This window comes from Camelus ferus, chromosome 4 (assembly GCF_009834535.1).
Source record: "Camelus ferus isolate YT-003-E chromosome 4, BCGSAC_Cfer_1.0, whole genome shotgun sequence".
Taxonomy (NCBI): domain Eukaryota; kingdom Metazoa; phylum Chordata; class Mammalia; order Artiodactyla; family Camelidae; genus Camelus; species Camelus ferus.
In genome coordinates, this window is record NC_045699.1 from 11,033,946 (window position 1) to 11,293,892 (window position 259,947).

A 259,947-nucleotide genomic window follows, 5' to 3' on the forward strand; every position below is an offset into this window, starting at 1 on the left:
TCAGTTGTTCTCAAGAGGAATGTGATAGTTTGAATAGTGACCCCCTAGTATATCCACTGATCCTGTGAATGTTTCCTTGTAAAGCAAAAAGGGCTTTGCGGATGTGATTAAGGATCGTGACGTGGGGTGATTATCTTGGATTATCCTGGTCGGCTCTAAATGTAGTCACGAGACTCATTAAAGAGGGAGGCTGAGGGAGATGAGACAGAATTAGAAGGCGGTGTGGCCGCTGAATCAAGATGCTACACTGCTGGCTTTGAAGATAGAGGAAGGGGCCATGAGTCAAGGCACGCAAAGAATGCAGTTTTAGAAGCTGGAAAGGAAAGAAAATGGATTCTTCTCTAAGAGCAATGCCCCTCTAACACCTAGATTTTGGCCCAGTGAAAATGACTCTGGATTCCTAACTGCATAACTGTAGGAGAAAAAATGTGTGCTGTTTTAAGCCACTAAGCAGCCATGGGAAGCTAGTACAAGGAGGGTCCTGCTCATTGCCCCTAACCCACGGCCGGCGCTCCCACTGGTCTTCAGAGAATCCTGCTTGCTCATCAGCCTGCTGCTTTCAAAGTAAGACCAGTTTGTGCGGTGCGCACCCCCTCGGACCTGTGAAGAACTTCCACTGTGTTTCAAGGACAACCAAAAGAGTCAGGGTTTCTATGGGCCAATGGAAGTAAATCAACAACCAAAATGAAATCGTAAATATGCACTGAGAAAGCTGAGTAGAGGAAGTCCGAAGGCTAGCCCCAGTTCCCTGCTGTTATTAAAATTAACTTTGACGATTAACCGTGTTCCTTTTCATGTCAGGACTCATATCCCAAAACCAGCACTGAGATCTTTATTGTTGTCGTGGGCTGTGTGCCTTCCTTTCATTTTCAGCCCAAACTGTGCAGAGTTCCTAGGAAGTGTACTTGTAAGAGTACGTCTTTCTTCCCTTTAGGACTGCTTCATCCTTCTTATTCAGTGTTCAAAGCTGGACGTTTTCAAGACTTAATGTTTTTGAAATCATCAGGGCAATTTGCATGTGTATTGACACCAAACAATTGTTAATTTTGTTAGGTACGACAGGTATTTTTCTTACACTGACAAACAATAATTTTAATATTTTATCAGCTAAAATTCTCAAGGAAATGTATACTCAGACCTGATTCAAATAGACATGTTTCACCTCCCCCTAAATCCCGGCACCAGGGTAAGAAATTTGCTGTATTGTCTCTGGTGAAAAAGGAGCCTGAGGGTGCACTGGCTTTGCGTGGAACTTTCTTCAAGGGCAGATTCTTTGAGGGCTTGTTTGCATCCATGCTCTCTTTGAATTTCTCCTGCACAGTTTCTGCAAGTTGACCGAGCAAGGCACCATTATCCAATTATGTAAGAAAATATCTGTAGCTTTTAGAGCTATGTATGAGTTGAAATGATGTAATGGAAAGGAAGAAAGGGGAAAGGGAAGGAAGAAGAAAGGGAAAGAGAGAGAGACAAACAGAGACAGAGAAAGTAACAAGCAAGTTAAGTATAGCAAAATCTTGATAGTTGTTAAATTCAGGTGATGAGTATATGGATGTTCATTGCATTATTGTATGTGTTTGAAAATATTTTATAAGATTTGCTGGAGAAAATTAAATGGCTAAAAAGAGTCTTTTAAAAAAACTTTCAGTGGGAGGCAGCTGCAGAAACATGATTATAAGCACAGGCTCTGGAGTTGCCTGGGTTTCCGTCTGGGCTCCTGAACTTTCTTGCTGTGTGATCTTGAGCATGTTACTCAACCTCTCTGTTCTCGGTTTCCTTATAGGTAAAATGGATATAATAGTACCCACTTCAAAGGATTGTTGAAAAAAATTTTCCTGAAGCAGTAGGAATAGTGTCTGGTGTGGGGGACTATAGGTTTATTTTTAGTTTTAGTATTGTCTATTATACTAGTACAGTGGTTCTCAGCTGGGGGCATTTGTGACCCTCAGGAGATATAATTGGAAATATCTAGAGACACTTTTGGCTGTCACAACCAGGGGTGCTACTATCTTCTGGTGGGCAGAGGCCAGGGATGCAGCTAACTGTCCTGTGTCACGTAGGACAGCTTCCCACAACAAAGAATTATCTAGACCAAAATGTCAATAGTCCCGAGGTTGAGAAACCCTGCACTAGCATTATAAGGGTGTGGTAGAAATATCAGAAAACACAGCTAAGCAAAATAAAGAATAATAATACCTTGTAATTTTACCATGTAGAAATAATCACTATCCCAAACTGGAAATTTACAAAAAGAAAATGACATCTTCATCAAAATTAAGATGCATAGTAATGAAAAAGTCCCTTTATCTCACTGCTTCCAGTGGTGACCTGTCCTCATTTCTTCAGAACTGTCACAACTTATAGAAACTTGTCCAGCCTCTTCAGACTTTTGGTAAGTGTACCGTTTGGCATTTGCTTAGGCTATAAGCATCTTTTGGAATGAAGCTGAATGAAATGCAAGGAAACTATTTGACGTCATTAATGATCTACCTCAGAAAACTTGTGGGAATCTATCCTGCCACCACAATTAGTGGGGAAAATTTAGCAGATTATATCAAAAGCCGTTTGAAAGTCCATATTCTTTGACTTGGCAATTCCACTTCTAAGAATTTATCCTAAAAAAATAAAAAGATGAGTGTGCCAAGGTGTTTGTACAATTGGTCACTGCTGTATTGTTTTTAGTTGTGAAAAGTAAGAGAGACCCTAAATTGGAAACAACAAAGGGAGATTTGCTGATAAGACTCTGGTGTGTCTGTGCAATAAAATACCATGTAGTCATTTAAAAAGACAATGTTTACGTATGCGTACTCACGTGGAAAGATCTGTAATGTGTTCAGTGAAAAATTACCCTAGGAGAGGTCTAGAAGGGCTAATGTGTTTGTGGGTATCCTGCCTAGGGTGTGGGTGGACACCAGCAAGCACTGCTGGTAGGGGCTGGGACTCACGGGGAGAAGGATCGGAGACCAAACAGTCCCTCCATCTCCAGGCATCCTGAGGAGAAGCATGCTGGATCAGGGTGCAGCTCGATGTGCTTGGGGAATGTGCTCCAGCAGAGGGACCTCACCTCAGTGGTTCTCTGTTTTAAATGGACCAAACGGAGGGGCCTTGTCATTGGGTGACGAATTATTTTTACATTCAGATGCCAAATATGCTGTGCTTAGGTGCAGCTCTTAGGGAGCTCTGTGAAGCGCCTGGAGTCTTTGGGTCCCCTGGTCCTGGGGGAAGCTGGTTTGGGCATGGCCCCTCCCGCTGCAGGGAGCACCAGTCAAAGGTCCCCACTCGGCTCATCGCTAGCAGCAAAGAGTCCTGAGGATCCACAGGTCTGCCTTCCCCTCTTATTTAAGGGCCAGGTTTTTCCTGTCTTAAAATGAAGGGTTGTCTCAGGTGATCTCTAAGGATCCTTTGAGCTAGAGTATGTTATGATTCTAATATTTTAATCACCATCAGTGACAGTTTGGTTGTTACAAATGACCTGTAAACTCCCTGGGGTTTCGTTGGCTGAGGTAGTGAGGTTCACTGGCTACAATCTTGCCTGGCCCCTGGGAAGGTTCATTTCAGTGTCAGGTAATACTTTCTCATCCTTCTCCCTCCTCTTTTTATCCCTGGGTTCTCTCTGCCTCTCAGGGGGTTCATGTGGCTTAATTAATTCAGACCAGTCAAGTACTTTTGAGACTGAGTAAAGTCAAAGTCTTGCTATGAATAATAGCCCGGTGGGAACTCAAATCACTCACAGTGTTATTAGCAGAAGATGTTAGTCTTGCTGCTTGTGTAACTTGAAGTCTGTTCCTTTCCAAAGTGCCACATCTGCTCCTGGGAGGACAAGGCAGCCCAGGAGAGCCCACCTGAATTCCCCGAGTCCTTTGCATAAAACCCCCAGGAACTTGAGGATGTGCTTGAGGCTGAGAAAGGAAACTGGGGGAAATGGCATTCCTTACAGGTGTAAAATGAAGTATTTTTGTAGGATTTCATACTCTGGTTGAGGGGATTCTTTCTTTTCTTCTTGTTTTTTAAATAGGCAGAGTTCCTGTGAGCCTTGTGGGGAATGCCCTTCTCCAGTTTCTTTCCCCAGGGGGTATTTGAGGGCAATGGTGAGATAAGCCACTCAGGCCCCTCAGGATGAGGCAGTTTAACCATCACTGGATCCAGCCACCTCAGGAGTACATCCTCCAAGAAGGACTTGAGTGAGCTTGAAGTCACAGACAGTTTGGGGAGGATCTGCCGTACTGTTGAGGAACTCTGTGGCCTTCAGCAGGTCACGAACCTCAGATCTTTCATTTTTTTCCATCTGTGAAATGGGGATAATAATATCTAATTCCCAGGGATCATGAGGATTAGATGTGACACTCAATAGTCAGTGTATGTGGGCTCTTGGAGTGCTGGCCCATAGCACGGCCTGTGTAAGCATCTGACTGACAAGTGTGAGTGCTTCCTGCAGGCTGGCGGTGGGAATAGCTGACTGCTGATTGCTTTTGATGAGCCGAGCTCTGTGCTAAGGGCTTTACATGCTTTATCTCATTCAATCCTTACAACAATCCTGTGGGGTAGCATTATTTTGTCCCCATTTTAGAGACAAGGAAACTGAGGCATGGAGAGGCTAAGTGTACAAGGCCATGCAGTGCATGAGTTGGATACCAGAGTCCAAGCTCTTAATTTATTAGGTTATCTTTGCCTTCCTATCCGCCTCTGTAAATTCCTATAGGACTTGGAGTTAATTTCCTCCAATTATAAAATCAGAGGACAAGGAACATTTGTAGATGACCTGCAGAAAAAGTCCACACTGCCAAATCCTTGGTATCTTGTAATTCAAAATAGAGAGGCTGCAAGACACCTCAATTCATCACTCTCTGCCTCTTCTGCCCCTTTCCCTCCCTGCCTGACAGTTCCCATTTGAGCACCAAAATCGAGGGCTTGGCAATACTTTTCATGTCTCAGAACTAATTCAAGTGGTTCTGATTTAATTTTTATCAGAGTCTGTTCTGAAAAGCCTGGGATACCTTGTGCTCCAGAAATTAGCTTCTGGTAGCCACGATGAAAAGAATTGGGATGATGAGGTGAAGCCAACCAAGGGAAGTGCAGGGACTACTGGAATCCCTCATTTTGTGGGAGGTGTCATTCTTATTTTTAGCCCTGTAACGTTTTAATGATTCTAAAAGCAATGGGTTTAATATAGAAAATTTGGCAAGCATAGAAAAATATAAAAAGAAAATTTACATCAATCATAGTTCAGCTACCACTGTGAGACAACCACTGTGGTGTGGAAGTTTATTTACTTCCAGCTTTTCCCAACAATTCTGATACAAATTTGGGATCTTTATAATATACATATACATTTCCCTGCTTTTCGTTTTAAAATATAATGCAAAAATTACATTGTAAATTACTTGCACGTAAACACACATAGATTTTAGTGCCTGCATAATGCTGTGTCATGTGGAATTGACATTTTAAAGAAGAGTAAAGTAAGACTTACGTTAACTCCCGGGCAGTTTAGAAATAGAACGTTGCCAGAATTTTAGACATTCCCTTTATGCTCCTACCTAATTGTATCCCCCTCTCTTGTGAAGAGATAACCCCTACTTTGGAGAAAATTATTCTCTTACTTTACATTGGTGGCCCCCATTGACCCATGGCTCCCTCTGTTCTGCCCTTGTGAAGTCCTCTCCCACGTTGACTTCTGGGTCTGTCTCCACATGACTTGTTTTGGCCAATGGGACAGTAATAAACATGGTGCAAACAGAGATTTGATAAGTGCTTAAACACTGGGATGGGTTCTTTCGGAATACTTCTCCTCAGAACTCAGACCACCATGCTGTGAGAAAGCCCAAGCTAGCCAAGGCTCCACACTTATGTGCCCCAGTCACGCTGTACAAGTCAGCCCCCAGATATCTGAGCTACTCCAGCTGACGCTCCAGACAATATGGAACAGAGATGAGCCATTCCTGATGTGCTCTGTGCAAATCCCTGGCCCACAGAATTGTGAGCAAAAATATCCTTGACATTTTAAACCACTAGGTTTTTGCATGGTTTCTATGGCAGCCATAAATAACAAACACAACCTATGTGTGTATCCCTAAGCAACATATTGTTCAGTTTTGTTGTTTTGGAACTGTATAAAATAGAAACATACTAGGTATTTTCTTTGGTGACTTGTTTCTTTCATTAAACATCCTGTTTGAGAGACACCTCCATTTGTTCTGTGTGGTTGAGGTCCTTTGGGTTTTCTTTGATGAGCAGTGTTCCACAGTTGTTTATTCATTCTATTGTTCATGAACATTAGGCTGATTTGAGTTTGAGGCTATTAGAAACAAAGTTACTAACATTGGACATTCTTGTATACATCTCCCTGGGTCCATGTGCAAGTTTCCCTAGGGTATAGTCTCCAGTTTAAAATTGCTGTGTTGAAGGATGTGTGCATAGTCAACTTTATTAGGTGTTGTCATACTGCTTCCCAGAGGGGTCTCCTTTTACATCTCCCACCAGCAGTGTATGAGTTCCCACTCTTCCTCATTCATGCCAATACTTGGAATTATCAGACTTATAAATATTTGTCAATTTTATAGGTGTATAATGATATCTCATTGTGGTTTTAATGAATTTCCCTCATGCCTAATCAGCTTCTTGTAGTTGTTGGCCATTTGAATATCCTTTTTTTCTAAGGTGCAAGCTCAGGTGTTTTGCTCATTCTTCTGTTTAGTTGTTTGTCTTTTTCTTATTAGTGATTCTTTATAGATTCTAGAGGTAAGTCATTTGCTGGTTATGTGTGTTACAAATATCTCCTGCTCTTTTCACTGTTTTTTTTTTTATGATGTCTTTTGGGGCACTTAGTTTTAATGTCTGCAAATTTGTCAGTATTTTGTTTTATGGTTAGTGCTTTTTATGTCTTGTTTAAGAAATTCTTCCTTACCCCAAGGTCATAAGAGGCTCCTATATTTTCTTTTTAAATGATTCTTTTAAATGACTTGACATTTAGGGTCTTAATACACATGGAGTTTATATCTGTATATAGTAAGAGGCAGGGATTCAATTTCACAGTTTCCCCCATGGATACCAAATTATCCCAGCATCACTTGCTGTAACGTTTATCCTTTCCCCACCACAATACTAATTTTATGACGTATCAACTGTCCATGTGTAAGTGGTCCTAGTTCTGGGCTCTCTGTTAATTCCCCTGGCGACTTTGTCTTTTTTTTTTTTTTTTTTTTTTGGTATCTTGATATATGGTGGGACAAATTCTCTCAGCTTAATCTTCTTCAAGAGTGTCTTGGTTATTCTTTGCATTTCCATATAAATTTAAGCATCAGATTGTCACATCCTAAAAAATGCATATGGGGTTTGTAATTAGATTTGCATTGGATCTATCAATCAATTTGAGGAATTTACATAGTTACAATATTCAGTCTTTCAATCCATGAACATTCTATATCTCTTCATTTATTTAGCTATTCTTACTGTATTTAATCAAGTTTTCATTGTTTTCTCTATAAAGCCTCACTCATTTTTATTACATACTTTAAAAATTCCATTGTCAATGATACTAAGTTTTTTTCTGTTTCTTTGACTATTGTGGCAAAACACAATTGATTTATGTAAGTTGATTTTGTATCCAAAATTTGCTAGCACCTTTATTAGTTAAAGTAATTTTTCTATAGAATTGTTTGAATTTCTAGGACACAATTATATTATCTATGAATAATGACAATTTGGTTTCTCTCTGCTCAAGACTTGTAATTTTGATTTATTTTCCTTGCTTTTCTGCACTGGCTAGAACTTTCAGTACAATGGTGAATAGATGTAATTGCAGGCATCCTTGTCTTCTTGTTCCTGTCTCAAAAGGAATGCATTCAACAGTTCACGTGTGGAATGATATTTGCTAGTTTTTTGTGTTTTTTTTGCATGTAACCTTTTCATATCAATAGAGTATTCTTCTTATTTTGCAAAGAGTGTTTTTATGATAAAATTATGTTGAATTTTGTTAACTTTTTTTGGGTACCTCTACTGAGATGATCATATGAGGTTTTTTTTCCCCCCAATTTAGTAATGTGATGAGTTATTTTAATTAACTTTCTAATGGTAAGTCAATTTCATATTTGTGAATTAAATCTAACCTTCTAGGTTCAGTTTGCTAAAATTTTATTTAAATAGTTTTGCATATATGTTCATGAGCGATACTAACCAGAAAATTTTTTTCTCACATTGTTCTCTCAGGTGTCAGATCCATGGTTATACGGACCTTATACCTTCTGAAAAACTTTGGGTACGATGGCATTACTGGCTTTCCCAAAAGTTCCTAGACCTTGCCAGTGAAGCCAACAGATCTGGGATTTGAGAATGAGAGGTTTTTGACTTCTGATTTAATTTCTTAGAGGTTATAGGGTATGTTCTAGCTGTCCTTGGTTAGTTTGGTAAGTTATATTTTTCAAGGAGTTGTTGACTTTATATAGAGTTTCAAATTTATTGGCATGATAAATACATTCCTATTATCTTTTCAAGGTCCACAACGTCACAATTACGTCTCTCGCTTCATTACTGATATCGCTTGTTTGTGCCTTTTCTTTTTTCGTCTTAATCATCTTATCAAAGGCTTATGAATGTTTGAATCTTTTCAAGACTGGTTTCAAAGAACCAGTGTTAGGCTGATCTTCCCTAGTGAGTGTTGTCCTATCTCATTAATTTTTGCTGTCTTTCTGTTTTCCTTTCCTCTATCTTTTTGATGTAGGTGGACATCTGGTTCCAACTACTTGGGTTCTATAGCACCTTGAGTAAAGCACTGTGAGCTTTCTCCTCAGCCCTTCCTCAGGCTGAGGCCTGATTCATGCCATTTGTTTAGAAGGACGTAGGGTTTGTGCTTTTCTGCACACAGCTGGGAGAAGAGTTTGCATCTGGAGTCTCCTTCTATATTTGCTGGCCAGCCCCCTGATACGTGTAATGGCCTTTCCCTCCATCATATATATCTTACTTTTGGCTTCTTTGCATTTCAGCAATTGATCAGAGTGTACTTCGGTCAGAGTGTTGCTAACATGTCCACTGTAGCAATGAATCTACTGGTAGATTAGACCAGAAGTCTTAAGTGGACATATTAGGTGTGACCTACAAAAGGAGAGGATGAGCAGCTCTGTCTTCCACCACCCCCTCCAGCACAGGACCTAGTCCAACTCTGAGGCTTCATTCTGATCAACTTTCCTCTACCGGGACCGTGTGAACCACCCACATCAAACGTTTTTCCTCCACCTTCTCACAGAACCACACAGAGTCTTTCTCACCCTCGTTCAGCACTTCCTGCCATGTGACCAAAATTTAGTCTTGGGAATTTAAAGCATTTTGAAATATTACTCTTGAGAATATGTGTGTGGGGCCAGCTTATGGCTGAGCCTGGGTTACTTGATGGCAGTGTCACTTTTCTCTCAGCTTAAGTACCCAGCCAGAAATCAGAGACAAGTCATTGTGCTGGAAATCTGCATCCCATTTGCAAACAGTCCCAACCTGATGTGGAGGAAAGGGGTTTAGGGCAAGAAGGCCCGTCAGTCAGTGTGACTGGACCTGCAGTGGGCAGAGTTCTGTCCAGAGAAGCCTGTCATCCCTCAGCCTCTCAGGGTGCTTCCAGAATCACTGTGTCTTGTGGGAGTGTTCTCAGCAGGACCTTCTTGTTCCAGAATCTGAGGCATCTTGGCACAGAGCCTTTCTCACATGCACTGTCCCCAGTCCCTTCAATGTTCTGTCACTCTGGAAACAAGAACAGGTAATTTAGTAGGAGACACTTTGAAGTGAGAAAAAGCAGTTGCCCTTCAGAAACTTTCAGAAGATTCAGATTCGTTCCGTGAGCTTAGAGTTAATCACTTGTGTTAACAATCCTGAGCTTTAATCAAGAGGTTTGCTTGACATATTCCCTCGCCGGCCTCAGCTTCACAAAAACACGAATAGTGCGGTTTTCTCCATTCATCCCCTGTGGCTCTCTGGGAAAGGAGATGTGCTCCGGGACCCACGGGTCCCAGGAACACCCAGCAGCATCAGCAGATGCCATCCATGCTGGCCATATGGAACTTGTTTTTCAGAACCATTGCCTCCAATTGAAACTCAGCAAATACTTCTTAGGGATCTACGCTATGCGTGATTTGTGACTGCAGGAAGTGAACAGGACGTGTTTCCTGCCCTTACTGAACCTGCAGTGTAGTGCGGAGATAGAAATGACAACAGAGAATGAACACTGAATATGGGAAGTGCTAGAAAGAGGTTAAGTACAGAATGGTGCGGGGACCTCTTCTGTGTGCTCCTCCAGGTCCCCTCTTTACTCTTCTTCGCCCCGCTCTCTGCCCCAGGAGACTGACCTAGGTGTGAGCCTTGAGCTTCCTTGTTGTCCAGCCTCTGGCTGCACCGGTCCACGGTTGGAAGCCAGAGACAACAGGGGTTGGGGAAGGAGGGTGAGTGGGGTATTCAGTCCCCCGGTTTCCTCCCTGCAGCGTGGCCTTGGGCTGGCTACCTCCCTCCAACCAGAGTCACAGCTCACAGCAGCGCTCTCCTTGTGACTCTGCGACCGCCTGGTTCTGACAGCCGCTCCTCCCTTTGCCTTCCAGGCCTCTGGTGGTTTCAGCCCTGCTCCAGCACTCCGGGTACTGTGCTGGCGCTTATAGTTTCCTTATAAACTGCTCATTTCTCAATTCGTCCTTAATCGTCCTTTATTACGTCTTCGTCAAGTGGTCTTTGTTTGAGTGTGTCAGTTTTCCTGGTGGTGTTACATCTAATCCGGTTGGGGTGGGGCTGTGTGATGACCCAGCAGGTGGGGTTCACAGAGGAGGTGATGTTGGGATTAGGGTTCGAAAGCTAAGTAGAAGTTTGTTAAAAATTAAGTTAATGTTAATTTCTCACAATCCAAAGGCAACAGTTAAGGTGATACATCCCCGGGGAACAGTCTCTCCATGCAGTACCTTTTCCTCAACACCAGTGGTTCTTCATTTTTGTAAGTATTTGTAAACAAACAAACAAAGATTACCTGAGAACAATGGTAGTTGTTCTTCTGGCATTTGTTTATTACAAAAATTTTTATAATGAAGAACATTTACCTTGAAAATGAATTGGTGTTTAATTAATCCCAGTAGCACCTCTGTAAATTTAAAAACAGTACATAGATGCATGAAATATTTTTAGTTCAGACTGCAGATGATGCTTGGCTCGTGTATGGATTTGAGAACCCCTTGAAAAAATTCTGTCTTCTTTGCTCGGCGGGGCATGACCAAGCTCAGGAACCTCGGATCTAGGCTGAGTCTTTATAGCTCTCCTCTCTGCCACCCCACTCCTTCCTGTGCACAGGTACCCAGGTTAGAGCTGGAAGGAGGAAATACAAATTACTGGATCCAATCACTCTCTTACAGATGAGGACGTGGAAGAGAAGTCGTGGTCTCAAATTTGCATTGCTAGTTAGTGGCCGAGTCAACAGTAAAACTCAGGTCCGTTGTCTCCCAGTCTAGAGCTTTTTCTACTGCTAAAAATTAAAAATTGTCATTCTCCTGTGGTAACATTCTGTGCCAAAAATTTGATCTCTCAGTGTCCTCCAGATTGAACAGATGGTAAACTTCTCCTTTCCCCCCGGCCCTCCCACTCCCTGCTCACTGTAAGACGGCAAGTCCTGGGGTGGCGGGGTGGCAGAACATCAGCGCCGAGGCCAGGGCCACGTCCCACACCCTGGGAACAGCGGGCATGACGAGGCTTAGCCCACTTCAGGTTAAGGGTGAGAATGTCATCTGCTCCCCCACCCTCAATCCCAAGGACCAGAGGGATTCAGGTCAGCCATGGGAAGAACAGACACATGTGGAGCCTAAAAGCTGGGGGAACTCCTGGGTGTGAGGCCACCTGGTCAGCCTCAAAGGCTCTAGAAGAGACCACATGTAGGCCTGAGTTAACAGCCATCCTGGGTCTGCACGGCATCTCGCAGCTCAGGTGTGCGTGCTCACCCCCACGGTCCTATCTGTGCCCTGTGAAGTGCAAATATTGGGTCCCTGAATATCAAGACAAGTGACCCGACCAGTGGCTTCTGGCCCAAACTTGGATCTGCTCTCTCCTTGTCATTCACAGGCTGCCACTCCACCAGACCCCCCGAGGCAGCTCAGGGGCTTGAAAGTGGAACTTTGCCTATCAGAGATAAGTACTCTTCCTTTTTATGTTTCATGCCCAATGCCGGAAAACAAAGACTTGATTTAGTGTTTAGCAACCTAGACCAGGAGGACTCTGGCCAGCTAGTGAGCAAGTTCAGAGGAGTCTTCACAATGAAAAGATCCGGGCTTTTCTCTGCAATCAGAGGCATCTGCATACATTTGGAAAATGTTACAGCCTTCCTAGGCAATGCCCCCATCTGGAATGTTCTAAGTGTGGAAGGAACTTGGTCCTGTGGAAGTAGTAGTGGATGCTTATATTTTGTCCGTTAAGAGTTAATTTAGACATACACAATTTGAACGAGAGCTGCTGTGTTCTTATAGTTCTCAGTCCTCTGGTCACTGCCAAGTGGCCAGAGATGGACGCCTGATCCAGGTTGAGCCAGTTAGATTACCCATCCCATTGCCATAGCTGATTTTTCTGGGGATGGGAGCTTGACCCGCTGTGGGTGCTCTTATGACTGAATTGGCCAATTTAGATAACACAAGACTAAATTAAATTAACATTTGCTAAGAGAGTATAATTTAAGCGTTCTTACCCAAAAAAGGAGGGAGGAAATACGTGAGGTGATGGATATGTTCGTTGACTTGATGGTGGGAATCCTATTCACAATGTATATGTGTATCAAATCATCATGTCCTACATTTTAAATATATTGCAGCTTTGTCAATTAAACCTCAGTAAAGCTGGAAAAAAGGGCTATACTAAATATCTTTGGTATTTAGTATGCAAGATCTCCCAGCTGAATGTACCTAAACAAACTCAAAGAACAACTGGAGTATGCTGGTTTCTCCATTTGCAGTATTTCAGCTGTTCTGTTTTAGGTTGGCCATAGGGTTTGGATCTAATCACTTTCGGTGGCTTTAAGAACAAGATTATACTGTATAGCACAGGGAAATATATATAAGATCTTGTGGTAGCTCACAGTGAAAAAAAAATGTGACAATGAATATATGTATGTTCATGTATAACTGAAAAATTGTGCTCTACACTGGAAACTGACACAACATTGTAAAATGACTATAACTCAATTAAAAAAAACTACCTTGATATATCAACTATACTTCAAATTAAAAAATACATAAACTATAAAGAAAAAGAATTACCTTTAGGACCCACAAATTACTATGGTGGAGTTTAATAGCTAATACATCTGAATCCACATTGGATGTCTATTGGAGTTTACCCAAACCCTGGGCATAGCACCATGTGGTCATGAGCCAGCTACCTCCTGACCCTAGAGTCAGCCTGCCTGTGATGTTTAGGTCTTAAAATTTGTTTAGCCGGTTTAATGTGTATCACAGAGAGGCAGAAACAAGCCTTGTTAGAAAGCAGTCTGTTAGAGGGGCTGCCTACTTAGCCGTACCCATTCTGGCTGAGCATCAACAACTGCTAAGCAGGGTTTCCTCAGGTCAGGAGCCTCCAGCCGATGGTACCTGAAGAGGTTCTTTAATTTAGGATTTGATGAAGACCTGAAAGGGTTTATTCGGAATGACTCTGACTCTTTAATTAGAACTTCATAAAGTATACACAATGGATTGTGGTGCCAATTTTCAGTAGCGTCTCCTTAGGAAACTGGTGACAGCCCAGTAACCAAGGTCTGGATTATTTTTCTTCTTTTATGTTTGGGGTCCTTTGGGGTCCTGCAAGAACTTGCCCTGTATCATTTTTATGCTGATCATGTGCTTCTTTCTTCAGTGTCCTTATTACTTAATCCTTAATCCCTTGCCTACAATTTGCTGAAAGCACCATCTTTAGATGCTCCATGAATTTGCTCCTGCCACTGTCCTCTCCACGCCAGTGTTCTTGGTAACATGCTGCAGACTTCTATTCCCACTGATGGGAATGACCAGAAGCAGCCTCAGCTTTCGGTCCCTCCAGCCGGAGGGTTCCGTGTGTTCCCTTGGGCAGCTGCGTTCTCTTCGCAGCATCCGTGCCCTTCCCTGTTCACCATGCCAGCAGAGGGGGCATTTCAAATCTCTCTAGGGGAAAAGAGTCACTTTTTGTTAGGAAATGAAGAGAAAACTGATCTTTCATTGCACATTTGCTGTGTGGTATAATTACACATCCCCCTGGAAGCGGGAGGCAAGGATTAACTTGAGGGCTTGCTGCTTAATCGCTTTACGTTCAAGACTGTGAACCAAGAGGCTGAAGTTTCCAACCTGCCCCCCACTGTTTGCCCTGATTACCTCTAGGGTCCCCTAATGAGCTTGCCTCTTTAGAGAATGGCCTCGTAACTAAAGCCTAATGTAAGCAATTCTATAGTTCTCTACTGTTTGAAACTTAATTCCACTGAAATGACATCATGAAACTGGGGCATCCTGAGGGATTCCTGACAAAAGAAAAGTAGATTTGATGAGAGCCTCCACGGTCTTTGACTCATGCCTGAATCACATCTCCAAGCTCACATCCTCTTGACTCAGCATTATGGTGGATTTCAGATCATGGGGCGAGTACTGAAAAATTGTGAACATCCTGATCCTAAGCCTTTTTCCATAAACTCTGGGACCATGGCATCCAACACTAGTTCATGCTCTTTCCTTGCCTTTTATCTTGTAAAATGCACGCGTTAGATTAGGATGACTCGGTTAGGGACACACATATTATACATGCCAATTCTTCCATAAGAAAGTCAAGTCAGTGGCTTAAGTCATCCCACACAGGGTCTTCTTCATAGAGATTTTATTCCTCCTAAGACATTCAAGTAAGAAAGAATACTTCCTTTTGCTGACTTGTGAGTGTCATTACCCCTCAGCAAAAGTGTCCACAGGTCCCTGACAAGGAGCCCTCACACATTGCAGCTGGCAGGGACCCAGATGATGGAGGCTGTACCCACACACCAAGACACTCACACTCTAGGAAGCTTCAGGGAAAGTGTCTGTAAAATGACATACTTTTGCAGCCCCTGAAGGCAAAGGGAAAACCACCAATCTAATGGCTTCTGGTTGGCTGAGTTCCTGGCTCTAGGAAGACTAGCCCATCATTTGAGATCACAGACTTTCCCAGACACAGGACATCACTGCAGTTTTCCAGGTAGACTACGATGCCAGAACTTTGTGTGACTCATTTAGGGGAAAGATAGTACTTACGAGTGGCATTTAAAAGAAGAATTGCAGCATTTGAAATACCCAGATGAAGCACAGATCCTCACCCTGCTACACACACACACACACACACACACACACACACACACACACACCCCACACCCCTCTCTGGGGACTTTGATTCTTTCTGTTCTGAAGAAGATGAAGTAGCCGGGTGTGATGGGGTAAGCACAGACTCTGCATCCAGACGCACCAGCTGTGACTCAGCTCATCCCTCAACTTGGCAAGTGGCCTGCCCTCTCTCAGCCTCTATTTCCTCATCTGTAAAAGGGGGATATTTAGACTCACCTCATAGGACTATTCCAAGATCTAAATATATAACAGTGGAGGGAACACTCCTGATCCCAGCAGGAATTCAGTAAACATAGCTGTTGTTATGACTTGTTGGAGCAGGGTGGTGGGACCGTGGAGTGGGGTTGTCTGAATCCTCTTTGTCTCCGCACGCTTTTGCCCTCTGGGGAATGGGGACCAGTGGAGGTCAGGATCTTCCCATCTCATCAGTCAGATACATGACTCTTTCTCCCACGTAGGGGAGCCACCTAAGTGTGGAGACAACCAGCAGTATTTGCTCTAAGCGGCTTCCTCTTGAGACAATCCTTACAGGAGAACAAGAGACTAGAATTCCCACCAGTACTAAGCATGGTTCATCCTGTTGGGAGCACTTCAAAGGGGGTCGAAGGGAGGCTCAAAAGGGGAGGAGTGGTAAGCACCTAGCCTAAGGGTACAGGGTCTGAGATCATCAGCTATCTCAGTCCCCGGGCAGGCTGTGTTCTTCCGTCCATGGGGGTTGGAGCTCTCTAGGGTCTCACCTGTTTCTGCCTGTGGGTGGGGCCATCCAGTCATAATCTGCCTGCCCATTACAGTGCTTGCACAGTATCAATCAGCAGTGTTATTTGCAGATTCTTTTCTCAAACAATTATGACATAGAAACGAGACTTGACCTTCAAAGAAGGAATCTCATAGTTGATGTGGGCACATTTGATATGTGTCAGAAGGTCAGGAAAGTCTGGATTTACCTGAAGACACTTGCAGTGTCCAAGGCAGGTACTGAATAGCAGGGGATGCGAGATGCCTACAGGAAGAACGATGGGACGTGTCTCCTTCACACTGGGAGCAAAACCTGTGCTTGCACCTTTAATTCTCCTTCCTCTCCTGGTTCCTTGCTACTTAAATGGCTGAGGATTGTTATGGTTATGCAAGGGGGTTAGGCTGGGAGTTGAAAATGGTCATTAAATGATGTGTTTTTTGCTTGTTTGGTTTTTGGTTTTTGGTGGGGAGAGGTAATTAGGTTTATTTATTTATCTATTTTAACAGACGTGCTGGAGACTGAGCACAGGACCTATTGCATGCTGAGCGTGTACCCTCCCCCTATTTTTATTTTTAAATGGGAGAAGGTTGAACTATAACATGATTGTATAATATGCAAGGAGGCTTAACCTGTATAAATCCTTCTAACTGTTTTTTTGAGCTGAGTTTGAATTACTTGCTCCCACAATGTTGGCAGGTTCCCACGTTACTGCCTTTAATTCTTTAAGCCATGCTGGTCTCTGCATTTCTGAGTCTCTCCTTAGTTGTACTCACCACCCTCTTGTGGAGCTTAATACATGTTAATAGAAATTATCATGACCCCACAGGTCTTTTCAGCCTCAGATGCATTGTTGTGTTGAGTCCTATCAGAAATGGGCAGTGGTTCAAATACAGAGGGATGGGGGTCACTGGTCTTCCCCTGACACCCTGCAAACAGATTTTTTTTAATGTCCAACACCATTAAATGATCTTTCCGGTCCCTTCTAGCTCTAACATCCTACAACACTTCACCCAGTGCTGTGAGGAGAAGAATCACAGATTTTATAAGATGAAAAGTAAGAGACCGAAAACAAAACTTACACCTATGTCTTAGAACTGGGATAAATATTACTTACAACAGAAAAGTCCAATCAGAAGAATAATGTTAAGAATAAAATTCCAGTTCTGAAATTCAGTACGTGCCACACAGAAAATCAGTCTCTTTTCACATTTTTCACACTTCCATCCCTTCACCACCTTTTGTTCTCTGAACCCAACTGCTGTATTCAGACAGAAATGCTCACATATTCTGCTAAATGAAGCCACAGCTGCTCTGTCAGAAACATCACATTAAAATGTGTTCTGAAACCATTTGGCCATGTTCTGAGGACAACTTTCATTTCAATGAGCTATAAAACCAGCTCTGGGCATCAGGACGACTTTGAGTGGCCCCTGCAGTTCTCTCAAAACAGCCCAGGAAGCCAGAGGGAGGGTGGTGGCAGAGGCCAGCCAGAGCCGAGCCAAGGAACAGCCAGAAGAGAGTAAGCATCTGGTTTTCAGATCCAGTTTTGTTCCTTTATTTTTTGCACACATTCCAAAGTCATTCACACATTCAAAATTCCAAAGGTACTAAAGAAGAGACAGTGAAGTCTCTCTTCCTTCCCAGTCTCTCAACCACCCAGCTTCCCCATAAGCAACGGGGCTAGACTTTTCTTGAGCAAACCTGCAGGTGTATTTCATGCACTGATGTACCAGCCCTCGCTGTGTTCTCCCACCTTCCTTTTCTCTCTACACAGAGCAGTTCCCTGTATATCCTGTGATAAGTGACGTCTCAGTATAGTTTAAATTGCATCTCTCTTACTATGAATGAGGTTGATTACATTTTCCGATGTTTTAAGAGGCATTTGTATTTCCTTTCCTGTGGAGTGATCACATCCTCCCTTTACTTTTTTTTTTTAATTGCATTTTCAATCTTTTATTTTATTGACCAGTAGGAGCTCTCTTATACTAGGAAATTGACTCTCCCTTTGTGATAGGAGTTGCCAAATTTTTTTTCCCCATTTATTTGACTTTGTTCATGTTAGGTTTTGTCATGTAGAACCTTGATTTTTTTTTTGTAGTCAAATTTATCACTTTTTTATGACTTCTGGATTCTTATTATAGTTAGGTCTTTCCCATCTAAGATTATGAAACAGTTCTTCCATAATTTCTTCCAGTGCTTTTATGATTTGAGTTGTTGCATTTAAATCTTTTGTCTGTTGGAATGTTTTCCAGCATGAGACGTTACGTGTGAATCCGACTTTCTTTTTGTCTCCATGGCTATTCAGTGTCCTAACTCTCTTTATGGCACTACCTGCCTTGTCCCTACTGATCTCAGGTGCCTGTACATAGCGGGGTCATTTCTGGACTTTGTATTCTATTCCATGCATCTGTTGTGATCACGTGTTAGTATGATGCACTTTTAATTATGATATCTTTATAATATGTTTTGACATCTGATGATGGCCACCCTACCCCTTCTTTATCTCACTGTTATTTTTGCTTTTCCATCTAAACATTAGAATCATCTGGACTAGTTTTTAAAAATTCTGTTCATATTTGTATCTCATTAAATAACTTAGAGAGAACCAACATATTTTTTAAAGTCTTAGGCCTATATTATTAGGAAGGAAAGGGCTTGATAAAGCAAGGGAAGAGAATAGATACTCCCTGGAGCTGAATATATCTGTAGGAGAAATAAAAAGAAGAGCAATCAGTACTGTGTTTCAGGACAGCCTTTCCAAAAGTGTATATCAAAGACCCTTCAAAAAAGAAACTGAAAAAATATATATGTATATGTGTAACTGAATCTCTTTCTATTCACCTGGAACTAACATTGTAAATTTTTTTAACATTTTTAATTGAGTTATAGTCATTTTACAATGTTGTGTCAAATTCAGTTATACATGAACATATATATGTATTCATTGTCACATTTTTTTCTCTGTGAGCTACCATAAGATCTTGTATTTATTTCCCTGTGCTACACAGTGTAATCTTGTTTATCTAGTCTACATTTTGAAATCCCAGTCTGTCCCTTCCCACCCCCTACCCCCTTGGCAACCACATGTCTATGAGTCTGTTTCTGTTTTGTATTTATGTTTTGTTTTGGGTTTTTTTGAGATTCCTCATATGAGCGATCTCATATGGTATTTTTCTTTCTCTTTTTGGCTAACATTGTAAATTGACTGTACTTCAATAAAAAATAAGAATAAGAAAATAATAAAATGCAAATAAGATAGTTTAAAAAAAGACCTTTTGAATGGCAATAGGAGAAACTAAAAAAAGAAATTCTGTATTTAAAATATTCGATCAGCATTGCCCACTGTATTGCCCCTTGGAGATTTGTAATGAATGATAGACAATAAAGACTATTTAAGGCCTGCAGTGGAGAAGTCCTAGAGGCTAAAGAAATCCTGCAGGAAAGATTCCTGTCCACTCTGTTTACCAGGTTACTTCCCAAGCATGTTTCAGCACAGAAGCATTTCTCCAAATAACGCCTTTTAATATTCCGCAAAGCGCTCAGAAAAACTCAGTGATGAGAACTTCAGGGACACTTGTGGATATTTGAAAGAGAATTTCTGCCTGTAAAATCTTTTCCAATTCTTTGCTTCCTAAGCAGTAGTGAGATAAAGATCTAGGATAATAATCTTCAGGAAATTAATTTTGAATCCTCAAGTATATCCCCACAGAGACAACAAACGATCGAATATTGTTTCCCCTTCTTCCACTATTGGATTCCTATGTGAATTCACTAAAATGGAACGGAATTGCATGTTTCATGCCACACTTTTGGTCTTTCATTCATCATTTGGCATTCATTAAGTACCTACTATGTGCTGGGCCCTGCCTAGTCCCCTTCCATAGTGAGAGGGGCTTCTGCACCAGGGCGAGGAGACCCCAAAGCTGGGCCTTCAGCCCCTCCTGCCTCATTGGCACCTCCTCAGGTCCACCTTGAGGTATGGATTTCTAAGAGCAATTGTTCTGAAAACCGTCTTGTTCTGTCCAGGAAAACCATAGTCCTGGGCCCCTGGCGGCACCATCTGCGTTCCTGAAAGTGTCTGTGACATAAGAGTCTGACTCCAGTCAGGATGAAGCAGCAGGCAAAAAAGAGGCAGGAATTCCTGCGAGTGGTAGGGACTCAGTTGAAACCACAGATGTTTCAGCAATATCATCTGCAAATAGAAAAGGCACAAAGGTAACTTAAGCATGGAGAAAGAGCAGGGGATCCTATTTAAATACCATTTAAAAATCATCTTTGGTGTCAGTCTTCCTCTATTATGAAATCTCTTTGAAATAAATGCAGGAAAATGAGGAGAGGCAGCATCACGCAGAGGCAAAGCATCTAACTTGACTAGCTGGTGACTCAGCACCAAGACTGCTCTGGGCCCTGCGATGCTGGAAGAACATCCTCTGCTAAAGACATCAGCCTCCACAGGGGTCAGCACTGACTAGGGTAGGGACCCACCCCTGGTTTCGGTGTGGCTCCATGTTCTTGACATAAATGTATAAATGGCCCCCTGTAGGGTACGAAAAACTCAGAGACGTGCCAGGAGTCATAACAGAAGTGCCAAAGAAAATCAGGGTTTACTTTCAACCCCTGAAGCATGTCTAGGGGTGCGTGTGAGAGGTCAGCCCTCCGTGGATAAGCGAACCAGGCTTTGCAGAGGACATGGCAGAAGGCAGCAAGCTAGCCAGCCAATCAGGTTTGGTAGGTCAGTGTCCTTTTTTGCTTCTTCCCAAATGGGTATTCAGCTCTACGCCCTGCTCCTCCCACTCCACAATCAACAATATTTTGAAGGTCCATTGATGTGGTTCTTCCTACAGAAGACACGTGGCTTTTTAATATAGAATTTATGTATGATTAAAAGCTTCCATGTCTGGTAAACTCAATCCTAGAAACAGTCCAGGCTGCCTTAGAACAAATGTCAAATGGGATCAGAGGTGAGCCTTGCCTGCATCTACAGGCATTTTCCTGGTGTCCCCTTGGCTACCAGATATTCTGCAATTTCAGAGAAATTTCCATGCTGCGGTGCTATAGCAACAAAAGATGAAAGCTGGAAAGGTCTACAGCTTCAGAGGTTCATATGCGGCAAAGGGGCCTTAGAGATCACCTACTGTAGTGGTTTTCAAGCTGTGTTTCACAGAACCTTGCAGTTCTGGGTATTTGCCATCATTCTTTCATTCTACAGCGGCGTAAAAACAGACAAACTATCTGGAATAATCCAGGGTTTATATTAGCATCAGGCATTCTTGGGTCCAGATGCTTAAATAATGTTATCAAGTCATCCCCTCCCTGCTCCTCTTACTCTTGTCTCTTATTTCATCTTCCCTCTGCGTTAGAGCTTAATTCTCAGTCAGTCTCTCTCCCACAAAGCAGCAAACATGGCCAGCAACAGGTCCGTAACAAAGAGCATTCTCCTTCCTGATATTATCAGTTAAAAAAAATGTAGAATTAAGCTTCATTGACCCTGAATGGGTCATGTGCTCATTTCCAAGCCAATCAGGGTGACTCTGCTTGTCAAGACCTGGGTCACATTCCCATCGTGTTCCCATCTCCAGAGCTGGGGGCTGGGTGAGTCAAATGGACTAGAGGGGGAAGAGAGAGCGAGAGAGAGAGCGAGAGCAAGAGAGCGCCGAGTAATCCCCTAGAAAAGAGGTAGATTCTGTTTACAGAAGAGATTCTGGGAGGTAGCAGATGGCCATCAGCTCTGTAACACTGTCTCAGGGTCAGCCAAGGCAGGGACAGGGAGGGGAGGGAAGTGGGTAGCTTTCCAGTCCTCTTACAAAAGCCTTAAAAAGAGCATCTGTGTTTTTTTCTTCGAGCTTTATTGAGATGTAACTGACATATAACATGGTATAAATTTAAGGTGATTTGATACACTTATATATTGCAAAATGATTACCACCACAGTGTTAGCTAACACCCGCATGACCTCACAGAATTACCATTTCTTTTTTGTGATGAGAACATTAAAGGTCTACTATCTTAGCAACTTTCAAGAATACAATACAGTATTATTGGCTGTAATCAGCATGCTGTACACTAGAGCTCCAGAATTTAGTTATCTTATAATTGGAGATTTATATTCTTTGATTAACATCTCCCCCAACTTCCTCACCCCCAGCCCCTGGTAACCACCATTCTAGTCTCTGTTTCTGAGTTCAGCTTTTCTAGATTCCACATGTAAATGATATCGTACAGTATTTATCTTTCTCTATCGGACTTATTTTACTTAGCATAATGTCTTCAGGGTCCATCCATGTTGCTGCAAATGGAAGGATGGCCTTCTTTTTCACGGCTGAATAATATTCCATTGTATATATTATTCAGCCATGAGAAAAAAGTATAAATATATAGCATCTTCTTCATCCATTCATCCATTGATGGGCACTTAGATTGTTTCCATGTCTTGGCTTTGTGAATCATGCTGCAATGGACATGAGGGTGCAGATATCTCTTCGAGATCCTGTTTTCATTTTCTTTGGGTATATACTCAGAGGTGGGGATTTCTGGATTGTATATTAATTCTATTTTTAATTTTTTGAGGACTCTCCATACTATGCAGTCAGACAGTACAGCTTCATGTGTATACATAATATGTCTGGACTTAACTGTGACATTTGTTCTAACAGCATATGGACCCTGATATCAGGTGTTCCCCATCCTCTGCACCCACAGCACAGTCTCCAGTTTTACTCTCTGCAGATCTGGCCCGGATGCATGTCAGTTCCTCTTTCATCAACATGAAGAATTGACTCATGCACAGGCACTGGTGAGCGAATGTAGACTTTCTTAAAGATTTTTGTAGTGGAAAATATCAGTGCTCTATCAGATCTCCTCAGATTTTCCTTTTACCATTTTGTACCCTCCACTCCCTGCCTTCAGCTTCTAACACTTAGCACCTTGTGCAACTCTTCTTCGGAGAACACTGCGGATTCTCTAATAGCCTGCCCTCAGAGCCACTTTCCCTCCACAGAAAAGCCCAGAGTGCTTGGAGGTTTATGTCCTTCCTCCATCCCTCCCTCGACCAATGACTGACAAGTGCACCAGTGTGGAAACTCAGCTCCCTGCCTCTGGTGTGGACAACCCTGAGCTGTACTTACACTCCGGAGTTCCCCGAGGGCGCAGGCTGGCGGACTTTGCCTGGCTCACATGTTAGCTTGACTTTTCCCTCTTCCCTGTCTCATTCCCCTGCTTCCTTGCTGGTCTCCCTTCCTCAGCCCCTGCATACCATCCTAGCTTCAGGGTCTGCCTCTGGGAAGCAGTTTTCTAGGGTAGACGGAAGGAGTTTACCGTGTACCTCCTACAGCAAATAATGTTAAAGTCTTCCTTCGACACTGCAACTCTCCTACTCTTAAGAAATGAATATTTCTTTCCTTCCTTTCGTGCATTCAAAGCCTGGCTTTGTTGGTTCATTCCCCTCTCCCTGAATCCTCCATCCCCAGTTTCAAATTCTCACCGCCTTATTTTACAGAACAAGTCTACCTCAGCCACCACCCAAACTTACTTACCAAACCATAAGGGTGCAACTCTTAGAATCCGGAAAACAGCAGGACCCTCTCTCCTTAGAGAGCAATTTTGGGAACATCTTTTATCATTAAGAGCATGCCTCTTGGGGCCTCACCGTTACTCCAAGTGACTTACCAACGTCTAAGTTCTATGCTCTCTCTGAGAGGAACAACTTGCCAACTGGTCATATCATTTTTGCTCATTCATTTTATGTATCTATCTGTTTTGTCTGTGTGTCTGTCTGTCTATCTATCTATCTATCTGTCTATTTATCTAAATAGAGCAGTATAAACCTTTCCTTACTAGTCTGGGACAAGTTATTTCCAAGCATTTGATTTCTCCACACTTAAAAAAAATGGCACTGGGATGATCTGAAAACTGAAAAGCCCTTTGTGGGTGGGAGAAGAGCTTTATGAGCAGGAGAGTGTGGACTGGGCAGACGGGGCTGATGTGGAGTTTCCAAAATTCCTTTGTCTCTAGACACCAAAGCTCAGATTCGCCTGGCTTCCCTCCAGGTCCAGGCCTGTTTGGTTTTTACTGCCCCAGGAGTTTGCTGCGAGCGACTTGATCTACACCTACTGCTGCATGTTTCTAAGACCTTTCAAGGGAAGCCACTGGCTGCTGGTGCAGAATCTAAAGAGTATTTTCCAACACAAAGCCTCCAACTGAGATTACGAAGTAATTTATTAGGTTTCTACTGCAGCGAGCACACACAGTTCCCGCTTAGAACAGACTAATTAAAAACTTCCCTACCATGTACAATTTCAATTGTGTTGGGGGGGAAAAAAAAAAGAACAATACCTCTGCGGTAATTTTTCATAGAAAGGAAATGATAATGATTTCTAAAAAAAATCGTGGAAGCCTTGCATTGCTTAAATAGACAAAACCAGCATCTGTGGGTTTTGGTGTGTAACTCGCAGCGTGATTATCTTGATGTCGAATGGATCTAATTTCCCACCTCTAACCCTGATGTGTTTTCCCTGAGTTCAATGGAAAAAAAAGGTAGAAGTCAATATTACCAATTGTAGGGAAGAACTGAGTTTAAAACTGTTTTTATTTTTGGGGTAGTGGTGACACATAGAACCCTGATGGCCCTCGTTGTTCCAAGTTCAGGAGTCTTTCTCCTTCAATAGCCAAATGTCCATCATCTGAGCCCCTCATACTCCGTCAGGCGAGCCTCTCCAGGGTGCCCTGGGACTCTCTCAGGAACACTTGCACATGTCAGAATTCACCCTGGCTGTTGCTCGTCACCTTGGCCTGCCATCTGACCTCGAACTGTGGCCACTTCCAGTGTCAAACTCAGACGGTTATACGCTACCTGCGTACTGTCTTACTCCAAGGAAAATATTAAAGAAAAATCTCAGCGGGCCTCAAGCTTGCCCATTCGGACTCGCCCACAGGGTGACACTGAGGCCTCCACAGGCTTGTACAGCCCGTTCCTGCTGGAGAACTGCATGTGTGCCTCAAGGGAGGCTTTACAGCGCACTTCTGAATTGATCAGAAATTTGGAAAACCTTCCCCTTCTCCATATTATATCTGCCCCTTCCACTTTGAGCTTGGGGGAGACTCACTGACTTTTCTTAAGGAACATGATTCTCCTTTGCCTGGTTGGTAAAAACAAAGACAAAAACCTCTGCCTCCTTTTAGGCTATTTTGGTGGTCTTTGTGTTGATTGTGTGACAGCGGACAGTGGCTGCTGTATTAATTCGCCAAATTCCACCCAACATGGAGCTGTGAAATTTCATAAAGCTTTGCTGAACAGTAGGGTAACGGAGGGAATGGCACAGGGAGTCAGGGGGGGCCTTAAGACTGGACACAAGTATCTTTTCTCAGGGCCTTTGGCCAAGTTCTTCCACAGGGATCCCAGCCCAGCTAATCTTACCACCAGCCCTGGGCCTTGCTGCCAGGCCAGTTTGCACCCCTACAAAATAAGCCCTCTTGCCAAGTTCCTACCTGCCCACATTGGATCCTTACTCCATCAGCAGTCAGGGAAGTACCCATGCCTTCATTACTCTCAGTCAACGCCGGTCTCTCAATAGCATAATAATCCTGGAGTGCCTCCCCATCATCAATAGAACTACAATTTATGTTTTCATGTGGAGCATTTGAGCTCCTCATTGTCTCTAGAAAGTCTCCATCACAACTGAGGATCATAGCTTCACTTTTGTATCAAGGATCATTAAAGGTTTCCAGAAACAAAGGAACGGTGTGCCCTCAGAGGTGAATCCAAACTTCTGTCTTTAAAGAACTAGAAAAATGATGGATGGTTAAAAAAACTGTCTTCCCTTTGGAGTTTAGTTGAGAGAATCTTCTCTACACTTTGTAAGTCATTTGCTTCTACAGTGTGAGACGCACAGTACCCGGAATTGAGGAGGCAGAGAGACTAAGACACAATCCCTGCTCTTACAAAGCACGGGGCTTCCTAGAGGCTCCCAGTGACAAAAGTGAGATGAGAATAAGCAGATGCAGGTGTGAGACGCAGGTGCAAAAGGGAGCAGGAGGGTCCGGAATGGCTTCCGGGAAGAGGCTGCACACCAGTGGGTTTTGAAACACAAACAAGAATTTCCCAGATGGTTGAAATGGGAAAAGATTTGAGGCAGAAGAAACAAGGGCAAAGATATGGTGGCCAGAACTATGGTGGCCATATGGAGATGATGAAAGATGGGTAGACCTAAAGCATAGATTAAATGCAGGGGGAGAAAATACAGGGATCAGATCCCTCCTGGATTTTACTCCACAGGTGCTGAGGAAAGCTTGACGTATTTTGAGCTGGGGATGGTGGGAGGTTGGGGTGGGGACGGGTGGAGGGTGACATGATCAAACTGGTGTTTCAGGAAGACCACATTGAGGGTTTTAGCTAAAGGGCAAGATGCCAGTCAGAGAAACTGTCCCGGTGAGAGGAGCCGAGACCTCAGTAGTGGCTGTAGGAATGGAAGGGATAAACAGTTGTGAGGACTCTCTGGGAGGTTCGAGCAATAGAATTTGTTGCCTAATTTAATGTAGCGGGTGAAGGAAAAGGAGTCCAGTGGGACAGCGATGTTGCTGATGGGCCGATGGTGGTGCCACCAGCTAAGACGAAGAGTACATGGAGGGAAACTGGTTTGTTGGTTGGAGAAGGGATGGGGGATGGGGTGAAGGTGTTGCCGATAGATGCAACCGGTGTTCCAGGTTCTTGTCCCGTCCCAGGAAGAATTCAGAGATAGGACTTAGAGGTTAAAAAAAGGTAAAGTGAGGATTTATTAAAGGATGGATAGTACACTCTCAGGGGAGAACGGGCAGGCTCAGGTGAGCGGCTGCCCCGAGTTTCTTTAGCAAGTTAGTTACATAGGGTGTGAAAATGAATGGGCGGAATATTCACTGGGGAGGGAAGGGTTTGGGGTTGTATTCCCTGATCATCATCCCAACTCCACCTTCCCAAAGGGAGGAGGGATTTTTGTCCTTATTTAGTCTGGATTGGAAGTGTCATGGTGTCGGTGCATGATGGGTACTTCTGATCTGCAAGGCTAATTTTATTGAAATAAGGGCATAATGAGCAAAAGGTTACATTTGGACACTAGAAATTCCTGCCTTTTCTCACCTTCCTTTGTTCTTCTCCAGGCCACTTGTCATCCCAAAAGGCATGATCCCTTATCAGCCCCAAGGTTCCTGCTTTTCTTTCTCTGCCCAAGGATCCCTGCTGCTTACATGATGTGCGGTTTTCTGCATTTGGCCTGTGCCCCTCCTTTCTGCCCAATTCCTGCCATTTGGTCTGTGTCCCCCTTTCTCTGCTCATATCTAGCTATCTGCCTGCTCTAACAAATGTGGAAGGAGGGGTCAGGGGTTGTCAGTGATGAATTCTGGTTTGGGAACATCATAAATCTGGTTTCCTCCCAGACTTCTAAAGATGGCTGGTTAGTTAGTTGGACAGACAAATCTGAGATTCAGCACTGACATATGGACAAATGATGTAGAAGCCAGGTGGTAATTATAGCATGAAAGGGCATTTTATACTTCAGGGAGGTGGAGAGTGAGATGAAAAAAGAAGAAGGGTTGACTATAGAATCCTGGGATATAGGGATCCTAACCCTAACCCTAACCCTGGGATATAGAATCCTTCCATTTTTATAATTTTTATGGAGCCTCTGCCTCTACATTTGTTTGGGACAATTGGTAAATAATAGAAAAGTAATCCAAGCAAGGTGTTTTTCAGATAAGTAAAAGCAACTTGAGATACCAAACGAGCACATGTTAGTGAGAAATAAATATTTTTTGAATGCATGAGGGTGAGTATTCATTTTGCTCAGTTTCACAGGAAGAACCATGAGAGCAGGGCAACACCTCTGCTTTATTTAATTTGCGTGGGGGTGAACAGCACAGAAAAGTGCTGGTGACTGTGGTGCTGCAGCGGAAGGGCAGGAAGAGAAGGGCAGCACAGCCTCTAACCATAGCAACAAGACTGGGGGGAGCACCGGCCAGAAAGCTACAGATCTGTTAAGAATGTCTGCTCCCATGAGCCCTTGCAACTAAGCAGCAATGACACCGCTTCATTTTGAACAGTGGGAAAAAAATAGCCTTGGTGATGTGAAGGAAGGGGTGGAGGCGGCAGGGAGGTATGCATTTCTTTATTTCTTGATAATAACAAGAATAAGTCACAGCCACCATTTGGGTCTCTTGACAAAGATCGAATCCCACCTTTCCACATTTCTCTACACCGATCCCAGCAATCTCTAATGCCCCTGGTATCCCACAGAAACATCCAGTTTTGCATTTTAACCAAAGCAGTGACCTAGAATTCATGCCAAATCCTAGATGAAATAGGACAACATTTCCACTTGATGTCATGAAAATACGCCGTGGCCAGCTGGCCTGGCTCCACTGGCTTGGAAGATCAAAGTTTGCAGAGGTCCTTGTGAGGGCATTTCCAGGCGAGAGGGGAGTTTTCCAGTCTTTCTAATACCTGATCCCTCGTCCCCCCATCTCACAGCATTTCTGATTTGAAATGGCCTCGTTGCGCTAGAGGCAAAAGTCGTTTCTATCTCAAAGTTCAGCTAACAGACAGAGATGACCCTTTACAAAGAGAGCTGTCTAGACCTGTGCTGCTTCAGACAAGGGGGTGACACAGTGGGGTCACAATCGCTTTGTGGAACTTGCCACCACTTCCCCAGGCAGTTCTAGCGTGGTGTGCGAAGTCCATTTCATTTTAAGCTTTGGACATCTGTGGGCTTCTGACCGCCCACGAGGGGGAAGCACTGCAGTAGGTGCCTCGCTTGCCGGAAGCGCTGTGAGCAGATCGCTGAGCACCCCGCGGACACTTGCGCCCCGGGAGTTTTGGGTTTAGACCCAGCCTCTGGTTGGACAAACCTTGTTGCGACTCCTTGGGCCAGCAGCTCTTTACCAAGTGATTACTTGTGAGTTACTTGTGTTGAGAGAAGTATTGCATTGCCAGTACAGTAGGAAAGTCTGTTAAAGATCCCTTTTGTTAATTAGAACAGATGTAAGATTATCCTACAATGTTTCTCACACTCGTGTTCTGATGGGTTTTTGGGTTGGGGGGGGAGGGCACCACCCTACAGTCACTCTGACAGAAACTGAGCATAGCTTACAACCCACTCTCTGTGTGGTCTCCCTTAGCAGTGTGCGGGGCACTAAAACTCCATCTAGTTTGTGTTGCTTCAGAACTTTGAGAGGCTAAGCTGCAAACCCACGTCAGCATCTCAGGATGTGCTTGGATACCTCCAGCAGTGGGCAACTTACTACCTTCCCAGATGGAAAGCTCATTCTGCTAGCAGACATCTCTCATTGGTCAAGTGTTTTCTCTGCCTCCATCAAACCAGGTTCTGCCCATTTGGGCTGTAAAAAGTAATTCCAAGTCTACTCCTGGTTGCTTGTCTTCAGCATCGTAGAAGGCCACTTTCCTGTCGCATCTTGAGTATTTTCCTGGGTGTAACTTTGCCTGTTCCTTTAGCCGCTCTTCATGTGATGAGCTGGTTTCAAACTCCCACTTCTGTTTGCTCCACCAGAGTGCAGATCAGTGTGGCAATGTCCGTCTTAGTGAGTAGGGTCCACAGTTGAACACTGCCTCTCACAGGCCCATAATTTCTTACCTCACTCAAGTGAGAGAGGATAATGTTGTCTTCCCATAGAAGCAGCTTGAGCCCTGACTATAAATGTGCTAATTCCGTGTTTCGCTCTCCGAGAAGGAGGAGGATTAAGAGGAAACTGAGACCTACCCACTCAGCCCCTCACACTCACTTCCGGGCGTACATTCCGGCCCCTCCTCCTCTGCTCCATCCTCTCCCCTGGGCAGGAAGTGCTGACCCCAGGGGATGGAATAGATGATCTCGAGGTGTCCAGTCAGGAGTTCAGCCTATCTCTGCGGCCAAGTGTTAGCGCTTACGTGTAGGAACTCCAAGAAGTACGGCACTCCTGTTAGTAAGGTTCACTTGGGCAACATGCAGCTTTTCTCACATGAGGGAGGCGCTGTGCATACCACCACCCCCCCCCCACACACACACCACCAAGTGGATATTCAAAATGCATGTGAGCAGTTTTAGTTGTCACAATGTTGGGAGGCAGGTGTCACCGGTATTAGAGCCATGGATGTGAAATGTTTTGTAATGTTTAGGACAGTCTCTCACAAGGAAGACCTGTCCCTTCCCAAATTCCACAAGTGCCTCCTGACACACACAAACGGAGCGAGCACAGGCTCTAGTCCTGCTCTTGCTCTTCCCTCATTTTTCTCCTTTGTAGAATGGGTGGGAACACAAAGCTGTTATGAGGACTAAGTCTCAAGCATTTTGTCAGATAGCCTGTTATGACACTTGACGACTTACAGTTCACCCTCCTTTCAGCGCATGTGGTTTGGGTGGGCCTGACCCCACAGCAGCTGGGGGTGGCGGCAGGATGTGACCTCCGGCTACCAGCCAGCTAATTCCTGGCTCAGTGATTGGCTCCTGGGAGGGTATGCAGTCATCACTCAGGCCCTGACTTTCATTAAAGCTTGCGGGAGAAGAGAGGCTCTGTTCTCAGGTCAAATCAGGCCTTGGAAGCTGTGAGCCTGAAGCTGTGAGCGGTTACACCGTCGGAGCCCGAGCGCGCTGCCAGCCGGTGCAGGGAAAGCCAAGGGTGGAGGAAGCTACTGGTGTACGTTATCCAAGCCCCGGGATAAAGCAAACCTGGGTTTTAAAGATACTCCCGGGCATTTTAGTTACGTGAGAAATCCATTCCCTTTGTTAAACCCGATCGAGTCACTTATGGAAACAATCCTGACTCACCCAGCACCCACCTTTATCTGCTCCGGATTATGGTCACTAGCACCTCCTCCACTTGACTCCAGGCCCTTGAAGGTAGTTATCTTTGAGCTACTCAGAACTAGCCCAATTCTAGATACTAGTGTAGTGTAAAGACACCACCCCTAAAATTTATATTTGACGCATGAGTAAAATGAAATTAGATGACACATATGAAAGAGTTCTGTTGATTCTCAAGTATCTCAGAAATGAACAGCATGCTATATATATCGAAGTTCCCATGCATGTTTCCTCCTAAAACCTTCGTCTGCTGAGATATTCTGGAGCAGTAAGCTTAGCATGCAAGCAGTGGTATTGCTCACCCAGTTTGGTTTTCACATTTGTCTCCATTTCAACTTTGTGCTGAAGCAATCTGTTCTCACTATTGTGTCCCTAATGGTCTCCCTCATTAGACGGGGTTTCTCCTGTGCAAAGACCTTTTCTGCTGCGAGTCTCCTCTCAGTGCACGTGGGCGGTGCTCAGTTGTTCACATGTGCTCCCTCCCCTTCTCAGCCCTCTTACTGCTGTGGGCTTTCGAGGTCCTGGGGTTGCCAAGATAGTGTATCGCTGTGGCCCAGTGACATCCTTTCATTCATTCAGAAGACGTTCATAGAGCACCTCGTATGTGCGGGGCATGGTCTCTGCGGATTCATGCCCCTGTGGTCCTCCCAGCCAAGTACATGGGCAATTACAATGCAATCTGGGAAGCGCTGGCATGAGGGAAATTTGGGGGGTTATGGGAGTAAACAGGAAATTCCTAGGCTGACAGGAGTCAGGGAAACATTCCTGGAAGAAACGGCATGAAAGCTGAGGCCTAAGAGTGAGTAGGAATTAGCCAGGCAATGCATGGGGAAGACAGCCTCCCAGTCAAAGGGAATGGTCAGAGGGGCAGGGAGCAGGCTCGGGGAGCCTGGCATGGTGCAGACTGGCTGCAGGGCACTTCTAGGTGTGGTGCCACTTCAAGGGCGTGGCTCGTCTTCCTGGTCAGGGTCCCCTTTCCACAGCCCAACCAGGCCATGCCCTTTTTGCCTTATTTGGTGGTTTTCCTGGCTATACCTGTTAACTTCAAATGATGTCAGGATTCCAGGTGGTGCTGTGCCCAGTTCAGCTGGGGGAAAGCCCTGGTTGGGGTCTTCCTTTCATCTTCAGAATTAACTAAAGGAATTCAAGCCCCTGCAGAGTATAGGCAGGCCTACCTAGGTTAGAATTAGGCCCCTGGTGATTGCAACTACCTAGAAGATGATTCTGGGTGTTTTTATGAAAAAGATGCCTAGGACTCAGGGGAAGCAAGGCCTAGGGGTGGGAGGGGTAGAGACCAGAAGTGGGGTGTGTGTGTGTGTGTGTGTGTGTGTATGTGTGTGTGTGTGTGTGTGTGTGTTGGGAGAGTGTTGGGAGAGGGTGGGCTTGCCACTGACACATTCATTCAATGATAGTGTCTTATCCCCACATCACACAGCTTCAGAAACCTCCTGAGACATCGGTCAAGTGGGAAGGGTCTTAGAAACCCATAGATTTACATGATTTATATTTCTCCAGAGATGGACATTGAAATTGAGCCTCACAGCAAAACACAATCACTACTCTTTGCTCTTTGATGATAAGCCATTCCCCCATCTTCCACATGGGGGCGCCATTCCTGAATTCTGCTTGGGCTTATGGCTCTGCTTTTAAATTTGGGCCAGAATACTCCTCATGACAGAGGAATGCAATTAGAGCCCTGAGGGTCTGGGGCAGGGTCAAGGCCCAAGTAGCTTGCCACAGGTATAAATTTCTTAAAGGTTTTTTTTCTTTAATTTTTGTGCAAATTTGTATTCCCTCTCCATAATAAATGCATGTTTGTTTTAATATAATCAGTGTTTTAAATTATTTACCTTTGAATTAAATTGGTACTTCAGAGAATGTGCTGTGTTTAACTAAACGGCTTCTTGTGACTCTGGGCGAGCTGCCCGTGCAGGATCCCCACTTGGAGAAACAGGCTTTTAGGTTATAGTGGATCTGGGTGTCTAAATATGTAACCTCGGGCAGATCGCTGTGCCTTACCAAGCCTCAGTATTTTCATCTAAAATATGAGAGCAGTGAAACCTACATGTCAGGGTTAATGTGAGGATTAAAGGAAATAAAATATGTGAAGTGGCTGGCCCATAGTAGGCACTCAAAAAATGTTGCCAGCTCTCCTGTTAGTGGGAAGAGTTCTGTCAGCTTTGCTTTTCCAGCATTCTGTGATTCTGACTCAGCCGACTGAGAAGGTGACCCCGTGGGACATTTGCTACTAGAGGGGTTTTGAGGAGAAACAGTGTACGTCACTGCTGGCTGACACAGCTGCTGACATTGGCAATTGAAAATAAACTGTACGGAGAGAGATGTGATATGGTCTCAGGGCTTATCATAGTCTGTTTTTCCATTTCTAGGTGCTCCTGAAAGGGGAAAGTTGGCAACTGCGTGACACTCACAGTGTCCCATCTACTGCCTGGGCCCCCTCCTGTCATGCGGCTGCAGGTGAGTCACTGGCCGAGAGAGAAAGTCAGAACCGGACAGCTCTTCCCTTCCCGGGGCTCACCTTTCAGTCTTGCTGCTGAAGAAGATTTAGGCCATGGTCCCTGCCTACACTCATGAGTCTGTCTCAGGATGTGTAACAGCAGTCTTAGGGGGTTTGCTTCCAAATTCTGAAATGACAATGGGATGAATGAATCCCGATTTAAAGGAAAATATCATATATGTTTCCAATCATTAATGCAAAATCTTTAATATTAAATAGCCAACCACTTTCTGGAAAAAGGCCTCTGGTCGTATGAGAGGTATTTGTCAGACTCACCAGGCAGGGTCCAGCGGGAGATGGAGGGCAGGTGGACACTGAGGGCAGCAGGATGAAACCCAGCATGGAGTCGGGTACGAGCGTGCAGGGGAGGGAGCCACGCTGGCCGGAGGCTTCAGGAAAGCCTGGCGATAGAGGTGACGTCTGAGCTTGGACTTGAGATCCAGAAGACCGGGTGGCGCTCAGACATGACTTTTTAAATAATGCCTCCAGAGATTCTGAGGCACAGTCAGGGTGAATCTCCTGGCAGGTATCCATACTTCTATCTTAGAGCATTTCCTCTTCTGGGTTGGGAGCCCCTTGATGCTACGGTTGCGGTCTCTCTGCTCAGCGTCATCTCTGCAGATGTCTGGAGCCTGTGCCTGAGTGCGGGGCTGCATCTGCTCCAAGGTGCCTCCCATGCTATGATGGGGACCCCAACACGTGAGAATTTGAAAGAGCTCCATGCCATGCGTTCTAAAAGTTAAAAACTCACTGAATACAAGTATCTGTAGTGTTTTACTGCCTCAATGCTGTACACCATCTTTCTTCTGAAAAAAATGCTGGGATTCTTACCGAATGTACATCTGAATCTCTTTTCAGATTTATGTTTTATCTTTGTTTATTGTTACTTCCCTGATTTTCAAAATGGACCCTTGAGTCACTTTTCAAATGCAGCACATTCGTTTGTTTACTTGTGAATACAAGGGCCTCTCTCCTGTAGGTCCCCACACAATTTCTAGAAAGAGACAAGGGAGTAGATGTTGGGTAATGGGCAGTGTAAAAAGAGAATCCAGGAAACTGGCGTGCTCAGAACTGAACTGGGGTGAAGCAGTCACCCAGCTTCAGGCCGGTGCACCCTCATTTCTTCCCACACACACTTAAAGGAAGTGAAAAGGCCACGTGTCAAACATTTCTGAGCCTGTGGGTCTTATTTCTACCATGACTGCTCTGGTTCTAAGTAAGAACCCCGATACTCTGGTTTCTCTTCAGATCGTATAAATCTATCGCCTTTTACTAAGTAAGAACACTTGATGAATGAGTGGATTCGGGAATGAATGACGCGTAATGTAACCCTGGCTCCATTCAGCCCTCTGTTGCCTGAGCCAGGAAAGTCCTGAACGCACTGGGAATGGAAGACCCTGGTGCGGGAAGCTGGTGTTGACGTCGTCGGCAGAGGGGGCTTTTCCCTCAGCTCCAGAGGGGAGGTGCTGTGTGGGGAGAAGACACTGGGCACTCTAGGGGGGACACATACCCTCTGAGACAGAGGGTGTGCTCTATGCCAGCTGACCTTGGGGAAGCAAGTGGGCGGAACACCCCAAGGAGGAGGAAGAGGCAAGCATTTTTCTTGGAAAGACCCGCTGCAGCGGTTGGCAGAGTTCTGGCAGGTTGGAGGGCTGGGTGCCTAAGCGCCTCGCTGGCAAAGCCCAGAAAGTCGCCCTCCCTCCTTGGGGCCAAGAGTGTGGCTGCAACAGCCCAGCAGGACCCCAGTTTCTCGTGCCATCAACCGTGTGTGCATACCCACGTGTGCTGTGTAGTCTAAACCCCTTTCTTTGGTGGCTGTTTTTAAGCCTGTGCTGTGATTTGGAAATAAGGAGAGCAGAAGAGCTGGGCCTCACTACGAAGGTGGGCTGGTCACATCAGTACTCACCCTCAGGGAGGCACGTGCTACCTGGGAGCATCGACGCTGGTCCAGGGCTGACCTGCAGCCAAAGATGGACGCCTCCTCGGGGAGGAGCTCTCACTCTCCAGCTCACAGAGGCTGGACAAGAGCCCTGAGCACCCACTGATTAATTCATAGCAACATCTATAACAGTGCACGATGCTCTGGTAGAGAGCAAAGCTGTGTTCTTTTTGTAAGTCCCCCTGCCCTACCCAGAGTTGTGAGACAGTCACTCTGAAATCATGGCGTCACTGGGCGGACGCCTTGACTCCCGGGACTCACAAAGTATTGACCAGGACTCACGGTGCATGTTCTGTGCAACAGAGATGGTCTGCGGCCATCACGAGAGGAATCTGCCGAGGCTGGGCCACGCAGCCCTCCCTGCGGAAGGAGGTTCCACAGAAGATGGGCAGCTGCTACCCAGCTTCTTCTCTGTGCGCAGGATTGCGCTACCTCGGGCACCATGTGGCTTCCATCAGAGGAAATGTGGGTAGCAGTTGGGTGAGTTTAGTCTGGGAAGGTGAGTCCATGTTGAAATTTGGGGGTTGCCAATGCCAGGCATGTGTCTCTCCTGCAATAACCCGGGAATAACTTCTTATTTCGGAAATAAACGGTGGACCCCTATTAGCGTCTTTACCTTGGCTTTCATGAAAACCTCCTTTTCACTTTCAGGAAGACCTCCCCAGAAGCTGCTGTCAAGGATGAAACTGTGATAGTGTCTCCTGGGTGGGGGAGCAGCAGTCCCGGCTGGTGGCTGTGGCTGGGACCCACCAAAGCAGTCTTCTGACTCCTCATGGTGCCTCTTCAAGCAGAAAACTTTGGCAGCCCGGGATGGAGGAACCAGTGCCGGTCTGCCTGGAGCCGGGGGGGGAGGGGGCAGGTGCAGGGACCAGGTGTCTCCACGGCTGATGACCACGTGTGCAGGAACGGACTCGGCGCTGCTCCTCTCCCGCTCCGGTGACTGAAGGGCCTCATTAGCTTGTGCACACGAACGGCTCCCTTTAGGGACACTGAGGTCCTTGGGGATATGGAGGCTGGAGAGAAACTGGAAAAGCTGACGGAGTTTTCCAGGTTTCATGGAGTGAAGCTTGAATTTATCCCTCCCTCCTGGTGTAATTCCAGCTGCCTTTGCTGCTTCTTTACAGTCAGTTGGGCTTTTCTCCCCTTCTGGAAGGCCTGACAACAGGACGTTCTGACTTCATCATTAAGAACATGGATCCAGACAGAAGTGTGTTAAAGGGAGAAAAGTGAACACAGGCAGGGAGCTGGGAAGGGATAACTCAACGCCCACAACAAGGCAGCCGACAGAATGTGCTAACTTAGGAAGGTGCGGTCAGCAGTTTCTGGCCCTGAAATACATCAAGCTGTCAAGGAGGCACATGGGCCTCCCGCCGGGCAGGTCTCTAGGGCCCTCTCCATCTCTGTCCCCCCTGGGCACCCCTTTTTCCTTTCCAACAGCCCCAGGAAGTTTTTAAAGGGTCACGCTTTTCAAAGCGCTATCTCCTTCCCAAGGTTCTGTTCCTTTTATTATGGGGGGTGGAGTTCATCTCCGTCTCTTCCAAGAAAAGAGCCCTGTCAGCACCCGGGCCTGAACACCACTTAAATCGGGCAATGGGATCTGGCTGCATGATTTTGCTCTGGTTTAATTATAAAGCCACATCCCTCTGTTTATTTTAGCTGGCCTCTCCCACCTTGGTTATAAAATATCTCTGAGACGAGACACACGCAGCTGCCCCAGCCACACAGGAGAAGCATCACCCCTGGCATGTGGGTACCTCACTGCCACGTGAGGAGAAATGTGTGTGTGTGTGTGTGGGGGGGGGTGGTTTGATGGTTTTGGGGGATGGGGTCGGTGAGGGATAGGGCAGCCAGCCAGCAGGGCTGTCAGAATCTGAAGAACAAATAACACTTGAATTCATGTGGGGCAGCATCGTGGTTCTGGTCATCCATCCACTCAGGGCAAGACCCCAGCGAGGGATGAAGTGTGTTTCTTAAGCAGGACTGCAAACAGGGGAAGAACTGGTCCAGATTTGGTAGTAAAGGAGAAGAAGGGCTTTTTTCTTCAGCAGATACTCACTCAGCATCTCCCTGGGATCTGGCTCTGTGAGCGTAGTTTCCACATTCACTGTCCTGTAACGCTAATCAGGGAGACCCTTTTAGATGAGGAACTCGAGGTTCTGCGGGGCTACCCTGCTCGCCCAAGGTTACACGGCTAAGGGAGAGGTGGGCTGCGACTGGAAGCTGGGACTCTGACCCAGATCCAGGGCTCCATCTACCAGGCTGTCTGCCTTCTTCCTTAGTTGGAGAGGGTCCCACATAGTCACTCCTTAATTTAATATAAATAGCGTACACTTACTTCCTCTGTTACTGTTATCATGTCTTAATATTTGTTATTTTGCTACCATTTCTAGCAGGCTGTGAACCCAGAGGACTGCTTCCTTCCTTCAGAAAGGAGTAATTCAGGGGGGAGCGTATAGCTCAGTGGTAGAGAGCGTGTTTAGCATGTATGAGGTCCTGGGTTCAATCCCCAGTACCTCCACTAAACAAACAAACAGACAAACAAACTTAATTACCCCCAAAACAAAAACAAACAAACAAACAAAAGATTTAAAAAGTGGCAATACCCCAAACTGCCTACGAATTCCCGGTGTCACCTTGTGCTGTGGGGCTTGGTCACTCGGGGTCCTCTTGAACAGGAGTCCTGGCCATTTCCACTCTCTGATACATTAGCAAGCATGAACTTTCAGTCCCTATACTCTTTGTTTTTCTGACTCAAGTTATTCTCTATTTCAAACCCCAGCTTGCTTCCTGGCAGAGGATTTAATCTTGATTACATTCAGGTAAAGGAGTTCATTTCAGGTTTTTACTTGAGTTAATCTAGGATTTTGTCCCCCCTGATCCCATCCCTAAACCCAGACTTGGCATCTAAGATCAAGGGGCCTTACACAGGTAGCCTCTGAGCATCGGGGGCAAAAGGGTCAGGCCCCTGGTTGTTGGCACTTTCCACACTGGTGTCCACTGAGATTTACACAACTTCTTGTGCTCAGGCACGGCTGTCCTGCTGCACTGGCATCTACTGAAGCACCAGGCTCCTAACTGGCCTCCAGCCACGTGATCCTCTCTGCTTCCACTGTGCCGTCCCTGAATCAGGACTGTAATACCCTTTGGGTTGGCTTCCCTTTTCCCCGGTGAGATTTCCCCACCCTCCTCTCGGCCACAGGGAAGGGTTATTGCTCCCACAATTTTCTGAAAAGTGGCTACCCCAGTGGGGGTAGTATCTTAGGTTTTCTCTGCTTCAACTTCACCTGCAACCACCTCTGCCCAGCTCCTGCCACACCGTGGTGGGGCAGGGCGTTCTGTGAGGCTCACGCCACTCAAGGCCAGTTGGGACGCAGGGCAGAGACCTCTCCTCCTCTCTGGTCTCCACTCTTGTTTGGGGATTCTACTATTTCTTCATTTAGAGCAAGTCTTGTGGGAAGTGGGAGTCTTCTCAGAGCCGAAGGACCGGCCTCAGAGACCATCACCAGCCTCTTCTCGCTTGCTGCCCTTTTAACTCTTTCTTCTAACCTCAGGCATCAAGTGTTCTGCAAGTGTCCTTCCTAGGGGATCATGGCCAACGCCAACCTCCCCCTTGGCAGTGGTGGCCAGTGAGTGAAAGGGGAAGGAGTCACAGATTAGGATTACAATCTCTGTCTCTCAGGGTTGCTAAAAGACAGAGGTTGTAATTCAAAAAATTATCCTGTCCCAATAAATAGTTTAAACACACGAGGCAGTGACAGCAAGTACTTTTCTACTGCGTACCGTGTGCTGGGCACAAGGAGCTGCTCACGTAACGACTCATTTGTTTCTCACGCATCCTGTTTATTCCTCAGGTATGATATTATTGTTCATTATTAATCTCCCTTTTACCAGTGAGGAAACTAGGGCAACAAGATGCCAGTTTATTTGAACTCTGTAAGATCAAGCAGGTAGCAGCTGTTGGAGTTGGGAGCCCAGTCCAGGCCTTCTGTGCTCCCCGGCCACCTCATACACGAGTAGTGGTTCAGTCTTCCTTTAGGCTGGGGCTGGGGCTGCTTCCACTTCCGTGGTGCCCTGGAGGTTGGGGCTGGAAGAGAACGACCGAGCTGCCTTTGAAACTCATGCTTGCTCGTCGCCCCAGTGTTCCTCCTCTTTTCACCAACAGGTTGGTCCCACGTCCTCAGTTGTGGAGTCTCTTCTCTGCTCTCACTGGGCTTATAACCACTTGTCCAATCTGGTTAAAAAAAAAAAAAAAAAAAAAAAGAATGTCCTGAAACGTGCCAGTGAAGGAGTGTGTGTGTGTGTGTGTGTGTGTGTGTGTGTGTGTGTGTGGTGGGGAGTCCCAGGCAGATGGGCCCCACTCTTGAGACCCACAGGAAGTGTCTAGTTCATGAGTTTGTGTTCTACGCAATGCACTGAACACACTGTGGTAGCTCAAGGATGCAGACTGAAGCTGGCAGTTTCGTTCTTTAAAAAAAAAAATAAACATTATGAACAAAAACACTGTCAAAATCTTTTCTCTGCACCTATCAGAATTTGCAGGAGGCAAGCACACACAATGACTGTATGTGACACTCCTCTTGTACAAGTTTCTCCTCCGCTTTCTCTCCAGGCACTCAACAAAATTCTCTTTGGCCCATAGTATTTAAAACAGGGAAGTTGGTGGTGACATTTTGCAATATGACATGACAACTGGTGAATATGGGAAGTGATGATGTAATGGAATTGAGCAAAACTGCTGAAATTCTTATTTCTCCCCCTTGGAATTCAGCCAACATTTTGTTTTCTGTGATTCTGCAGAAATAACGTGAAACAAAATTGAACTTTCTCATCAACTGGGGAAATTGCAACTTATGTTTATCTAGTTGTGTGGCATACGAAATATTTTCTCATGGCTTGAGATTAGAAGGGAATCAGAAGTTTTGGCTGTTTATTGGAATTCTTGAAAAAAAAAAACTCTCAGATTGTAGGGAAAACAAGTAGTAAGAAACAGCCATTAGGAAATCACGTAGAGGGAAGTTCCCAGAAAGTGAAAGATGTGGGAAGCTGGGTGGGTATCAGTAACAGAGAGATTGGAGCCCACACAGCAACGGTGGTAATAAGGCTGGGAAAATAATGCGCCCCAAACACTCCCCATGTTTTCAGAGAGGTGGAGTGATCTGAGCACGGAGAACCTGTGTGAGAAGCTTGTTAACGCCGGTGCTACCCGCCAGTACTGGAGCTAGTCCAGTTTTGATGTCCTGCTCAGCCCCACTGCCAGCACCTCCAAGACACTTAGAAGCTTTGTCTTAATGGCCCCAATTCTCCCCTTCTCCAGGCCCCCATCCCTGACCGAAACCTCTGACTAAGCCAGACCTATGTTTTCTTGTCTCTCCAGGAAAGGAGCTGCTGGAACCATCCTACCCTCCTCCACCCCACTTCGGACCCAGCTTCTAAACCTCGGGTCACTTGAACACCCTCAGGGTCCACTTGGAGGGGAAAGCCCCCCGGAGAGCTAGATTCTGGCCTGTCCTTCCTGGTGTACTGGTCCCACAGCCGCGGACCTGGAAATAGGAGAAGGACCAAGTACTCCAAAGGTGTTTGTCCGAGCCGCGGTGGCTTAGCAAAGGACGGTCTTCTCGTTGAGCTGAGAGCTGGGCACCCCAGAGAGTCCACGGCAAGGTCCTCGGGAACTGGAAGAGGAACAGGTTTGAGAATCTGGCTGATCCCAAGGGGGTCCTTGGTGGGAGTCTTTTGTTGATCTGATTACCAAGAAAAGTTTCAGTCATATTCAAGTTCATGCCTAGTCAGTGCCCAGATACAGACGGGAGGTCTTAAACTAGGATGCATGAAACCTCTGAACTTGCACACAAAGTTTTACGTCTGTATAAGCCTTTTCCAGAAAAGAGAATCAATATCTTCCACTAGATTCTTAAAGCATCTGCAATAACCTCTACCCCGACTGTCACCAGAGACCTAAAGAGATCATAGAATTTTCCCCAACTTGAATCTTACAGACTTTTAATGTTTTTAAATTGAGATATAGTTGGCATATAGCATTAGTAGAATTTTGAGCTGAAAGGAATCTTGGGTGGTATTTAGTTCATTTTTGCTTTTTAAAAATTTTTTCTGGTGTAAAAATTTGAGTTTGATAAACACAAAATGTTTTATAAATATTGTAGTCCTATAGGCCTTTTTCTTCCAAAAATGCCTTCCAGATGGATCCTGGAAAATGCATCATGGTGACCTAGAGTTGGGCTGTGGGTGGTGGGACGATCATCCGCCCATATGTGCCGGAAGGATGGATGAGGGGGTGGCAGGCACACTCCTGTCCTCTGGTTTATCTTCACATCTCACTCAGAGCACAAAGATGGGACTTTGTGGTTTAGAACCCAAAGCTTCTCCAGTTCAGAGGGAACTGATGAGATTCACTCTTATTAGAAGGATCTGGCATAGTCCCTCTAAATAACTTTGTGATTTTCATGGCCCAATCTTCCCCAGAACATTTATTTACACATTTATTTCTTTTACTTCTCTGCTTAAAGCAGCTCAGAGATACATAATTCAATACGATTATAGTTGGGAAAAAAATCTCATTTGTTCAACACAAATATTGAAAAGAGAAATCAGCTTGACACCTGGCACCCTTCACTGCAGCTGGGTTCACTCTTCCCAAGGCCAGTGTTTTCATCTGGTGAATGGAAGTTCTTTATGAAGAGCAGGGTAAGAAAACCACAGAATTCTAATTTCCACATGAGATTTCTCTAAAGTGAGATGGGAAGAAAGAGAATAGTCAGTTGATTCTTTTAATAGTTAGGTCAGAAAGGTGGCCTTCTTACTAAGCAGTAGAGGAGAAAGAACTTGGCAACCAGCGGCTGTAAGGGCAAGGGTTGCGGGGAGAATTACGGACGACTCCCAGGCTTCTGACTTGGCAACTGGGGCACACAGAAGGAAGAGCTTCTGAGAGAAACAAATGAGAGCCATTTTGGATATGTTGTGTTTTGATCCAGGTGGAGAATTTGGTGTGCAGCTTGAGATGAGGGTCTGAAGCTCCAAGGGGAGGCTTGGGCTGGAGACACGATTTGCAAGTCGTCAGAATACCTACAGCCTACACACCTGCAGGAAGATACAGGAGGGGGTTTCAAAAGGAAAGCAGACAATGATGTCAAATATCTCAGGGCAGTCAAGTAAGAAAGAACCAACTGCCCACTGGCTTTAACAATGAGGAGGTCATTGACAGCTTTCGGATAAGCGGTTTCTGTGGATCTGCAATGGCAGAAGCCAAATCATATTTGTTGGAAGATTGGATGGACAGCCAGAAGTGGCAAAGCTGAATGGAGATGACTCCAGAAGTCTGGATAAAAAGAAATAAAGACAATAACAGAGAGATAGCTCGAGGAGGCTGCAGGATGGTGGGAGTTTTGTTTATTGTTTTTAGGTTTGAAGACACTTGAACATGATTAAGTGATAATGAGAAGAAACCAGTAGTAGGGAAAAGCTGAAGAAACAGGAGAACAACGAATCATTCATAGGACAAATTTCTGGTTGGAAATAGGGAAGAGTAAATTCAAGAGCACTTTGGTGATTCTGGTCTTGAAGCAACCATCCTCCAAGACACCAGGGAAGGAAGGATATATTTGTGAGTGGAGGGCAGGGAAGTGAGGGAGCTCATGCCTGGTCATCTCAATTTTATCTGTTAAAGAAACTGAGGCTACTTGAGGTGGGCTGGGGAGCATGAGAAAAGTGACAAAAGTTTGAAGCTACCCTGGAGAAGAGGGGAAAAAGGAAACCGACTAACGAAACTGGCAAGGTTGGCTAGAAGCACTGGAGGTCCAGTTGAGACTGGAAATCCTAAATGTCTAGTAGCCCCATTCCACCCCACTGTGTTTCTTTCTCTTAATGCTTGGCTGCGAGCATACAGAGCTGGAAAAGACAGATCAATTTGGGTTAATTCAGGGTTGGGAATTTATAAGATGGGGGTAATAGCAGGACAAAAGGATGAGGAGGCTGGGTTTTCTAGGTAGAAAGTAGGTGAAGGGATGGATCGTGGGATCTGGGCAGAAGGGGAAAAGATAGAGCAGGAAAGGACTGAAGCAAAGCAAAAGACTGAGATAAAATACTCAAGTTGATGAAGATCTTGTGAAGTCAAAGAACAGGTAGGGTCAGAAAGGGCTGGAAAGGCGGGCTGGAAAGACAAAGTGTGATCAGAGAATGCCTGCACTAAAATATGTTTTCCAAAACACTTTACCTCTGTTTCCACATTGTTCTGTGAAATTTAAAAGTGCGTCACAAATGAAAACATGAATGTCTGGTGAGTTGTTTGTTACTTTGTGTTAGCTTTGCCCTTGGCTCTCTTCCCTATGATAATCTAGTTCTCTTTTCACTGACACAGGAAAATGTGGACCAGGTTTTAAGAGTATTATTTCTCAAACTTTGTAGAGTATAATTTTCTGTAATGATTTCTCTAACTCTTAGCGTTGACCATTTTATATGTATATGTGTATTATTACTATTTCATTTGTATTTTAAATGTATAATCTTGGGAAGGAAACCAGTGTTTTCTCTTCCAACCAGCACCTGTTATAGAGATAAGCAGGACTTCAATAATCTGCTTTCTCTGGCTTTGTCGTTCCCCTAAATTTAAGTTGGTTATAAGAAAAATGATAGGTTATATAAACCTCAAGAGGACAGATCACATCGATAGAACCCACATGACAAGGGACTAATGGTAACAAAGTGGACCCATGGGATGATGGAGGATGTCAGGGAGGCTGTGCACACCATTGTGACCTAGATTGGAGCCGAGCCTGAAAGCTAGTTAGGTAGGCACCGTTTAGATGGGCGTTGTGTGTAAGTAAGGTGTGGGTCGCCTCCACTCCATCTAAGGCTGCTTCCGTTGTGCTTTTGGAAGCGATGTTAAGAATTAAGCAGGTGTATAATTTGAGCATAGTTCAGGAGGAACACAAATATTTCATTTGTTATGCCTCATTTTGCTAACTACGTATTTAGCAAGCATACAGATTAGGTTGAAAAAGCAATTTCGGGCAATGGATTAGAATCCCATTTGCAGAGCAAGTTAACCTAAGAAATTTTGTTAGTCAGTAGAACTAAGGTGCTTCTCAAGAACTGTGTTCAATTGTTTTATAACTGGACAGAATAAAGATGGAGTTGACACATGTGTATCGGCCACCAGGATCTACCAAAAAAAATAGCAGAAGAAAGAAAATGAGCAAGGATTTATCACTGGGTCTCCACACACAGGGTGCTCAGACCAGCTGGCAAGAAGATTCTTGTCCCTTTGTCAAGTATATTCCTGCAAGAATGAAAATAGGGAGCGTCTCTGGTCCATAGTAGGTGCTTAGTTAAGAGGCACGTCTGTTCTCACCTCCGTCCCTCTGGTGGAGGTTGTGTTGCTGGTCCCCACATCTCAAGGCGTTAACATTATCTAATTCCTGTGCTCTCAGTCCATGCTCATCAAACCACCTGCTAATGGTAATTTGCCTTCCTGTGTAGACTTTTCTAAAAAAGAGCAACTCCCCAGCATGCTGACTTAAATATTCCAGTTTGCTTAGCAGTTTTATCTTTCCTTGTAATTAACGAAATAATATTCCACTTTATTTACCAGTCTCATGAGATGGCTAATTAGAGTAAGTTGCTGTCCCTGATTCTGATGAATTTGGGAAGGAAAATGTAAAATTTTCCACCTTTAAAGATGATGAGCAGGTCTGGCTTCCACAGAAACACTGCGACTCAGAGAGACCCCGTATGATCTACTGTGAACCTCTCTCTTTGACATTTTTTTCCTGTTTTAACAAATGCCATGTATACCTTCTCAAATCATTAGGTTTCAGTGCCCAGAATTCCACTAACTTGCCTGTAACTGAAGTAGCCTTGACCATGGTAAGGGGTCTTGTGTGGAGGCAGTGGGACTGAAACTTTGGTCTCAGCTGGAATGCTTGTGAAAATGCATATTGCAGGCTGCCCCCTAGAGATAAGAGTCTGCATTTTTAGCATAATTGATTCTGATACACTAGTCAACAGACCCCACTTTGAGAAACAGCTTTAGATGGGGGTGCTAGCTCTCTTATGGCCATGGGCTCTAGCAAGGGGTATTTTCTGTTCTGAGAGCCATGGGTTCCTCCTCTAACCAGAGTGAAGTCTGATGCACCCAGAGGAAAGGAAGTGGGGGGAAGTAAAGCCAGTGTGGAATAACAGCAGAGAGGAACCTGGGAAAGGAGCTGGAAGACTCTGTACTGGAACCCCAGCTGTTTGCCTGAGTCCAGTTCGGGTCATGGAGTGAGATAGTTTGTGTGCCTAACAGGTTGCACTTGTTTAAAGGGATGTTTTCCTTTCATTTGGCAAAGGCTCCTTTGGCAAAAGGCAGATAGTAATGGCAATAGCATGCAGTGTTGTAAATGTGTATGTGGCACTAAGTCTACTTTCTCTTGTCCTAGCAGTCGACAGTATTGGAATTCTCCAAATTCAGTGCCGGAAGTCTTTATTTACTGGCATTTGGCAATCTTATCCAGAGAATCATAGAGTGCTAGAGCCAGGGCTAATTCGCAGAGCACGGTGGAACCCCATTTTAAAGATGCAGAAGTTGAAGCGGAGGGAAGACGAGTGATTCACCAAGTCCCACAGCCTCGTGGAGGAGGAGCTGGGACAAGAAGACGGTCTCCTGACCTCAGTGCAGAGGCTCCTGCTGCCTGCTCCCAAACCACCACCAGGAGACAGCGCCTGCTGAATCAGCGCAGATGACTTAGAGATAGGGTGGCCTGATAGCTGTTTAGGAGCATTTTATCATCTGGGTAGCAGACGCTGTGAGATGCTTTGCATTTCGATTTCATCCACTTAACTCTACATAAATCCTCGCTGCTCTAAGCAACCCACTTTTCGGGATGATTTTTCTTTCTTTCTTTCTTTTTTTTCAAACCAATAATCCTTCTAAGTCAGCATTCCTCCTAAACTAAGAGCAATTGCCATCTAGTGGCTTGAAGATCACAATAAAATTTCCCACAAAAGCTTTGTATGTAGGCCAAAGGAACCAGGGAGTTTTTACCACCTGGAAGAGAACCTGCTGGATCTTCACGTCCAACACCCTCATGTTACAACTGAGAAAAATGAGGCTCCGGAGAAGGAAGCAACGTGCTGAAGGCCTCACAGGAGATCAGTGGAGCCAGGAGTGCCCTTGACCACACGGAGTAAGTACATGGCATGAGCACTGTCTAGTCCCACCATCTTGCAGAAGGACAGGGGCTTCGGGAAGGCAGGGAGGTGTTGGGCGGGCCTGGGACTCAGAGAGCCTGGCCCAGTGCCTGACATACGTAGTGCCCCTTGTACATGTGATGGGTGAGTGGGTCCTCCAGACTCAAGTCGCCAGCCTCCATTGCTTTTCTCCACAGTGCCATCAAGCCAAAGCAGTTCTCCCCACTGGAAAAGCTCCATCAATGCAGTCGGTGGCTGGACGGACACCTGCTCTTGTCGAATGGGCTGAACCGTGTGCTGTGGCTTCCAGTCGACGGGGTGTGCTGTCTGCCCCACCTTCAGCCACACGACTCTGCATCCTGTCTGGCTGAGCATCTCTTGCCCAGGATACTTTTGTGTTCAGAGTGAGTCTCCCAACAGGCAGAACATCTAAGCGTCTTCTGCAAGAAGTGAGGTGAGCACTCAGGGCCTCGCCCCTTCTATTTATAACATGCGTCCCAGCGAGAGTGTTGGGGCCGAGTTCAGAACGCAGCAGACCTGCAGGAAGAGGCCCACGCAGGCGGGCTCCCCGGGGGGTGGGAACGGGCCAGGGCTTGGAAGGCTGCAGATGGCGAGGGTGCCAGGGTGACAGACGGTGGGTGGCAGTTTTCTCTGTACTACGAGTAAGCTGAGGATTTTCTTTTTTTCACTGAAATTACCTAGAAGAAAATGGGGACAGGAAGAGTGGCAGGTGGAGGCAGCCCCTGTGGGGAAGATTTCTTATCCTGGGGTCCATGGATGGGTTTCCAAAGGGGATGAGTTCTGAAACCTCTGGATTCACACAGATTTTGTGTCTGTGTACATTTTGGGGGAGCACAGAAGTCTCTCTCTTTTATTTGCTTCTCAGAGGAGTCCATGACCCCCAGTACGTCAAGATCAAGGTGTAAGGATCAAATCGATCCCCAAACTGTTCCAGAATGAACCACTTTTTATCTCATTCTGGAAGATTCAACCATAGTTGTTATTCTGTCTTACCACCCTTCTCCCCAACACCTGATGTTATTTTAATTTGTTTTGTGGGGGGTTTTTTGGGGGGGGTAGTAATTAGGTTTATTTATTTATTTAATGGAAGTACCGGGGATTGAACCCAGGACCTCGTGCATGCTAGGCATGCGCTCTACCACTGAGCTATACCCTCCCACTCATTTTTAAAAGGATGTGTGCACATAGAAAACAATTGTAATGAGTTAAATCCTTCAGCTTTTTTTTAATGGGTACATATCTAAGTCCCAAACTGAGGCATCCAGAAAACACACATTTCTTTTACTTTTCTAAAATGGAGATTAATTTCTATTTTGAGTCCCTATTCCATCTTGTGTCAGAGACTTAATCTCCGTGCTTGAGATTTTCTATTTCTCTCTCTGCCCCAGGGGATTGTGTCTCAATTCTGGGGGTGCTTACCTAGGACCGAGGTGCCTAACTAGGACCAAAGTGTTGGGTGTGATAGGCAGCATCTGTCTTCTGTGTCATTTGTCCACAAAGTCATCTGCTGAGATGCACTCTTCATCCCACTGAGTCCTTGCCATGGGACCACCCATGTCACCCCTGAGCTGTCTATCTTCTGGTTCTGGCCCTGGCAGACCTCCCTGCAATCTTCACAAGGAATCCCTGGGGCCGTGCATGGCTCGGCTTACTCAGGGTAAGGCTCTGGGGTCTTGCTTCTTTCCAGGACACTTTGATCCAGGACAAAGGGTGCCTTGGACCTCTCTTTGAGGTCCAAAGTTGTGAAATCCTCCAATCTGTTTTTCAAGAAGAATTTTTGGAAATTTTTACTTTATGCAAACTTTCCTGATTTTTCAATGTTGGAAATTTATTTTGGAAAAAAAAATCACTGTACATCAAACAAACAAACAAAATCTGTGGCCCAGCTTTGCCCCAAGGGCCACCACTTTGCAGCCTCTGCCCTAAAGTCTTAGACTCATGGAAACCACAGCAGGGATGATGCCCTTTCTTCTGCTTTTGGATGTTTCGCTTCTGTCCCATGGCAATAAGCACAGGATGGTCCACCTACTGAAACAGGAGAGAAGGGTGAGAGAAAGGGGAGGAATCTGGTGGCAAACCATCAGTTCATGTTTCAAAAGTTTTATCCTTCTATACATTGATATTGAGCTTTTAAAGATAGATTCTATATTTTTTTAAAAATAAACTTCTTTTAGATCCAGGAAAAGAGGCTTTCGGTTGTACAATATATTTTCAGTACAGTAATCCTGCCCAGCAAATGCTTTCATTGGAATTATAGAGCTCTATATTGAGTCTCTTCAATGATTGTTTAATCCAGTTCCTGAAGCTGGATTAAATAAATGAGATAACTGAAGCCTAGAAGTAAGTGACTTGGCCGTGGTCACCTGGCAAGTCACTGCCAGCCGGACTCACAGCCTCTGGCTCTCAGCTATTTCTGTCTAGCGCCTCCTCCCAGACAAGCCCGGGGCCCAGGCACTGCACTCTGCTTGGGGTGGGAGGAGGGTGTGGCATGGGAGTGGGGGTGGCGCTGGCAGGCAGCGCTTAACCTCAAGGAGGGAAGACCCAAGAGGCGATGGCCCCAGGAGAAGTCAAGGCAAAGGGGACCAACAGCCAGAGGCAGTAATCATCAAAAGGGGCTCAGGAGAGACGGAGAATGCCTGGACAAGTGGTAGGTCAGACACCAGGAAGTCGGGCTACGCAGAAATTTGCAAGCAGCAGGCAGGACCAAGACCCTTCACGCAACACTGGGCTTTCTGTAAGGGTCCGAGCCTCTGGGTAGGTGTGTGGAAAGGACCATCAGTGGCATCAAGGCAACGGGGACACTTTATACTGTGGTTAGGAGGTGCCTCAAAGGTACATGTTTACCTGAGAGAGCTTTCTCAAAACATAACTTGGAGTTAGATTATCCCTTCTTAACACTGTCCAAGGGCTTCCCGTTGCCTATGGGATAAAGTTCTAAGTCGTTATATTACCAGCTTCTTTATAACCATGTCCCCCATGTACATTTCTAGTATTTTTCAACACCATTACCCAATCTTTTAATGCCCTAGCCCAGTGGTTTTCCAACAGTATCGTGACTTGAATGAAGGTGCATCAGAATTGTCTAGCGGGCTTGAAAACACAGATTTCTGGATCCCCATCCTGGAGTTTCTAATTCAGCATATCTGGGGTGGGTCCTGAAATTTTGTTATTTTTTCCGTGTTCCCAGGTGATGCTGAGCGTATGGGCACCATACTCTGAAAACTACTGTTCCAGCCACGTGCTCGATTGTTCTGTGGGCCGGCAGCAGCAGCATCTGGGGGCTAGTCGGAAGCACAGGTTCCCAGGCACACACCAGCCCTACTGATTCAGGTAACTCATAGGACATTAACATTTGAGAAGTACTGTTCTAGCCTAATACTTCCCAATCCTGGCTGTACCTTATAATCACCTGGAGAGCTTTGAAATTTTAATTTTAAAATTTCATGCAGGCTCCACTCCAGCCCTAAAGATTCTGATTTAATCAAGCTGGTGGTCGGGTCAAGGAATCTGTAGTGTTAAAAGCTCTCCAGGTGATCTTCATACGCAGCAGGATGGAGAACGATTGCCTTGGCCACATGGAACCACCACGGCACTTTAATCTTAATGCAGCCGCACCCCTGTTGTTATTCTGCACCTGCTCTCCCCTCACCCTGCAGCAAAACTTTTCCTTCTTCTTCAAAACCCATGCTACCAAACCTCCTCTGGGAAGAGGTCCCTTCAGTTTTCCCCAGCAGAGTTAACTGCTCCCGTCTTTGGGGTCTGCTTTTTGTGCACCGTGTTGTCGGCAGATCACATCGAGTTGTAATCATGTATTTGTATGGCTCTTTCTCTCACGAGGGAAAACTAAGCTGTGAATATCTTTGGGGTGGGGAACCCGGCTTATTTACTTTTTAAATCTGTGGAGCCTAGTTTTTGTACAGTTGGTTCTCTATATCTGGTTCTCTGTAGCTCTGTGGGTGACTGAATGTACAAATGAGTTGTCAAGCTTGGAGAACCAAGTAAGCATCCTTCAGACGTTCTCAGTCCCCTAATCATCTCTGCCAGAAAATTACCCCCAACCCTGCCAACTCTTTACCATCCACCTGAAGGAAACAGAAGAAAGCAAACATGCAAACAACAAACAGCCCAGAACAGATGTGTGCACAATATACAAGTCTTGGCTGTCTCAGAAGAAATGTTTGGGAACAGATTGTAAGATCCGTAAGGGCAGGAATTTCTGTTGGTTTTGTTCTTTGCTGTATCCCCAGTGCCTGGCACAGGGCCTGGCATCTAGAAAGGACTAGATGGAATGAGAGAATGTTGAATACGTGGTGATTGTAAGACAGTTTTCTTTTCTCCTCCTCCTTTCTCATTTTTTTATTGTAGTATGGTCAGTTTACAACACTGTGTCAATTTCTGGTGTACAGCATAATGTTTCAGTCATACATATACATATATATTCCTTTTCATATTCTTTTTCATTATAGGTTACTACAAGACATTGAATATAGTTGCCTGTGCTGTACAGTAGAAACTTGTTGTTTATCTATTTTATATATAGTAGTTAGTATCTGCAAATCTCGAACTCCCATTTTTTCCCTTCCTACCCTTTCTCCCCACTGGTAACCGTAAGTTTGTTTTCTGTGAGTGTTTCTGTTTTGTAAATAAGTTCATTTGTGTCCTTTTTTAAAGATTCCACATATAAGTGTTATCATATGGTATTTTCTTTCTCTTTTTGACTTATTTCACTTAGACGATCTCCAGGTCCATCCATGTTGCTGCAAATGGCATTATTTTATTCTTTTTTATGGTTGAGTAGTATTCCATTGTATAAATATACCACAACTTCTCTTCCTAGTCATCTGTCAATGGACATTTAGGTTGCTTGCATGTCTTGGCTATTATAAATAGTGCTGCTCTGAAAATCGGGGTGCATGTATCTTTTTTAATTTGAGTTCCATCTGGATATATGCCCAGAAGTGTGACTTCTGGATCATGTGGTAAGTCTATTTTTAATTTTTTGAAGACTCTCCATACTGTTTTCCATAATGGCTGCACCAAACTACATTCCCACCAACAGTGTAAGAGGGTTCCTTTTTCTCCACACCCTCTCTAGCCTTTATCATTTGTGGATTTTTGAATGACGGCCATTCTGACTGGTGTGAGGTGATTCCTCATTGTAGTTTTGATTTGTATTTCTCTGATTATTAGTGATATTGAGCATTTTTTCATGTGCCTATTGGCCATTTGTACGTCTTTACTGGAGAATTGCTTGTTTAGGTCTTCTGCCCATTTTTGGATTGGGTTGTTTGTTTTTTTGTTATTAAGTTGTATGAGCTGTTTATATGTAAGGGAAATTAAGCCCTTGTCAGTCTCATCTTTTGCAAATATTTTCTCCCATTCCATCGGTTGTCTTATTTTATTTATAGTTTCCTTTGCTATGCAAAAGCTTGTAAGTTTATTAGGTCCCATTTTTTAACTTTTGCTTTTATTTCTATTGCTTGAGTAGACTGCCCTAGGAGAACATTGCTAAGATTTATGTCAGAAAATGTTATGCCTATGTTTTCTTCTAGAGGTTTATAGTGTCTTGTCTTATGTTTAAGTCTTTAAGCCATTTTGAGTTTATTTTTGTGTGTGGTGTGAGGGAGTGTTCTAATTTGATTTACATATGGCTGTCCAGGTTTCCCAGCACCACTTGCTGAAGAGACTCTTTTCTCCATTGTATATTCTTGCCTCCTTTGTTGAAGATTAATTGGCCATAAGTCTTTGGGTTTATTTCTGTGTTCTTTCTCATTTACCATTCACTCCAGTCACTCCAGGCTCTGTTTTTTGTTTGTTTGTGGGTTTTTTGGTATAATTTAATACAATAAAATGCACAGATTTTAGTATTTAGTTCAATGTGTTTGGGCAACTGTTATGTAAATATCATTCAAAACAGGATGTAAAACATTTCTGTCTCCTAGAAAGTTCCCTTATGCTCCTTTTCCTGTCAACTGTTCCCTCTCCCCACCATAACTTGTAGTCTTCTGTCACTATAATTTAGTTTTTCCTGTTCCGGAACTTTGTATAAATGGAATCACACATATGCATTTGATGTTCATAAGGATCTCCCACACTGTTGCAGGTATCAGTAGTTTGTTCTTTGCTGCTGCTGAGAAGTATTCCATTGAATGAACATGTCACAATTCCTCCATTCTTCTGTGAATGGAGATGTGAATTGTTTCCAGTCTAGGGTGGAGGAGAGCTGCTATAAACATTCTTCTGTAATTCTCTTCATGGCCATATATATTTTTTAAATTTCTGCTGGGTAAATACCTATGAGTAGAATGGTAGGATTATAGGGTAAATGTGTATTTCCCTTTCTAACATTTCTTCAAAGTGGGCATACCACCTTATACTCCCACCAGCACTGTGTGGGAGTTTTGGTTATTCCAACTCCTCACCGGCATTTGGTGTTACAGTCTTTACTTTTGCTTTTCTTCTGTGTGAAGTGGGTTTAATTTGCCTTTTCCTGATGACTAACGATGTTGAACACTTTCCACATGCTTGTTTGGCCTTAAGTCTATCTCTATTTTTGAAGCGTCTGTTCAAATCTGTTGCCTGTTTTTCATTGGCCCGTTCATCTTTTTGTTGTTGATTTGTAGGAGTTCTTAATGTAGTTTGAGTAGGAATCCTTTGCCAAATACACCTTTGCATAAGGCTTTGGTCTTAATATCACTTGGTTCTACTCATCCAGAGGCACTAAGCATTAGAGGCATTTTCTGGTTCTTGTCAGGAAATTGTAAGATGTAACATGCTCTATTTACTATAATCACTTATTTTTATTGTTGAAATAACAACGGAATGTAGACTTTGCTTTCTGTTCTAGCTTTCCATTCACTGGCTCTGGCTCCTTAAAGAAAGCTTACTTAATCTCTCTGAACCTCGATTTTCTGATCTACAAACCTGGCAGTGATGCCCACTTTCCAGACCATTTCAGGGATTAGATATGATTATGTGTGTGAGAGGAATTGTTGCTGACTCTTGTTCTCGGCAGAGATTGGCTCTGAGTAGCGCCCACCTAAGAGACTCTGTATGTTAGGAACTATGTTTTTTTGTGGTGCCAGGAAGAGTTCTTCCAGCTGTTGAACAACTTGTATTAGTCTTTCCAAGGTGGTATTTCTTGCCTTGTTTTTTTAAAAAGATAGTAAATCCCAAACTTGAAACTTCACAGTGGAGAGAATATTATAATGCACCCCAGCCTCATGGTTCACAGCCAGTGGTATTTCATCTGTATCCACCCACACTAACACCTCCTCTACAGCTTGTTTTGAGGCAAATCCCAGACGTGATATAATTCCATCATGTATGTTTCAGTATCTATTTCTAAAAGATTAGGACTCCTTAAAAACACATATACACAGCCAAAATATCATTATCATACCTTAAAAATTAAAGATTCCTTAGTAATACTTTTTAAAATGATGTGTTTGAATGATTTTTGTCTGAATTTTGATCATCACTGAAAGAAGACAAGGTAGCTTCCTTTTATTCTTACTGGCTCTCCCCCCACCATTTACTTATTTATTTGGTTTTTAAAATTGAAGTACAGTTAATTTACAATGTTGTGTTAGTTTCTGATATACAGCATAGTGATTCAGTTATACATACACATTTTTTTCATTATAGGTTATTGTAAGCTATTGAATACAGTTCCCTGTGGTATACAGTAAGACCTTGTTGTTTGTCTATTTTGTACATAGTAGTTAGTATCTTCTAATCCCAAACTCCTAATCGCTCCCCCTCCTTTTCCCTTTGGTAACCATAGTTTCTTTTCTATGTCTGTGAGTCTGTTTGTGTTTTGTAAATAAGTTCATTTGTGTCATTTTTTTAGATTCCACATATAAGTGATATCATAAGATATGTCTTTCTCTGTCTGACTTACTTCACTTAGCATGACAATCTCCAGGTCGATCCATGTTGCTGCAAATGGCATTATTTTATTCTTTTTATGGCTGAGTAGTATTCCATTGTGTCTACATACCAAATCTTCTTTATCCAGTCATCTGTTGATGGACATTTGGGTTGTTTCCATGTCTTGGCTATTGTAAATAGTGCTGCTGTGAACATTGGGGTGCATGTGTCTTTTTGAATTATAGTTTCTCTGGAAATATGCCCAGGAGTGAGATTGCTGGATCACAGGTTAAGTCTATTTTTCAGGTTTTTTTTTTTTTTAAGGAATCTCCATACTATTTCCCATAATGGCTGCACCAAAGCATATTCCCACCAACAGTGTAGAAGGGTTCCCTTTTCTCCACAGCCTCTCCAGCATTTCTCATTTGTGGATTTTTAAATTATGGCCATTCTGACTGGTGTGAGGTAATTCCTCATTGTAGTTTTGATTTGCACATCTCTGATAATTAGTGATATTGAGCATTTTTTCATGTGTCTAGGCTGTTTTCAATGCTGTGCTTTATCCCAAGACATTATCACCAGGAGCTCCCTTTAAAGACATTCTGGGTTTGGAAATTTGCTGAGCTTGGCCACAGAATTTGCAGGCAAAATGTGAATCAACCTCCTGTAATATCCTAAGTGCTACTTAGAGATACACTAGTCTTTCAGACTGACTGAATATAATATAGTCATAAGACCTGAACTTTCATTGTTTATCCTCACCCCAACACACACATACACACACACACACAGACACACACACACACAGACACACACACACGCACACGGAAGCGCCCGAGTTACACTGATCTGTTATACACGGAGCATCACTTGGGAAACCAGGGCTCTGTGCTATGTTCTGCCCTTAAGAACTCAGGAGCACTTCTTGCCCCGTAGGCTGAATCAGCACCAGATTTGACTGTCCCTTGATAACTGCTTGTCTTGCTAAATCACCTACAGAGAACGACAGAATTTCGGAGCTGGAAGGGATCTGAGAGATCATTTGGTTTAACCTCATATGTTTGATGGATGAGGAGGCTGAAATCCAGAGATATGTCGCTTGCCCAAAGTAACACAGTGCATTAGTTGCTGAATAAGAGCATCAGCTGGTGCCCTAATTTCTGGTCACCTGCGTTTTCTGTTTACCTTATGACCAGCTCTAGAGTCTGCTTTATGCTGGATCTTAAATTACTTCACATAGGAATGGCAAGTCATTCTCTGTTCCTTATGACCAAAAAGGACTTTAAAAGAAAGTTATAGTCCTTAAAAATCAACCCCTTTAGGTTAAAAGTGAGGTTCGAGTGTGTTGAAATGCATTGGTCTCAGCTTGAAAAAACAGGCAGTGATTTTTTATTTATTTATTTATTTTTGCTATTCAACTAAAAGCATTAGCCTCCATTAAAGTTTTTCACACAACCAAATTATTTTCTAGATTTAGAACTTCACAAAGAAACAAACCAAAACAATGTCTCAACCAAGCTGATTTATTCACGGTGCCACACATACACTTCATATTTGTAGGACATTCTCTCCTCCCTGCTCCACAGTGTTCATCCTGGCTGATCTCAGTGCAGTCACATCCTATGTGTTCTTCCAAATCTAGTTCAGTTCCTCTCCTTTTAAATGTCCTCTTGACCACATGCCCTGCCTTAAGTAATTTCTTCTTTTTCTTAACTTTTGAAACATTTATTAGAAAATTTAATAATTGAACGTTCATTTTATTGTGTTTTAGGAAAACAGGTTACTAGCATATCAGACTCATGATTTCACAGTTATTTTTTAAAAGGTGATTCAATCAAAAGTTGTATCAGTTCATTATTGCTGCAGAACAAATTAATCCAACACAATGGCTTAAAAGAAGGGTGTTTTATTGAGCTCAAGATTCTATGGGTTGGTAATTTGGGCTGGATTCAGTTGGACTGAAGTCAGCTGGGTTCCTTCGTGTGTCTGTGGTCAGATGTAGGTTTGCTAAATGGTTGGGCCTCTGGAGATTGCTGGCTGTCAGCTGGAGCCCCTTCTCCTTCACGTGATCCATCATCCCCCATTAGGCTTGCCAGGATTTTCCTGTGGTGGAGCCAGGGGTACCAAGAGATACAGCAGAAGCATGCAAAGCCTCTTGAGGCCACTGAGAACTAGCACACCATCATTTCTGCTGCATTTTATTGGGTCAAGCAAGTCCCAAGGCTAGTCCCTCCCTCTCAGGGGGAGGAGATACACAGTCACATTGTAAGGGGCAAGGATGCAGCGAGGGGAGATGAGCTAGGGATACGTCGAAGTTGATTTACTACAACAGTTTATTTAAGGAAGAGTACAGATAGTAGGAAACTATGGTAAAGACTGTGAAGTTGTAACCCAAGTGACTGAGTACAGATCAATGCAATTCATCCATCTGACACTGAGTGGTTTAGTGTCCGTAACACTTCTGGTGTGACCGCCCCGTAGCACGAGCCGCGAGTGCAGCTGGAGGAAGGCATGTGCTACGTGTTGATCTTTTCTACTTAGATTTGTAGATTTCTAGCCCCATCTAAGGCCTCCCTTCAGATGTCAGGATTGGAGTGTGTCTGGGGGTCGGGGAGGGAGTGTGATGAGGTGGAGTGGAAGACCCCGAAGGGCATTTCACGTGTGCTGTTTTCCTCCATGACCCTCAGGCCGTGGACACAGTGGAGGTGGAAACTCCATCACTCCCAGTGTACCTGGACACCAGTGTCGCCATCTTGGTGTTGTACTGCTAGTTTGGGGCAGGTGTTTGACATTTTGCTCAAGTTATTCTGACTTAGCCATTGTGCTATATGCACTTTGAAGCCAGGAACATTTTACTGGGGCATAGACTACAAGAATTAAAATTTCAGTTAAAAAAAAATTGGTAATATGAGAATGGACATTTTCACCCTGTCCTTCAGCCCTGCCTCGGAGTTGAAATGAGGAGGTGGGGGTGAAGTCAAAAGCCATGTTAAGTGGTTGATAAAGAGCCAGGAGTCTAACCTGGGCTTCAGGCTGAAATGCTAAAATTAAATTAGAATACATTTTAAATATGGTTCCTATTAACTCAGAGTTCCATAAGCAACTCCTTACATAACTAGAAAAATGCAAATTGACCCACTCTTGCTAAGGGAGATGGCATAACCCAGTTGAACCTAAAAATGAAGGAAGGAAGGAAGGAAGGGAGGGAGGGAGGAATGCAGGAAGGGAGGAAGGAAGGAAGGAGAAGAGAAGAGAAAAGAAAAAAGCTCCTTACAGAGAAGATGCTGACCTGGCAAGTAATGTCACAAAGAGGCACCGCAAGTTTCCTGGCGCAATGAGAGACCACAATAATCCTAAGAACATCCAGTCCATAGTCCCCTTGTGACAGTCACTGTAGTTACCAAAATGCTGTTTAAACACAGTGTATTCCTTCCTCAGGGCTGCTGTAACAAAGTATCACAAGCTGACTGGTTTAAAACAGCAAAAATGTATTGTCTCACAGCCCTGGACACTACAAGGACTGAAACTGGGGTGTCAGCAGGGCCTCACCCCCCCTAAAACCTGGAGGGTAAGGATTCTCCTTGGCCTCTTCCAGCTTCCAGTAGCCCAAGACGTCCCCTGGTGTCTGGTTGCAGCACGGCAGTCCTCCGGCATCCTCCGTGTCTGCTCACATCGTCTTCCCTCTGTGCGTCTCTTTCTATGTCCAAATCTGCCTTTTTTATACGGATAACAGTCATGTTGGATCAGGGCCCAGTCAAATGACCTGTTTCTACTCCACAACCTCTGAAAAGACCCTATTTCCAAATAAGGTCACATCCTGAGGTAGTGGAAGTTAGGACGTCAGCATATCTTTCTGGGAGGACACAGTTCAACCAGGACACATGGCGTGGTGCTATTTATCTGGAACAAGTAATTTGTTTTATTATTTAAATTGTAAACTTGCCTTGAAAATGTATACATTTTAAGGATGCCTCTCAAGTTGCTGGTTCCAAATTGCCACAAGGGAAATCTATAGAGAGAAAAAAAAAAAAAAAAGAATGACCCCAAAATTAGGAAATATTTTGCCATCAGAAAACTGAAAAAGCAAGTTTTTAAACGTATTTTGAACAACTGCATCTTTGTTTACATTGAGTTATCCTTTATTGCTCTGAGTAGTGAAGATCAAGTGGCAAATGGCTGTCTAATCACCAGCGATGGAAAAACAGTGAACTGAGGGCAATTCCAAAGACATTCAGTTGGTTTTTTTTTAGGGGGGGTCAGTATATCTTATAAGTGACTTGTCTTTGTAACATGCATATATCTGGAGCCCCACCTGGACCTGTCAGCCTGTGGTGTCACATGAATGAAAAAATACATCCCAGGGTTAGGAAAGAAAAATATAATTGGATGCACTTTATCTTTTTTTTTTTTCTTCAGGATTTTGACAAAATGCTAAGGTGGGAGAATATCCTTAATAAATAGTAAAAGTTCTGGGAGAGCACATTCTTCTCTCTCCGTCTTCTCACGCAGACACAGGCACGCACACGCACACGCACACGCACACGCACACACACCCCTCGCCGTGGCTACCGTGGTGAATGATTGCTCTCTATTTTCTCCCCCAAACCTTTTTGATACCAACAACGTCATTGCTCCTCCCCTCTCTCCTTCCTTTTCTTCTGGTGCCCTTTATTATAGAGCATAGTGAAATCTCTCGGGTTCCTTTAGGGTTTTTCCCCCCACTGTGCCTGTTTCTCAGGTGCTGCAGAGCAAAGGGGAGCCTGGGCGCCAGGCCAGCAAGCCAAACCCATCCCCCTTAGAGGAGGATGTGGGAGAGGCTGTGAACACTCAGGCAGCAATATTTTGTCAGATGCGGCACTTCGATATTTTTTGACGGTGTTACATTTTTAATATAAAGTGAGTGGTTATTAATATAAAGCAAGTGGTTTTTATTAATAGAAGCCAGTTTCTTCCCGCAGCCATTACATAAACTTTGAGCTAATATTTTAGAATATCTTTCTGAGCACCCAATGACTAGCCCCCTGAGTGCACCCACGTATGAAGGTCTTAGGGAGAAGTGCATTTGTGATCAAAGGCAATGGGGTGTTGACGAAGAAGAACAAGCTTGGGATTCAATGTGAAAAAACGATGATGATGAGAGGAAATGTAGAAAAAAGTCAGTAAAAGCATTAAAGGCATGGCGAGTACATGGATGTTAGCCTAGTTCCCTAATGCCAGGATGTTAGAGCTAGGCTGAAGCTTCGAACCAAAAGGGAGGTGTAATTCCAAACAGCAATTTTGCATTCAGCTTGTGTCATTTGAAGTTTTAGCCTCATGAAAAAAGGATTTGAAAGAAGTCATGAATTTCCATGAGTCCATGTTAGTAGTGCTTGAGGTGCCTTCCCAAAGCCTTCCAATAAAATGCCTAAGAAAAGGCGCAAAGAAGACAACATCAGAAAACAGGAGACCGAATGGTGTGGTCTCGGGGAATGTCTACTACAGGGAATTTCTATGAACAGAAATACTGAGGAATGTGCTCCCTAGTGATGAAGTTACAAAATGGCTTTAATTGCCCCTTATTCTCTGCCCCGCTAAATCTGAGATTTACTTTACTAGGAAAACAGGTGGCTGCCCCTGTCTGCAAGGGGGCTGTTTTCTGTGATAGGCAGAGTTGTGTAAACTGTCCCACACCTGCACCATTATTGCTCCTTTTACATACTTTGGAAACTAAAACTCCAAGTGTGCAACACAGCCAGGAGTAGAGGAGAGATCTGGGTTCACATTGCAAATATTCATTGTCTCAATCCAAAGATCCTGGGTTGGGTAAGGTGGAGTATAGGTGCACACACATTTGTATCCATATTGCCTGAACATTCCCCTGCTTTATTTCTGTGTCCCTATTCTGAAAAAGAGAGGTGTGGAAAATACGTGAATTCTGCCATGATTATTGCTATCGAACTGATTCTCCGTGCATTTATAATTGCCCTACAATGTGAGTTCCTGGGCTCAGTCTTCGGACACTCTTTGAGTAAAGTTGATGTTAGCAGGTGGCAAATTTCGTAGAGAGGAACCCTAACATAATCCCAAATTGTTGGAATTACTAAAGCATATTTTATAATTCTTGGAGTTTATGAGGTCACGTTTGGTGCCTATAATCCCTGGGATGCAATTTGACGAAGAATGGAATCTAACCAAGGGCAGTGTAGAACCTTTGGAGTTGTAAATGGAAGGTTTATAATTGCAATGGGAATAATTTGCATGGAATATCCTTTTCCATCCTTTCATTCTCAATCTATATGTGTCCTTCTCCCTAAAGTGGGTCTCTTGTATGCACCATATTGAAGGTTCTTGCTTTATTATCCAGTCTGCCACTCTGTGTCTTTTGACTGGAGCATTTAGTCCATTAACATTTACAGTAACTAATGATAGATGTGTGTTTATTGCGATTTTGAATTTATCTTTGTGGCTGAATTGGTGTATCCTCTTTGTTCCTTTCTTCTTCCTTTTGTGGTTTGGTAATTTTCCTTTGTATTATCATGGATTTTATTTAATTTTTGTGACTCCTTTGTAAATTTTTGGCTTGTGGTTACCCTTTTTTGTAAATCTGTCAACCCATTACTGTAACTGTTTTTTATTAAACTGATAGTAACATAATCTCAAACCCATCCTACTGTTAAAAAAATTTAAAAAAGAAAGAAAAAAATATTCTATATTTCCCTGCCTCCCTCTCCCACTCTCAGTGATTTGTATGTCTTCTTTTATAATTTCATGTTTACTTTATTTGTAATTCATGAGTTACCACCTTTCCAGTTGTGTGTTTCTCATTTCTGTAGCATCCTGCTGCTTTTCTATTTAGAATAGCCCTTTCAATATTTCTTTTAGAATGGGTTTAGTGTTGCTAAACTCCTGCAGCTTTTTTTTGTCTGTGAAACTCTTTATTTCTCCTTCTATCCTCAAGGATAGCCTTACTGGATAAAGGATCTTAGGCTGCATCTTTTTTTCATTCAGGGCTTTGACTATATCTTGCCACTCCCTTCTGGCCTGTAGTGTTTGTGTAGAGAAATCAGCTGAGAGCCTTATGGGGGTTCCCTTGTAACTTACTCTTTGCTTTTCTCTTGCTGCCTTTAGAATCATTTCTTTATCCTTGACTCTGGCCATCTTGATTATGATATGTCTTGGTGTGGGTCTATTTGGGTTCTTCCTGTTTGGGACCCTCTGAGCTTCCTGTACTTGGATATCTGATTCCTTCTTTAAGTTTGGGAAGTTTTCAGTCATGATTTCTTCAAAAACCTTTTCAATGCCCTTTGATCTTTCTTCTCCTTCTGGGACCCCTATTATGCGAAGATTGGGACGCTTTATATTATCCCATAGGTCCCTTATGCTATTTTCATTATTTTTTATTTGCTTCTCTTGTAGTTCTTCTGAATGGGTGCTTTCTATTGCCCTGTCTTCTAGATCACTAATTCGTTCCTCTGCATTATCTAGTCGGCTTTGCACAGCTATTAGATCATTCCTCATCTCTGTCAATGAGTTTACCCATTCTACTTGGCTCTTCTTTATAGCTTCAATTTCATTTTTGACATATTTTATATCTCTAAACACTATCTCTTTTAATTCCTTCAGCAATTCGATCACTCCTTTTTTGAAATCTTGATCTAGTAGGCTATCGATGTCTATTTCGTTGATCTTTCTTTCAGGGGATTTCTCTTGTTCTTTTAATTGGGAAAGGTTTTTCTGCTTCTTCATCTTGCTCATACCTCTTTGGCACTGTGGTTTATGGAGTATCAGTTGTTTATTTTGGTCTTTAAGGATTTTATCTATCTGATGCCTATTTAGGAATAGAACTTAGGAAAAAAAGAAAAAAAAATAAGAGAGAGAGAGAAAGAATTTTAAAAGAAGGGAGAAAGAGGGTTTGAAAACAGTGTATAATGAATAATAGAAGAGTGAGTTGAAGCAGAGTATTAATCGGGTTGAGACGTCCTTTTAAAACCTTTACAAAAAGGGGGGGGGGGGAGATGAATAGATGTATTTGAAACCTGTGTCTAATCAATAGCAGGACATCAAAACCCAAGAGAAATGGAAATGAATTAAGAAGTAAAGATTAAGAGAGTAATAGAAAATAGAACAGGTAAAAACAGATTTAAAAAAAAGGGGGGGGGGGGTGTCGGTGTTCTCCTGGATTCTGTGTGCTTTTAATGTGAAGTCTTTCTGTCTTCGTCCTGTTTTGGAAGCTCAGCTTGCTGTTTTCAGAGGCCCTCCGTTGGCGCCCTCTTCTGTGCTGCTCCCAGCACCTGTCAGCAAGCCGATCGCGCCTCCTCCTAACACTGTGTCAGGTGCAGCTCTCTGCTCTGGGCGGGCGGGTGGCTGCCCCTCCGGATGCTGCAGTCAGATGTTGCAGACTGGCCAGGTAGGAGGGTGGGTCGTGCCCCCTCCCAGCACCGCGGTCAGGGGCTGTGTTCCTGCCCGAAAGGTGGGGGTCCGCTCTCGCTCTACCTGCACCGCCAGTAGCTCCGCTCTCTGTGCGGCTGCGCGCTCCGCCCTGGTCGGCGCTCCGCAGGTGGGCTCGGGGAAGACCGCGGGACAGCCCTGTCCCTGCTCCGAGCCAAAACCCAGGTCCTTGTTTGTCTTTGTGGAGCAAGTTCTCTGAGGGACCAGGATGGAAGGATCCTATCTGCTCCGGGCTGCAGGCCAGTCTCAGTCTGGCCTTTGAGGCTGCTAAGCCCTTCGGTGAGGATGCAGGTTTCGCCCCCGCCCCCGCCTGAGTGCTCAGCGCGGAGGATATGGCGGCTGTCCCTGAGCCCCGCCCCTCTTCCCCCGAAAACTTTCCGCAGGTTTTCAGAGATGGGGGTGTGCACCCTTCCCCCGAGAGCACATCAACCTTGCTGTTTTATGGAGGGCCCAGGTTGTTCTGCCCTGTGCACCCACAGTCACAGTGTGCAGCCCCTTGCGTTCCCTCGGGGCTGCCTCTGTGCAGCCGCCCCCATCCTCCGCCCGGCTTGTGCAGCCTGGCCCTGCCCGCCGCTGCCGGCCCGCGTCTCAGGCTGGGTGTCGGGGGGACGCTCTGTGCCCGTTTAACTTAGTTCTGTCATTCAAGGGCTGCTCTGTACAGATCCGAGCCTCGGAGGCTCCCCCTCTGTCCCGCTGGCCTCTCAGTTGGAGAGGGGAGACCCAGCGAGCGAGCGCCAGTCCTCCTTTGCCGCTCCCTCCCCGCGGGACCCGTCCCGCGCTGCTTTGCCTTTTGTTCTTTCTTTTTTCCTTTTCTCCTACCAGATTTTTGTCGTCTTTATCTTTTGAAGAGGGCGATGTTCTGTCGGAGTTCCGCAGGTGCTCTGGTTGGCTGAGTGGGTCTGTAGATGTGGGTCTTGGTGTATTTGTGGGAGAGGGTGACCTGCGAGCGTCCTTCTACTCCGCCATCTTCTCCGTCTCCCCTCAAAGTTGATTATTTTTGTATGGTAAAGAGGAAGAAGGAAAGGAATATCTGCCCTAAAACTGTTGTCTTATTTTTTTAAAGTAACATTTATTTTTCCTTTCAATTTGAAAATTCACACCTGCTTATTGTGGAGGACTTTTAAAATGATAATATTGTATTACTGTAAAATTTTTTTGGAGATTTATGTATGTATGTATGTATGTTGGGGAGGTAATTAGGTTTATTTATTTATTTAATGGAGGTACTGAGGATTGAACCCAGGACCTTGTACATGTTAAGCATGCGCTCTTCAACTGAGCTATACCTTCCCCCCCCTGTAAATTTTTTAAAATACAGTATAATACTGTAATATAGCTAATATTATATAGTGATTAAAATATGCCTGACACCGTTCTAAACACTTGACTTACATTAAGCACTTGATTTTCATAACTCCTCAGATGGGTTTTATTGGTCCCATTTATAGATGGAGGAACTGAGTCATAGAGAGATTAATGTGTACATATTTATGGTCTTTTTATAATTTCTTTGTTTTTAAAGATCACTTTAATTTTTTTACAATGTTAACCTGTATTTTTCTAATTATCAAAGTAAGAAATGAAATGGTATCTCTGGATTTTCTTTCATCTATGTATAAGGAATTAGCACTCGCTTCCTATTCTCATCTCCATTTCTAGTCTTTGTTAATGTAATCTGGAATTTAATGGAATTTGAAAAATATTTTACATTTTTTTCTTCTAGGATTACAATTTAACAAGCATATTCCATTTTGTAGCAAAATTTTCAATTCTTTAGATTTGTTTCCAAATGTTTCCAATGCTGTTGCCAATTTTTTTTTACACTTTTCTATTTTTCCCCTTTGACCTTGATTCACCTCTGACTTGTAAAGATTATTGTTTCTTTGCTTCCTTTTTAAGAGGGTAAGTAAGTAAAAACTTTTAGTCCCTCACAGACATGAAATTGTCTTTGATTGCCTTCACATCTATTTGATTGAATTTTAAAAATCTGGGTTGGAGCATTTTTCTCCAAAAAACTCTGAAGATGTCACTCAGTTGTCTCCTGGCACTTGTTGCAAAACAAAAGAAGTAAGCGGGGGAGGAGGGTGGGTGTGCCAGTCTGGCTTGGTTCCTTTATGTATAACATGTTTGTTTTTACTAAATACCTGTAAGGTTTTTTTCTGTACCCATGTAAAGTTCTAAAGCTTTTTCAGACTATATCTGTGCATGTATCTTTCTTCAGTGGGAGGCAGGAAATGTACTGTCTAGGGATTCAAGCTTGGAAATCAAGTAGCATAAATTGAATCTCACCTCTGCTCTTGAGTTGAGACCTTTGTCAAATGACCCTTTCTAAGCCTCAGTCTCCTAAACATGAAGTCGAATGAGGATACCACCCCACTGCTTAGGTTTTTGTTAGGATTCAGTGAAACCCTGGATGTGAAGTGCACAGCACGATACCTGACCCACAGTAAGTGATATTATTATCATTAGTCTCATCTGGAACATGGTTCACCCTTTCAATCCTTGTACTAACACAAAAGTCAAAATAGATTCGCAGGAATCGTAGATCTTACTCCTCATCAAATTTTCCTAATAGTTCCATGGATAGAGGCAATCATCAGGCAGAAACAAAGAATCTTCTCCTGGAGGAAGCTGAAGCTTGCAAAAGTTGGCCAGAATGTCCCCTTTTAACACATTGGGTTTAGGTTTTGGCTTTGGTTTTGGCTTTGGTTTTATATTAACCGATGCATTTTGAACAGTGTGTGTGGAAATCTTAGTCACAAATAGAGCCATTTCTGTTTTGAAGTACCATTTCATTTATATTCTATCTATTACACAGACAGGAAAATGCTCACAGGACATACCTTATTCTCCAGTCAGCAGTGCTACTTAAATGCAGGCATTCTGGATCTATTCACAATTAGCAACCTAAACAGACCAGGCATGTCTGGATGAAAACATAGATGGAGACTCCTCAGGAAAAATACCAACAGCATATTTACAATGAGGTCTGATTGAGATCATGTACACCCCTCAGAGAAGGAATCAATCCTTTCCTTCCTAACCTGCATATTCCAGTGTTTTTTAACTCAGAAAATTTTTCCTAAAATTTGTCTTTGATTACTGCTTCTGTCTCAAGTTTTCTTACTTCTTTTTCTGTTTGTTTTTATGTTTTTTAAATGGTGGGAGGTAATTAGGTTTCTTTCTTCCTTCCTTCCTTCCTTTCTTTCCCTTGCATTCATCTTTCTTTCTTTCTTTCTTTCTTTCTTTCTTTCTTTCTTTCTTTCTTTCTTTCTTTTTCTTTCTTTCTTTCTTTCTTTCTTTCTTCCTTCCTTCCTTCCTTCCTTCCTTCCTTCCTTTCTTCCTTCCTTCAAAGTTTTCTTACTTCTTTGGAAGGGACATCAGTAATTCTCCTGTCCAATTCTCTTTCTTTGCCTTCTATATCTATCATTTTTAAAATCACATTTTCTTTTCCCTCATATTTTTCATAGTGTGAATTTTATCTCTACATGTAGGTTTAAATACTAGTATTATTTGGGTTCACATCTTTTCTTAACTCACTCATATCCATTTTCATCTCATCCTGTTAACTGCCATCTTATACTGTTCTCCTCTTACAGTTTTTCCTATGAGGAGTCATTTTCTTATAGGCTGCTAAAAATGCCAATTGGATTTCTAGAATTTTATTTTTCTGAATCTTAGATTATGGTCAGAGGTTTCTTCTTCCACTAAGTATCCATTTCCCTCTTCCTTGTTCTACAGGATTTTTAAAATAAGCTTTATGCTTTTTTCCCTGCTAACTTACACTTGAATAAGAGCTATTTCTGCACTGATGATTACCAACAGATATGGCAAATGGATGGTCTTTGGTCTCATTCTTTGTCCCCTTGAATCTGGTTGCATTCAATTTTCAGAAGGCAGAATCCAGCACTCTCTCACTGTCCTTTGCTCCAGTCCACTGAGATGCTATAGGCTCCTACCCCTACTGCCAGACTCTCTGGTAACTAAACAGATGATATCATGAAAATCTATAACTTCCTGTATACCTGTTTCCCAGGCTTACCTTTCTCCAGCTCCACCTGCTGTCCTCTACCTGACGGCGTTACCTGATTTACTACCCTAATCCCCTCCATTCTCCACTTCATGCTTACATGGCTTGTGGGGGTTACAGTTGCTGCAAATACAGAAAATGTAGAATAAATAGGAGATAGAGAATAACATTCTTGTAAAAAAAAAAAATATATATATATATATATATATATATATATATAGAGAGAGAGAGAGAGAGAGAGAGAGAGAGAGAGAGAGTAACCTTCAGGTAACTATATATATAGTAACTATTACATATTATATATATGTGTGTATATATATGTATATATATATACATACACACACACATATATTTAATTCCTACAGTGGATGGATGTGTTCTCAGTATTCCAGTTGGTAAAGATCTTGGTTTTCCTAACCAAGAAAGACAAGTGACAAGAAGCTAAACAAAACCTCTTACGTTCTGCAAAAATGAAGGCACATGGGTTCTGAGGCAGGAAATAAAAGGCAGGGCATCTTCTGCCTTGCTGTCTTTTTGACCACTTGTTCTGGGAAAGCCAGCTGCCAGGTTGCGAGTACACTCATGCACTCCTGTGAGGAAACCCACATTGAGAGGAACCAAGGCCTCCCACCAACCCCCAGCACCAATTTGATAGCCCTGTGAGCGAACTACCGTTGAAGCGAATTCTCCAGCTCTAGTCCAGTTGAGTCTAGGCTTCTTCAGATGTTTGCAGCTCCACCTGACATCTCGATGACTTATGAGAGACCCCTAGTCAGAATCTCGCAGCCAACTCACTCTCAAATACTTGACCCATGGAAACTATGAGAAACAATAAATTTTAAATTTTAGTTAAATTTTTACTGAGGTAAAATTCATATTACATACCATTTAACATTTTCACCATTTTAAAGTATATGATTCAGTGGTTTTTAATATTTTGGTTATGTACACCCATTACCATGACCTAATTCCAGAATGCTTTGATCACCCTGAAAATAAATCCTGTACCTCCTAATTCTCCCTACCACCATCTCCTGAAAATCACTAATCTATTTTCTGTCTTTATGGATTTACCTATTCTGGACATTTCATAAAAGTGGAGTCATACAGTATGTGGCGCTTTGTGTCTGGCTTCTATCATTTAGCATAATATATTTTCAAGCTTCATCGTGCTGCAGCACGTATCAGTACTTCATTCCTTTTATGGCTGAATAATATTCCATTGTATGGATATACCACATTTCGTTTATCATCTTCAGATGAGCCGTTCTGTCATTTGAGTTGTTTCCACCTTTTGGCTATTAAGAATAATGCTGCTATGAAGATTTGTGTACAAGTTTTTACATGAAGATATGTTTTCAATTCTCTTGGGTATATACTAGAAGAAGAATTGCTGGGTCACATGGTAACTCTAACTTTTTGAGATTAAACATTAACTTATCTTTTAAACTACTAAAGTGTTGGGGTAATTTATTATGCAGGAACAGATAACAATTATCCTTCTTTTCGTGAACAACTGACATGGTCCAGGGTTTTTTCAACCCAATTTCATTTGTTTGTAGTTAGAGGCTGTCCTGTTAAGATTCTGAGATTAGACTGACATTCAGTCTTGTCATAATTTTTTCCATTTTTTTTGTCATTTCATAAGAATTTTTGTTGAGATTTGGGAAAGGCCATGAGGCTCTGTATTAGTCATCTATTGCTGCGTGTCAAATTACCACAAGTGTAGCAGCTTAAAACCATACACATTAATTATCACAGCTTCTATAATCGAGCTCTACTTAGCTGTGTCCTCTGCTCAGGGTCGCACCAGGCTGCACTCAAGGTATTGTCTGGGCTGCATTCTCATCTGGAGGCTTGTTTAGGGGAGAATCTGCCCAAGCTCACTCCAATTTGGGGCAGAATTAATTTCCTTGCAATTGTATGACTGAGGCTCCAGCTTCTTGTTGTCTATTGCCTAGAGGGTTATTCCTCCAGCTTTGTTCTTTTTCTCAGTATTGCTTTGGCAATTCTGGGTCTTTTGTGTTTACATATAAATTTTAGGATTATTTGTTCTAGTTCTGTGAAAAATGTCCTGGGTAATTTGTTAGGGATTGCATTAAATCTGTAGGTTGCTTTGGGTAGTATGGCCATTTTTACCAACATTAATTCTTCCAATCCAAGAATAGGGGATATTTTTCCATTTCTTTGTATCATCTTCAATTTTCTTTATCAATGTTTTATAGTTTGCAGTGTATGGGTCTTTCACATCCTTGATTAGGCTTATTCTTAGGGGTTTTTTTGACACAATTTTAAATGGGATTTTTTTTTTTTTACTTTCTCTTTCTGATATTTCATTGCTAGTGTAAACAAATGCAACAGATTTCTATGTATTGATCTTGTACCCGGCTACCTTGCTGAATTTGTTGATCAGTTCTAGTAATTTTCGTGTGGAGGCTTTCGGGTTTTCTATATAGCCTATCATAACATTTGCATACAGTGACAATTTTACCTCTTCCCTCCCAATTTGGATACTTTTTATTTCTTTTTCTTGTCTGATTTCTTGGCCAGGACTTGTACTACTATGTTGAGTAGAAGTGGGAGAGTGGGCATCCTTGTCTTGTTCCAGATTTTAGCAGCAAGGTTTTCAGCTTTTCACAGTTGAGTACTATCTTGGCTATGGGTTTGTTGTAGACGGCTTTTATTAAGTTGGGATATGTTCCCTCTATGCCCATTTTGGTGAGAGTTTTTATCATGAATGAATGTTGAATTTTATCAAATGCATTTTCCTGCATCTATTGAGATGATCGTGTGGCTTTTGTCTTTTCTCTCATTGATGTGGTGTATCACATTGATTTGCATACTTTTTTGGGGGAAGTAATAGAGTTTATTGAATTAGATTTTTCTATTTACAACTGAGACCACATCTACATATTATTTTGCTAGTCTGCTTGGGTACATTGTTTCTAACAAGTTTAGACTCACGATGAATGGGCTCAGTCATACAAAAACACATGCATACACTCACACTAATTGTTTTAAAACAGCAGTGCATCCTTGTGACCCTGGAATGAATCCAACTTGATCATGGTGTATGAGCCTTCTTATGTTTGTTGAATTTGGTTTGCTAATATTTTGTTGAGGATTTTTGCATGTATATTCATCAGAGATATTGGCCTATAATATTATTTTTCTGTAGTGTCTTTTTCTGGTTTTGGTATCAGGATGATGGTGGCTTCATAGAATGACTTTCGGAGTGTCCCCTCCTCTTCAGTCTCTTGGAGGAGTTTGAGAAGGATTAGTATGAGCTCTTCTTTGTATATTTGGTAGAATTCCCTGGTGAAGCCATCTGGTGCTGGACTTCTGTTTGCAGGAAGGGATTTTTTGTTTTTGTTTTTTTTTTAAATTACAGATACTATTTCATTTCTAATGATTGGTCAGTTCAAATTATCTGTTTCTTTTTGATTCAGTTTTGGCAGTCTGTGTGTTTCTAGAAACTTGTCCATTTCTGGAAGGTTGGCTTTTTTGTTGGCATATAACTGTTCATAGTAATTTCTTATTTTTTTGTATTTCTGAAGTATCGGTTATTATTTCTCCTCTTTCTTTTCTTATTTTGTTTATTTGAGTCGTCTCTTTTTTTGTTCTTAGTGAGCCTGGCTAGAGGTTTGTCAAAGGAGGAGAGTTTTGGGAAGGAGGAAACAATAAACAGTATGGCATAAAGGCCAGGCATGACAAAGACTGAAAGATACCCAATAGATTGAGCAACTGAGAGGTCACTGGTCGTCATATTAAGAGCTGTACCAGTGGAGGGCGATGCTGCCATAACTATACTGCAGTGAGGGTGCAGAGGGAATAGGAAGTTAGGAAGAAAAAGTGGAATAAAAGGGCGTTGACTCTGGCAGGAGAAACTCTGAAGGAGGGGCAGTGACACAATGTCTATGATATGCCCTTTGCCTCTACATGCAGCAGGTAGCAGGGTTCACCTCACAAGGACAGTGTATCCAGCAAGTCCCCAAGCTTGTGCAGGAGATTCAATCTTTTCCCTTTTGAGTTAGTGCATTTCTAACTCTCTCTTATAAGAAAAAATTTTTAAATCGAAACTTCTATTTCTGGCTCCTCTGTAGTTGACTAAATTACAACTTTAAATATTTAAAAATTTCCAGCATACATAACAAGCTGATACAATAAATGCAAAAAAAAAAAAAAAAAAAAAAAAGCAGCTGATCTGTAAGAGGCAGGAGAGATTAGTGAAGAGTTACAAATTCCCAGCGGGCAGCGGAATAAATGATGGATACTTTGAGCATTTGGAGGGAATCAAATGCAAGCCAGAGATGGTAGATTTAGAGATTTTAATATTGCACACTAGATTGCAAACCTGTTTGGCATGTGACCAGCTATCAATATGGGTAAAATGCAGGAGCTGATGTTTATATTTTCTCTGAGCTACTTAGAGGATTTATCCATGTGGTATTAAGCTCTCCAAGTGGGAGCAGTAGGGAAGATGCTTGAATTTGTAATTTATGATTATTCCACTTAGCACGGTATTTCTTGCCAGCAGTCACACTTTACCCAAGATCTTTCTGAATAATGTCAGTTCATCAACCAGAAGGAAGAATAATTCCTCAGTGGAAAGGGCTATGAACTGAATGCTGTGCCTTTACCTTAAATGGGACTGGAAATATCACATGGTGCAATGTCTCAGCATTTATAGAACCAAGGAGCTCCTTAAGTCTCCCCCTTGGGGGTGCTTATGGAAACTTTAATAAACTGTTACCATAAAATAATAGAAAGGGCCTGGACTGGAGTCACCAAGTCCAATATCAAGTCCGAGATCCATTACTTACTGTGTGAATTGGGTCACTCTGTGCCCTCTCAAAGCCCATTTCTTGCACTGTGAAATGGGGTAATTACATCAATCTCACAGACTGTTGTACAGATGAGATGAGATGCTGGGTTTCTGGCATGTTCAAAGGCCAATAAATTACTCCTGAATTTGGATTCCTCACACATCTTACTTTCTACTCAATAAATATTTTGAATTCTTCCTGTGAATATAACCTGAGTAATGATGTCTAAGTTCCAGCCCTCAAATGTGGAGCAGTGAGTTACCTGTTCACAGTTACTGCCCCAGCTGTATGGGGCAGTGAAGTGACGTGACTTCACTGCCTTGGAAGGCAGGACCCCTGGCTGCACCTCTAACCCACTGAGTGACCTTGAAAATGATAATAACTCTCTGAACCTTCTTCCTGATTTATAAATTATGCCACGGGGCAGGTAAGGGTGTGGAACAAGTTCGTTCTAAGTTTCGTTCTGTCTTGAATATTCACAATGTAGATGAGAAGGTTTTTTCCATCCTGGGCTATTGAGTCATACGTTTGCTCATAGTAATCCATTAAGAAGCATTGTTACTGTTAACTCTAAATGGAAGAATTTAGCAGCTGATAAAATCACTGACAATAAATGAATTTGCTAACTAAAACGAGGTGCAGTCCTGTGAAGAAGAGAATTTGTTTTATTATAATTAAAATTTGTTAAAATAAGGTTATTATCATTCAGTTCCTGAACTGTACTGTATGAATGTTTGTTGATGTAACAAATAAATAGATGCATGCAGTCTATATGAGCCATCTATGCGTTAGTGTCAAATATGAGCTTGGGCTGTTCAGACGTTAGAGGAAGTGTAGCAGGGGCTGTGTTCTGATCACTTGCTGTTCTGTGGTGCTGTCCTAAAATAATCCCTTTGCCTACAAGGATCCTGCAGGCTAATTTCAGCAGCTGGGAACCTGCACGGGCTGTCACGGGTTTTAGGGTATGCTGCCGCAGGCAGTTACCAGTAGGCGTCTGTTTCCAGATCTAGGGGAGCTTGCAAGTGATGTGACCCCAGCCCCGATATGGAGTCTAATGGAAAGTGATGAATCATAGCTGCAGTTCCCAATATTTTTGTCAGAATAAATGGGAAACTTGTTTAAAAGTTGTATATACACACGCAGAAAAGAATTACCCTGACCACATAGGGATCAATGCTGATGTTATTCAGGACCAACTGTTGACACAGACTAGCGGGGAAATTACTTACAAAGGGTCCCTACACTTCGAGGTGCTCGAGATGTCTGCCCCATCCTCCTTTATGGCCACCAAGCTCGTGGGCTTTGCAGTCAGCCAGAACCAGATTCAATTCCTACTGCTACTTGCTAGCTGTGTGACTTTGGGCAGGTTTTCCTTTCTGTAACATGAGAATAAAAATAGTACCTACCGCTCACATGGTGAATATGAAATTAAATGAGATCACGTACATTACATGCTTTGTAAAGGATTTTCACTAAGCAAGCCCTGAAGTATTATAATTATTCATGGTTATTTTGTCATTGTTATTAATAATAAAAATTGGGGCTCAGAGAACATTGCCTAAGGTCAGACAGCTAACGACTGCCTGCAGGGCCCAGCTGAGCACCCAGGTCTATATGCCTGTGATCATAACACACTTCTGCAAAGGAGGAATGAGCAGAATTACTCCGAGGGCACCGCCAGCAGAGGCAGAACTGGCCGCCTGGTGTTGTGGAGCTGCGGTGGAACAGGGGGTTCTGGGCAGCATCTTGTCGGTCAGGGGACAGAAGGCAGTGGGAATCCGTCATGTCTACAACCATCCTTCCCACAGGTTACAGAAAGACTGTAAACCTGGGCCTCAGGGGCACTCCTGAAACCAGTCAAACCTAAGCCAACCGCACTGTGAACTGCGGTTAAAATGTAACAAAATCACCACTAAACAGGGCTGCAAGACCAGCTTCTATATTTTGGGTGACTTCTCTTTTGTCTTCCTCTGTGCTGCTGCCCTGCATGAGGCAATCTCTTTTCAAATCCCAAACTGAGAGTGAGACACAAATGCCTCTGGTTTTCCTTCTCCCAAACTTTCTGGAGTTTTCTTTTGCACACTCTTAAGGTGCCACGGAGAAGCGAAGATGGGGAAGGGAAGCCAGGGCCCTAGCGTCTGACCTCTGGCCAATCTTCTCTTCTCCTTTTGGCATAAGACTTTCATTATTCCTGTCTTACAGGAACTTTCCTTGAGTTACTTCTGAGTCCACTCTACCCATGGCTTAGGGGAAAGCTGTGTATTTTCAGACATAAAAGCATTCTTACTTTAAAATAAGATTTCAGGATTTATAACAATTTTTTTCTCTCTCTGTAATATCTGGTTTTCAAGTCTTTATTGCTATGAAATAAAAAAAAAAAGACATTTGTTGACGTGCAACTGACCTCCTCCTTCCCTAGGACAGTACGACTCTTGGCTTATCTTTGGGGCAGATGGGGTGCATGGGAAAGAAAAAAAATAACGCCTGGGTTACTCAGAAACCACTGAGGAAATAATGGAAGATACTTAAAATACAATATCCCCATGACCCTGGTGAAGGTCTTTCATTCATTCATTTGTGAATATTTAGGCCAGCAGTTGAAGATGACAATAAGCTGGACTTTCCCACTTTCCACAGCTCAGACAGTAGCACTTAGAGCATCTACAAATATAATTGTCTGATTTTCAAAAAACCTTGGAGGAACCTCACCAAAAATGAGCTGGTATTTTTCTGGACTGTCTGTAATGAGAGTGAAGATACTTGCTTTTTGAGGGGCCATTGCATCAAGCCCTGTGTTCAGAGCTGCTGTATCTACACCTGTCTGCATTTGGTATTGATTATTTACTTTTGTGTAACAGATTACTCCTAAAGTTAGCAGATTAAAATGACTAACATTTAATATTTCACAATTTCCGCGGGTCAGGAATTTGGGAGCAGCTTAGCTGGGTGCCTTTGATGGAGATCTCTCATAAGGGTGCCATCGAGCTGTCAGCCAGGGCTGTAGTCATCTCAACACTTGAAGGGGGCTGAAAACCTACTTCCAAACTCACTCTCATGGCTGTTATCAGGCCTTAGAAGCTCTGCTTTCAAGTTCACTCACGTGGTCCTCTCCCCCAGGCTCCCTTACGACATGGCATATGGCTCCCCCAGGGGGAGAGCAAAAGAGAGTGCCAAGATGGAAGCCGCAGTCTTTTTATAACCCAATGTCAGAATTGACATCCTATCACTTCTGCTGTACTCTGTTAAGAGCAAGTTGATAGATCCAGTCTGCACTCTGGGGGAGGACATTACCCCCAGGGTGTGAACAGAAGGAAATAGAGATTGTTGGGCGCTGTCTTGGAGAGAATGTGGCACAACCTTCTTCATTTGCCGTGAATGCCTTTTGAGTTACAGGCCTCAGTGTAGATTTCTATGATTGCTCCCAGGTCTTTGGCATAAATGGTCACTGGCGTTTGATGAAGTGTTTATTACACGAAGCCTTCTTCTCAAATGAGTTTAGGCAAAACTGCCATGCTGGTGATGGCCTGCAGGGGTACTTCCCTCTAAGGCGTCTTCTTATAATCACTTGCTCTCTGTTTGCTTTTGATTCAGGACTCAGTTTAACCACAAAAGCACTTGAACTTATCAGGTCACAGAATTAAGAGTCAAGAACCCTGGATTCGCTTTTCAACCCTGCCTCTAGCTCTTGACATGGGACAGGTTACTTTACCTCTCAGAGGTTTCATTTCTTTGGAAAACGAAAGTTTGTACTGAATGGTCTCTAAGGGCCCTCCCAGCCCTACCCGTCTGTCCTTCTTCAGTCACAGGTGTTTTTCTTCTTCAGGAGTATCGTGTGGAGCCAGGGAAGTGGTCCTGCTGCAATCTTGCTTTGGTTGTATAATTTGTTGGGGTTGGGTAGATTGCTATCGCTTGGCAACTTTCTAGTTTCATTTTCTGGGAACTGCTAAGACACACGCCCACTGCTAGCGCTGTGTGGGAAAACGTCGAACATTTCTTGGAATATTCCAGGTACTACGCTAAGCACTTTATAAGCATTCTTGTAACAATCCTATGAGGTAGATGTCTATATTAATCCATAGCTTATAGGAGAAGAACCTGAGGCTTTGAGAATAGTTTGTCACGATCACAAGCTAATTATGACCATGGCCAAAATTCTAATGGTCAAAGCCAGGCCCTTGACCTCTAAATTATCTATTTTGTGCACCAGTTCTTTGGGTGAAGCCTGATCAGTCAAGGATCAAGGATCTTGAGCAACAAAGCTTATCAAAGTGCTGTGGCCAGTGTGATAGCTTAGCAGTGCTCAGCACCCCGTGGGGATGAGCAACATTGTTCCCAGAATAAGCTTATGATGTAAAGGTGTGACTTCAAGGAAGGTGGGTCCTATGAGCACGTACCATTTTCTGATAAGACCTCTAAAGGTGTGTTGCTGAGCAGAGATGGCCAATCAACTTTGTGATTCTTTTTTTTTTTCTTTCTGCTATGATCTTTCATTCTTCATGTTCATTTATTCGAAAACTTCTCCTCTGTGTTTGGCTAGTAAGAAAGTTACAAAATGGAAATGCCTCTCTGTTCCCCTTTGGCCCTCCTGGAGCTATAGCCATACATTTCCTATGGCCAGGTCTTTCAAAGCAGGCAGGACTCTCAGGCTTTTTTTTTTTTTTTTCTTTCTCCTTTAGGCTTTTAGTCACACAACTAGAGCTTAGAGTTGAATTTCACCTGCAGCACACTGTAGAACAGTCTGCAAGAACTCCACCGGGAGCCCCTGGCAAAGGATGTGTCTGGTCCCTGATTCTTCTTCATGCTGATGCTGCTGCACAAGCCAGTTCCTCCTATGGGCTGAGAAGGGAGGGCATCAGTCAGTTTTCAGCAGCTCTTGTTCCTAAGTGGCTGTTTTGGGAGGGAGCCCTTTGGAGTTGGAAGAAATACTATTTTCTATAGCCATTTATTTGGCTATTGCAATAAGGAAAATTTCCACTGACATGAAGCAGCCATTCCAAAGATTTTTCTAGATGAGAATGGCTGCACTAGAATGATCAAAACTGTGTGAAGTGGCAAGGTATAGTTACTAACATTTATGGATGATTTTTCAGGAGCTTTGCATATTACCTAAGTAAATTCTTTCACCAAGCTTGGGTGGTAGATATTATTATCTCCATCATGCAGATGGTGTGTAGAGAGTTTAAGATACTCATCCAGATTTGCAATTCCTATAACTGAGAGAGCTGAACTAGGACCTGGGTCCCCCTAAACCCAAAGCTAATACTTCAGGCTCCTGTGCAAACCACCTGCATCTAAGTTTGAGCTTTTTATATTGATTACATGTTGAAATAATATTTTGGATACATTGGATTAAAGTATATTATTAATATTGATTTCACCTGTTTGTGTTAATGTTTTAAGATGGCTACTAGAAACTTTAAAATGACATAAGCCACTCCCATTATGTTTCTGTTGGACAGTGCTAGACAAGGGATTAAATAACAGAGAAAATGCAGCTGGAGAAGTTGATCGGCCCTCAAGCTTGGAAGGCCCTGAAGGACATTTATGAGTCACCCTGAGTGTGCCAAATATTGTGCACAGCTTGCAGAAATACTCAATGTCTACACTCAAGGCTCACGGCTTTTATATTGCCTGGTAAGTATAACTTCTACCACGTCAATATCCACAATTATTTGAGCCAGTCATCTTTTCAGTTCTTTGTTGTGCTTTATGAATTAGTTGAATAGTTAGAGACAGCTACCAAGAATGAAGGTGAGGAAAGAAGAAGGCACAGTTCTGCAAGGGGATTAGGAGACAGTTGTGTAATTTCCATCTGAAAGTGCTGAAAACAAAGGCACCAAGCTGTGGATCCAGGGTGCGGTCTCTGGCAGGCCGTTGGCAAGAGGCATAACACCTATTTAAGTGGGTCACAGCATGACTTAATTTCCATTCACAGGGTTTGTTTCACTTTCTGGTGTCTCAGTTAGTTCCAAGGTGATGCTTGAAATAGTTGTGAAGGCATCCGTGGAGGTAGCCAGAGTTTCCAGGGTGGTCATCGTTAACTTCCTTTTGTCAGTGTTTCTTCACACTCTAAAGAGTCTTCAGCAGAATCTGGGCTATTCCTCTGGAATCCAACCAGCAAGCTGTTACCAGAATTCTCCAGCCACTCCTGGAGACCATTGCCAACGAGCTGGAAAGAATTGTGCAGGAGGAAATGCCAGCCTTGCTGAGTCAGGCAACGTCCTCAACCCTAGTTGACTCGTAGCTTTCATGGTGGCATTCATGGGACTGCAGGGACAGTCAGCCCAGTGCTGGCTCCATCAGATTTGCTCAGGCCAGGGTTGTGAAATGTTACGACTCTGTGCAGAAAAGAGCTGGCAGAGTCAGGCTATGCAGGCAGCAGGTGTGGTTTGGTTAGTAGCGCTCTGAAGTTTGGGGTTCCTTTGCTGGGATTAGATTGTGGATGAAAGAGAGAATAAAAGCTGAGAAGTAGTAAAGCTTGTGCTACCCATAAGCTCCTGCTTCCGGCTCAGTTTGGATGAGGGTGAGTGGTCCAGTTTGAAGAGTTCCCAGAGTGACTCTAATTTGGAAGTTTCATTGAAACAGGGCTTTGGAATCAAATGAATTGAAGTTGAGTCATGATTCTGGAAGTTAACAGTTGCAAGATCTTGGCCAAATCACTTTACTTCGCTGAGCTTCAATTTCCTCATCTGTAAAATGGGCCTATACTACCTCCCTTCTGGGGTTGTTGTCAGGCCTAATTGAGATGTGCGTGTAAAAACGCCTGGCATCCAGCAGAAAGAATGCAATGAATCATCCAGACTTTCCCCCCTTAGTGTATTTTAATGTTAAAGCCTTAATATGAAAAAATATCTCCCCCGTGAATCCAAATTCCAACCTTTGGTAATGATGATGCTTTTTCTCTCTCTCTCTCTATATATATATATTTAACAAATCAGCTTTGGAGATTGTTCAATTTTGATGATGGTTATGATAATGATGATGATGGTGATGAATACTTATCTTTTATTCAATACTTGCCTTCTGTTAAGTGCTTTTCATATATTATCTCATAAAATCATCATAATAACCCCACAAGGCAGGCAATTATGTCTCCATTAATGGGTGAAGAATGAGGTTGAGAAAGTTGAAGTGGCTTGCTCAAGGTTTTAAAATTAGATAGTAGAAAACCTGGAATTTAAATCCAGGTATGATTCCAACACTGTCATTCTTAACCACTGTGTTAAATTGTATCTATGCTATTAAATCACCTTAATTTTCCTCAGACAAAAAGATTTTCTGTGATCTTAAAGGGTATCAAAGTGTGCTTGAGAAAGGAACCATTCCCAATTTTAAATATCTTTAGTGATTTAGCCATACTTGGTATCTACTGAAAGAACAATTTTAACTGAAAGACAATCAGGAAATCATTTTTGATGAAAGTAAATTGTTTTCTTATTCTGTATGGAACTTTAGAGAATAAATGTAATTCTGTGGAGAAAAGAAAATAAATTATGTTTAAACCAAAGTCTGAGAGGACTAATTATATAGATGTACACAATTTAGAGATAAGGTTTATGAAAATGTTTGAGAATTTGTAGACATGAAAGCTTGTTTGTATTCATGAATCTTAAAGATTCCAAATATGACCTTTGTTTGGTATAAGAAATTTGTATAATAAGTCAAAAATTATATAATGCCACCTGCTCCCATATTGCAAGATATAAGAATATTAGATAAATATGAGAAATTTGAGATAATGAAAAAAATTCAGAAACTAAAGTAGACAAAGCTATTTCTGAGGCCAAAGAAGTAATATTTCAAATAAATGAAGGGACAAACCACTGAACATTTTTCATGGTGAAGGTGGGGAGGCCCTTCTACCCATCAATTTAACACCATGCAAGGGTGTTATTTGCTGCTGCCAAGAGGGTTTTATTAGAATTCTTTTTCTTGGGTTTTGCTCAAAAGAACAAATGCCATTCTAATGTCAATATTATCAAATGCCATTTATTGCTTAGATTTACTTTTCTAAAATTTGCCCTCTTTTTCTTAAATAAAGATGTGCCTCTCCCGAGGCTACTAAAAGCCTCAGTTTAACTAATGATGAGATTATTCAGAATAAGTAAGGCATCTTTGAGCATCTGGCTTCTCAATGTAGCTCACATGAACTGCCTCAGAGGAAAATTAGTAAATCTCATGTTGGCATAATAAATAGCACCTTTTCCATTAAGCTTGATAAAGGCTATTCTTTAAAGAAAGGGAAGGACCATTTTCACTTCTTCAGCCTCATTATTCTACTGAAATAGCCCAGTGACCTGGACATTGCTTACTTCATGGCTTTACTTGTACCTCTAAGAACTATGGTCATGCTTCCTTCTTGAAACACAGTCTTCATTTGGCTTGAGACATCACTTTCCCTTGCTTCTCTTTCTGTTCCACTGGCTGGTCAGGTTCTCTTTATCTACCGACTGCTAAGCGTTAAAAACTTCAGAACGTAGCCCTAAATGTCTTTGCCTTTTATTTACTCCCTCTGTGATAGCGTCCCCACTCGCTTATCTTTGGGAGCATCTATACACCAATGATTTCCAATTTTAAATTTCTAGTCCTCTTTTCTAAATTGTGGGCTCATGGTCAACCGTCTACTCATATCTTCACTTAAATATCTAATAGAGGTCTTCAACTTAACCTGCCCCAAATCAACTCTTGATTCTCCCCCGATATCCTCCACCCCTCCATGGACAGTCTTCTCTTTGCACAGTCTTCTACATCTCAGGAAATGCCATCTCTGTCTTTCTAGTTGCCCAGCCGAAAACTTTATCTTCTGTCTTCCTCTGACACTCCACGTCCATCAGTAAATCCTATTGGCTTTACCTTCAAAATACTGTTTATCAAAAATCCGAGCACTTTTCGCCACTTCCATTGCTGTTTTCCTGGTCTAGGCTTCCACTGTATTTCAGCCTCCTCTCCTGAAATATTTCTAAAACTTCCCAAATGGACTCTCTTCCTCCTCCCCTACTGCAGTCTGTTCTCCACATAGAGGTGAGAATGATCTATTTAAATTGAAGGTAAAATCAAGTTACTCTTTTGCTCAAAACTTTTAATGGCTCCTCATCTCATTCAGAGTAAAATCCAAAGACAACCTGACCTGCAAGGCCTTCCATGACCTTGCCCTCAGCTTCCTCTCTCACCTCACAGTTCTATCTCCTGCTCCCTCTCGGCACACACTCCGTTCCAGCGGCACCCCAAATTTCCTAGAGCAGATGCCTCTGTCACTCTTCAAGGTTCCTCGCTCAGATGTTACCATTTTGGAAAGATCTTTCTTGAGAACTGTTTCCCTCCTCCCTGGTATGTCTATGTCCTTTATTCTGCCTTATTTTTCTCTATAGCTCTTTTCACCACCTGACACAATATTTATTCACTTGTTTATTTGTTTATTTTCTGTCTCCCTGTAAGAATATTAGCTTATATTCCAGATTCCAGAAATGGCATACTAGATGGTTCCAACCAAGCCTTCCACTTGAAGATGATTTAAAAAGCTGAAACACATACACACACATACATTTTTACAAGCATCAGAGACCTAATGAGATACTAAGGAATTAGAACAAGGAAACAATTAGAGTTAAAGAGATGACCCAAAGCCTTTTTGGACAGGATGACTTACTGATAGTGGAAAGAAAACTGAAAGGCAGAGCTTCACTGAGAACTTGGAAAAAGACCCACTCTGTATCCCAGAACCCAAGGGCGGAAATTTGGCTCTGAGGCTTTTTGGCAAGTCTTTAGAAGCAGCTGAGACACAGAGCTAAGCTTTGAGGACTCAGATACATGAAGATTTAGGGACTGGCATTCATCTCCTTCAGAGACAGAGGGGCCCTAATACAATATCCCTTTTCTGACTTGAAACACTCAAAGGTTACTTCCTGGAGGCCTGGAGTCTAGATTTTATTCCAGCCTGCAAAAAACCTGCAGTCTTGGTCCTAGACTGCTAATCTACTCAGGCGTTTCGTGGGGGAAAAAAGAAGAATATTTTGTGGAGGAAAATATCATCATTCTGGGTCTTGAATTATCACCAAATGTAACTTTAATTCATCCAGAAAACTATCGAAGATTATAAAGCAAACGAAGATTCAAGACAAATGGTGAAGAATGTAGTTCTAAACCACCTATCCACTTAGCATTTGAAAAGATGCTCAACATAGTTAGTCATCAGAGAGATACAAATTAAAACCACAGCAACATACCATTGCCCATCAAATAAAAAACACAGAAGCAACTGATAACACTGGGTGCCGGTGAGGATACAGTGGGAACTCACATGTGTCACTCGTAGGAATGTAAAACGGTAGAACCAGCGGTATAGCAAACAGGTTGGCAGTTATTAACAAGTTAAATGTGCACTTACCATACGACCCAGCAACCCCACTTCTAGATATTTACCCAAGAAAAAGTAAGATAAATATCCACACAAAAACCTGTTCACAAATATTCATAGAGGCTTTATTCATACTTGTCAAAAATTAGAAATGTTTATCAACTGGTAAATGGATAAATTACAATAAACAAATAATGAAATAGTACTCAGTAACATTTGCTGAATATATTATTGAATAAGTATGATTAAATTATTAAATAACAAGTATATTATTTAACACAGAATAATACTATATAATATTTTAAAAGGAGAATCCCTTTTTAAAAAGCCACATTGCCCCTTTCAGAACTAGTCTGACATCTCAGTCGCCTCCGTGGATGGCTGACGGATCGTATGGAGGCTCTGGAGAGCAGGATGAACCTTTAACTCAGGGCAGGGCATCACATTTCTCCTTTCCATTTGGCTCTCTTAGCTCCTCATCTGACTTGGTGCTCCTTCAGTCCTTCCTGCTGTCGCCTGTGGTTGGGCTCATGGTCCCCTGTGATACAGCCAGACAGCCAAGGATGTTCTCACAGGAAGGGCATTTGCTGTGGGCTCAGCTGCCTCACTGATTCGGTCAATGTTTTACATCCCCTGGAGCACTTGTGACTTGAGGGCAGGACCTTGTCGTGTGCTTCTGTAGCGGCCCATCATGGTCAAGCTCAGAGCCTTAGACTGCTGGGTGCCCGATATATGTTCGTTTTGTATGCAGACTTGGTTTCTTTAAAGATAATAAACATAGTTCCTCATGTTCTCAAGTGCAGTGACTGCAAGTTAAAATTGCCCCGACAGGAGAAAACACTTAATTCATTGGAAGAGACATAATAACCTTGATGTCCTCAATTTAAGAATATCAGCTATGTATTTTTATCATTCAGATATTCAACAAATATTTATTGAACGTCTGCTGTGTCCTAGATTCTATGCTAAATTATCTAGGTTAAAGGGATACACATCCAAGAACAAAATCAATTGATAATGACAAGTTTCAAAGATATATATTGGTCCTGGCTTATTTTACTTCCTAGTGAATTTATTTTTTTCTCTTCATTTTTTTTTTTTTTCCTGGAAGGAAAGTAGATGCTGTGGATCAGCGACTGGCAGCTCCCTTTCCTGTCCCAGTGGGCCTAAAGGAGTCCGTTTATTTACGTGAGTAACAGGAGCTCTCCATTGTAGGGCGTCTAGTAGGGGCAGGTTGTTGGGGTGGGGAGTGAAGTATCAGATTCGGGAGAGTTAGGGGAGCCTGTGTAGTTCCAAATCACCTATCCACCCTCTTTTCTCCTCACTGTGACTGTCAGCTGTTTTAGCATCTATTTTGTCAGGAGGGAAGAAGCTCCCTTGGTTACTTTCTTGTTCTCAGTTGGAAAGAGTCTATTTGACTCTCTCATGTTTTTGCTACTTCAAGTTTTCATTTAAACAGTAACTGTATTCAGGAGATTAAAGATACATAGTTAAATTGTCTATTATTACCTGTAATTTGTCTCTATCCTCCCTCTCTGCCTCTCCTCAGATCACAAGTCCTTCTTTCTTCTTGTGTTATGATGATTTTGATTTGTTTTTGTTTAGTTTGGGGTACTGGCATTGATTTTTTATAAATTATTGATGTGAATCAACAGAAATGAACCATCTAACAATATTTGGAGTCGTATATGGACAGTCAAATCATGTTCATTTTTATTGATGCTAACTGAATCATTTAGGAGAATGCTTTCTAGTCAGTAATTTTTTTTTCACTTGAAAAAATAGTTGGCAATGTAACATGACAGGAAACAAAAATTTGTACGTCCTCATTATAAATCTTCCCCAAAATTCCTAGCCTCCACAGGCATACATGCTTTAATAAATCACAACTATGATCTTGGTGGTTGTAGAGGGCACAGTGGGAAAGAAGGGGGAACGGGGGGACGTGGGGGAAGATTTCAGATTGAGCCTCAGTGGTGTTCAGTGCTGGAATTCAGATACATCTGGTATTTCCATCCGGAGGATTGTTAACAAGGTGCACTTGGGACCTCCTGAAGAAAAAAATCCTAAGGAAAGAGCAAAGCCAGCAATGAGGTTGGACAGTAAAAAGGCTGCAGGGTTCAGAGGTGAGTGGGTCTTCTGAGGATCGCTGAATGGAAAATAGCCAATTAGTGAACAGTAGTAGTGAACAGTCATTGGAATTCAGCCTTCTAATGGCCATCCACTGCCACTCAAGCATTCCCAGGAGGATTCGGACCTCCAAACCCCACTCAAGGTGATTATGTTACCAAACCAAACTTGGATCCCTTCGCCCACGGGCATATGAAGCCAATCTATTGACACCAGGTTGTAATGAAGGAAAGTACAGCATTTATTGCAGGGCACCAGATGAGAAGCTCGAGCAGCTAACTCCTTGCTTGGTGCCCTGCAATAAATGCTACACTTTCCTTCACCGCAACCTGGTAGGTTGACTCTACTGCCCACAGGTGAAGGGAAGAGATCTCAGTTGTGTTTGATAAAAATTTTGGCACCCCAGAAGCGACAGCAGTCTCAGGTGTCTTGCTCCGGCACACTGGCCCCTGGCCGGTCGCAGCTCTTGGATCCTGTCCAGCAGCCACCTGAGCACCTCTGCCTCAGGGAGAGCCCTGAGTGTTTGCCACTGACCGGGCACTGCCAGCCCATGGTGCTTTCAGTTCTGGGATGAAGGAAACAAGAGGCAGGTGAAAAACATGGGGTGGCGGGGTGTCTGTCCTGGGAAGGCTCCACAGGGTCCTGCTCAATTGTAATTATTATTCTTTAAACAAACTACCTCTGCTCATGTGAATAGGGAAAAGGGATTCTCTTTCTAGGAAGATAAGATAATCTCTATACTGTAATGTATACAATCCGCAGAATAGCTCTTCATCTCTGAGAAGAAAGCATGGCCAGAAACACTCGTTTCCAGCAATATACAGAGCTTAGGCGCCCCCGACCTCTGAGTACACCACTGACACTGGGCGAATGGTTTGAGATGTGTGGCTTATTTGTTTTCACGGTAAAGGAGCTCATAACTTCCCTTATATTCTCAAAGGTGTCTGTAACCCCGCAGAAAATGAGGATTTAAATAGGTAAGCAAAGTGGGAGACATGCAGGGAGTACTGTGGTCTCTGGTTGGTCTCTGGCTGGTTTTATCCACACACATAGCTTCATTTGTTACCTACTAATGATTCTCTCAAATATATGCATATTCCCAAACCCTTTACTTCTCAGAAATAAAATTTGTAGATAATATAAATATTCTACACACACATTTTAAAAACTAAGCTTAGTGCCTTAACTGTAATGTAAATGCAATACCTTAAAATGACTTATAATAAAGTTGTATGCATTTCAATCACAAATGCTTCCAAATGTCTAGAGGGGAGGACACAGTGGAGTGGTCAAGGGCTAGTGCCAATCGCCATGGACGTGACAGCCACACATACAGCTCATACAGCTGAGCATTTGTGTATTGCTGGCAGCTCAGCCCACAGGAAGCATTGCCATTGGTGATAAAGTTTTCCAAAATGGAGACAACTCTTGGTAAAGTTCTAGACAAGACAAAGTTTCCTGATTTATAAGGAAGCTTCATTCCTGAAAATTCTCGTATATGAAATTTCATACTAAAACAAAACCACAACCACTTCCACCACCATCACCACAACAAATTTGGGGTTCTATACAAAAGAACAGTTAGGGTCTTGGCTCAGATCACTATAAACAGATGTGTGACCCACATGCATCCTCCTGGAAGAGGAACATTTCTTCATTGTGTGGGAGTGCCCCTCACATTTCAGGATGCCCAGGGGCCTTGGTTCTTGTCACTAAGTAAATACTGGTTGCACATCCTCTCCCATCATTTTAACAACCAAACCACCCCCCCCACACACACAAAGACTAGAACGCCCCCACGAAGGTGGTGTCACGTCCACTGAGAACTGTTGACCTAATGGACGTAGTTCAGAGTCGAGCTCTGCACACAGTCCTTTGGGATCTGGCTCCTGCCTCCCTCTCCGTTCCTACCGTGCAGCAGACACCCTCTGTTTGGCGTTTCAGACCGCAAGAAACTCCCTGACCGAGTGGGCCTTCCCTTGCAGGTGCTTGTGGCTTTCCCTCTGCCTGGGAACCCCCTCTCCTGGCTGAGCTTGCCGTCACTGCCCGTCCAAAGCCTCCGCAGTTTGCTCATACTCCCTGCGTGTCTCCCATTTTGCTTGCTTTCCTCTTTAAAACCCTCCGCCTGTTTCTCCCCCACGCCTGGGTTGTGATCTTCTTGAGAACAGGCGGCAGGTCTCCTGTATCTTTGTCGTCCCTGGGAGTTCAGTTCACGTTGGCTGTTGGCTTCGATGTGCTCAGAGGACCTGGCCTTCTCTCAGTTCCGGGCTCTGTTCTGCCTCCAGGTCTCTCTCGTGATGGTCTTTCCTCCTGGAATGTGCCCCCTGTTCCCTCCTCTCCTACCCTCCGCCCAGCCAGATCCTACTCTACTTCAGGTCTCTGGTTAAATGCCACTGATCCAAGGGTGCTTTCCCTGTACCCCGCCGAGTGGCTCACCAACCCTACTATTTGCCCTCACAGTGCTCTGCACTCCTTCTTAACGCTGCACAGATGATCCCCAGGGCCTTTGCAAGGACCAGGTTGGAGTCCTCCTTCTTTTTACTGGGTCTTACATGCCAGAGGGTCTTCCGTCATCCCTAAATGACTGATAATGACTTCTTAGACAATAAGGCTCTAGAGGGAGCTCAGTTTTTCTTGATTTGGAAAAATAAAGGAATGTGACCCTCTCGCTGGTTACATTTCTTGGTCTGAAACTAGTGTATGACAGAGGTTCTATATAGAAATCGAATCCATCAGAAGTCACGCACAGGGTCAGTTAGACTTTTTTCTATGACCCAGAAAAGAATACAGCCACCCAGGTAATCACTACTTGTGTACTATCCTGCAGAAATCTCAGTGCTAATAAGAACACAAGCATGTAGAAGAGAAACAGGCTGTGTACAATGAAATAGAGGGATAAGCACTTTATTGTTGAAACAATGATTCAAATTATATTTGGAGATGTGTAGATTTTATTTTATTAAGTGAAAAAAGACATTCTGCCGTTTGTCCGTCAGTATTTCTCCCCTAGGGGCGCTGATTTACCTGCCTTTAGGGTGAGCCATCTCCATCCCTCAGGCTTGGAGGATACTTGTTTTGTGTGCCTCATGTGTGATCCTGTGAACTGTTTCAGGAGTTTGGGCTTTCTTAGAATTTTTGTCTCTATTATTTCTTTAAAAGAAAATATTTCAAATTGGTTTGCCACTCAGTGATTAGTTCCATATGTGCCAATTGTTCTGAAACTCCAGAAGAAACTTCACATCCTAAGTAATTGAAAAAAATTCATTAATTCGAAAAACTCTTTAGCAGCCTACAGTCAGTTGCTATTAATAGTTCTTTCTTATTATATTGGGGGAAAAAAAGAACGCATCTTTAAAACAAAGCAGCATGCCTCACTAATAATATCCTGGGTTTTATCTTCCTGCATACATCATGTCCAATAGCCCAGGCAAGCTTTTTCTGAATTTTTAATCTCATTGTTTTTTTCTTATTTTCATTGCTGTTCTTAACAAAAGAAAAATTTATGTATTTATGAAGTGAGGAAGATTGACTATGCATAAAGTTAGATACAAGTTCTTGCTTATCAATCTAAAATAGAAGTTGCTTTCATTATACATACATCAGTTAGCCTTCCCAAAATATTTACACAAGGGATACATGCAAATAATCATCAGTAATGCATATGTATGCTTTAGAAGATGGCTTTCCTGAATAATCTGGAAGTGATCCAACTTACAGATTAGGAAGCTAAGACAGTTTTTCACATACCTTTAAGCTGAGTTAAATAAGAGAATTTTAAAATCAATTATTCTCATACATAGAAATAAAACATGACATACAAAGTACATTCAACCTACTTGTGAATATTTGTCAACCATCAGTGATTTAGAAGGACTAAATTCTATTTATAGATTAATTACACCATTCTAATGGATGATACTTATATTTTTAAATGGAATTTTGCAATAAAGAAAAATTGAGACAAATAAGATGATAGAAAATAACAGAAGAATCCCAGAAAGAATTCCCTCTGAATTCCTATGTGCATAGTGTATGTATGCTAATCACCTTTAAAAACTAAACTAAAAAACTACCTTGTCTAAAAAGTTATTTGCATGATTATTGCCAACAGATGAGTTTTTAAACGTGAACTGTAAGTCATTTGATTTAACACATATTATTAATTTCCTAAAGGAAATGAGGAAAAGGAGAAGCAGTTCTCAATATGTTGTTAAGCACAATAGAATAGGAAGCAAAGAAATCAGGAAAAGGTGGGAATATTATTTCTACAAGTACGAGACATGAGAAGAAGACTGATGGTAGACATGTCTACATATTGAGATATGGGGAAGTCATTTTGGCTTGCTTATACACGATTCTGCTTAAACTTTATGCTAACTGAACAGCCTGTTTTGTGACCTATTAAACATGCATTGTACATCTGCCTTAACCATTAAAGAAAAGAATTCATTTAAAAATCAAAATGGAGTAAACTGTGGTTTAGGCATGCAATATGGAGCCAGGTGGCCATTGTGGATGTGGTTTCAGGCACATTCCTGCATTATTGAGAACCTGAATTTTCTGAATTGTATCAAACTCAAGGACACCATGAGCCATTCTGAAAATAATAGCTGCTAGAGGCTGCCAGATGCAACCTTATGGTCTCAAGGTCTCCCCTTGTAACTATGCAATCATTTCAGACCCCCAAACTACCCTTGCTTAACAAGCACCTTACTTATTGCCAGCTCCAATTACAATTCTTGACAAGTAACTTATGTAATTTGTGGGGTTTGCCTTTAAAGTCTCCCCCATGTTGCAGTCCAGTGGAACACAATTTAACTGCTTCTTAAATCTGTGTCTCCTGGGCTATGGTCCTTACTTTGGCTCGAATTTCTATTACAGATTATTTATTGATTATTTCTTTCAGCAAGGCTTAAGATCCAAAGCCACCGAATGGATTCAGATTTTGAAGAGACATAGGAGTTATAACCCATATCTCCTGTAGATGTTCCTCTTTGTGCTGAGTCATCCCAATATACATTGTTACTCATACACTCTGTTATTCACACAGTTACTATGGACTGGTGACCAGGAAAGTAGATTGGCCAGCCTGTTGGTATCACCCTGAAGTGTGGGGTGAGGTACTCATGACCTCAGAGTGGTCCACTGAGACACCTTCCTCAACTTCCATTTCCAGTTCCGTGTCTTTTAGATCATGGTAAGACTGCTAGTTCCCTCATATCTTCCTGGTTCTTCATGTCCAGTGGCGCATGGAGATGATAACTGGCAAGTTGGGGACATAAGTCTTTGGATGAGGAACTTTGAGTCAATAAATGCTTCCTTTAGCTTGCTTGGTGAGGTCGATTGATGTCTTTCCTGAAGCACCAGTCATCAGAGAAGCTTGAGACCCTCCAGTTGTGACTATAGGAAACTTTGTGTCAGACTCCTCACTTCCCCCGGGGCAGCCCTGCCCCCCTCAGTGCCAGCGCTTTGTTAGGCGTCCTGTGTGGGTTTTATTTTTTATTACTGTTAATCAAGTAGTTTCAACCATAGCTTGTATGTTCACATCCACTGTTGCTTCCAGTTCATTTTTCTAATTTTGGGCTAATTTTATTGTTTTAAAAAGACATGCAAATGTTAAGAAAATGGCACAGCTCGTAGTAAATGTAAGCACATGTGATGAAAGCCTGGGGCAGAGAGGCCCAGGGGAGCTCAGATTCCGACACCAAAGCATTTACCTTCCGTTCTTGCTCAGCCCAGGCTCTCAGGCAAGGAGGTGGGATGTGGTGGCTGGGAAAGGAGGGGAACATGACAAGCCACCCTATCTCAGGAAATAGGTGAAAAATGGGTTCCCATATCCTCAGTATTCTCTGGCTCAGTCTCCCCTAGGTGTGGGAGCCAGTTAATCTGAGGATTTCTGGAAGCACTACCACTGTCCAAGAAGCTGCTGGACCAGTGATAGCTAAGCCGAAATGGGTCACTGCCACCAGGTGGCGTCAAACTGCAGCTGGGACACGGTCAGTTTGGGGTCTCAAACCTGGACCTCAGCTCCAGATGGGGGTCATTTTATTAACCTCACAGTAAAGGAAACTCACATCTTGGGCTGCTGAATTTTTTATATGCTAATTATGTCTAAAGTAGAATTTTACTGAATGTGTTTGTATGTAAATTATTTCTTACTTTTTAAAACACAAATGTGATAATCTTGTGTATATTGCTTTGCATCTTATTTTTCCCCCAAATACCTCTTGGATAGCTTTCCATAATGTATATCAATTATTTTTAACAGCTGCATTATATTCCATTACATAAACTTAGCATAATTTGACTCACCTAATAAGATTTTTTTCTGCTTTTGTGGTCATTTTTGCTGTTATTATAAATAATGTTATAATGAGAATTCTTGAATATATATCTTTGTGTAAGACGAATTCCTAGAAGTGGATTAAAGATACTCAGTAGAGAGCACAGGACTCACTAACAGAGAGATGAGATTTGAAAGCACAGGAGTTGACAAAGGGTGGCTGTGGCTCCAAGAGCACCATATATAAAGCACAGGAAAGGAAGACAAAGAAGTAAGGGACAGGGGAACTGGTACCCAAAGAGAAACCAAGTCAAACTAGAGGTGGGATGGAAAGGACATTGGTTAACAATATGACACAGATTCACAGATTCAAAATTTAGGTAAAGAGAAAAGTCTTCATGTTATGTTGTTAATTCCAGGGCTGCCTACAAGGTGCAAAATTATTCTGTTTACAAATTCTTACTGTAGATGGCATGTATACACACATAGTTATATCTCTGTGTGCCAAGAGATATTTATAAATTGAGAGGCAGATGGCTAAGATAGCAGATGCTGAACACTTGAATCCTAGTTTCTATCAAATACTGGTCCCTGCATGGTCCCAAGAGGAAATAATATATATACACAGAACACAAGCCAGGCAGATGAGGAGTTTTTATTACTCTAAGTGTGCATCCCAAGCCCCAGAGCAGAATTCCAGTAATGAACCATATGGAGAACTTCTTTTAATTACTGTATCTTTATTTTTTTAAATTTAAATTCTTCCTCTTTATTCTCTTATAAAAGTAATATACGACTGGGAGGAAGAAGGGAATGTAAGCAGAAAGGGAAAGTCTCCCCATAATTCTAGGTCTCAGAGATAAACATTGTAACCAACTTGGTTTATATCTTCCAGGCATCTCTTTTAATAGCTGCACACAATACCATTGGAGGAATGTGTATTTTATTTAACCAGTCCTATGCTGATGAGTATTTAGACTGTTATCAATGTTTCTGTCATATGTAACTCTGCAGAAAATAGCTTTATACACGGATCATTGTGCCTTTAATGGGTTATTTCCTTAGAAGGAAATGCCTAGAAGTGAACTTTCTAAATCACGAGTCTGTATATTTTATATTTGGATGTATATTGCCAAAGTACCTTTCAAAAAGGCCGCACGGACTCTGCACTTGACAACAGTATAGCAGGCACAGTTTCCCTGTGCTCTACTTGCAAGACTGAAGATTCGTGTGTATAAATTAGGTATTTTCTTATTTCTGTGAATTGTCAGTTCGTATTTGTTGGGCCATTTTTTCAGTTATCTATTGTGGTTTAACAGACTACCCCAAAGAAAACAACCACCATTTTATTAGATGTCATGATTTTGTGGGGTCAGGAATGCGGGCAGGGCCAGCCAGGTGACTCTTCTCTCCCCATGACGTTACATGGGGTCACTTGATGGTCTGGAGCTGTGCCTGGGGTGGTCTGCAGGGTCCCGGAGGGCTTCTCTGGCTGTCGGCGTCTTGGTGGGGATAGCTGGGAGGGTGTGCTCCGCTGGGGCCTGGTCCTTCTCCCTGCAGTCTCAGAGCCTCTCTGTGGACTCCCCAGCAGGGAGGTCCAACTTCTTACAGGTGGCTCAGGGCACCAAGAAACCAAAACGAAAACTTCTCAAAGCCTAAACCCGCAACTTCCATAGTGTCACACCCACTGTTCCAGACTGGTTAACGTGGCCACGGGTTGTCCCAGATTCAAGGGGAGGCCCAGCAGGCCCTACCTCTCAATGGGAGGAGTGCCAATAAGAATCTGTGGCCATCTGTCTGTCACAAATGCTAATATTAGTGTATTTCTGTTTTTTAATATAAGTCTAGTTGACTTTTTTAAAAGTATAGTTGATAGTATATTTCTTTTGTTAAAAATCTTCCCATTTCTTGGGGAAATCCTACTTGGACATGGTGAAAAGTTCCTAAATATGTTCTTTAACTTGTAGGTATTTTACCCAAGGTTTTTGCATCTATCTTGATATGTAAGATTGATTTAGAGGAGAGTATAGCTCAGTGGTAGAGCGCATGCTTACCACGCACGAGGCCCTGAGTTCAATCCCCAGGACCCCTCCAAAAGTAAACAAATAAATAAACTACTTACCTCCTTCCCCCCAAAATGTTTTTTTAAAGATTGATTTATAGTTGCTGTTTTAAGTTTTGGTACCAAGGTTGTTTATCTTTGAAGCAGTTTACAAGGGATGAGAATCTTGTGATTTTTGAACATTTTGAAAGGCTTACCCACAAAGCTATCTGGGCCAGGAGGTCTTTTTGGAAGGAATTCTCTGATCATTTATTAACTTTGTTCTTGTTGCTCAGATTGGAAAACCGAGTCAGTTATGATCATGTAATGTTTTTTTCATACTTAACCCTAAAGCTGTGCATTGTGGCTTCATATGTGAACTTGGGAAGCACTTTGTAATATTAAAGAAGGAACAAAGTGTTCGAGAAATGTGGGGAGGTAGTACTCTCTGGAAGGTTTATTGCAGGCACAAGAAGCTAATTTTAGACCTCATCTTAATTTTTTTCCATAAAATTCAAGAAGATGTAGAGTCTTTGAAACAAAACAAAAAATGAAAGGGGAAACTGATAAGAGACTGAGATGCGACCTGAGCTTGAGAGGCAGGCAGAACGAGGAGTCAAGTCAGGGCTCTTAGGAGCAGCCTTACTCCTGGCAGTCGTGGGGACCAAAGCATACTTGTTGGTGCATAAGTGAAGGATAAACCGATGAATGAATGCTGAGGAACACCAGTGTGGTTTGGTCTCAAACTGTAGAAGAGCCAGTGGCCCTCGGAGACCATGGGAATATCCTCTGACGGCTGCTTTTGCTGCATGCTGGGCTCTCTCCCCTCCACACCCCGGCAGCGGTCACATGTTTACTCTCCACACAGAAGTCCAGCGTGACTGGCCCTCAGTTCTTCCCTTTCCGTTGCTTGCTGCCACTCTCCTGGTTCACCGCTTCCCCTCCCTGAGTGTTGCACAGGCTGTGGCTTTTTTTTAACCACTTCATTTCCCCAGCAACTAATCAGGTGTGTCCTTGAATTCTAGGTTTTCTCAGGCACACAGCAAGTGAAAAACATACTTAGACTCCTGGAAGGCTAGATCTAGAAGATGTCATGGGACATCTGGTGACACCTGTCTCATTCCTTTTATAGATGGAGAAAATGGCCAGGCTGATGGTAGGAGCAAGATTGACTTAGTGCATTTTGAGAGGCCCGAGTGTGTTTATGGGAAAACAAAAGACATCATTTGAGGTAAAGTTATCAGTTTAGAAGGCAGCTGTGCTATGAGGATGGACAGACACATGAGAAGTTAAAAATCATGAAACTGTCAAATAGGAGAATAAATGTCAGTACGATGGATGTTAAACATTTGAAGTGATGCAATGTTAAATGTTCTATTTAATTTATCCAGTCCACTATACAGAATCAAAAAAAAAAAAATCCTTTCAGTGAAATTTTTCTTGACAGCTTCTCCGATGTGAGCCCTGTGCAAGCAGAGAACAAGTATGTTCATCTCTGGTGCCTCCAGTACATACACTGTCCCTGGCCCAGCCTAGCCCTGTTGATTGAACCTGTTGTGTCTGCCAGTTAAGCACCCATGTACTGCTTCCCCTGGCCTTTTAAAATTATGCAATTTAATAATTCCTCGAAATTTGCAGAGTTGTATAATCATTACCACAGTCGAATTTTTAGAACATTTCCATCATCACACACATATACACACACAAAAGCCCTCATGCCTATTTCCAGTCAACACTCCCCTGACCCTCCACCCTCACTCCCATTCCTACTCCCAACCCCAGGCAACCACTCATCTACTTCCTGTCCTTATAGATTTGTCTATTCTGGGTATTTCATGTAAATAGAATCATACAATATGTGGTGTTTTGTACCTGGCTTCTTTAATTTAACACAATGTTTTGAGATTCATCCATATTGAAACATATATCAGTACTGGATTGCTTTTTATTGCTTGAGTAGTACTCCACTGCATAGATATACCACATTGTATCTATCTATTTGCCAGTTCATGGACATTGAGCTGGTTTCCACTTTTTGGATATTCCTATCCATGTGAACATTCACATACAAATCCTATGAACATTCACATATAAATCTTTCTGCGGACATAAGTTTTCATTTCTCTTGGGTAGACAATTAGGAGTGGAATTTCTGGGTCATACAGTAACTCTATGTTTAACATTTTAGGAAAATGCCAAATATTTTACAGAGTGACTACACAATTTTACATTCCTACCAGCAGAGTGCAAGAGTTACAGTTTCTCTGCATTCTCACCAACACTTATTATCTATCTTTCTATCCATTGGCTTTGTAAATATTATAAATACTGTGTGGAACCCCATACCACCTTCCTAGATCCTTAGGTGGAAGCTGCCATCCTGAACCACATTTTAAGAAATAGATTAATTTCCTTTGTAGGAGCTGAGGACCTATGCATACCTCCCAGCTGTTGTATTCAAATCTGGAAACTCAAGCACTTTTGTAAAAATATCACACTACTTAAAGCTGATTGTGTGTATGTGGGGGAGGGGGTGTACGTGTGTGTGTGTGTGTGTGTGTGTGTGTATCAGAGACTGTTAATTATACCTCAATATCCAGTCTTCCCTTTTTACATAGAAATCACATTGTTGGGTGGACACAATCAAAAATTACTATTTCCATCCTCCTTTGCGGCTAGATGTAGCTATATGACCAAGTTCAGGTGAATGGGATATGAGCGGAAATGTTGTGTAGCTTAGACAGAATTAAGCCCACCTTTTACCCTTCTCCATATCTTTACTGGAAAGTGGAAATAATGGTAAAGGCTGGAGTAGCCCTCTTGGACCAAAGATGGACAGCGTGTGCTGAAGTGGGTAGGGCATCAAAATAAAGGATGATTGCAGGGTCACCATACCAGGCCTGGATTGCTTAGCTGGACTTTAACATGAGAGGTAAATATCTTGTTTACCCCAGGGTTATTTTGAGGCTGTCTGTTATAACAGCTAAAATGTGACGTTACTGACTTCTAGAAAGCCCCAGTAAAAATATGGCTGCAGCATGAGAATCTCCACTGATGAATATGGTCACACAAAGGCAGGGTAATGGAGTAAAAAGGGCACTGGACTCAAAATAAGGTTACTGGAGGTTTTGTATTGACCTTATCTCTGGTCAGCTCTGTGACCCCAGGAAAGTCACTGTATTTCTTGGTGTCCCTATCCATAAAACCAGGTGGTTTTAGGCAGTTAAAAATAATTTTTTAAAACTTGACAATAAAAAGCAGCTGACTTCAGAAGTAATTCACTATATTCATTTTCACTGGGAAAGCCACTTAATACAATTTTTAAATGTATAAACTTGAACTTTTGGCACCAGCCATCTCTAATAAAATAACAGAATGACAGTCATTTTCAGCGGCTGCATCATTTGCACAGGATTCAGAATTCCTCCTTAGATTAGCTTTTTAATCTTCCCAATGGGTGTCATTATACCCATTTCACAGACAAGGAACCTAAGGTTCAGTGAGGGTGAGTACCCAGCCCTGTCATGCAGTTAGTTAGTGGTGGAGGCAGGATTTAGATTCCCAGGTCCAGAGCACACTGCCACCCTGCCCGCGTCACCATACCTAACTAGTCATTGTGAAGCATATCAGGAAATCAACGGTATTTGTTGGCCCCTGGCTCGCATGGCCTCTTCGGCCATTGTGACTAGGAGGCATTCTTGTACTTTAAAATGAATCAACAGCGCTTGCAAATGTGCTCACTGGGTTAAGGTGACATGTGGAGCAGTCACGGTGACTCATCTAAGGAACGCAGGGAGACTTGAGCTAATGGGGAAGCACACCTGCCAAATGCTGAAAGGAGGATCAGCAGCTCTCAAGAACTGGAGACTTGCAGCACTGGGCAGCGTGACTGCTGGACCCCGAGGACCAAGCCTCCTGGGTCTGGCTGGCAGCTGTGATTCAAGGGGGGTCAGGCTCCAAGATGTGCTGTTTCCTGCCCGATGCACTTTGCAGAGGCACAGCAGAGAAGCTGAGCCTGATGGACTCTGAACACTAGCTGTTTGGTTTTGTTTTGTGTTTTTTCTTTTCTTTTTCTGGCAACAAAATTAAAACTGCACCTAGGGATTTATCCACCCTTTTGCTGATCTCGATGTGAACTGTGCAGTGAAATCCATGCACACAGCACTGACTGTCTCCCAGGGTGTTGCTTAAAATGTGGCTGAGCGCAAATGGAAAAACATCAAGTCTTGTTGAAGTCAGCACACAGAATTAATCTTTAAAAGTAATGAAAGAATTAGTTTCACTCTGTAAGATAAATAAATGCAAAGTGTGGTGAGTCAGAGATGTTCTGCTCAGCTGCTTTTAGAAGGAGACTTCCTGGGAAAGGCTGCTGTGTACTTGGGACACATTTTAATGCCACTCTTATACCTTATGTGATTGTGAAAATGCTTTGGGTTTCTTTTTTCACCTGAGGTTTTTAACCTGCCATTATTTACCGTCAGTGCTTTTTAACATTGGGAAAGGTAAAAACTTAAAGTGTCTTGGTCCCCCCCCCCCCTTCTTTAACTCTTAGAAGCACAAGTATATTATTTAAGTAAAAATAAAATTAGGAACCATCTCAATAACTTAAAGCCGATATGAAATAAGGCTCTCTGCTTTCCACCCATCCTTCATTTTATTTTCACCTTGACCCTGAATTTCATGCTTTGGTTTTTTCCTAAGTTTGGTTCATGAACCATCTGCTTGGAAGCACCAGCATTGCTCATGTCAAAGTTGTTCTGAAACTCTGGGGTAAGAGGAAATCAGACCAGAGGACATTGCTCTCCCAGTACCCAAGGAAATGAACAGAAACATTATTTTTCAAAAGGCCAAGAATTAATCAGCAGCAATCAAAATTGAAAAAGGATAAAACTTCATGTAATAAAGTTTGAAAAGTAGCTCTTAACCTTGCTTACCACACCTGCACCCCAGAAAGAGAACTAAGGAAAGGTGAGTCAAGAAAATTCTGATACTCGGAACTCACCTTGATTTGAAGAGAAGTGGCTAGGAGGGTGAGTAAGTGGGGAGACTGAGCCTCGAAGCCACTCTCTCTACCACCAAGATCCTGACTGAGGCCCAAGGGGTTGAAAGGGCAGGCCATTCTCCAAGGTCATTGCTGAGCTGGAGGAGCCAACCAGAGCCCGGGGATTAGGAAATTCCTGGCTCTCGCTAGGAAGCCTGGCCCTGGTAAAGGACACTTGCTGGGGTTCAGAAGAGAGAACGCAGCCCCGGGTCCCAGCAAGGGCTGCAGGCAGTTCCAGAGGAGCTCTTCTCCTTCCCAGTCTCAAGTCTCAGGCAACAGAAAAGTAAATAGAAGGTGACATCCAGCCCCCAAGTTGCTGTCCACTGGGGTGATACACAGTTTCTGGGGAAGCTACGAAGAAGGTCGAGAAGAGCTACAGTAGATCAGAGAAACCAGAGAGTGCATTGAACTGCCCACTGTGGCCTGAGCAAAATTAGAATGAATGGCATGTCAAAGGGAAAAAAAAGGCATGTCAACCTCCTAAATGTGTGTGTGTGGGAGAGAGAGAGAGAGGGAATGAACCAGGCACAAAGGAAACAGCCTGGAAGAAAACAAATCCCCCAAAACAGAAGAAAACTGCCCCAGAGTGCCTTGTGCTAAGGAAAAACTTTAAAATATGCTATCAAGAAAATAATAACACAAAGGAAAAATGCTGAAACAACACAAAGAGATGGAAGAGAAGTTGCAAGGCTAAGGAAACCGATCAGGACCAAAATAATCCTATTACAGATCTAACGAATAAGTTAGAAATCAAGGAACAGTCTAGACACAACTGAAGAGTTACTGGCATTATGTCTTAAGAGAATCACTATGAACACAGCTGAAAACTAGAAAAAAATTAAAACAAGTAGAGACAAAATAAGGTGTTCAGATCTAGGTGATACAAAACAGAGATAATTATGGTCCCTGAAATAGCATACTCCACAACAGAAGATTAAAAATTATTCAGAAATACAATGAGGGAAAATTTTTCTGAAGAATGACATCTGCTATTGAAAGGGCACGCTATTTACCCAGCGGCTATTTGATATAAAACAATAGACATTGATTAAGATATTTAACTTTAGGGGTAAAGAAAGGTTTCCTGAGGCATCCAAGCAGAAAAGTCTAGTTACCTACAAGGGGGAAAGGTCAGGCTGGCCCCTCACTTTCCCACAGAAGACAGGTGAGCAGTATCTGCAATTTCTGCAGGAAAGAATGTGAGACCTAATGATACTATACTAAGGCAGGTTGTCCTTCAAGTTGCAAGGCAAAAGGCAGGCATTTCTAAACACACAATAAAATAACTGGAGGGGGAGAAGAAGAAATAAAAAGAAAGGAAGGAAGGAAAGATAACAGAGTCCATTTTAACACACACAGACACACACAGACTTCTTTGACAATAAAATCAAGCCAATCAAGAGATGAAGTTAAATCACCTAATTTTTCTATCAACTGTTTTTTTTTCTGAGATTGTCAAGGATTCGGTTTTCAAATTTCAGAGAAAACCTCACCTGCTTCAGGGCATCAAGAAAGAGGAGGATTGAAATGTTGGGGATGGGGGAGTGGGAAATGGGTGAAAAGGAAGTACAAAAAGGATACAAAAGTATAAAAGTCAATCTATTAAGTTGACAGTTTTGCATCAGGTTAACCTTTCCTGTGCTCCATAGCCTCATTGGCAACGTGAAAATAATAATCTCTCCTTCATGGGGCTGTTGGGAAGAATGAAAGAGAAAAAAATATATAAAGACCAGACCACAGAACCTAGTACATTCTAAGTTCTCAATGACTGTAGTCTCTTTTCCACCCCACCCCTTTCTCAGAGCCCTGAACAGTGGTGTTTTTTGGTTTGGTTTGGTTTGTTCACACAGGCTCACTTTGTATTATGCCACTGTAGTTTTTCAGGTTGAGTAATTTATGGCTTAATGCTAAGTATTTGCTAGCAAACGCTTCATAAAGCAGCATGGGAAGATCATGGGCTTTGGCATTAGAGCTAGGCTTCAGTCCTGGGTTGCCTCTCTCATATACATTGTGGGAAAATCTGAAGGAGGAGAAAGTGAGGAAGCAACAGAAGCAATGTTTGAAACAATCATGACTGAGAATTTCCCCCAAATTAACGTCACATGGAAACTCACTGGTCCAGGAAACTCAGGAAACATCAAATAGGATGAATGTGGCTAGATTGTCGTACTTGCCTCCGGACTGGTTCTTTTTGCTTCCAAGCTCTTCCTTCTCTTAGCTGGCATCTGTATTGTTGGATAAATGTTGTTTTTGCAAACAAATCCTATTACTCTGATTATGAGACTTCGTGGATCCCTTACAGGAAGTCTAAACCCCTTGGTATACACAGTTACTCAGCGTCTCCATGTCAGCTTCGCCATCCGTCACTCTCTCATGTACCTTCCAGCCTCACCAAGCATCTCCTTTCTCCCAGAATACTCCATGTGGCTTTGGGCCTCTCTCCGCCTGTTCGTGCTTTGTCAAAATAGCCTTTCCTTCCTTCTCCACCAAGATAATTACAAATAATTTCAAACTTTTAAGAAGTTTGCTACTCTGATATGGCCAGGAAGTCTAATTCAGGAGTTCCTCAATTCACAGTCCTGGGCTTTGTCCCTCATCTCTACTCTTTTCCTAGGTAATGTCATCCATAGCGTGACTTCAGTTATTGACAGGCACATGATCTGCAAATGTGTGTCTCTCACACAGACTTTTCCTCTGAGTTCCAGACTCACATATCCAACCGCCTACCTGATAATTGCCTTTTTTTTTTAATATTAAAGAGCCTTTTAATCCTCGTAAAAAATTATGATGTAAGGACTATTGCTATTCTCATTTTGAAAACTAGAAGACTGAGGCTCAGAAAAGTGAAATACATTGTGTGAATTTGCATAACTTATTAACGTTTGATGGAATTGGAACACAGGACTCTGCCCTCAAACTTTCTGCTTGTATCCAACACGTCATTATTGCCTTTTAAAATTTACATCAGGGAAATGCAGGTAGCTTGCTTGAAATATAATAATAATAATAATAATAATAATAATAATAATAATAATAATAATAATAATAATAATAATAATAATATTACTGTTGAGAAATGGAACCAGTTTATTTGAATAGGAATAAATCAACATGTAGGCAATTCAAACTCAGACAATATAACAGAATCTTAGGGCTGGATGGGATTATTCAGCCCACCCATCTTTCCTTCTTGATTATGGGACATGTTTGAGGTTGTCGTTTTTTAAATAAATATTTTTATTTTTCATCTGAATGGATTAATACTGCTTTTTTTGAACAACAAGGAGAGAAAATGAATCACCTTATTTTTGTTTCGACTTCTGACTCCAGCCATGTCTGATGACCTATCTCCATGATTTTTTTTAACCTTGCAATGTGTGCATCACTAGCCCTCTCTTGTCTTTATTTTTTTATTGTTGTTGTTGTTTTTGTTTTTTTCCTAACTCATTTGGGTTGAGGTTCTCTCACTTACTTGATATTTCCTTTTGGATATCTCAAGCAATTTCATATTAAACAGATTGAGTACTAAAACTCATTATTTTCTGTGCCAAACTGGCCCTCTCCCAGTGTTCCCTTTCCCAGTGATCGACACCATCGTTGGTCCAGTTATGCCAGTCAGGAACCTAGGAGTCATCCTAGATTCAGTTCTCTCTCCCTTCCCACATCTAGCTACCATCGTGGCCTGCCCTGCCTTCCATGGAGCTCTTGGCTGTCCTTGTCTCTCCACTTCCCCTGCCACCCCTTGAGTCCTCTTCTAGCCTGGATCACTGAAGTAGCCAAGTAATTGATCTCTCTACTTCCGTTTCTTGTTCCTTTCAGTTTGTTCTCCGGAGTGCAGGTAATCTTTTGGACACGCAAATTCAATTATCTCATTCGTTGCTTAACATCTCACAGTGGCTTCCCATTGTTCTTCGAAAAGTCTAACGTGGCCCTCGACGTGCTGCGTGGTGCACCCTACTGTCAGTGCCTGCTATGCATCATGCTACCTCCCACTATGGGATCTCAGAACATGTTGTTTCTTATGCTTGGAACACTCTTTCCTCTCCTTTTCACCTAATTAACTAAAACTCTGCCGCCTAGTACAAAAACTCAAAGGGGGAAAAGGCCATTTTTTTCTCCCCACATCCAGGCAGGCACATGATCTTGGCCTGGAAAAGCAAATAAAGGAAAGCAAATAAGGGAAAGTTACAGAAGCACAGGGCTGACTAGAGATTATTCTTGGCTGGGCAGAGATGAGAGTTCATTGTCATGGGGACAAGTGTCCAGGGGTGGCAGGCATTAGGGGCAGGTGCTAGTTCCTGTGTAAGAGTCTTGATTATGCCTAACCTCTGTCGGTTCCTGACTTAGTCTGGTTCTTTGACATTTCTATCAACTCTGTGAGCCATCTGATACGCTTGCAGGAGGTTATTTTTCTGCTTAGCCAGAGTCAGTTTCATTTTTATTATTGAGAATCTTGATGAATAGGACAGTGAGATTCCTTTATTAATGGCTGATTCATTTGCAGGAGAGGAAGTTCTGTGGCTACTTTGCCCATCATTGTATTCAAAGACCTTCATACAGTGCCTGGAATATAATTAAGGACTCAATAATTTTTTTTTTCAGATGAGTAGGTAGATCCCTCTTGATATTTCAGTAGCACTGTGCACGAATCCCTTAGTATTGTAATCCTCGTTTTGCCTTTAAGGACACATGCCTTGTCTTATTCATTTTTGTGTTTTGCCAAGGGACTGACACTGCCTGACTCATAGTAGGTGCTGCAGGGGTGTATGTTAATTAAATGGGAAATGGGAACCACCAAATTAACTTGCTTTGTAAAGCTGGCTGGGAGATGCTCATCCTAGTATCGTGTGCCAAAGTCACATCTCCTTCTTGCCCATCCCACCCCATTCCAAGCACCTGTAGTCAGTCACATACAGTAGCCTTTGTACCTCAGCTATTTAGTTCACTCTACACTTTCCTTGATTAAAAGGTAGCTACCTATGCTTGTCAGATTAAAGGTTCCGATCATCTAGGGAGCTCAGCATTGGAATTCCAAAGAATGTATGTGTGTTTCTGTCACCATCCTTATGCAATGGACCGTTGTAGATTTTTTACCTCTCTCTATATTTAAAAAACAAAAATAAAAAGCTTCATTGAGGTATAGTTTATACACAATAAAATCCAGCAATTTAAAATGTACAAATTTATTAGGCACTAACAAATACACAGTCATGCAATCAGTACCACAATCATGATACAGAACACATCATCACTCCAGAAAATTCCCTGTCTCTTTGCAGTCAGTTCTCACCTCCCTCCCCCAGCCCCTGACAATCGCTGATTTGCTTTCTAACCCTGTGGTTCTCCCTTCTCTAGAATTTCATGTCAGTGGAGTTATATGCTATGTAGTCTTTGTGCCCGGCTTCCTTCCCTCGGCATAATGCTTCTGATATTCGTCAGTGCGCATTGCTTGTGTCAGTAAGTTGTTCCTTTCCATTGCTGGGTGGTGTTCCATTACCTGGTCGTAGCACCATTTGTTTATCTGTTGACCAGCTGATTCATTATACTTGTTTCCAGGGTTTGACTGTTATGAATAAAGTTGCTATATGTATTTGTGTGGATACATGTTTTAATTTCTTTTGGGTAAATCTAGGAGTGCGATTGCCAGTTCATAGGGTAAATAAATGTTTAACGTTTTAAAAAACTGCCAAACTGTTTTCCAAAGTGGCTATACCATGAGGCCTTCCCACCCCCAATATATGAGAGTTGTGACTGCTCTGCATTCTTGCAACACTTGGCATTATCATTCTGTTTAAATTGTATCATGTGTGTGGTGTGTGTGTGTGTGTGTGTGTGTGTGTGTATGTGTGTATGTTTGCATTTCCCTAATGCCTAATGATTTTGAGCATTTTATCATTTATAACTCTTCTTTGGTGAAGCATCTGTTCAGATCCTTTACCCACTTTTAAATTCAGATTTTTTGTGCTCTTATTATTGAGTTGTAGAAGTTGCCATGCCTGTTAAAAACCTGCTGGTATTTGGGTTGGGGTTGTGTTGGCTCCGTAGATCAATTTGCAGAGGATTATCATCTTAACAATATTTAATTTTCTCATCCATCAAAATGCTATATCTTTGCCTTTACATAGATTTTTACTTCCTCTCAGTAAGATTTTAGTTTACTGAGACTTTAAGGTTCACACTTTAGTTTCTCAGTGTGTAGCTCTTGCATTTATTTCACTACATATATACCTAAATGTTTAATTTTTTGATGTTATTATAAATCATGCTTTTAATTTAAATTTCTAATTATTCATTCTGGTATATAGAAAAACAAGTGATTTTTATATGGATGTTGTATCCTGCAATCTTGACAAACTAATTGATTTCTAGTAGCCTTATTGGTCTGCAAATAAAAATGGTTTTAGTTCTTCCTTTCTGATTTGTTTACCTTTTGTTTCTTTTCTTAGCCATGACACTGGTTAGGGCCTTTAGTACAGCATTGAATAGAATTGGTATGAGAGGGGATCTTTGCCTTGTTTCCAATCTTAAGGGAAAGCAGTAAGCATTTCGCCATTAAGTATGACATTAGTCATAGGGTTTTTTTCATAGATGCTTTTTATCTGGTTTAGGAAATTCCCTTCTGCTAGTTTGCTGAGTAAGTGTGTGTGTGTGTGTGTGTGTGTGTGTGTGTGTGTGTGTGTGTATGTTTAAAATCATGAATGGGTGTTAAATCTTATCAAATGCTTCTCCATCTAGTAAAGTGATGATAGATTTTCTCTTTTAGTCTGTTAATATAGTGGATTCCATTGGTCAATATTTGGAGAATAAACCAAAAATTGTATTCCTAGGATAAATCCTATGTAGTCGTGATTTTTTTCAAAATCATTTTATAATACTACAGGATGTGATTTGCTAAAATTTTGTTCAGAATTTTTGTATCTATATTATGAGTGGTGGGGATCTATAATTATGTTTTTTTAAATACCTTTGGCTTTGGTATGAGTATACTACCTCCCTCACAGAATGATTTGGGATTGTTACTGTGTCTTCTATTTTCTCAAAGAGTTGTGTAGAAATGGTGTTATTTCTTCCTTAAATGTTTGATAGAATTCACCAGTGAAGCCGTGCTCAGACAGGTGATAAGACAGGCTTGCCAACCTGAAAACAGGATGCTTTAACACCAGGCCTTGAAAAACAGTTTGTTTGTTTGTTTGTTTGTTTGTTTGTTTGTTTGTTTATTTATTTATTTATTTATTTATGTTTCCTTGCAGCTGGCACCTTGATCCCGAGGACATAGCCCAACGTTTCTTTTTCTGTTCTCTTTCCCACCAAAGTTTCTTTGCCAGGGCTAAGCTCAGCAAAAGGGAAAAAAAGCCCATAAAAGGAAAAAGCTGATTGGCCTCAGCATCACCAGAATGAAGATATGATGGGAAAACCTTCCAATAAAAACCGTGCAGCTCAATCGGGGGAGGGAGCCTACCTCAGCCGGTGCCTGGCTGGTGGCTCCCCGCTGGAGTGCTGTCCCTTGTCCTTCCTCTCTTCTCTTTGAGCAGTAAAGCAGTCTTTCACTTTGCCTCTCTGCCTCTGCTGAGAATTCCTTCTCAACCGGCAGGCAAGGACCCACACTTTTGGTGGGCTTTCCAGTTTGAGAATCTGTCTGCTAACAATATGGAGCTGAAGTATTCTTTGTAGGAGGTTTTTAAACTACAGATTCAATTTCTTTGATAGATATAGGGTTATTAATGTTATTTACTTGCTATCGTGTGAGTTCGGAGAGTGTGTGTCTTGCAATGAATTTGTCCATTTCATCCAAGTTGTTGACTTTCTTGAAATGGCCATGTTCATGACATCTGTCATCTTCATTTTAATGCATGCAGGGTCTGTAGTGATGCCATCTCTTTCGTTCCTGGTGTTAGTGAATTGTGACCTATTTCTACTTTTTTCTCCTCAGTCTGGCTAGAAATTTATAATTTACTTTTTATCTTTTCAAAGCTCCAACTGTCAGTCTCAGTGATTTTTCTCTATCATCTTTCTGTTTCCTCTTTCATTAATTTCTGCTCTTTTTTTCCCTCCCTTCTGCTTACTTTACATTTTATTTGCTCTTCTTTTTAAAAATTTCTTAAAGTGGAAACTTAGATCATTGATTTAAGGCCTTTCTTTTTCTTAAACATGTTCCTAATTTTTAATTTTTCGGAAAAAAAATCCTAATTTTCCTTGTGATTTCTTTTTTGACCCATATGGTATTTAGAAATGTGCCACTTAATATCCAACCAGCTGAGTATTTTCCAGTATCTTTTTCCTGTTATTGATGTCTCATTTACCTCCACTGCACTTAAAGAATACATTTTGTATGATTTCAATTCTCTTAAATTTGAGACTCATTTTGTCATTTTGAATGTTCCCCGATACATTTGAAAAGAACGTGCCTTCTGCTGTTATTACATGGTGTGTCCTGTAAATTTCAATTACATCAGATTGGTTGGTAGTGTTATTCAGTCTCCTGTGTTCTCACTATTTTACTTGCTATTCATACTGTTGACAACTGACAAGGGAGTGCTGAAGTCTCCAGATTATATATTATATATTTATCTATTTTTTCTTTCATTTCTATGAATATTTTCTTCATGTATTTAAGATCTGTTATTAGGTACATACACATTTGTCATAATTAAATGTCTCTTTGTCCCAGATAATATTCCTTGTTCTGAAATGTACGTTGAAAATACTGGTGTGTGCATGGGTTATCTTTTCCATGCTTTTACTTTTAACCGAGCTGAATCTTTGTATTTATACTATGTTTTAGTGTATATGGGACTCCAGTTTCACATACTGATATTGTCTCCCAGGTCACTGATGCTCTGTTTATTTCTTTCAGTATTTTTCTCTCTGTAATATTCATTAGGATAGTTTCTATTACTATGGTTCAAGTTCACTGATCTTTAATTCCACAGTATTTGAGCGGCTGTTGATGTCATTCATTGTATTTTTCATTTCAGAGATTGTATTATTTTCTAGAAGTTCTTTTTTATATCTTTCAGTCTTCTCCTGTTCTTTCTTACATTTCTTTTACATTCTTTAATATATGGAGCATTTTAATAATAGCATTTTAAAACATCCTTGTCTGCTAATTTCATCATCTCTGTCATTTTGGGCTCTGGTTATGAATCTTATTTTTTCCCCTCTGATTGTGGATCTTATGTTTTCTGCTCCTTTGCATGCCCGGTAATTTATTTTTAAATTGAATTCTGGACATTGCACTGTTCATTCTGTTGAGTGATGCATTTTGTTGTATGCCTTACCCAGTGTTGCACTTTTTCCCTGATGTGTAACTAAGTTACTTGGAATTGTTGGATTGTTTCAAGGCTTGCTTTAAAGCTTTGTTCAGATGGGTCCAGAGTAGCCCTACTACCAAGAAGGCAATACTTTTCAGATCACTACCCAATGCCTTTTGTATTTTGAGACCTTTTCACCGTTGCTGGTCGGAACATGAACGGTTCTCAGACCTGTGTAAGCTGCAAACACTGTTGGTGGATGGCTTTCTTGAACTACTTTTTTTTTTCTGGACTCAGGTGGTTTTCCCTCACACGTGCACAGATCATTACCCAACTGAAGACTTCAGAGCTCTCGCTCCACCAGTCCCCTCCCCTTGGAGGGAAATTCTAGCTGCCTTGGCCTCCTCAGAATTCAATCTCTATCTCCTCAGCTCAGTGAGACCGCTGCACTTAAGGTTATCACTTCCTGTACTACAACCTGGAAACTTCTGCGCAGAAAACTGGGGCAGTTGTAGGGTTCACCTCGCTTATTTCCCTTCCCTGAGGGATTACAGTCCTGTGTTGCCTAGTGCCCAGTGTCTGCAAACCATAACTTTATACATGTAGTCTGATTTTCAGAACCAGAAAGGTAAATCCAGTCCCTATTACTTCATCATGGCCAGAGGTGGAACTACATACACATTAGCTTGGCCAAACTGAATCGCTCAACTCTCTGGCCACACGAATGTGCGATTTTTGTGGTCTAGAATTTAATGGTTAAGGACATAAGTTTGGAAGAACCAGGATGAGAAATGTTTTCAATATAATGTCTAAGGTAACTCAGATGACCACGGTGTTGGTGGGAAGTTTTTCTAGCCTGAATGTAGTCTGATTTCTTGTCTGCAGTTGTGGATCTGTATTAGAATGGTTTAGGAATGTGGAGTAAAGTGTGAGTGTGAGGGCGCCATTTAAATATAGGAGGCATCCCGAAGGATGGCAAGAGTAGAGGAAGAAGGCTCTGGTGTTGACTTCTTTTGTTTCTGGGAACAAACCAATGTTGCTATTATCAGATTTGCTAGAGGGATTCTGAGAGCTGAAGTGGTAGGAGACGCCACCATCGATGTCCTTTGAACAGGACTGAAGGTTGGGGAAGGGGAGGAAGGAGAGAGTCAGTGCCCACTATCTATTTCCTTGACTTTATTTTTAATCAGATGAACTCCTTTCTTGCATCGAGAGCTAGTTCCTGATACAAATGATGCCAGTTTTAATGGAAAAAAGACACTAGTGTCATCTGTCCTCTCTCATCAGCAATTCTGGAGATGCCTTATAGTGGCAGCTACCAGGCTCTGATTGCTAAATGCTGGATTTGCAGCTTTTTATTATAATCATCCCATTTTAGTTTCAGAGAATATTTTAATTGGGCGATTTTGACTTATTCGGACTTGTCAGAATCCATAGGACATAGCAGAAGAACCTTAGGGATTTTGAAATGTGTGTCTCAAAATAGAGCTGGAAAAAAAGGAAGAGTAGAATCTGTGTTGGTTGTAAAATCCACTTGGAGCAGGGGAAATTTTCAGCTCAGGCTGCTTTCTGGACTCTCCCGACATCACTGCTGATTCTGCACTTCGGGGGACAGGTTGTCATTTCAGTGTTGCCAGGTTGTTCATTGTAAATGATCTGTTCAGAACAAAATACTCTCTGGGAAGAAAACGTTAGGTTAAATTCTTTTACCAAAACAGTTTCCATGTCGTACTAAAAGATGAGATTTGCCACATCAATAGTATTTTTGAAAAATCAGCTACAGTTGATAATGAAGTGCCCTAAATACTTGTAAAGGTATGAGAGTTGCAATGCATCAGAAAGCTGATCATCTCCAGCTTTGCAATATTTTGAAACAGGGCCATCTAGTGGAATCCTCTAACCATGAAACCACGAGTGCATCCTGTAAGACCTTACATTTGAGGGTTTTTTTTTAATAAAAAAGTAAATTAATTAAATTTAAAAATTTTATCTTAAAATTTTAAGAACACCGCTTACTACCTCTCAATCCAAGTTAACAGTTCCTTAGTCTGCTCAGAAATAAATATCTTTTCACTCAAATTCCTGCACTGATTAATTTGATAATATAATCTGTAGATCCACATTCAATTAAGTTTCTCAAAGTAGTAAGTTGTTTACTTTTTTCCCTTCCTGTTGAAAACAGCCCCTTCTAGCCTGCCTCCTCTCACACTGCCACCCCCTCCACCATGAAATCTCACTGAAGAATTAGGAAATGGATATGTGAGACAGTCTGAGAATTACACAAGACAGTGTATGATACAGGATTAAGATGTTTGTCACAAACTGTCACTGAAGATGACCCATCAAACACATTGATGGAACTGTGTGAGGTGTCAAAGGGTGTTTCCTTGCTGGTTGGAGAGATCAGGCTTCTAAGGAGGGGTATATAGAAATGGCTCCCTAACCAAATGGGATGGAAGATTTGTTCACCAAACTCATTTCATCCTCTTCCTGGAAACTTAGCTGAATTACATATTGCATCATCCCCTGTAGTTAAGTGGGGTCCTGTGATTGAATTCTGGCAAATGGAATGTGGATGGACGTGATACACATCCCTTCCAGTCCTGACTCTTAAATTATGCTGCACCACATGCCATGTTTCTTTTGTCTCCCTAGTAGCCTCCATCTGGTGAGTGTCATTGGCCACATAGACCATGGGAGATTTTATCAGCCTGGGTAACTTCAGTGTCTGTGTGGAGCCTTCCCCTCTCATCCCTACAACCTGGAATATGGACGAGAAATATGCTTTCATCATTTTAAGCCAGTGAGACTTGGGGACTATTTGTTAATTACCCTGATTAATACAAGAGAGAAGAAACAATAGAGGAAAGGAAAGAAGATGAGGTGAGAAAAAGGCAATAAGATCCAAATTTTCTTCAGAGACCTTGGTGAATATTCTGACTCTTTTCTCCAGGTTTTAGGGTAAGCACATGGTTGAGGAATTCTGAAAACATCTCGCAGAACAGCTGAGAGTAGAACCATAGAGCTTCCTGACGGGGTTTTAGCATATGGGGTCAGAACGGAGATAATGAAACTTGGACAGAGATGTTTCCCACGGAGGGAGACACAGTGACCTCGGTGTGAAGTGTTTACAATGCAGGAAGTGGAAACTAGGGCTTGTCAGCTTGGGCCACCAGACACTTACTAATGTTATCATACATTGTTTCAGGAGAATTAAACTGCTCAATTAGCCCTTTTCCAAGATGTCCTGCAAGATATGGTTATGTGTCTGCCTCCATTTAGTCTGCGGTGTTCCAGGTGTATTCAGACTAGGCAGGGTGGGATATTAGCAAAATCCTTCACCTGAGCCATTTGTGGAAGCAATATTGGCACAGGTTTAACATACAAGGAATCCTTTAAATGGGCAAAAGAAACTGAAATCACTGGGCCACAAAGGTCAAAGTTTTACAGAGGAGCCAGGGCTTTAGCTAAACGGTGGACCAGCAGAGAAGAAGCAGGGAAGTGGCAGAAGGCAAAGAGAGAGGGGTGAATAAGGAGATAGTCTTTAGCAGAAAGACGACTGGTCTTATAATATAGGATAGAGACAGAGGAAGATGAAATTAAGCAGCATAGACAAGGTGAAGGCAAGTTACTAGAGCTTTGAAAACCATCACTAGGATTTGGATTTGAAGCCAGATTGAACTGGCCAGTGCTCCCGGGCCAGTCAAATATTGTCTATTATTAGTAATTAATAATAGACAAGCTAGACTTACCTAATCATTTTTTCTGGCACCTGCCATCATTCACGTTTCCCCGATGGCACACCCATGGGCATTTCAAGCTGAGGGAGGGTCTGACTGAACACTCTGCTCCTAAATCTAAACACTCAGAGATAATGCAAAGTACTTGTCTGTGCTTCGTCCTTGAGTACCCTCTCTCCTCCTCTGCCTGATGACACTGCCTCATCCTTCTAGGTCCTCTTCTTTCACCTTCTGTAAAGCCTCACCCAGGTAGCTGATCGATACTTCCCTTGTGCAGACACAGTACCAGATACATGTCACTTCTATGTCTTGCGTATTGTAAGTATCTATCACTTATCTGGCTCCCATGTTAACTGTGGATTCCTTGGGGAGGAAGCAATTTCCCTCTACCTTTCTAGGTTCTTCTGGCTGATCTAAGAATTAAATTGACATGAGACTAACAGGAGAAAATCACACAAAAGTTTAAAAGCATGTATACGTGGGAGAGACCCAGGAGAACTGAGTAACTTCCAAAATGAGTGAAGCCATCACCTTAAATACCATCTTCAGCTAAAGAGAAAAGTGGATGTTGGGGACAGTGGTTTGGGACTTCAAAGGGGAGGAAGGCAATTCACATGGAGATAGACTAGCTAAAGTTTGTTAAACAAATGCTTGCTGGGCCGTGCAGAGACAATAGGACACAGAGAAGAATTTTAATAGGCTTTGCTAAGTTCTTCCCTGTCTACCATACCTAGTGCATACTATAGTTATCTATGATTATCTATAGCTCCCTTCCTGGAACAGGTCCTCTGTCAACATTCTTTCTGGCAATTAGGGAGAAGATTAAAGGTTCTTCTTGAGTCTTTTGGGCTTTAAACATAATCAGTTTAAATTAATCCTCAAAAAAGACACATTTTGGAGTGGCAAATTTTGCTGCCATACATGTACGTAAAACACCAAATAAAATGTTTACTGAATAACTGGATGCATGGATGATTTCTATAAGCACCCACAAATTACCAAGCTTTGGTGGTATGTTATGAGATCTTAGAAGGAATCTGATCAATGAAAATTATATATTATTATAAATAAACAATTGCTAGCAGAGTGCTTATTACATATTCACACATGGTAAGACATAACTTTGAAAGTAGAAGTAAGACACACACTTGAAAATGGAGGAATATTATTATGATACACGGTTTGAAGTAAACAAATTAGAAAAAACTTTACTTGGCCACAGGAATGCTTTGGATTTTGATATTGAAACCTTTTCTCCCTGCATAAGGGAAACTAAATTGAGCCCATTGTAATTAGTCTCTTGCTTCTCTGAGTAGTTCTTGTGAGTAAATTGGCCCATAAAAAGTAAGCCTTAGCTTCTGATGTAGCCTTGGGGGATTGGGCCAGTGAGGAGCTGCCCTCGGTCTGATAAAAGTAGGTGTTCCAGGCACAGCCATGGGATGGCTGTGGAAGGGGTTACATCCCACTAGTTCAGGTGATACTTTGAGACCTAAGGTGACCTTGTGACTTCTGCCTTCCACCCAAGAGGAGCCACTGATCGCGCATTTATACCAACCATATCCAAGAGCAGTAGAAAATGTCCAGGCACGTGATTTCTTTTTGTTCTTGATCTACTAAAACAAGTAAATAGGCTTCTTTCCTCCCTTTTTAAGAGGAGGGGATTCAGAGTGCTTCACTGAATCTTGAGTAGCTTGGGAAGAAATGAAGTACACCATTTCCTCTGACCCTAATTTCTCTAGACAACTCACAGTAGACAAAAAACACAGACTCACAAGGTTGCTGTGAGCATGAAACACAACACATCCGTGAAAGTGCTTTACAAACTGGGAAATTCTGTGTCGATAATAGGTACTACGATTAAGATTTACCCACAAAATACACATTGTTTTCATCGAGTAAATATTGGTATAATCAGTGTGTGAAATGTTCCTTCCCTAAAGACACGGTTAAATAGTTCAGGTGACCTTCAACGAATTGAGCAATGCTAATAAGCATTGGTATAATTCTGGCTAAAATAAATATTAAGGAAAGGGTTTTATCCAGCTTTATGCCTCCACTCTCCATTTTATTGGGCTCAGCCTAGATTTACTGCTTCTTCATTTAGATTTGCCAGATAAATAAATTGATGATAGTGGTTGTGGTGTTATCTGAATTAGGCCGAATCTATCTGTGTGTGTGTGTGTGTGTGCGTGCGCGCGTGTGTGCATGTGCATAAGTGAGGAAGGGGGGAGTAACAATAACTCTTCTGGCTTTCGAACACTGTGTCTTCATGCTTATGAAATGCATGAGTACAGAAAAGAGAACAAAGGAAGCCATTCACATATCCCATCACTCATTTCATTACAGAAACCCATGAACACACCAAACCAAGTGTGTGGAGATCAAAGATAATTTATGAGCAGCAAAAAATAAAATATTATTTCAAAAACTCAAACAGAAGACAGCTGCATTTTCATAATAATGAAGGGTTTTAATGTTAATTCCAAAATTTTAAACAATACTTCTCATTACTAATAATAAGGACCTAAAGACTTACGTCAGATCTAGTAAGTAAAAAGTGAAGACAAAGTTTATCAATTATTTTGTAAATTTGTGTTATAATATATTGGTATGATTCAGATTCCACCTCCTCTCCCTTCCTCCAAAAGCCATCTCTTTCATCTGAGAAAACCAACTAAAATTAAGAGGGAAAAAACAAAATTAGTTGCTTGTGGGAGGGAAAAAGGAAATGAAAAAGAAAGGAAGGAAGAAAAGAAAAACTGTTCTGGCAGACTTAAGAAACCCCTGCGCTTAAACACCTTGCCCTGGTGCTTTGTGAAATGTATCATTTGTGAAATGTAATTTACCAGGTTAAAATAAAAGAATGACCTCTTACCTTTAAGAATACTAGATCTTACAGAAAGTTAGTTGTCACTCTAGTCCTCAGAAAGCTGCGCAGCTGTTCATCTGACTACATGTTCACTCTGTTTTTTCCTTAGTTTATTCCCTGTTGGTCATTATTAACTTTATACTTTATATAGATTAATAATATATGGTTATATATAGTTACAGTTTATATATGCTAATAATACAGTTATACATTACAATTATATAGTTATAAGAAATAAACCTATATGATGTTTACAACAGTGTTTTTCAAATTTGAGTAATGTGAATAATCCCTTTTAACGGAAGGAAGACAAATTCTTGCATATTCTTAGAATGAAATAATTTTCATTATAACTTTACTTAAGTATGCACAAACACAAATTACATATAACCTCACTGTATATATTCTGCTTCAACTATAAAACAGAAATTGATTTATAAGTTAAGAGAGAACAAAAGTGTAACACTAATAAAATTTAAATAATGAATATATTTTAATAAAACAAAAACAATGCTGTTGGGTTGAATAAAGGAAACTTACCTTTCTGGTTTTCCACTTCATTGTATATTGCCTTGATTTTGAACATGCTGGAACACTGAGTTATTGAGCATTGTTTTTTATTTTTCCTTTCAAACAATGACAGTAATTTTAACCAACTGATTGTCTTATTGGGCTGATCTGCTTCATAGCACCCTCCAAATTGCAATAATAACATAATACTCTAACAACAAGAAGGCATAATAAAAACTTTTTCATTTTGCCTATTTATTACCTCATTTATTGAATGCACTGTTGCATACACACCATATACGTAAAGATGGGATCTGTGCTGTGCAGTGCTGTGTGCTGTGAGGTGGCTCCATGTACCACCTCCCTGCATCCAGATGACTGTGAAGCCTTTATTCAGTGTAGTGTGTATAACATCACGTGGCTTCTGCTTGGCTCCCGTGCAGCTGTAAACACACATGCAGATTTGGGTATTTGGTTACAAGGTGGTTGTTGATGTGATCTAGCATTTGTGCACCTTAAATTTTTAAAATTATCATTGAAATGAAAACATAAAATGTAGACACTCTTGTAGAGAATTTGAGGATACCTTCTGTGTTATGGGTTAGTGGTTTTCATCAGTTGCTCTTTCTAGGGTGATTTCTGATTGGCATCACTTGCCTCTGAAAGTGCAGGCATCCAACAGGAAGTAAAACTTGAGCAAATGGATATTGTTGTGGACTCCTAAATGCTTTAGACGTCAAACAACTTAGTCTTCCCTGCTAATCTCAGAAGGAAATTAAGACAGTTGGAGTCATGCCAAGCATACTGCACAGATAGAAAGTATAATGCTCAACTAAGGGTTCAACTCAAGGTGGTATCTCTGGCACACAGTTGTGATCTGCCTCTATTAGTAATGATCGTCACCATAAAGTTGCTCATTATATTAGTTTCTATATACCCTATAACACTAATTTAAAAGGAAAAAAGCTTCAGAGTACAGATTTGTAGGAGAATGTCCCCTCTTAAGCATCTTCACAGATAATTCTGATCAACATAAGCAAGCATGCTCTTCCCCTTTGCCCTTTTGGAAATAATGATGCTTTGTGTGGTAGGGTGATACAAGGTTTTTCTTTAAAGCAACAGAACGAGATGAAAGAATCTTGATGAAGGGAGTTAGAAATTAAGTATTTTTTTCAGTACTAGCCTGAAGTGGTACTTAAAACGAAGATAGCACAAAAGCTTTTAACACTTGGCTGAATGAAGGAAAGGGAACTTTGATATGGAACTCTCATCTCAATTCCTGCTGGCAGGCAGACTTGGTGGTGGCGTCCCACACCACCTCAAACCTATGGCCTCAATCTCACACCTGCCCCAACTTGTGCAGTCTTCCAGGGATCAAACCGAGCTGGCTTTTAAAAACAGCCCGAAGGGTAGACCTGTAGTAGATCCAAAGTTGGAAGTAAGTTTACTGACAGAAGACAACTTCTCACCTTATCTCCTGGCCTCTTCTTTTCCCTCCCACCATGCCTTAGCTCCTTCCAAGTTTCGTGGGCTGGTTAATGAGACCTTATATAAAACCCAATTTAATTGATTGTATTTTTCAGAAAGCTAGAGTGCCCTCTTGTGGGATTATCCAGTAGTTATCCGGGTGCTGCCTACCACTTGAATTTGTGAGCTGAACTGGACCTGCTCCCCCATTGTGCTTTATTTTTATTCAGCTCATTTTGATGGGCTTCACAGCCATCGGTAAATGGAAAGGGGTGGAAATATAGTAGGCAGTAGCTATGGCATAAGAATATATTTCTGCAAACAGTATTGATTTCATTCTTTCTTTTCTTTTCCTTTTTAAATGTGGTGGTGGTGGGAAGTGGAGGAAAATATAGTACGTTTCCAGAGCGAGGCAGAATGAAGGCGCCAAAGTGAAGAAATTATTAGAGGTCTTTAACTCCACTCACAAAGGGAACACTTATTTGGGTTATCAAATACCTCACTGAGGACCTAAACACAGTCCCGCTGGGGATAATTAAGCACTCAGGGACTTACATACATCACCAGCAATTGTTAGCATCTCATCATCACAAAGTTGAGAGGGCTAATCTAAGAAGGCTGCAGAGTTTTAGTCCAAAATGTAGCTATTATCATTATCAATATCACTCACCAGATTAGTACTTTTTTTTAAATGAAGGATTAATACATTGATGCATCATAATCACCCAAAGTCCATAGTGTTCACTCTTAGTGTTGCAAATTCATTGTGTTTGGACAAATGTATAGTAACATATCCATCACTATGATAGTATCATATAATAGTATCATGCAGCATATCATACAGTATAATAACATAGCCATCATTATAATAGTACGTTTTCACTGCCCTAAAAATCCTGTTCTCTGCCTATTCATCTCCCCACTACCAACCCTGGACCACTGATCTTTTTACTGTGTCCACAGTTTTGTTTTTTCCAGAATGTCATACAGTTGATATCATATAGTATGTAGCCTTCTCAGCTTGGTTTCTTTCACTTAGTTATATGCAACCAAGATTCCTCCATATATTTTCATGGCTTGATAGCTCATTTCTTTTTGGCCCTGAATGATATGCCACTGTCTGGATGGACCACAGTTTATTTCCCCATTTATCTACTGAAGGAGATCTTGGTTGCTTGCAAGTTTTGGCAGTTGTGGATAAAGTTGAAAGTTACCATAAACATTTGTGTGCAGTTTGTGTGTGTGTGTGTACATAAGTTTTCAACTCTTTTGGTTAAATACCAAAGAACAAAATTGTTGGGTTTTATGGTAAGAGAATGTTTCATTCTGTAAGAAACCTCCAAGCAGTCTTCCAAAGTGGCTGTGCCATTCACAGCAGTGAATTAGAGTTCATGTTCCTCCACATCCTTCCCCCTAGCTTTTGGTGTTGTCAGTATTCCGCATTTTGGCCATTCCAATTGGTGTGTAATGGTATTTTATTATTTTAATGTGGATTTCCCCATACCATATGATGTGGAGCAGCTTTGCATATGCTTACTTGCCATCTGTGTATCTTCCTTGGTGAGGTGTCTGTTAAGGTCTTTGGCCAATTTTTTAATTGGATTGTTTGTTTTCTCATTGTTATTTCTCTTAATTTTGGGGTGTTTCTTTGTCTTTTTCTCTCTCCCATCCCTTTATTTTTGTTCAAGAAACTGAGTCGCTTGTCTGAAGTTTCTACAATCTAGATTTTTCTGAATGTATCATTTGGGTGTTTTATAAGGAGTTTCCCTCTCCCCTATTTTTCCTTTTTTTAAATTTTATTTTATTGAGTTATAGTCACTTTACAATGTTGTGTCAATTTCCAGTGTAGAGCACAATTTTTCAGTTATACATGAACATACATATATTCATTGTCACATTCTTTTTCACCGTGAGCTACCACAGGATCTTGTATATATTTCCCTGTGCTATACAGTATAATCTTGTCTATCTATTCTATATATACAGGGACAGACTGGGAGTTCGAAATTTGTAGATACTATTTTTCATTTAAATGAGTGGTTAGATCTAGAAACTTGATCAGATTCAGTTTCAGTATTTTTGTTTGGCAAGGCTGCGTCACAGGCAGTGAGGCAGCCTTCCACCAGGAGGCGCAGTTCCTTTCTTTCTGAGATGTCAGCTTCTACTGATGATTAGGGCATTGATTTATTAATGTTTGTAAAATGGTGATATTCTAACTCTGCCATCCATTCTTCTTTTATTAGATTTTTATGCTTCCTTGAATAAATTCCCTCCTCATCAACTATTTTGTTGCTCTAAGATGCAATTTATATACAGAGGCCAGAAAAATGCTTGATCTTCCCTCTATTTATTAGTTTTCAAAATAATGAGTTGTTTCCCTAATACCATCAAAAAGTGACCAATGAGGCTTTTTAAAAAAAATCATTATGAACTCATGTATGTGAATGTATTTGATATTTTTCATTCCACTGAAGTCACTATACTTATTGATGCTCAAATCATTCCATTTTTGGCCAGTGGAAGTCTATTAAAGTTGGCTCCTTTTGACATGGTCCTACTAGTCTTTAAAAACTTCCCTGCTTTCTTCTAAGGCAAGATTTTCCAGGCTTCTTTTACATTCCCTAACTCGAACATGAAATCAGCTATTTCTCCTAGGCAATGCTTCTCAAAGTGTGATCTTGGAACCCCTGGGAGTCCCTGTAATCCTTTTATGGGGTTTGCAAGTCAAAATTATTTTCATAATAATACTAAGATGCTATTTGCCCTTTTTAACTCTCAATCTTTCACAACTATATATGGAGTTTCCAGAGGTTACATGGTGTGTGATATTATGTTTGAATGCAGAAGCATTTGTAAGAATTCTGCTGTCATTTATTAAGCCAGACATTAAAGAGATTTACAAAAATGTAAAACAATGGCACTCTTCTCACTGAATAGTGTTTATTAATGGATATTTTGTTATTTTTAAATCTGTTTTAATTTCTAAAGCAGTAAAGATCAACAGACATAACCCACAGAAACAAAAATTCTTTGAAGGTCCTCAACAATTTTAAGAATTTAAAGAAATTTGGGGAGCAAAATGCTTTGAGAACTGCTGCTCCAAGGAGTCCTGGTTCCTTTTAATGAAAAATGGTATTTAGAGATTATAGTCTTGGACCTAGAGATGTTCATGGTTACCGGGTTGGCCATGGTTTTTAGGCAACTTCAAAGGGCAGAGCTAGATAAAATTGTATATACTTATTCAAAGATAAAACATATCATGAGTTAATACTGATTCTTCTTTGTCCAAATTTAGGACCACAGAGTTTTTAGTCAAACTCATACAATTCATATTTCTATCTCCTTTCTCCCATAACAAAAATCTCAGCATAAGGGTTTATTTTCAGTGTCTGATTAACAATACCACCACTACCATCACTGCCAGCAATCGTGATTACTTCAGACATTTTAAGACTTCTTTCTTTTCTTTTTTTTCCTCTCTTTTCTTTTGGGCAGTACTTTTTGTCTTTGAGGCATATCTCTCTATGGATGTACAGTAATTTGATGGTTAAAGTTACTTGAAATGGTTTTTGAAGTTATGCCACCAAGCAGATCAGTTGATGCATGTATTTTTACTTCTGATTTTTAGAGGCTGCTTTTTATAAATTTAATTTGTTTTATAATGATATGAAATGTTTACATGGTTCTAGAGTCAAATCTACTAAGTAAGATACATTTAGAGAAGTTTAGTTTCTATCCCTGTCTCTTATCCTGTTCCCTTCCTCTCCCTATAAGTAACGTTTTTAAAAATCAGTACTTTTCCTTTCCATTATTTTTAAATTTTAAGCAAACATACGTATATTTTAGTATTACTACTACCCTCCCCTTTTTTAGATAAAAGCTAACATACTATAAACACATTTCTCCACTTAGCTTTTTTCACTTAAAAATGTATGTATCAGGAGGTCACTGCAGTTGTATACAGAGCCCTTCATTGCGTTATTGTACAATGATTTATTCAACCAGCCCTTTATTTAAGAATTTTGGGGTGATTTCCAGTATTTTATGGTAGCAGTGCTGCAGTGGAAAATCGTGCACACTCTTGTCGTATTTTTACCACCATATCTTTAAGATAGAGTTCTAGAAGACGGATTGCTGGGTCAAAATGTGAAGGTGTCTAATAATTCTGCTAAAATATTAAGCGACTATTTTTACTTCTGCACTACAGATGAAGGAACAGACTGAGACAGCTGCTCAAAGTCACTTTACCACTCACTGACACGGCTGGGACTTAAACTTGGATATAACGTCTCCACAGACTCCCTAGGTCACGGGAAGAGGAATTCCAAGGTGAGAGAGGCAAATGAAAAATTTTGCATTTGGACGTCACATTCATTCAATCACATATTCTCATCCTTCCAGCTCCCAGCACACCAGTTCTTCCTTAGCGGAACCTCTGGTCCGCTGACCTCTCATACTTCCCCTTATCCGTCACTTCCTCCCTCATCCCGTAACTAAGGCGCCCCGCACCGCGTCCTCTCGCCGGCGCCGCTGGTAATCCGGGCGGGTTGAGCCGTGGTTAGGGGGAGAGGGCTTTGCGCCTGCCCGGCCACTGCACGTATATTGGAGCCGCTGGGAGGCAGCGTCGGTGACGTCATAACGACGCGCCGCTCCCAGGCGTCCTCGCAAGGTCGCTTTGCAGAGCGGGTGCGCGCGTAAGTGACAAGACCCTGGTTCGGGGGCGCGCCGTGACCTGCTGCCTCGGTACCGGCGGCGACATGTCGGGGTATACGCCCGACGAGAAACTGCGGCAGCAGCAGCTGCGAGAGCTGAGAAGGCGATGGCTGAAGGACCAGGAGCTGAGCGCCCGGGAACCGGTGCTGCCCTCACGGAGGGTGTGGCCTGTGGAGCAATTCTGGAATAAGTTTTTGCAGGACAGGGCCCCCTGGAAGAACGTGGTGAGTGACGACCCTCCCCGACCCCGACCTGCACCCCGTTGCGATCCCCAGCCTGGCTGCTGGGACGCCAACTAATTGCAGCCACATTAGAGACTGAGTCGCTCTGCCCCCGAATGTCCCGGTAGTTCCCTAAGGGACAGTCGCGTTCAACCGAGATTTCGGGTTTAGCGGGAACGCTGTATCTTGTCCCAAGAGCCCTGGGCTGGGACTCAGGAGTCTGGAACACATACGGCTTTGGGATTGTCATGCCCTTTTGCTGTCTAGTGTGATGAGAAGGAGGCGAATCGTTGTCTAGGTTTTAGAGGACGACACTGCAGGCTTGGTTCTCTTTTGACTATGGAAATCTTCCCTTAGAATGATAGCCAAGGACTCAGTGTAGTTAAAATTCAGTGATTTTAGTATTTGTAGACGGTTATCTGGATTTTGAGCTTGAGATTATGAAGACCAACTAACACTACAGCCAACTACCAGAAGGCACAATGAGCCTCTAGCTGGTAGTACAACTCTATGTAACCACCATAAAAGAAAAGGGCCTGTTGATAAGCTTAATGAGTCATATCAAGAGCCCCCTTTCTAAACTGTCACTATGTACCTTTAACACACTCTTTCATTTAAAAATGCCATTCCTGGACTTTGCAGAAAATCACTCACTCAGGTGCTGTCTTTATTTTCAGGATCTCTTGACATTTTCTTGAGGTTATTTAAATCACATAATCATGGGTGGTGAATGCTGTATCTCAGAATCGCTTGAGACATTGGCTAATAATAATGGTGGTAATATAAGTAACACTTGGGTGTTTATTTTGTATCTGACACTTTGCTGAGGGTTTTACATGTGTTACTTTAATTTTTTACTCTTGTAGGATAGAAACTATTCCTAATCTTTACTTTAAATGTGTGGAAATAGAGGCCTACAAAAATTCAGTGATTTACCCGTAGTCATAGGGCTAGGAGTTGAAGGAGTTCACATTGAAATCCATTGGTGTCTGCTTTCTTGCTGTGCTGTGAAGTCTAGTGCAAACTTTTCTGAGAAGTTGGTGTTAGATACTTATTTATGGTGGTAAATTAAACTCTAATTCAGCTCTCCTCTCCCTCCCTGACATTACTTACTGATTTGGCAGCCACTGATTGAAAGTTAACATCCCACTGATCAGCCAGTGATATAAGGAAGTAAATAATCATTTGTTGAAATCTGTCTTACTTTATTTTGAGTTAATTTTTCTTCCATGATCATATCTATTATATCACTTAGAATCTAGATTGTCTTTTTCCTGAAAGGATAGGTCTGTTTCAGTCAAATTGGTTGCCATGGGAAAGTTTCATTTTTAGCTCTCTTTGCCTTTCTTTTAAAATATACTGTGTCTGAAGGCATCTCAAAGTGAGTTTGGAACACCCCTTCCCAGTGTGTAAAACATTCTTTGTCCAGCGTTAGTGTACTCAAGGTTGTTTGCCTTATACCTAGAATGCTGGAAGTGGTGTTGATTATGGGTATCTGAAGTTGATAAATTAGGGAAATGACTCTGATTAAATGGATTAAAACTATTCTTTCATTATTTATACTGTATTTTATCTTAAACAAATTTATAATAAGGAATTTTTAGAAGTCTTTAAAAAACATATATCTATAAATACTTTACTACAACTTTTGCAAAATTTTCCTTGTCTTAAGCCTCCTTTGCTCTGAACTCTGCAGATGTCACCTAGCAGGCACTAAGTTTAGTGAAAATATTTGGATGTGTGAGGTTAGCTAAAGACTATAAGGAAGTACGTAGCATTTAGAGTTGTTACAATAATCATGACATTGTTGCATCATTGATTTGTTTTTTTGCAAATGTAAAAAAAATGGGATATCTATTTATTTTGTGTATGTTTTTTTTCCCCCCAGATCTATAAGTCATACCGACACAGTGTCTTTGCTTTTACTCATGTACTTATCCCTGTCTGGATTATTCATTATTATCTCAAATATCACGTGAATGTAAGTATGCTTTAAGTATGTGTTTTCCAGAATTTATTTTTAATTTTGCACAGTTAGTTCCTATGTGGTTATGCCTGCTCTACTTAATGGAAAAAATCTGCCACTTATAACTGATATTGAATTACTTTGAATCGTTTTAGGTAAAAGGTTTAATGAAACTTAAGTGAAGTATGGTTTTTCAAAAAGTTAATCTTTATATAGTTGCTTACAACTTGAAATGCATTTCCTCATAAAAACAGTGTCTACATGATCAGAAACATAGATGACCTAATAATACTAGTGTATACTCGGGGTCCTGAGTTGAAAGGGAGAAAAGTATTTTTGCTCCTTCTTTTTGAGCATAGATCTGGTATAAGATAAAATTCAAGATAGATAAAGGTTGTCTTTGTCTTCATACCATTTCTTTTTCCTTTGCTATGTCTGTTTTTTTTTTTTTTTTTTAACTTTCTTTAGAATCCAGCATGTCCAAAAGCTTGATTTTTTTCACCGAGAGATCTTGGAGGTGGTGACTGAACTGAGCCTGTTGCCATATTTTAAAGGATAGGGATCCCCAGGCAAGGTGAGGGAGGAGTGCATTTCTGGAGTGGGAGAGCAGGAGTGGTTGCCCAGCATGGAGTGTTGCAACCCATGAAGAGTGAGGAGACCATCCTTGTACCCAGTGAGGAGTGTTAGATCCTGAGCGGGTTGCTGGGTGGAGGCTATGGGGGGAAGAGAGGTTGGTGAGCACACCTGTTTGGAGAGCAGCAGGGGCAGCAGCCTGGTGTGGGACTCTAGAACCTGAGCATGGGGAGGACGATATCTGGCAGAAGTGTGGTTTGGGGCAGTGATGGAGTTGGCAACCCAGAGTAAGGTGTGAGAACCCGAATGAGGTGAGGAGGTTATTTATGCTGGAGTGTGGTGGTGGTGGTGACAGGAGATTGGTTACATACAGGAAGATTGATTAAGTATGTACATACGTTGATGATATTGGGACCTAGAATCCTCCTGGAGAATTATGCATATGGAATAAAGGGAGAAAGCCCCGTGGTACTGGAATGGAATCGGAAGTCTTGGTGTACCTCATGATTTTTAATACGTATTAAAGATACAGAAATAAATCTAGCTGTAAATGTGGATATTCCCCAGTTCTGTCCACTGATAGGGCCTGTGAGCAGTGCTACCCTGTGGTAACTGGCACATCTAGCAGCCTAGTCTTATTTTCTAAATACAGTTCTCCACTGAAAGGATCCAGAGCTCCTTGGAGAAATGGCCAGTTCCAGGGTTGGGGCTGGGAATGTACAAGATGATCTTGTTGTGCCAGAAAGTAAAGAAGTGTTCAAAGAATGAGGGAGATAAATCAAAAGGACACGGAGTCAGCTTGGAAAGATTCCCAATGGGACAATTTGAGAATCAAAATAAATAATGATAATAATAGATGATAACCAACTGAATAAGTAAAATGCAAATCCGTGAGTCCATACTTATATAATAAACACATTACTTAATTAATGGATAGAAGAGAAAGCTTTTTTTTTTGTATAGTAGATTGTTGAATAGTAAATGGACAAGGAATGATAGAATTAGAAAAATCACCGTTTGAGAGTTATCAGCGATATTTTCTTCAGCCAGGGAACAACAAAAGATGCTAAAATTAATCCCCAAATACCTATGTTCAACTACTTGTTACAGAGTAACAAGAGTAACTAGGTAGTGGAGAAACCTGGCAGACACCACCTTAATCAAGAAACCTAAATTACATTGCCAATAATAGGACAAACTGAAGTTGTGTAGTACTTCACAGGATGCAGTAAGAAGCAAACAGCATCAATTTTGTGCCATTCCTGCCAAAAATGTGTAAGCTGAATCTCATTGTGAGGAAACTTAGGCAAACCCAAATTGAGGGACTTCTCTGCATAATTGGCTTGTTACCTTCAAAAATGTCAAGATCATGAAAGTTAAAGAAGGATGGAAGATTTGTTCCAGACTGAAGACTCAAAGAGACTTGTCATGTGACTGCAAGCCTGGTTCATAGGCACCATCTGCGTGGACAAAAGAACAAAGATGGCGTTGGCAGTCAGAACTTTTAAGAGGCTACACAATGGAGAATAAGTTATGTTAGAGGGGATTTGCTGAGCACTGCAAACAGTTATGGGGGCAATTGATAAAATTTGAATGAGCTCTTCAGACTAGATAGAAGGTAGCCACGTATAAGTGTTAATTTCCTGATCTTGATGGCTGTATTGTGATTATTTTAAGAGTACTGTCCTTATGTGTAGGAAATACACACTAAAGTGAGAAACCAGTGAGCAATTTACTAACCAAGTGATTCCGTAAAAAATTATTTTTATAATTCTTGCAACTCTCTGTAAGTTTAAAATTATTTCAAGATAAAAGCAAAACAAAAGTTAGGGACTGCCTAACAATTGTAGCTAATCCATTTGAGGTTTGCTTTCCTTTAACCTGTTGAAAGGAGGGTGAAACAAGTAACTGGGGTCCTCAGAAAATCACTCTTACATCACTTGTTCTCTGTTGATTGTGTGGGCTCTTTAAAATTCTGATTGCTGACATAATCTTTGTTCTCTTCATTAAGAAAATTATGTCCATTTGATCATCAACTATGGGATGCCTAGTATCTCTTCCTTTATTGCTGTGGAAAGAATATATAGACAAAATTCCTGACCTCAAGGAGCTTACAGTAATGTTGGAAGTTAGGTATGATTTGGGTACAAGTGTGGAGGAGAAAAACTGTTCCAGTCAGAAAGATGAGGAGTCAGCCATGAGCATAGCCATACCCGAAGACAGGGTTGCCTGTGACTCTCTCAGCTCAGCGGGGTGGGACCAATTAAGGGAGAGTCTTGAAAGCTAGGCAGAGATGGTTGAACTTTATGTGGTCAGCAATGGGAAACTTTCCATTTTTAAATAGAGTGAGTAGATAAAGTGATATATTTAGGAAAACATAAAAAATGGTATGTGGGATGAATTGAAGGGAGGGAAGTACTGACATCAGGCAAGTCAGCCGGAGGCTGTTGCAGTTTAGTAGATGGTAGTTGATGACAATCTGGTTTGGGCAGAGATGGCAGGAACAAGAAAGTAGAGTGAAGTCAGAAGACACTTTTTAAGGAAGAAATAGCTCAAGTTAAGTTGGAGATGAAACCAAACTTGAGAGTCATTTGTTACTCTAAAAAATTCTAGCCCTGAAAATTTAGGGAAGCAGAATTTGCCACCCCAGAATGTCTCTGGCGTGTGGATTATTTCAAGTTCAAAACATTCAAGGCCCAAAAGACTAAGGAAGAAACTTTGACCTTACCCCCCAACTGCCTGAAGGAATGTGGATAGAGGACCTATTCCAGAAAGGGAGCCATCACCATAGTTAACTATAGTATGAACTCTCGGTATGGTGATGGGGGTGAACCTAGCAAAGTCTGTTAAAATTCCCCTCTGTCCCACTGTCTGTGCATGGCCCAGCAAACTTTAGCTTTTCCATCTCCATGTGAATTGTCTGTTTCTCCTTTGAAGTCCCAAACACCTACCCTCAATGTCCTCTTTTGTCTTTAGCTGAAGGTGGATTTTAAGGCGAGGGTTTTGGCCATTTTGGTGAGTGACTGAGTCCTCCAGGGTCTCTCCCATGTGTATATACATGTTATTAAACTTTTGTTTAATTTTCTCCTGTTAATTTGTCTTATGTCAATTTAATCCTTAAACTAGCTGGAAGAACCTAGAAAGGTAGAGGATAATTTCTTCTTCCACGACAGAAGTTATTAGTAGGTTTTGGAAAGAGGGCTTTCTGATGATGAGGAGGAAGTAAATTTGTTTAGGAACACAGGCTGCGAAAGTCTGAGTGCACATGGCCTGTCCTATGTGTTAGAAACACGAGATTAGTGGAGGCTAGTACGAATTAAGTGTAAGTGTTGGGGGTTAGTGTTTTACTTCATAAACCAACAAAATCTTTCTGCAGCCATTAAAGGGGGCTAAAAATATATGTCTAAGGGTCTGAGTATAGTTCACATTTCTATTGTTGATGAGCTTAAACAAAGTTTTATTTTCATGCTCACCTGCAGGTCCACAGGTCACTTATCATTATTCCTCTGTTATTTTTCATTGTGTTAACATGTAATATCCTAAAGAAGAAAAAATATTATTTTCTGTCAGTGAAAGTAACTTTTTTTTAACACATGAGTGTAGTGCAGAAAGAATTGTTCCAGTTACCTGGAATATAAATTAATATTCAATTTGTTAGTTTCAAATTTAAAAACCTTGTTTGTTTATTCTTTAAATTCAATTTTAAAATTCTGTTAAACTACATAAACAGCTAGTGAAATATAACAGTCTTCTTTCTTTGTCCTTATTATCTTTGGGTCAATTCAAGTTGAACTTTCCTAAACGATTCCTGCTTACAAACATAATCAAATTCTCTTAAATGTTTTAAACTGCATTTATAATATTTTTATATTCGGTTTTTAAGTATTTATAGGGCATATTAATGACCCTAAGAAGCAAGATCTTTTTAAACTTAAAGTCACAAATCTAAATCAATTATGTATTTTAACTAGGATCCTAAAACTAATCTTGTAGAACCTCTTAATAGCCTTGTTGACTAAAAAAAAATGCACAGCCTAAAAGTTGAGAGTTATGTTTTATGTGGGTAGTCTAAGGGACTGCTCCGAAGAGACAAGGGAAGAGATAAGATATATGAATTTTTGCAACAAAGATCAGGTCAGATAGTCAGAACATCAAAAGATTACTATTAATTAAAGAAAACCAGATTTCTCAAGTTAATGAGTCTAGCACTTCTAGGTATGGAAAGATGCAAAAGTCTGGGCTTACTGAAATTATTCCTTTGATATGCAGGTTGGCTAACTAGGGCCAGTATCCTGTTCTTTCCTGTCCTGAGCCCCCTCAGGGGGCACTGTTGGGGGTGGCCGCCTGCTTGTCTCCATCCTGCATTCCCTCCGGCCCACCATCACCGTCAACGTTGGGGGGGCAGCTTGATGGCCGCAGCATTCTTTGTTTACTGATATGGCGGGCAATATTTTTCATTCATAGCCTATTATCTTAAACATTACAAATACTCTAAATATCAGAATATATGGATTGTCCCAGTGTTTTCAGAACTTATTTAAATTTGACATTAACCTGTTTAATCCCTGGGTAAATTTACTTTGTCTTATCTATATTTAACTAAGTATTTCTAGGATTGGAAAAACATTCATCTTCTAAGAGAAGCAAATTTAACAAGCTGCAGTTACTGGGTCAACAATTCAAGACATTAATATGTCTGCTTATCTGAGGCATTCGTACTTCCAGGTGATTTCTCCTGAGCAGAAATGGACATAATTAAAGGTTTTATGTCAGCAGAGGTCCCAAGGTCTCTCTTTTACCTCATTCTTTCACTTGGTTTGGGTAGGCCTGCATCCTCAGTACCGTTGCAGCCAGTTTGCTTCAGCTAATACTTTTATGCCTAATTGAATTTTACATTCTCTCTGAAGACATTTCAGTATCTTCTTTCCTCTGGCCACAAGTTGTTAAAGGCATTTTAATATCTTCACATTGTTTTCAGAGTTTCTCTTCAGCTTTTGGTTCCAGTTTGCCTGAGTCTTACATCATGCCAGTAATCTTTAAAATTTTTTGGTGTGGTATCTTGTGTAGATGTATATGCTTAATAAGCACACTTAGTTAACAGATATTTATTTAGTACCTCCTGTGTGCAAGGCACTATTCTAAACACAGGGATACAGCACTGCACAAGGCAGATTGAGTCTTCATGAAATGTTTAGTCTTAGAGACTAAGAATAGGCAGATACATAAAGAGGTACCTAATGCTATTGGAGGTGATAAGTCTGTAGAAGAAAAGTTAAGCAGGGTGAAAGACTAGAGAATGACAGGGGCTGCAGTTTTAATTAAGCTTCTTTGAGGAAGTGCTATTTGAAAAACAAACCAAATGAAGATATGGACTAAACAGGCATCTTGGAGAAGAACATTTCAGGTAGAGGAATCATTAAGCATAAGGGTGCTGAGGCACAAGCAGGCCCACCTGATTGGACTAATACAAAGGAGCCACTGCACTGTACAAAGTAGCCACTGCAGCTACACTGCAGAGAGAGAGAGAGACAGAAAGAGAAAAGAGGAGATCAGAGAGGTAGCCGAAGGTAGAAATCACATTACGGACTTTGGCTTTTTCTCTGAGAATGAGGAAACTTTGAGCAGAGGAATGACAGAGGGGTGGTACCTCTGAAAAGAATTACTCTACTCTGCCTGCATAGTGGAGAACAGACTGTAGGAGGGCATGAGCGGGAGCCAGGAGACAATAGGTGAAAAGGTGACAGAGGCTTGGACCAGGATGGTAGTACTAAAGGTGGTAAGAAACTGTTGGATTCAGGACATAATCTCAAGGTGGAACCAGCAGGATCTGCTGAGAAGTCAAGGTTTTTGGCCTTCATAACTGGGAGAGTGAAAGTGCCATTTACAGTGATAGGGAACAGTTTGGGGCTTGGGGAAATTAAGTGTTGGACCTGGTTAACTTTGCGATGCCTGTTTGATAAAATATAGATCTTGAGTAAAAAGTTGGATGTATGAGTCTGGTGTTCAGTGAAAAGTTTGGGGCTTAAGTTAAAATTTTGGGGTGTGATCTATTTTATTTTAGAAAAACTCTAAAACCATCATTAACAGCATTATTTTTATTTCAGACCAAACCATATACCATCGTTGAAAGGAAGCCCAGAGTATTCCCAGTAAGTCTTAAACATCTCTGGTTTTTGTTCTTATTTTTCTCTCTCCTTTCCCAAGTGATCATGAGACTAAAATGTTCCTTTCTTCTTGCTGAAAATTTAAGTGCCTGTAGGAAATAGTGTGAGGTAGCAAATACAGTTGAACCTGGGAGATGGTCACATTTCTTTTCAACCTGGCTGTAAAACTTGTTGTGTGACCTTTCTAGTCCTAAAGTGAATAGAAGGTACCAACAGTTTTTCATCGGTGCCCTGTTTCATGTAGGGTTAAGGACTTAGGGCACTAGCCTGAGGATAGTAAATTCCTCTGTTATTTCCAAACCATCATTTCTTAAGGCAGTTAGACAATAACTTCTCTGTGAATTTATAATCTGTTAACGTGTGTTTTAAATTTTATATCATGGGGAGAGGGTGTAGCTCAATTGGTAAAGTGCATGCTTAGCATGCATGAGGTCCTGGGTTTAATCCCCAGTACCTCCGCCAAAAATAAACAAACCTGATTACCTCCCTCTACCTCCCCCCCAGCCAAAATAAAATAATTAAATAATATGATGATAAGTAAATAAAAAATATTTTTAAAAATTTATATTATGAATACGTGGACTATTACCCTAATTTAAAATGAGTTGTCTCATCATTCAAAGATTACTCATTAGTCAGTTGGTATTTTTACTGGCTGTTTTTGAGGTGGTTGTTTAGCAGGGTAAAATATATGTTATGTTCTTGTCCCAGTTCTAGTCACAGATAATGAACTCCCATCAGTCTCTAAGTTCTGTAATGTTAGAAGAGAAAACTCAGTGTAGATTCTTGCTTCTATGAAATGACATAGTCACAGCAATCCATTATCTACTACAACAGAAGGGAATTTTAGGGAGAACTACCAAAATTGACTAACCCTTCCAGTTGGAATTCTGTTTTAGGAAATAGTAGGGGATTTCTTCTGTATTTCATCATGTATAATTTATGTATGTCAGACCCTTGGTCATCTCAATTATTTTGCTGGTTTCACCAGTTAGGTTATTTATTTATTCTTCATGTTTGTTTGTTATTTATTTATTTTGCCATTACTGTGCAAAGGAAAAGGAGGACTCTCTTTAGAAAACCACCTAGTGATTCCTTAGCACCTCTCCTGCGTCTGTATTTTTTGCCACTGTGGTTCTTTCCTGTTTCGATGCCATTGACCCCTTTGAGACCTGAGGACCTGAAGAATGCTCATCTGTCCATAACTTAGAATAGGATAGACAGTAACAAACTCACTCCCAAGTCTCAGAGGTGGAATAAAACAAAGGTTTGTTTCCTTTTGACATTACAGACTATATTACATTATTACAATATTCCATTATAGTAAGGCCGTTGGGAATATGAGGCTTCCAAAATTATAGGGAAAGAGAGGGCTGGTTGTCTCAGAGAATGATTTTAAGGTCTAAGCTTGAAAGTAGCTTACATCCCTTCACTTTAAATCCTCTTGGCCAGGACTCATTCTTACGGTCCCAGATATCTATGTTCTTTTTCATATCGTCCAGCCTCCCATGCCTGGAGTCTCTGCCACAGTCCATCCTTCTAGTCAACACATAGCTCTTTGCTTCCTTCTTTCTACACATGTAACACAAGTCCCTTTCCTAGGGAGAAATCCCAAGGTCCCATTCCGTCACTGCAGCCATCCCTAAATCTAAGATCTGCAGATGATGCATAGTAGTATCTGTCAGATTTATACTTGGGAGGTTGTATCCTTGGAGATTTGAGGATCCATGGCAAGTGAACTGTATCCTTTGCCCTCTAAACACACTCGTTATTCAGCAGTGGAATCTGTACAGCATAGCAATCACTGATTCTTGTCTGCCACTTGGTCCTAAAACCCCAGTGGTCAAACACTGAGAAGTCTCGTAACCCTTTTGTGTGGGAAGTTACTTAAACAGGTACTGATTTTGCTTCTGGAAGGAATGCCTTTGTTCATGGTTCTTCCTGGTCCCTGGCTCCATCTAGGGGGGTTCTTTCTTTTCCGTGTCAACCTAGACCACACCTAAAATAAGTCCTGGGAAGCACGTTCTCCTCAGGGTTGTGCAGCCTGTAAAATCTACCTCCTGCACACAGAAGGGTGAGTGCCAGAGGTTGTTTTAAGCTGAAACATTTAAAGGCTTTTCTTGTCTGTAGGTTTGGTTTCTTTGGTCATCTAGTTCTCACAACACTTGTCAGGCATGGAAAGAAAACTGCTTGGTGGGAGGGGTCTAATCTTTTTGCTTCTAGTCAGTCCCACGTGCCAGTATCTGTGCTTTCTACACACAGTTACCAACTGCTTCTCAGCGTAGTGGCGGCTGTGTGGAGGACCCCTGGAACAGCCTCTGGCTCAAAGGCCACCTTTACTTCAATCTCATCTTTGCCATAGTGCTGAGTCTCTCTGTATAATGGGTTTCATTGGGCTTCTGTTTCTTAGAATCTCTTCAGTGTTAACTGTTTAGAGACTCAGAAACAGTCAGTCTTATTTTCTAATATTGCAAGGTCCTGAATATTTAATTCTCATTTTTATTTCTCCTCTCAAATCAGCCACATCTTGCCTGAGCTTATGTTTCTTAAAGTACCTTCCTAAGGCAGACACTAGTAGTTAAATATATACTGTAATTTTTTCCCAGGTACTTCTAGAACCTCAAGTTCATCAGACAGTCTGCTTCTACGTTATTAGTGCCTTTTGTCTCCATCTTTTAGCCTCCAATGCCAGTGTCCTTGCAGCCAGACTGTTAAGTCAGTGCCATGTGGTTCAGTTTTTCTTACAGCAGCATGAGTTACTAATTTACTTCGTTACTAATTTCTGTGTTAGGGTAATGCTACCTGTAGTAACAAAGTTTCCCCAAAATGTATAATGGCTTAAACGTAATACAGCTTTACAGTCCTGAGCAGTACCAGGTCAGGGAATGGCAGTCAATTCATGGGCTATCAGGCTGACAGAATTTGCTGTTTTAAACAGACAGCTGAAATTAAACCTAAGTACTTTGCCTAAAATTATACAGCTTGTCAGTGGAGGGTTCCAGGTTCTCACTACTTGGTTCTGGCTTTAAAGCCCATGCCCATTCTGCCACACACACTGTACCTGGGTTTGGAAAGACACCTGAACCAGCTGCCCAGGGAAACTTTGCGTTCTATGTCTAACATCTGAGCCAAACCATCAACTGGTGATTGCCTAACACATTCAGTTGCTGGGAATACATTGCCTCCTTATAATGAAGGGAAAATGTTTCCCTGAAGCTTCTTTCTAGGGCTTCTCCTATTTCCTGGGCTAAGCGAAGTAAAGATTATCCCTCTTTCACTTTGTAAAGGCAACTTTCATGTCCTTTCTGGTCATTTTATGTGAGTGAAACTCCCCCTAGTCTTTCACTTATTCCTTAAGATTTTGAAGACTCGTTGCTCATCTTTTAGACAGCTCCTATTGTGCCTGTGCCCCTTTTAAAGTGTGAATCTCAGAGCTGACCTAGATTTTCCAGATGAGGTCTGATCAAGTAAAACTACCACCTCTGCAGACAAGATTTTTTCACGAATGCATCTTTGTTTTTCTAGGGTGATACAATTCTGGAGACTGGAGAAGTAATTCCACCAATGAAAGAACTTCCTGATCAACATCATTGAAGATTACCTTAAAATTTCAAAGGTGTATGAGCCCCAGTTTGTTGCTCCATTACCACACTTAATATATTTTCTGGAAAAGTAACTTTAATAAAGTTTACTCTCAGAGTTTACCTGTTTTCTTTTTCTTCCCAAACACTGTACAATTTGAGACTCTGAATTATTTAACAATAAGTGAAAACTGGACAAGCTAAAAAAAATATGAGCAATCATCTACTTTTTCTCGGCATTCTTCATTTGGAAAGTAGGATGTAGAGAAGTATTTAGTCACATGATAGTTTTTTTCTTGCACAGGACTTAATCTAGCCTGCTGTGAAGGTATGCACAGAATGAAATGTTGCAATATACAAATACAAGAACAGAAATTCCACACACTTTTGCTTTAAAGAAGGCCTTCCGGGGCATTTAAAAAGAAGTCTTTTAGAAAGGCTGTCAGATCTAGGTTGCTTTGTTATGTGAGAATGTAAAACACAAATTTAATTGAAAAATTAGCATATTCATAGCCCCCTTAGAGAACTGTATACAAAGTGAACTTGGAAACTCTGTATTAAGGATTTTACTTTAAATCTAGACACGAGTCAGATAAGAATGAGGTAAAGGGCTGTATTTGCATGGAGTTAAATCCAGAGGGATTACAAGTTTTCGTTCATCCCGAAGATCTTGTCTGGGTATTCCTTCTTTAGCTGTCGTCGTGCAGCTACTGTTGATGCATAGATGACGTAGCCCCAGGAGAGCAATACGACCGCGAGGAGCAACTAAGAAATGCAAAAGGAGAAGTAAAAGCAAAAACCTGTGAGTGGCACTTCCTCCCCGCCCCTCTCAGGTGGCCGCGTACGTTGCTAAGGTGGGAATTTTAGTGACAAACTCGGATAAACGGCGTTCCGGAGGCGAGTACACCAAGCCTCCCTTACGTAAGAAGCGGAAGAGCGTGTCCTCCAGGAAGAGGCGGAGTCGAGGTAAGGGAGAGAAATGCTTCATTCAGGAATGGATTTTGGAGTTTCTGGGCGCTGAAGAAATTAGAGGGCCTTCCACCGCGGACCTCGGGAGTCGACCCCGTGGAGCCTCGCCAGGCTCGGGACCTACCGCTGAGTAAATCCGGTCCAGGGTGCTGCGACTCACTGGCTTCATGGTAAGGAGGCAGCGGCGGCGGTCCGGGAGCACAGGCGGAAGCTGCAGGCCCTAGAGTAACCTCCGGGGCGGTGGCTGCCGAGCGGCGGCGGCAGCGGCGGCGGCAGCCATCTTTCATCCGGGCGCGAGCGCCCGCCCCCTCGCGTCCGGGCGCGTTTCCCTCCGGCGGGGCCGGCCTCTTCCGCCCGGAGCTGGGAGCGAGGTCACGTGATTGGGGGCCTATCCCGCCTTTCGGGGAGAAGGTGAGAGAAACGAGAATACATGTTAAAAGTGGGTATTTTGCTGCTTAGGGGGACAATCTTGACTCGTCACCGGTCTTCTTTCAGTTGCAGTGCAGTATTATTGCGGGATAAGGTACCGTCGTGTGCATTTAAGTTATTTGGAAAAACAATCCACATTTTAAATAATACACCGGCGTCTAACGCTGGAAGAATTATTGTTTTCTCCCGGGTGTGTTCCCACAGTATAGGTAGAGGTTCGTGTATTCATCTTTGACATAAACAAGAATACCACTTGGTTTTATATAGCGGACGAATAGTGCAAATTCCTGTTACTTGAGCTTTTCTCCAAAAAACAAAATTCTTTGAGAACGCAATAGCTTGTTGATGTCAGTGATACTTACAAAAAGTAGCGAGGCACGAGTTACCCGGTGTAATGTACCTGCTAGTCAGTCAACAAGTGTTTATTGAGCTTAGAACGGTAGCACAGTCAAATATTAAGCCAGAGGACGCCGTTTGGCACGCGGGCCGTTATACCAAGTTCAGCTGTAGAATGTTTGGGACGATTACTTTTGAGGCCTAGGGGCAGAATGGGGCAACGGCCGCGTTAGGCTCCAGACGTCCTGTCTCTATACGTCTCAGATATCACCGCAGCAGGGTTTCAATCCAGCTTTCAGGGAGTGGGGAAGAGGAAAAACGTTATCTGGGGGAAGCTTTCAAGACCTGTTCTCTTAGATAAAATCCCTGTTTATCCTGGACGGGAGTAGATCCCTCTCTCTCCGAAGACTGTAGGGCTCTGACCTGGGATTCCGTTCGAATCCCGGTGTTGTTTCCTCACTGTGCAACCGTAGGTAAAGTTACTTCAGCTCCGTCTAACTCAGTTCCTTTATGGACCAGAGAGAATTTCAATCACTTCTCACAGAGTTTGGTGAGGTTTGAGGGAGACCAAGCTAGGTAGCGTGTCTTCCGGGTAAGTTAGGAAGAAGAGAACATTAAGCCGGTGCCCCTGTAACCCCTAGAGATCAACAGTAACAAGGGTGATGGTAAGATAGTGGTTTGTGCCCGGGAGGGTCCCTGCGCTCCCACTCCAGGAGCGGGAGGGGAAGCGGGGGAGGGGGGGAGGTGGCCCGTGGGGGGAGGGGCGGGGCTCGGGCCAAGCGCGCTAGGCCCCGCCCTCCGAGCCGGCGTCTTCTACCGCGCATGCGCCACGCAGGCGGGGGCTGTGTTTGGACGCGCGGGGGGCCGCTGAGTGGGTTTCGCTTCTTGCCGCCGCCCCCGAGCTGCCATTGGTAATGAGAACTTTACGTCACAGGGGTCGCAGCAGCCGCCGGGGTCTCCGCTGTCTCGCGAGGAGGGTGAAGCGCCCCCTGCTCCCGCTCCTGAGGGCCGGCGGAGAAGTCGCCGGGTTCGTCTTCGCGGGTCCTGCCGTCACCGACCCAGCTTTCTGGGCCGCCGGGAGCTTGCCACGAGCGCCCCAGCCGGGCCTGCACCGGCATCCTCCGAGGTGAGTGAGATTGGGAACAATGGGGCGCGGGGGTCGGAAGGGCTGGGCGAGCCGGAGCTCCCGCCTGCAGCGAGGCCCCGGGGCGAGGGAGCTGCGGTCTGGGTCTGCGGGGCCGGCGCCACCCGGCGGGCCGGGGGTCCCGGAGAGCTGGCGCTCCTTCCGCGCACCTGTGGATCTGAGCCGGTGGGCGGAGGAGGGCTGCGTTTCCGAGGAGTGCTCTGGAGAGCGCGAGACCAGCCGTGTACTGGAAAGCGCTTGATCTCTAGGGGAGAACCAGCCTAAAATACAAAACGTTCGAGTCTGAATCGTGGCATCGCCACTGTCACAGATGTGACCTTGGACGGCTCCCCTAATCTCTCTCAGTATGTCTGTGAAATGGGAGTAACAGTATTTTTGTTCGTTTTAGTTATGTAATGCACGCGGTACTTGTCTCAGATCCTGGCAGGTGGCAGTTCTCAACCAAACGAAGTGACTATCGCTTGACTATTGGAGTTGTCTGTGCCCTGTTCCACTCTGTGGACTGGGCTCCCCAGCCTGTAATTTCTTCATCCATCAAGTCAGTGCAGCTTTCCTCGTGGGCTGCTGATTGGTAGAGTGGAAGGGGGCCGGACTGAGATGAGGCAAATAGTGATTTGATAGGAAAAGTGAATAGAATTTTGGTAGGTAACTTTCAAGATTATTTAAGATAAATTGAAAAAGAGGAACAAGTTTAGTTAATATCGGTGAGGGCTGGGGTTTTTTGTTTTTAGTCAGTGACTTTGAAAGCTATGCAGTCAGCCGAAACAGTCGTGCTTATCTGAAATGAGTGGCTTTAGAGAGAAATGGTTCCCAAGCAAATATTGCTGGATCTGGAATTAAATTTTGTAGAATCTGGTCAGTAGTCATGTAACTTCGGTTTGATCTTTTTGAATTGGTGGTTAAATTGTAGTTCACAGAGGGATACAGTGATTTCTTCAAGGTCACAAGAGAGAGGGCTCAGATTATTTTTAATACTTGGGGGAATTGTATTGCTAGCTTATCCACTTCTGAACCCTTCTTAGCCACTTCGCTTAGATATATTGAGTACAATACTGATACTAATATGAAAATCCTTTAGTTGTTCTAGACTCTCATCTTTCTGGGCATTTATAATCAGTTATGGGTGATGGAAATGACCACAATTAACTTTATTTTCACATAACATACAGTATTAAGTTTTTACTGCATAGCAAGCACTATACTAAGTGTTTACATAGAGTGTATGTAAACACAACCACTTTTTCAGGTGGGTACTGTTACTTAACCCATTTTAGAATTAAGAAAATTTAAAGTTATGAGAAATTAAATAATTTCCTCCAGATCACACCACTTATAAGTGGTTTTGATTTTCAGCCCTGGCTCTGCATTAAAATTTAACATCATTCCCTCAGATGTAATCAGCCATTGATTAAATTGTATATACAGTGATAGTTTAAGGAATGCCATAAAAGGTAGCTTTTATAGGAAGTTTGGCTTTATTAAATATTTGATTTTGCAGAGTATTCCTGCTTTGTTTATATCACTGTGCAGTTTTTTAAATGTCCAGTCTGTGATCTAGTTTAGACTCTTTATTGGCTCTTATCTGCCCCTCATTCATTTTCTCTAGATGTGGATGCTTATTGATTATATGAAATTCTCCCAAAATGTGATACAAAGGGTTCTTATCTTTGTTAAAGTCAACACATTTGAATATTTGGAGCAGGAAAGGTTTTGTTTAATCAGTTTATCCCAAAGATGGTAAACTTTGTTTAAAATTTGGGAGGCAGTTAAGGAAAAAGGTTCAGAACTGATTAATCTCTCCTGTGAGGAAATTAAAGTCCTAATTCCTAGAGTGCAAGGGGTAGAGGAAATGTATCACAGACTTCTTCTGGAACCTGAAGCACTAAGTCTACCATCAGGTCCACCTTTGCTACCTCACCCAGAACTGCAGACCTCCAAATCTTAAATCTGTCGCCTCTCCATCTCTGTTATATGCTTTAATTTGTATTTTTGAAACAACTTTCTTTGTTGAGATATAATTTATATTCCATTTATAAAGTTCACTTCTTTAAAGTGTGTAATACAATGAGTTTTAGTATATTTACAGAGTTGTGCATCTGTAATCTAATTGAATGTTTTCCTCATCCTAGGAAGTAACCTTATTATCCCTCTCCCCTCCCCAGCAACCACCAATCTACTTTCTATCTATGGATTTACCTATTCTGTACATTTCATATAAAATGGCATACATGTGGCCTTTTGTGATTGCCTTTTTCATTTAGTGGAATGACAAGGTTCGTTCCCGTTGTAGCATGCATCAGTACTTTGTTCTGTTTAATTGCCAAATATTCCACTGTATGGATATACCACGTTCATCAGTTGATGGACATTTGGGTTATTTCCACTTTTAAGCTATTATGACGAATGCTGCTGTGAGTGTTCACTTACAAGTTTATGTGTGGGCATGTTTTTGTTTCTCTTGTTTAGATAGGTGTGGAATTGCTGGATCATATGGTAGTTCTACTTCATTTGATTTAGCACATTTTAATTTTAGAATTTAGTGATGATTTTGAAAGAGTAAATCTCTTATTTAATGATTTACATTCATTGCCATTGATGTTTCTGAAGAATACTATTCTTTGTAGCTAAAGGTATTCCTGTGTAGCAATACAAAACAGAACTAATAAATTAACTTGTTCTTTTGGTCTACTATAGATGGCATCACTTGTCATTCTTTAGACTTGAGCTGTCAAAGTGCTTATAACAGGCTTCTAACACTAGGAAGTCAGACGACTAAGATTCCATTTTTAAAAAATTGTAATTAGTTGAGATTTTATTTTTAGTTTAAACTTCCAATTTACTACTAAATCGTTTCTTTAATAAATTCATTCTGGGTTGTGATTTTTATGTAAACTGGAAATGTTTAGTAAACACTAGAATTCTCTATTCTAAAGAAGCAAATTAAGATAAAATGTATCATCTTGAAATTCATCAGTCTTTTTTAAAGTCTAGTAATCCCTTTCTTATATAGAAGAGTGAACTGAAATCCAGAGTTAATATGGATTTCTCCACTTCACAGAGTTAGTTTCAGATGAAACCTGGTGTTGGGTCCAGATCTGATAACCTCTCTAGTGCCCTCTCCACTCTTCACTCCTCCCCCTAATGCATACGCACTATCTCTTATCCTAGGGGTTTTTACTTTTAGGGTTTTTTTTTTTTCTATAGAGAATTTAAAAATATTAGAAGTAGGGGGAAATGCTGAGAAATTTATGCAATATTAAGGTTTCAAAGTTTAAATATATTAGCAGAAATGCAATTAGTATTAGTATAAGTTTATTCTATTTAAGGACAGTGGTAATTTTTATATTTCCATTCTGGAAAACAGGCCTAGAAGTGTTGGACCTTTGAAGAAACTTGTTCAGCTCTGAGAAAGCTAAGATGCCCTAGATGAGCAAGTTTAATTTGAAATCTGTAATGAAATATTTATATTTCACAGTCATGAATTTTTGTTGTGAGTTTTATTTGTTAGTTTTATTTGTTTTTGTTAGAGCTTGGTATGGCCAGTGAGTCTCTTGTTTAGGAAATTACAGTTCTATTATTTGACTAGACAGCAGTTGACTAGTGATGGGACTTTCAGTGATAGAGGAGGTGGAGAAAGATGAATAATAGGCCCAGGAAAACATAAAGGAAGAAACTAATATTTAATATATATATAAACTGATTAGTGAAGAAGTCAGCTAAAGAGGAATTTTATAAGATAACAAGGCCAAAATGTAATAATGCATACTAGATTTCAGCTCTGGCAAATTCATTTTGTAAGTTACGGGCCAATATGAACATAAATGTAAAGAATAAAAAATAATCTTTTAAGATTCTAGTGATCCTTGTGGGAAAAGGTAAGGGAAAGGGACTGAAAGCATGATTTGTAGATACTTTGTGGCTGACTGGATTGAATAAAAAAGGAGAAGAAAAGCTGCTCAGGGATGCTAAAAGGAGTCTGATGAACTGCATATAATAGTGTAGTAACAGGAATGTAGTAATAATAGTAGTATAGTAATAATAATAGCAACTAACATTTGACTCAGCAGTTGCTGTAAGCCAGGCACTGCCCTTGAGTACTTTTAGATTTTATTTCATTTAATCTTAACTAAAAGATCATTTTTTTGTGTGTCAAAGAATCTTCCACTAAAAGGCATAGAATTGGTTTTAAAGTTACATACATGATACTTAGAACGAATAAAACAAGTCAGTAGTCCATACTGTTTGGGACATATGTATGAAAGATGTAAAACCATCCGTAGAAATAACCCCAACTGAGGACTGTGATATTTTTGTTTTGTTTTCTAGAGAGGGATGAAAGGGGAACATTAAAGGGGCATTTAAAAAGATCTGGAATAACCATGAGAAAATGTTAGTTGTTAAATCTGAGTAGTGGATACAAGGGTACTTGGTATATTTTCTTTTCTACTTTTTTGTATGTGTCAGATGTTTCTCAAATTATTTTTTGAAAGAATAATAGAATATTACGTAATATTTGAGAGCTTACTATGTACCAGGCACTTTTTCTAAGCTTTTTTTTTTCTTTTTTTGACATCTTCACAAATCCTGTGAGGCAGGTTCTGTTATCAGTGATCTACAGATGAAATTGAAGCATAAGGATAGTAACTAGTACCCAGTTCACAGTCACACTGCTAGTGTGGAATTGAGGATTCAAACCCTGGAAATCTGACTTCAGAGCTTGTGCTTTAAGTGCTATATTAAAGTTCTGTAGCATAGCTGCTGCACTGCCCCTTTATGTTACAGAGACAATGAGCTACTCCGCTGTTTTCACCAGTATGTTTCACAGTCATTATTTGCTTTTTTTTTCTTCCAGATTTAGTCATTCCTCCTTTATCAGGTTACTGATGTATTTTTTTCCCTTTTGCAGATAATGGCTTCAGCCGCTAAGGAATTTAAAATGGACAACTTTTCACCTAAAGCTGGCACTAGCAAATTGCAGCAGACAGTACCAGCTGATGCATCTCCTGATTCTAAGTGTCCTATATGCTTGGATAGATTTGATAATGTGTCTTACTTAGATCGCTGTTTACATAAGTTCTGTTTTCGCTGTGTACAGGAGTGGTCAAAAAACAAAGCTGAGTGTCCACTGTGTAAACAGCCCTTTGATTCTATTTTCCATTCTGTGAGGGCAGAAGACGACTTCAAGGAGTACGTCCTAAGGCCTTCGTATAATGGTTCTTTTGCTACCCCTGATGTTCGCCGGTTCCGCTATCGGACAACCATGACAAGGGAACGAAGTGCTTCTGTTTATTCACCTAGTAGTGCCATGAATAGAAGAACAACAACTCCACCAGATAGTGGAGTACTGTTTGAAGGGTTAAGCATTTCAGGAAGACCTAGAGATGGTGAAATTCCTCCTTTCATGAGACAGATTGCGGTAAGGAGGCCAGCTACTGCAGATGAAAGATCTTTGCGGAAAATTCAAGAACAGGATATTATTAACTTCAGGCGAACTCTCTATCGTGCTGGTGCTCGAGTTAGAAATATTGAAGATGGCGGACGCTACAGGGATATTTCTGCTGAATTTTTCCGTAGAAATCCGGCTTGCCTTCATAGATTGGTGCCCTGGTTAAAACGTGAACTCACAGTTCTGTTTGGAGCTCATGGATCTCTAGTGAATATTGTCCAGCACATCATCATGAGCAATGTTACTCGCTACGACTTGGAAAGTCAGGCATTTGTGTCTGATTTAAGGCCATTTTTACTTAATCGGACTGAGCATTTTATACATGAATTTATCAGTTTTGCTCGATCTCCGTTTAATATGGCAGCCTTTGATCAGCATGCTAATTATGACTGCCCTGCTCCTTCATATGAAGAAGGCAGCCATTCTGATTCTTCAGTCATAACAATATCTCCAGATGAAGCTGAGACCCAAGAACTGGATATTAACATAGCCACTGTTAGTCAGGCACCATGGGATGATGAAACTCCAGGACCATCTTATTCAAGCTCAGAGCAGGTACATGCTGCCATGTCTTCCCTTTTAAATACATCTGACAGTTCAGATGAGGAACTTGTAACAGGAAGAGCCACTCAGATGCAAGGAGTACAGACCAATGAGGACCTAAATAATGACAGTGATTCTTCTTCAGATAACTGTGTCATTGTTGGGTTTGTTAAACCACTAGCTGAGAGGACCCCAGAACTTGTTGAACTGTCCTCTGATTCTGAGGAGTTAGGATCTTATGAAAAAATGGAGACAGTGAAGACACAAGAGCAAGAGCAGTCTTACAGTTCTGGTGATAGTGATGTCAGTAGATGTTCATCCCCACACTCTGTGCTTGGAAAGGACGAACTAGTAAATAAAGGGCATTGTGATTCTGGTACAAGAATCAGATCGAAGAAAGAAGAGAAACGATCTACATCTTTGTCCTCTCCCAGAGATCTGAGCTCATCCATCAGAGGAGACAGAGTGTATTCCCCACACACCCGCAGACACAAGAGGAGGGCAAGATCCAGAAGTTCCGATTCACGTTCCCAGAGCAGGAGTGGGCATGATCAGAAGAGTCGTAGAAAACATCATGGGAAGAAAAGAATGAAGAGCAAACGATCCAGAAGCAGGGAGAGTAGCAGACCTAGAGGTAGAAGAGACAAAAAGAGGTCAAGAACTAGAGATAGCAGTTGGTCAAGAAGAAGCCAGACTCTGTCTCTAAGTAGTGAAAGCACAAGCAGGTCAAGATCTCGTAGCAGTGATCGTGGTAAAATAAGATCACGGAGCAGAAATAGAGATCGTTACTATTTAAGAAATAATTATGGAAGCAGATACAAGTGGGAGTATACTTACTATAGCAGAAACAAGGACAGGGATAGCTACGAGTCATCTTACAGGAGGAGGACTCTGTCCAGAGCTCATTATTCCAGACAATCTTCAAGTCCAGAATGTAGAATTCAGTCCTTTTCTGAAAGAACAAATGCTAGGAAAAGAAATAATCACAGTGAAAGGAAATATTACTACTATGAAAGGCATCGATCAAGGAGCCTGTCTAGTACTCGATCAAAGACTGCATCTACAGGCCTTGACCGGGTGAGGAATGAAAAACCTGGCGGAAAGCGAAAATACAAAACTCGGCATTTGGAGGGTATGAACGAAGTGGCTCAACCATCTCGTGAGTTTGCTTCTAAAGTGAAGGAAAGTCATTACCAAAAATCTTCATCAAAATTGGATGGAAACTGCAAAAATGAGAGTGATAGCTTTTCAGACAGCCGATCATCAGACAGAGAGACAAAACGCAAGAGGAGAAAGAGGAGGACCCGGAGCCTAAGTGTAGAGATAGTTTTTGAAGGGAAAGCTACCGATACAGCTAGACATCATAAAAAGAAAAAGAAGAAACATAAGAAGAAGCACAAGAAACACCATGGTGATAGTGCTTCTCGTTCCCCAGTTGTGATTACCATTGACAGTGACAGTGATAAGGATTCTGAAGTAAAGGTGGATACAGGATGTGACCTTAGGGGTCCTCAAGACCCTCTACAAAATGAATTTGTGGCTTCTTCTTTGGAACCATTTGAAACTAAAGATATAGTTACAATAGAAGATGAATTTGGTGTCCTGGGCAAGGAGTGTGATATTAACACACTTAACAACTTGAATAATGCCAACAAAACTGTAGATAATATTCTACCCCAGACAGCTTCAATTGAACAAACTCTTGATGTAAGAGAAGAGAGCGCCTTTGCCTCTGATTTGGAGAACCAGTCCAGTGATGTGTCTATTCAAACTGAGCCATCAAGACACTTGCCATCTCCACGGACATCTTTAATGTCAGTGTCTCTTGGTAGAGACCATGATATGTCTTAAAACTGCCAAAGCATCTCATTGAGAATTCTGATGATATACAAAGGAAAAAAAAAAAAAAAAAAAAAACAGTGTCATCTACTGCAGTCTATTTAAAGATGACTTGGTGAAAACTCTTAAACTCTTTCTCCCCTAAAAATATTTTAAGTAATTTTTTTGTGTGTGTTAAAAATTTGTAAAAATCATTATTTGTTCAGAAGTATGTATTCCCACCCTCAGAGATATGCACTTTTAAGTGAAGAAAATGATATTGCTAGCAGTTTATTTAAAATGTGGGATCCTTTTTAAATAAAAACTATAAATTTTAGAAGTTATTTCATAAAGCCATATGGTATTGACATATTTTTAAAGTAGTCAATGAGTATTTTTGAATTTTTTTTTTTTTTGAGAGTTATTCTGGAAATGTGTTATAAGCTAGGAGAATCCCTTTGGACAGTCTTTATTTTTCTTCTTAAAAATTTGTATGATTCAAAACCATTTCTTCAGGTTAAATTGAGGCATTTTAATCTGCACAGCTTATCTTGACATCTACCAAAAGAAAAATTTAAATATTTCCTTTATATACTTGTTTATCTGGACTGCCAATAAAGCAAATGTGTATTCAAGAAAAGAAAAAATAAAACAGTAACACTTTAAAACAATCCAGAAATTTTCCTATGCAGTATTGATTTTTCTTTAAATCGAGTTTTTTAGTGGAGCTAAAATCTTGTGAAGTAGTTCAGGATATTCTTGTGTAATAAATACTGAATTTCAGGTGAGCTGCATATAACCTCACAGTTATAATGATCACTTTAGTTCTTTAATCTGATTACAAAGTATCTTATATGCTTTCTGTCTTCAGCAGAATGCAATTATGTAGCATTTAGCTTACTAAAAACAAGAAACTCTTGCTAGGCTTACGTTACGTTAGTTGTTCTTTTACACAAAGTGGCTATGTTTGTTTATGTTTCTGTGCTGTTTCAGAGATGGTAAAAAGTGCTGTACATCTGTATAGCCTGATAGAAGATTGCCAGTGAACAGCACAACTTGAATTAGATATGAATTTAGCCATCAGTTTGCCTTGCTACCATGTTCGTTGATTGTTCAGCAGAAATTGGAATGCCTCATGCCTGGCAGGTTCTGTAGGTTTTTAGGGATTCAGTTATAGGACAAAGCAGATACGCTCCCTGTTCTCATGGGGTATGTGTGTGTGTATATATACATAAACTTTACAAACTAAATTCTCTGGAGAGGAAGTGTTTATTTTCTGTAAGAGCATACAGTGGGGACTTAATCTCAGGTGGAAGTGATGGTTGAACTGAAATCCAGAGAAAAGTAGATACTAGCTAGGAATAGATGTTGTCACCAAAGGAGATGTGCAGAGACCCAAAGGCAAGGGCAGCCTGACATATTCCAAGAAATGAAAGAAGGCAGGCTTAGCCAAAGGGCAGAGGGTGTGGGACCAAGGTTTCTAGGCCATTCTTAGAGTTTGTGTTTATCCTAATAGCAGTAGGAAACTGGTTTAAAATGACAGGAATCTAAAGTTGACATTGACAATTTTTAGTAAGCTCGGGCCTTGAGAAATTGTGGCAAGGCTGTGGTTGATCAAGGAATATACTTTGAAAATTATGAAATGACTGTGGTTTTCCTTCAGTTTTGAAACATAAGAATGCTATTTTTTTCCACATTCTGCTTTTGCATGATGTCTTAGTGAAAACCCATCTTAATGTTTTCAGTTTAACACAAGTGAAAACCTACCTTAATATGTGGCACCATCACATCATCCTCTTAGGTGTTCAGGCCAAAAATTTCCAAGTCTTTTGATTCTTTCTCCGTCAGCCCCCTCATCCAATCACCAAATGTTTGTCTAATATTTTTATTTTTGTTAAGTGTATATATAGGTATTTATTGAAGTATAGTCAGTTTACAATGTTGTGCCAGTTTCCAGTGTACAGCATAATGCTTGTCATACATGAACACATACATTCATTTTCATATTCTTTCTCACCATAAGTTACTATAAGATATTGAATATAGTTCCCTGTGCTTTACAGTATAATCTTATCTAAGATTTCTTATGTCCAGTCTGGGCAGCCATGATCTCTCACCTGTACTGCCACAGTACGTCTGCTTGCATCCACTGTTTGCCTCCATCCGTTCTTGATGTAGCATTCAAAAGATCTTTACAAACTTTTTCTTTTCATTTTATTCTACTTAAGATATTTCAGTAGCTTCCTATTATTCTTAGGATATTTATTAAAAGGAAACAAAAATCCGACATAATATGGATTACAAATCTCTGCCCAGTCAGACTTCAGTCTATCTTTAGCTTTTCTCTCACTTCATTTGTGCTCTGGCCACACTAGCTGTTTCAGGTCTGTGGAAGTACTGCTCCCTATGAATTTGGAGCCTTCATATGGAGTATTTTCCTCTTGCTGGAAATTGAATTCCATCCTGGATGAACTGGGTTTCTGTTAAGGTGTGCCCCTCCACTCCGTTACTTCCCGTCAGTGCCTTGTTCTCTTAGCAGCCCTGGGCTTCTTTAGTGCATGCATCACAGGTTGCATTTGATTACTAGATGTCTTCTCTCACCCGTCTTAAAGCTCTTTGGCAACTGTCAGTGTACAGCTATATCCCTTCTCTCTTTTCTTTCACATAAGATATGCTTATCACATGAGTGAATAGGTGCTAGAGATTACAAAATTTGCCTAATACCTGTTTCTGCTTTCACGGAACTCCACTCTAAACTTTTAGCCTAATGCTGTGCTCTTTTAGCTTGTTCATCCGAATTTGCTTTTCGTAAAACATTCTATTTTACCTCAGGTTTTCAATGTTTTTGTGACTTACTTGTGTAAAAGAAATGCAACCAGTCATTTGCCCTTGCTCATTCATTATTGCTCAGATTCACAACAGGAAAACTTGTTATTATTACTTCCTAGTCTAAGTAGTCAAGTTCGGCTTCGGCTCTTGGAGGAGGTGTAGTAACCATGCGCAGTATGTCCAAGCAGGCAAGGGTTTATGCAAGGTCAGCTGATGGCCCATCATGGTGAACAATTGCAGGCCCTCTGGAGTAAGCTGTGGACACCTGAACCAGCCAGTAGTGCATCTCTGAGCTTGAAAGACATTTCAGAACGTGCTTTGGGGTGCTGGAAGCCACATGCAAGCTGTGTAGGGTTGTTGCCAGCCCCATTGTCCCCACCAGTGGGGGCAGAGGATGATGAGCAATAGAGGGAGAGGGGTTCCTCCCCACAGACCAGATTTCATCAAGATTCAGAGCATGGGACCATTTCTGACATTTAAGCTCAGACCTATGTGCCTTCAAAATGGTAACATTACATTGTTAGGATTTGGAGATGTGGATGTCACTGAGACCAGAATTTGTATAGACATCTGGTGATTGGTGCCTCTAGGAAAAACCCTTGTGGGAAACAATCATAATCATTATGTAACCTACTCTCAAATGGTTCAGAAAAAATATGTATGTAGGTGTATGTATGTAGAAGTAATGATAAATTGTGACAAAATGTTAAAAAGTGGTGAACACAGGTAAAAAGACAGGAATTCTTTGTACTCTTTGTGATTTTTCTGTAACTTTGAAATAATTTCAAGACAAAAGTGTCTCTGCAGGCCTGCAAGGTTGCCTGTGTGTGAGAATGTGTCAGAGTGAGTTATCAGCCTTGTACACCCAGCAAAAGGGGGAAAAATCACAAAGGCAAGCATGTGCTGACAATTATAAAGCCACTTTTGTGCTAGAACCGAAGCCACTAGACAATTTATAAGGCTGGGCCTGTTGGACATGAGGACCTTGTCTGAGATACAGTTAACTATTCTTGGTTCCAAGCTCAGAGGCAAGCTTGTGAGGGCATAAAATCAAAGGAGAGTTTGCTTTTTTTTTTAAATTTAGGATGGGAGGGAGAGAAGATTTTTGGGAAGGAGCCCCTGGAATAGAAAACATTGAAAATAAAGGAGAGTGATAACTGTTGTAGCAAAATGGAGAGGGGACCCAGAGCACAGGTACGTGAGTGAGTGAGGAGAGAAGCAGAGGCAAATCTTACTCCAGAATGGCAGGAGTGAAAAAGCACAGAGACGCTGGTGGGTAGATAGTTAAGCTAAGGTGGTTCATGCTCTAAAGCTTCTCTCTTCATAAAGTGGGAAGCAATGCCATCTTCTGAGAAAGAGGAATCATGAGTAGGATCGGGTTTGAGGAGAGGAGTGGAAAAATGCTCCTTAGGGGCATGGAGAGAGGCTTAGCTAAGAATTGCTGATGAGTGTTGAGGCCTCACCCGAGATAATGGCATATCTCTCAGACCCTGAGTTTTGTGATTTTGCCCTGGTAGCATTCAACAATATGGAAGTGAAACAGAAACTAACTTCGGACATCTAGTATGGACTCAGTATTTATACAGTGAATGAATAATGGATGGATTTATTTATCATTGAAGTATTGCTGAATGTGAGCAGTAAAGGAGGCAAGGGAGTTGAGGGAGGTACTGGTACTGGTGAGTATTTCAAGGCATGAAATACAGGAATAGAGAGTGTAGTTAAATTGATGCATTCTGATATCTGGGCTGCGTAGGGAAGGAAGTGAAGCTCTGAGTTGACTTAAGAAAACAGTGAGATATCAAAGGATGTGTTTTCCAGTGAGGATCAAGGAGGTACAGTGGGGGTAGGAGTAAGAAGACTGCAGGAATATTTTAGAGAACACCTAGTTCCAGCCATGATGGGAAGGAACCAAAAGGGGTGGAGGCGACGGTGACTGGAATTGAGGATAATGATCTACTAGGTTGCTCTACATGGAAGAACACTCGGTGACGGACAGAGATTTAGGATGGAGAAGAAAGTGGTATTATACTTTGTCCTTTAAACTGCACTTGTGTTCTGCCACGGCAGCCGGCTCATGCACAGAAGATAGCCACAGCTTGGTAAATAATGGATTAATTCCTCATTCTGAGTTTTCAGTCAATACCTGAATCTCTTAGGTGCTGGAAGACAGTAAGTGGGATATGGCCATTTAAAAAGTACAGTAAGATGGTTGTTACAGTATGAAAATTAGTAAATTCTTTCCTACTTTACTTCCGAGGATATTGGGGGATGATAAAATAACCACTGGGTCTGTGCCTGAGAAAAGCAAGAGGCAAGGAAAATGGAATTTAACTTAGGCCAAGGTCTGAATCTAAATTCATCCCAGTAGGAGCTGCAACTGCGATGTTTGCCGGAGCACTGGGCGGTGTGCCTTCTGTGGGGTTGGGCTGTGACGGACAGGGAGATGTCTCGTAGGATCAGACTCTTTTTTTCTTGTGAGAGATACATGGTGACAATATTCAAGGTAGGAAGTACAGGAATAGGGATTGTTGGGGAGGAAAATGAGTTTGAGGCCGAGTTGCCTAGAGCTGTGTTAGTTATCATAGCTACTGGCCACACGTAGGTAGCAAGCGCTTGATATGTGTCTAGTAAAACCGAGGAACTTGGGACTTTTCAATTGTTTTTATGTTTAATAGCCACATGAGGCTTCCATATTGGCCTGTACAGGTAGAGAGCATTTGCATCACCTCAGAAAAGTCTCTATACAGCCTGGAATAGAGGATGCCCGTGCAGATGATGATTTCCACGGGGTAGCTGGAGATACGAGTGTGCACCTTGGAGGAGCAGTTGGAGCTAGAGAGATGATTGAAGAGTCACTGGGAATAGAGTAGTAATGAAGCTGCGGGAAGGGATGAGATCTCGCGAAGAGGGGAGGTCCAGCAAGAAGAGAAGCAGACGTAGTGAGAATTCTAGGGACTACAAACTGTAAGGAGGCTGACAAAGGAAGAGTAGCTTTCAAAAGAGACCCGAAGTGTTCCCTCTAGTTCCATATGCTTTCTTTGCCTCTAATTTTGTCTTGTATCTCCTGTGCCGAATGCAGTGTCCTGCACACGGTAGGGCAGAAGCAGTTTCTCCAAGAGGTTAATCTTTATTTTTATTGTATTTATTTTTTTATTGAGTTATAGTCGATTTCCAGTGCTGTGTCAATTTCTGATTATTTTTAAATTCTTAGGAGTACCTCACTGTTATCTCCATGTGATGATTGCATCAGGAAATGTTGCTCTGGGTGGAGCAGGTTAGGCTGCATCCAAGGATATCTAATATGATTCAGACAGGAGACAGGACTAGGAAGACAGTCTTTTGACCTTGCTCTGTCAGTCACTTTCCTTCATGCCCAGCGATGATTTTCTGGATTGTGTTTAAATCACTTCCTTGCAATACCCTGCAGTTTGCTTGCCTTTCTATCTCTCTTCATTTACCTAGTTCAGGGGTTGGCAATCTTTCCCTGTAAGGGGCCAGATAGTAAATATTTTAGGCTTTATGGGCCATATGCAGTCTCTGTTGTATAGTTTTTTGTTTTTTTTCTACAATACTTTAAAAATGTTAAGACGGTTTTTAGTTTGCAGCCTGTATAAAAACAAGCCATGCTAGATTTGTCCTGCAAGCAATCGTTTGCTAACCTAGCAAGATCTCAGTCTGGATGAACCCAACTCTTCAGTTGTCCCTACACACACCCTGCTGTGTTCCTGAAGGAAATCATTAGCTACACAGGTTGGTGTCACCATAAAAATACCATTACCAGCCTCAACTTTGTATGGTACACATCAGTAGACAAGTTTATTATTCTGCCTCATTGGTGTAGTGGATATTTCACATCTTTCCCTCCTCAAACCTCCCATTTCTCTCTTCTTTCCAAATCAGCTGGGCAGTTCTGGTCAGCGCCAAGCTCAAGCAAACACAAACCCTGCCTGAAAGGACTCAGCAGACCCTCTCCCTCACCTGACATGAATTTATCCAACACGTTTACAGAGTATTTACTATATGACAGGTATTGTGAAAAGCACTTGGTATATTGAGATAAGTGAAAAAGAGTCTCCCTCTTAAGCTTAGAGTCTGACTGGAGGAGGGAGCAGACAATAAGGATGAGAAAACATAAGTAAGTAACTGCCAAATGTGAAGTAATACAGAGAAAGAAAAAAGAATCTCAAGACAGAAAATAATGGACATTGGAAAAAGTGGTAGGCAATGCTGCTCAACCTTTGAGACATATTTTAGAGAGAGGAGTGAGTGGCAGCAGAAAGGAAGAGGGAAAAGAATGAAGGCTGCATTCCAGGTGTCTGATTTGAACACCTGTGGAAATGGTAGCACCCACCTTTCTTCTCACCTATCTGTGACACTCCCTTTCTTTCCTGGCCTTGGTCAGATTTTATGTACAAATCTGCCAGATGACTCTCTCTCTGGGAATTCAGTTCTTTCAGATTCATTCTCCACTATAATTGTTGGGGTTTAATAAATCCATTGCTGCTCAAGGCTCTGTTATTTCTTACTGGTAGCATAAAAGGAGGCATATCTTGATTTTTTTAAAAGGAATTTTTGATCTGATTTCTTCTCAGTTAAAAATCTCAACCCAACTAGTGGAGAATAGCTTGTATGAGAAAACAGTGATAAAAATGGACAAAAGATAAAGAATAAGCATTTGAAGGCACTGAAAAAAATCAAAAGGCAGAAACGGGAGGGAATTAGACAATTGAAACTGTAGTGCATGAGAACTGCTTTTATTTGGCTTTTCTTCTGAGGGTTTTCCCCAGTCCACATGGAGGTTTGAACACAAGTGGAAAGCCACACTCACTGAATTAAAAGATGAACCCTGGGGCTGCCAGAGTAGCAATAGTAAGGGGGAAATTTCAGAAAGGAAACATAAAGGAGGACCCCTAAAATTTGTATATAACCTTCACTCAAGTCCTTAGCTGACCTTGAAATGCATCCACGTAGGGGAGAATCCAAGGGGCCCAGGTAAGCAACAGTGGGAAGGCTGGAAAAGCTCAACAGATATCTCAGCTGCCACCACAGGGAAGACAGAATTTGGAGTCTGAGTCCCATCAACTTGGAAAGGCAGTAGAAACACGCAGGGCTTTTCCTTGAAACTCCTGCAAAGCCACACCTTAGCAGAAAAGGCTATACCCAGGATGAAGGGATTCATCTTGCATTAAAGGCAAAACTGAAACAGACCCACCACAATGTGTAAAACAAAGCTTCCATAATTTCAAAATGAGTAGCTGGTAGAACCACACTAGAATAAAAAGCAACACTCCCCAAAGTAATATAATAGAATCCAGGGATTTTCCAACATATCTGTAATGTCCAGTGTAAATCAAAAAATTATTAGACATGAAGGAACCCACAGTCAAGAGAAAAAACAGTTACAAAAACATACTGTGCAATAATCCACATGATGGAATCAGCAGACAAGGACTGCTGATTTAAAGACATTCTTAGAAATAGGTACATGAACTTAAAAGATGGCTATAAATGAAGGAACAGGTAGAGTTTCCCAGCTGAGAAAATGAAAGTAGGAAAAAAGAACCAGAGGCGATCTTAAAACTTTTAAAACCAATATTTGAAATGAAAAAGTCACTGGAAGCCTTAACATATTAGAGAAATCAGAAGGGAAATGACATCAGATGGAAAGAAACCAGTATATAAATGGGGATGAATAGCATCAGCATGGGAAAATAGGAAAGACTATCATTTTCTTATTTAAAAGACAACTGACTTTGTACAGTAAAGCTTATAACATTGTATTATGTGGTTTATAACACAGAAAAGTAAAAATTACAATAATATCACAAATGAAGGGCTGGGGTAGGTGGAATTATATGGTTACAAGGATCTTATCCTTTACCTGATGTGGGATAATATTTATTATAAGTAGACTGAGATAAGTTAAAGGTGCATATTGTAATCAATAGAGCAACTACTATGTATATACACATATCAAAAGCGAGAGATACAGCTAAAAGAAAACAAAAGATTATAGCTAAGAGAGATAAAAGTAAAACATATATTTCATTAACCCAAATCAAAGGAATAGAGGAGCAGAGAAACAAAATCAAATGCAACAAACAGCATAATTGCAGTTTTAAACCCATATATAATTAAATGTAAATAGATTTAATGCTCCAATTAAAAGGCTGAGGTGGTCAGACTGGATAAAAAAGGAGCACGTACCTATAAGCTGTATGCTAGAGGTACACTTTAAATATTAAGACAGGCTGAAAGCAGTAGGATGGAAAAAGATAGACCATACAAATAGTAAGCATAAAAAAGCTGTTATGGGTTTTGTGATATTACATGAAATAGTCTTTGATATAACAAGTATCAACAGAGACAAGAAAACATTTCATAGTGATAAAAGACATAGTTTATTAGGAAAACAACAATCCTAAATGTGTATGCATCTAATAGCAGAGCTACAAAGTTTATGAAGCAGAAACTAACAGAACAAAAGGGGCACTTGGACAAATCAATCATCATAGTTGGAGAATTTTTAACACCCTCTCTCAGTACTTGACATAACAAGTAGACAAAATTAGTAAGGTATAGGAAACTAGGACCAAACCAATAAGCCAACCTGACATAACTGAAATTTATAGAACATTATACCCAAGAACTGCAGAATACACATTCTTGTTAAGTGTACCTGGAACATATATCAAGACAGTCCATATGCTGGCCCATAAAACAAGTTCCAATAAATTTCAAAATGTTGAACTCTTAATGTATGCTTTCGGATCACAACAGTTTAAAATCAGAAGTCTCACATCAAGCTATGTAGGAAATTCCCAATATTTGAAAAGGAAACAGTACATTTCTAAATAACTCATAGGTTAAAGAAGCAATCAGGAATTTTAGAAACTATTTCAAATGGAATGACATTGAAAACACATTATATCCAAACTGATGGGATGTTAGATACTCTCAGCTGAGAAAAGGGAAATTTATGGCCTCAAATGCTTATATTTGGAAATAAAAATGTATAACATTACTGATCTAAACTTCTACCTTACTGAAGTAGCAAAAGAAGAGCAAATTAAATCCAAAGGAACTAGGAGAAAGTAATAACGATTGGAGCAGGAATCAGTGAAACAGAAAATAGAATAACGATGAAACTAGCAAAGCCAAAGCTTGGTTTTTGAAAAGATAAATACAATTGGTAAATTCCAGGCAAGACTGATTTTTTAAAAAGATAAAGGATAATAAGGAAGATCATGAACAACTTTATGCCAATAAATTGAATAATTTAGAGGAACTGGCAAAACTGATTTGACATCAGAATAGCCTTATATCTAGAAAATAAATTGAACTGTTATAATTTTCAAAGAAAACTCCAAGTCCAAATGGTTTTTTTTTTTTTTAACATTTTTCATTGATTAATAATCATTTTACAGTGTTGTGTCAAATTCCAGTGTAGAGCACAATTTTTCAGTTATACATGAACATATATATATTCATTGTCACATTTTTTCCTCTATGAGCTACCATAAGATCTTGTATATATTTCCCTGTGCTATACAGTATAATCTTGTTGATCTATTCTACATTTTGAAATCCCAGTCTATCCTTTCCCACCCCCCCAAATGGTTTTATTGGTGGATTCTGTTAATATTTAAAGAAGAAATGATGCCAATTATACACAAACTTTTGTTTTTATGAGGCTAGCATAACTCTGACATTACAAGAAAAGGACATTACAGACCAATATCCCTTATGAACATAGATAGAAAAATATTAGCAAATTGAATCCAGAAATATATTTTTAAAAAGGTGCTAACAAGACCAGATAGGATTTATCCTAAGAATTCTAGGTTGGTTTAATATTCAAAAATCAATCAATGAAATTCAGTATATTAACAGAATATATGACCAGCTCAATAGATACAGAAAAAAAAATTTGAAAAGTTCAACAGCTATTCATGATTAAACAAAAACAAAAACAAAAACAAAAACAAAAACAAAACCAAACTCTGAGCAAACTAGGAATACAAGAAAACATCAATCTGATAAAGGACATCGAAGAAAAACCAACAGCCAACTTTTTACAGAGTCTAAGCTTGTACTGCTAATAACATGACAGGCCAATACATCGAGAGATGAGTTGTTGGGACAAGGAATAGCAGCTTTGTTTGGAAAGCTAGCAAACCAAGAAGGTGGTGAACTAGTGTTCCAAAAAACTATCTTGCCTGAGTCAGCATTCAGGCTTCTTTTATACTGAAAGGAGAGGGGGTGTGGCTGGTTGTTGCAAACTTGTTCTCTCTGGAATTCTTTGTTCTTGCAGCTGTCCATGTAGGTCTGGTCACAATGCTCCTATAAACCTCCAACAAGGCAAATGTTATTCTCTGTCCTGTAACCTTTTATCTTTATATGAATGGGAAAGTGTTACACCTTTAAAGGTCAGAGGTCTTGAGGATGAGCTATACTGTACATTACAGGCAGTAGGCAACGTTCATTTTTGAGATGATCATAACCAAAACGTAAAAGCTAAAAACACAGAGACTCTAAAAAGAAAACAATATCTTTGTGACCTTGGAGGAGGCAAAGATTTATTTAAAAGCAGTAAACAAAATTTAAAAACTGATAAATATAGGTTTCACCAAAATAAATTTCCGATTAAAAGATAACTTTAAGAAAATGAAACGATTAGTCACAGGCTGGGAGAAGACATTTGGAATACTTATATTTGACTGTAATGCACCGTTTCACCCTGGCAAAAACCCCAAACAAGCCCAACAAGGGAACAAAATTACTGAAAGTGTATTTCCTGAATGTATATCACCTGGAGCTCTCTTACACTACAGGTGGGAATGCACAGCGGGACAGCCATTTTGGAAAACAGGTGACAGGTTCCTGCAAAGTTAGACACTGACCTCAGGACCCACACAACCTGGGGGAAGTGGTTACACCCGCATGCATTTTTCCAGAATTCATAGAACTGTACACGTAAAACCTGTGCATTTTATTGTATCTACACCTTAAACAAAAAGATAAATCAGAGCAAAACAGAAGGATAACTAAAATGAACATCGAAAAGCCGTCCCCAGGGGTCCTCTTGCGTCCCTCTGGACCAGCGAGCGCCCGCGGGCTGGCGAACCGAGCCGCTGGAGAGGAAAGGAAACCGCGCTGGAACGTGTGGGCGCGGGGGCTGGGCCGGGGGCCGGGCCGTGAGCCAGCACTCAGCTAGTTGCAGTTTCGATTTTCCCTCTGCCGTCCTGGTTCCCGGGTGACTCCGCCTCTCGGCGGCGCTGGGTGCGTTCCTAGAAAACCCCTCCCGGCTCCGCGCCGGGCTTCACTGCGAGCGGAGCGCGAGCGAGCGAGGGACCTCGCGGGGAGCCCAGCCGCCAGCATGACGACCGAGCAGCGGCGGAACCTGCACACCTTCGGGGACTATGTCAGGAAGATCCTGGACCCTACCTACATCCTGAGCTACATGGCCCCCTGGTTTAGGGACGGTGAGTGGTTCCCAGCGGCACCTGCCCTTTCGGGCAAGAAAACAACTCAGGACTTAATTCCATTTGCTTTTCCCGTTCTGTCGATCAATACAGGTAGCTTGCTAGGAACGCCGGGTTTTGGGCAAGATTTCCGCAGCACTTTAGAGATCGTCAGGGTTTGAGAAGCCCTTGGAGGTCCAGATGGGGAAACCGAGTCCCTGGAAGGTGAAATGACTTGCTTAGGGGTGCATAAATATTTTGATTCAAAGTTGGAGAAACACGTCGCTGTCCATTTCTTTTATTTCTACTAATAATGAAGTCTACTGTGTGTTTGTTTTTGTGCTGACATCAGAGATTCAGAAATAAGATAGGAGAACTTCCTTTTAAAATACTTTACAGTACAAGGATTTGAAGGTGGGAGGTGGGTGAGGGCAGAAGTATACAAATAGTTACCAAGTGCTGTCAGAACTCCACGTAAGTTGAGACTTAACGCTGCCAGATCTTATTTACACTTCAAATAACTGGAAACGAGAGGAGCAAGAATTCCTAGACTGAATGGGCAAATCTGGACCTCCTTGTGGGACATCAGTAATGGCTGGGAGGTAGCACATCTAAGGGAAGGACAAACAGCAGGTAACCCTGGGAGCAAGAACTGGGTTTAGGAACAGAATTAACGACCTTAAAGGAACAGTGTAGGGTTGTGTGCCCAGGGAAGCTAGGATAGGTGACAAGGGAGGTTGCTGTTATAGACTGAACTCTGTTTCCTCAAAGGGATATGTTGAAACTCTAACCCCAGATCTCAGAATGTGACCTTATTTGGAAATGGGATCTTTACAGAGGTAATCAGTTAAGAAGAGATCATACTAGAGTAGGTTGGGTTCCTAAGCAAATGCAATTAGTGTCCTGATAAGAAGACAGCCATGTGAAGACAGAGAGCAACAAGGAGAAGCTCACGTAAAGACGGAGGCACAGATTATAGTGATGTGGCCACAAGACAGGCAAACAGAAGAGAAGGTAATGTGAAGAAAGAGCAAAGATTGGAGTGATGCGGCCACAAGCCAAGGAATGTCAGCAGCCACCAGGAACTGGAAGGGGCATGGCTGTATTGTCCCCTAGAGCATTCAGAGAGAGTGTGGTCCTGCCAACACCTTGGTTTCAGACTCTGGCCTCCAGATCTGTGAGGGAATAAGTTTCTGTTGTTTGAAGCCACCCACTTTGTGGCAATTTGTTACTGCAGACACAGGAAGCTAATATAGATGGCTAAAATTAAAAAGACAGACAGTAAGAAGTGCTGACAAGGATATATAGAAACTGGAATCCTCATAAATTGCTGGTAGAAATATAAAATGGTGCAGTTCCTTGGGACAACAGTTTGGCAATTCTTTACAGTATTAAACATAGACTTACCATAGGACCCAGCAATCTCATGCCTAAGTGTATACTCAAGAGAAATGAATACATGTGTTCATGAAGGAATACATGTGTACAAAAACTTGTACATGAATGTTCTTGGCATTACTCTTTGTAAAAAACAAAATGTAGAAAGAGCCTAAATGTCCATTAACTGATGAATGGATAGACAGAATGTGGTATATCCATACAGGAATATAATTCAGCAATAAAAAGCATGCTACAACATGGATGAACCTTGAAAACATTATGCTAAGTGAGAGAAGCCAGCCACAAGGACCACATACTACTATATGATTCCATTCATATGAAATGTCCAAAATAGGCAAATCCACAGAGACCCAAGTAGATGAGTGGTTGTCTGGGGCAAAGAGGAAATGGGGAGTGACAGCTAATGGGTACAAGGTTTCTTTTTACAGTAATGAAAATGCATTAAAATTAGATAGTGGTGATGGATTTACAGCTCTAAAAACCATTGAATTTTACACTTTAAAAGAGTTAATTTTATTGTTATCAAGACAGAGACCCTGGCAGAGAAGGAGGGCATTTCTTCTTTTCTTCTTTCATTCATTCAACATACCTTTGTTGGGTGTATCATTAAGTGCTAGGTCCTCTTCTAAACTCTGAGAATACAGAGGTTAACCAGCCAGCCAGCTGGCTTACTTCCTTGGAATTTACATTCCATTGACAGTGGGAAAAAAATGGAAAATTACCCAATGTCAGGTTATATGAAGACAATGGTTTGGCCACCACCGCAGACATAGAGTTAGTGTACAAAGTCCATATGACTGCCAGCAGGTTGGTGGATAGTTTTCTGCTACCTGGCCTCACTGTGTTTCTCTTTAGCGCCTTTGCTTTCTCTTTTCTGCCTTATTTCCTACCATCCGTTGACCTAAAATAAAGAGACTGCCAGATGTTTCTCCAGCAAAGATGAGTTTATTTGGGATCAGCAGAGAATTGCAATCTGAGGTCTGCAGCCATGGCAAGCCACATGCAAGTCCCTGCAGGGCCAGAGAAGGAGGACGCTTTTATACAGAGGAAAAGGAGGCTGAGAATGGTTTAGTAAGCAAAGAGTCCATGGCTTTTCATTGGCTGAGTCCTTGCCAGGAAACAAGAGGAGTCTGTCTTCCTCTTGGGCTCAGCTTTGGTCACAGTGCATGAGAGCTCCCCCTTCTGGTCTCCTGACTCTATTGAATTGAGGTTTCTGTTTATTAATAATTTTTTTCACATCCTAGCAAAAACCTGGAAGAAGGACCATAAAAGTATATGTTTATTTCTAACTCTGCTTGCTAAGTCCACTGTAATTGTTACTAATGACATGAGTGGTCCTATCCTCACATTCTTTACTCTTGCAATTAATTCAAACTTTTGAACAAGAGACTGTGAAAATGTTAGAAGAAGCCTTTGTTCTTCCCTCTAACCTGGTGCTACCATGACTTCTCCTTTATTATGAGAAGACTCTTGTAAATATCTTTAAGAAACTCCTTTTCTTAAGGACTGCCCTAGAGCATGTTCCCAGACCTCCACAACAAACTAGAAGTTTCCAGAGAGGATGGGAAGAATAGGCGCGACTGGCCTGAGCAGAGAAGTTGCTGCCTTCCTGCAGTTCCTTCTGTTGCTATGATTTGTCATAATCCCCAGACCCATTTGAGAAAGTCCGACAACCCTTAGTGGTTTTACTTCTGTCGACTGAGAAAAATGCACAACCTAAAAGTTGAGAGTTATGTTTTATTCAGCAGATTTTCTGAGGACTTCAAGCCTGGGAGACAGCCTCTCAGAGAGCTCTGAGGGACTGCTCTGAAGAGGTAAGAGAGGAGCCAAGATATAGGGGTTTTTGCAACAAAGACCAGGTAGTGAGAACATCAAAAGATGACTGTTAAAGAAAACCAGACATCTCAAGTTAAGGGATTTAGCGCTTTTCTATGTATGGGAAGATGCAAGAGTCTGGGCTCCTTGAAATCATTCCTTTGATATGCAGCTCAGCTACCTAAGGCCCATATCCTGTGCTTCCCATCCTAAGGCCCCTCAGGGGCATCTCTGCCGGTGGCTGCAGTGGTTGAGGGCTTGACAGTGGCAGCCTGTTTGTCTCCATCCTGAGTTCCCTCAGGGCTCACATTCGGGTCTGAAGTGACTTGGTGGCTGCAATGTCCTTTGTTTACTGACTTGGCTGGCAACATTTTTCATTCACACTTGCAGTGCTTAGTGGTTCTGCAGTTTGACAGTCACTCTTGCTTCTGTTTGTAGATGAGGTGCAGCACATTCAGGCTGAGAAAAACAACAAGGGCCCGATGGAGGCTGCCTCACTTTTTCTGCAGTTCTTACTGGAGCTCCAGGAGGAAGGCTGGTTCCGTGCCTTTTTGGATGCCCTTAACCAAGCAGGTTAGTTCATTCTTCTTACTCACAAATCAGAGTATATTACTTAATTGTTTCAGAACGTTGTAAAAGTGAAATGTTGTTAATTTCAAAATCCACATTTAGTTCATGTCTCATAATCTGAGGCAATATAAGGACTAGTTTGAGGCAGATACTATAATTGTCTCCCTGAAATATCCAAAGGAATCTACAGAGAAATATTACAGGTAATGGGAGAGTTTAGGCAGTTTATTGGATTTAAGGTTAATAGTTATTTTTTTACAGTACTTTTTAAAATTCTGGTTGTAGTTACATTTTCCAGTACTACAAAAATTAGTTACGTTTCTACCCACTGGAAGCAAATAGAAAATGTAATCCAAAACGAAATACCATATATAATAGTAACGAAAGTTGTAATGTATTTAGGAATAAACCTATCAAAGATGTATAGAGTCTGCATGGAGAAAGTGATAAAAGGCTGTTGAAAATTATTGAAGAAGCCCCAGCTAAATGGAGATGTGTACCCATGCACGTGGAGAGGAAGACCTGACACCGTAAGCCTGTCGGCTCTCTCTACATGGACCTGTATATTCAGTACAATTCTGAATAAAAATCCAGCGTGCTTTTTCATGAGCTTGACAAGCTGATTCTAAAATGTATCTGGAAGAATTATGACCCAAGAATAGTCAATACACCCCTAAAGAAGAATTAATTAGGTTGGGGCTTCCCTTTCTAGATACTGAAATTTATTATAAAGCCATAGGCATTGAGGTGGTATAACAATGATCATGGCATCGTAAAACTGACCAAGGAAGTAGAATAGAGAGCCTTCAATTAGGCTTTTGTGTTTATGGAAACCTGATATATTGGAGATCACCGGGAAAGGAGGATCATGCAGAAAGGAAGGGCTTTTTGACAAATTGCAGTGGGCCATTTTAAACAGGATAATGTTAAAAACCAAAAAACCCTAACTTTCATAACTATGTGAATACTAAAAAATTTGTATTCCTTACCTCCTTCCATGCACATATACATACACACTCACACACATACACAATTTATTCTAAAGAATTGAAGACTTAATTCTTAATGGAAAAATTTTAACAATTTTATAAATGAATATAGAATAGTATTTTTATGACATTGGGGTATAGCAGTATTTATGAAACAAGACGTTAAAACATTAACTGTAAAAGAAGGATTGATAAATTTGATGACATTAAGATTAAGGACATCTGTTTATCAAAAAAACGCTATAAAGAAAGTGGAAAAACAAGTCACAGACTGGGGGAGGGTGTTCTCAAAATATATGATCACCAAAGAAGTAGTATCAAGAATATATTTAAAAGGATTTAAAATCAATTAGAAAAGGAAAGAAGAGATTTACAAGGCAAAAGATGGCACCAGGCACTTCAAAGAATAGGAAGCATGAAAGGTTAATAAACAAATGAAAAGATTCTCAGCCCAACTAGCAATTAGGAAGTTGTAAATTGGGAACACAATGAGATAGAATTATAGATAGATAGATAGATAGATAGACATTCTTTTTCATTATAGGTTGTTAGAAGGTGTTGAATATAGTTCTCTCTGCTATGCCATAGGACCTTGTTGTTTATCTATTTTATATATTATGTATCCAGTAATCCCAAACTCCTAATTTATCCCTCCCCCACCCTTTTATAACTGCTAGATAGCAAAACTTAAGAAGTCCAACAATGTGAAGACTTGAAGAGAATCTTTAGTGTTGGGAAATCTTAAGTAGCACCATAGGGAGTGTAAATGCTACAACTATTTTGAAAAATGATTGGCATCATCTTGTATAGTTCAGCTCGCATGCAAGCTTAACAAACAAAACTGAAAGCAACCTCAGTATCCTCCAAGAGGGGACTGGATAAGTAAATTTTGTAATATTCACGCAATGGTCTGTTATACTGCAATGGAAATTTGCGAACATAGCTATAGACAGCAACACAGGTGAAGCTTGGAAATGTAATATTAAACTTTTTAAAAAGTCAGATAGAATTGCATTTAGTAGGAAATAATGATAAACGTTTCAAACACCCTTGAAGTAAATATGTATTGTTTAGGGAACTGAACATGTGCCGTGCAACTATTCAAAAAAAATCAAGAGAGTGATAAATCAAATACAGGATAGTTGTATCTTTGCAGGAAAATGTAAGGGTGGGAAAGAGGAGGCGGGCACGCAGCCACGAAAGAATCGGTAGTCGTAGTTGAATGTGTGCTCATTTTGCTGTCGTGCTCTTTATAGCCTGATGAAAAGGGTGTGGGCCTTGCAGTCAGACAAGTCTGGTGATTCTGTTAAGAGAAACTTAGAGCCAAGCATTCTTGGAGTATTACAGTTGGAAATAATTTTTCCTTCTCAAATTTCCCATTCTCCTTACTATTCTTTTCTTGGAATAATGTAGAAGGTAAGCTCCTGAGGGACAGGAGTGAAAATTTTTATTTCTTTTTGTCCTTTTTACTGCTTTGCACTGAGAAGATACTTAACAACTTGATGGTTTGACTCATTGAAAGACAAGTCAGAGGTTGTAGGTAAAGTCCATGGGGTACCTTGGAAGGAAGACTTCATGCTGAGACCAAGTGTAAGACTTCAGATTGATCCTTAGTACTTTCTCCTAGGAGATGATTAACGTTGTTTGAGGACCTAAAATGTGGGGTGCCTAGAATGCATATTGACTTTTCTTTTTGAAAGAGTATTAATAACAGAGATTTACAGATATGTTTTGATTTCTCTCACTGTACATTCAAACATGGTTCCTATGATATTAACCTCAAAGTACTTTTCAGTTGGCCTTGTAAAAGCCCCATTTTCTTTCTACCTTTCAGGTTATTCTGGACTTTATGAAGCCATTGAAAGTTGGGATTTCCAAAAAATCGAAAAGTTGGAGGAGTATAGATCACTTTTAAGGCGTTTACGACCAGAATTTAAAACCACGATTAATCCAAAAGATATCCTTCCTGAAATATCTGAATGTTTAATTAGTCAGGAATGTGAAGAAATTATGCAGGTATTTAATTAATATTAAATTTTTTAATTTGGGGGAGATAATTTGAACATGGGGAACATCTTCTATTTTCTGTGCTGTTTTAGACCTGAGGAAGATCACTGAAATTTATGGAAGTCCTCAAATCTAAGGCATAATTACCTAGAAGAGTACTTTTAATTGTGATCTGAGTAATTTTTATGTCACAAGTTTTTTTTCAGGTTTGCCCTATTTTCAGTGAAAACTATTTTATTACTTTTGTGAATAATGTTTTATGCAAATTTAAATAAAACCAAAGAGCTTAGCAAATAAAAAGAAGGCTAGAGATTCCAGTAGTTAAGTGTTCAAACCTAGCTCAACTGCTTGCTAGTGGTGTGATCTTAGGCAAGTTATTTAATTTCTCTTACGTCTCTGTTTCGTCCTGTATAAAGTGGAAATAATAGTAGTATGTTATTAATATGGTATTTTATAGGATTAAATGAGATAATATATGTAAAGTGCTTACATATGCCTGGCAAATAATAATAAGTGCTCAATACGTCTTAGTTATTGTGATGAATAATAAAAGTCATGTAAGTTCCACCACTCTGAAAAAAACCATTTGTTAATATTTGGTTATATTCTTCCAAATATCCCTATGCTAATACACCCATATTTTGAATGGTTGTCAAATGGGTTAATCGTTTTCCTGATATTGCTGCTGATGATACATATAACATCTCAGAGGAGATGAGAACATATGGTTTGACATAGTGGTATCATGTGTAGAGGACAAGAATGAAGGAAAAGGTATCTCAAAAGACCGTGTTGGATGGGGCCAAAATGGTCATGAAGGAGACCTACTGAACCAGAGTCTTCACTGATTTTAAGTCAGGTAGTACTTGAATTGATATTTCTTCAGGGAAAACTCATAAAATGAAAACTTTCAAAATGATCAGTCAACTGCATTTGTCTTGCTTAGGTTTGTTCCAACAAGGGGCTGATGGCAGGTGCAGAGAAAATGGTGGAATGTCTTCTCAGATCAGACAAGGAGAACTGGCCCAAAACTTTGAAACTTGCTTTGGAGAAAGAAGAGAGCAAGTTCAGTGAACTGTGGATGGTGGAGAATGGTAGGCTGTTCAGAAGGGTGGGAGGGTCTGAAAACATGCCCTTCCTCATGGTTCTACTTAGGACTTCCTTCACTCCTCCCTGTTCTTCACTCACTGTCAGAGGCATTTTCCCTTCAGGTACTCATGCCTACAACTCTAGCAAGAGGCCAGCATGAAGTTGAGTTCTAGGAAGCAGGTGGTTATTTGCCTACAGCATTAGTTTGGTTGTATATAACCCCTAAAAATGGATCAGGACAAATCACTCTCATCCAGAATTAGCCCATCTGGCCCAAAGGATTTGGGGAAGTCTGAGGCTGAGGCCATTGTCTGGGTTTAGATTATCAGAGAAATAGCTTGCAAATTCAAACCCCAGGACTCACCCCATTTAAAGAGTTGAATCATGATAGACATTACCTGGTTCCCCTAACTGGAAGCCAGCTGGAACTGCACCAGAATGGGACTGAAAAAAAGAATCTGTTGTGATTCAGTATCTGAGCCATCATTTGGCTTCCTGGAGCTGCTAACATCTCAGAGCTTTATTTTAAAGGCCAGATTTGGTGAGCCATCTGGCAGTGTCTGGTCTTAGCCATTCGTTGGCTTCTTTAAGATCATAAATTGTTCCAGAAATTGTCTGTATAAATACATGTCTGATTTCTTGGGTCGAGTCAGGAATGGAAGACATGGGTGTCTGCTAAATTGTACTTCTCTTCTTTGGGGGATCTTGTCAAAATGCAGATTCTGATTCAGCAGGAGCTCATGGGTCTGCATTTCTAACAAGCCCCTAAAGAGGTTGCTGGTCCATGTTCCAACCTCTGAATGATAAAGTCCTAAATGACAGTGGAGTTCAAACTCCAAACTGAGATTTCAAACTCAAAAAATTATTTTAATTGTTATAAAATGGAAGTTTAAAAAACTTTAGTATTATGACCCCTTTGTAAGACTTTCGCCCTCAAGACCATAATCAGGTAATGTACAGATTCTAAGATGTTTTTTGATCTCATAAAGGTGCAAAAGGTGTTGAAATGAAAGATCTTGAGGATGATGAAACGAAGACTTTCGATGTACAGATTTTCTACAAGGAAGAACCAGAAAACCAGAATCTTAGTCAGAATTCTCATCCCTCTTCAGGTACTCAGCATTGTTTGTTCTTTTCCAGAATGGCGCTCTTTAGGTTTTTTGTGTGGGGATGTGTTTTGCAGTGCCAAAAGTCACAGCCTAATAAAAAGGGTTTTAAGGAAAAGTAAGACAGAAAAGAGAATTATATTAAAATTGACGCTGCTTCTATCATTAAAAATGTCATTCTCTCCCTTGCATAGCTATTGCCAGCTTCTTCTTCTTCTTCTTCTTTTTTTTTTTTTTATCTTTTTTTGGTCTTCTTTCATCACTAAAGGCATGTCTACATGGAAGATGCAAATAGAGTCTTCCCAGAAACTCTGTGTCTGTGAAATCCAGAATCAGCTTTGCTTTCTAAAGAAACACTTCTAGTCCTTGTGAGTCACTTGCTCAGTTTCCTCTGAGGCTCCCAGGGCTGTGATGTACGTTGATGAAGTGTGTGCACTGCACAAATGTGTGGGGCTGAGATGTTGAGCCAGGGTAGAGATCAAGCCTGTGCTTTTTGTCAAACAGTGCCCTGAGGGGCTGTGTCCTCCTAAAGGGGAGCCTTTCTCTAATTCACACTAAGGCACTATATAAATTAGCTGTGGTCTTGTAAGGCCCACCTTAAGTTTCTAGAAGCATATTTTCATGAGGAGACCAGAAAGTTGCATAATAAGCCATAGTAAAAAGTAATTTATAAACAACAGGATTCTACTGTATGGCACAGGGAACTATATTCAGTATCTTGTAATAACCTATAATGAAGGAGAGTATTTATATGTATAACTGAATCACTATGCTTCACCAGAAACTAACACAACATTGTAAATCAACTATACTTCAGTTGAAAAAAAAAGGTTATTTCTAAAAGGGCATCAGGGAAGAGATTAGGATTTAATAATGGGTAGTGTTAGAAGGAAGGTGTGATTTGGGATAACACCATAAGAAGAACATTTATAGATTACTTCTGCAACCAAATGATATATGTTTCTTGTCATTCCAGAATAAAATCAATGAACATAAATTGCTTTAAAATTTTCTGACATGTAAAAGTCCTTAACTCACTTAGCCTTTTAGAAATCCCCCTTTTCTTTAAAATGGGTAGGCGGAATCCATAGATGATGTCCAAGGCCTTTTCTAGCTTTTAACATTTATATACTTATCCATTACTAAGATAAAACTTCTGATTATTTTTTTGAAATTTATATGTTTATCTATTACTAAGATAAAGCTTCTGATTATTTTTTGGAAACTTCTGGTTCTATTGAGAGACTGGAGAATTACAAAGCATGGTTGCTCATCCGTGAGAGATTACTCTGGGAGCTCAGTATTTATAGCTTGATGTTTTTGAAGGCTCTTGGACGGATTTGTTGTTTTGTCCTGTGCAGCATTTCCTCTAACTGGTGTCTGTCTTGCCCCCTGGATTAGGCCACTCCTGCTTTAGTGTCTCCTTATTAGACTTCCATGATTGTTCAGAAAGAAATCTTTGTAGGTTTTCTTTTCCCCTTCTTGCTATTGGTACTTTGTCGTTGAGGGAGAATTCTGTACTTCGAATCAGTGCAGAAGCTGAAAGGTTAATTAGGGATAAGAATTCTAAACTTCCTTCAGTGAGGCCTTTCTTGTTAGAGTCAGAATTCTTGTCTAGTGGGCAATTGCCTTGATTCCTCAAAAGAGTCACTATTTGATAATTTAGTTCCTTTTATATTACAGAAGCGCCTCATATTTACAGCCCAGTGAAGCCAAGAAATTACCAACTAGAGCTCGCTTTACCTGCTCAGAAAGGAAAAAACACAATAATATGTGCTCCTACTGGTAAGCCAATTGCCATTACTTACGTAGTTTCTCTGTTTGCTTCCTTTTTTTCTCCTTTTATTAAACACTGGGACAAAATGGGGAAGCTTCAGTTTTTCACTGTTCCATTTGTCTTTTGAGAAGACCATTCCATTAACGTGGTCTTCAAGGTGTTTTAAGGACCATGAGGAGGGAAGGGAATGCGCCCGCTTTCACTTCCTGCAGGCCCTGGCTGTCAGTGCAGGGAGCCTGAGAGGGAGCTTGATTCTGAGTCACAGCGTAAATTCTGCAGTTGTTAACCCACCTGCATGCCCAGTTGACTACTCAGCACAGTGGCTTTAGAGGAGCCAGAAATAATGACCTTTCTACAGAAAGATTTTAGTATACTGTCAGTTAGTTACATGTTTTCTTTCTTTTTATGTGTTAAAAGGTTGTGGAAAAACCTTTGTTTCACTTCTTATCTGTGAACATCATCTTAAAAAATTTCCGCAAGGACAAAAGGGGAAGGTTGTCTTTTTCGCTGTTCAGCTCCCAGTGTACGAGCAGCAGAAGTCTGTGTTCTCACAACATTTTGAAAGACTTGGGTACGTAAAACAGTCGGTCCAATGTCTTTTTCTCAAGCTTCTTGCAACTGACGTGTTTTCTGCTTGTTTTGCTTTTGGAAAACTATGATTCCAAAGATTTATGGTAGATTCAGCCTTTATATAATCTAGATGTAATTCCTTCATGGATTCAAATCTTTTTCATTAGATATACCTGAAATCCAGAACTCCTTTGATTAGCTCTTGTAGAGGAGTAATGACTTGAGAGAAATTTTATACTTAAATGGCACATTTAACTTTTTAATGACTTTATAATTTATTTAATAGTTTTCTTTCTTTGCTATTTTCTTTCTTGGTGGCTTGAAAGAATTACTTTTGGCCCTCTGTATCTGCATGCGCCGCATGGACTGCAGTCTGCTGGAAATTCTACGTACCTTAACATTTATTGAGCACTTACTATGCATCAGGCTTTGTGCTAAGAACTTAACTTTTCTCCAGATCTATTTCTTTTGGACTTAGGGGGAACTTAATGAATGTTTTGATCTAGTGTTTCGTATCTTTGTGGTTCCCCATTCACATCATGGTTGGTAATAGGGTGCTTCTGTCACTTTCCAGGTACAAAGTTGCAGGCATTTCTGGAGCAACATCTGACAATGTCTCCGTGGAACAGATTGTTGAGAACAATGACATCATCATTTTAACTCCACAGATTCTTGTGAACAGTCTTAAAAATGGGACTGTTCCATCACTCTCTGTGTTTACTTTGATGATATTTGATGAATGCCACAACACCAGTAAACACCATCCTTACAACATGATCATGTTCAATTATCTAGATCAGAAACTTGGCGGATCTTCAGACTCACTGCCCCAGGTATTTCCAAAGTCAGACATGCTCTAATCCTCCTAAATCCTATTAAATTACTTTAAATTATTAAATTAAATCCTTTACTTACCCTTGTGGCCAAATTGGGATATCCTTCTGAGATTCTAAATGCATATTGTACAACTCGTTGATTCATTTTGCTTCATTCATTCATTTATTCCCTTAACAGATATGTATTAGATATCTCCATGTGTCATGTGCTGAATCAGGTATCAGGGATACAAATATAAAAAGAAATAGTCGTTGCCCTCAAGGACACACAGCCAGTGGGACACGGCTGGGATCGGAGTGGAAGTGTGTCTGGTTTTAGTCCTTTTCCTTTTCAGTGTGTTATTCTGTGCATCATGGGGGCACGAGGGTAAAGGAGAGAGAGGTCCTGCCTTGAAAGGGTTTCCTCTCTTGGCTCCTTGCTGCTTTGTGTTCAGCACAGAAGCCAAGAGACTCCTGCATTTATTCAGCGCTTTGCCGAATAGGGACCTTTCCATTTCTGATGTCACAGAGACTGTCAGAAAACTAACGTCCTTGCTCTTTATCTGAAGTCAGTTTAAAAAACCTATGTTAGCAGGACAGCGTCGCAGGAGAGGTTGTGGAAACACCATGCTATTCCCCAGACATCTAACGGTTTGGAATTCTCCTCCAGGTCGTTGGGCTGACTGCCTCGGTTGGCGTCGGGGATGCCAGAAACACAGCTGAAGCCACAGAGTATCTCTGCCAATTATGCGCGTGTCTTGACACATCAGTGGTAGCAACAGTCAAAGACAACTTGGAGGAACTGGAGGAAATGGTCTATAAGCCCCAGAAGTGTAAGTGGGATCCCGATACAAGCCCTTTGGGACTTTGTCACCCTCTGCTCTTCTTAGTTCAGGGCCATTGAGATGAACACTGAATTTTTACCCTTTCTCTGTTTAGTAGAAAATACTTAATCTCAAACTTGGGGAATAATCACATTTCCAGCTTCTCTCCCCAACGGAGCTCAGGAGTGGCCTGTAGAAAGCAAACATTTGCTCTTCCTTTGCATCAAGCTCATGTAAAGGTATGGCAACGAGAGAGAGAGAGAGATGATGAGAAAATCTGAGCGTCTAGATGGCTCAGTCCTTCCCTGAATTCCATGCCTGAGGAGGACACCGAGTGTTGATTCATTATTTGAATATATATCCGGGAATTTTGGTTGAAGTGAAATAATCTGAACTCATCAAAAGATCAGAATATGATTTTATTTATAAGATTTTTTTCTTAGTTTTTGTTTGTTTGCTTGTTTGTTTTTTGGAGGGTAGGCAATTAGGTGTGTTTGTTTATTTATTTATTTTAACGGAGGTACTGGGGACTGAACCCAGGACCTCATGTATGCCAGGCATACACTCTACCACTGAACTATCCCCTCCCTCCTAAATAAGATTGACTAAGAAATGTTTACTGAATACCAGTGCTAGACTAACCCAGCAAGGGAGAGGGGTGCAGAAGATGCATGTGACTTTATCCTCGCTCTCTGAATAGTATATGACAGAATGAGTAAAAGGCAGAACAAACACACATGAACCAGTCAGGGAGCTGCCTGTAAGGAGTTTAGAGAAGGTACCCGATGTGAACCTTTAAATATCACGTACAAATTTCTTATAATCCAGTCCCTCCCACCCTCTGAGCTTCATCTTCTCCCAACTCCCATAAACCCAAGCAAGTCCCATCCTCTGGGTTCCTCGGATGGGTCACGTGTGTTCTCTTTCTAAGCTTTTCCATCCTGTCCTTTGCACATGACTGTGCTCACTCCTCCTTACCTCTTCCCCTGTTTATCCCACGACACTGCCCCCCTCCCCTGGAAGAATTAGAGTCTTTCCCTTGCACCATGACACCTTACACCCACAGTGCAGCACTCCGCACTGGTCATTTGGCCCTGTAGCTTTCTCTCTGCTGAGAACACAGACCTCTCCGGGGCACGCAGCAGGTTCTTTTCTGTCAACACCGGAACCTGGCACCTGGTAGGTGTTTAATAAGTTTCCATGGACACAATGCAAAAATGAACGTTAGGGACATTATGAACACTCTCGGGAGTCAGGTGGGAATGGAGAAGCTCAGAGAACAGAGACAGGGTTTCAAGTGTGGCATTTGCAGAAGTAAGATAGATGTCAGCTCATCAGAGCAGAGGCTCTGTGTTGAGTAACAGGAAAGTCCAAGTGAGAAGCTGAATTAGACCCAGACCTCGAAAGAGAGAGATGTTAGAAGCAGTGCACTAAGCTCTAGGGAGTCGCTTCAGGGGTTTTGAGTATTTGTTTTATCATTCAGCCGACCTGCCTGTGAGCTTGGGGCCTCAGGTTTCAGAGGAAGTAAGAAAGGCAGAGAGAGGCTTGGAGAGGCCTGCTTTGAACTGCATGTTCTCCCTGAAAAATACTCACTTTCCTTTGATGGCTGTAGTTTTCAGGAAAGTGAAATCACCGACTGCCAACAGATTTAAAAGCGTCATATCTCAGCTGATGTTGGAGACCGAGGGTCTGGCAAAGAGTATCTTTGAAGAACTTGGTGCCATAAGTCTCGGTGAGAATAACCTCATTTTGTAACCTCTCCTTTTGGGAATAGCCGTCTCTGTTCACTTGTGTCTTTCTGCATTCTCCTTAGTTCAGACAATGTCAAGATCATAGCCGGAGGTTGACTGTTTTGATTCTAATTTATTCACGAACCTTATAAGTCCTCCTTTATTTTGCTTTTTTTTTTCCTTTTTAAATCCAAAGTAAATGTATCTGGACACACACGCCTGAAAAATACCCTATTTAAATCAATTCATTGCTTTCTTGACCTTCCAATTAGCTTTCCATCCTGACTTCTTTCTTTATATGAGTGAAACCACCATCCCCTTGAAGACTCAGAATTAAATCTAGGGGTGATCTTTGATTCTTTCTTCTTTTGAGACTCTCATGAAGTCACCAAGTTCTGTTCTTCTTTTTTTAATTAATTAATTCATTCACCAGGTATTTATTGTGCCAGGTACTATGCTAGATCATACAAATGCCAAGATTACATACAGTCTTGCCCTCAAGGAACGCACAGTCAAATAATGAGAATCAGATGCAAATAGTTTCCATGCGGCAGGGGAGAGTTGTGTGATCCTGGCGCCATGGGAGCACATGGGAACTTAGGCCTGGACTGGGCTGCAGGGAAGACTTCCTGGAGGAGGTGATGCCTGAGACAGATCTTGAAGTCAGCCAAGTTAAGACGGACAGATAATCAAGTGAGGTCGAAAAGGCATCAGACTTAGACGGAGAGAGCACTGGTGAGGTTTAGGACTTGTGAGCATTTCATAATTCTGACATGTGAGCAGCGGAAAGGAGCGAGGTGAAACAGGAGGCAGGGAACAGACAGTGAAGGGCCTGGTAGGCCAAGTGGAGTTTGGATTTTATCCTAAAAGCAGTGGGAAGCAGTGGACAATTTTAACCTGATTAGTCCTGTGAGGGGGACACCAGGGAATGAAGCAGGCCAAACGGAGGCAGTGGAGGTGGGTGGAGAAGGCAGGAGGCTTGTGAAACAGGAGGTGTTCAGATTTAAGGGCTGCCTGGGTTTGGGTGGGAGTGAGAGCGGGCAGGGAGTGGGGGCAGCGTCCCCGGCCTTCTGGCTTGGCGCCTGCGTGTATGCCAGCAGGTGGTGCTGGTTCCAGAACTAGGAGCAACTTGGGCAGGTACAGGTGAGTTTAGTTTTGGAGACGCTGAATTCTTGATAACTCCTGGAATGTCACCTTCTCTCACGCTTAATTTGCTTTTCTCTTTCCTCTTCTTTCACAGCTTGATTTTGGACTTATTCTAACAGCTGGTATGCCCACCTCCACTCTCTTTTCCATCCAACCCTCATACCTGGGCTAGTTTTCCTGAAATTACCAGGTTTCCCCCCCTTAATGGAGGCACTGGGAATTGAACCCTAGACCCTGTGCACACCAAGCCTGTGCCCTACCACTGACCTATCCCTCCCACCTCCCTGAAATGAGCAGTTTCATCACGTCAGTGTCCTGCTGGAATCCTTGTCCTTCAGGCTGAGCATGCACAGCGCTCACCTGCCCACCCGCCCGTGCTGCCCGCCCGTGCTCTGCGCGCCTGGTCTGGTTCTGCTTCTCCTGCCAGCTCTCCACTCCTTCCCTACTTGAATCTGTGATTAGCAGTTCCTCGAACGTTCATTCGCTTGTTCGTTCATTCAGTGCTGGGCACTGTGCTAGGTGGTGGGAATGCTGCGAGGACCCTGAGACACAACCCCTGCCCTCGTGGCGTTTCTGTTTTGGCTAATGGTAGTGCCAAAGGCAGATAAGTAAGAGTAATGAAGCAACAGGGGAGGGGGCAGGTGAGCAGTGGTGATATGTGTGTTTCAGGCAGAGGAGACAGGAGAGTGGAGAGAGTGGGGACTCCCATTAGTCCTGTGAAATGCAGGAAGGGGCGCAGCTAGAGATGAGAGTCAGAAGCAGGCAGAGGTCAGATCACAGAGGTAGGAGTTTGGCTGGAAGAATCTACTATAGGCTTGCCAATAGTGGGTTAGCATTGTTTCTCACCTGCAATTTTGGGGACTTCCTCCACCTGCTGAATAGAGACTGGATTGGAGGGGACAAGGCAGGAGATGAGGAGACCAGGTAGGGGCTCATGCAGTTACCCAGGAGCACGAGGATGTGGTCGGGGTTGGGGAGGTGGCAGGAGAGTGGAGAGGCGAGAATTTCCGCCTTCTCATTCCTCCCGTCTCTAATCCCCCACCTCCACCTCTTCACCAGGCCGAATCCTGTCAACTGCTTGTTTCCAGATGGCTTATTTTCACACCTTCCTAAGTCCCATAAATACTTGTTGATTCATCTGGTTTACTGACAGTCACCTCGATTGTGGTGGGGCTGGGAGAGAAGCACGTGATGCTACTTGTTTGGGTCGCCACCTTTGTTCCTCTTACTAAAAGGGAATGGGCGAGAGGGGAATCGTAACCCAGAGACACAGCCATTGGCTGTGCGTTTTACGTGCCGTGCGCTTCCCCAGGAGCCCTGGAGAGCTGATCCTAGAGTAACTCACAGACTTAGCCGCTTGACAGCAGGGCCGTGCCTTCCTCCATCCTTTTAGCCCCAGCACCCTGCAGAGCCTGGACCATGGCAGATGCTCAATTTGTGAACCAAGCAACTGAGGCTCAGCTTAGGAGCTGCTGGCAAACAGAAGCGTCCACGACGAGCACCTTTTGAGCACCTGTTCTCTGCTCAGCCCATGAGTGGTGCTGCGGAGATGAGCTGGCGTGAGCTCCCAGCAGGGCAGAGTGAAGCGTGGTCTCTTCTGCTTTTAAATATCCTCCTCTGGTGAAGCTCATGAGCTCTAGTCTTACTCGCCGCTATTTCATCTTTAAAGGCAAAGTTAGGTTTTTCATGTCCATTGTTTGGCCTCTGGGCTACTTTGGTTGGCAGCTCAGAGAGCCAGTGAAGCTTGGGTGTCAGACACCCCGGGTTTGAATTCCTGTGCTCCCCAACGTACTAGCTGTGTGACTTTGGAGAATGACTTTGCTTCTCTGAGCTTCCGTTTTCTGGTCTGTAAAATGTAGTATCTACCTCATGGGTTTATGAAAATGAAATGAAATTATGAATGTAAGACACTTTAATTCTTGGTACATAGCAGGTATTCAGTAAACAATGGTATTTATGCAAAGACACACTGCTGAAGACTGTTTCAGGAGGAATACTCTGTGGACTGAAAGTAAGGAAGAAAATTAGAAGGGGAGGCATGCTCAGAATCTTCAATGACCGGCCAGATGGCACAATGAAAAACTTCTCTCTCTCTTTTTTTTTTTTTTTCAGAAAACTTATTTCAAATTCAAAATAGGAAGTTTGGAACACAGAAATATGAACAGTGGATTATTGCTGTTCAGAAAGTGTGCATGTTGTTTCAGATGCCAGACAAAGATGAAGAGAGCAGGATTTGTCAAGCACTGTTTCTGTACACATCACATTTGCGGGTATGTGGCTTCTTTGGGAAAGCGTGCTTTAGTTGTAGCACCTACTGAGAGCTGCATGGGCTGTGTGAGCTGAGAGAGCATCGATTTTTCATCCTGTCCCCAAGAGCTCACTTAGGAACTTTCTGGGAGGTTCTTATGAAGCAAACTCCAGAAGTTATCCCACTCAGCATCTTTGTTCGCTCTTTGAAACTTAGCACTAGAGGCAACGGGACAGAAGCAGAGGCAGACATTTTGTGCCGTGCCTCAGCATTCCCATAATTGACATAATTGGAAAAAAATTGGGATAGGATGACCATTGTTATAGATACATGACCAGTGATCGCCATCTTTAAAGCTCAGTAAGTGGGTCCTGTTGCTGTGTCATGAAATGCATGTTTTCCTTCCTCCGGTGAAGCCGCATGATGGGAAATCCAGGGTCTCTGGTTGTTTTCTGGTTAACCAACGAGTTAAGCAATAACAACCACCATCATTTCAGCTTATGCCACTGGAAATATTTTAAAATGCACTCAATCAGTATGCAGTTGTGGAATTTTAACAGACTTAATTGAATATGTGGTGTAAGTGGTCAGCCCTATCATTCTGAACAGGTGCATGACAATTCAGTGATGGCTTTGGATGGGACGAAGAGATTAAGTTGAATGTCTGAGGCAGGTTGATGTGGAAGTTGATTTGCTGTCTTTTTTTTTTTTTTAATGTTTGAATCTTTGACATGCGTTTTTCATGTAATTTTCTCTTTCTCTTCCAAGGTAGAATTCTAGAATCCAAAGTGATCCTAATTAATTAATGATTCTAGCTACTTGAGGGTTTTTTTTTTTTTTTTGCAGTATTTGTTTTTAAGGTTTTATTACAGTATTGTTAGAAATCGTTTATCTTAAAGAACTAAGTTAGACTAGATTTGAGACAAGTTCATTCTTAAAATTAATTCCGTGTTAAGTACAGCGAATTGAATTTAAGTGTAGTGAATGCAGTAGACATTAGAAACATTGAAACAGTTTTCGTTTTCCACAGAAATACAATGATGCCCTCATTATCAGTGAACACGCACGCGTGAAAGATGCTCTAGATTACTTGAAAGACTTCTTCACAAATGTCCGAGCAGCAGGATTTGATGAGATCGAGCAAGATCTCACTCGGAGATTTGAAGGTGGGTGGTGTTTCTAGAGGAGGAAGCCATTGGTGCCTGAGAACACCAGTGGCCACTGTGCATGCATTACACTTAGCTTCACATGGTGATGCTCTGGGAGCTGTCTTGGGCTTAAGAAGATATTATACGTGGCAGGACTATGAAGCTTCAGGGAAATCTGGTACTTGTGAAAACAATCTGCCACTTACACTATTTCCTGTTTTGAAGAAGGAAAAGTGGTAGGATTTGCAAGGGATACATCCGACAGAAACAGTCAATTGATAATAACATTTTTTGGTATAACTTTTAGTAATTTCATAAAAAAATTTTTAAAGTATTTTAATGACATTAAAAGCTATAATTTATATATACTTCTATACAGAGAAGAAAACCAAAATGGCTCATAATCCCATTGCCCTCATATTAAGAAAAATATAGGAAGATATTAAATGAAAAGTAAGTCTTTTTTCTCCCTCTCTCAAATGCCTTTTCCCAAAGGTAATTACTGTTAATAATTTTTCTGGGGACTATACCAAAGTATTTACTTATACATATGTGTGCTGCTAAACATTGAACAACCAGCTCTCGGGGGGAAAAATGTATGCATTTATAGGTATATTGAATGTATTAAATGCATTAAATCAGTGGTTATTCCTCATAAAATTCTGGACAGAGATTGAGAAACTCTTTGAACTCTTTGATATAGATCACAGTGTGTTCTAAATTTCTTGAATTTACAAACCTTTTGCGAAATGTTCCCCATTTGCAGAAAAGCTGCAGGAACTAGAAAGTATTTCAATGGATCCCAGCAACGAGAACCCTAAACTCGAAGACCTCTGCTTCATCTTGAAAGAGGAGTACCACATAAATCCAGAGACCAGAACCATCCTCTTTGTGAAAACCAGGGCTCTTGTGGATGTAAGCTTCTTCCTCCTGTGGATAACAAATTGACCTAGTACCATTTTATTAAAAAGACAGTCCTTTCCTCACTGCTTTGCAATCAAGCATCCATATATGTGTGGGTCTGTTTCTGGGCTCTTTATTCTGTTCTGAGTTCCTTTTTTTTTTTTTTCCTTACGCTAATACCTCACTGTCTTAGTCACTCTGGTTTATAATGGTTGATACTTGTAGAGCAAGTATTTCATACTTGTTTATTCTTTTTGTCAATTTAAAAATTTTTAGCCATTCTGTGGACACCTAGTGGTACCTCACAAGGGTTTTAATTTGCATTTTACCAATGACTAATACAATTGAGCCTTTGTTCATATATTTATTATGTCATCCACATATCTTCTTTGGTGAAGTGTCTGTTCACATCTTCTGCCCTAGTTTTACATTTTACATTTCAGTCTACAATCCATTTTGAGGTATGGGTTGAGATTTTTTTTCTTTTTGTATGTGGACATCCAGTTGTTTCAGCATGTTTGTTGAAAAGACTATTCTTTCTCCATTGAATTGCCTTTGTAACTTTTTCAAAACTCAGGTGACTGTATTTATGTGGATATATTTCTGGGTCCTCTGTTCCATTCGCGTGTACATCTATCTTTTCACCCATCCTACAGTCTTGATTACTGTAGCTTCATAGTGAGTGTTGAAATCAGGTACTGTGAGTCCTCCAAGTTTCTTCTTTTTTCAAAATTGCTTTCACTATCTTTCTTTGCCTTTCCATCTTTATTTTAGAATCAGCTCATCCACATCTATGAAAAAGTCTGCTGGAATTTCATTTGGGATTGCACTGAATCTATAGATAAAATTGGGGAGAAATGACATCTTAACAATATTGAATCTTCAAATGCACGACCATAATATATCTCTTCATTTATATAGGGCTTCTGTATTAGTTACCTAATGCTGATAACAAATTACCCCAAAACTTAGTAGCTGGAAACAAAGACATCTATTATCTTACAGTATCTATGGGCCAGGAATCTGAAAACAACTTAACTGGGTGTTTCTGTCTCAGGGTGTCTCATGAGGCTGCATTCAAGGTGTTGGCCACGGCTGCAGTCAGCTCAGGGCTTGACTTACATGGCTTTTGGCCGGCCGCAGAAGATGTGCTTGGCTCACTCACGGGGGCCTCTCCACAGGCCGGCCTCACAGCCTGGTGGCTGGCTTTCCCTAGAGTGAGTGATCCAAGAGTGGTTGAGAGAAAATGCCTGATATGGAGGTCATGGTCGTCTTATAACTTCATCTATGAGTTGATATCCCCTCACACCTGCCATATTTTATTCATGAGAAGCAAGTCAGTAAGTTTAGTTCACACTTGAGGGGAGGGGATTACACAAGGATCTGAATACCAGGGAGTGGAGATCAATGAGGGCTACCTGAGAGGCCACCAGCCACATCTTTGGGTTCTTTTGTCAGTGTTTTATCATTTTCAGCGTACAGATTCTGCACTATTTTGTTAGACTTATAACCCAGTAACTGCTATAAGTGGCGCTTTCACTCGTTTGTTGCTGTATATAGAAGTACAACTGATTTCTGTGTATTGATTTTGTGTCCTGAGATCTCACTAAATCCACTTGTTAGTTCTACACTCCCAGTATTCTGAACTTTGCCTTTTCCACTTCAAAGGTATCTTAAGAGATTAAACCATATCAGATCACAAAGATCTATACCATTATAGTTAATTATTGCATAGAATTCAATTACAGGAAGCTTTTTTTACCTCACGTTTGTCAATCTGCAAAGTACGTAAGTCTTCTTGTCTGTATACTTATTTAGAGCTCTTTTTCTTCTTGCATGTATTTCAATACTGAATTAATATAGACAGTATACAAACAGGAACCAACTGATATTTTCTTTTTATTTTCAGGCTTTAAAGAAATGGATTGAAGAAAATCCTACTCTCAGCTTTCTAAAACCTGGCATATTGACTGGACGTGGCAAAACAAGTCAGAACACAGGTATTTATAGATAGCGAATTAGATTTAGTATGATGTATCTATATAGATATATATATATACACACACACATATAAAAGAACATATATAATATATTTGAATTCTTTCTTAATGCTTATATCAATCAGGGTTCAACAGAAGAAAAACTAGTAGGGATTATACATACATGTATACATACATATATATGTGTATGTGTGAGCATATATGTATATGTACACATATACGTATATGTGTGTGTGTGTATATAGTTATATATAGTATATATAGTATACACACACGCAGACATACACATACACACAGGGATTTGTTACAAGGCATCGGCATACACAATTGGACTGGCAAAGCAGGTCTGAAGTGCACAGGGCAGGTGCAGGAGCAAGTGGAACCCCACAGGCATGAGCTGTCTGGAGTCTCTGAGTTCAGGGAACACCTAAGACCTCCTTTAAAGGGCTGACTTCATTAGGTCAGGCCTACCTAGGGTGAAATCTCTTTTGATTAACAATATCAACTGATTATGAACACTAATAGTACCTGCAGACTCCCTTCACAGAAGCCCCTAGGTGAATATCTGGGGACTGTGGTTCAGCCTGGCCAAGGTGATGCATCAGAAAGCCCTCACAGTGCTCAGATGTCAAAAACCTGTAGACAGTGCCTCCTTCCATATGTCTCACAGGTGAAACCAGAGTTATTTCTTGAAATGTTGTTTGAGCATGTTACTTTCCCGAACAAGTTCTCAATCAGTAGATCAATTCGAAATAGAAATGTTCCGTTTCTGTGTTTGCATTGTTTAAACTGTAGATGCTTTTGTGCATATTATATATTTTACAACTTAAAAAAAAATGTCCAATGCTGAAATCTAGGTAGGGAGTGGTTAAAGAATGAAAGGCCACCTCTGTTGTCATCCAGGAGGATCCTAGGTGGCTGGTCCTGACCTGTGCTCCTCCCACCTCAGTGACCGGCCATGACAGGTCCTCACTGTTCCTTATTTAGTGTTGTTTATAGTAAGAAGTCCCCTTGCTGTGAGTCCTCAGTCATCATCTTTGCACTTCCCCTTATGCAAATTTTAAACTTTGTGAATCTAAAAAGTAAAGTCATGTTTTGAAAAGTTGGCCTACCAAATGAAGTCCAACACCACATTATTGTGGTTAGAATTCAAAGTTCTCTGCCGTCTGACTCCAGCATGAGTCCAATTTGATTTTTGAACTTTGTTATTCCTCTACAAATAGGAACCCAGTAAATATTTTCTTATTTGTTTGTTCATCCATCTATGCATCCATCCATCCACATCCATTGAGAACTTATAGATAAAAATGAACCTTTTAACCATTCTATCCTTATCAGACAGACCACAATTGCTGAATGAATATTTGGTAAACAAATGGATAAGTTCAGAAATGCTTAAAGTATGGTGTCTGTCTTGGGTATGTTCATTGTTATGTAGAAGATGATGGTGAAAAGAAATTGTTCTGTCCTCAACAAAACATATCTGCAAATTTTGGCTGCCAGTATACTAGGAAAAAATTGGAGCTTTTATAAATTCTGTTCACTCTGGGGTAGAGACCACTGGAATCCTTTCTCTTCTCAGCATATCAGTGGCTGAGACCTGCACCCTAGTGGGATCCTAACTGAAATTCAAGGCCCAGTTCTGCTACTCGCTAGCCTATTAGCTTATCATACCTCCAAAACCTCAAGGTCTTCACCATCAGGGCCAGGGTTCCAAGGAAGGTAGAGGGGAGAGAGGAGAGTTGTTGCCCCCGAGGGGACTGGAAGTGCAACGCAAAAGTGGAAGTGGGTCATGGAAATCTGTCATAACGGGGAATCATAACACTTGCCATATCAATAAAGAAGTTGAGATATATAAATATATATAATGGAATACTACTCAGCCATAAAAAAGAATAAAATAATGCTATTTGCAGCAACATGGATGGACCTGGAGATTGTCATTCTAAGTGAAGTAAGCCAGAAAGAGAAAGAAAAATACCATATGATATCACTTATATGTGGAGTCTAAAAAAAAAAGCCCACAAATGAACTTATTTACAAAACAGAAACAGACTCATAGACATAGAAAACAAACTTGTAGGGGGAAAAAGGGAAGAGGGATAAATTGGGAGTTTGGGTTTGCAGATACTAACTACTATATATAAAACAGATGAACAACAAGGTCCTACTGTACAGCACGGGGAACTATATTTAGTACCTTGTAATAGCCTATAATGAAAGAGAATATGAAAAGAAATATATATGTATATATAAAAAATTGAATCACTATGCTGTACATCAGAAATTAACATAACATTGTAAACTGACTATACTTCAATAAAAACAAACAAGTAAATAAATAAAACACTTGCCACATCATCCTGAAAGGGTCTTGTGATGTTCCAGTGAGTAGGTAGATGTGAAAAACATCTTGTCAGCTGAAAACTTCTATACACATGCAAAGGTGTGACAATTAACTCTTGATAGTTGTGCAGAAAAGTCAATATTTGTTTTGCAATAATATGACGGAAGTCACATAGCTTGTAAGCACCACAGCTGGGATCTGAGCCGAGGCTGTGGCAGAGTCCGAGTTGTTAGACCCTACCTCAAATGTCCTCTCTAAAACAGTGACAGGGATCGGCCCTACTGCCCAGGGTTGCTGTGAGACCATGAATACAAAGCGCTTACCCCAGTTCCTGACATCCCAGGGCCTGCGTGTCATAATTCATAGCTGTTCTTTTGAAGGGTAAAGTTCCTTCTTTGGTGAGTTATACAGTACTCTCTGCCTCTGACACAGGAATGACCCTCCTAGCGCAGAAGTGTGTATTGGATACATTCAGAACCAACGGAGATAACAAAATTCTGATCGCCACCTCGGTTGCTGACGAAGGCATCGACATTGCTCAGTGCAATCTGGTCATCCTGTATGAGTATGTGGGCAATGTCATCAAAATGATCCAAACCAGAGGTAAGAGAAGCTTTGGGGCCATTACTGGAGGACTGCCATCATCTGGTTTGTGAGCATGTCTGTCACTCCAGCCTTTCTCCTTTACTGTGACCAATGGCACAGTGGACCCCTGTATCATTGGCCCTAAAGCTGGCTTACCTGGTCAGGACGGGGTGACTGCAGTTTCATCCACTAACATATACCCTGTTTTGGTTCTTGTTCACAATGATTACTGGTTACTTGACCAACACTGGCTGACATATTTATGAAAGGATAATTCCAAGTTTGATTGAGGCTTCAGCAGTCGACGTGTGGACCTTTCGCAGCTGTGTTTATGGTGCTGGTGGCCCCCTCTACTCCAGAAGAGATACTCCAGGGAGTCCTGTCCCACTTGAACTAGATGATCTCCTGACTGGTCCCTCTTCCTTTTTCTAGTTTCCCTAACAACAGCTGCTGCATTACTTTTCTTGAAAAACAGCTCTGAGCATGTCACTTCCCTGGATAGAAACTCTAGCATTTCCCCAACTTGCTTGCTGTTGAAGGGTTTTTCACAATCCAGCGCCCATGTATCTGTCCAGCCTCATTCGCCATGATTCCCCTTTATCCATGAGCCCCTGAATCCAGCCAATCTGACTTCATTTTTCCCTCGTTGAACGAATTGTCCACGTACTGTTGCTGCTGATCATTGTTCTACCTCTTCTGCTGCCTCCCCGTCGCCTGTCCCTAATTCTCCCAGCTGGCAGTAATCTCTCTTTTGACTGCCCATAACCCTTTATATCTGTCTTTCTCAGAGCACTAGTTTTCCACCTGTGTTCTGGTGGTTGTGGACATGTTATTTCCTCATTTCCTAGAAGGCTCTTGAGGGAGGATCTGTCTATTATTCATCTTAGGGCCCTCACCGTATCATCCTGATGGTTCATGTTGGGTTGTCTTTAAGCAGTATTTCTAATAACATGCCTATTCAGTCACAGTGCGCCACGGAGACCCTGAGGAAGCCCATCAAAGGTGGGCTTCTTGTTTATCCACATGTGCACACCTGCATTTCACTCCACACCCCACCAGCTCGGCTTGTCTAGAAAATGGGATTCAGTGAACCAGTGTTGAATTTTAGGAATACCCGTATCCCTTTGTGTACATATTCTCAGATTTAGCAGAGTTTTAAGTCAAAGACACTAAACTATTTATTTTCTAACAGGCAGAGGAAGAGCAAGAGGGAGCAAGTGCTTCCTTCTGACTAGTAATGATGATGTAATTGAAAAAGAAAAAATAAACATATACAAGGAAAAAATGATGAATGACTCCATTGTAAACGTGCAGACATGGGATGAAGCAGCATTTAAAGAAAAGGTGAGTCTTTGCATCTGTGTTAATATTTCAGACTCTGACTACAAGTGACAAACAGGGAGTGTGAGCATGGCTAGCACCTGGTATCATATTGCTCTGAGTGTTGTTTTAGAACCATAAGTTTATCCTTAACATTTCATCCTGCAGTGAACATCAGATTCATTCTGCTTTAAGTCTCAATGAGTTAAAATATATTTTATTAGTGCTAATACCTGAAGTCACGTTTTTAGATCTACAAGGCAAACTGAGCTTGAGTTACTCTTAAGTTGATAGTATTTTTTGAGGACTACACCCTAACACTGCAAGACACAGTTCTTAGTTCATCTTTTCCTCAAATCGCTGTCTCTCTAACATCCGGAGTCCCCTGGGAAAAGCTCCCAGTGCACTGTGCGTGGGAGGTGTGCCCAGTGTTAGAAGACCTGTTTGTAGGTCTGGATAGCAGTGTGAACTTTGGAGGGGCACCATATTCATCCAGCCTCTTGGTAGTGACCTTAGTTTGATTGTAATTTTCTTTATAACACATGGGGAAAGACACACCCACACATATACACAGACACCCTCTATTTCTCAGACCATTTGCAGACACTGCATGTCAGAACCTCTGGGAGCACTGAACCCTGCAGGCCTGGGGGAGAGCTTTATCATTAGAATTAGTGATTCCAGTCCTAGAACTGCCGCTTACAAAATGTGTGTGTTCAGGTAGCTCCTCTTTGAAATCATCAGTCTCCATATTCACAAATTTGGGAAAATAACAGTATTTAACTCACAGGGCAGTTTGGGGCATAAAGTGAGATGTATGCACTGCTTACTATGGTGCCTGATGTAAAGTAAGTGCTCAGAAATGGGAGTTGTTATCGCACAGATGTGTGAGGCATACCTTAACTTCATGAAGATGTCTTACAGTTCACTAGACTAATTCCATAATGGTCATAATTTTTAAAAGTCATAATTTTTATGCTCAAAAAGTAACGAGAAGCAATTAATGAGCTAAAGTAAACTAACACTTATTTTAAGAAAAATTGTAATATTTAATCAGTGTTGACTGATTTTAAAAAAATTTCTTCTTAAGGTTAGAAGACCAAGATATGTAAAAATACTTCTTCCACATTTTCAGGGAGAAGAATTGCAGGGAAATTCTTTAGTTCCTCTTAGTTTTTCTGAGGATAGAGTTTTTTCACTTAGCCACTTCCCCATTTTGTAGAATATGTGGAAGTTGCCAGTAAAGGCTTTAAAACCATATTAGCTTTGCAATAATTTTTATCCCCTCCACTGCATGACAAGTTGCTTAGACTCATATGTGGCAAAAGCAATAGAGTAATAGTCTATTGAGGAAGATGGAGGCTGGAGCAGATACATAGACATTCACTGTAGCCAGCACACTAGGTCGAAGAGTCGGGTGAGAAAATGGGGGGAGGGTATAGCTCAGTGGTAGAGTGTGTGCCTAGCAAGCTTGAGGTCCTGGGTTCAACCCCCAGCACCTCCATTAAAAATAAATAAATCAAATTACCTCCCTGCCTCCAAAAGAAAAAAAAAAGTGGGATGAGGAGACAGTGGCTTAAATATCTGTTGAATTAGGCTACTTAATAGCGTTTTGAAGGGAGAAGGGGTGGGAAGGGATAAATTTGGGAGTCTGAGATTTGCAAGTGTTAGCCACTGTATATCTGTTTTTATAATAGTTTAAAAAAACCAGATTTCTTCTGTATAGCACAGGGAACTATGTTCAATATCTTGTAATAACCTTTAATGAAAAAGAATATGTCTGTATATGCATGACTGGGACATTCTGCTGTACACCAGAAATTGACACACTGTAACTGACTGTACTTCAATCAAAAAAAAAAATCGCATTTGGGATTTCCCTGACGCCCATCGATCGAGAACGGGCAGAAGTGGTAAAGAATGAGCAGGGGCCCAGAACAAGTGTGGCCAGGGGTCGCTGGTAGCTGGTAGCTGGTAGCTGCGTTGTCCCTTGTGTATGTGTGGCTGCCCTTCACCAGAGCGCTGCAGCCATCTGAGCAGGTAGACAGCCCCCACGTATCCAAGAACTTATTTCCGTGAGGGAAGCTTCAGGATTTGGTAGTACTTCATCCTGGAGGAAAAAGGCAGAATGGGTATTTTTCACTGCTGGGTCATTTGGAATCAAAATGAGGAACCCTACTCTCCTTTCTTACGAGTTGAGAATAGGATATGGGGTGAAAGAAAGTTCATTTTGACGGAAGAACTTCCGACATGATGGGTACCTGTGACTGCACACAATCAGGGTTTCCTAGCCTCGCTTTTTCCGCTTCCAGTGTGTGCAGTTAGGCTGCTTCTCATCCGCAGGTGTGGGATGGGGAAGCAATGGCTGCAGACTTCGGTTGTGACCTGGGTTGAGCCTCTTCATCCAGTTACTGAGTTTTACTTAGGGTTAAGTGTAGCAGTAAGAGTTAGTTTTAATTCGTTAGGATTTATATGTCTTGCCTTTAGCAACATTTAAAATATTTGCGATTACTAGTATTTAATTGAATTTCAGTATATAACTGAATATCATTAGATAGAAGTGAATTTTTAAAAATTGGATGCCCAAACAGCAAATTTATATTTTTACCCTTTTTCCTATCACATTCCTCCTACCCTGAGTCTACCTTATGTAGTGATCAGAACCATGTCTAAGAAAAAGAAATTAAAACTGCTCATAGAGAAATGTATGTTGTGTAACCCAGGAATTTCATTTCTAGAAATTTGTCCAAAAGAAACAATGGGATAAGTACACATCATGTAACAGTTTTACAGCAGTGAAAAATTGAATTGAAAATAAGAGGCATAAACATCCTTTATTTTTACAAAAAACAAGAAAGATAACTTCCAGTGGGATGGGGTGGGGAGTAGGGGGAGAGAAAATCATATTTTGATTGTTTTCCTAACCTATATTCCAGGCCTACATTTTAAAAATATAAATCAGATTTTATTTGAATTTAAAATGCTTTAGAGATGAGTGGATTCTCTATAGATGATCAGTAACCAGTAGGAGATAGAAGGGGGAGGGACACTTCCATTTACGGTGACAACCATGACTGCAGCTCCTATGGGTAAAACAGGGACTCTCCACCGAGCCCTGCAAATGCTTTATTTACGTCGACAGGCCTCACAGTGATCCATGTGGTAAAGCTTCTTATGGCATGCTCTAGGGGGGAAACTGAGGCATGAAAATCTTCAGTGCTAGTTAGGGGTGGAGCTGGCATAGCTCATCTGTTTAACTACTACTTCTACTGGCCTCACCAGAAATGTCTGAAGTATAAATAAGGACAACTAAAAAGAGGTTACTGAGAGGTAGGAGGTAAATTAAGACTGAAGAAAAGAAATGCCGTGTTCCTAATTGGAATGACTGACTATTTTAAAGATGTGCATTCACCCCAAATTCACTTATAGGTGTATCACATCCCATAATCAAAGTATACATATTTTTAACTTGATAAAATGGTCACATAGTTTATATAGAAGAATAAATGAATGAAAATAGCTCTGTCATTTCTAAAATAACTCATGAATGGGTATCGCCCTACCCAATGCTTAAGTTCAAATCCCTATCATTTAACATCTTCATGGTTCTTAGCAGAAGACTCGCCTCACCGACCGAGGTTAACACCAGGGAGCATTAAACCTCTGCCAGGCAGTCCTGAGCAATTATGAACTCATGATACGTCCCAACAGCCCACAGAGTAACTGCTTTTATTGTTCCCATTTTGTATATGAGGAAACTGAGGCATTTGCCCCAAATCACACAGCTAGTAAGTAAGTAGCAGGAACAGGATTCGCCCCGGGGCTGCCTGGTTTCACCTGGAACACCGCTTGAAAATGTAGGCCGATGCGATAGAGGCAGCACCACAAAGCAGTGGGACAGAGCAGATCCTGCCACAGCTGACGCCGTGGGAATCACCGTGTCTTGTCTTCCTCCATGATGTTTCAAGTTTTCTTCTTTTATCATGACCTTCTGTTTAGAGGACTTCCTTTTGCTCTTCTCTTAGGAAAGGTCTGCTGGTGAACAAATTCTTTTAGTTTCTCTTCATCTGAGAATGTCTTGGTTTCCCCTTTATTTTTGATGGATCTATTGCTGGGCATAGGAGTCTGGGTTGACAGGTTTTTCTTTCAGCATTTGAAAAATATCGTGTCACTTTCTTCTGGTCTCCATGGTCTCTGTGGTCTCTGATGAGAAATCTGGTGTCATTCAGTTGGTTTTTCCCCTATAGTAAGGTGTCTTTTTTTTTTTTTTCCTGGATGCTTTTAAGATTTTTTTTCCTATGTCTTTAGTTTTCAGAAGTTTAATTATAATGTATCTTGGTGTGGTTTCTTTGGGTTTATCCTATTTGGATTCGTCCAGCATCTTGTATCTGTATGTTTATGTTACATTGTGTTCAATTTGGCAAGTGTTCAGCCATTATTTCTTTGAGTCCTTTTTAAGCTCTGCTCTTTCCCGTCTCCTTCCAGGACCCCAGTGTCTTAAATGTTAGATCTTTTAAAATGGTCCTAAAAGTCCCTGAGTCTCTGTTTGTTTGTTTGTTTAGATCTGTGTTCTTCCTGCTGTTTAGACTGGGTCATTTCTAGTCCATCTTCTAGCTCACTGATTCTTTCCTTTGACCTCTCCATTCTGTGGCTGAGCCCATCCACTAAGCTTTTTATTTCAGTTATTACATCTTTTAGTTCTGAAATTTCCATTTGGCTCTTCTCTATATCTTCCATTTCTTTGTTGAGCCTTTATATTTGTTCATGTTTCAAGAGTGTTGGGGATTACTCACCGAAGCATTTTTATTATAGGTAGTTTAAAATCTTTGTCAGATAAATTCTGACGTCTCTGTCATCTCAGTGTTGGCGTCCATTTGGTTGTCTTTTTTTAAATTCAGTTTGAGATCTTTCTGGTTTTTGGTGTGAAGAGTGATTTTTTTAATCAAAACTCAGACATTTTCATACTATATGATGAGATTTGGTTTCTTATTTGACCTGTGTTAGGTGGCTTTTTCTGATATCATTCTGGCAGGGGAGGTGGGGACACTGTTTCTTCACTGCCAGGTGGAGGTAGAAATCTAGATTTCCCATTCAGCCACTATTGATACCAGCAAGGGTTTACTGCTGGGTGGGGATGGGAGTTCTGGCCCCAACATGGTCTCCACTGACACCACAGGTGAGGATGGCTACCATTTGGCAGGACTGAAAATCCTGGCTCCCTATTTAGCCTTCCCTGGCACCACCAGGTGGGGGTGTTGAAGTGATTTCAAACAGCCCTGCAAAGTGGGAATCTAGGTTCCCCAGCTCAGCCTCAGATTTTGGTTTTGTGAAGGATTTTTAAAGTTTTGCCAACTACGGGGTAGAAAGTGTGGTTCACATGACTGTTTTATGGATATCTTTTGTGCTTTTCCGGGCATGTTTGATGAAGAAATTGAAAGACTGACTGGAAGCCACAGTTAAACATTGACTATCAAAGAGTTAGGAGAATCAATAAAATTATCTGTGGAATGTTTATAAACAAAGCCAGGTACTGTATGTTTGTATAGAAATGAGCGATTACATACATACATATGTGTGTGTGTTTATACTAGTTATACTCAAATTACGTATTTGAGAGTTTTTTGTTTTGTTTTGTCTTGCATCTAGATTCACCAGATACAGATTCATGAAAAGTTCATCAGGGATAATCAAGGAAAAGCAATGCCTGTGCCTGATAAGAAAAATAAAAAACTGCTCTGCAGAAAATGCAAAGCCTTTGCATGTTATACAGCTGATATAAGAGTGGTGGAGGTAAGTAGCCTTTTTAACAAAGAGCACTGGGTCACTTTTTAGCACTAATTAAAGCTCCCTATCAGTGAGATATTTATAGTATATTTAGAGTAATAGAATTCTGTTATTTCTGTTGTTGTCATGGCCATGGTCCATGCATTTTTAAAAGGCTAAAAATTTTAAAAGAAATCCTTAATGTTCAACAATTTTAAAAAATGGTTTAAAAATTGCTGCGCCGCTACTTAATTAAGGATTATGTAGCCATTACAGATAAATGGTTATGCTAAATGCAACGCGGTATCCTGGATTCGATCCTAGAACAGATAAAGGATGTTATTAGAAAGAGTGGCAAAATCTGTAGTTGAGTTAATAGTAATGCGCTGATATTAATTTTTTAGTTTTGGCAAATGTGCTATCTCTGTAAGATGTTCACATTCAGGGAAGCTGAACCTGGGTGAAGGGTATACAGGAATTCTCTGGACTATCTTTGCAACTTATCTGTAAATCTAAAAATGACTCCAAAATAAGGTTTACTGAAGAAAATGATTAGGGAGCTTCTGTAGTATAATGAAAAACTTCTTACAAGCTAATAGTAAAGTAGAAAAAAATAACCAGGATACAAAATAGTAAATGTGCTATGATTATAGCAGTGTGAAATCATAGCAGCAATGCCACCGTCACCACCACCAGCAAAAACACTTACCTTTGTACAAAAAAAGGCTAGAGGAAATGTACTAGAATGTGTTAATATTTTACAATGAGACTCCATGATTTTTTTTCTCTCTCTTTATTATTTTATGTTGTCTAAACTTTCTTTTGGGGAACAGGGGTCACTTTTACAATAGAAGCAAAATCTCCTTATTTTAAAAGCATGACATCTGCAGGTCTGCTTTCCCTCTGTTTTTTTTTTCCTTAACACTTTCAGATAAAGGGTTCGAAAAATCTCCAAAGACAAAAAATTGAATGTAACTCTGTTGCTGCTGACTGGGGAGGGTGGGGTGCCTGGGCCTGTCCAGATGATGGGTTATGACTTTAGGCTTCTGTTTGGTCTTCAGAAGTCTCTCATCAGTCCGATGTTTGACCAAGAAGCGTATTAGGGGTGAGACTGGCAAGTTCCCATACCTTGCTGAGTCTTTTTCTTTAGCTGCAAAGTATCCGTTCAGCTCCAATTTGGGTGATTTTCTATTGAAATGACCCTTTTCAATTATGTTTTCCTGAGGGACTGGTATGTAGGATCTGCATTGGTTCTGTGCACTGTAACCTTTTTTCAGGTTTATTCTAACATTGACCGTGGGCGGGGCCAGTGGACACATTAGCCCTCGACCCTCTTCAGATACACACTGACCCCTTGCTGTTCTTCTCTGTATCCTTTCGATTATTCCTGTCAGGGCCACTGGTGAGCTCAGGCTTCACAGAGCTTCGACAAATATCCCTTTGTCTCTGAATTAATAAAGAGTATCTATTTTCAGGAGCCAGGCCTCCTGGAAACTTCCTAGTCTTCCTCTTCATGAGGTGGACTTAGTCCCCCATCACCTGACTTGCACCTCCACCCATGACACGGGGAGGCAGGCTGCACGAGTCCGCTCTGCCCTTGGGGTGAATCTGCGTTTCCTGCTTGCTCCGTCTGTAAAATAAGTGGAATCCCACCTTCTTGTCATCTCATATGACTCTGGAGTTTTCTCTCTTTTTTTTTTTTTATCACAATTATGTTCTAGTCCTAACTTTCTGTTTTGTATGCCATTCGATCCCTTCATTTGTAGGAATGCCATTTCACCGTGATTGGAGATGCTTTCAGGGAGCACTTTGTGAGTAAGTTACACCCCAGACCGAAGAACTTTGGGAGTTTTGAGAAGAAAGCAAAGATATTCTGTGCCAGGCCGAACTGCAGCCATGACTGGGGAATCCACGTGAGGTATAGGGCATTTGAGATTCCAGTTATAAAAATTGAAAGTTTTGTGGTAGAGGATGTTGAAACAGGAGTTCAGATGCTCTATGCAAGGTGGAGGGACTTTCATTTTGAGAAGATACCGTTTGATGCTGCAGAAATGTCCAGATGTGCTCAGGACCTCAGTCTTCAGGGAATGGGTGACCTGGAGTGAAGAAGACACTAGACCCAGCAGGTAAATCATGGCTCACCTGGACCACTGTCAAGATCTCTTGCCTAAAGGCTTGTTCCGTCCTGAGTGTCCATCACGTACGTAACTGCTGATGTTTTCAGCAGTTTGCACTCTATCATTATGTAAAGCACGGGTGAATGGATCACAACACTAAATGCTCTGTAGGACAGTAGCGCTCCCAGCACTTGGGAAAAATGAAAAAGCCTTAACGTGTTTCTCTCCTTCCCTTCCCTGCCAGCGTACACCCATGGCCACTCAGCACACACTAGAATAAATGGATGAGGGCATGGAATGTTGGAAGGTTTTCCTTGCTTCCCTTTCTTTCCTTCATCTACTGTGAGCTGGCTCTTGCCCTTAACAATCTACTGAAATTGTTCTTGTCAAGGTCACCAGTGGCTCTGGTTGCTAAATCCAGCGGGTAATTAGTCCTTCTCTGACCTCTGTGCTCCTTTTGGCCCTGTTGAGTACTCCTTTCTTGGGACTCCCTCTCAGCCTGTATCTTCTAGCTGTATCCCAGTCTTTTCTGTTGGCTCCTCCTTGCTGATCCCTTACATGTTGGTAATTCCAGAGGTTCAACGTATATACACATACATAGGCATTCATAGTCACATATATGCATGTTGTCCAGATAGTAACGTGTGGCGTCTAATCTCACAATTCTATAGTGGACGACGTTTAGTACTGTAAGCACGTAAATGATACAGCACTCCTTAAAGCTGACTTCTGTTCTTTTAGTTTATTGTACCTCTTGCCGGAGTAATTCATTTTCTTAACCTGTGCCGCTGTTCCATTTGAATGGTCATCCCCAGCCACTTTCCAGTAATAGTTGATCATGTGGCCTTAACATTTGGTCCACATCTGGACTCTGCTCTCAAGGAGGTTTCTTGGTTGGTATGATGAGGCAGTTTAATTTGGCCGTCCTTTCTATGTAAAAAATTAGAATTTGTATCCAAATGGCATTCCTGTGTCATTTAACAAGGTTTGCTGACACCGCAGAGCTTCCTTTGGGGTTTCCCAGACTTAGAGACAACTACCTGAGTTTTGCTGTCTCCATCCAGACTGGGGTGTCTTATGTCCAGTTCAGGGTCGGCGCTATAGTAATTTAAGCATCTTCCCCAAACAGATTCAGATGAGCTGTTTGTGATTCACTAGGACCATCTATGGCTTAAACAAACCTCCAAACGTCGTAAGATGTTAATATGCTCAGCATATGTGATCGCATGACTCTTTTAAAATAGCACCTATTTACATCTGAAGGCTGTTTGGTGTCCAAGAGACCACCCAGTCCACCCAGACCAATCCTAGAGCTCAGTGGGGTGACACTACAGCCACCTCATTCTCCTCTCCATCTGATGAGCGGGTGTGCACACTGAGAATCAGAGAATCTGCCAGTTACATAACTTCTCATTGACTTAGTTTTCTTTATCTGTAAAAAGGATAATACATACCTGTAACTTAGTTTTCTTTACCTGTAAAACAAGGATAATACATACCTGTAAGGGTTAGTGGAGAATTTTTAACTGACATTACATAGAAGTACTTGATATATATTGGTTACTTGATAATGGTTACTAGTGGGAGTATTCTTAAGTAAGACAATAAAAATGGATTATGTAAGCCAACTTGCTTGCTGATTTTTATTCATTTTCAATTTATATTTTATTAGTATATTAAGGTTTTAGTCAGCAATTTTAATGTTGGCTTTTTATCCTGCCACCAAGGAATTTATCAACTGCATGTCCTATAGTTCAACTCAGTTCTGCCACTGTCTGCCTGGAGATGGCGTCAGATCCCTACATGTTAAGGGCTCCGTCCTACGAGACTGCCCCACCCCTTCCCTGCTTGAGATGTCAAATTGTTATTACCTGTGCTTCTGAGCAATTGACTACAGATGGGACGTTCCAACAGCTTCCTCCTTGGGCTTTCTAGAGAGGCTCACAGAGCTCAGAGAAACATTTTACTTACTAGATCGCCTGTTTATTATGAAAGGATATAACTCAGGAGCAGCCAGATGGAAGAGATGCACAGGGTAAGTTATGGGGAAAGGGCTCAGAGTTTCTGTCTTTAAATCTCTTTGAGTTCACCAGCCTGGAAGCTCTTTGAAATCTGTCCTTTGAGTTTTATGGAGGCGTCATTATGTAAGCATGATTGATTAAGCCATTGACAATTGGCTCAACCTCCAGCTCCTTTCCCCTCCCCAGAGGTCAGGGGGTGGGACTGAAAGTGCTAACCCTCTGGTCACGTCGTTGATTCTCCTGGTAACCAGCCCCCATCCCTAGGGCGCGGTCCGAAAGTCAGCCATTAACATAACAAGAGACACCTTTATGGCTCTCATCACTCAGGAAATTTCCAGGGTTTTAGGAGCTCTGTGCCAGAAAAGAGGGACAAAGACCAAATATATATTTCTAATTATAAATCCCACTCTAACAAGTGTCTCTTTTTATACGTGATTGCCCTTTTTAGATGTTGTTATTTAAGAACTCCAATAGGATGTATAAAACATCTACTGGAAATCTATTTGAGAAAAGTTCTTTCAAGTATCTAAATAATTCAGTTTGGATGAAGGTGAAGAGTCCTCCATTCGCGACAGCCAACAGAAGAATGCAGACTAAAGCTGAAACAAGAAAAACAGAACTCCCTTGTTTGACTTTAGCTTGGAGTCAAGCCATGGCAGGCATAGAGGTAGAACAGAGTACGCATTTGGTTAATATTTATTGAATGAAAGAAATCAGTTGGTAGGATTGCGGTTTAAGAATTGCACACTCTTGGCTGATGCCCAAATGCTGGCCATTGGATTTTTAGATCAAAGGCTGCATTTCAGAACCAACTGGGAAATCTTTTTTTTCATGGGCACACGCTGAGCCCTCTTAGAACATCCTGGTAGGGTGTCTAGCGGAGTGTAGTTTTCAAAGTTCCTCAGGTGGTTCAGATATAATCTGACACAACCACTCGGATCGTGTCATCGCTGTGGTCTCCGCCAAAGCTGACATTGTGAAATTTTCGCCTGAAACGAAAAATAAGTCACCTTTAGTCACGCCCGATTGTGCCATAAGGCCAGGAAACTGATTCCCACTCTTAAAACTGACATTATTATTTGAATTAAAAAAACAAACAAACCAGCAGGTCATTGTTCCCTCAAGTGTGTCCTGTGAAACCCAAGTGCTGTGAGATGCTTGAAGAAAGCGTTCTGTGGGCAGACTGGCTTCTGTGTCGTCTGCTGCCCCCTCCCCTCAAATGAGCATTTCCAGCACACACTGCCAGGGTGAGTGTGTCCTGCCATAATAAGGCCCATTTAACCCGGTGGTTCCCAAATACACAGACCCTGGAAACTTTTCATTCATGGGATGCGGTAACATCCTGTGAAGCACAGTAGCTGATACCCAGCCCTGATGCTGGCCAGGCAATCAGAACCAAACTGGAGTATTAACCTTAGGATCATACCAGTAACTGTTTTATTATAGTATGTAAGAAAACTATGCATTTCGCTCAAGCAAGTCTGTATTTAATATGTAGACCTTAGTTTTGGGGATGCAAATTATTAAAACTGTTAAAAATATCAGCTAGAATTATATAATCTGTTCATGATAATTAGGCTGTCTGGGTGAGCAGAAATGACTCGGGAGTGAAATCCTGTTCGTGGTTATGACATTCAACAGCTTTTAAAGAAAGCAGCGAGTGGAACTTCGGTGCTGCTTTTGGGAAGCAGCCCTATGCGGCTCCTACAAAACCCTGGGGGGCACCCCACACTGTCCTATCACAGCCCCGAAAGGGAGACTCTCAGAAATAATCCTCACTTAGGTGACTAGGAAACTCCCAGTGCTTTTAGCCTAGGGAATACTGGGAGACAAATCTCTAAGGTCAAAAATTATTAACTGTCACCCTGCAACTGCAAGTGGCCATGTCCACCGGGGCAGAATGACCTGTTACAGATGGAAGGTGAGAGGGGAAATGATAGGGAGGGGACCTGAGTTAGAGTCACAAGGTCCAATGAAGCCTGTGGCCATGGCCACCCTTGTTCAAGTTCTATGAGCCTTTTTTTTTTTTTTTTTTTTTTTTGCTTAAGGGAGTTTGAGTTGTGCTTCTAACACCATAAGGAGGAAAGTCATGACTAATATATCCTTCCACCTACATGAAGGCCATCCCATTGCCAAAGACACATGTGCTGATTTGCTGCATTAAAAACGTTCCTCAGTTAACTCACTGTGCACACCAAGGAATGCTTGATTCCCCAGGAGGGATCAGGCACCAGTGCATTCAGGAAAACTGTAAGAACCAAGATGGGAATCCCATAGAGGGAAGGAGGGGCTGAGGCCAGCAAGAGTAGCACACTTATCTGGAAAGTAAGTAGACCTCCCAAGTACCTTCTTGAGAAACCAGGTAAAGAGGTTTATTTGTTCAGCCTTACTTGGGGCAAGGATGTGACACTGGCAGAGACAGTGTATTCATGAACAGGATAGAAGGTGTGTTTGGAGGTAAAGGAGGAGAGTCCAGAAGTGAAGAAATCCCACTCCAGAAGTCATAGCCACAAGGATCTGTTTCCCCATAAGCACTGAATGGGGGGAGCCAGCCTGCTCCCATGCTGAGTAATGGAGGGCTAAGGGGTGGAGGTCTGTCTTTGCCGCCCTAGAGTTTTTATGCTAGGACTGAGCTTAATCTGAGGGCCACATACTTTTTTTTTTGTAAAACAGGGTTCTGTTTGTAACTTTTATTCATGAATATAAGTCTGAGATTTGCTCTGCTCTAAATATCCCCAAACTATAGCCACACACACAGCAGAATTCAATACCAAAGTCAAAACGTTTTCCTTGAAAATAGATTTAATCTTATTCAAATTAGAAATGTTCTGTATCTCTCTCCAAAACCACTTCCAAACAAAGTTCTCCTGATACGTGAAACATTTTCTGGGGAAAACTTTTGAAGACTGTAAAAGAAATCTTCGTATTTCTTTAGTGTTGATCTAGCAAAAGGTACATAATCAAAAAATTTCCACGTCTGACCCGTCCACGAGGTGTCCGGATCATTCACTCCGAAGGAAAACGCGCGGCGGGGGGATCACAATTACCAATGCGATTTGAAGTGAGAACCAGTTTCCCTCTACTTTGTCCAGTTAACACCGGTACAGGATGCAGAGGCCAATGGCTCTCAAGCGAAAGGTTTCATTGCTCAGAGGGTAACAGAGCGGAGCCCCAAAACGGGCAGGGGACGTACTCGTGTTCAGCCGGACGTCAACAGGCTAAGGGTGAAAAATCAACATTCTGTGATCAGTAACCTTACGCAGGGTCAACTCACTCTTTCTGGCACTACTGACAACCCCACCATTCTAAGCTTCCAAGTTCTAGAAAAAGATAAAAAGATTAACAGAAATAGAGAACACAGAAACGGCTGATTTTTGTGAGCGGAGGAAGGCAACCGTGTCGCAGACCACCCTGGGACGGCAGCGCCCCCGCGCGGCCGGGCCGGGCGGGGCGGGGCGGCGTTGGCTTGGGACCCGCCGGCGGGGGGCGCTGCGCTCCTTCCGGCTGCGGCGGAAGTGCCGGTCGCCGACGAAAGCAGGGCCTACTTGGCCATCTTGCGGATCATGTAGTTGAGGATTCCCCCGTTGTGGAAATATGTGAGCTCCACGTCGGTGTCAAACCTCATGACGGCCTGGAAGGTCTTGCCAGTGTCCAGCTGCAAGGACAGAGCAGCAGAGAAGAGTGGCTGGGGTGGACGCCAGCAGGCCCGCCCGCCCTGTCGGGAGGGAGGCCATCCTGCCCCCGCCTGCCCTCAAGGTGCGTCCACGCGCCCGGCACAGGCGCACGCTGGCCCCGGCCTGGACCCACTGAGCCGTAAGTTGCATTTTAATACGTCCTAGAGGACTTATCTTTACCGTAAAGCGCTGCAGAGCATGAATGATATAAGTGAGAGACACCTGAGAATTAGAATTAGCCTCTCAGGGCGGCAGCCGCTGGTGACGTTTGGGATGCTATTTTCTAAAGCTTTCCCGAGGGCTGCTGGAGGCTTTGTGTCCGCAGTCAGCAGAGGTGTCACAGGTGTCACTAACAGGTGTCACATACATTGCGTTGTGAAGGCTGGTAGGAAAGTGCTAGGAGAACTCCTAAGTCTGATGCATTTCTATTGAAAGATTTTTTTCCTTTCCAAATCCCACTGATTTTCTTCTAACAAGATTGATGACAAACACAGGGTCCTTTATAAGCTGGGCTCGACATGGAAATGTGCCAACTTACCTTGACCTGGACTTTCATTCGTGGTTTGAGGGTTTCTGGAATGCTGATAGTGTATCGTTCCCGCCCCGTGAGTCCCAGGGCGTCTGCATTCTCCCCAGGGAGATATTCGAGGGGGATCACCCCCATCCCGACCAAGTTACTTCTGTGAATGCGCTCGTAACTCTCAGCCAGGACAGCTTTGATTCCCTGATGAGCCAAAAGAGTAGTCTGGACACAGTTTTTCTTTAGGTATACAGTCACTTTACAAAAGGCTTAAGTTAAACTCTTCTCACACCTAAATTCTGTTAAGTACCAGTTAATCATTTACATTAAATGTTACCCTCTAGTTATAAATAACACAGTAGCCGGGCTTTACTGATTGACTACAAGGTACAGGCAGCATGTAGGCACTGAAATGAATTCTCTCCTTCACCCTCCACCAACCCTGCAGGTACACGCCATTATTGTCCTCCTTTACCCCCGTGGTCAGCGATTTATCCCGTATTTGAACCCATGCAGTCTAACCACACACTTAGCCACTTTGTGGTACAACATTTCTTAGCAAACTCCCATGTATCTGGAAACTACACCACAAAGCAACATAAATAAATTCATTTTTTCCCCTTGAATTTTGCTGTTATTATAGCTGCACCAGCAGACACAGAAGATTTAATCAAGACCATTTCAGAACACACTGCAGAGAAGGTTGATACCTACTGTATGCTGCTGTTACACTTCCTGTTTCAAGGATCAAATTGCATTGAATATAATCTTGATATAAAGCTTCCTGTTAAGTACACTTTATTGGTAATCTGTAACTGGCAATATACAGCAATGATCAATCAATAAACCAGGATACTCTATTAACTAGAACACCTCATCCTCAAGTATTTGTTAACTGTAATGTAGTATTAAGATACCCCTAAGAGGTCTCTTTAATATCTAGGGTAACTTTTAAGATCCCCTGAATCAGGGTCACTTAGGAAGCTTGTTAAAAATGTAGATTCTTGGGTACCACCCCAGATCCACTGTGTCAGAATCTCTCGCAGGGACCATGGGTGGGAGAACGATAGTGAGTCTTGTGAGTTATGAGAACTGTGGCTGTAGAGCTTCTCAAACTGCTGGACATTAAAATCACCAGGGGGAGGCTTTTAAAATCCAGATGTCCAGGTTTTTCTCCTTACCAACTAAACCAGAATTTCTGGGGATGAGATCCAGCCATAGGTATTTTTTAAAACTCCAAAGTGTTTCCAAATTTTAGAACACATTTATAGAGGAAGGGCAGATTCTTTAGGACAGTAGATATTTTACATGGATTTACGTAAATATATATTGTGTATTTATTTTGGGGGGATGTGGCGATCTTGGTAAACATATTCTTTACGTCGTGAGCTCTGTGTAGAGGGCTGTGCGTCGCTGCAGATCACAGCCGTCCATCCTGCTCTGTGTGAGGACAGCCCAGGATTGCTGAGTGGCTGGGGCTGGGTGGCTGCACAGTGCAGTGCACACGGCTGTCTGGACAGACAGCGCTTCTCTAGAGATGTCTAGACCTGCGTGGTCAGGCCACTCAAGGCTGTTCTCCTGCTCTTTGTACATCCCCTGCTCCACCAGTCCCTTCTTCCTCGACACCTGGCCCAAATGCACGTGCTTGCCCCTGCCCCTTAGGCCAGAGAGGCTCCACCTGCTCGTTTTTTTAAAGGGAAACATCTGCCGTCGTGATGGTTATTAACATGAGGGGCTGGGCAGACGTGCCCAGGCCTCCCTGGTAGCTGATAAGCCAACTTGATGTCATTTATTGGTAGCCTTCTCCTCCCCCCGTAGCGAAGACTGCTGCTGCGTCCTGCCTGCCCTTTGCCTGCACAAGGTGGGGTGTCACTCCAGGACCTTGCTTCAGATGTGGAAGATTCCCCCTCTAGTAAACCACTGGTGACTGTCGCTGTACCTGGGCCCTTTCTTTGGTCTCCTGGCAGACACGTACAGTATGTGCAGCCCAGCCAGACTCGAGAAAGCCCTGGGCGCCAGGTCTCTTCTTACCCCCCAGGTCTCACCGTCCCCACCGATGGCCGTGCTCTCATGGCTACTATCAGCACCCAGCTCCCTTCTAAAATCCTTTCTTTAATTTCTTAGCTTTTCTTCAGCAGTTTCTAGAAAAGCCAGGCCTTTGACATATTATCAGCTAATCAGAGGACATCATTTTTTTCCACCTGCAAAATGTTTGACTAAAAAAAACAAAATAGGTGTGATGTCAAAGATGTTTTCAGAGCCTGGGCATCTGGAGGGCTGCCTGCCAGACAGCCATATTTTTTACAGTATTTGTGGATATCAGCTTATTTAGTGTCTCCCAAGTGCATTAATTTGCTCGAGCCATACGTTATTTTAAATGATACCAGCTAACCTCTGTTACCCTTCCCTGAGGATTTAAGCCAGGCAGCAGGCATTTTCCCTGTTTTCAGGGCAAGCAAATGCTGGAAAGGTAAAAGCTCTCTGTTTCCCGTAGCTCCCCCCTCCCCGCCCACCCTACCCTCACCTGGTAGGTGAGGGGACTCTTCAAGCAGGTCAAGCCAGGAAATGGCTTGAAGGCTCTAAAGAGCCGTGTGCATACACAGAGGGCTTCCTTTTCTCTAGAGCCTGTAAACAGATTTTCACAGGCAGTGAAAGCAGTTGTAAAAAGTGCATTCCCCAAGTTTATCCAAAGCTCAGGCCCCTTACTTTTTCCCTTCTGTGAACCTCACAGACAGTATGTAGCAGTAGCCCTGGCTTATTCCTCACATTTACCTGGGACAGTGTGAACAAATAAACTTCGGGTGTTCAACCTCTGAGAATGTTATGAAAACCATGAAACTTTTCCCCATTAAAAAAAAGGCATAACATACTACACACTTTTGGATATAATCTCATAGACTTCAGGACCCTCCTCTCAAGTGTTCTGTCGACACCCCCAAAGAGCCACGGTTCTCAGGATATAAATGTCTAAGGGAACCTGTTCAACTCTTGATTACCCTTCAGTGAGTGAAGTCAATCCAGGTCTACCAAGAGGCAGGAGATGAATGAACACTATGCTTTTCTGAGCTTGCTTTGCTCTTCCACAGCATCTTCTTAGAAAGTAAAGCAGAGGAATTTATTTCTAGTCCTTCTCCCAGCTTCCCTCCTGGTTCAGAAGGGCAGCTGCCTGCTGGGATGTCTTTTCACAATACTCACCAGTAGGAAAGGGCCCTTGGCCGCCCAGTCTCGGGAGCTGCCTGAGCCGTACTCCTTGCCGGCCAGAATGATCAGAGGAAGGCCCGCCTGCTGGTACCGCTCAGCAGCATCGAACACATCAAGCTGAGAAGAGAAGAGGAAGATTTTACAGATGCAGTGAAGGCGCAGAGTGTGGAAGGAGGCCAGTGAGTCCTGGTGGGACATATAGGGGCAGAATGCCTGCAATTGGCCAAGCCAAGTGTAAAGCCAATGCAAAAAACAACCAGTCGCTTGCCTGGTCTACAAATACCTAGTTAACTCCATCTAGTACCTCTATCAAACTGAATTTTATACTCTTAACTGAAATGCATAATTGTTGTCCTAGTTTTAGAAAAACATTCAAAGCCTAGGGCATCGGGGAAAAAGTAAATTAGATCAGTTTTTTAAAAAGAACTCTTCCATAGATTAAAGTATTTTAAAGGTTAAGAAGCAGAGAATCCCACGTAAACCTGGGTTTTGACTCAGTGATGGGTAGTCAAACACAAAGAAGGTCACATTCAGCTGGAAAGAACTCATGAATATAGAAGTTGTTAAACAAACAAGCAAAAACCAGTAACGGCCTTTTCTTTCTAACCAAATAATCTGGATCCTTTCAAAGAGCAGAAAGAAACAACCTACCTGATATTTTGATAGATATCTGTTACTGGCTTTGGGTATTAAGAATGTGGGAGTGTGTGTTTTAAAGTGCTTTCAAAACTACTGCAAAGCTGACAGTCCCACGGCAAAGCAGGTCATGGAACCGGAGATCAGAGGGACTAAGCAGGTGTAGGGTTCCGGGCTCCTGGCTTTTCCCTTACATGAGCCATTCTGAGGGGACCAAGCAGCTTATAAAGCAATAGCTCCCTGAACTCTCTCTCTTCTAAAGAAAGCATAACATTTAGTGGCTTCTTCTGTTACTGTGCCTCTGTATCCCTAAGTATTATATTTAATCTGCCAGTTTTTCATTTATCCTTTTTTGTTATTTTCTATTAATTTCCTACTTTGAGGATTTAGTTCTTTTAACCACCACTCCCATAGGGCCCCCACCCTCTCCTCTCCACAGTCTTCTGCCATCATTATGCTATATGTTATAATTACATAAATGCTATTTATGGCTGAGTCATTTAGTATACTATGATTTCCTTTTCTTGGCAATTAAAAAAAATTTCTAATGGAATTAGTAGTTATTTTTGTGTGTATGTGCTCACCTGTTTCTACGTCCCTACCCATTCATTCATCCCCAAGTGCTCTGTCTGAAATACAAGTCTTCTCTAAAGACATTCGAATTTATCAGGCAGTCGATCATTTAGAAGTCTTTTTCATGGAGATGTTACTCCTGGAGCCCTCAGTTCCTGTGTGGACTAATGGCTCTCTGAGGATGTGGTGCATTCCTGTTACAGAGGAATCTTCCTTCTCCAACATCCTGGCGATTCCCTGCATTTCTTTTTCCTGGATCCTACATCTTCCCCTTTTCTTCGTTGATTCCCTCGTTTGGTGGAACACATTGACCAAGGAGCTTTCTGAGACTGGGAATGAGGGGTATTTTTAAAGTTTCTGAATATTGAAATTTGTTATTACTTTAATTTCATTCGGCTGGTAGTATGAGGGACGTAGATTTTTAGGGTCCAAATACTTTTCCTCAGTCTTAAGTTTCTAGAGTTGCTTTGTGTGCTTCTGATCCCTAAAACAGTGCACATAAGCTGTTCTTTCCCTCTCTGGAAGTCTCTAGATCTTCTCCTTATCTTTGCTGTTGTTAATTTCACAATGATGTGACTTGGAGTGGGTCATTCTTTAATCATGTGGCTGGGTGTTCAGTGGTCCTTTCAATCTGGAGTCTCAGATTTTGAATTTCTTTGTGTTACTTTAATAATACCCTCTCAAATTTTGTCATCTCTTTTTAGCATCTTTATTCAGTCAGATGTTGGCCCTCCTCAGTTCAGTCTTTACTTTTCTTACATTTTCTCTCTAACTTCCCCTTTCTATATTCTGGAAGATTTTCTTGACGAATCAACTTTTCCTGTGAATTTTTTTTAGGGGCTTTTTTTTTTTTTTTTTTTAAAGAGTTCTTGTCCTCTGGTTACTTTACAGCAACAGAAAATCATCTTTTATCACTGAGGAGACAATTGTTTTTCTTAGTTTTCTTATACTCTCTGCATTACCTGTGGCCTGCCTTTTAATCCCCTGTTCTTTGTCTGTCTTTGAGGTTCAAAGCTTGGCTCAAATGTCTGTTCATCTCTGATTCTGCCCCTTGTTTAAGCTGAGTCACTAAACGTCTGACTGGGAGTTCTCTGTGATGGTGGGGTTGTAAATAAGGGAGGGTCACTGTGACAGCATCCTGGAGGCCCCAGGATGTATATAACTGCAAGTCCTTCCCTTTCATCTCTTGTGCATTCTACCGTTTATTTGTATCTTTTTCATTTACTACTTGGTTTGTCATCCCTGCTATTCACTGAACAAGTATGTCCTGGGGACTGACTGTGTGCTGGGTCCTGGGGATCAGAGTCTCTGTGAAGAGTCTGCTTTACAAACACAGAGCCAGTCACAAGTCAGGCACTGTGTGTGGTGGTAAAGAGCACTGACTTTAGAGTCAGACTCTGTGGGTTATTTAACCTCAGCTTTTCTGCTTGGGGCCTTAGGAGGGTATGTGGGCTCTCTAGGCCCAGTTCCCAATTTAAAACAAGGAGAATTATGGTACTTTCCTCAAAGGGTTGTTTTCAGGATTAAACCAGTCAGTAAATGCAGAGAGCTAAGAACAGCACTTGGGACGTAGTAAGTGCCACAGACATACTGGCCATTATTATTTTAAAATACTCTGGGAGGGTTATTTCCTCTGGGAGGCTTATTTCCCTCCCAGCATTCACTGGGGAGGGAAGTGACCCAGAGGACCTCCTGCAGGTGCCAGATACTCTGCTAGGTGTTTTACATGTCATTCTATTTAAGGTTAATAAGCCTCAGAGCCTTACAAGGTAGATAATGTTTCTGCTTCACAGGTAAGAAAAATGAGGCTCAGAGAGGGAAATAACTTGCTGAAGGCCCCTCAGGTAATAGGTGAAGCTGGGATTTGAACCCAGGAGTGTCTGATTCAAAGTGCAGTCTTCTTATATGCCTCCCAGCTGTGAACAGCAGTTCCAGCTGTAATATGCCAACTCCAAACAGTTCCCTTTAGAGCCCAAGCAAGCCTCCACAGGCCTCCACATTCCTTCTTTCCCAGTGGTATGGTAAATTAATTAAAGTCATAAAATAGCACTTCTTAATAAATATCCCCTACCTTAACCTGGAGTTTCCCCCTCAAGTACTCTAAACTGATGCAATTTCACTCAGAGGCTCTTTGAGCTCCACTCCCAGGAAACTAGATTAAGTTAAAGCATGAAACAGAATCTCTAATCAGGAAAAGAAGGTCTTCCAGTTTAAAGGGCCTCTCCATCAGTGATGAACTCTACATACATGCCCACCTGGCAAGACAGCACATGAAGCAAGAGGTAGGATGAGCTGTGAAGAAGAAAATGAGACCCGAAGGAAAGTCGAATATCCAGCCACCCAGAGCCTGAGAAATGCTGGCTTCTCCACGAAGCAGAAAACACAATACTCACAATTTCTCCAGAAGGCAGATGGATAGTCTGTGGTGCCTGCTTGTTCAGGAATTTGTTTAATAAGCGGATGTTGGCAAATGTCCCCCGCGCCATGATAGCGTCGTTACCTCGGCGGGAGCCATAGGAGTTGAATTCTCTTGGAGTCAGACTAAGAACAGAAGCAGGAGAGACCTAGTTAGTGAACCGAGAGAAGATTAAACTTGGCTTATACCAAGAAAAGAGAAAAACCACAAACCTAGATATTCTCTAAGTCTACTAAGTATTGTTCTCCAAGGCAGAAAAGCTGTTCCCATAGCTTCAGCTGAAGGCAGAGTGAGAGGTGAGAAGTGGGATGGTGAATCAGTATTGTCCCAGCATCAACTTCCAGTCTTAGAAATCTGGGTGGAACAATGAGGAGGAACTCTAATAAGAACATCTTACAGTGAACATAGTGACCAGTTCACTGGGCTGTTTCTTAAAATGCTAGGAAGTGTGTGTTAATGATCTATTAGTTAGATCTGTTGAAGTTTGAGAGTCTATGAATGGGCTTCATGAGTAGATGAGTGTGTCTATGAACCCCTGAAATTGTGTCCAAAATGTGGATGTGAATTTTTCTGGGAAGGTATATTTCCTTTCCTTCAATTCCCTAAGGAGTCTATGTCTCAAAAGAGTGACAATAATCACCAATCAAAAAAGGTTTGGTTATTGCTTGTTTCCCTAGTTTCTTCCTCCAGCCTCAACCTTTTGTGTTTCTCTAGTTTCTCTGTTTGCCCTTGGAACCCTTTTCTCCCTTTCATTCAGCAGCTTTTTACTGAGCACCAACTATGTGCCAGGAACTGCTCTAGGTGCCTGGGGTACATCAATGAGCAAAACAGACAAAGATCCCTGCCTTTGCAGGGCTTGCATTCTAGAAGGTGGAGACAAATTTTAAAAAGGGGATCCTACGTGAGTGTTAATAGATTGTAGTTAATACCTTAGAAAAAAGAAAAGGTAGATCAGGGCAAGGAGAACAGGAGTATGGTGGGGGTGACCTCACGGATGATGTCTTGAACTTGGCGAGGGAGTTAGCTAAGAGAGTATCTTGGGGAAGAGCATCCAAGAGGAAAAAATAGCCAGCTTGATTAAACGCTCTCAGGCAGAAGGGTACTTGGCCTTGCCTGGAACATTCAGAGAACAAGGTGGTGTCCAGAGCATGTGGCTGAGGGAAAGAGCAGGGACTCGCTGACCCCTCTTCAGTATCACCTGCTCTTCTCTACTTGCTGATGGATTCATGTCTTCACTCAAAGCAAAATCCTTTCCCTTTAAAATCTCATATGTATCTGTGTACAGGCAGTTTCCATACACTTTAAAAAGTAGTTGCCCCATGCTAAAAAAAAAAAATCATGAAACAGACCACTGTGCATCACTTCCTCTAGATAGATGTGGGCTGTCTTCTTACACTCACAACACTTACATTTCTGGGGACTATGAAATATTCTTGTTCTGAATGAACAGACTGTCTCATAGGATGCACTAGGAGAAGGCAGAGACTGAGTGATCACAGCAGAAGGGGAATTCAGGAAGAAAATGGGTTAGCCACCTGCAAGGGAGGTGAGGGGCAAGGCAGCTGTCTGCTCCCACTGAGAAAAGAAAAGTGTTGGATTTTGTTCCTCAAATTGGCTCTGGGCCCCATCACTGAAGAAGCTAATTCAGTAGGTGGGGATGGGAAACACGAATTTTTATGTCCTCAGATGATTCATGGAAAGTCAAATTTAGGACTGACTTTGATTAATATCAGTATATTACGTAACAGTAGGTAATATTGGTGTAATACCTGTTAAAATCAGTATATGACTGAAGGATTGATGAATGGATGTTTAAACTGCAAATCCTCGAAGCAGTTCTCTGTAAATATTACGTTTCTCAACCAGGAGATGTCAGTGCATTTCTGGTTCCATCCCTGCTGAGTGCTTCAAGTGCAACAGGCTCCGTGACAGGTTAAGAGCAGAGTCTTGTACTTTATTTTTTGAACCGTTTTTAATTGAAATATAGTTTCTCTATTGCCTGGGTAGACTGCCCTAGGAGAACATTGCTAAGATTTATGTCAGAGAATGTTTTGCCTATGTTTCCTTCTAGGAGGTTTATAGTGTCTTTCTTTAAGCCATTTTGAGTTTACTTTTGTGTACGGTGTGAGGGAGTGTTCTAACGTCCTTGATTTACATGTGGCTGTCCAGCTTTCCCAGCACCACTTGTTGAAGAGATTGTTTTTTTCTCCATTGTATATTCTTGCCTCCTTTGTTGAAGATTAATTGACCATAGGTCTCTGGGTTCATTTCTGGGCTCTCTATTGTTCTATTAATCCGTATGTCCAGTTTTGTGTCAAAACCATGCTCTTTTGATTACTGTAGCTCTGTAGTATTGTCTGAAGTCTGGGAGGGTTATTCCTCCAGCTTCATTCCAATGTTCACAGCAGCACTGTATACAATAGCCAAGACATGGAAGCAGCCTAGATGTCCATCAATAGACAAATGGATAAAGAAGTTGTGGTATATTTATACAATGGAATACTACTCAGCCATAAAAAAGAATAAAATAATGCCATTTGCAGCAACATGGATGGCCCTGGAAAATGTCATTCTAAGTGAAGTAAGCCAGAAAGAGAAAGAAAAATACCATATGATATCACTCATATGTGGAATCAAAAAAAAAAAATGAAGAAAAAAGAGGACATTAATGAACTCATCTACAAAACAGAGACAGACTTGCAGATAGTAAACAATCTTACGGTTACTGGGGGAAAGCAGGTGGGAAGGAATAAACCTGGGAGTTTGAGATTTGCAAATGTTAACCACTATATAAAAATAGATAAATTTCTGTTGTATAGCACAGGGAACTATATTCAATATCCTGTAATAACCTTTAATGAAAATATCAAAATGAATATATATATATGCATAACTGGGACATTATGCTGTTAAAAAAAAGAAACCCTTTTTAAAAAAAAAAGTCATTTTACAATGTGTTAATTTCAGGTGTACAGCAAAGTGATTCAGTTGTACGTGTATATATATTCTTTTTCAGACTCTTTTCCATTATAGGTTGTTACTACAAGATATTGAATAGTTCTGGAGACCTGTACTTTAACAATCATGCTGGGGGCAGGGATGACAGTTGAGTCCAATGAGCACACTTATTCAATAAGAAGGTTCTCTCCCCTCGTGGGGTTCCCTTGCTGATGGATTCTCCCATGGAAGCTTCGAAGCAGTAAACAGATGACTAGTTTTTAAGCCCCAGCATTCAGTGAAAAACCGGATTCTGATTCCAAAGAGCCCATGTGAAAAGAGAAATACGGGTCTCACTCTCTGCATTTCTGCCTTCAGGCTCTCCTCCCCTCCCTCATACTTACCCTCTGTTAGTTAAGTAGCGAGCAGCAGGGCTGTTTCTTGCAATATTTCCAGCCGGAGAGATGTGGTCAGTTGTTACTGAATCTCCCAAATTTAGCAGCACATAGGCATCCACTATAGATTTCGGGGGCTGAAGATCCAAAGTCTAATAAAGAACACAACAAGTCAGTGCTGGCCCAGGTTTCTCCAGCACGTCACCAGGGAGCCTCAATAGTAGTGGTCCGTGGACCTGAGCCAGGTGACAGCCCTACATCAATGTATAGAAAATTCTAGTTTTATCAGGAGTGCTTAGAAAAGTGAGGTGAATTTACTCAAAAATGTTCATATCTCACCCTTGAAAGGAGGTGAAGTATTGGCAGTGCCCCTCACAAGCCACAGGGAAACTGCTGCAATGACACCTTCCTTCTCCATGTGCAGGGAACTCCTCAGACGCTGAGGACAGCAGGAGTCCTGACTTCTCTCCCCCCACCCCCTCCCACCCTGGGCAGGGTGACTCCCTGATGGTCAGTTTCAGGGTTTCCCTTACTTTTATGGGTATAAGGTCTGAATATGGTGGGCGGTGGGGCTGCTCTCCCAGACAGTCCCTGAGACTCTTCTGAGTCCGTGTCCAACAGGGTGTGTCTACACAGCCACACAGAAGCCCTGGACAGAGAAAGTATAGGCCCACTCCAGCCAAATACCCTAGCTTCCCCAAACTCCCCAGGATGACCTGTGCAGGTTTCTAAAGGTTAATGAAACGGGTAGTCTAAGCAAGGGTACTGGATAATCAAGCAGATTTTATAAGGCAAGAAACTTTCTGAAGAACTCATTTTGTTAAAAAATAAGAAGTCCTACCAGGTCTTCAAAGAATGGTGGTGACTTAATGTAGGTAGATTTGGGGTTCCAACAATACAGCTTATCGGATGGGGCTGCTAAGGCATTCCAGCTTTCATTCACAGTCTTAGGAAAAAAAGAGAAAGGGAAAGGCAGATCTAATCACATTCCATTCTAAGGAAAGTTTAACATGAAAACACAAAACATATATTCAAGCTAAGAGTGCAGTAAAAACCATTCTTATTCTGGTCTGTTCCTCTGTACAGACAGCACCATGCTAAGTAATCAGAGTTTGGGGTAATTTGCTGCACAGCAGTAGGTAACTAATACATGTACTTATAAGTATAATTTGAGATAATAAGATTGTACCAAAGGGGAAATTATTTACTGTCTGAAGATTTTGGGAAGTAGACTGCCAGGTCAACAGGGACATTGGCTAGCAAATGACAGTGGCTGTGTATTAAAATCAGGTTGCATACGCCGCATATGTCTATTAGCTAAGCCTTTGAAGAAATGCATTTAACCGAATGTCCACCAAACTCCTTCATACCATTTCCCAATGAGCAGCTTGTGGGTGGGCCCAGTGCATGAGTATAATCCCATTTGACCCCTCTCTCCATACAGTCTGCTCCCTTATTTCACACCACCAGCCCCAGTCAGAAGCCCCTGGGTCAGTGTAACACAGAAACGGGGAGAGGAATAACATCCAAGAGTCTCAGAAGATGATACTGAGCCCGATACATTTTCTCCCTATTTGTAAAATGCATAGTAAGTTCTATTTATTTCCAGTTTGGTAGTTTGATGTTACCTACTGAGTGGCTTTTATTTTTATTACTTTTTAAAGCATCCGAATAATTCTGAAAGGTGCATTTAACCAGTTGACCCCTCAGGGACACACTGTAGTGACATCAGGGGTCCCGAACCACAGCTGACACAATACCCCCGTCTGCCTGAGGAAGGGGGAGCTATAGAAAGCTGGCCCGGAACCACACAAGCTGAGGCCTTTCCTCCTGAGGCCGCTGCTCAGTTGTCCGAATCTGGGAATGTCAGGGGATTGTGGGGTCTGTAAAAATGAGCAGCTTTCCCTTGGGCACCCGCCTTACCTCTATCTTCTGGTAGACCTCCTTAAACATCCCGGGGATGACGTACTGGCGCTCCACCACCTGGATCTCATCTCTGGTTGGCCAGATGTCTTTCAGAAATACTTGTTGCCCCTTTGCATTTACCCCTGGGGGAAATGTTTATTAGTGAGAAGAACTGCATTTCATACCCCATTTCCTCTGTCATGTACAGTCAGTTCTTGTTGTTCAGGGAAGCTCTACAAAGTCCACGTATGCGCTGAATTGGAGAATACGCAGTCACTGCCCCCAGGGGACACAGGGGGTTAGGCTCCGAGAGACTCCATCCACATTTTCATCAACTGAACAATACATCACCTTGCTTTATGTGTGCTTCTATTTCGAGATACCTTATTTAATATATACTGTTAACACTTTCATATTGAACTCGAAAGCCTGTCTAACACGAGGCCCATCACAGCCTTCTTGGGCTTAGGAACACTACACAGTATTTCAGCATTACTCTCAGGGGCCATTTTAAACAGTGAAATCAACAACAAAAAGCACTAAAATGTGAATAACATGGCATTAAACAGAGCACAGACAGGAAACAGAACACTTGTTTGCAGTATGAGACCTGAAACAAGAAGGCAGCAGGTCATGTTGTTCAGCTTCAGCTGAGAGCAGGCACGGCAGGCAACTCAGTTTTCACCCCCATGCACGTCTGTTCGTGACCACGGGAGCGTGATGAGCATTGATTTGGGGGTTAAATCCATTTTAAGGAGTAGTCAAATTTGCAAATATGGAATCCATATATAACGAGGATCAACAGTACCTCGAAAGCTATGGTTCCTAAAAGTAAATTACAGGGCACTGTTTTCATATTATCCAGTCCGGTTAGCATGCATTGAGGAGGGTACAGCAAAAAAACCAGTGGAAAAGGAAACAAAGCATCATTTCCCCTGAATCTGGAGAAGCTGCACTGTGTAGGATGGTGTTGCTACAGACTAAGTATGAAAACAATGCCTATCATGAGAGTAAAGCAGGAGCTGGAAAGAGAGGAACCGGAGAAGCCGCCAGAGTGGCAAGAACTCTGTTACTTGTGGTGTTTCTTTCCCTCTTGTCGCCCCTTTCCCTTTAACTGAAATAGTTATGTCCTAGCTGTGTACTGCTTCCTTCTCCTCTCATCTCTTAAGGTTCTAGGCTTCATTATTCATCAAGGAAAGCAGTAATACTGTCAAATTCATTGGGGAAAAAACTACCCACACAGATAAAATCTTACCCAGGGGCTCTTTCTCAAAGTCAATCCTGATGGTGCCGGCAATTGCATATGCTATTACTAAGGGCGGAGAGGCTAAATAGTTGGCCCGGGTGTTGGGGTGAACTCGCCCTTCAAAATTCCTGTTTCCAGACAGTACTCCAACAGCTACGAGGTCCCCCTGTGTGAGGCAAGGGAGAAAGCAGGTCACAAAGACAAGAGATCGCCTAGGTGTCTTAGACCATTTGCCAAGGTTTTCCCTTTAAGTAAAGTAGCCCTCAAGCTTCCCTTTCACCTGGTCCTCCCCCCCGGGAAGAAGAGCACACAGGGCAGCCCTGTGGGAGACACTCTGGGTCAGAAGAAGCAGAGGCATGTTCAGTGGCTTCTGCTCATGAGAAAATACCAGGTGGGTCAGAAGGCAACATCCTGGTTCTTTGGCTGCTGGGGGCCAGAGAACAGGTGGGGAAGAGTACAAGCTAAAGGGAGCCACACTGACTGACATGGACTCTACAATTAATGCACAGCAAACCAAATAGTATTTCTGAGAGCTACTGAGTTAATGGGACAAAAATCAAGCCAACACAATAGTTAAGATTCATTTGTGTGGATTCTCTTCTGACTTGGAAGCAGTTTTCAGACAACAGGAATAAATGATTCTGGCGCCTCTGCAGTCAAAGCCAGCATTTATGGAGCATGTGTGTTCCAGGCACCTCAATAAGTCCTCAATGTCCACTGTCACCTTAATGCTCACAACTCTATGAAACACATACTATTACTGTCTCCAATTTACAGTTGTGAAAACTGAGGCACAAAGAGGTTAATTAACTTTCCCAAAGGTATACAGCTAGTAAGTTTAGCTCAAATCCAAAGGCCAGACTCTTAACCACATCCCCTGTTGCCCGGACCTTCATGAAATTACCAGCATTTTGGTCACACATCTTATAAAAAAAGGACAACAGCTCTGGAGACCCACAGGCCCCTCTGTAATTACCTGCGTGATGGCTTCTACCACAGCTTCAGGCAAGGGCCCACTGTTGCCGATGCAGGTCATGCAGCCATAGCCCACCACGTCAAACCTAGGTGCAAGAAAGAAGTGCAGGGTGGAGAGAGACTCTCAGTGGGACCGTCTGCTGGTTATAGTTCCTGGAGGCCACTGATTTAAAGAGAATAGCAGCGCATGAAATAAATTTAGCACAGTGCCGTTTCTATAAAGCTCTCGTTCTTGGGAGCATTTTGATCTTTTCATTCATTCTAGATCATTCAATTAAGAGTCCTTTTTATAATTTACTTTTTTTTTTAATTGAAGTATAGTCTTTTTATAATATTGTGTGAGTTTCAGGTACACAGCCAAGTGATTCAGTAATATATATGTACACAATTTTTTTCCAGATTATTTTCCATTACAGGTTATTACAGGACATTGAATAGTGTTCACTGTGTTACAGAATAAATCCTTGTTGCTTATTTATTTTATATATAGTAGTATGTATCTGTGTATCACACACTCTTAATTTTTCCCTCCCCCAACTCCCTTTCCCTTTGGTAAACAAAAGTTTGGTTTTTATGTCTGTGAGTCTGTTTTGTAAATAGATTCATCTTATTATTTTTCAGACTCCACATATAAGTGATATAATATTTGTCTTTCTCTGACTTATTATTTTCTAGGTCCATCCCTGTTGCTGCAGATGGCACTATTTCATTCTTTTTTATGGCTGAGTAATATTTTATATATAAATATACCACATCTTCTTTATCCAGTCATCTGTTGATGGACACTTAGGTTGCTTCCATGTCTTGGCTATTACAAATAGTGCTGCTATGAACATTGGGGTGCATGTACCTTTTTGAATTAAGAGTTTTCATCTTTTCCAGATATATGCCCAGGAATAGTATTGCTGGATCATATGGTAGCTCTATTTTAGTTTTTTAAGGACCTTCCATACTGTTTTCCATAGTGGTTGCACCAATTTACAGTCCCTCCGACAGTGTATGAGGGTTCCCTTTTCTTCACACTCCCTCCAGTATTTACTGTTTGTAGGCTTTTTGATGATGGCCATTCTGACCGGTGTGAAGTGGTACCTCATGTGGACTTGATTTGCCTTTGTTGTTTTTTGATACTGAGTTGTATGAGGTGTCTGTAATTTTTGGAAATTAATGCCTTGTCACAGTTGCATCATTTGCAAATATTTTCTCCCATTCCATAGGTTGTCTTTTTGCTCTGTTGATGATTTCCTTTGCTGTGCAAAAGCTTTTTTAAGTTTGATTAGGTCCCACTTGTTTATTTTTACTTACATTTCTTTTGCCATGGGACACTGATCTAAGAAAATACTGCTAAGATTTATGTCAGAAAATGTTTTGCTTATGTTCTCTTCTAGGAGTTTTATGGTGTCATGTCTTATATTTAGATCTTTAATCCATTTTGAGTTTATTTTTGTGTATGGTGTGAGGGAGTGTTCTAGCTTCATTGATTTACATGTCGCTGTCCAGCTTTCCCAACACTGCTTGCTGAAGTCAAGACTATCTTGTCTCCATTGTGTATTCTTGCTTCCTTTATTGAAGATTAATTGATGGTAGGTGTATGGGTTTATTTTTTGGCTCTCTATTCTATTCCATGTAATTTACTTTTTAAAGTAATTTGCTTTTAAATTTGTAAGTAAATTATAAGGGGTCTACTTGAATGATCTAGAATTTTTGAAAGTTGAAATCAGATATGCCATTTGATGTCTCTATTAAATACTTTTATTATATAATCCTAAGAACTTCTGACTTTTATGAGGCACATGATTAAAAAATCTGTGTCATCCAAATTAGGAATAGTAGGTTAATTGGAGAAACTGTCCTTGGCAACAAATAACTAATTTACTTCAAGGAGTCTGAACTTTTTTGGGCCTGGAAAATAATTATTTTCATACCAAAGAGCAGATTCTCAGTTGCAGAGTCAACATTAGCCCGTAGCACACCTTCTTGCAACTGAGATAAAAAGCACCTGCTCCCTCCTCCATTGGGAGGTGCAGGGCTACAGCAGAGCACAGGCTTGACTTCAGCCTCTGCTCTCTTCATGGGCACCTGTGTCTGATGAACAACCAGCACAACTGTACAGGAGGGCCCTGCCTTGTTGGAACCTGAGGGTTTAAGTCTATTTAACATCTGACAAAATTAGACACCATCAGATAAGCTTACATCCATTACAAGGTGACCTAGCAGGATACCCTTGGAATAAAATAAAACAAAAGCAATGGTGTAAAAAAAATTTCTCCCTCACCCAAGCTGAGACAGGTAAGGCATGACTCCACTTTCTCGCAGGTAGTAGGTGACCACACCACTTCCAGGAGACAGGCTAGTTTTGATGTAAGGCTTCACGCTCAGGCCAGCGTCCACAGCTTTCTTTGCTAACAAGCCTGTGAAATGGTACACACAGACACGTGGTGACTGCCCGCTCTAGGCGCCAGGGACAGTTAGGAAAGAGACTGGCTTTTCAGACTGCACTTCCTGCCACACTGCCTGACAAAAGCGTTACTTTCTGCCACTTCTGCTGCCTGGGAGAAGTGGAAAAGTCAAAAGCTCATTGACCCGAAGTTATTTACATGTGTGCAGGAAACTCAAAATTAGTCATGGACGTGACGAAAGAGACGTGCCTTTTTTTGTTTGTTTTGAGAGAAAGTCATCTTTCTAATTATGTTTTATTCAGATGAAAAGTAATTGGAAGGGCTCCTTCTTAAAGTTTATGAACTGTGTACTGGCTGGTGAGGAATATAGTTTACGTAGGAGTAAAAATTTAGCCGTCAGATATTTCTTAAAGGGGAAGATACAGAGCGCCTGGACCCCTGGACTTTTGGGAAATACAGAGACTACTGCAGGGACATGGTGCTCTGTCTTAGGACATGTCACAGAAGTAGGGAAGAAATAAGGAGGGGTTATAAAGAGACAAAAAGCTAGAGACAAGCTGGTGACTTGTCTTAAGGAAACCGGTTTGTTTCACCCACATGTCCACTTGACCATTGGGAGGGATGTCACTTACCTGCTCCTAACATCACAGATGGATTACTGGTGTTTGTGCAGCTCGTGATGGCAGCAATGACCACGGAACCATGAGCAAGGCTGAACTCGCTATTATTATAGATAAACGTCTTATGGTCATTATGATGGTCTGGAGCAACCTGGAATCCTTTAAATCCTTGCTATAGGAAGAAAAAAAATATGTGTATATATATATATATATATAGTCAAAAGTTCTCACTTTGGGAGAAGAAGAAATACTTTGGTAACTGTAATTTTAAAGGGCAGTTCTTAACAAAGCAAACATCTCAGCTGGTAAACTCTGAAATGCTACAGAAAAATTAAAGTCTCCTTTTAAATCTTTATAAAAGGGAGTCATGATTTCTGAATCTTATTCTGCTTTGAAATTATTAACAATTACTTTCTTCCCATCTCAAATATCAAAGCACTAAAACTACAAATTTAGTTCAAAGTTAGTCTCGTTAGAAATAATTAGTACAGGTTTAATGTCTGCAGACTGAGGCTACCAATACTAATCTTTTGGAAATTTAGAAAAAGGTGCCATTTTGGCCAGATTCAACTAATCATGGTCAGTAAGGCCAATGAAACACAGCGGAACATTTGGTAAAATGCTGGTGTCCCATGGATAAAACCCACCACAAATCTTAATCATTCATTTGGGAAATGTTCATTGAAAATCTGCTCTGTACAGATGCTGTGCTGGGCACTTTGTGGGATAAAAAGGTGACTGCGACATAAATGGTACCCTCAGATTTACAGTCTACTAAGGGAAATCAGACATGTAAATAATACAAAGCACCAACAATAAAAGTTAAAGAATGTGAAATGCCATCACAGGGTTTCAGACTGATTGCCATGAAGGTTCACACGAGGGTGAGGTGACTTTCTGCTACGAGATCTGAGGTCACGTTGTAGAGGAGCTGATAGATGAGGACAAGCAGATGGGGAAGGGACATGCAGGCAGGGAATGGCATGAACGAAAGTACAGTGGCTGGAAAAACTTGGGCAAGTAGAGTGAACACTGTGGTGAGAGTCACCTAAAAAGTAGAGATGCTTCTGAAAAGGAGGACTGAGTTGTATTTACAGGTAATCAAGTGCTCCAAGGAAGCTGCTTGACCCTTAGCTGATAGGGGAGGAGACATCCAGGACTGGAGGCTGGAGAAGAAAATGCCCTCAGTACCCGGCTTCAGGAAGATTCATCATCGAGGGGGCAGAAGAGAAGCCTGGGGCACGGCAGGGCTGGGGAGGATTTCCACCTGCCCCTCCCAGGTCCCTACCTTGGCTCTGAGGCAGCTCTCAAAGTCCTTTTTCATGTCAGACACCGCGACTTTGTCCTGAGGCCTTTTGGGTCCACTGCAGCAAGGCACTACTGTTTTCAAATCTAATTCCACAACCTGTGCACCCAAAAGAAAGGGAACCTTAGAACTGACATTACAGCCACAGACACACAAAATGCAGCCCTGCCAGAGAATGTGAAACATCACAACCATAAAAACAAACTCAACGCCCATACTGAAAAACAAGGAACACCTAAGGGGTGAATTTTCAAAGATCTGGATGAGCACTTGGGTAGCATGGACAGGCTGAAGCCTGGCCACCTCTTGGAAAGACCAAGGTGGGCAGTGTAGCTGCCGCCGCCGTCTTCCACTCGTCCATCTTTGTAAAGCAGCTCATACATCCTTTTTATTCCTTAAGTTAGTCTGAGATGGTTTTTGTACTGAAATGACAGATAAACCATTGTAATTTTTCTAAGATGACTTGGTGGGGAATGCAGCCATTAAGTCATCAATGCCAGGAAATGAGCCCTCGTCTAATTGAGTATTTCCTTCCCTCAACGTCATATGAAACCAAACAAGGGTCCCACATCTAGTTTACCCTGAGATTGGTTGGCTGCTGAGAAAAAAGTGGATTTAGTTTGCACCCTAGAAAATGAATGAAGACAAGCGCATTGTTGGATAAATCAGAATTAATTGATTCGTTCACACCTCTGTTTCTTTCCCCATCTACAATGATGATAAGCTTATCAGCCTTTAAAGAGCTCTAGTCCTTCTAAACTCCTTCTCCAGAAGGGTTCCACATAAAGGAGTAAATCAAAAAGGGGGAGTGCACCCAACTCAACCGAATGGCCAGCCAGAATGGGAGACGTTACGTTACTTTGTTATGTCTGCGGTTCCTTATCGTTTTAATTTTTCAGCCTTTTAACACCCTGTTCTTCTACAATAACTTGGCAGTGACTAATTTCCTACCAGTACACCCCCCACCCCCAAGAGAAAACATTCACAACTAAAACCACAGCCTTGAGGAAGAGGAAACACACGCTGGGTGCAAGGCGCTCTCTTACCTGGGCAAAGTCTGGGTCTTGAGAGGGGTCACTGAAATCCCGAAACATTCCTACAGCCTGAAGATACTTTTTAATATGCTTTACCTTTTCTTCTTCACGACCTAATGGGCATTTTAAGAAGTAGCAAGTAACAGATGTTAATTTCCTGATTAAACTAATGCCTCTACCAGCAGTTATACAAGTCATACCAAGAGCTCTGCTGACACAGCGGCTCCCAGACAAACAGTCTGACTCTCTGGCTGATGCTGCTGTTTACTGGGAGCTATTAACTGATCGACCAAAGTGACCACTTTTGGAAGAAGATTCTGGTGTTCTAAGTACTCCTTTCTCTTTGGTTATGGTTCTAATTAGGAGGATCCTGAGCCTCAGCGATCTGTCACAGCATACCTCGCATCTGCCTTCCACTGGCCACAGACCCTCAGCATCGCACTTGATTCCTGTTAAAACAGTAATCCACCCAGTCTCCCACCACAAACCATCAGCTACGAGCCCTTCCTGTGTGCCCAGCACTGTGTGCTAAACATTATTTAAATCTCTACTTCATCATGACCTTATTATGACACAAGTACTGTTATTCTCACTTACAGATGAGGAAATAGAGGCTCAAAAAGATGAAATATCTTTCCCTTGGAGCATAGACAATAAATGGCAGAACCAGGATCTGAGCCTGAATTTAACTCCAGAGGTCAAAGTCCTGACTCATAATGTTGTTTTACCGGGAATATGACCCTCAATGGTCTGCTGTTTGATTCTTGTCAAGACCCTGGTTGCAGGAGATAATATGCATGGAGTTTGCCCAGCAGACACGCAGGCCTCCCGTTTCTCTGACAGTTAAATAAGACTGTTTGAGAGCTTGATTCTTGGATCCACAACAGATCAGGATTTTTTGTTTGCCTGTTTGTTTTAATTGAATTGGAAAGGTCATCAGCTTTCAGCATGGACCTTTTGACAGATGACTGACTGATCATCACATATTTATCATGACCTGCTGTTGGGCCCCAGTGTTCATTACATCCCATGTCATCCACTCCATGAAGACGCATGGGAGAAACTTCTCTTAGGTTTCAGTTTGAGAAAGGGTTCAACTTCTCTGAAACCATTTGTTTCACTTCAAGAGATGTTACAAATTTGGTACTGGATCAGTAAGAGGTTCTGTGGCCACCTCTACAGCCACAGAAATTAATCTTATCTCTGGATGTATTTTGCAGCTCCCTCGCCCCTTCCTTTCATCATCCCTTCCTTTCTCTTCTTTAAGATGAATACCTCAACTATTAAATCTAGGGACAGAGGAGAGGGTAATGCTCTGTTCTTAGCATTCTATGCAACTTTACAAAGGACCTTCTGTTTTCAGGGTTCTGCACTTACCTGTCTGCACCAGGTACTTGATACTGACTTCATCAACTGGGAAAAAGGCAGCAGTCGCTCCATACTCTGGGCACATATTGGCAATGGTAGCTCGGTCAGCAATGGACAGCTGGGCTACTCCTGGCCCGAAGAATTCAACAAATTTGCCCACTACCCCAACCTGGCGGAGGTGCTGAGCAATAGAACAATAGAAGAGTTTGAGGTGTGATGGCCCATATTTAAAATGCTGAACTATCCCCTTGCAGTCCTCATAAACTAGCCTTGTGAGTAAACACAAACAATAAGTTAGCCCAGCATATTTTTGATTACTTTTAAAAATAAAATTTAAAAAATAATGCCACCCAAATATAGCATGGCATCCTGAAGTCGATCCTGGAAAAGAAAAAGGACACTACTGAAAAAACTGGTGAAGTTTCTAGTTTAGTTAATAATGTCATTCCGATGTTAACTACTATTTCTGATAAATGTACCATGGTGATGTAAGATGTTAACGTCTGGGGAAGCTGGGAGAAAGGTAACAGGAACTCTGTTATCTTTACATCAGCTCTCCTATAAATCTAAAATTATGCCAAAACATTTCTTAAAAAAAGAAAGAAAAAATAATAAAAAACCCCCACAAATAACATTAAGAAAAGTGTTTCAAAATGAGAAACTTTTCATTCTAATGAGATCAGTGAAAGTGCCTAGAAGTCCTAAAAATTAAATTCTTTTGGCTTAAATAAATTATGATTTGCACTTGAGTAAGCAAATGCCTTGTTTTCAAGGGTATAATCAACAAATAACCTAAACAAAGGTACAAGTCAAGTGTAACTGAAAGATCTAGGTGGTCTGACTCCCACATCTTCTCCATGCAAGCCATCAGCCAGGTCAGTGACTGGCCTGGCCCTGCATGAAATCAGTTTCATGAACTGTGGACAGCCACACAGCCAGGCTCTTTTGGTTGTGTGGAATTCTGCCAAATTTTGTGGGCAAAGCCTGTATTATTTCACACATGAAGAATCAGGTGTGCATCTCTGATAAGCTATAGTATTCAGATAAGTGCAATTCTAATTTCCATGAAGACTTAATCAACAGTATAGTAACCATCCCAAATACCCCAAGCCTCCAGATTATACAAACAGGAAAAATTGTGATAATTTTAAAAAACATTACTTTTCTAGTAATTTTCATTATGAAACTACCTTCTTTTTGCAAAGCAAGCAAATAGCCAAAAAAAAAAAAAAAAAAAAAAAAAAAGATTATTTCCTACAAGGGCTAAAGAAAAAGAAAAAAAAAAAAAACTATTATTTTCCAGCTTGGAGAAACATCTGTTACAATGATGTAACTTACATTACAAAGAACGGAATAATAAAGTCAGAAATTATTCATAGAATGAGTTTGTTATTTACATATAAAGAAGAATGGCATGGGAAAAATGTAGAACTATAAACACATGCAGGGGAATGATTTCTTACAACCTCAGGATAGTGATTATTTCTAGGATGGAGGAGGATGACTCTAGCCATAAATATTACATTTCACTTCTTAAAAAAATATACATACAGAGAGAGCTCTGAAGCAAATACAGCGAAGTGTTACCATCTGTTAAGTCTACATGGTGGGTATATAAATTTCGTTTAACACCTGTGTATTTAAATTATTTCACAATTTCAAAAAAAAATTTAAAGAAAAAGATCTATGCAGCAACAGAAGAGTCAAGTGAACATAATGATCTGAAACTTAACCACAGAATTCTCCCCTCATCTCGTCTCTTTTAAAGTCATCAACATAAACTGTTTCCTAGCATTTCTAGAGCACATGGAACCCAAGAGACTCCATCACGTACTGCCTCCCTGTTTGTTTCTGGGACTCTTCAAGACCACAGAAGAGGCAGTACATCGTTACCTTGGTGATGGTGAGCACGATGTCAGTGGATGTTACCAGAGGGTGGGGATTGCCCACCAGCCTGTAGCCAATCACCTGGGGAAGCACCATGCTGATTGGCTGGCCCAGCATGACAGCTTCTGCTTCGATGCCACCCACACCTGTATGGAAAGCCGTGACAATGTTTTCATTATTCCTCATTATATCCCTCGGGCAGAGTTCAGTGTCATTAACAAGTCGTCAACCCAGTAACAGCGTTTTACTAGTATAGAGTTGAGTTATGTTTTCATAAAGAGCAGTTGTCTTTTCTCTGTTCCCCTCTACAGAAGTTTAATAAGTATTTCTCAAAGTGTGGTCCTCCAAACACCTGTATCAAAATTTCCTCGATTCGATGCTAAAAAGGAGAATGGGGGTTCCAGAATCTCCGTGTTTAACAAACAGCCCAGGTGATTTTCATTCTAAATGTCCCCAACCCCTTATTCCAGTTCATTCTTCCAGACATTATACTGAGTGCCTAATAGGCACGAGACACTTTTCTGGGTTCTAGAAATACAGCAGTACACAAAACAGACAAAAATACCTCTCTGATACTTGTGGTCACTCAAATTCATGCTCCTGGATGTAATGGTATCAGAGTAAATCATAATACGTGCCATAGGACAGCGTATGTGGACTAGGAATGCAGAACACTCAACCCAACCGAGAACGCCCAAACCATCAATCATAGTGGTGTGCGAGTCCATGCTCACGAAAGCTGTCTGGGTAATAGTATCCATCCTGATCAAATATCACTCTTGCCAAATACTCCAGACTCACCTGGTGGATGACTCCTGAGCCAGGGGGAATAATCCGCATGTTGCAAAAGGCCTGAGAACCCCACTAGAACTGAAAAATAGGAAGAATGCTATGAGTACCAGACACACCTTATGCAGCTTACCTCCTAGGCACCTCTCCCTGACATGGGACACACAAAGATTCAACTATTGGAACCAAACTCCACCCATACCTTTAAAAATTCAAATCGTTCTCTGTTTCTTTCAAATTCCAAGTCTTGATTCTTCTGTAAACTGTCTGCCCTGTGAAAGAGAAAAACTAAATGTATAAATTTTATGGCTTAGAGTGTTACTGGTCAAATTTATTAGTGATAATAAACAAAATGGCAATTTCATCTGCAGGCTTGCTGAGTAGTATATGCCCTCACTCACATGGGAAAGGAAAGGTAGTTAAAGGAAGTAAAAAGAATAAGCATTATTTGGTTCAAGTGATTCTTAAGATGCCTGTAAACATGGTGGGTAGAAAACATTAAGTGCATTTAAGTTAAAACTATTCTAATCTTAAAGTCTGGCTCTTAGGAACAGACTCAAGACATTTATAATGACAACAGCAGCTTAAATATTTAAAGAAACCCTTCTATACTCCTTTCTCATCTGTGACCTGGTTACAGTACCTCTCTGAGCTGAGCCATGTCCAGGCTGGTATTTTCATCTGTTTGTATTGGGAGAAAGGGAACCAGTGATGCCAGGAGGCACAGGAATTTATAGAAACACAGTCTCCTACCTTTCAAACAGAGGTTTATATGAAGGGTGGTGCCACCCAAGAGCATCTGTAACGCCCAGGTTATACGCCAAGGTTTGCTTAAAGTCATTCCGTCCATCAGGACTGACACGGACAATGCAGGGCATGAGGAAGCTTCTCCAGAATTTTTTATAATCAAACTACACTGTTTTGAGTCAAGGTAGAATAAGTCATAGTTGCAACTTTGCATGTTTAGCACACAGGAAACGCTTATAAACTGTGTCATGGATTGAGTGAATACAGAAAAGGACAGTAAAATTAATAGTTGGGACCCAAGTCTGACTTCACTAATTGATAGTTACACTGGCTGACACTATTAGGAATAGGCCACTATTTAAAATGCTTTACATGTATTTTCTCATTTAGTTGCCAAAATATCCCATTGAGTTAGGTGCAACTAATATCCACATTTTTTTCAAGAGGAAACTGAGACACAGAGAGGGTAAGAAACTTGCTCAGGACCACACAGCTAGTAAATGGAACTGGAACTGAAACCCAGGCAGTCTGATTCCAGAGTCGACACTCTAAATCTCTGTACCATACTGCTCCCTGTCGCAGTAGTCACAGAAGCTGTAGCAGGAACGGCCGTAGTGGTAATAACAGCAGCTATCATGATAATAACAGCAGGAGCTGAAGTGTGGGATTGCTAGATACGTCGTAGGCTCCAAGTGCTTTATAGCCAGGAGCTCATTTTGTCACAGTGACAACCCCTCACGTAGGTACTGCTGTTACCCCAAAGTACAGAAGAGGAAGCTGAGGCACAGACTTAGATAACTTCTCCAGGGTCAGATGCTTGTAGATTACAGAGCTGTCACCTGAACCCAGGTCTGACTAGTCCTGGAGCCTCTGTCTTAACCAGTATACACACCTTCTTCCTTCCCTTATTAATGAGCTACAGAGCTGACCTCTGCCACATGCTGGGCACATGATGGTGCAGAAGTGGCATGTGTGCTGCCCAGCTGGGGCTCAGAGCCTGGTGAGAGATGCAGACGGCAACCAGGCAACTGTACGAGAGTGGCTATCCATGTCATGATGCGGGCAGTACAGGGAGCCATGGGAGCCGTCAGAAAGGGCCGTGCACAACACCAGGGAGCCAGGGGTGCCTTCTGGGAGGAAGTGACATCGATGTAGTCTGAAGGGCGAGGGGAAGTCTGCCAGATAACAGTGGGTAGGCACTCCTTGAGAAGAAAGGGCTGGAGGCTGTTGTCTACCCTACAAGAATACATTCAGTTATCACGCTGATTTTTGTCTTTTCTCTTGATGTGAATATTCTTCAAGATAAGTGTTAGTTGCTTTGATGTAATCAATTCCTGAGAGAACCTTAGAGCAGGGGTCCACAAACTGGCTCACAGGCCAAATCTGGTCCAATACCTGTATATGTTTGGCTCTCAAGCAAAAAATAATCTTTATATTTTTAAAGGATGGAAGAAAAATATATGAACAGAGATAGTATGTAGCCAACAAAACCTGAAGTATTTCATATTGACCCTTTACAGTACAAGTTAGCTGATCCCCGATGTGGAGAATGAAGGTCTGTGGATGTGTGTATGTGTCAGAGAAAAAGAAAAGAAAGAGGAGAGATCCTGCTGTAGTGGAACAAGGCGTTTCTGATCCCATCCTGACCCCCAATCAGCAGCCCCTGTAGACCCTCCACCAGATGTAGCCATTCCTCAAGGTACTCATCTCAGCCTTCACTGGTACATTGGGGGCTCCATCCCTCCAGTCCCCACCTGTCTCTTCAGGACCAGATCCATATTCCCAATGTATCCTGGGCATCCGCATCAGGAACACCTCGGGCATCACAAACTCAACGGGTCAAACCCTAATACATGACCTTCTTTCCTAAATCTCTTCCTCATCCCTGTCTGTCCATCTCTCATCTAATGACTTCCTCTCCTCCCACTTTGTACCTACAGTTATCAAAGTATTCAGTCCACTCAACTTATCTTTTGTACTGTCACCAGAATCGGTTTTCCAAAATACAGTTCATCACAACCTATCTTGAATCTGCCAGTGGATCCCATTTTCTAAATAAAGTACAAATCCCATTGCCTTAAAAAAAAAAAAAAAAAAAGTCCTTCAGTCTGACCTCAGACTTCCTTTATAAGCCCTCTCCCATCCTCCAGTCCAAACTTTCAACTTCAGTCACAACGTGGCCCTCATACTCCCAGACCCTACTTTACTCATGCTTTTGCATGCTCTGTTCTGTGTGGAATGTCTTTCCCGCTCTTTTCTCTTTAGTAAACACCCCTGGGACCTCAGATCAAGTGATACTCCTGGAAGAGCCCCCTGACTCCCCAAGTCAGGGTGATTTGCCTCCTCCTCTGTGGTTCCTACAGTTACCAACTGCATTCAAGCTGTGTGTTCTTTAATCTCTCTCCTCTTCTAAACTAACCTGCTTCTTGAACAAATACTGGCACATAGTAGGTCTGTTAAGTGGATTTAATTTTAACCAAAGAAAAAGGGAAGGCATCTTAGAACATTATTCTTAATCATGTATGGCCCTGCCTCTGGTGCCCTCGTTGCTTCTGCTGTGCTCTGAGCACATGTGGACTCCCAGTCCTCATGCCTGTCCTCTTGCCTCCAGAAGGATGTCCAGGCTTCTCACAGCAGAAACAGAGTTGGAAGAGGGATATTTACCCCAGAGAATGCTGGGAACATCAGTTTGATGTAAATAACACAGTCACAGTACAAGCAGAAGCCAGAAGTGCTTAGGCTGTTTTAAGATATGTTAATTCTAGGTAAAAAGCCTATTTACTCATTAAAACAAAATACTTTTAGGCTAACCTTGGCTCAGGTAAGTTAGTTCTAGTTATTGGAATGAATCAACAGACCTAGAATTCAGATTTTTCCACCACTTAGAACTTTCCTTGATTCACTCATTCTGTGAACTTTTAATAAGGTCTCTGAATGTGAATGGCCTCACAGACCAAAGAGGAAATTTCTCCTTATTTACGTAATTTGAAATCAGATTTGGATGTAGTTCAAAGTTTCTGAGTATTACATTTAATGGTACTCCAGATAGTCACTGACAGTATTTACAAAGGAGATAGTTTTGACACTCATGAAATCTTGTCAGAAATTGTTATGATATTCGTGTTGGGATTAAAAGAGTCATTGCTGAGATAACTGTGTAAAACCTGACAATAATGCATTAGTTAGATCCTCAACACCTAAAGAGGCCTGTTCACCCTTTCATTACCCCTTACCCAGTTTTTCCAGTTCATTCCTGGAAACAGCTGGAAATAAGCCCACAGCACACAGTTCCACAAAAGTTGAGACATTCTAATAAAAATGAGGAAAGAGACTGGGAGGTCAAATTGCAAAACCAAACTCAAGAAATAATAACAAAACACTACCAATGAAAATACTTCTAACAGAAATGTTTCTCTTTAAATAAAAAAAATGTTTGCTAGATTTGGGTATCATTTTGGCATCAAGGTTCACCCCTGAACTTTGCTGTTTTCATGTTTTCAGTATTAGAGTGTAAATGAAAAAGGTCCATAAAAAATTGAAACCAGAGTTGGTGGATGTCAAGGTTTAAAGAGAAAAAAAAAAAAATCACAGTGAACTTGGTGATGACCCAGATTCTTTAACTGCTTAGTAGTCAAGAGCACTTTGAGTTTTGAGTCAAATAACTTTACATTATAACAATTCCAATTCTATCTCCACTGTCACCTTCCAGGCCAGAGAAATAAAGGGAAAGCTATCAACACCAGTGAAATTCTTCAAGAAAGATAATATTGCCCATGATTTGTGAAGTTACTTTTTATAATTTCTAAAGGGGACTTCCTTACTCTCAATCAGGATAATAGGTTGTGCGTATATTTTTAACTCTTCCCTCTGAAATCAGAACATTAAATTGAGCTCATGGGGATTTAAGAGGGAAAAAAAGGGCATGCTGCCTAAGGGTGGGTTTAGGGTCCAAAGGGAAGGGAAAAGCTGGCAAGTAACCATTTGGTTTGTTCCAAGAACTGTCAATTCACAGGACAAAGCAGATCTCTCTCTATCCTGAGTTTCTGTGCTTTGGATATTGGCAACATTCATTAGACAGTGACCAATTTCTACATTTCTCTTGAGCCTATATGGAACTCACTTAAATCCCCAAGGAAGCAGATAAAGTTTTTTTTTCCTTTTCCTTTGAGTGGTTCGTTTCATATTCTTAAATGACTTCTCTATTACAAAAACAACAGCTTCTTATTGTAAAAATGAAGAACAAATGGTAGTCCCAGAGATAATGACTTAGCAGTTTGTTACCTGTTTCCAATTTTTTAACCACTGCCTAGCTCTTCATTTAGCTGAGATCACTCCACATATGCAATTTATACATATTTTGGTTCATTGAGCTATAAGTATGTTATAAGTGCCGTTAAGCACATAAATATAACTGTAAAGGTTACCTAGTAATTCACTTTAAGGATGTACTATAATTTAATAAATCACTCTCCTTTGCTAGACATTTAGAATGCTTCTCAGTTTTCATTATTATAAATAATACTTTAATGAGCAGTATTTAGTCGTTAAGCTTTTTCTGATTTTCAGATACCTGCAAGGGGTAGGGTTAGAAGTGGAAATTCCAAGATGGATGATGGCAATTTCTAAAGATTCTAATACATTTTACTTTCATCATTTCTAATTTGCAATGCTGCCAGCAGTGTATAAAAGTGTCTCTCTCATGACACCTTTATAATTAAAAATGTTTATTTTCTAATCTTAACTATGTTGGTAAGAGAAAACGATATCTCGAGGATTTAATTTACTTTTTTATTACTTGTAAGGTTGAAAAGGCTTTATGTATTTATCATTTATTTGCATTTCCTCTTATTGTGAAATGTCCGCTTTCCTTTGTCCATTTTTTTTCTGGGTTTTACTGTTTTTTTTTTTTTAAAGGATTATATATACTCTATATATTAAGGATATTAACCCTTTGTCATCTTTGTTGAATATATTTTTCAAATTATCTCTTATTAACTTTGAAGTCAAATCTATAGATTTCCCCCCTTTTTTCATTTATTGCTTTCTAAATTTAGAAAGGTCTTTCTAATTAAGGCATTTGACACATGTATAATTAATTTTTTTCTAAATTTTTCCATTATTTAATTTGAAAATATTAATGCTTTAATTCATATGAACTGCTCTACCAAATAATTTTCCCAGCATAGTATGCAGAACCATTCTTTCTTTCTAATTAAAGTTCTATCTGAAGTTGATAATACCTTTCTTTAGTTATATTTCTGCGTTATCAGCTTTCTAGTAGCACCTGATTGCCCTTCGTATAGCCAAGTCCCTGTTGTGTAATCTCACAGCTATTTCTGCAAGAGATGGAGTGTTATTCCTCCACCCCTGACTTTGGGCTTGACTTTGTGACTTGCTTTGATTACTGTCATTGTGAATAGAAGTGATACAGTGCCAGTTCTGATCGAGAGATAACTGCATGTTCCCAACTGGCTTCTTGAGCCTCTCTGATCACTAGCTAGCTGTTTTCTTGGAGCTGTACCACCTGCCCCAGCTGATGTGCGATAAAGCAGTCAACCCAGCCAGGCTGGATGAAGCACAGCTGCTCAGCTGCACTTAGCTTAGATCAGCTGACCTCCTAACCAACTTGTAGGAGTGTGAGAAATAAATTCTTATTGTGTACTACCACTGAGATTTTATTGGTAGGACTGGTAGGATTTGGACAGAAAGAGAGAAGTAGATATCACAAACAATAGAAGAAGGAACAAAGGAAGACAGACATTTTGGAAACCTACATGGAGAGACAGAGATGGCCACCAGATATGAAACAGTTACTTGGAATCAAAAAGGAATACGGCTCCATGGTTTAAAAAAAAAGCAAAATTCATTTAAAATAAGTGAAACATGTACTTGTATTAACAAGCTCTCATGGCAGAAATCCATGTGTGTGTGTTTTCACACAGGCTGCTCCCACCCAAGAAGTAAATGGAAACAAACAAAAAAAATTTAAAAAAATTCATCCCCCATCCAAAACATAACTTCAGGGAAAATACATATTAAGTTTGAGGTTTCCTGAATATACCTTTTAATGATTTTCTTCTTTTATTTAACTACGTACACAAACACACTGAAAGACTTACACTCCACCTCAAGTGTTCATCCTCATCTCTCACCTTCTGCTGAAATCAACCTGGATGGAATGATCAATGACAAGATCAGCAGGACAGATGGGGTTTATTTTCTCTGGATTTCCTCCTAACTTTTTTACAGCATCACGCATGGCAGCAAAGTCAACCACAGCTGGCACACCTCTAAGAAAAGAGAGAATTAAGCAGAAAATAAATCTATTAATCAAGTGTCATGGGATTTTTCAGCTTTGCCGCTTCTAATAATATTGGCAGTGGGACTGTCTCATCAGTGGAGCTGACAATGGATGAGTTAGAAAAGTGGAAGTTTCTAAACACATCTCCTCAAGCAGAAATCATATAAGTGCACAACTGAGTGGTCTCTCCGCATGCAGTTTTATCCCTGAGTTAAAGTTAAAAACCAATGTGGTCTAAATGGAGAAACTATGGGAAAGCTGGCACTTAAAAACTCTAAAACTTTGTCTGCCATGACTGCTCCCCATTCACATGGTGGAGTGACAAAGACCCGGACAAGACATACAGATTACACCCTTCGACTTCAGACCACATTTAAAGGAATAGATGTAATTCAGAGAAGTAGGCTATGAATCAAATTTACATTAACTGAATCCTTCCTTTTTATTATATTAGAGATAAAATTTGGGTGATCTTCCTCTAGAAAAGTGAAATTTGGTCTCCAGAAGGAACAAAATAACATCATTTAAAAATGAAAAGGTAGTGTTTCAAAATGAGGTCGTGATGAGGAGCAGTTCCTGGGCATAGCAGGATGTGAGCTGAGGCTTAACAGTAACAAATCAGGCCTTGTGAGCTATGAATATCCCCTCAGGTGATACACATCCATACATCCGTGGTCCAAGGACAGCTGTTTGAAACCTGGCTCCCTGGGTGACAGGACGTGTGGGAGAAAAGATTCCCAGACAGCTCCACTCCACGCTATTTCTTTCAACTTTTGCTAGTATATTTAAGACTAGGATATTCCAGACCAAGGACAATGACCTTTGCCACTGGGAAAGGTAGAGTGAGCATGTATCTTGATTTGCCTGAGATTACCTCTTGCCATCTGGGATAGCAGTCCCCTTTTGCTTTCAAAAGTGTTGGAAAAATTATATAGTCACCGTGTTTTTTATTTTTGTTTTTAAAGAGCTTTCTTTAAAGGCTGACAAGGGAGGCAGAGAAGAAGAAAGTGAAATGACATTAGACTCACGTGAAGTCTTGCAGGATGACGCGGGCAGGTTTAAATGGCACTTCTATGTTCTTATGCTGCAAGACATTCCAATTTAGGATATTTTCAACATCATTTTTCTTCACCAAAAATTGATCACAGTTCCGAATGGCTGCCTCCAGGAGAACTCTGATAGAAAATGGTAAGCAGTTCTAGGAGTAAAGGAGAAAGTATAACCAAACAGACAAAAACCATGTGACACCTTATAAGAGCTCTTTAAAGCCAATCTCTATACAAACTTGATACAAGGTGTGACACTATTCTTCCAACAGGGAAAAAGGGTTAATTTAAACAGATCTCAACAGTTTAAAATATAAGGATACTGAATGGGTTTAAGAGACTGTATCAGAAAATACCCAGACTAGGCAAAAATAAAATATAATAATCCTTTCATAATAAATGTTTACCTTGTCTTGGAATCCAATAAGAGTTTTCCTTAAGTCATCATGAATGAAATCAGTCTAGATAATTTACTGTATTATGTGTTAGGAAGAGTAATACACACACAGTGTATTATGAAACCTAGTGTTTAAAAAATGAGAAAATCTCTCTACAATTATTGTAATTAAGATCAAAGCACAGCCATATATACACAAACACTCTCTATACTAAGTGTTATGTAAATGTTACCGGTATATAATCATTACTACCTCCTGGAAAACGAGCAATGTAAGAAGGGTATGTACGTATTTGTGTGCTAATCCAAGGCCATTCAGCCATTCTCTGCTCCTCCCTCTTCCAACTCTCCTTAAGGATAATTTATTACATAGCTTAATTATTATGCAGATATATTCCAATTGCTGTCAGAGCATTTACATCATAGAGCCATGTACCTACCATATCTTGGATCCTTCAATTTATTCAAATTGAAGAATTTCTTTCCTGGTTGTGCAGGATCCAAAGGCTCAGCAAGGTGTGCAAATGGGTTGCTCATGATTCCTGATGGACACGTGTCTCTGAAATGGACACAGAACACTGAATTTCTGCTCTCAAAGCTGGACCTCATATACTCCCAGGAGTGTTTGCCCTCTTTAACAACTACGGTACACATCAACTTCAAGAAATCACTTAATATCTTTCCAGAGTAGGGGGAAGATGGGACATAAATGAATGCAAAAATCATATCCTTAGCAAATCAAATAGGCTCTGTGAAGCTATGTGAAAGCTAGCATTCACCTCCCAAAAGAGCATATAATTCCAAATTTCTTTTATTTCTCAACTTTCCAATATTTTTCCACTCATAAGATAATGAGGAAGAAGGGAAATGAAGGATGTTTCATGGTAAATCCCGACTATATGAACAGAGCTCTGAGCTGGACTCATGTTTTGCTTGACAGGGGGTAAGAGGTCCAGAGCAGATGACGTTCTGCGGTTATATAAAACTCGAAGTTTGGAAGAGGGAACTTGAAAGCAGCTATTTTTTGTTGTAACAGTCTGCAGCATTTGAAATCAACGTGTTAGAAGTCTTTCTGAGTCACTTCTGCATGTGGTAGTGAGTGGGTTCACATCACAGAAGTGCCTGGGTACCTTTCTTATTAAAACAGACTCCTAAGGTCACCACCCCCTGCTGAAGTACTAAATCAGAATTGACTGGGGGAGGAGTCAGGAATCCCGTCTCCAGTTTAAGAATCACTGCTGGACACTGTAGAGTGCTCAGTGTGGAAGGTATACGTTGAGAGGGGGAGGGAATCACAACCAAGATACCACCATGCGCCAGGAAGGAGCCCGCCACCGTGCAGCAGGCTGTGCCGGGGCCAGGCAGCCTGGGCAGTGTTTGCCTGTCAAAGAGGGCAGCGGCCACTTGGCTCCAGCTGAGGGCTGCATGCAGGAATGCTGGCCGGCTCGGTGGTGACAGAGCCAGTTTTTCAAGTGAGGCTGGCTATTTGGATTTCTACATGAACTCTCTTGATTTATAAATGTTGGCAACCAAATTTTTCTAAACTACTGTGTGTATTTGCAGCTATGATGGCCAAACCAAACACGCCTGTGGGCACTATCTGACCTGTGGGCGCTAACTTAATCCTGGCAGGTGTTTTGGAGGAATGGTAGGGTAACCAAAGAAAGAAAACTCTGGCAGGAAACTATGGACGTGGTGGGAACCTCGCTGAACCGGCATGGTGGGACATTCACATCTTTAAAAAGCCTTAAGTCACTGAATTAACGTAGAATTTTTCTACGTTAAAGCAGTTGCTAAGTTGTACCCATATCTGCTTTGATGCTGTGAGGAAGCAGTGTGTCAGTTTGCTTCCCTGTGGCTTACAAATGCCCTGGGCAGAACTTTGGAAGCCTTACGCAATTTCTGCTGCTGTTACCACCCTACAAAGCCAGCTTGGTATTTCAGGACAAATACGATGACCAATATGGCTCTTGTAGAAAATGGCTGGTATAAAAGCACTCTCCGTCTGTCTCCTTTTTCCTTAGAAACTAGATAATTGTGTGGTTTCAATATATAAATGAAGGGGATTTTACTTGCAGTGGCTAGGAGAGAGAAGAACCAATTACTAATTACTCAGATCAGTATGTGCCAAGTGCTTTACACCGTCCTTTGTAACTGGTAATACCTCTGTAAGTTCAAGCCTGTCTTTATTCCCATTTTACAGCTGAGGTAACTGCAGCTCAGAGAGGTGTAAAAACTTGCCTGAGGGCATACATCCAGCAGGAGGCAGAGCTGGGTTTTGAACCCTGGCCTTTTCTACCTGCCCCTTTGGAGCGGTCACTCTAGTTGCAGTAACAAGTTTTGAGAGTGGTGCTGACTTGAAGTCATCAATCTCAGAGCTGAAAAAAGTGAGAAGACATATGGACCTGAGGAATCCTCCTACGAGACTCAGTTTTGAATACTAGAGCTTTCTTTCTGTCTTTTCAGGGGTCACTCAGCACAGTGGTCTGAGCCAGGCATTGACTGTCACGTGTCCCGTGCCACTCTGGGCCACAGGTCAGTGGAAAGCAACAGCGGCTGTGTTTTTGCAACTCCAAACCGGTTTTGCTTGGCAATTGGGAAATGGTCCCCTCCATATAAGCCTGGAGGGCTCTGGAAATAAGAGCCACTTTACAGTTTCACTCATTCTGTGACTCTTGCTTCAGATGCCCTTACAGGAGTCCCCAGTGCTTCAGTAATCCCAAGAGGAAGCCCAAACAGCCATGTTCCCGGGAGGATGTGAGGGGAAAGATCTCTGGCTTGGGAACAGTCCAGATCCAAAGCAGAATCCAGGCATCATGAATGCTACCTAGATCTCCCTTCCTGTGGCCAGAATCCTGCCCCATCCCCAAAGCTAGAGTACTTCCATGGGTCCTGCGGACCCCAGGGTATCCTAAGATCTGTGATTCTGCTAGAAACCCTACCACCTGGCCAGGGTACGGGAGACCTAGGTAGCATCATGATGCTGTCTGCTTCCCACAACCACATAGAGCACAGACCCCACTGTTTCCATCCCTTTTTTTTATCTCCCACCACCTCCCCCTGCATTATTCCTGCCGTTTTTTGTGTTTTACCGAATCCCGATTCAATACTAATAAAAGAGGGAATGACCAGTGTTGACGAGGATTCTCTGGAAGAGGGTGGAGCGTTATCCCAGGATTTTCTTTTTTGGAAGAGGGAAGAGTTAGTGCACAGGGAAATCTGTTCAGGGCACTGCCTTTTCTGTCCCCCAGAATGAGGTGGTACTGCGTGGAGGCAAAGGGAAAAAAGAGATTCCGAAAAGTAAAGAAGGGAAATGATATCTCTTAAGCAGCGAGGCTGCAGCTCATTCAGAACTTGTCCTTGCTGAACATCCTGTGTTCAGGACTCTAGGGCTGCTGACACGTGCCTGGCCTCAGATTCAAGTGGGCCACGTGGACAGTCCTTAAACAGAAGGAACCTAAAAAGAGACTGCGCTGTCTCTGAAAGTCTTCACGATGTCTGTTCACATTCTGAAAGGAAAGGAAAATACTTGGTAGAGAAACTGTGTCTCAGAGCTGACCCGTCCTGAAACACCAGCTGGCTGGCTTGGCACGGTCCTTACAGGTACATTTTGTGCATGGAAGAGAGGGAGTGGCGAAGGGAGTGCTGAACATAGATTTTTCAAGTGAATCGCTATAAACAGTAAATATCAGGCCCAGGCAGGTAGATCTGAGACATTTAACAAATGAACTATGCTCCCAGTAAAAAGGTGAAGGGAGTTCAGTGCTGGGGATCCTCCCCCACCACAGACAGTGTTGCTGCCAACTGACCTTTGGCCTTAATTTAGGACACTTGCAGGTGACCTGGGGAGGCACCTTCACTTGTGCCCATGCATCATGGCTTTAAGCCGTCACCATGCCCCAGGGAAACCCTGACCTTAGATGCTAAGGAGGCAATGAGATAAATCAGAGGATGGTGAGCCTTTGGGAAGGAACTTTAGAGATGACAAACATTCCTCTGATGAGAAAATAGAAGCCCTGAAAAGAAAGTGGCTGCCTGGGGGCACAGGGCTTGTAAGTGGTAGAACCAGGAAGAACATGTAGCTGATTTTTCCCTCCAAAGAAAAGCAAATTTCTGGCAGGAAAAAAAAAAAAATCCTTTGTAAGTAGGGTTGAAAAAAGTACTCCTTAGGCATATCACAGTCTTCAGGCACTTTTGTGAGTTAGTTCTATAATCATTCACTGAACCGTCCACGTGGTTCAAAATTCCAGAGAACTGCCTGACAGCTAAACTTTGGGAAAACAATTTGTGGTTGAGAGTTTAACAATCTGCTTGGAGTGATTAGTTCATTCCAAGAGAGGCAGAAGAGTAAGGGCAAATCACTTCTACCAATGTAAATATGAGACACACATACAACTGTGTATGTAAAGGAATGCACAAAAGAAAGAGAATAAAGTTGACATAACAGATGGCCAACAGGCACATGAAGAGATGCTCAACACCACTAATCATCAGAGAAATGCAAACCCAAACCACAGTGTTGGTGGTTTTGCAAATCAAAACCAGTCTCACACCTGTCAGAATGATTATCATGAAAAAAGCCACAAATAACAAATGCTGGCTAGGATGTGGAGAAATGGGAACTTTCCTACAACATTGGTGGGAATGTAAATTGGTACAAGCCATCGTGGAAGACAATATGGAAGCACTCAAAAAACTAAAAACAAAACTACCATATGATCCAGTAATTCCACTCCTGGGTATATATCCAAAGAAAATGAAGACATGAATTTGAAAAGATACATGCACCCCAATGTTAACAGCAGCATTATTTACAATAGCCAGGATACAGAAACAACCTAAATGTCCATCAGCAGATGAATGGATAAAGATGTAGTATATATATATGGGGAAATACTACTCAGCAATAAAAAAGAATTAAATTTTGTCATTTGTAACAACATGGATGGACTTGGAGGGTATTATGCTTAGTGAAATAAGTCAGAGAAAGATAAATACTGTATGATATCACTTATATGTGGAATCTAAAGACTAAAACAAATGAATGAATATAACAAAACAGAAACAGCACAAAAACAGACAGACAGATCAATGGGGCAGAATACAGAGCCCAGAAATAAAGTCACACACTTACAGTCAGTTAATCTACAATGAAGGAGGCAAGAATACACAATGGAGAAAAGACAGTCTCCTCAATAAGTGGTGCTGGGAAAACTGGACAGCTACATGTAAAATAATGAAATTTGAATATTTTCTAACACCATATACGAAAATAAACTCAAAATGGATTAAACAGTCAAATGTAAAACCGGAAACTGTAAGTGCCTAGAAGAAAACATAGGTGAAATACTCTTTGACGTAAGTCATAGCAATGTTCTTTTGGACCTTTCTCCTAAAGCAAATGAAACAAAAGCAAAAATAAGCAAATGGGACCTAGTTAAACTTAGAGCTTCTGCACAGCAAAGGAAACCATTTGTAGAGATGTTTGGAACAGTTGACTGACTTTAGCTAAATACCAGTGATCAGATAAAACCAAATTCACCTCTGCCAGTCTCTTTCCAGCCTTTAGAGTATATAAATCCAAGATTTAGCTGCTTCTGCCATCAGAGTTGAATCCTCTTAGGTTGTCTTATGATAGAGAAAGGAGCACAGCTATGAATGGGCCCTACAGCCAATCAAGGATTTCCATGCACCAGTAGGAAGGAGCAGAGGAAAGGCATAACCCTTAGCAGCACAACTGCTGTGCATAATGGGGTGGGGAGAACAGAGTTTTCTGGTGGGTGGAAAGTGTGGATATCAGTTTCCAGGCGAGTTTGTATAGTTTGAAAGAGCTTTCAGGTAATTAGCTGAGAATCACTGCTCTATGGTCTAACGCACAGATAGCACACTCTCTGAATTGTTTTATTTAGGATATCTAAAGACACACAAAAGTGGATTTTTAAAATTTATGCAAACAACAGAAAGAGGTTTCTTCTGCATTCTTCACGTGGTTTTCCCACCTCTCTCTCACACTTTCCTAAATATACTCTTCCTGAATTTTCCTGGCTTCCTGCTCCTGAGTTACAGTTATATCACTGCATCTCTTAGTGTTTACTTCAGTTCACTATAAAGATCAGCTGTGCTTCATTTTTTTCTGTTTAAAGAGAAATTAATTGGTCCCACTCCCTAACTGACTGCTGTGTATCTAAATACCAGGCTACTTATAAACAACTTTTTGTCAGAAGTGAGATTCCAAGGATGTCTGTGTAAATATAACCAAGACTGAGGTCAGAACCATTCAGGCCAGCAAACCACCATGGCTTGTTAACTTGGTTCTTTCTCAAAGTAGACAGCTAGAAATATTAGTTCTTTGCTTTATTTGATGCAGATGCATGTGGGAAACTGGAATAACTAAATATCTCTGAATTTTCCCAGAGGCCAAGTCACCACTCTGATATTGTTAGCTGTTCATAAAAGTATTAAAAACACCAAAAACGACACAGAAATCTCTCACACGTGATACTTGTAACCGAAAGATTTTTAAAGGAGAAGCCATAAGAGCAACTATTTATTTTGGGAAGGACTGAAAAAGAGAAGGAAGAAAAAGTAGTGCATTAGGAGGGTCTTACAGAAGAAATGGCATTATAAGAATATGACTGAAACATTATGCTGTATACCAGAAATTGACACAACATTATAAACTGACTATATTTCAGTAATTAAAAGAAGAATATAACCAAATCCATCAACACATTTTTCCTGGGCACCAATTAATGCAAGGTACTTTACACTAAAAAAATGAACAAGACTCTGCCTTCAGAAAACTTTGCCATCGCACAGTAACTTGTCTCTTGTTGCTAAATTTTTAAGTTATCAGTCTGTGTTCACTTACTCTTCTGTCTTATCCTGGGCAACTGACCAGAATGTACCACATATATTCCTAGTTTTTTCAAAGGGCTGTAACAGTTTTTAAATGATTCCATTTCATTCATTTTTTTTGAAAACTGAAATTTAGTTGATTTACAATACTGTGTTAGTTTCTGGTATAGGGTTTAGTAATTCAGTTATATAGTTATACATATATAATCTTTTTCATATTCTTTTTCATTATAGGCTATATAACATATTGAATGTAGTGCACTGTGCTATACATTAGGACCTTGTTGTCTATCTATTTTACATATAGTAGTTTGTATCTGCTAATCCCAAATTTATCCTTCCTCCTCTTTGGTAACCGTAAGTTTCTTTTCTGTCTTTGAGTCTCTTACTTATTTGTAAATAAGTTCATTTGTATCATTTTGTTTTAGAGTCCACATATAAGTGATATATGATATTTGTCTTTCTGTCTGACTTACTTCACTTAGTATGATAACTTCTAGGTCCATTCATGTTGCTGCAAATTACATTCTTTCATTCTTTTTTATGGCTGAATAGTATTTCATTGTATATCCAGTCATGTGTTGATGGACATTTAGGTTGTTTCCATGTCTTGGCTATTGTAAATAGTGCTGCTATGAACATTGGGGTGCATATGTCTTTTCTAATTAGAGTTTTTTCTGGGTATATGCCCAGGAGTAGGATTGCTGGATCATATGGTAATTCCATTTTTAGTTTTTTAAGGAACCTCCATACTATCCTCCATAGTGGCTGCACCAATTTACATTCCCACCAACAGTGTAGGAAAGTTCTCTTTTCTCCACACTCTCTCCAGCATTTATTATCTGTAGACTTTCTAATGATGGCCATTCAGATAGGTGTGAGGTGATACTTCATTGTAGTCGGGATTTGTGTTTCTCTGATAATTAGTGATATTGAGCATCTTATCATGTGCCTATGGTCATTTGTATGTCTTCTTTGGAGAAATGTCTATTTAGGTCTTCTGCCCATTTTTTGATTGGGTTTTGTTGTTGTTGTTGTTATTGAGTTGTATGAGCTGTTTGTATATTCAGGAAATTGAGCCCTTGTCAGTTGCATCATTTGATTCAGTTTCATTCTGAATAGCTAAATAGCCTTTCTGTGCCTCAGTTTCCCAGTTTCTAACATAAGGTTAGTTGATGATCTAAAAAGTTCCTTCTGAGTGAAAAAATTGTATGATTTTTTCATTCATTTATTCAACACGTAATTATGTTAACCATCTAATATGTGTTGGGAGCTGTTTTAGGCACTAGGGATGTGCCCTAGAATAAAACTGATAAAGCCCCCTCATGGTGCTTCCATTTCACTGGAGGGAGATTGACTAAACAAGCATGGAAACAGAATGTCAGACTGTGACCAGTTCTGTGGATAAAGCAGGACAAGGGCAGTGAGGAATGTCGGGGAGTGAAGGGTATCAGGAGATCAAAGGCCTCACTGAGATGGAGTCAACTGAGCACATCCTTGAAAGAAGTGAAGGGGCAAACTATGGCAATCTGGAGGAGGTGTCATATCATGTGCAAAAGCCCTGAGGTAGGTCTGAGGGAAAGCAAGGGGGCCACAGCAGGGTGAGTGAGGGTAGAAAATGAAAAGATAATGTGGGGAGTAGCACTCTAGTGACTCTGACTAAGGACAAACTACAGAGCACTCTCTTAACTTTACATTTGGTTTAAATTGTATATTTCCAACATCAGAATTTAGGATCAGTAAGAAATTAACTCATAATGTGACAATATTAGATCACCATTTAAAAAAGTATCTACTTCCTGAAATCTAGCCCTTCTTTTGCCCTGAACTTCATTAAGTAACACTGGAAATTTTCAGGCTGTATCACAAAAATGATCATGACTCACTCAGCAGATGTGCATAGCCACCACCAAACCCAATGGTCAGGATTTGGGGCATGGGGGCCGTGGCCATGGCACTGTCTGATCGAGCAGCCCCTGCCTCTTTAAGGCTCCCCTATTCCAGGCTCAGTGGCCAAGAAGGCACAGTATCATATGCAGTTACCTGACACATCCTTTAAGCTCATTTGTGAGCAGTAGCACAAACTCCAAAGAACAGAAATAGTCTTTTTATTTTTTGATATCACTGTGGGCTAATACAAACAGAATTTCAAAAAAAGTCTTGGTGGACTTCAGATTTATAATTCCGGAGATGCACTGAGAAAACAAAGTCACTGTGGGGTCATGAAACATTAGTCCAGAAAGTAAAGGGAGAAGCGGGGCAGGACCCCTTCAGAACCAGGTGTCCTCACCAGCCCTTTGCTCCTGACCTCATCCTTTCCTCTTAAAGGTCAGTCCTCAGCTCCTTCTTGGAATGGGGGTCCCCTACCCTGCAGCAACCCACCGTCACCAGTGGGGCTTCACAAATGACACCTGTAGAGACCCCAGCCAAATCCTACTTCATCTAAGTCCTGGGAGCAGGGGAGTGGAGGGGTGGCAACTGTAGTGGTTATAAGCATACGGAGCAGGCCTGGTGCACAGCCACTCTTTAAGAAAGCAGCATGATTTCCTCAAGCTCCCGAATTCATTTAATAGATCCGTGGTAATGAACTTTTCTAACTCAGATTTTAGGAATTAGAGCATCACCACGAAAGGCTGGATGTCAGGCTGCCAGAGGTCTCCTAGGGCAGCATCTCTCTCCATGAACCCACCACGTTTCTGAGGTCATCTACCCCGCCCACTTCCAGCACTGCTTGGACTCAAGAATGATGACTCATGTAATCAAGTTCCTAGAAGCCAGAGATATAAACCCACACGTTTCTTGGTTTTCTAGAAGAAAGGCAACTGCTAGCATATTTTCTGACCAGCACGTTCTTTCCCTGCAGCGGTACAGCCATGTGTTTAGGAGCTAGAAAGCCACAGCCAGACTGTTTGAGAGGGAACTCAAATGCCAGTCCATCTGACTTTAAGCCCAGCTCTTAGGCAACGATGCTCTACTCCCATCTCAGGGACCAACACAGCAGCATGGCATCTACAGGCAATGGCCATTTCATTGGGTCAAAGATGTCACAAGTAATAGAGCAGCATTTGACCATGACACATCTGGTACTTGGGGCTCTCTGGATTGTCTAAGAGAAGGGACTGACGTAGATTCATTCATACATCTCACATTGATAGACACTGGTCTGACATTGATTTGACATTGATGGGATTAAGGGTTAAGAATCCCCCTTGCTCTTCAGTCACACAGAGGCAGGGTGTCAGGGAAAGAATATTCTGGGCAGAGAATATTGTACAGCATGGAAGTCTGACCCTGTGGGACTCATAAAGCAGTTCCACGTGGATGAAGGACAGGGTTCAGGATGGGCAGGGCTAAGATGAGAGGAAAAGGCAGGGGCAGGGCCCACATCATGAGGGACCTTGCAGAAAGGCGTAGATTTATCCTGAAGACAAGGAGGAATCATTAATGGATTCTTGGCTGGATTCTTCAAGATCTGCCTTGATTTTCAGAAATCACTCTGGTAGTAGTGGGAGCTGACTTGGGGGAAGGATGCCAGATTGGTGTCAGGGAGGTAGGTTATGGTGCCATTACAGTCATCAAGTCAGAAAAAGGGGGCTGGGGCAAGGGATCCCAGGGAGAGTGAAGGGAGCAGAACGGACTGAGGGTGGGTGAGGAAGAGAGGTCTGGGAGAGCTCCGTGCTCCTCATTTGGGCAAACTGGCAGAGCCAGTGATGGCGATGAGAACCTGGATGTTGGTTTTAGATGTTGTGAATTTTGGATGAAGACGTTCAGCAGGCAGCAGCATCTGTGGGCCTGGAGCCCAGGAGGTCTGGGCTGAGACAGAAGTTGGGACAGGCGCTGCGCCCGAGCACTCCATCACTGCGCAGGCGCTGCTGCTGCGGCGTGCTGAGCGCCTGATTGACACCTACTTGCTTCGTGGGGCGTGCGGACTCTAAATTTGTAGCCTGTTTCTTTTACTGCAGATTTAAACCTACATCTTAAAACACAATGGGGATTACAAATTATTGTCAGAGCCACTCTTATCTACTGAGGGAAAAAAAGCATTGTAAAATCAGAGAAGACCCCAAAAAGCTCCAGATAGATGTGAAAAAAATCACAACAGACCATAAAGAAAGATTTTCCTCTAAAAGAGTTGCCTTTTAATATTGTTTCAAATTAAAGCTTATTTTTGTCACAGTTCTTTCAAAGCTTTAAAACTCTTGCAAGTGAGATAAAATATTCTTGGTCCTAGGCAATATCTGAAATTTTTCCTTTGAACATGATGCATTTCTTTTATAATCAAAAATTTCCTCCAGTGAACTTAATCGACATAACTTAATTTAGCATCTGTTTCTTGGGCATCTTCTTTGCATTAAACATTGTTAAACACTACAGGGGAAAGGCAGATAAGGAAAACCTAGTTTTACATAAACATTACGTAGATTACAATCTGACAGGGAGACTCAGATAAGCAAGCAAAGAACTGTAATATGCTAAGGTTTGTAAGAGAGGTCACAGGAAAGAGGCGGCTGTAACTAGGGGGATCGGCTGTAATTAGGGGGATGCAGAAAGGCTTAACAGAAGAACTGGGAGAAGGCAAGCTGGAGGACCAGGCAGGAGGAGAGCAAACGCGGGAGCAGAGAAACAGGACCACATGGCAGGTGTTCAGAGCCCACTCAGGAGTTCAGTTGTGCTGACATTAACGTAGAAGAGATTTTGCTACAGCAGTCAGTACACGCTTGTTGCTAAAAAGACACAACAAAATACTTTTTTTTGTTAGCTTATACAGTTGGAAATGAAGATGCTAACTCCTAGAAGAGGGAAAAAAGAACTGAGTTTGAGGACAGGTCTAGATGAAACAAGATTGGCCAAATGCTAATGTTCATAATTGAAGCTGAGGATTTATACTCTCCACTTCTTTGGTCTGCAATTTTCCACTGAAAGTGGCTAAAAAAAGATAAATAACAAGGGCCTACTGTATAGCACAGGGAACTGTATTCAATTGTTTGTAGTAACCTGTAATGAAAAAGAATATGAAAAAGAATATATATAACCGAGTCCCTATGCTGTACACCAGACACTAACAGGACACTAAATCAAATATACTTCAATAAAAAAAATGCTAACAATGAATGAAGGCCAGTCAGTCTGGGGAGATGGTCAGCTGATGGCTTCTCAGGTGATGGTGCTAATCCAATAAGAACTTTCTAACCTCTGGGTCAGCTGCAGGGAGAGGGCAGGGCTGAGGCTGGAGCTGACTCCACAGGGGAAAGGAGACGCTGCACAGTGTGACTGAGGTCTGTGGGTCACCGTTCTCAGTTCCCCATGCCTCTCGCTCCATACTTGTTTCCCCACTTCCCACTGGGAGAGAGGGAGCAGCTGGCGTCTGCTACTGGCAAGTTGGTGGTAAATCATTCTAAGAAAAAAGGCAACTGTGTGGTCCGCAACGTACAAGTAACTAGGGGTTATTTTTGGTTGTATCAAGTTTAATACTTGTTAGAAAATTTAAAAATCAGCTGTACCCTACTACCAAGAGAAAACCACTCAGCTTTCGGCACATCCGTTGCCTCTGTCCATGCATGTGTGCGCCTGGACATACACACATGCTTTCCTCATAAAAGCAGGAACACAGGGAAGTCTTGGGTAATATGTTTTTAAATTTAAAAATTGTACTTCAAGGTATTTCATGAAACAGCATTTTGCAACATCAGTTAAGGGCTGCATGATAGTCCATTAAAGAAGATTCTCTGATCTGGTGCTTCTAACCTTGGACAGGGGCTTACATCAAACAATGCTATTCAGTAAAATGTTTTGATCTGAGAGGGCTCTCTCTCTCAATATTATTTTGAATTAATAGATACTAGTATCATATATACTAGTTCAGAAACGTGATGTGACAATTAATTTGTTTTACTGGAGCTGAGGGAGTGGTTAACCACCATTCTTCCCAGAGAAATAATCCTATCTTCCTTTACAAAGTATAGGTTTTTGGGATTTTAGTTTGTCTGTTTTCAGGTTGTAAAAGCAACGCAGGAATGCTGCAGGCCAGGCAGAAATACGGTATTACAAAGAACAAGTACAAGTTCCCTGCCTGCCTTCCTTCCACCAGACTCCGCTGCCCAGAACTGGCTACTGTTAATAGTTTGGTATGTCTGTCTTGCAAACCTTCATCAGGTTATGTACGTAAGTAATTTCTATCTGGGACTTGTGCTGACAGAACAAGAAGCGAAGGAAACGATACAGTGAGGGATCCCACCTACCAGACACCAGCGTGCGGGACACTGGGTTCTGGCAGGGGCTGAGGAAGGGCCATTCACAGGGACACACCCCTCTGAAAGTGGAAAGGGAAAGAGCCCCAAGACTGGGGAGTCCTAGTCCAATAAACTCAAGGCTGCACAACCGCAAACAGAAATGAACATGGACGAGACGAAGGCCAAAACATGCCTCCCAGTTCTTCTGGAAATCGCTTCTCCACCACTTGGAAAAGCTCCTGCAACAACCCTCCCCCCTGCCCCTGCTCCCACCCCCCCACGGCATGGGCTCCCCACGGGCATCTCTCTGAACACACAGGTCCTGTGTGCCACATCACTGCTGCGATCTGGGTGCACACACAGCTCAGCTCTGCAGGCACGGAAACAACCAAAGGCATCTGAGAGCCTTGCTGGTTTTCAAGAGGCCAGCTGGGCTCACCATCTCTTAAATGGGACCTATCACTTGGTTTCCAGAGTGAGGTCAAGCCTGCTCACAACTACTAGATGTTAACACCACCGGTGCATGGGGTGGCTCCCATTCACAGGAAGAATCACAAACAAGAAATAGGCCCAGTCACTTAAGCCTCTGAAGCATTTCCCACAACAGTGGTTCTCAAAGTGTGGGACGGGACTCTAGGGACCCACAAGGTCAAAACCAGTTTCATAATGGCAAGGTGCTCTTTGCCATTTTCACTCTCACGTTTTCAGAGGTATACGGTAGAGTTTTTCAGAGGCTATCTAACATGTAATACTGCAACAGACTGAATGCAGAAGCAGAAAGGAGAATCTAGCTGCTGTCTATTAAACCTGACATTAAAAGAGATCTGCAAAAATAGAATACAGTGCCACTCTTCTCAGTAACATTCTGTTTTGAAAAGTACGGTTATTTTCACAAAAATATGTTAATGTATAATAGGTCCACCATTATTTTTAAGTGAATTACTAAATATAGAAAAAGCTTCTCAGTTTTAGTTATACATGGTAAATATTCAGATACCCCCCCCACAAAGCTCCTTAGTGTACTAATTTTTAAGAGCGTAAAGGGATTCCTGAGGCTTCCCAAAAGTTTGTCCCCGACTCCTAACCCCCATCCCCGCAACACACACATACACACAACACACTCTCTCTCCCTCCTCTCACACACACACACACACACTCACACACATACACGTGTGAAGGGTGTTATGTACGCTGCAGGAGAGAAGTGCCGTTCTGATGTGCTGGCTGAGTTAGGAAAGGCAGCGCGTGCTCCTTCCTGATCTCTGAATCTATTAGTATGGGCTCTGTGCCCAAACCTCCTACCCAGGGTCCCTTCCCCCTCACCCCATTTTCCCCTTGCCACTTGCTGTGGATTCCCCGATCTGTCCCCACCACTGAGGATTTCCCCACCACTGAGGATTTCTTTATCTGGCCACCCCCGGGCCGGCGAGGACTCCCGGGTGAGGCCCGCACGCCCTCCTCGGGGTGAGGACTCCCAGGTCAGCCGCCCCGAACAGCCTCAGGGAGGGCTGCCCCGGCGGCCGGCACAGGCTCGGCAAAGGAGAGCCGTTTCCAGTCCCCGTCCCCTGTCCTCGGCGCAGCACAGACTGGAGACAGGGCGGAGGAGTCGGTCCTCGGAAACTAGTCCCCGACTCTCCCCTCGGCCTTCCCTGGACGCCCCCTCCGCCCGGTCCCGGGCTGTCCTGCGCGCGGCAGCCCGGCTCCAGGAAGGTGCCGGGGGGAGCGGCGGCCTCGCACCCACCCTGCCGGGGCCTGGGCGGTCGACCATCCGGCCCGGGGACGTCGGCCGGGCCGCGTCGTACTCACCGCGGACTGCACGGCGGGCTCTGACCGGAGGCCGGGAAGCAGGCTGCGGGGCGCGCTCCCGTGCGCTGCTCGGCTCCAGCCGCCGCCTCCGCGCTCCTCCCACACTGTCGCCCTGGGGTCCACCGGCCGAGGGGCGGAGCCGGGGTGGGGCCGGGCGGGGGGCGGGGGCGCTGGGCCCGAGCCGCAGGGGGCCGCGGCCGAGGGGGCGGGGCGAGGTCTGCGGGCGGGAGGGAGCAGCTCGGGGTCAGCCGCCGGAAGCCGCCCGACGCCGCCTCGGGCCGGTCCTCCCCGCGGCCCGGGGCCTGCGACGCGCTCCCTCTGGGGCGTGGAGGGTGAGCGCTCAGCTCGCGCTCTAGGAAATGAGCCGGAGGGGCGGGGAAGAAATGCTGCTTGTAAAAGTGACTGGCCCGTCACGGTGGAGGCTTCACTATCTGACACCCCGGTACGTGCGGCCACCTCCCCTGCCTCCCCGCTGCCCCCTAATTCCCTGTGAGGAGAGCCGAGCGAGCTGACCGGACCCCACCGCTCCCACGGTTACGAGTGCAGAGTTCACGTGTTTAAGTTTTTTTTTTAACGTGTAACAACACTTCCTAATGTGGGCTGTTCACCCGTCAGAAGTCAGAGAAGTGGCCGAGTTGGCACTGAGTAGGCCTTCATCTCTCCTGCTTTTGATAGGTTGTTGGAGTTGTGCCCGCTCAGGCAAATGTGAGTGCTGAGACCTTTCTAGATGAAAGGTGAGGTTTTCCTGCGCAATTCAGATGGCGAGTTATTGTAGTTTTCTATCTTGAGTATCTGAATAAGCAGATTATAAGACGAATAACTAACAGCTAATACTGATACCGACTGCTACCAGTTACCACAGCCCTGCTCTGTTCAGAGCCCTCTGATTGGATCTTTATGTAAATTATTTAGTTCAGCTCTTCCAGTTGCCCCATGAAGTGAGGGAGATGATCCTATTTTGCAGGCATGAAATACTGCTAACAGGGCTTCCATTTTTAGGCTTGTCTGATTCCCAAGCCCACGCTTTTCTCATCATACTACACTGTAGGCCACCACTCTCCCTTAGTTATATTTAATGTTTAAATACAAACGGTTATATTTAGTTTTGAAGAAGCTATTTACTACACTTGCAATGTAGAAGACTTTCTTTCCACCCACTTCCTAAAGTCCTTCCACTCACATTCAGTGAACAAACTCCTTGAGTGCCCCCACTGCCAGAGGGTCACCACAAACCCTGAGAAGTTAGGGGGAGTGCAGGGAAGGCTGAGGGGTAGAGAGAAAACACATCCAGCTAAATTTTGATTCTTCTGAGGCAGCCCTTCGGAAAGCAGAATTTCTTAGTGTTGAGTGATAACATATGTATAAAATGAGAAGTGATAATCCTTGACAGAAAAGAATTAAATCCAAGCTATAAAAGGAGTTGATTTATTGGTAAACACTCTGGCCAGAAGCATGAAGGAAATAGTTCCCACATCACTCTGCTCTTTTGCTCTTGAGAATGTCACCAGTGATTTGCACATCCCGTGGCCTCTCTTCTGTTCTTGCCCTTTGTGACTGCTCTGTGGTATTTGGCACTGGCGACAAGTCTTTCGTTGAAATTTTAACCTCCTTTTGGCTTTTGAGCCCTCCGCTCTCATGATTCGCCTCTTGTCTCTTTGATCCCTCTTTCTTAGGCTTTTTCACTGTACTTTTTCTCCTCTCATCTTACACGTAACTCCACACACGCATGGGTTCTTCTTTGTTTATTTTTTCTCTACATGAACCCCTTGCCGCCTGCAGCTGAAGCCCGCTCTGTCTCTGTCCTTGACCTTAACCCTCTCAGATCTCCACACCGTTGGTGACAGCCGCTCCTGGGGCATCACCACCTGGGTGTTCCCAAGGCACTGGACATTCTTCAGGTGTACAGTGGCAGTGCAGATCTACTCTAGCCATCTGTCTGCCCTACCAACCCATCGTTGGTTCCTCATCCTGAATCCCACATCCTGAGTTTGGATTTCATGGTGTATTGAGAGAGCTAAACATTTAAGGAGGTTTGAACGGTATCACTTTGCTCATACAAGGTTCACCTGATACATAGTTCTGTCGTGATCAAAAGATTCTACAAGTGGTCCAGAAGAGTATGTAGACTTTAAGGCCCTTCTGAGAGGAAGCCATCCAGGGGTGGTAACTGCTCAGGCACCGTGGGTCTGCTGCAGGGGCCAGTGGCAGGAGGAAGGGCCTTCAGAGAGGTAATAGTACTGTTCTATTAGCCTTAACTGCCAGAAGCTTCTGTGACTATAAAAAGAATCATGAGGATTTGGTCGGAGACATGTTAAGCTCTGAGCAATGCCTCATTATGCTCCACACTGACTTCAGTTACTTGTATAAACTGGGCCATCCTAAAAACTAGAGCCCATGAACTTTGTATCATGCTTTATAATTCATAATGCACTTGCATACATAATATCTAATAGAAAGGAAGAGGTGTAAGAGAAGGGCAGCCTAGCATAGCGGTTCTCAAGCCTCGAGGTTCACTGAAGACACACATTCCTATACTGCACTCTTAGAGACGCTGAGTGTGAGGGTCTCACCACGCATTGAGAAACACCGGTGGTGGTTCCCAAACTGGGTGTTTCTTAGAATCACTAGAGGGCACTTATTAAAAATACAGTCTCCTGAGTCCCCACTTCCTAGAATGTCTGATTCAGTAGGTCAGGGGTGGGATCTGTGCTTAGAGTCCAAGGAATCTAAATACTACAGGAGATGCTGCCTGAGCATGTCCACAGATTGCCATCAGGGAGCTGCTCCTGAAAATACTTACTCCATGAACCGGGGACCATGTCGGTTTGTTCATCACCCCTAACTCAGAGCCTGGAGCCCAGAAGGTGCTCAGTACATCTGTTGATTAACTTACTGTGTGTTTCTTTCTGTCCCCTACTTTGCTGGCCTGCGTGCTGTTTAGTGTTCTCTAGCGTGACCCAGAGGGGAGATAACTGTATGACAATGAATGAAGTAAAGGTGGTCCCTCCTGAACTTCCTGTTGGAGAGGACTCTGGAATGCCTAAGTGCATCACTGGACTGTACATCTTCCTCATGGCAGAGGAAGTTTGAAATAAATGTTTTCTGTTCCTCTTTTTAAAAATGCTCCATTCGTAACAAGGAAAGGCAGTTTTTAGGCTTATCTTGGCCTCGCACAAATATCCAACTGCCACCCCCTTCCCTGCCTGTCTTAATTTTTTGCGCTCTGTCTTATCACCTAAGTGCCTGAATTCCTGAGCTGCCTCCCCAGGAACCAGGATCCTCTAGACACCTGCTTTACAATTAAGCAGTGTTCCCCATAACAGCTCAACGTGATGAAATGTCCCATTGAATCTTCACAACAACACTTCCAGACTGATGATGTTGTTGCCATTTCACTGATAAGGAGACTGAGAGTCAGAGTGTTTATATACCTTGCTTCAGATCACGTAACTCGTAAATGGTGATGCTGGGGCTTGAGCAAAGGCTGGTCCAGCTCCAGAGCTGGGGGTTTACACTCTATGCCATCAAGTATAATTTTATCTAAGTGAAATCTTTGGATACTCTGAGGTTAGAAGTCATTGATTCTTTGCAGAAAAGAGCAACTTAAATGTTCAGGGAGGGAGCTTTATTACTAGATGGTCTAGAATACCTATTCACTTATTTTCAGGGCCCTATTCACCCTAGCATGTCCACAGATTGGTGAACACCTGTTCATTTATTTTATTCTCCCTGATGGTAGATCTTTGCTGCAGCCATGTACTTGAAGTGCACACAGACAAAGATGCTCCCCACCCTGGAGATGGAGGTGCTGGAAATCGGAAGCAGCACTGTCACCGTTCCGAGGCTGCTGCTACTGAGTTAATATCTTTTTTTTTTCCAGAAAATGATTTGGTAATGAGTCTTTCACTGCTGGTCATATACTTGATATTTATGTTGTACATGCTTGTGCTGTAAATGCTCACGAAGTCCAGAAGGGATTCTTCCATGCAAGGGCTGTGGCATGCAGAGAGGTAGTCTCTGTCCTCTTCCGCAAAAGAATGTAAAATCTGAGAAGAAATGGAAATCACAGCTTTAAAGACTTAAATGGTTGCAATTTTGCAGTCCAACATCGCCACCTGCCTGATGCAGGCAGTAAGTACATCCCTTTGAAAAAAAAAAGGAGGCTGTTGACTTGCTGAGGGCTTGTTGCTGCTGAATGCCTGATCCGTGCGTAGAGGGCCTGGGACTCTGTAGCCTGATGTCCCCATTTTGGGGTGGGTAAACTCAGGCTGGGCAACTAATAAGGAAAATACCTAGTATATTCACTTGTCAAGTGGAGATTGTATATTCAAGGACATGGTTGGCATGGTCCCAGCAGCATCTCAGTTTACATGGAACAGTGGCAGCACTTGCTCTGGGGAAACTTTAATCCGCATTTACTACCTGAAATAAATCCATTGGCCCAATGGGGCCCTCAATGCACTGAGGTTCACCTTAAAGCCTGGGCCTGGTTAACTGATGGTTTGGCTAAGTTGGATCCTATTGGTATCCACTGGGCTGCTTCAGCTGTTTAACTGGTATTCCAAATAGGCCATCCTGAAAGTTGGTGTGGTTGTCCGCTCAGTGGGCAGGACTCAAGGCCATTCTCATAACTCTGGCTAATGCTCCTTATGGTGAAACTTGTATTTTTTACTAACTCTTGGGGTATTGCCAATGATTCAGCTGCCTGGTCTGCTATCTGATTTGCTACTTGGAAGACTACAGACTCACACGTTAAACAACCCTGGCACCTGAGGTGGGGACACTTTAGACCCAAGATATACAAGGGTGGAGGCGATTAATAGTCTTTTTGTCGCCGAGATCCAACACTGCCACTGGAGTCAAGTGGCAACTGCAGCTGACATTCTGTGGACATGTCTGACCCTGAATTGTTCTCCTGTACCTGATGCCATCAATAGCAGCCCTCGACATGGACCCCCTTTAAACAGGTATGAACCTCATTTCATTCTGACATACATTTACATGCTTCTGTGGTGCTTGAGAGGTCTTGATTTATGCCATGTATGGAAAAGGGGGCTACAACCACTCAGTGACACTGACCGTGTGACTTAGCCAAACCAATGTAAGGCTGATCCAAATCAAATTTAATGAGAAATCCTGGTAGGAATTACCTGTGCCTGTTTGGGTTTTATGTTTGCGTGTGGCTGGAAGTGGGCCATAGAATCTCTCTCCATTGGGGATGGAGGTGGTTTTCTGGCCCATCTGTTGCTTTCTGTAATTATCAGCACCGACACCAAAGACCAGCAGGTCAGTGTAAACTCCCTTGCGTGGGTGGTAATGGATAATGGACTGGCCTTAGACTAGGCCACATCCTGACTGGCTGGCATATTTGAAGTCAGTACTGCACGTTACCTTCATCTTGTTATTTGGAGTCCAGTTGGTAGTAGCCTTAATTAAATGCTGTATAAGACCAATTGAACAGATTCAGTTCTAGCCTTCGTTGTTCAAATGAATCAGAGTGGCCAGCAGAGTGGCATACTTCTGCAAAAGTTTGCCGGAAGCCAGGACGTGGGGACAACAGATGGAGTGATGGGGAAGGTGACTGCCATGTGCCCTGAGCATCCCTGCACACTCTTGCTGGGTGTGGCAGGAACGCAAGCTCCTGACTGCACTTTACCCACGCCATTCCTCAGGCTGCTGTTTACAGTGAGCAGCTTTGAGTGTTGAGTTATAGAAAGTGAGACGTTGGCTTCAAAATTATTGGGTGGGGTGGAGGGAATTGAGTGAGGAAACAATATCGTCTAAGAATTAAAAATTGTCGAGTCTGAGTCATGGGTGCAGGTAGGTTCAAAGTGCAGGCTTTCTTACTTACGCTTCCCATAAACATGGTAGATCCCCAAACTCAGTGTTCCTTGTTTGCAGCACAAACTCAGTATGTGTATTACATCCTTCTGAGCCCCTCCATGTCACTCTATAATTATAAATACTTGGGCAGTATTCTTTCTTCTATATCCTCACTCAGTTCTTCCTCACGCCTGATAATTGTGAAGCAAATACCTGATTTTGTACAATTTCATGTATTACAGATTTTGTTTTAAAAATGTAACTGCAGTATCATCACACAACAAAGTTAAAAATAATTCCCAAATATAAAATATCCCTTCTGTGCTCAGATTTTCCCAACAGTCTTACAACGTTTTTAAAATAACTTGTTTGTTTAAATCAGGTGCATAATCTTTTCTTTGTTAATTTACAGATGTACACTCTATTTTTTTCCTTATAGTTTGTTGAGGAAATAATTGTTTGTGTTCTACCATCTGGATTTTGCTAATTGCATCTCCATGATGTCATTTAATACGTTCTTCTGTCCCCTGCAAATAGACCCATGTATCTTGAAGCTTGATTAGATTATGCTTCCATGTTTTGCATGAGAATACTTCATCGATGATGTGCACTTTTATCAGGAGGTACATCATATCTGATTGTCACTTTTTCTGGGTGAATGTGAGCAGGCATTGATGATCAGAGCCTAGACTGATTAATCACTAGGGTTTGCAAATGAAGATATTCTAATAGAATCTCTTCAAGTGGACTCCTGAGTCCTTTTGACATAATCCAGCCATCCTGGGTTGTAGCCTTGCTTTCCGGTCTAACGAGGGGTTCCTTACTCAATTTGTATATTTTCTTCTCGAGATCTAGAATCTGCCATTTCTCAAAAAAGCCCTGATCCCCATTAGTGGGAAATGGTACCCAGAGGCATCGTCTGGGCACTAGGGGTCCTCATTGCTGTTGCATTGGTCTTTGTAGAAACAGTGCCTTTTCAGTGGATAGAGTCTTTGTTTGTTTATAAAATACATCATTTAAAAAACTTTAATTTTATTTATGATTATGGAAATTATTTTTATGGTTTCAAAGTTGTGATACTGTGATTTGTAGTAAGAAATATATATTTGGTCTTTGTTTCTGGCAGAGCTCCTAATACCCTTGGAATTTCCTGAGGATGAGAGCTTAAAAGTGTCTTTTGTTTTGTTAATGAGGTGGCTCCTGGAGAGCACCCAAGGATGGGGACTGGTTGCCAGAGGAGCCCACCTTGTGATTATAGTTGGAGCTTTCAGTCCCACCCCTGATCTCTAGGGAGTGGTGAGTGGCTGGAGGTTGAATCTGTCACAGCCAGTGATTTAGTCAATCCTGTGTATATAATGAAGCCTCCATAAAACCCCAGAAGGTCAGGGTTTGAAGAGCTTCCAGGCTGGTGAACACGTGGAGATTTGGGCAGAGTGGTGCACCTGGAAAGGGGAATGGAAGCTCCATGCCCTTTCCCAGTGCCCTTTCCTGTGCATCATTTCCATCCTGGCTGCTCCTGAGTTACAACTTTGCATTATAAACTGGTGATCTAGTAAGTAAAATGTTCCTCTGAGTTCTGTGAGCTGCTCTAGCAAATTAATTGAACCCAAAGAAGGGATTGTTGGAACCTCCAATCTATTGCTGGTTTTTCAGAAGCATAGGTGATAACCTGGCCTTGTGATGGTGTCTGAAGCTGGGGGAGGCAGTATTGTAGGATGGAGCCCTTAATCTGTGGGGTCTGATGCAGTGTCTGGATAGAGTCTGAGTTCAGTTGATTTGTAGGACACCCAGCTGGTGTTGAAGAACTGCTTGTGCGTGTGGTGACCCCCACCCCACACACACACCCAAATGTTGGAATTGTTCACCAAAACCTTTAAAAAGTCAAATCTGTAAAGCAAAGTATGGCCAGAGAAGTCTAGCTTCTATCTCAGTCTTCTTCAACCTATTCCTTCCTACCTCCAATAGGTACTCTGTATTTTTTAGTTTTGTTATTAATCAATTGAATTTAACAAAAGTGAGTATATGACTATGTTCTTATTCTTCTCTTTCTTAGACAAATAGCATCATTCAACACATTTTTCTTCCTCTTGATTTTTATTTTTTTTGCCTAACCACATATCATGGAGATCACTGCATAGCAGTTAGTATACAATGCGTTTTACCATTCCTTTATATGAGTTTATAATACCCTATTATGTGTGTGTACCGTTGGTAGACATTTTTTTCTCTAGTATTCATTATAAGTAGCACTTCAAACTCTTAGACCATATATCTTTTTGCATAGAGTACTGGAAGTGGTATTGATGGGTCAAAGGATAAATCCATGTCATTTTTATTAGATATTGCCAAATTCTTTTCTGTATCAGTTAGGTTCTGCAATGGACTGAATGTTAGTGTCCTCACCCCAAATTGCTGTGTTGAAATCTTTACCCGTCCCCATGTGATGGTGTTTGAAGTGGGGGGGAGGGGGTGTCTTTGGGAGATGATTAGGTCATGAAGGTGGAGCCCTCATGAAAGGGAGTAGTGCCCTTATAGGAAGAGACCAGAGAGCTAGCTAGGTTTCTTTTTGCCTTGTGAAGATACAGTATTAGCCCCTGTAACTTCTTCTGCAACCCAGAAGAGGACTCTCACCAGAACCCGAACACGCTAGCACCTTCATCTTGGACTTTTAGCCTCCAGAACTGAGAAATAAATGTTTGTTGTTTCAGGCATTCCATCTATGGTAACTTGTAATAGCAGCCCAAACTGACTAAGAAACCACACTAGTTTTTTGAACCAAAAGAATTTAATATATGACTTGTCGGCTAGATGTAGTGCTATCAGTTGCTGAAGATAAAAAGAGAACTTTAAGGTATCAAAAAGGTAGCAGTTGTGGGAAGCTGCTTCCAGCCCTCAGCTGAGGACACATAGCAGAGAGGTCCTATGGAGCCGCAACTCAGACCTCTTAGGAGGTGCTGCTGCTGGACTGGTGGGTGCTTCTGAGTTTGAAATGGGGAGCCCTGTGGGCCTGGGACCCAGACCTTGAAGGAGGAGAGAGCCAGCTGATCCTGCTGTCTCTGTGGGAGACAGGGGTTTCCACGTGTGGAGGACACTGAAGACTGAATTTGGCTGGTGCCCTGGACAGATACTGCTCCCGCAGGGTGAAGCGCTGCAGGGCTGACTCCCGGGAGCTGCAAGCAGGCAGGAAGCCCCCAGGAAACAGACAGGAAGGAGCATGTCCTTTTGTCCTCCCTCTGGTGCCCCTAGTAACACATCCCAACTTAGAACCACCCGACCAAGCAGAAAGGTGGTCTGAGAGTCCCCGCCCCATCATCAAAACACAGTGCAAAAAGGATGGATTTGGAGCTGAGAGGAAGCAATTAAAAAACCCCGCAGGTAGCATCTCCGTAGGTGTGGTAGAACTGTGAAGCATCTCCACCACCAAGTGCCTTTTCACCATGGCACCAGCAACAGGATATTTTGTCAGACTTGTAGATTTTTACCATCAGCTGGTTCTTTTAAACAATGGATAATTATCATGCTTTATAAACTATTGTAAAGTATAGGAAAAGATGGAAGATATAATAGTTCTTACTGCTTTTAGGCTTATTATACATAATGGCTTTAATGATGCTTGTAAAACACTTCACAACTCTACAGAAACATAACTGATGTCACAGACTAATGGATAGCTCTGTGACCAAGGATAAAATGATTATGCAAGATGGCCTGTAGGCAAAAGTGAACAGTGGAATCTTCTGTATTTTTATCCCTTGGAAATTTAAAATTTATCCTGCTCAGATTTAAGCCTAGAACAGCTTTTGCTGTAAAATAAGGATCTTTGTTAAAAAAAGGTTTTTTTCCTTGCTTATTTTAAGATTAGCTATATAAAAGTGAACATCTAGAAAATAGCCTTGTAGGTTGTTTTCATTTCACATGTAATTTCAACATTCATATATATTTTTATGAAAATCAACTAATCATTTAAAAATTTTGTATCTTTGCTGATGAAAATAATTGTTTCTTGACTTCTCTCTAGCTAGGTGTCCCAGTCATTTAAGTATATCGAAGATCTAAATATGCTCCCTACTGGGGAAAATCACTCAGAGATACATCCTCTTACATTCTAGACATATTCTCCGCTGAGTTTTGAAATCTTTGATTGAAATCTGTAAAGGTTAAGTCACCATATAAATAGCAGGGCTATTAACAATCACAAAATTAATGAGAATAATAATGAGCTCAAGCATGTAAAATGCCAGAGTTAGCATAAACATTGTAATGCCTCCGTGTATGACATTTTTGTTTTGCCATAGGGAAAAGTTCTGTGAGCTGGTTCCCTAAGTGGAGCCAATATGTTATTACTGCAGATAAACTGCTCATTATCTAAGTTGTTTTTGCAGCTTTTGGAGAAAGCAAAATGAGGTATTCTTGAAGAAGACATTTATGGCTGTGCAGTAAAATAAAAAAGTGATTTTAGACAGAGGTGAAATTAAGAACATTTCTGTACATTACTTTAATTATCATTATAAAAGTAAAACACGTTCACTGCAGAAAACTTTGAAAATATACCCATGTGCACATGTATGCGTGCACACACACACACACACACACTCCATAAAAACTGCCCATAATCTCCACCACCCATGAATAACTTATCACTGGTAATGTATTTTGTTCTGTTGGTCTCTGTCTTATCTCAATAAGCGGGCAACACATAGCAGGAAGTTTTATGTATTGCATTTTTGTCAAAACACAATGACAAAAAATTTTCTAGGGCCATTAAAAGTTAATTGAAAACATGATTTTTGTACTCCTGCATAATAGTGCATCACACAAATAGATTGTATTTTATTTAACAATTGAGCATCCCCCATCTTTAGCTATGTAATAATTTCCTTATTTTCCTTTTATAAAGATGAACATTTTTATGCATAAAATTTTTTTTAATAGAGATACTGGGGTTGAACCCAGGACCTTGTGCATGCTAAGCATGCACTCTACTACTGAGCTATATCCCCCTTATGCATAAAATTTTGACTACATTTCTAATGATTTCCTTTGCACAAATTCCTAGAAGAATAGTTGGGCTGAAGGGTATACACATTCTTAAAATTTAAAAAATATGTTTCCATATTATCCTCTGGAAAACTTGTATTAGTTTAAATTTCCACCTTTTGAGGCAGAATAACTGTCTTTTGATCCTTCACAATGCTTGATGTTATCATTTTTGTGTGTGTGTTAACTTGATGGGAGAAATTGATAATCAGTATTTGTTAAAAATGTATATTTCTTAAATATTAATTTGTAAATGTAATTATAAGACCAAAATATTCCTGATATAGCTTTGATCAAAATTATAGTTGAAACCAGAAGCCACACATTTCAATAGCAGGAATCTTGGGGAGAAAAATAATTGTTGACATGGGTGATTTGAAAATGTAAAGCACTGAGATGGTTGTTTTATGCTATTAAGGAGATGAGGGCAAAGCTAAACACTTGATATTTTCAAAGTGTAATATTAGCCAGTACCATACTGTTTAGATTACTATAGCTTTGTAATATAGTTTGAAATCAGGAAATATGATACCTCCAGCATTGTTCTTTCTCAAGATTGCTTTGGCTATTTGGAGTTTTTTGTGGTTCCATGTTAATTTTAGAATTGCTTTTTCCATTTCTGTGAAAAATGCCATTGGAATTTTGATGAGGATTGCATTGAATCTATGGCTTACTTTTGGTAGTACGGACATTTTAACAGTATTAATTCTTCCAATATATAGATGTGGGATATTTTCCCATTTATTTATGTCTTCTTTAGTTTCTTTAATCAATGTCTTATTGTTTTATTTGCTAAGAGAGTAGGTCTTAAGTGTTTTCACCACACAAAAAAAGAGTAACTACGTGAAGTGTTAGATGTGTTAATTAACTTGATTGTGGTAATAATGGTAATAATTTCTCAATATATACATATGTCAGATCATCTCACTGTATAACTTAAATAGATACAATTTTTATTTGTCAATTATACCTTGATACAGCTAGAAAACATTATTTAGCTCTTTGAGAAAAAAGTATAAATATTAATCAGGGTTGGAGAATTTATTTTTTGTCATCATGAATTTGGATCTGACTAGTTCATCAGGAAGATGTTCTCCAGTGACCCACTGATCTCAACCCTTGAGATTATTTTTAAAAACCATTTTGGAGTAGAAAATTTTATTTATTTAACACCAATTATAGACATTTATATTTGAATTTTATACTATTTCACTAACTGATTATGTCTTTATTGACCTTGCTATAATTAAACAAACCATATAAAAGATTCTCTTGGAAATAAATGGGGCTGCATGGTATAAATATATGGCATTTAAAGCAGAAACATTTAAAAACCAACCATACTTTAAAAATACAGACAATAACAAGTATTGATGAGGATGTGGAGAAATTGGAACCTTCATACATTGCTGGTGGGAGTATACAGTAGTGCAAACACCTTGAAAACAGTTTGGAAATTTCTCAAAATATTAGACATACTTACCATTATGACCCAGCAGTTTTGCTGCAAGGTATATACCCAAGAGATACGAAATGAAAACATATGTCTATATAAAAATTTACACATGAATGTTTATGGAAGCATTATTTATGGTGGCCCAAAGTAGAAACAACACAAATGTCCATCAACTGATGAATGTATAAACAAAAAGTGATATATCCATTTAATGGGATATTGTTCGGAATATAAAAAGGAATGAAGTATTGATACATGTTATACTGTGGATGAATCTCGAAAACATCATGCCTAAATGAAAGAAGCCAGTGACAAAAGACCACATGTTGTGTGATTCCATTTGTATGAAATGTTCAGAACAGGTAAATCCTCAACAAAATATTAGTCAGTCAAATTTATCAATATATAAAAAGGACTGTATATCCTGAAAAAAGATATTTATCTTAGGAAAGCAAGAGTGATCAACATTTGAAGATTAACCACTGTAATTCACTGTATCAACAGACTGAGAAAAACTATAATCACCTCAATAGATGGAGAAAAATCATCTGAAAAAATTCAACATCCATTCATAATAAAAACTTCAGCAAACTAGGAACAGAAGGGAACTTCCTCAGCCTGATAAAGGGCAGGTTCAGCAAACCTACAGCTAACATCATGCTTAATGATAAAAGACTGCTTTCCCTGTAAGAACAGAAACAAGACAAGGATGTCTACTCTCATTACTTCTATTCAGTTTTGTTACAGATCCAAGCCAGTGAAATAAGCCAGGAAATGAGGATTGAAATGTTGTCATGTCCAGTATTTCACTCAGCCTTTAAATATGATTTAAAATAATTAACACATCCTAAGTTGGTTTAGATTAAGTCTATACATAATACTTCTTCATTCTTTTATATCTTATAATGGAAAATTTAGCTTGACTTCCTTTAGGAGATAGGGATTGTGATCCAGGAAGCCACTCAGCCCAGTGATAGTGCCATAAATTTAATTTCCATGGGTTTATTAGCTCCTAAAGGTGAAGAGCTTAAAACAGGGGAGATGCATTTAATTATTGACAGTGGCAGCTTTTTGAGATTCTTAGTGGGGGGAAAATTTCCATAGGATAACAAGGGAACATTTGATTTTGAGATACTATTTGCAATGTTAAATTGTGCCAATAGATGGAGAAGTTGTTCCATATAAATTAGAATGCTTGGTTCCTCCAGGAGGACTAAAGAAATACAGGTTTCTGGAAAGTTGAAAATGGATTTCCTCAATAAAAATGTGAAACAGGAAAAGTGGGTTACTTATAAATTTTAATAAGACATAATTTTAACAGAGGACAGGAATTTCACTAATTTCAATTATATCTACATGAAAGAAACCCTTAGTACCTGCACCATTTTTGTAATTTGGCTGTAGCACTTTTAGATCTGTACATGTAAATGTGTGTATGTATGTGTTTATACCTGATCTTGTACAAAAAGGATTTTAAACAATGTACAAAATTTTGTAGGATCAAAAAGATAAAACATAACTAAATTTCAAAAGTGAATCAAGGAAGAATGGAGTGAAGTTAGGGTAATAGCATGTCTTGAGTTTGGTCACAAATCTGGCCTGGAGCTTCCTAGCAGCCAGTGCTAGTAGGGAAATAGGATCAGTTGCATAATCTAGTGCCTACAACATAAACACATGCCAAGTGCTAGGAGAGCCATAATAATTCTTAGTTATAATGGCACTAAGATCAGGAATTATGTCACCTGGGGACTCACGAAGAGGATACTGTGTAATGTAGTAAGTATTGTTCTTACATTAAGCACAATGATACTTTTCACATGACTGCTTCATTCAGTGTCAGCTGGTCAGTTTATCACAGTGCTGTTCAGTTAGAGTTGGAGGTAGAGAAGGGTGGGAAAGCATCATGTAACCCCGGACATTCCTTGTAGTATAGCTCCCTCATTGTCTAGTTTAATTGACATGTACAATTTACAATCTACCAATCTTCCATAAATACTATTTCTCTAACTGAGAGGTTTGATAAGGATGGAGAGTTGCTGTGAAGAGTAAATAACATGTTACATGCACAACACTAGCCCTGAGTCGAGGGAGTGAGGCCTTGATAAAAGCCATTCATGACCAGCCTGGACCATGCACCACCCTCAGCCAAAGGACACACGGTACTTGCTGTGTCTGACTTGTGTGGTTATCTTTGTGGTCTTTTACATGCAGCGGTGTATTTTTCAAAAGTCATTTGAACTGGGATAGCTTTGACATCCCCTTCCAGAAGGATTCCCTTCAGCTTCATGTTTGCTTATTCATCCGGTTCCAAACCTCTTGTACGAAGTTTCTGGGTCCTGTCTGAGTTTCTGGACTCTCTCTTGACATCTTCCTTAGCTTTATCCTTCTCTTGCTCTGGCTGTGATGTTCCAAAGGATATTGATGCTCTAGATCCTGAAACCCAGACCAGACTCCCACTGTCCCAACCTTTCTAACACATTGCTGCCCATTTCAGATTTTCCTCTTTCCAGGAAGGAAGATTAGACCACAGCCATTAGCTTTTATGGTTTCATTCTCGGTCAACTTACTGTAATTTCTCTGAGTCTGTGACATATTTCTAATATTTTCAGAGCAGCTTCTGGGACTGGAAGCTGATTTGAGAAAATTTCTTCTGGTCCATCCAGTCACCACTTGGTTTATTCCCATCCATCCTTTCTGCCTTCAGATATTGAATCATTGCAGCCTCAGGCTAGAAGTGACCAGAGGTCATTTAGTCCCCCTGCCCAATCACACAAATGTCCCCCAACATCTGGCCTCCTTCTGTTCTCCATTGTATTGATGGCAAATTCTACTAAATAGAATGTTGCAACAATTTTGCATTCTATAGCCCGACGATATGCTAAGGGTGTGTTTTTGCTTATATTTCTGCATGCTGGTTGGGAGAATGTGCTCTGAATTCTGTTTTGTTTCCATTAACTTTTTTTCTGAGAAATTACTGACCCTGAATATTGAAATCCACAAATGGATTCTTTTAACAACTATCCTGTCAGGATGCAACCTCTGTGTATTATGTGGCTTTTCATCTGCAAATGCTTCCTCTTAATGCATCGATTACCTTAAGGAGTATTTATTTGAGTGACTTTCCCTGCATTAGGATTTTAGGAATATTTCTGTCTCTGCTGTTTTAGGAAACCTCCAGTCAGAAGAATTTACAGTTCACTTGTTTTTATAGCTGTTGGCAGCTATTTAAAACCTTGATTCTCACTCCTACCTGCTTGAGATCATCCCAAATCAATGATTCTTCTCATTTTTCCATAGACTTTTGTCTTAATCCTGTGCACTCAGTCTTAAGTAAGATATGTGTATCCTGACATATTTTTGCATGTTTCTGTCATCCCTGAGAAAATCTCGCCAGCTCCTTCCTAGCTCATTGCAAAGCAGAGTTGCACTACTGTCATTTAGCTTCCAGTGAGAGACTGAGTTGAGATAAAGCAGCCACACACTTTAGATCTTACGCTGTTCGAACGGGAGCCCCTTTACTCCTGAGTGCAACACCTTTGTCTGTGCGATAGCTCTCCAGTGTTACCCTTAGAGGATGGGTCAGGATTGGCTCTGCTTCTAGAAAGCACACCCAGCGGGTAGCCACAGCACGAAGTCTGGGTTCGTTCATTGTTTTCAGGTGGTGCTGCCAACAACTTGGGACCCTAAAGCAGCCACCCTGTGGGGACCAGTCTCATCGGGGCTGCCCTGCCCAGTCCTCTGAGGAGATGTTCAGTGGTCAGGTCTCAGCAGATATGTAGGGTTTGTCCTCATGATATGTGCCACCTATCTTTAATTCTCTTCTTTATTTTCTATTACGGTAAAAATGAAAAAGAAATACACAGAAAGACTTGTTATAATCAGCACTTAATTCCTATCAGTGAGTACGTTTCAAAAACCTTGGAATCTTGGGTGTCTGTTTTCGTGTGTGTGTATGTGTAAGAGCCTGTGTGTGTGTCTGTGTGCAAACTAGGGGGTCAGCAGGGCACAGAGAAGAAAAAGGAGGTGCTGGAGACACTGGAGGGATATGGGAATATAATCAGACTGAAAAACAAATGCTTCCTTAAAGTCTTACTGGAGAGCCAGCCCAGAAGCAAAATGAATCGCATTTCAGACTGCTCCCCTCTCCCACGTCACCCTAAACTGCTTGCAGTATTCTGACTCCTAACCCTGAGTTATTGGTGACAAGTGATATTAAGCAGCCTGGTTTCTAGGTAGCAGGTTGGATTGCAGTGAAATGTGTCTGGAACACCTCGGCCTTTGTCAGAAAGCTAAGAGAGCTGCCTCCAGGTGGTACCTGTAGCATTAGCAACATCATGGAGGTTTTGCTTGTATGAGGAACTGTGGGAGCTGGAAATCACCAAGGAAGAGTGCAGAGAAACACAAAGTGCTTGTGTGTGGCAGCAGCTAGGTATGGGATGAGACGGTTTCTGTCTCTTTATTATATGAAGCTGGGATTTGTCAATTTTGGTGCCATTGAATCCTTCGTATGCC

General features: G+C 41.7%; 5 protein-coding genes across 7 annotated transcripts; 3 read left to right on the top strand and 2 right to left on the bottom strand.

The window, feature by feature from the left end:
• Positions 1-119,992: 119,992 nt before the first annotated feature.
• Positions 119,993-132,707, top strand: NDUFB6 (NADH:ubiquinone oxidoreductase subunit B6). Its single transcript, XM_032477574.1, has 4 exons — positions 119,993-120,303; positions 122,189-122,281; positions 128,944-128,988; positions 132,529-132,707. Exons 1-4 carry the CDS (start codon positions 120,124-120,126, stop codon positions 132,595-132,597), a joined length of 387 nt encoding a protein of 128 aa, XP_032333465.1. The 5' UTR covers positions 119,993-120,123; the 3' UTR covers positions 132,598-132,707.
• Positions 132,708-132,811: 104 nt separating this feature from the next.
• Positions 132,812-133,866, bottom strand: SMIM27 (small integral membrane protein 27). The gene is made up of 2 exons (XM_032477575.1): positions 133,678-133,866; positions 132,812-133,349 (listed from the first exon to the last, which is right to left on the bottom strand). The coding sequence occupies exons 1-2, from the start codon at positions 133,720-133,722 to the stop codon at positions 133,227-133,229; spliced, it is 168 nt and encodes a 55-aa protein (XP_032333466.1). The 5' UTR covers positions 133,723-133,866; the 3' UTR covers positions 132,812-133,226.
• TOPORS (TOP1 binding arginine/serine rich protein) lies at positions 133,360-143,940 on the top strand. Of its 2 annotated transcripts, none has more exons than XM_032477567.1 (3): positions 133,360-133,723; positions 135,253-135,444; positions 140,369-143,940. In XM_032477567.1, exons 1-3 carry the CDS (start codon positions 133,721-133,723, stop codon positions 143,300-143,302), a joined length of 3,129 nt encoding a protein of 1,042 aa, XP_032333458.1. In that variant the 5' UTR covers positions 133,360-133,720; the 3' UTR covers positions 143,303-143,940. The 2 variants fall into 2 exon arrangements, with proteins under 2 accessions (XP_032333458.1, XP_032333457.1); XM_032477566.1 differs by lacking the exon at positions 133,360-133,723 and adding an exon at positions 133,946-134,076.
• DDX58 (DExD/H-box helicase 58) lies at positions 135,315-191,463 on the top strand. 2 transcript variants are annotated; one of them, XM_032477568.1, is made up of 18 exons: positions 135,315-135,444; positions 159,220-159,354; positions 162,175-162,356; positions 163,294-163,441; positions 164,426-164,548; positions 166,226-166,327; positions 166,737-166,890; positions 167,464-167,722; positions 168,375-168,537; positions 170,141-170,260; positions 173,517-173,674; positions 174,683-174,818; positions 175,567-175,715; positions 177,613-177,703; positions 180,483-180,653; positions 181,828-181,979; positions 187,602-187,745; positions 189,485-191,463. In XM_032477568.1, exons 2-18 carry the CDS (start codon positions 159,264-159,266, stop codon positions 189,821-189,823), a joined length of 2,682 nt encoding a protein of 893 aa, XP_032333459.1. In that variant the 5' UTR covers positions 135,315-135,444; positions 159,220-159,263; the 3' UTR covers positions 189,824-191,463. The 2 variants fall into 2 exon arrangements, with proteins under 2 accessions (XP_032333459.1, XP_006192559.1); XM_006192497.3 differs by lacking the exon at positions 135,315-135,444 and adding an exon at positions 155,407-155,586.
• Positions 191,464-194,640: 3,177 nt separating this feature from the next.
• Positions 194,641-243,250, bottom strand: ACO1 (aconitase 1). The gene is given in 22 exon segments (XM_032477576.1): positions 194,641-195,511; positions 196,069-196,254; positions 199,246-199,368; positions 202,854-203,001; positions 206,218-206,360; positions 207,050-207,154; positions 208,132-208,256; positions 209,369-209,525; positions 210,336-210,420; positions 212,607-212,742; positions 213,363-213,522; positions 214,639-214,755; positions 215,703-215,803; positions 217,068-217,239; positions 218,952-219,126; positions 219,621-219,682; positions 219,684-219,809; positions 219,937-220,006; positions 226,634-226,771; positions 227,811-227,980; positions 228,655-228,784; positions 243,120-243,250. Coding segments are annotated over 21 exon segments (2,721 nt in total). The 5' UTR covers positions 228,763-228,784; positions 243,120-243,250; the 3' UTR covers positions 194,641-195,397.
• Positions 243,251-259,947: the final 16,697 nt, after the last annotated feature.

Bases quoted from the DNA above. Each gene is read 5' to 3' on its own strand.
- NDUFB6 (XM_032477574.1), top strand. From the start codon at position 120,124: ATGTCGGGGTATACGCCCGACGAGAAACTGCGGCAGCAGCAGCTGCGA. The intron at 122,282-128,943 runs GTAAGTATGCTT...TTTTTATTTCAG, and splicing joins ATCTCAAATATCACGTGAAT to ACCAAACCATATACCATCGT. The intron at 128,989-132,528 runs GTAAGTCTTAAA...TTGTTTTTCTAG, and splicing joins GGAAGCCCAGAGTATTCCCA to GGTGATACAATTCTGGAGAC.
- TOPORS (XM_032477566.1), top strand. From the start codon at position 133,984: ATGTTAAAAGTGGGTATTTTGCTGCTTAGGGGGACAATCTTGACTCGT. The intron at 134,077-135,252 runs GTACCGTCGTGT...TTTACGTCACAG, and splicing joins CAGTATTATTGCGGGATAAG to GGGTCGCAGCAGCCGCCGGG. The intron at 135,445-140,368 runs GTGAGTGAGATT...TCCCTTTTGCAG, and splicing joins CTGCACCGGCATCCTCCGAG to ATAATGGCTTCAGCCGCTAA.
- DDX58 (XM_006192497.3), top strand. From the start codon at position 155,481: ATGACGACCGAGCAGCGGCGGAACCTGCACACCTTCGGGGACTATGTC. The intron at 164,549-166,225 runs GTACTCAGCATT...TTTATATTACAG, and splicing joins GAATTCTCATCCCTCTTCAG to AAGCGCCTCATATTTACAGC. The intron at 180,654-181,827 runs GTAAGAGAAGCT...ATTTTCTAACAG, and splicing joins CAAAATGATCCAAACCAGAG to GCAGAGGAAGAGCAAGAGGG.
- SMIM27 (XM_032477575.1), bottom strand. From the start codon at position 133,722: ATGAAGCCAGTGAGTCGCAGCACCCTGGACCGGATTTACTCAGCG. The intron at 133,350-133,677 runs GTAGGTCCCGAG...TGCATTTCTTAG, and splicing joins TGGACCGGATTTACTCAGCG to TTGCTCCTCGCGGTCGTATT.